Source organism: Dermochelys coriacea, chromosome 8 (assembly GCF_009764565.3).
Source record: "Dermochelys coriacea isolate rDerCor1 chromosome 8, rDerCor1.pri.v4, whole genome shotgun sequence".
NCBI lineage: Eukaryota > Metazoa > Chordata > Testudines > Dermochelyidae > Dermochelys > Dermochelys coriacea.
In genome coordinates, this window is record NC_050075.1 from 65,985,391 (window position 1) to 66,214,184 (window position 228,794).

General features: G+C 40.7%; 3 protein-coding genes and 1 long non-coding RNA gene across 24 annotated transcripts; 1 reads left to right on the forward strand and 3 right to left on the reverse strand.

Moving 5' to 3' along the window:
- Positions 1-12,797: 12,797 nt before the first annotated feature.
- On the reverse strand, positions 12,798-17,848 carry ZNF281 (zinc finger protein 281). The gene has a single exon (XM_038414199.2). It carries the CDS (start codon positions 17,577-17,579, stop codon positions 14,949-14,951), a length of 2,631 nt encoding a protein of 876 aa, XP_038270127.1. The 5' UTR covers positions 17,580-17,848; the 3' UTR covers positions 12,798-14,948.
- Positions 17,849-17,980: 132 nt separating this feature from the next.
- Positions 17,981-19,980, forward strand: LOC122455530. The gene is made up of 2 exons (XR_006273762.1): positions 17,981-19,020; positions 19,205-19,980. It is a non-coding gene; the product is annotated as an uncharacterized LOC122455530 (long non-coding RNA).
- A 3,028-nt stretch (positions 19,981-23,008) lies between these two features.
- Positions 23,009-153,712, reverse strand: KIF14 (kinesin family member 14). 8 transcript variants are annotated; one of them, XR_005294537.2, is made up of 31 exons: positions 152,556-153,712; positions 151,330-151,584; positions 148,348-148,435; positions 142,968-143,066; positions 139,801-139,853; positions 139,317-139,347; positions 138,631-138,738; positions 137,326-137,442; positions 136,077-136,195; positions 134,177-134,349; positions 132,008-132,155; positions 131,837-131,900; positions 129,874-130,058; positions 120,588-120,690; positions 120,230-120,381; positions 117,946-118,093; positions 117,244-117,396; positions 116,268-116,394; positions 115,451-115,544; positions 114,283-114,421; positions 103,019-103,116; positions 95,597-95,691; positions 94,480-94,704; positions 94,156-94,340; positions 93,354-93,512; positions 92,221-92,343; positions 88,495-88,569; positions 86,911-87,049; positions 64,911-65,027; positions 61,702-61,757; positions 55,027-60,736 (listed from the first exon to the last, which is right to left on the reverse strand). XR_005294537.2 is itself a non-coding variant. In XM_043490878.1 (29 exons), the coding sequence occupies exons 1-29, from the start codon at positions 153,710-153,712 to the stop codon at positions 65,014-65,016; spliced, it is 4,626 nt and encodes a 1,541-aa protein (XP_043346813.1). In that variant the 3' UTR covers positions 61,508-65,013. The 8 variants fall into 8 exon arrangements, 4 of the variants coding, with proteins under 4 accessions (XP_043346813.1, XP_043346812.1, XP_038270078.1 ...); XR_006273758.1 differs by lacking the exons at positions 55,027-60,736; positions 61,702-61,757; positions 64,911-65,027 and adding exons at positions 23,009-23,131; positions 48,115-48,228; XR_006273759.1 differs by lacking the exons at positions 55,027-60,736; positions 61,702-61,757; positions 64,911-65,027 and adding exons at positions 39,185-41,055; positions 48,115-48,228.
- DDX59 (DEAD-box helicase 59) lies at positions 153,706-192,992 on the reverse strand. 14 transcript variants are annotated; one of them, XM_043490883.1, is made up of 11 exons: positions 192,819-192,937; positions 187,071-187,615; positions 182,286-182,384; positions 180,216-181,057; positions 175,886-176,053; positions 172,253-172,342; positions 171,329-171,580; positions 170,509-170,661; positions 169,674-169,802; positions 167,897-168,104; positions 165,588-166,332 (listed from the first exon to the last, which is right to left on the reverse strand). In XM_043490883.1, the coding sequence occupies exons 4-11, from the start codon at positions 181,044-181,046 to the stop codon at positions 166,094-166,096; spliced, it is 2,070 nt and encodes a 689-aa protein (XP_043346818.1). In that variant the 5' UTR covers positions 181,047-181,057; positions 182,286-182,384; positions 187,071-187,615; positions 192,819-192,937; the 3' UTR covers positions 165,588-166,093. The 14 variants fall into 14 exon arrangements, with proteins under 14 accessions (XP_043346821.1, XP_043346818.1, XP_038268361.2 ...); XM_038412433.2 differs by lacking the exon at positions 187,071-187,615 and having other exon boundaries at positions 192,819-192,945; XM_043490882.1 differs by lacking the exon at positions 182,286-182,384.
- Positions 192,993-228,794: the final 35,802 nt, after the last annotated feature.

Genomic DNA, 228,794 nt, shown 5'->3' on the forward strand with positions numbered 1-228,794 from the left:
TAGGCATCAAAGATCAGGTTGTACAGGTAACTGATTGACAGACAGCTTGAAGGAAGTAAGAGATAAGGATTCACGAACAATACTTTATGGTTATTCCACAGTTTGTCTGTCCTTCAGTTCTCACAGCTGGAAAATGTTGCTGAGCTTGCTAATCCTTGTCATTGCTGCACATATTACTATTAACATTACTAAAATGTCTGTAACAGTAAGTAGGCTCAATTATACTTAGAGGTACATCAGCTTCTTCCAACATGAAGAAGTAATTTTCTAGCCCTCCAGTTCAATTGTAACTCTTTTACCTGGGAATATTTGAGTCCAAGTGGCATACACATTCATCCCCATGCTATTTCCTATCCATCTTTAATAACAGGTTTTCCTGTAGGTGTGCTCTTTGTACGTTATGTTTGTTCATTGCCTCATTTTAAATGTCTTCATGTCTGACACTTTGACAAGCATTCCTTAAAGCTAATGTTTGAGGTAAGAAGGTGGAATTCACTTAGGGCTGAATTCTGCCTAACTCTTAAAAATGGGTGCACAACACAGAGGGGGAGGGAATAAGATGCTTCTCTCAATACTCCTTGCATGACTCCAAGGGCTAAGCAGAACTGCAGGTCTGCATTCCAGGATTTGAAGGGACTGCTCCCCCCAGTACTCTCGCAGAGGTGAGATGGAGCACAGAGAGCTCCTTTCACCCTCCCTGCATTCTGGTCAGCAGAGCCAGGCAGCCTCATGGGGGGGACGGGGGAGGAAGAGAGAAGCTGCTGCACACACAGTAAAGGGATGCAGCAGTGTGTGCACTCTGGCTGCACACAGAGAGGTATTCTGCATCACCGAGGCAGGATGCCTCCAATGCTTCCCCTACGGTATTGTAGCTCCACACTCCCCACGTCCCAGGATTGTGCCTAAATGGCAACCTTAGTCTTTAGAATTAACTTACAGTTATTAAAATGAGTGATACATACATTCCAAAAGCAAGTCAATAATCAGACAAGAATCTCTTTATCCTGCATATCCTTTTTAGTCTTCTCCCAAGAGTTCAGAATCCCAGAGAACCCGCTTCCTGCTGCACACAGATATTTGTCTTGCATCAGTAAAGCTTACTCAACTGGCATATGCTGCAATACATCTACAATAAGGTTAGTGGGAGTGTAGCTACTTCAGAGGGGGGAAAAAAGCAAACAATGTCAATAAGCCCTAAAAACAGTGATAACATACACCTCTGAACAACAAAAGGCAAGTTAACATTAACTAGCTAATATCCAACATAGAATGAACAAAACTTGATACTTTATCTCATTGTGTTTGTCATCCCAACTGTAGAGCCAAGTAACAGCAGGACTTCACTGGGTTAATCCTTTCCGAGTAACATATAATTGTATTATAAAACATACAGGAATTGACTCAAACCAGGTTATAAATAAAGTTGGCTGAAAAATTTCAAGTTTCTATGAGAAAAAGAGAAACAAATCAATATTTTGGTGGAATTTTTCTCTCCATTTTTCAACCAGCTAAACTAGACAGTTTCAAACCCCATCAGTATGTTGTCTGAGCTGTTCCCAATGGAATTTTTCTCATAGATCCACCATTGAAGTTAATGGCAAATCTCTCACAGATGTCAATGGTGCAAGATGAGGCCCGCAGAGAACAAGGATCATGTAATAAACAATTCAGGGGGACCAGCTGAAGAGAGTATGAAAATTATCTAGCTATCTATGACAAGAACAATTAGCTTGCATCAATTTTGAGGGGCAAGGAGTAACTTAAAAGTGTGCATTCATAGTACTGCATAAAATTCATATACTAGTGCGTAACAACTGGCACCTAGACGCTCCAGCACTGAGTGCATTTGAAATACCTAAAACAGATTAGAAACTTTATTATTAAAGTAACTATGTATAAATGTTTCTCTTTTAAAATATATATTCTGTGTTTTTAAGCTAAAAAAGGGATTTTCAGGTGTTCAAGGCCTTCTTATGCTTTTTCATAAAAAAAACAGTAATAAGGGGAAATGCTGTCACTTCTCTGTGGAGCCACCAGAAGACTCTAAATACAGTGGAACTGTCATGGCCTGCTGCATGAGCAAGAAGACCAAGGAGAGGCCTCTCAGGGGGATCCAGCAATCCTCATATGCTCTGGAGTAGAATAGTGACAATGTGGAGAAGTATTTGGAGCATTATGGGGGCAAGCTAGGGAGAGGCAAGGGATGTACTGCACATATCCAGAGGGCTCAAGTCCTAGCACAGAACGCCCATGATGCTGTGTCTTCAACTAGGGGAAAAGACAGCTTTAATCCATGCTAAACTAACTCATTTTAGCTAATCCCATGTTATGATCCTAGAGGAGACTGTTAAAGTTTTAACCCGCATTTACTGATTCAGGTAAACATTTTGCTGGTCATAATAGGTGAATCCCTAGAGCTTACCTCATCCAGATAACACATCTTAAAACCAAAAAGGCCTTGTCTCCACTAGGATTGCAACGCAGGGTTAACAATACACTTTTCCCCTAGTGAATAGGCCCTAGTGGCCACAATGGTAGTAAAGCAGTTGTGCACAATACAGGGGTGAGAAATAGGTTTCCTTTTGCCAGATCATCTGTGTGAAGCCTGAATATTGAGCCAGTGTTTCTATAAATAAGAAAGGACAAGAACATAAGTTTGTTAATACCATGCATAAAACACTACATCTAGTCAAAGCTTTTGTCACTCAACAACCCTGCAAGGTAGAGAAATTTCTACAGGACAATTTTGTTTTGTTTACAAAACAATTTCCTAGACTAATCACCATACCTACCTTGCTCAAAAATTGTTAAGACCTTGGGTCAAGGAGACAGTGGCATTAGCTCTCAACAGAAAATGTGCTTCTCTACACAACTCTACACTAAAATAGCCTCTTAAGCAAGAATGTGGAAATGATTTATCTTGCAATGTTTAAAGTTGGATCTTCACCTCAGCTATAACTGCACAATCAGAGAGAGGATGAGATACTTTCATACAAAGAAAAGAATACTAATGGCCAAGAGAGTTTAGTATTTAACAAGAAACAATCTTTTGGGGAAAAATATTGCACATTACAAAAAATCAGATTGGAAAACAATTCATTACTGCTATTTATGATTTTAGGATTAAAGACATTCTTTCAAGTGCTTTAGGCCCCAAAATTACTTTTTGTTTAAACAAAAACAAAATGTTTTACAAAATCTAACATTAAAAATGTTTCTTTTCCTAATTTAAGTGTAAACAGTTTATTTGAATTTAAATATTCCCATGTTTGCAATCCCAAATATCATAGTGTGCTAGTGCATAACAACCAGAAAATGAAACTGAACATTAAAAGAAAGTGAAACTTAAATCAACTGTGATAACCCCCAAATTGCAATGTATTGTGAAAAGTTAGCAAATAGAATTAATAGTGTAAAGCACATTAAATAATCTTTCAGTTTAATAATTTAAGGTGTTACTTGTAAAACAGGTAAGGATATTTGGTTTTTATATCCATTTTACATATATAATTTTAAATTGGATCATACTTAAAACAATTAGAAACCTTTGTGTTCTAATAAAGGCAATTAAACTTTTAGACAACAAAATATTCACTGAAAACAATAGGGATAGACAGTTTGATTTTGAAAACAATAGTATTTACTTATTCACTACTCTTCCATCACTATACTAACTACAGACATTTCAGAATTTTAGGAGTACAAACCCTTTCAGTACAAGGCCCTTTCCTGCAAACACTTATGCATGTGTAAAGTAGGATTTGCAGGACAAGGCCCTAACAGGTCTGTCCATGAAAAGAAATGGACGGCTCGCGTAGAGACAGAGTCTGTGCCACGTGATCCACAAATGTGCAAGAAACCTCTGGTGAGGTCTCCATTTACAGAGGCATGTGAACATTTAGAACAACCTCCTTTGTTCTTTATGAAATTCACTAAGCTGCTGGAGTACAAAGTAAACACTTACCGTATTGGACATGATGCGATTCCATTTAAATCAAAGTAGTTATTCACATTTCCACTAACACAGGATCTGGCTCCTAATAAGAGATCTAGTTTTTTTTTCCTCTAGCACCAGCCCTATTTGAGGCCTGTTGAATAAGGACATCAATGAAGATTGAAAAAAAAAAAAAAAAAAAAAAAGAGAGAGTAAAACTACAATTAGCACTAAATTCTGGTTCCCCTTGTCCATTTAATGCTAAGGGGAAAGACGACCTTTCCCACCCATCACAAGTGGTCAAAAAATAGATGTTAGCCTTTTATTTTATAGAAATTAAATGAACCTAGAAGAGTCAAATGGCTCCTAGAACGAAACTTTCTGCTAAAAGCTCTCCCATCTTTATATATGGCAACTCATCTATCGCACTGAGATATAGTCTCACCAGAAATTTCCAAGGCTAGTCTTCCTCATGACATATATATATATACTGAAACTATACAATTATTTTATGCTAAATCTCTATTTAGTAACAACCTTCACTAAGAGCAAATGTCTGAGGGATTATTATATTGTAAATAGATAATTTGTAGTAATAGCTCATCTCAAGGAATATAGCACTTGCCACATCAGACAAAATGAATGGTCCTTTTAGGCACATAACTTGCCTCTGGCAGTGGAATTCCAGATGCTTCAAAGAGAACTGAAAAAACCCAACACACCTATCTAGTACTACGTTAGCTAATGTACTGTATATTATAGGCCAGGCTGGCAGCACACCTATTGTAGGATTGCCTGTCATTTCCCCATTATAAGACCCTGTTTTCAGTTGCTTATCACTGTGGCAAACTTTAACCATGTGTGCTAAATGTTTCCATGTCAGATGGCTGCCTCAGGCTGAATGTTCTTGAAAAATTTCAGCCAAAACTGTTCTGTTATTTACAAGAACAAGACAAGAGAAAAATATATTGTTTTGTCCATGTTAAAAATGCTTGAGACATTTTCTTTCAACAACTCTACCACTCCCAAGCTTTGGTGCAGGACTTTAAAATTGGCAGATGGCCAGGGATGTGCCTTTTGTGGTCACTGTAAAAATCTACCCAAATTTGGCCACGTTTAAGTCTTTGAAAGATCTTAGTTCGTACACATTCTGTTCTTAGATTTTAGCAGTTAAATCTCCAAAGATTCCATCCCATCTGAGGTTACTCTAGCTCCTCACAGCTGGCTGCACATGCAGTGCCTCTACAGAGTGAGGCAACATGCTCCCTGCAGCCCAGGGATGCAGGGACAAAGCCAGACTTCCCCAGTAATGGCTGCTACCAGCCTGTCTCTCCTGTCCTCTCATTCCTCTCAATGACCCCACTATTGGCACTTAGGCAGTCTGAAGCAGGAAGCCAACTGATTTGAATGCTGAGGAGACAAAACCCAGACATGAGGGGAGGAAAGGAGTTGACTGAGACAAGGAATCTAGTGAGACTGGGACTGGAGAGAAACCATAACTGGGAATGGGGGATGAAGACTGGGGAATTGGAGGAAGCAGGGGGCTGGTACGGGTTTGGCAAAGAGACTGGGAGCCGCTAATGGAAACAGAGGGGGAATAGGAAGCCAATTGGCAGGGGAGGATGACTAACACAGAGTTTGGATGATGACTGAGTGGGGGAGGGTAAGGAGGACACTGGGACTGGCTGATTAAAGAGGTAGTGACTAAGAACCAGGATGGAGGATAATGGGGGTGGTAGGGAGACACACTTCTGGCAAGGAGCTGGGTGTAGGGAAAGAACTGGGACTGGTTAGGCAAAAAGAGTGGGAAAGATTGAGATTTGGTAAGGTGTCTGGAGACGGAGGCATGAACTGGGAGCCAGTGGGAGAGGAGAGGAGAAAGAGATTAGATGAGAAAACAGAAGAGGAAAACTGGAACTGGCTGGCCAAAGAGATTGGGGCCAGGAGTTGGGTTGGGTGGACTGGTACTGGCTGGGCTAGGAGACAGGAACTAGGTATGGGGAGGGAAGAAAGACAGGGAGAGTGGGAATGGCTGGACAAGAAGACTGGTACTGAGATGAGAACATGAGAAGCGGAGACTGGGACTGAGTAGCCAAGGACAATAGCGCTGGGACAAGGAACCAAGGGTGGTAAGAGACAGGACTGGGACAGTGATAGATTGGAGGTGATGGGGCAGAAAATGTCAAACTTGGGAAAAACAGGCAGAAGAGTGTGTCCACTGGAGCACACTCCCCACCAGATTCCTGAGTCTTACCATTTTTCTGCTGTCAGCAAATAGCTGTGAAATCCACTGACAAAGTTTGCCTCATCCCCCTGTAGTGCTGGTCAACATAGAGTATGATAGCTTACTACTGTTATCAGTTATTCTTTTAGTTCAAGTGGCAGTGGATCTAAAGATTCCAACCCTGTTGATAACCCAAGACAGTGTCAGTATGAAATTTATTTTTTTTCTAATTTTGTCAAAAACCTAGAAAATTACATTAAAAAACACACGTTAAAAGAATGTTAAGACTGCAAAGTCAAGCACTCAAAAGTCAGGAAATCCCAGAAGTAAGGGCACCTGAGCAACACTTAGGTCCCTTTGTGGATCTATGCCCTGGTAACCAACATGTCTTCCCTAGAATTTTACCTCATGTTACTTAAAACACACTTTTATTTCTAGAGAATAGAGTCCTTGCCCCAAAGTGCTTATAATCTATTATCCTTTTAATTTTGTACAAGCAAATCTATTTATTGGGGAGGGGACTGTTTGTTTTTATTTCTCCAGGGGTGGGGCCATGGGATAGGCATTGCTCTCTCGACAGGTCCAGCGCCAGGTTTGGGCTGGGGGAGGGGGTGCCCCAACCACAGCAGGTCCAGGACAGGGCCAAGGCTGGGTTCAGGCTGGGGGGGGGCGGGGCCCCCCTCCCCTGGCCGCAGCAGCTCCAGGGCTGAGTTGGAGCCAAGGCACCCATCTCCTGGCCAGGCAAGTTCCCTGAGTGTCTGCGCAGCACTCAATAGGCTGCTGTGTGGCCACACAGCTTACAGGGTACTTAGCTCCAGACCCAGACCCACTGAATCGAAATGTAACATAGGTGGGCAGAAAAGTGCATGTGACAGGGAGAAATTTTGAGAATGCTAACCTACAGACTATTCTTTGGCCTTGGAGGAGACATCAAAATGAGGATCCTTTTGCCAATTGCTGTTGATGGTCTACATAGAAATTAAAGATCTCAGGGAACTTTTCATAAGCACCAGAGATAACCCTAATACAGCTCTCTGTAAAATATGCTTTAAGGCTGTGTGTGAACCTAACAGCTGCTGAAATTGCCTTAACAGTAAACTGTATTACCCCTACTTAGCTCATTAGTTCACAAAGTGTTTTGAGATACCTAGAACTAAGCGAGGGGCTACAAAAAACTTAATTGGAAAGACAAAAGTTATATGGATCACATAAAGAAAAATATTCCAATGTCTTATTTCCCCAATTCTATCCTGATTCTTGTCCATTTGATTACATACTGGATATCTGATCAAATTTAAAACTTAATTACTATACAAGTAGGCAGCCCTCTAACGTATCATTAGAAAAACATTTACTATGGAAGACAGCCTAAAGACTAAGTATAAATTAAACAAACTTGTAGTAAATGTAATAAAAAAATAAACTCCCAATTATAGACACCAAAAATTAGATATCTAAGCATTATATTACACAGAGTTACACTGAAAGAACATAAGGTTGCAAAGTACTCAGAAGTTAGAAAATGCCAGAATTAAGATTGCTTGTAGAACCTTCATTCAGCTGCCTGGTGCATATGCATTATGACAGTCTCAAGTTATGCAATTACATGCTATTTTTTCCATGCGACCCCTGTCTGTCAATGCACAGGATGTACAATGCTTATGGAATTAATCCAGATTGTATGTAGGACCCCATCTCATTTGCTGCAGAAGACGGAAGGGATGTCGGAAGAGAAAAGATGATGATAAAGTTTAGACAGCTGAATGTCACATTGGGGGATTGGATTCTATTCCTGGCTTTGCCACCTTGAAGAAGAGCTCTGTGTAGCTTGAAAACTTGTCTCTTTCACCAACAGAAGTTGGTCCAATAAAAGATATTACCTCACCCACCTTGTCTCTCTAATATCCTGGGACCAAAATGGCTACAACAACACTGCAAACAAAGTTCCTGTGTGATTAGGGAGAAGTCACACGAACTAAACTTTTCACAGGCAGCCATATTCCTCATGTTTCCTCATTTTCTGGGTACCCAACTTCTGGGTCTGGTAAGCGTTGAGATCATGGACCTGCGACTCAGTAAGAGCTGTGCTATGAACATACGAAGTACTATATAATACTGTATTGTCTAAAAAAAAAAATCACACCATAATATCCAAATGGACCTCAAAATTAGTCTATACTTTTGAGTCTCGCTGTGCTCAGTTCCCCACCTGTAAAATGGGGATACTATTACTCTACCTCATAAGGGTGCTGTAAAGATACATTAATGGTTGTGAAGCACAAAGATGCTACAGTGATGAACACCACAGAAAAGCCTGCGATGAAATTAAGAACTCTGTATTCAGATAAGGATTTGAATGGTGTGCAATAAATAAGGCATGAGACCACAAACTGAACAATGAGGATAAAACAAAATACTGACTAATTGCTCATTCAGCACTATCTATTCTGTGAACTGAAAGACAGGGACCCTGGTAGAACAACAACAAAAAAAAATAGTATGTGATCATGTAATTAAATACTACATCATAATGCATCTGCACAAATGGATCAAATTAAGGCTGCAGAGGCAATCTTAACTCTGGCATTTCCTAACTTTAAAGTATGACTTTACATACAAAACCAACTATATTAGCAATGTTAAAAGTGCTATGTTCTTGCAAAAAGCAAACTGAAAAACACGAATTCCATCACATCATACCATGCTGACTATCCCATGATTCTTTAGCAGGACTAGAACCTTTAGATCAACAGCACAGACTTCTGCCACCTGAGCTAAGAAGAAAGGATAGCAGTAGTAGGTTACTATACGCTATGCAGGCCAGCCATTAGAGGAAGATGAAGCATACACATTGCCAGAGGGTTTCACAGCTTATTTCCTGACAGCTGAAGAATGTTGAGACTCAGGAATGCTAGGTTCTATTCCAGGTTCCGAGGAGAACATACTCTAGTGGATACAGATTTCTCCTTCTGCCCCTGGACCTCGGGCCTCTCCTTGTCCCAGACTGCCTGCAGTTGGCTCCTCAGCCCAGCCTCCCCTCCTCCATCATCCACCCCCCCAGACCTCAAGGCCCAGCTCCCCATTCCTCTGCATTTGAGTCAGGCTGCCTCCTCTTCCTCCTCCTCACTGCCTGTGTTAGCAGCAGGAACACCGATTAGAGGAGAACATCTCCCTGCTCTCACAGTTCTTGTGATCTGTCACAGCATCTCCTTGCAGCCAAAGAACAAATTGCAGTGGAAAATCCTGTTCAGCCCCTGCAGTCTCATGCTAGATCATATCCAGCACAGCTGGAATCATCTTGAGAATTTAGCTGCCAAACTCTCAAGTCTCAACTGAGCATGTGCAAACAGATTTTTCAGAGTCTCATAACTAGGCCAAATTCAGGCAGATTTTTCAAGGATGACAACAGGAACATCCCTGACATCAGAGCAATCCCCCTAACAAATGTCAAGCCCCAGCTATAAAGCATGGAAGTACTACAGTTTTTCAATGAAATGGTTGTAAGATTTTTTTTTTTTAAATGTGGGTAAAGAGACCATTTTCCCCTATTTTTTGGTCTAGGCAATAGTTGAACTGTTTCTGCTTAAATTTTCCAGAAAAATTCAGCCTGAGTCAGGCACCCAGCAGGAATATTTCAGCCCAAATGGTTAAAGTTTGGTGAATTTATAAGAAATTGAAAAGTGTGTCTTATAATGAAAAGCATCTGGCTAACTGCATGCCTATAATAAAAAGTAAAGTAGAGAATGCAGGAAGTAAAGGCTACAATACCTTTTACACTATTAAAAGTATGCCCTCTATTCACAACACAGATTTCCACAATCATCAATTGTAACATTACAATTAGAAGACTCATTTCTAGTGGGAAGGATATTAAAAGTAGAGTGCAACCAAACAAAGATTGTTTTCATGCAAATGTTGTTAGTAATAGAGAGAGTGATAAGACTAGAGAAAATATGACAAGCTGAATTGTTTCAAAATCTTTTCAAGGTTTTCATGAGGCATCATCAGCTTTTTATCATCTCATGGGAGCAAAAGCTAATTGGTGAGTTGCCATATTTCCCTTTTACAAAACCAAGGGATCGTCTATAACAAAAATAAAGACTTTTTGACATGCCAGAGTGCCCCATTATAGCATTATCAGACAGATTTTTTAAAAACCAAGGCATTATTACAAAAGTAAGTATGTAAAAATAAATTAAGTTGATCAAGCAGTAACTGAATTTCTATTTTACATTATCAAATATCCTGCAACTAGAATTATTATAAGGGAACCCTCCCTCCAGCCTGATTAAGTAGAACTATGTTTGTAGCATCCGATGAAGTGAGCTGTAGCTCACGAAAGCTTATGCTCTAATAAATTTGTTAGTCTCTAAGGTGCCACAAGTACTCTTTTTCTTTTTATGTTTGTAGCAGGGGTTCTCTAAGTGCCAGAAAAGACAAAATTGTGCCTTTTGTGTCAACTTGTCTGCTCTTGATTTAAATATGCATGATGGGATACTTAACATTGAGCACTTCATCACTTCACCTAGAATTAGATGATGATTCCACTTACCAGGGGCTGAGAACTATAGGCAGCTAATACAATAAATTTGCTCTTGCACAGTGGGGAAAATCTTTTGGAAAGTACAAACTTGCTTCAGGATTCCATAAAAGCCTGAAACGATTATATTTTCATTTTCTTAAGTCTCCCACTCAATTTGCTGCTCCAAAAGTGCCTCCTGCTTTAATTTACATTCAAATATCATTTTCACCTGTGTTAATTTCCAGTTTTCAAACAGCTCTGGAGTACACACTGAGTTTTTGCTGGTTTACAGTCACCCACTCATAACCTGGAGGAAGGAGAACCACATTGTTTTGTCTGCTTCAACATCAGTTCTGAGATGTGAGCTACATATAGTGGTAATATAAATGCTTCAATTTATGTATGTCCAACTTCTTATCATGTGTATTACTTCTTAATGGCCACTTCCTTGTAAATAATTCCCTTTCAGTATCTTCAATCTAGACTCTACATTTGGGGTTGGGAAACAAGATTTAATTCCCTTCCATCCCCCTTTTTAAAATATACTTCCAGACACTAAAAGTTATGACACATGAGAAAGTTAATTTAGAGAGAATTATGAGAATTATGTTCCTTCCCCTCCTTAGTGTCCCAAATCACCCAGAGGATTGTTAGTTTGCTATATTTATACTACTGCTTCATACACATTAAGGAAAATCTATATTTTCAGTATGTAGTTCCTTCCAGCACATAGCAGAAAGACCAGCTTCCTATATTTACCAGGTGCTCAACATTAAGCACCCAAAACAAATAGATGTGGCACACTGAGTACTGTCCTGGATACAAATAATTTGAACTCAGTGGTTAGCTGGGAAAAATATGTTTGTGTTCTACTTAGAAACACATTTTCAAGTGATTGCACAATTACCAGAGCGTGAAGTGTAACAGTTTGCATCTCCCAATCTTCCACAAGGGCTCCTGTCAATCCCCTGGATACTATCTATATTAATTCCTTAAGTACTTTGTGTTTATGTAACTGTTTGTTTTTTGCCATTCTTACCATTCTGTTTCTTTTTGGCATACAGGTATCTTCTTCCTTGAGTTTCAGATAACTTCATGTAGGCAAATGGAACTATAGTCTGTACCTAAAAACTACTCAACTTCCCTACTTCCCTTTTCAAATTGTTTTGGGGACTTCTAGCACTATTGCTCTTATTTTCTACAAGTTTACGAAACAGTAGATTAAACCTATTAAGGAAGCACAGAACATACACTTAGGACTGGTCCACACTAGGAACTTACATCAGCATACCTATGTCTCTACAGAGTGTGAAAAGTCCACACCCCAGAAAGAGGTGGCTATACCTACTAAACCCCAAGTGTAGACAGCCTTAGGTCGATGGAAAAAAAAGATACCACCTCCCTAAGAGATGGATTACCTTTGCTGACAGGAGAACCCCTCCCATCAGCATAGGGAGCGTCTACACTGAGGCGCTACAGCGGCGCAGCTGTGCCGCTGTGGGAGTTTAAGTGTAGACATACCCGTTCGCTACCTACTGCTTGTTTGAATCATTGTTTTGGTACTTTTGGTAGGTCCTTCTTTAAATGCAAATACAAGCAATGGGTTCAAAGCAAAAACCAGTTAATAGAAAATGTTTTGTTTAAAATCTTAGAACAAAATTATCTCTGCATAATATCTACAGAAACTCTAGCTCTCAATTTTCAACAATTACAAAATATTCAAATTACAGCACGTGCACTACTATTGTACAGAGCCATACGCAACACAGATGATCATGTTGGTCAACTAGTTTAAGCAAAATCTAACTAATCTCAATGGAAAGTTAAACATTAATGGTCTTATGTGGCTCAATTTTTTAATAGTGTATTCAAACAAGAATTTCCAAACCAAAAAATAATCTAAAAGTAAAAAATAATCTATTTAAGTCTGCATACTTAAAATACCAAGAGTATATTTATTGATCTAAAAGAACAAGCTTACAATAAAAATACCTTAAAATATACCATCAAGCTATAATGTTGCTTCTGTAATGCTATTTAAAACATTTTATGGAATTTTCTTAATAAAAATGTCTCAGAAGTGTGACTGGATAATATAAGTGATATCTTCTTTATCATTTTGTGAATAATAGTTTTTTATTATTAAGCTAAAGCAAACAATCAGAATACATATGCAATATCCAGTACACACAATATAAAGAAAGTAAATCATAACCTCTGCAAAACAAGAGATGATAAAAAGCACGAGGCCTACAAAAGTTATGGTCTACTCCAACCCTTGATGACACACTGGGCTCCATGCCTGGTGATCAGAGGAAGCTTATCTCACTAAATTGAAATAAGGATGAAATACATAATCAAGTTTAGAGAAAAAGTTAATGAGATTAGATTAATTCTGTGGAAGCAAGCCTACTAATAGTAAGAAGGTGATAGTTCACTTAGAGAAACAGGGTTTAGATTGGGTTTTTTGGGAGGGTGGATAATGGGAGATAAATTACCCAATTTTTTGTAACAATTTGTTTAATAATTCCATAGTTTTCAAAACACGACTTTCATATCAGAAGTGTTTTACACTTGCACAATGTTAATTACTTTATTATACATGGAAGCCTGTAATAGGCTGATTACACAAGAAGACTGCAAACAACCACTGGTATTTTTCTGACACCAGAAAAGTACGTAAGACTGAAACATCACCAAGAGTACATAAAAAACCATCAGCATAAACATCACCAAAAATTACATAAAAAAAAAAACTAAGCAGAAAAAAACATTTTCAAAAAAGTGGTTTAGAGCAGTGCCACTGCCTTTCAGCAGCTTCAAATGGCCACGAACAATTCTGGGTTTCCGTAGCTCCACAGGCATTAATCAGGATTCACATATAATAAATAATGTACCACAAAATATACATAAAGTATGGCAATAATTCCATTAAAGGGTTATGGTGACATTAACAGACCACTCAAGCTCCACCCTTGTGGTGTCTGTCATCACCAGAAACCTTTGATGGAATTGCAGCCGTAGGCCCCAAGCCTGCAGTGAGATGTTGTTGTGGACCAGGGCACCTATATGGAGACCCACTGAAGTTACTGGGATCTGTTGGACACAGATGTCCATGTTAGCAAATCCCAAGGCAGCATCAGGGCCTTACTATGTACAATTGGGAGTATATTATTTCTTATTGTACATGGAAACCTTAATAGAATTATAAAATACATGGGTGTTGACATTTTTATTTTTCTGTACTTGATATCGTAAGACGACATCAGTAAGTACATAATAAATTATGCACTTTCCGGAATGTAAATCTTTTCAAATTCCAACTGTTTAGATGGGAAATAACCAGGGAAGGACCACAAACCATGTAGGATTGAACCAGGGAGGACAACAAAATATGCAGAAAGGGGACCCAGCATACTAACAGAGGAAGGGATGGAGGGGAAGGGCAAAACACTGATCTGTTTTAAACCATGTATAATAAATAATGTATCCCAAAAGTGTATATAAGTTATGACTGTAGCTTCAAGTTGGGGTTCTAACAACATGAACAAGCCACTTAAGTTTTGTTCTCAGGGCTTATGTCACTAGAAGGTCTCTATGGAATTACAGCCTTGTACAGGAGTTCGGAGGACATTATTGTTATATTAAAGCTACCATTCCAGGCATTTATCATGGATCCAAGAACATTTGCCCCACAAATCTGGAATGAGTCACCTGGAAAAAGAGTACATTAAAAGCTACAGCAAGATGCAGGTAGCAAAATTCTCAGAATTTTGGATCATCCTAGATACAAGACAGCAGTCTGAAAATGTTTTAGATCCCTTCCTTAAATGAAGTATATTTGCCACGATCTGTAAATTGAAAATTCCAGTACACTAATGGTGCATAGAATTTCCATGCTTCGTTACAATTTCCTGAGAGTAAAGCAATTAGAATAAACCTTAATCCTAGGAACAAAGTTAATTTTTTGCATTTTAAACTTTTGGGCTATTCCCTGACACTCTATATATGTAAATTGGATTGCTAAACATTGTAATTTGAGCAAAAAGAACTATTTTAATCTATTGATTTTTTTTATTAAAACCCATAATAAACAGACCTAAAAAAAAAAATCAACTAACAAAATAAACTAAATATGAAAAGTTGCATTGAAAGGGCATGTTACATTATTCTTAACAGGACCATGTAGAAACATTCCAATGGCAGTGTTATCAAAATAAAACAAAATTACATTAAAAAGACCCCACAGCCTGGTCACACTTGGGACCTTACCTGTAACTTTGGCTGGTAGGGGTCTTTACTCTTGTACTACATGGCTCATTTACATCAGACATCATATTTGTATACCCTGAGAAATCTGACACTGAAGTCCTTATTCTATGGTCCACTTCTCCATTAGAGTTAGTGATAAAAGTCATTGGCACCCTGCTGCCCAACTTAAATTGAGAACCAAACGCTTGTGCAAAGTTCTCAATCTGGTATGTTGCTCTAGGCTCTACATCCTTCTGGGGATCTATCTGGCTAGCTAACTCCTGAGGTGGAATCTGAAAGCTTGTTGAAGATTCTAAATTTTTCTGTTCCTTCTGGCTACTCAATTTCTGAGATGTAGACTGGTAGTTTGATGAAGTCTCTAAATTTTTCTGTGAATCTATCAGATCATCCAGCTCTTGAGAAGGAGTCAACTGTTGATGAGTAGCCTCCAAAGCAGATAAATAAAAACCTGGTTGCGATCCAAGCAACATCCCAAAAGGAGGCTTTGGCAATGCAGTTGGCAACACTGAGGTAACAGACTGGCTGAAGCCACACTCAAGAGGAGATGTAGTGTATATCTGTTTGTCTTGAAACAAACTGTGATTATGGAGGGTTGAAGACAAACTAACAAACTGGAAACTGGGTCCAAAAGCAAAACCAGTGCTATTGGTCGTTCTTTCAAAAGCCTGTTGGAGGTATTTAGAGTATTCTTGCAACATGCTTGCCTTATCATTTGAAGCTGTTTGAGAGTTTGGGCTCAAATTTTCTTCTTGAACCATCTCTGAATGTTCTCCCGAGGTGTGCAAGTCTACTCGTTGTTCAGTTATATTGAAAGGATCTTCTTTCTGGCCTTCTGACTTGTGAGAGTACTGGTCCAAAAGACTCTGCAAGACTTCATCAGGAATTCCAGACTTGTCATGGCAAGACTTCATTTCAGTATTTAGAGATGTTGAATCAATAAGAGATAATGGGGCCTCATTATCCATAACACTGACACCTGCAGACTGGATGACAGACTGTTGGGAGGCCATATGTCCAACATTTATAGAAAAGGCACTGTTACTGCTGGCAGTTTGCAAATATCTTCTTTTCTTTGAAAATTGCATGGCATCATCATAATTGCTACTTATTTGACCTGGTTTTCCACCTGCATTTTGGAGAAGACCAATAGCTTCTACACCAGTATTGGTTACTATACCAAGAGAGCCACTTTGTTTCCCAGGCAATGGTTTTTGCCCAATAATATCTGGTAATGGCGACACAAAATTAAGGTAACTTTTGTCTGCATTTTTTCTGTTTCCTTTTTTAAAGACCAACTTTGGCACCTTTTTTTGTAATTCTTCCATGCCAGCGCTAACTAAGCTACCACTGGAAGACACAACAGGAATCTCTACTGCATAATTCTGCATGGTCATATTACTTGCAACTTGTGATTCAGTTACTTTATTACTAGACTTATGTCCTTTGTTTTCAATGGATATACTTTTTGTTTTACTTTTTCTCCTAGAAGAACTTGTACTTCCCTGAGACAACACAGCCAGGCTCTCCATGTTATGATTTGATGATCCAGGTTCCATTCCAGCACCTGCTTTACCTATGGCTTCACCGCATGTTCGTCTGTGCTTCAACAGTCTATCAGTCCTTGAAAAATACTGCTGACAAGTGTCACATTTGTATGGCTTTTCTCCGCTATGTGTTCTCTTATGTCTCTCCATATGGTACTTCTGGATGAATTTCATGCTGCACTGGTCACATCCAAATGGCTTCTCCCTACTGTGGATCTTCTCATGTCTCTGGAGCAAGTACTTCTGGATGAAACCCATGCTGCACTGGCTGCACTGGAAAGGCCTTTCCCCAGTGTGAATGAGCACATGTCTGCGCAAGTGATAGGAGCTCCTGAAGGCGGCGCTGCAGTGTTCACAGACATGAGGTTTCTGACTTGAGGACAAGATGGCAGCTTCTGTATCTCCCACCAGTGGGGGTTTGGATGAGGCGCTCTGCTTGCGCTTGGCTTTCATTCCCTGAGATTCTGGCTTTGGCCTCTTTGCCTTCTTGCCGTGGGCATCGTGCTTTGGCTCTTCGGAGCCCCCAGGGGTGCCCTCGCTCCTGCCGCTCAGTAACAGGTCCCGGTGGGGATGGTGGTGCAGGTGGTGGAGGAGGCTGAGATCCTGAATCACACTCTGGCTGGCTCCTTCCCCACTGCCACTGCCCAGGGCTGGGTGCCTCTCCTCCCCAGCCCCTCCGAAGAGCCCCCCATAGTGCTGCTGCTGTTCCTCTTCGCTGGGTTTCTCCTGCTTGATGCTCACCAGCGATTGGAGGAAGCCCCAGGGGCTCCTCTGCGAGGAAGAGGAAGGGAAAGCCCCAGCCGGCTCCTTCTTGAAAGTCACGTCCTGAGGGGGGGGCGGCGCGGGAGGCTCGGCCGCCGCAGAGGAGGCGGAGGCGCTGGCGGCGGAGGGGGGGGGCGGCGGCAAGACGCACTGCGAGGGGTGCTGGGCCGCCGGCGGGGGCGCGGCCGCCCGCGTGAAGCTGGTGACCGGCGGGAGCCGGTGGTTGAACATGACCATGCTGGGGGGGAAGGTGGGCTCCATGGCCGCCGCCCTCTTGCTGCCGCCACCGGCGCCACCGAGGAAGCCGCTGCCGAGTTTCATCCCCTAGGAAGCCGGGCCGGGGAGGAGGCGCGGCCCAGAGGGGCTGCGGGACCCGCCGCTCGCCCGCAGCCGGACGCCGCTCGCTCAGGGTGCCGCTCAGCGCCCGTTCACCGAGCCGACCCCGCCCGGGCGCATCGTCACCGCCCCACCCGCGCCGACGGGCAGCACCCGGCCCTGGCTGCACTTACGGCTCCCGCCGCCGCCTCCAGTCAAAAATAACGCCGCGTCCGCTCCACAATGGAATTAGCAGCCCCCGAGCGAGACACTGCGCATGTACGGCGCGCGGCATGCTGGGAACGACCCAGTCGGGAGGGCCGCGCTGGGCGGGCAGCGCTCGGCCAGCAGGGCGCAGGCGTAACAGAGCCCCCCCACCCTGCCCCCCTTCGCACCCATCAGCCATCTCTGCCCTGCAGCCCCTCAGGCCGCCTGGGCTGCGCCCGGGGGCGGAGGCCGCGGGGGAGGGGATTGCACCTCACTGCTGGAGGCGGCCCAGGTGCCGCTGCCCTCCCCGTGCTCGCGGAGCGACACGGAGCGGGGCAGGGGTTGCCATTGACACGTCCCTGCTCTGCGCCCAGTGGGGGTAAGGGACTGGGCGCTCACCGTAGCCACACGCAGCCGGGTGCCACCGCCCCAGGGCACGTTGTCATACACCGTCGCAGCGGCTCAGGGACCGGTCCCAGTACGAGCAGGCAGGCCGTGGGCCGCAGGTTAGTCAGCCGAGCCTGAGGGAAAAGGCCCGGGAAGACACAAGCGAGCATGTGGGACGTTACCTCGGTGTGTTGTGGCCTAAGGGCCCTGTTACGTCGCCCAGGGTACAACACAGGCAGCGAAGGCTGGTTCAGACTTGTTAGCGTAACCCACGTGTGGCGGGGTGGGACGGGTCTCCCTCGGGAGCCTGCATCCGAACAGGGCTTTTCAGGCACGGAAAGCCAACTCAACCGAACTAATATGGGGGGGAGGCAGACACAGACACAAAACTTTTTTCTCCCACCAACACTAGGCCTAATACAAGTAAAACCTCGTGTGCATCTTCACTCCTGCAAAGTAGCTGTAGGATTAGGACAGAGAGATAAATGCATAGTGTTTGTGTTGTCAGACTCAAAAATAATTACTGGGACATGCATACATTTATTAATCCCCTTCTACCCAAAGAAATTAATAGTTTATGTATTTATAAGGAGCCAGATTCTGATAGCCGTAGCAAGTTAGCATCATAGTGCACGGACTTCATTGACATTAATGGAACCACTCCTGAAATATTACTTAAGAGTAAGGATATCCAAATTTGGCGTATTGATTGTATATGTGTATACATTCATAACATATGAATAGTTGCTTGTAGGCATTTTATCTGAAATCTAAGTGCAAATTGGAAAGCACAGCCAGATATTTTTTTTTTTTCCCCCGAAAGGATGAACTAACACAGAGTAAGACAGCTCAGGTTTCAGAATAGCAGCCGTGTTAGTCTGTATTCACAAAAAGAAAAGGAGTACTTGTGGCACCTTAGAGACTAAAATTTATTTGAGCATAAGCTTTCGTGAGCTACAACTCACTTCATAGGATGCATCCGATGAAGTGAGCTGTAGCTCACGAAAGCTTATGCTCAAATAAATTTGTTAGCTCAGTTAAAGAAAACTGTGCAAGCAAATCGTACATTTAGAGAACTGATCGTTAATATACCTGAAGACCACTACATAATTCCTCTCAGATCAGTACAGCCCAATGGCAACACACTTTAAGCACACAGTTGTAACAAATATGCACATGCCTGATTAATGGTGCTATTTGCCATTTTAGTTGCATAGATGAAAATCCCTTCACTATTACTAGGTTTGGCAGAATTTGATTTTGGTTTTTTTTGGTAATTGTGACATATTTAATGTATATTTTAAGCATTTTTTCAACTTTTATCTATTTAAATTTTCACAGTTGCAGAAAATTACCATTACTTAATGACAGTAGACACAGGTATAAAAAGTTACGGCCTTATTAAAACACAAATTGTCAACATCACATCAGCATCAACAAAGTAAATATCATTAAACTAAACTCTAAGAAGTTCTAAAGCAGCATTTCTTTTTGCCTATCTGTACATTCCTGTTATTATTGATGGAGATTTTTTGTCAGTGTGTGTGTGTGTGTGTGTGTGTGTGTGTGTGTTCGGTGAAATCAATGTTAACTGACATTTACTGGTAAAAATCTAATCCTTCCAAATGTAATTATAATGGACTGATGCAACTCCAGAAACACATTCACAATCATACCACTTTAATTTTTTTAAAAAAACCTCTCCATGAAAGATTACAGCTGACATTTTTCTTCATTTTCACTAGTGTTGTTAAACTAGATATGCAGCCTTGACTACTACTAACTTTTGAATAAAATTATGTTTAATTTCCAACCATTGATTCCCAAAGCTTATTTATTTATCTCTATGGGTTTTTAATATGGCATCCCAAATATAATATGCACCCAGGTGTATTAGTAACTTCCTACTGAACTGATTAAAACTTTTTTTTTCCCTATGAATGGAACTGTAAGGGCACAAGCTATAACAACAACATTTGGATTTTTTTACATTCCATTTGCTATATATATCACCTTTAAAGATCATGAAATAATTTTCAGAGGCCTATTTGCAGCTATTAGAAAGCCTTGCAGTAGATTTGAAAAGTCTTCCAAAATATATAAAAGATGTAAATATTAAACCTGGGATATAAGAAGTTTCTGTACCCTACAGAATTTTAAAGTCAGTTATTAAGATAGATTAGTTCTTGCTACATTTCATGCAACTCTAAATGCAATTCCATTTAAACGGCATGCAAACTAAAACTTAGTTATATATAAAAAACAACTGGAATTGTGAAAGTTTAAGACTGTCAAGTGTAACTAAGTGTTAAAAAAAAGACTAGGAATTCAAAAACTTAAAGCAGCAGTAAAATATTAGTCAATGCCTATGAGAAATGAGTCTGTCCCTTTATTCAGGGTGTCTATGTTTAATGGTAAGATGGGATGCATATAAGCTAGTCCAAGCATGAAGGGCAGTAGGACACTCATATGGAAAGCCAACTTTGTCCCTCAGTTATCAAGATAAGAAACCTGTCATTTCTCTCATTCACTCTGTCAGCCTTGAGATACTCCAAGCAGACTTACCTCTGTGTTGTACACCCCATATATCAGGAAGATGAAGAGACCCTGTAAAATAAAATGGAGGGAAAAAGCTGTTAACTCTAATCATTTCAGCAGTAGAAATACCTGAAATAAACTTTCCTGGGAACAGACAAAAGAAGACACACTTCATCAAGGTCAATTTATTTTTCTATTTTTCAACATTATAAGCTGTACCTTGAGCATTTATTTGATAATGTGGGAGTACATTGCCTACAATATTTGTGCTATTCAACTCTTTGGCAATAAAATATTCAGGACTAAAGAATCTAAAATGTTAATTAGAAAAATTTATGTCACGCCTGATTGGTCTCTTGAACATGAAATAAAAAAACATCAAAAATGCTATTAAAACAAACTAAGAAAAGAGCAAATGCTTATATTTCTAAATATCTTTTAAAATGCAATCAGTAAAAACTTTATCATTTATTACCATGTTCTGTAATAAAAATATATGTATGCATCATACATATTTGTGTTTGATATATAAATACATACACACCTAAAAACACAAATATTCAACTTTTAAAATGAAACTAAAATAGAAATAAAATGAGAGATGTAGGATTATAAGGAAAAGTATAGAAAAAAGTAACAAAAATTAAATGAAATAGCTAAATTGTTCAATATTTCATTAATCAGAGATCTCTGTCTTGACAGTAGGGAGTAGTGAACTCTCAAGGCGGACTTAGACAATACGAAATATTACCAAACAGTAGATACTAACCATGATTTATCAAAGCCAATATATTTTACAAGCTTCTTCAAATCTGACTAGCATCAGACAACAAACAAGCAAAAAGACATTCTGGACTTCTGTGGGGACTCTGTGCAGTCTTTTCACAGGGATCTATTTGCAATATCAAGGGCTGAGTTAATATACTGTTAATTCTTCCAAAGACCAACTTCAGGCAAGATCCTTCAAAATATGAGCAAAATATATCAGTTAGGAACATAGCAAATCAGAAAAACGTTATAAAGTTGTAGAAGTACTTTCTTAGGGAAACTTTTCAGTAACTTGAGTTCAACACCTCTGGTATAATTACCCTGAAGAAATAAAAAGGAAGTCTCATATTTGCATGCAGAATTTTGAATTTATATGTGGACCTACCCTACGTTGTAAGAACTTTTTGTTTTTTCCATTGGCAAATCCAAGCTGCCTGTAACACTATAACACCTGTGGTTTTCTGAAGTTACAGATTTTAAGTTCTATATAAAAATTATTTAAACACAGCTAGGATATTCTTGCAATTGTTACATCATCAGAATTACTGTATAAGAAATATTGAACTATAAGGGAGATTATGCACATTTAGTATTTCCCCAGGTTACACAGCATGGAAGTTAAACTCTTGAGGGGGAGAATAAGATTAATTAATTTATAATAAAATAATTAAGAAATATTAAATTCCAGTACACCTTTCTGGGGTGTTTCTTTTAATAATGAAAGCAGTTTATTTAATGATACATATAGACTGATACAAAGGACAGACACCTGGTTCTGGCTATATTGTACACTTAGTATTGAACATTCTGCACTTTTATATTGTGCTTCTTGTTTGCAAAGCAAGTGCCAGATTCTGCGAACATGGCAATTCATGTAAGTGAAGTTACTTAACGTGCATAAGTGTTTGCAAAATTGGATCCTAATTTTGCTTTCAAATAAGGGTAAGCGTAAACTTCCTTATGTGGAACATATAGTGTAAAAAACAAGGATTAATTAATTTTAGTACATCACTGGCTTCTCAGAGAAGAATTTGAAATCAATGTTGCTTAGACTAAAGGAGTAGATTAGCCTAAATTTACATATTTCATTAACTGAAATAAAATTCAGAGATGCATGAAATATAGTTACAGAAAGTAAAATAATTATGGTTATATGATAGGTAGTAATAAGAAATAAATAATAATGTATGAAATTTAAATTGAATGTTCAAACTTGACTAACCAATAATCAAATGAAGTTGGTATGATACACAGTAATCCAAGCAGTAGCACAATGGTTATTACAAAGCTGAAATACTATTTAACTTTTTTCTAATATTCTGCACAGAGAATTATTGTATAAACATGGATCCTTTATACAGACCTGAAGGTCAATCAAGCTCATGCCAATTAGTATTGAAGACTGTCATTGACAATTAACATTAAGGTAAAAGTTGTAAATTTAAATAATTTGAACATTATTATTTATGGCCACATATGGACTGAACATATGCAGCTGCACAGGACTAAGAGGAGGAGTAAGATACACACCTCCTTACATCTTTGTTGCAGGTGTAAAAGCAGGAGCTGAACTCTTGGTACTTCTCTTTCCAGATAGGTGGACAGGGAGTGGATGGGGAGGGGCAGGAAAGATGAGTTGACACAGGGAAAGCAGTAAGCTGTTATTGCTAAGAACAAATAGCAGATTACTACTCCATGGGAGCAGGGAAGGAATCGTGCCTCTCTTAGTACAGATACTCTGATCTAAAAAGTCCCTTCATTAATAGGCATAGAAGACACACTTATATTATTTGTATTACAATAGCACCTAATGACCCCAAGTGAGGTTGGGATCCCATTTTGCTAAGTACAGAACAAATACAGAATAAGAATCTCTCCCTTGAAAAGTTCACTATCTAAATGGACAAGACAGGGAAAGGGTAGGGGAAAGGGTAGAACATACAAGCGGAGTTGAGTCTCATTTTCCAAGAGTTCAACAGAAACGTTTGACACCTCTCCTCTGTTGTTTTACCTAGAAGTTCCCACTGGTCCTTCAGATCAGCTAGGGGCTACTACTCTGCTTTTTGGACTTTGAAAAACACAACCGTTGTTGCTCTGTCTAGTGTTTACTCAAAAAACCTCTTCAACTAGGGCTCTCTCTTGGGTGTAAATCAATTGTTCATCTTTAAACCTCAACTGTTCTCATCAAAATTGTCCTTCCTACCATTTATAAGACAGCCCATGGACAGTTTTAATCTTTAACTATTCTTCAAAATCTGTTCTACCTTGGTTAGTAACAGTTGACTGAAGTATTAAAAGTCCATTTGGATTTAGAGTAAGAAAGCAGAGGCCCAGTTCCTTTATCAGAACATTCATCCCATGATTTATCATTTGTTCCTTCAATCTGCTGCTATTTGAAATTTGCTAAAAGCTTTTTTTATTGACAATATATTTGTAAGGTATGAAAGACGTAAAATATGCAGTGTGTCAACATCTGTTAAACATTGCATAAGATCAAAAAATGAATAAAGTATGTTTATGTCAACATTGTTTTAAATATTTCCTGTATCAGGACTTTTCTTTTTGGATCATATCATCCTTCAGAGTGTATGGCATTATTTAATCCTGTTTACCTTCAATAGTTACATTTTTGAGGCTCTTGCACTTTGATTTGCTCAACATAAAAATGAACAGCTAAAAATTCCCAAGTACTAAAAATACAGCCTGAGATACGTCAATGGATCAATTAAATATATTGGAAAATAAATTGTAAATCTAAGTTTATCACTTTGATGCAATGTAAAGGAATTAAAATGCCTGAATTGTCATTTTACTATGTACATTCCTGACACGATCACAAATATTTTAACACATGCATCTAGTATTAACTTATTAAAACCTTTCTTTACAGAAATAAGTTTGTGTTGTAAAATACATTCTGTAATATATATACAGTGAGGAAACAGAACACTTCACCTACAGACACACTGAATTAATTATGCTTATTTATTCCATGTGTAAGAAATGGGTGCATGTTTTGTGGCAGTAGGCATGTATGGATTGCAAAAAAATGGTGAGACTGAGCAATCTCCGTAAAATCATAGATGAATTGCATCAACTCTTGTCCTTGACAAGGGTATAGAAAATTTTTACCATTCAAAGGCCAGGCTTCATAGTCACCAGTTTGCGTATGGCTTTGCAGCATCAGGGATAGAACTAAGTACCCTCAACTCCAAAAGTACAGGCTTTTATCACTCAAATTCAAGAACTATTTCCATTAGCTTGTCCAAAGTATTTGTTTTGACAAAACCATGTTGCCGTTTAAAATTACATAAAAAAGCTTCAAAGTTAGCGCCTCAGACATGCATAGGAACGGTTCACATCTCTTAGCTATTGTTCAAATCTGTCTGCATTCTGTGAAAATGCAGGGAGATAGCACGGCTTTGGTTCATATTCAGAAGGTTTTCTTCATAACCATAAATACTAGAAACTTAAAAATTATTAAAGATTTAATATTCGACATAAAATAGCATTCTGGCTCATTTTCCCACTGCAAGATCAAGGCCACTTCCCCCCCCCTCCAAACTGTGTCCTGTGCATATTGCTGTGGGGACAAATCTACCTCGTACACGAGAAGATCTAAGCAGAACAAATAACTTTAGAGAGCCTTGCCTACAACAGAGGACAACTTCAGTCCATGATTCTTCACTAAAGGTTGATTGAAGCCATCCAAAGGAAAAGAGGTAACAACTGTTGAAGAGACGCGAGTTATAACCAAAGCAGGGAGTGATCTTCTACCATACCGCTCAAAGTTAAAAACAATTATCTAGGCTGCTGTAGCAAACATCTTCCTCAGGAACAAGTGCTGCTAAGGGGCCTCATAGAAATTCCAGTAGAAATAAGTGAGATTTATAAATGAGGGGTAAGCACATTTGCCAGGTTATTAACATAAATACCACATACAGCCAAATTCTGCTATTCTTGCTCATGTTTAGTAGTACCTTACAGCACAATTAACGCCATTAATTTCAACGAGACAATTCCTGAAGTAAGTATTGCTTAATATGTGTAAGGGAGACAAATTTTGGCTCATGGGAAATGGAAGGTTTAAAATTATTACCTAGAGATACAGTTGTAACATTGTAAGCAGACAGGGATGCAATCAAAATGTGATCCAAGTGTTTCTGTCGGGTACAATTCTACATTTTCAGGTATTCGTTTACCTTGGACCTATAGATAAATTTACTTTCTGCAATAGGTTCTGACAATATATCAAGTTGCAGCAGCCATTTCAAAATGTCTGTGTGTACATTTTCCATGATCTTTAGTGTAGTTTTATATATCATATTGCCCTTCCTTTTGTTGCCTGATAATTTAGGGCTTGATCCAGGGCCAATTCAAGTCAATGGGAGTTTTTCCATTGATTTGAATGTTTTTTGGATTAGGTCCTTAATCTCTAGAGGTTGGATTAAACTAATTTAATATAATAACTTTCATTCTACTATAACAAAAATGTTGCAAAGACTAACTAAAGGGTTAGAGTACTGATGAGACAGTAAATTGCATGTAGTGCAAATTATATAACTACATTGTCTGAAATATAATGTAGTGATTTTGGTCAGAATTCAGATGGTTTAAAACATCCCTTGAAGATCTAGAAATATGAATTTACTTTCTAACAAATCATACAGGGAGTTATCTATCCTATGATTTATTATAGTTACAGAATAACTTATGAAAGCTTTCCATCTAATTTCTACCCAGTCACTGAATTCATGCTAGATGTTGTTGCCTGTAGAGCTAATGTCATGTGAGTCAACAGTTATGCCACATTCTTTTCCTCATTTTTCACAAATAAAATAGACTCTCTTTGGATTAGAAGCAGTCAGCACCGGATTTAGGGGCAGGCGACCCAGAAGACTGTCTGGGCTACCATGCTTGTGGGGGCAGGAACCAGGCTCAGGGTGCTGTTTTTGTTATTAGCAACAAAAGGGAAAATAGAATTTGTGCAGTAAAATGTTTCAGGTATTCCACATGTGAATATGACTAACCTCCTAGAATGTTCTGGACCTTTGTAGAATCTCACGGAACCTTCCAGACCTTATGGGGACTACATTTCCCCTGAACAACTTAGAATGTTGTCAGCCGTACCCTTGCAGGTATATAAGGGGCAGGGTATTGCCAGTAGGTCCTTGAGATACAAGAACAAAGTGAAGTGAAGCAAGTCCAGCTATGATATTGTGAAACTTTGTTTTATTGTGTAATTGTGAAAGTGTACTTATGTTTTAAGACTTGAAGGGTGTAAGTAGCAACTCATAAAGGACATATTTAATGAGACACCAAAGATATCTATCGAACGCCTATCTATGCAACAGCATTAGAAATACTGTTACTTCTTTTCTCAGGCTTAACACGTAATATTTGATGACTTCCTAAGACTGCAAAACATAGACTTTTGCTCTCCCTAATACTGTCTGTTTCCCCCATAGAAAATAAAAACCTGAAGAACCCTTCAGGACCTCAGTATAGGAAGTCAAAAGCTCCATTGCAATCAAGGTTGCAGGAAGAGGCAAATTTGATGGGAAAATATCTGAAACAGAGCATAGACTGGGCTTTAGGTAGTTGCAATTGTCCCAGTGCAGAAGAAATGCAGGAGCGAAGTGTAAATGATGTACATCCTACTGAGTAATTAGCAGATTTACCTGAACATAAGGAATGGAAACTTGAGAAAAGTGATGGAGAATTGTCCAGTTTTTCTGGTGACGTAGAGGAGAGTGATGATAAAGACGACCCTGGCTCACATGAAAAGGAGAGTAACAAGAAAGAAAAATCTGGTTTACACAAAAAGGAGAGAAATGATAAAGAAGAATCAGCCTTGCATGATGACAGAAACAGCAGTGAAAAAAATTGCATATCACAAATAGATATGTCGGATCCTGCTTTATGGTGGGCAGTCCTAAACTCTGCTGATATTGATCGTATAATTTTGAACAGACTGGGGAAAACTGAGGATATGACTTTCCAGTAAATAAGAAGAGACACTTTTCAAAGTCACACTGCAAAAGACTGCTCAAGAATGGTGAGAAACTGACTCGGTGTTGGCTAGTTTCCTTGAAATCAAGTGAAAAAGTGTTCTGTTTTTGTTGCAAAATATTTAACAAGAATACCAAGTCATTGCTTGCGCTTTCTGGGTACAGTTACTGGAATAACTTAGCTGATGCTCTGAAGCAACATGAAAAGTCACCCAGCCATTTTATGGCCTACTCCAAATGGATGGAGGTCGAGTCCAGGCTCAAGCTGAATAAATGCATAGTTGCGAAAGGCCAGCGAGGTACCAAGTGACTGAGGTTTACAACACTCTGATGTAACTGGCGCAGTCAAGTAAAGCTGAGGCCAGAATCCGACAAAAGGGCGAAAGCCTGGCAAACCAGATCAATGACTTCAAATTTCTGAAAAAAGAAAAGGAGTACTTGTGGCACCTTAGAGACTAACAGATTTATTAGAGCATAAGCTTTCGTGAGCTACAGCTCACTTCATCGGATGCATTTGGTGGAAAAAACAGAGGAGAGATTTATATACACACAGAGAACATGAAACAATGGGTTTATCATACACACTGTAAGGAGAGTGATCACTTAAGATAAGCCATCACCAACAGCAGGGAGGGGAAAGGAGGAAAACCTTTCATGGTGACAAGGTAGGCTAATTCCAGCAGTTAACAAAAATATCAGAGGAACAGTGGGGGGTGGGGTGGGAGGGAGAAATACCATGGGGAAATAGTTTTACTTTGTGTAATGACTCATCCATTCCCAGTCTCTATTCAAGCCTAAGTTAATTGTATCCAGTTTGCAAATTAATTCCAATTCAGCAGTCTCTCGTTGGAGTCTGTTTTTGAAGCTTTTTTGTTGAAGTATAGGCACTCTTAGGTCTGTGATCGAGTGACCAGAGAGATTGAAGTGTTCTCCAACTGGTTTTTGAATGTTATAATGCTTGATGTCTGATTTGTGTCCATTTATTCTTTTACGTAGAGACTGTCCAGTTTGGCCAATGTACATGGCAGAGGGGCATTGCTGGCACATGATGGCATATATCACATTGGTAGATGCGCAGGTGAACGAGCCTCTGATAGTGTGGCTGATGTGATTAGGCCCTATGATGGTATCCCCTGAATAGATATGTGGACAGAGTTGGCAACGGGCTTTGTTGCAAGGATAGGTTCCTGGGTTAGTGGTTCTGTTGTGTGGTTGCTGGTGAGTATTTGCTTCAGATTGGGGGGCTGTCTGTAAGCAAGGACTGGTCTGTCTCCCAAGATCTGAGAGAGCGATGGCTCGTCCTTCAGGATAGGTTGCAGATCCTTGATGATGCGTTGGAGAGGTTTTAGTTGGGGGCTGAAGGTGATGGCTAGTGGCATTCTGTTGTTTTCTTTGTTGGGCCTGTCCTGTAGTAGGTGACTTCTGGGTACTCTTCTGGCTCTGTCAGTCTGTTTCTTCACTTCAGCAGGTCGGGTATTGTAGTTGTAGGAATGCATGATAGAGATCTTGTAGGTGTTTGTCTCTGTCTGAGGGGTTGGAGCAAATGCGGTTATATCGTAGCGCTTGGCTGTAGACAATGGATCGAGTGGTATGATCTGGATGAAAGCTAGAGGCATGTAGGTAGGAATAGCGGTCAGTAGGTTTCCGATATAGGGTGGTGTTTATGTGACCATCGCTTATTAGCACCGTAGTGTCCAGGAAGTGGATCTCTTGTGTGGACTGGTCCAGGCTGAGGTTGATGGTGGGATGGAAATTGTTGAAATCATGGTGGAATTCCTCAAGGACTTCTTTTCCATGGGTCCAGATGATGAAGATGTCATCAATGTAGCGCAAGTAGAGTAGGGGCATTAGGGGACGAGAGCTGAGGAAGCGTTGTTCTAAGTCAGCCATAAAAATGTTGGCATACTGTGGGGCCATGCGGGTACCCATCGCAGTGCCGCTGATTTGAAGGTATACATTGTCACCAAATGTGAAATAGTTATGGGTCAGGACAAAGTCACAAAGTTCTGCCACCAGGTTAGCCGTGACAGTATCGGGGATACTGTTCCTGACGGCTTGTAGTCCATCTTTGTGTGGAATGTTGGTGTAGAGGGCTTCTACATCCATAGTGGCTAGGATGGTGTTTTTAGGAAGATCACCAATGGACTGTAGTTTCCTCAGGAAATCGGTGGTGTCTCGAAGATAGCTGGGAGTGCTGGTAACGAAGGGCCTGAGGAGGGAGTCTACATAGCCAGACAATCCTGCTGTCAGGGTGCCAATGCCTGAGATGATGGGGCATCCAGGATTTCCAGGTTTATGGATCTTGGGTAGCAGATAGAATACCCCAGGTCGGGGCTCCAGGGGTGTGTCTGTGCGGATTTGTTCTTGTGCTTTTTCAGGGAGTTTCTTGAGCAAATGCTGTAGTTTCTTTTGGTAACTCTCAGTGGGATCAGAGGGTAATGGCTTGTAGAAAGTGGTGTTGGAGAGCTGCCTAGTAGCTCTACAAAAGAAAAAGGAAAAGAAAAAGCTCTACAAAAGAAAAAGGACACTAAGCTATCTAAACTACTATATGCCACAAGGGGCCACAACAATGGTTCCCGTAACCCACCCAGCAATATTGTTAATCTATCCAACTATACTCTTAGCCCAGCGGAAGAATCTGTCCTATCTCGGGGCCTCTCCTTTTGCCCCTCCACCCCCACGAACATGATACAGTTCTGTGGTGACCTAGAATCCTATTTTTGACGTCTCAGACTCAAGGAATATTTCCAACACACCTCTGACCAACATATTAACCCACAGAGACCTTCCTGCTAACACTACAAAAAGAAGGATTCTGGGTGGACTCCTCCTGAAGGTCGAAACAGCAGCCTGGATTTCTACATAGACTGCTTCCGCCGACGTGCACGAGCTGAAATTGTGGAAAAGCAACATAGCTTACCCCATAACCTCAGCCATGCAGAACACAGTGCCATCCACAGCCTCAGAAACAACTCTGACATCATAATAAAAAAGGCTGACAAAGGAGGTGCTGTCGTCATCATGAATAGGTCGGAGTATGAACAAGAGGCTACTAGGCAGCTCTCCAACACCACTTTCTACAAGCCATTACCCTCTGATCCCACCGAGAGTTACCAAAAGAAACTACAGCATTTGCTCAAGAAACTCCCTGAAAAAGCACAAGAACAAATCCGCACAGACACACCCCTGGAGCCCCGACCTGGGGTATTCTATCTGCTACCCAAGATCCATAAACCTGGAAATCCTGGATGCCCCATCATCTCAGGCATTGGCACCCTGACAGCAGGATTGTCTGGCTATGTAGACTCCCTCCTCAGGCCCTTGGTTACCAGCACTCCCAGCTATCTTCGAGACACCACCGATTTCCTGAGGAAACTACAGTCCATTGGTGATCTTCCTAAAAACACCATCCTAGCCACTATGGATGTAGAAGCCCTCTACACCAACATTCCACACAAAGATGGACTACGAGCCGTCAGGAACAGTATCCCTGATACTGTCACGGCTAACCTGGTGGCAGAACTTTGTGACTTTGTCCTGACCCATAACTATTTCACATTTGGTGACAATGTATACCTTCAAATCAGCGGCACTGCGATGGGTACCCGCATGGCCCCACAGTATGCCAACATTTTTATGGCTGACTTAGAACAACGCTTCCTCAGCTCTCGTCCCCTAATGCCCCTACTCTACTTGCGCTACATTGATGACATCATCATCATCTGGACCCATGGAAAAGAAGCCCTTGAGGAATTCCACCATGATTTCAACAATTTCCATCCCACCATCAACCTCAGCCTGGACCAGTCCACACAAGAGATCCACTTCCTGGACACTACGGTGCTAATAAGCGATGGTCACATAAACACCACCCTATATCGGAAACCTACTGACCGCTATTCCTACCTACATGCCTCTAGCTTTCATCCAGATCATACCACTCGATCCATTGTCTACAGCCAAGCGCTACGATATAACCGCATTTGCTCCAACCCCTCAGACAGAGACAAACACCTACAAGATCTCTATCATGCATTCCTACAACTACAATACCCACCTGCTGAAGTGAAGAAACAGACTGACAGAGCCAGAAGAGTACCCAGAAGTCACCTACTACAGGACAGGCCCAACAAAGAAAACAACAGAATGCCACTAGCCATCACCTTCAGCCCCCAACTAAAACCTCTCCAACGCATCATCAAGGATCTGCAACCTATCCTGAAGGACGAGCCATCGCTCTCTCAGATCTTGGGAGACAGACCAGTCCTTGCTTACAGACAGCCCCCCAATCTGAAGCAAATACTCACCAGCAACCACACACCACACAACAGAACCACTAACCCAGGAACCTATCCTTGCAACAAAGCCCGTTGCCAACTCTGTCCACATATCTATTCAGGGGATACCATCATAGGGCCTAATCACATCAGCCACACTATCAGAGGCTCGTTCACCTGCGCATCTACCAATGTGATATATGCCATCATGTGCCAGCAATGCCCCTCTGCCATGTACATTGGCCAAACTGGACAGTCTCTACGTAAAAGAATAAATGGACACAAATCAGACGTCAAGCATTATAACATTCAAAAACCAGTTGGAGAACACTTCAATCTCTCTGGTCACTCGATCACAGACCTAAGAGTGGCTATACTTCAACAAAAAAGCTTCAAAAACAGACTCCAACGAGAGACTGCTGAATTGGAATTAATTTGCAAACTGGATACAATTAACTTAGGCTTGAATAGAGACTGGGAATGGATGAGTCATTACACAAAGTAAAACTATTTCCCCACGGTATTTCTCCCTCCCACCCCACCCCCCACTGTTCCTCTGATATTTTTGTTAACTGCTGGAATTAGCCTACCTGCTTGTCACCATGAAAGGTTTTCCTCCTTTCCCCCCCCTGCTGTTGGTGATGGCTTATCTTAAGTGATCACTCTCCTTACAGTGTGTATGATAAACCCATTGTTTCATGTTTTCTGTGTGTGTGTGTATATAAATCTCTCCTCTGTTTTTTCCACCAAATGCATCCGATGAAGTGAGCTGTAGCTCACGAAAGCTTATGCTCTAATAAATTTGTTAGTCTCTAAGGTGCCACAAGTACTCCTTTTCTTTTTGCGAATACAGACTAACACGGCTGCTACTCTGAAACCTTCAAATTTCTGGTCTCAGTTATGGTTTGGCACAATAACCTGTTCCAAGTAAACATTGTAATCATGCATTACACACTCAGTCAATGGACACTGCGACCACTACTACTCGACGAGGAGCTGCCTTGATTTCATTGTGGCCTACAGAGACAAAGGATTTAAAGATGCCATCACTGCTGCCAAAGAAATGGTGGAAAACTTAGGAGTTAGAATCATAGAATCATAGAATATCAGGGTTCGAAGGGACCCCAGAAGGTCATCTAGTCCAACCCCCTGCTCAAAGCAGGACCAAGTCCCAGTTAAATCATCCCAGCCAGGGCTTTGTCAAGCCTGACCTTAAAAACCTCTAAGGAAGGAGATTCTACCACCTCCCTAGGTAACGCATTCCAGTGTTTCACCACCCTCTTAGTGAAAAAGTTTTTCCTAATATCCAATCTAAACCTCCCCCATTGCAACTTGAGACCATTACTCCTCGTTCTGTCATCTGCTACCATTGAGAACAGTCTAGAGCCATCCTCTTTGAAACCCCCTTTCAGGTAGTTGAAAGCAGCTATCAAATCCCCCCTCATTCTTCTCTTCTGCAGACTAAACAATCCCAGCTCCCTCAGCCTCTCCTCATAAGTCATGTGCTCTAGACCCCTAATCATTTTCGTTGCCCTTCGTTGTACTCTTTCCAATTTATCCACATCCTTCCTGTAGTGTGGGGCCCAAAACTGTACACAGTACTCCAGATGAGGCCTCACCAGTGTCGAATAGAGGGGAACGATCACGTCCCTCGATCTGCTCGCTATGCCCCTACTTATACATCCCAAAATGCCATTGGCCTTCTTGGCAACAAGGGCACACTGCTGACTCATATCCAGCTTCTCGTCCACTGTCACCCCTAGGTCCTTTTCCGCAGAACTGCTGCCGAGCCATTCGGTCCCTAGTCTGTAGCGGTGCATTGGATTCTTCCATCCTAAGTGCAGGACCCTGCACTTATCCTTATTGAACCTCATTAGATTTCTTTTGGCCCAATCCTCCAATTTGTCTAGGTCCTTCTGTATCCTATCCCTCCCCTCCAGCGTATCTACCACTCCTCCCAGTTTAGTATCATCCGCAAATTTGCTGAGAGTGCAATCCACACCATCCTCCAGATCATTTATGAAGATATTGAACAAAACGGGCCCCAGGACCGACCCCTGGGGCACTCCACTTGACACCGGCTGCCAACTAGACATGGAGCCATTGATCACTACCCGTTGAGCCCGACAATCTAGCCAGCTTTCTACCCACCTTATAGTGCATTCATCCAGCCCATACTTCCTTAACTTGCTGACAAGAATGCTGTGGGAGACCGTGTCAAAAGCTTTGCTAAAGTCAAGAAACAATACATCCACTGCTTTCCCTTCATCCACAGAACCAGTAATCTCATCATAAAAGGCGATTAGATTAGTCAGGCATGACCTTCCCTTGGTGAATCCATGCTGACTGTTCCTGATCACTTTCCTCTCCCCTAAGTGCTTCAGGATTGATTCTTTGAGGACCTGCTCCATGATTTTTCCAGGGACTGAGGTGAGGCTGACCGGCCTGTAGTTCCCAGGATCCTCCTCCTTCCCTTTTTTAAAGATGGGCACTACATTAGCCTTTTTCCAGTCATCCGGGACTTCCCCCGTTCGCCACGAGTTTTCAAAGATAATGGCCAAGGGCTCTGCAATCACAGCGCCAATTCCTTCAGCACTCTCGGATGCAATTCGTCCGGCCCCATGGACTTGTGCACGTCCAGCTTATCTAAATAGTCCCTAACCACCTCTATCTCTACAGAGGGCTGGCCATCTCTTCTCCATTTTGTGTTGCCCAGCACAGCAGTCTGGGAGCTGACCTTGTTAGTGAAAACAGAGGCAAAAAAAGCATTGAGTACATTAGCTTTTTCCACATCCTCTGTCACTAGCTTGCCTCCCTCATTCAGTAAGGGGCCCACACTTTCCTTGGCTTTCTTCTTGTTGCCAACATACCTGAAGAAACCCTTCTTGTTACTCTTGACATCTCTTGCTAGCTGCAGCTCCAGGTGCGATTTGGCCCTCCTGATATCTTTCCTACATGCCCGAGCAATATTTTTATACTCTTCCCTGGTCATATGTCCAACCTTCCACTTCTTGTAAGCTTCTTTTTTATGTTTAAAAAAGTTGAGCCTGTCTTCAAGGAAACTCATATGCATCGGTAGGAGAGAGAGTTTGGTTGCAAGGGCAGAGATGAGGTGATGGGAAGCTCAGAAAAAAATTCGAGAGGAAGTTTTTTTGCTTGCTTGTTGACACTGCACTCGAGTGTCCATCGAAGAAAGGTTTAGACAAATGAAGCACCATGAAAAAACCTAGGTTTTTTTTTTTTGTACGAGTTTGGTAAGCTACCAGCAGACAGGAAAACACTCTTGAATAATTGTATAGACCTTCACCAGACACTGACTCATGGGGAATGTTTGGACATCAATGATAAAGACCTCTGTGTCGAATTGGACAACATCCATCACATTTTGCAACTTGGGAAGATTCTCCACTCCAAGTTCTCCAGTTCATTCATGATTCAGAGCTGAAGGACACTTTTCCTAATGTTTGGCAGGCCTATATTGGTATACTATTTTCATCAAATCCCTAAAAACCTTTCAGTAATTTTCTTCTATTACATTATTGGGCCAGTTCTCCAACACTTACTGACATGAGCCATCTCGCTGAAGAGAGATCCAAAGACTGGCCAATACCATTTTCAAGCAGTAAAATAGCAAATGATGTCAGTCTCTCATTGGCCATCGTCGACTGAAGGTGTGTTTTAATGAGCCTGAGCTTTGAAAAGCTGCACTCACCACGTGCGACTGTGACCGGCAGCGTGAGCAGAATCCTCCTTACAAGTTTGGGCCCTATTTTTCATAACTACTGTAAAGTCAGAATTACAAACCCCAATATTACACTTCTGTGGAGACTTAGCATTTATATTTTGTAAAGGACAATAATTCTCATAGCACATGAAAGAACTGTAATGATCCCAAAGCTTTCTCTAAGGGTAAAATGTACACTACAATGTTCTTAAACAGATATTTGATGTGTTCACTTTAGTCTTAAAATGAGATTCTAATCTGAAAATGGAAAAGGAGTACTTGTGGCACCTTAGAGACTAACAAATTTCTAAGGTGCCACAAGTACTCCTTTTCTTTTTGCGAATACAGACTAACACGGCTGCTACTCTGTAATCTGAAAATGGTTTTCTGGGGTTCCATGTTTATGTTCTCAAAGTCTCTTCCATATAAATGTATTCAGTTTACAGATAAAGGTCTTATAAGTGCCAGCACAGCAGAAAGTTGTGAGGTGGGGGACGGAAGAGACCTAAAACTCCTCAGATCCACCATGGTTTTAATGTAAAATCTGTCAGCTAAGTTTCAGGCATATCCTAAAGAATCATCTCACTAACTCTCCTGAAAATCCTTATTTTGGTCCCATGCATGAAAGTGGACAGGAATCTGCTGCATTTGGAGCAAGGAGAAAGGTACCAAAATTATCTGGAGATTAAAAAAATACTGCAAGTCGGAGACCTCATTACTCTTTTTATATTTAAATAAGAGACAAGTCAGGTAGTATTTCATGCTCAGTATGGAATGAGAGAGAGACAGACAAAGCTGGAGTTCAGTGGGTTTCATATTCTGCCTATTTCTCTGCTGGGATCCTCTCTCTATTTTTCTTTTCTCCGTTGAGCCCTTATCACCACAACTGAACAACCCCATTCTTGGACAACTGTCATGGAACGTTGTTTCCAACAGTCATTCCCATCCCCTGGTACAAGGACACCACCCAAAATAGTCTGCTCACGGTTAGCAAAAGAGAAAAATCATCACTCCATGGGTGCCTTGTAGCAGGGGCAACATTAAGAGACCTCACATACTAAGGAGTACAAGGGAGAGCTCAGAAGACAGAAGGAGAAAGGAGGAGACAAAGGGAAAGAAGATGGTCAGTCGACAAGAGGGGAAGAAAGGTGATGACGGTGAAGTAGAGAACTGCATCAGGGTGCTCAGATGGGTGCAGTATAAAAGGGATTGATCACAGCTGGATTAAGATGTGAGAAATGTTATCAGTCTTAGACCTAGACAACAAGATGAATGTTAAAAGGCTGATCATGAAAAGAAAATGATTCTACACTGTCCAAGAGGAAGTATTAGCTATCAATAGGAAATTTGAACAAGTAAGCTATCGGTTGACTTCATGTGGTAAATATTAAACCCTCGGCTGGAGCTAATGGTTTGTGATTGCAGCTCTGCCATTGTTAGCCTAACTAAAAGAGAAAAATACACTTAAAAAGGACAATGACAGCTTGAAAAAAGAAATCACACCTGTCTAAAAGTAAGTGGAGCTCCACACAGCCACAGAAGTCAACCCATGCAGTATGACTTGCCGCACTGGGGCTTAGATGACTATTCAGGGGAACACAAACTGACTATACACAAAGTGCTGTCAAATGTACAAAGTAAAACCAAAAAAAGAAAAACATTGTTTCTCACTGACTTCTTTCAGTTATCGTAAATCAATTTATTACTTGTTACTGTATTTTAAAAGAGTCTTTAGCCCTTTTCCCATCGGGATCCACATGGACACAGGAGTGAAGGAGGTATAGGATCCAAATATTAGTGATTCAGTTCTCTCATACTGACAGGCCCCTACAAACATCAAGGAAGCGGAAAAACTCTTATGCATTTTTTAAAGTAGGGGTTTTGGTGTTTTTTTTATTTTAAAAAAAAATAGTTTTCAGGAATAGTATTTAAAAGGTACTCTATCTAAAACTGGATTTTTTTAAAAAAAACTAGTCAATTAAAAAAATAAAGTTGACAGTATCCCTTTAAAGCCAAATTTGATTTAATCAAAAAAAGGGTCCAAGTAGGCCAGAGAACCTCTAAAGAAAATGGTTAGAAAAAATATATATATTCAAAACAGTAGGCAAATAGCATTCATATCCTTTCCACTACTATTTTCTCTAATCTTTCTTCTGTGAACCATTTTTTTTATAGTTGGAAGGGTACACTGCATGAAATTTTAATTTGAAGAGACATATTCTAATAGCAATCAGCCATACTAGGATGTGTAGCAGTAGACTTATTGATAAACCTTTCAGGCAGCTGAAGCCATTTGGTCTTCAGGTTTTTTCTTGACAATGAAGACAGGATATATGCCAACAGCCTGTGGGTCTTTGTGTGGTTTACTGCTACTGTTTGTTAATCCATAAGGTATTCTGGTGATGGTGATTAGTCATTCTGCTACAGCTAGAAAGTATTGAAAAGCTAATGAAAAAATTAAAATTAAATAATCCGATTGTCTGAGAGGAATAAAATTAAACCTTTTGGGGTGGTGATAGAATTCTCAATCCCTCCTTTCTCATGCAATATTTACACAAAAAGGACAACATTTTCAAAGGGTCTTCAAACCAGCTTCTAATTTTGGATCCCTGATCAACTGTAGATACAATATTGTTACCCATTATTTCTGCCTAAATTTGAATTTAGACATTTAACTGCCTGATCTATGGGTATATGCAGCATTTTGTTATTAGATATCCAAATTCTAGCATTTGCAGGCACAAAATTATATTCCCTTTGGAACATCAAAGATGGATGCTGTGTACTTATAGCTACATTTACCCTCCTTAAAATATAAACCCAGCATAGTGTTGAAAGGAAGTAGGCTGGAGTGAGGAAGCATAATTATTGACCTGTGTAGGTAAACAGGGTACAATGGGACTGTAGTGTACATAGCAATCTTTACCTGAGTGCTCTGAATATTCTTGGGAACTCATCTCCTTAGTGTTAGTGGATTGATGACTTATTTCTTGTATGTGTACACAATATGCAATACTAATTGTATTCATGACATGAAATGTCCACAGAATCATCTTTGGCTGATGGACTGAGAACAAGAACCTTGACTAGTATGATTACCTAGTTAAATAATAATTTGATGGTTAACTCATTATGGGACATGTATAAAAGAGCTACAATATGTCTGTTCTAGAATTTTAGAGGTCCTATGGAATTCTCTGTGATTTGTTTATGATGTAGTGATGATTGACTCTGTCAGTAACTAATAAACGTTAAATAAAAAAGTAACCTGTGATATTAAAGTACTACATTAGCTACATTGTGATTAAATTACAGTAACACCACCAGCTATAAACCTTTATAGAATCTTCTCAACCATGCAGTAATTCTCCTAACTATACTATTATGTAGAGCACAAATATTTCTTTGTAAATCCAAAGCAATACATCAGAGAAGCATTTACTGCTAAAGCTAGATTGAGAGTAAATGCATCTTGGGTTGCTATGAATAAAAGCTCTAGCTTCTCATTACTTTATGACAAGACACAGAAATTCACTTTACTTTTCATTTAAGCTTTTCTGCTCCAGTTTATAGATGTATGCCTTCACGCTTTTATTCCCTTCTCGCTTCAGCCGTACGTAATAAATGATTATAAATTTTCACATTTGACCACCTCTCTGCTAGTCTCATGCTTAATGCACAAAGTTAGGAAGCTGCAGGTAAAAATTTCACAAACACTTTTATTTATGATGTTGTCCTTGGTAACGGAAATTTCAATGTACTGAAATGAAAAGTATGATTAAAGGGATACGACGTCCTGACAAGGATAGTAGAGGGCAGCCTTCTATTTCCCACTGAAAATATATAATACTTTTTTGACATCAATTTCATAGAGAATAGACATGGGCTAGTCGTGAAGAGAAAAAAAAGACAAACCATTTCTAACTTCAGTGTTGTTGTGCATTCTTAAATAAAATTTCTCTCAAACATTTCTGAATTAATAAGCTTCTGAGTTGAAAATTATTCAGACAGAATCACAGCTAATTTCCAGTGAGTGAGAGTGCCAAAATAACACAGAATAAACAAAGGAGAAAAGTGACCTGGGACCTACATGATCCCTTTTCTGTGAAATTAAAAAAAAAAATAATAAAAAAGACACCCCTCCAAGAGAAGTATTCACTACCTATCATTTATTGCTGTCAGACTTCCTGCTATATTCTTACCATAATGGGAATTATTTGCTGGGTTATTTATCTAATTTTTCCTTTTTATACATCTGTAAAGTGCCAGGCACACCTATGGCACTCTCTATATAGTAATTAATAGGTGAATAGTGAATGTTTTATTTTGAATTACATCTGTTTATCTATAAAAATTGTTTTCCATACTGTGTTAAAGGTGCAGATATGGGGAGAAAACACTGGAACCACATTAAGTAATCAGAGTTTTAATTTCCTCTACATGGAAAATAAGTTAACTAGCATTACAAAAGTGAACTTAAATCTTTCCTGTTAAAGCTTTAAATCAATAGTCCTAATCTAGTATTGACTATCTAAATATGGGATATTAGGTCCAGGGTATATATTTTTGTTAGATGACTTTATCAATTAAAAAATGGCCAGCCAGTCATACTAATTGCAAAACTCCTCAGCAAAAATATTCTAATCCTGTTTACAACAATTTATATATGGAAATAAAAAATCTGTACTCAAAATTGTATAGGTACATGGAAATATAAATTGAATCAGTATTTCTCCAAAGAATTAAAAATTAAAAAAAATCTTATGCAAATGTGCAATTTTAAAGGAAAGATAGGTTCTAAGAAACAATGTATTTTTATAGACCCAACACAATAATGCTGCTATACAAACTAGTAAACTCTTATCCTTGTATTCAAGGTCTTAAAGCTTCTCTGTTTGGGATACTTACATCCAGTTCCTCTGTTAGACCACTCAAGAGTATCAAGGAATTGTTAAATGAAATATGGACCTTTTCACCCCTATACCACTATTTCAAATTCAGGCCAGACTGGCAGTGACTGAAAGTTGTTACTAATCTGATGGCTCTTCAGTAGTCTACATTAAATAATTTGTTGGTCTATGTCCAGTTCCCAACAGACGTGTACACATCACAGTAATCATCCTTCTTAACTGGCATTAACTGGACCCAGAAAGACCAATGGCTTAACTAATATTTTAGTTGGCCCCTCTAGTTTAGGGCTGAGTTACATTGACAGGGCACCATGGGGAGGCTGGCACCATTAAAGCCCATGTTGTACGAGTTCTATAGTTTAAAAAAAAAAGTCTTTAGCAGTTTTCAGTATATTCAAAAAAGATTTACTGAAGAAATCCTTGAGCACTGCATCCACTAGTTATGAGAACAAAAGGATATTTTTTAGAAGAGGGCAAAAGAAGTTGTTATACTGCAGATGTCCATAGTCATTACATTGTTAGGAAAATATTTCATCAATGTATATGCTGAAAATTTTTCAGTCTGTGCTTGTACTTTAACAACATTACAAGTTTCTTCACTAAGGGGAGTTGGAATCTGTCACAAAGTATTTGCATTTGTTGGTTAGCTATCACAGAACCCTGAAAAATATATTGTGTATCATGTCAGTTATAAAAGCACCACAAATTATAACAAAAATAAAATTACATGGCAATCATCATTTGAATGTCTGTTTTAATCCATTTCAGATTTGCTGTTACTCTGCACTGTTTTACACCTAAAATTTTTATATTTTACCATACAATTACAAACTACTACGGTCATTTAAATTATTTTTTCATAGTCACTATTATAATACCAGCAATCTACATTGCTGAGCACTCTGCACAGTGTCCTCACCATAAGTGTGTTGTATTCCAAATGTATTTAATATTTGCAGCCTGAAACTTGACAAGAAGTGCTTAGAGTGGACATGTGGTATCAATTATGGAAACTAAAAGCATACAGGTTAAAAGTACAACAACAGAGCTCACACTTTCTTTTAACTAGCTAATGTCTCTGACCCCTTTGTACATAAGCACTTTAATCAACATTATATATATTATATTTTAGCCTCACCATTTAACAGGTTGTAAAAAATGTTTGGCTATCAATTATACACATCAAGTTGATATGCTGCAGAACTGAGGGTCATTTAAAACTTAATTATAGCTGAAAGTTGGGGAAACCCAGATGGGGAGCAAACTGTTTTCTTTTTTTAACCTTGCAAGCAAAGAGGAGACTTGATTAAAATCAATAGAGAGAGTTCCCTCAGCCGACACTTATGAAAAAGTATTGACATTTGCTCAGTTGGTGCTCCAAGATACTCCACTGTTGTCTCCCATTCTCTCAGATATTCAAGCCTGGCCCATGCATACATACAAGTGCCAACAACAAAAATGTCACAACCAAGTGATCACATTAGATAAATTTGGTCCTGATCTCACTTTAGGGCCTAATCCAATGCTGGAACAATGGGATAAGTCTGGATCTGGCTACTGATGGCTGGTATGAGATACGGGTCAATACACATAAGTGCTCTATTTGTAATCATAAAAATGAGAATGTATAGGATGCTAAACCACTTCTTTACATCCCCTTCATCTTATAGGGAAATTGATAGTTCATGTTCTTCAGAATGAAGAGGAGAGATGGCGGCCAGTTAGAAACTATGTTTTTTCTGACTAAAGACCTTTTTAGAGGTCTCTTTTCTCACTTATTATGCCAAATGCCTTTGAGATTACTGATAAGTTTCAATTTCACTGCTATTCTGCTGAGGTATTTCAAAGAGGATGTCCTATTTCCTCTATTTCATGCAACCTCAATTTCAGCTCATGCTGCAGAGCAAATGATTGCAAATTGTAAAAATCAGCTTAAGTGTCAAATTTTGGGGGCCAGCACTGAAATCGGACCCCCACCTTACCTCACCAGAATTGTTTTGATTGCAAGCTAGGAACCTCTCTTACTATTGTACTTGAAATTGCAGGACTGACTTTTGTTTGTGTACTGTAACTTGGGCAGTAGAGTTAATATGATCCATTCTGAAACTGGGCATTTGATATTTTTGCACTGCTGGTGCTTTTGTAATCCAGGATGGATTGCTGCAGTATCTGTTTAGCTTATTTTGGCAGAATGTAAGCATGCTGTGCTGTTGTTGCCTTTTCCCTGTTGGATTTGAACCTGTCATCACAATAAATATATTGTAGGATAGGGCTGAGGTTATCTAATGGTTTTAGCAGCTCCTTTGCCAGAAGCAGGTATGATACTTTCAACTGGTTCAACAGCTCATTGATGTGACTTTCAACTCACTCTTTGGGATCGACCTATTGGACAAACAACAGCGAGCTTGGGGGTTTGTTCATCAGAATTTGAAGCTCTGGGGAAGAGCTGAAAACAGCTATTTGTGAGAAACAAAATACTCATGCGCATTTTAATTTGGTAAAAGAAAAATGACAAAGCAAAGATGATGCACGGTCTCTTGTACCTTTCTCAAAAATTCTTAACCCAGATTGAGCATGTCTCTGAATTATTACGAATGCATTGATCTGACTTCAACCTGAAGTTACCAACGTTTTATAAGACTGCAGTAAAGCTTTCTTTGCATTAACCAGCCAAGCACATAAACATTTTAATGAACTGTTTTTACATGGATCATTGGGTAGCTTCCAGTCTCCTATAATACAAATCACTCCTCTGTCACATTCAGTTTTCTCATGCAACCTTTACTTTTTAGTTTACAAAATACAAATTGAATAGCAGTTCTAAGAGACCTCAGCAAGTATTAGGTTACACAGGAGGTGTACTTCCTAATAGTGAAAATGACTGTAATCCATCCCATCTCAACAGCACAGTTTTAACAATTTAAACCGAAAACCTCCAACATCCACAACAATATGTTTAGAAAAGCATGCTTGCTTGTTGTCATCATGCAAACGATTACAGACCAGTATGAAATGAGCCTTGGAAATATTGTCTGAAGCCTTCTCAGTGTACTGCAGTGAGTGACAGTATTGCTATGGAGTGTTTGGGGAGCTAAATTACCATTAATCATAGACTAGGTTGTCTCCCCAAACAGGTATTTATTTTATATTGACCTAAAGGTGGAAATGAATTATTGAAATCAACATCAATGCAGATCAAATCTCTTTGGAATAATTAAATAGCATTAAACAAGTATTTTGGTGTATTCTAGTCAACCTTTAAAAAGCAACACGAACAACATTAAATATTTATAGTTATGTTTTCAAATAAGCTTTACGACATTATGTATTTAAGATTAAAGATTAGTTCTAACACATGATTTAATAATGAATGCAAATTATAAATGAATATTTAACAAACCATATCACGTTTTATGTCTTAACATATCCTCTGCCATTACTGTGACTGAATGAGAAATGGCTGTGTGATGTATTGTCCTGCTGCCTAGGGCCCTAGGTGTTTTCACCTTGATATGGCCTTTAAAATAAATTAATTTGTTAACATTTAAGAACTCTGTAACAGCTGACATAAAACATTTGTAAGTCTGTTTATGATCTAACCAACCATGCACTAATCAAATATTTTTTTTAATTTATTTGGCCAATTGTTCTATGAAAAAGATTTGGAAATATTTATTTCCAAATTGAGGTTGGGATTAAACGGTACTAATGGTACCATAAAGATGTTATATGGTGTTAATATAACCTGAGTATTAAAAACATAATGAATTTGCTATTTATGAACCATTAAGTTTTACCTCACCCCTAGAATAAACTTCATACCATTACAAACCTATTAATAACTTTTCTTGCTCTCTTTTTTCTTTTCATCCCTATTCCCCTTCCTTTCTTTCCTCTACATGATCAGAGACACAAAGGCATAAACATCTATAGAGTAGGTACAAATAAACCTAGTATTTTATTCTGAACATATTTTCAGTATTTTGTATGTTTAAATTAAAAAACAATTGCACAGAGGAAATAGCATCAGTAAGAGCATATTCCATTCACTTAGTTTTCCTTATTATTAGTTTTTAAATGTACTATTTAGCCCACTAAACTAGATTTATTTTAAGTCCATAGATCACCTAAGAGAATGCAAAAGAAATAGAAGCTTCCCAGCCTCAAACATCCAAATCCAAACCCAATATCAGAGGGTGAAATCCCAGTGATTTAAATGGAGATGCACCCATTGCACCAAGTCTGAGTTTGGCCCCAACTCTCCAGCAAGTTTCTAAAAGGAAAAAAAAAATTCCATTTCTGTGCAGTGCCCAATCCAAATAGATTGTTATCCTCATTCAAAAGGATTCAGATCAGGCTCAGAGAGAGTTAAAATAGAACTTGGTTTCTTTTCTGATATGGGTTGCAACTTTTTAATACTCTGCATATTTCTTCATTTTTAGTCTTCTAATTTAAAAGAAAAAATTAAATAGGATTTCCCTGCCCCTTAAATTCTACTTTGTTTCGGTCAGCACTGGAATCTGGCTCCTTAGAACAACAGCTCCCACTCTCCACTTGTGCCATGTTACATAGCAGCAGCTGGGCTGCACTAACACAGTTGCCGTGTCTCACACGTTGGGACTTTTTTTGCCCATTTTTTCACAGCACCCCCCCTTCTCATTTTTATTTTTACCTGTCTCGTTTCTTAAATGTTGCTCTCCGTATTCTATTGTTGCTTTCTCTCCAATAGCCTCTTCCTCTGAGCACTCTTCTCTCCATTATTCCTGCCCCTTCTCTCACTGTCCATGTCTTGTGCTGTCCTAGGTGTCTACTCTTGCCCCCTGCTGTATCTCCTCCCCACTTCAGAGACATTTATTTGCCGGGCCACTCCCCCACACTCAGAATTTGGCTGTTACCCCCATCAATATCACCCCACTCCAATGGGGATGCTCTTCTCTCCTGCAGCTCCCCTTTTAGAGGCATAGTTATTACATACCACAAGAACATAAGAATGGCCATATTGGGTCAGACCAAAGGTCCATTTAGCCCAGCATCTTGTCTTCCAACAGTGGCCAATGCCAGGTGCCCCAGAGTGAATGAACAGAACAGGTAATCATCAAGTGATCCATCCCGTTGCCCATTCCCAGGTTCTGGCAAGCTGCCGTAGAGCCTCTTGTCCCTCTCCTTCCCGGCAATAGCCATAGAGTGTTCAGGGAGCTGTGCTACATAGCACCATGTAGTGGAAGGGAGAGGACACAGGGCTTGGGACGGCACAGAGAAGCAAGTGTGCCCTACAGGTTGGGAGTGCCTGCCCAAGGGCCAGAGGTCAAACCCCAGAAGGGTCCCCTCAGCTGTTTTCCCCAAGACAGAGTTTTCTATGGGTGGCTCTCAGAGAAATCCTCAAAATACTATGGGCGTGTCTCCTTTGCATATACATTAAAGATCCAATGGTATTCTGTTCAGAGCTGGGTTTGCCCCAGAGTCCTTGGCCAAATTTTCCATTCTCCCCATAGCTGTGCACCAGGGAAACAATCCCGCAAGGTGCCAAGCAACTTTGCCTCTTATTGAAGCCAATGGGAGTTAAGGGAAGTCAGCAGGGTTGACTTCTTGGTCCAAGGCTGTGATTGTCACTTAGGAGATGGTAATGCTCCCAGCTTTAAATCTTACAGAAGCCCTCAGAGCACAAAATTCCTCAATGCTGAGGCACCACAGTGATTGGCCTATTGAAGAGAGAGAGATAGGAGGCACTCAGCAACAGGCAGGATTGAGCCCTAGCACTATCCACTTAGCTGCCCCATTTCAGTGGCATTGTTTATACTGAGTTTTGGTTACATTTAGGGCCTTATCCCAAAGTAACATGTTAGGAGAGTAAAACAAAGAAGAGGGGGAGAAAAGTGCTTCTGTAGACTCTCATGGGCACTACTGCATTTCTTAGGCCCTAGTCCTGTAAATACTTAATTCTGTTAGCAACATTACTCAAGGAAGTAGTTCCATTGTGCCAAAGGCTGTACAAACATGTGGAAGATGCGGTCTCATCTCCAATTGAAGTCAACGGGGCTACTCCCATGTGGGAAATTACACATATGCTTAAGCGGTTGCAGGATTGGGGTAGGACCATGTCTTCCTACAGCCTTTAGCGCAATGAAACCCCATATATGTTCAGAGACACTGATTGCAATTGTAACATTCTGGCTGGAGAAACTTCAGCTGAAACAAATTCCATCAGAATATGCAGTTCCATTAAAATCTAAACATGTTGTGAAATTGGGCAGATTTGTCCAGAATTTCATTTTTGAAGAAAACTAGGTAAAAGTTCTGAAAATGTCAAAATGTCCATTTCAATATTTTTGGAACAAAATATTTTAAATTTTTTTTTGAAACAACTTTTCATTTTGAATTTTGTATTATAATACAAGATACATTCAAAATCTAAACGAAATGTTCAACCAACCTGAAACAATGGAGAATTTCAAAATGTTCAGTTTTCATTGCAATTCAGAACTAAGCCACATTTTGAAATCTTTTGTAAAACAGAACTTCTGTCCTCCACACAGCTCAATTCATAGCCCAGCATGCTTCTGTTGCAGATCTCAAACCTGCAACTGTAGCATCAAACTAATGTCTTCCACATTTCTTCCCTCATACACCCAATCTTCTCCAGACCAATTTCACATTAGGATATTTTCCACTTGACTCTGAAGGTTGACTAGAAAGCCTGTTTCATTTGCCCTGCTCAGACACAGAATCTCCTCCTCCTTGAAGATGGTAATAGTGAGACAGCACACTCAATTTATCACTACAGTCAAGCACAGATTATAATCTGCTGCAGGCCGATGCACAGTACACTTCAACCCCTTTGGTAGGACTACTTCTCTACCAGACTCATAAGATGGAGGGATATAATTAACATTGTAAATTAACAGAAGGCAGAGAGTTATCAAAATGAGTAATATAGTCAACAAATGGCCTTGACAGACCACAACACTAATTAGCTCTTTTGTTTCTAATTGTTATGATCTTCAAGCAGAAACAAGTTTTGTGGGATCTGGGATTTTTTTTTTTAAAAACGTCTTTGTTTATTCTGTTTGAAAACTCGCTAATTGACAGTCTGCTCTTGTCTGGGTGAATGTCAGATTTATTATTTCTCTGTTGCTATAGGCATGCATAGCACTTTGCAAACACATTAAAAAAAAAAAAAAAGACAGGTCTTTGCCCCAACTTATATGACCAAACACACAGATAAGTCTTAACAAAAAAAATAAACACGACAGAGAGGAACTACATAAGATTTGTTTCTCATGTGTTTTGTTCTTTCCTGATGATGCGCATCTGCTCTAGAAGATGCATGGACTAACCAGCACCACTGGTTGGTCACTCCACAGTGCTGCAATAGTGGCAAGAGCGGCTTCTGAAAAGTCACTTAGGGAATGACAAAAGTAACCCGTTCACTTTGGACCTGTTCCAATGGAGTTGTTCCATTGACTTCAAAGGGCTTTGGATCAGGCCTATAGCTTGGAGGGACCAGGGCACCTGATTCATAGTCTTCCTTCATACATTGGTGAAAAGTCTCCATTTCTTCATGCATCAGTTTTCCTTCCTCAGATTTGAGCTCTGTTAACTAGTTGAACAGGTAGCATTGACAAAGTCAAGCCCGCCAAATTATGCAAGACTTAATAAAACAATGTGTGCCATTGTCTACTTAAACCAAGACCATCAAAGTCAGTTCACCTGTAACCTTACCATGAAATTGGAGTCAGGATTTCTATGAAATGAGAGTTACGAAGGACTGCTCATGATGCCACCCTGCAATGTGCTTCTAGTTAAAGTCTCTCCTCTCAGAATAAGCAGCTATACCTGTGCCGAGGAGAAAAAGAAATAAGCAATGTAGTTGTAAAATACAGTGTTATTTTAGATCCTCGTGATAGGGAAAACAATGGAATACGATCAAACAGCTGCTTCATAAAAGCAACAATGCTCTCAATATTTTCATATATGACCCTAGGAATGAGGGAAAACAAAAACAATTCCACCCAGAAGTATAGACAAAGAAGATAACCCTCCCAAAGGAGCCCAGCATGATAAGTATCCACAGTGAGAATCACTGTGATCAGTCAGAAAGGCAGGAGAGTTATTAGCTTAGCCCTGAACCTCCTACTTAATGTAGGGCCACTGGTGATACTTAACAGACCCTGGCTAAGGTGACAAGCTTTGGACCTGCTTGAGGAAATCCAATTGAAAAGCAGCCAAGAGGAACAAGAAGCTATAGAAACAGATGTTCCAGCTACCAGGATGTGCACACATTTAACCTGAATATGTAGCAAAAATATTATTTTCTAAATATAGTGATTTCATCTCCTCCTGCAGCACAGATATTGTCAAGTATCATTATCTCCAGCTAAAATACTTCCTTAACGTTTTGGAATATATCTTAAACCAAGTAGCTGTCTAAGTGATTGCTACTGAATAAAGAACTCAGAGCACTCAATTGATTTTCTGAAGATAATTTCAGTGTATAAGCAAAATGAGGCCAAAATTCAGATCCTGGAAAAACAAAAAAAGAAAGAAATTCCACCCCAAAGTTAAAATACTTGCTAATATTAAATTTAACATAGAAGGTAAAACATCACATCAGGAAACTTATTTTTTTTTAAACTTTCAATTCATGTTTAGCAACTACTGTTGATTACATGTACTCCTATCAACAAGGATCTAACTCACTGCAACAAGGGCATAAAGACTGGCTTGTCAAAAGGCTCTAATTACAGTCAAAGCAGAGTTCTGTCAGATTTAACAAAAGAAGTGTCATCGTCCTGGATAGTCTTTTGTGTATATCTGGACTCTAATGTGTAGAGTAATGTGCATAGTCCTCTGGGATGTTAATATCCTGTATGCAGTATATACATTGGGCTATAGCCTTCTTTAGCTACATTTCCATAATTCTCATTAAATGTTAATGGCAATTATATATGCACCTCAGAAGAAGAAAATGCCCCACTGTGTTGATTTTTACACCATAAACACTTGTCTGGTCCACATTTCAAGCACACCCCTTTTAGGGGCACACAACAGTCCTATATGGTTGTAGTTAAATTTGTCTGTGCTGCTACTTTAAAAATAGAACAAACAAAAGGTGTATGAGAAAAAGTGATTCCACACAACATTCTATTTTTGAATACAATAAAGAACAGAGAACAGCAACATCTTTTACTAGCAGCTTTTTCTTACACTGGAGTAGAACCCAAGAAATGTACATATTGGGGAGGGGAGCAGAGTAAATCATTTTCTTTCAATCTGTCAGTTACCGGTGTGTTTTATTGAAAAGTTAAATGGCACCACTTTCTTATACAGCAAAACTCAAGTGTTGCTAACCTTGGGGACTCCCAAATATTTTTGAAAAGCAAAATAAAAACAAAAAAAACAAGAGTCCAGAACTAATTCTTTTTAAAAATCATTTACAGTGGAGGTAAAGAAGTTCAATAAATTACCCTAATTGTATTTATATATATTAAAAAAAGCTTCTGTATGAGGTCTTTGAAAACAATATTTTCACTTGCTTTCCAGAAGTAATACCATGAATGCAAAATGAGGAGAAGCACATGAAACCAAAACCTTCACTAAGGAATCTGTTAGGACTCTTTCCCAGGAAAATTGGAAATAATCAGTGTGGAATGATCATATTATTCCTCTGGTCTATGCAAACTCAAGGGTGGAGTATGTGTCTCTTTTTCCCTTCTGAACTCACTCCCATGAGTTCTAACTTGTCAAGCCCAAGTTAATGATACACGTCCTTTCCATATCTCAAGGCAATTTACAAAGTTTAACAATTATAAATCATTGTCAAATTACGCTTTGTGTTGCATCACTTCTTATGAACTAAAAGCCAACCTTGTTTTCAGTGTCTCAAACTGGCCCTCTGCTTGATTTAAGCAACCATAAACAATATAGGTTTGTATATCTCAATTTTTGTAACACCTGTAAAAGGAAAAGGCTTTTCCATGCCACTGCTTCTACTTCAAAAGGGACTCAGTGACCAAATGTGCAACAATTTACCTGACTTCTTCTACATGAAAATAAATTTAGTATTTTATTTCAGTCATTTTAGGAAATAACACGTTCTTTAATGTTGTCAAAGTCTCCAACATTAAAAATTTTTAATATCATATATTAAAACTTGTAGTGAATAAGTCACCTGCTGTATTAGCATGTAACTCAATTTCTTTTCTTCTGTCAATCCTTCAGTCATCAATTTGAAAATAGGGTTACTTCAGAGGAAAAACCTCTGTTCAATATTTTTTCATTTTTAATAACAGTTTTAAAAAGCAAGACATCCAAATATAAAGTGGAGTCTAAAACAAAGTAAACCAACTTCCGAGAACACATACACCATCAAAACAAAAAATAACCAATTTACTTGTATGGGTACCACTGCTCAAAGCTAAGCATCATTTTCATTTACATTCAGCAACTTTATAAAGTTCTCAAATAACGCAGACAGAGGAGTCAGTGTCTCTTGCTAGAAAGCACTGACTAGAAATGACTAACATGAAGTTACCATCTCCCTTACAAGAAGCCAGATGTTGAATTGTTTTAAGGCCCCAGTACTAAAATTGATTACATGTGGGTGGACAGCTGGGCCTGCCTGGAGCCATATTGGCATCAGGAATAGCTCCGTGTTGGCCCAGCTCCTTGCCCACGTGCTGTTCATTGCAGAATCAGAGCTTTGTTTATAGGGTATTTATTGTAGCAGCTCTAAAAAAAACAAAAAACAAACTAATCCAACAAAAGAGTTTACAAAAACTCATTTAAGAAATATTCAAACCCCCCAAAATTTTTAAAAAAAGTTATCTTCCTGCTAAAATAAATAAAAAAACCTTACTGATCTGGAATAGTACATGTCTAGAAACTTTTGAAAGTTAAATGAGATTTCCTTACCGGAGAGTAATAAATAAATTAATAAATAGGCACTTGAAATTTAAATAGCACTTTTCATCTGTAGATCACAAAGAATATAACATAAGAATGGCCATACCAAAGGTCCATCCAGCCAGTATCCTGTCTGCCGACAGTGGCCAATGCCAGGTGCCCCAGAGGGAGCGAACCTAACAGAGAATGATCTAGTAATCTCTCTCCTGCCATCCATTTCCACCCTCTGACAAACAGGTTAGGGACACCATTCCTTACCCATTCTGGCTAATAGCCCTTAATGGACTTAACCTCCATGAATTTATCCAGTTCTGTTTTAAATCCTGTTATAGTCCTAGCCTTCACAACCTCCTCAGGGAACTTAACAGAAAGATGGATAACTTACTATTCACATCTTACATATGGGAAAACTGAGGCACAGCACGATTGAAATTATTTGCTTAATAGAATAGAACAAGTCAATGCAAGTGCCAGGAATAGAATCCAGGTCTTGCAACTACAGGACTGGTGCCCAACCCTATTCAATCACACCCCTCCCTACTTTGACCACAGAGGCGATGTAATCTCTTACAGACTGGAAACCCATTTCTATGTCACTTAAAACTGGACTAGTTAAAAACGCATCTGAAACTAGCCTCCTTGGAATGAGTAAGATAGACAAAGGGCTACCTTCTCAAAGCAGGCCGCTACAAAAATGCAAATGTCCAAACAGACATTTCTGCATGCCAAACTGGTACTTAGCTTATAAACGCTTTGGAGCAGGGATAATTTTTTTTGATCTGTGCACCTAGCACAATGGAATCTTGGCCCTTGACCGGGCTTCCTAAGCATGACTACAATACTAAAACAAACAACAATGATCCCAAGTACCTGAGCTGCATGGGCAAGAACCTTTCCACACATTAATGATTTTTGTTTTTTAATGTTTTGTAGGCCCAACAGGTGTACCTTGCTTAGAAAATCTAGCTCAATAGGTGTTTTCAGACTCCAGTTTCTATGGCACTATATAAAGCAACTTAGGAATGATATTTTTCCTTGCTGTACTTCATTCAGATTAGATTCTGATGTTGGAAAATTGTAAAGTATCAAATGAAGTGACACACTGATTCTACAAATTGGACATCTCCACATCTCAATATTTGTGTGTGTGTGTAGGAGGGGCAGGGGTCCTTTCCCCACTTACACCAGCTATTGTACTGTTTCCTCTATGGTTAAAGAGTCACCAGCATTTCCATTAAAGAAACTTGCTTACAAGGACTTAAAATGCAACCAGAAGATGGTCTGAGCTCAAGAATGAAGGATAATTTTCACTAAGTTTGATTTAAATTAATTTGAAACAGGACCAAATTCAGCCCTGGCATAGCTCTAAAAGTGAACCCAGGCAGGATTTGGCCCTTTGAGTACAAACTGTACTAGTGTTGAGGGTATGAGACTCACTTCTGCTCTCCCATTACCCAAAGCAGCTTCAGTTTAAAAATGTGAATGTGCATGTCCCTAATGTGCACCATTGCCTTAAGGATGTGCCATTCGCTCATTAGATATAACTTAATATCTAGGAGCTAAATTCTTCAGATATCCATTTGGCACAAAGGCAGTATTTGGTGCTCATGTTAGGACTTTTGGGTGGGCCTGTGGGGAAAAAAAGTCACTTAACAACCATTTATTCTGCACCATGATTCTGCACCGTGTGATGGGCTGGCCATAGAATTTGTGGATGGTTTAGGAAGATAATTCATTGGGGTACAGCCAAATTTAATTCTTACTACCACCTCCCCTCACTGTCCTTTGCTGCAGAAGAAAGGGAGCCTAGCTGTTCATGTTCGGGTCTGTGCACCAGTTGAAAAATAGCTTGTGCAACAGACACTTATTCAAATAAGCCAGAGACATTAGGGCTGCTAGGTCCCCCATCATCAAAACTGTAATGTGCATTTTGGTGAATTTCAGCACTTCTAAGGCACTTTTCAAACACTGTCATAACCCCCGAGTGAAGCAGATAAGTATTAACCGCATTCACAGATTGGGAAATTAAGGCAGCAAGGTTAAATTGATTCAAGTCACGGAGGAGGTTAGAGCCAGAATTAAGACACAGGAGCCTTGTACTCAGTCCATGCTCACCTCTGTTACAATGCCCATCCTAGGAATCAGAGATCACAGTGTCTGCTAAGCAGACCTGGCTCATCGGCCAGTAGCTGGCTGAAAGCACGCCACAGCCCTACTAACATTGCTCCCCCACAGCCACAACTGATCCAGAATGAAGATAAAGTGACATTTGGACATGGCTTTCATGCATCCCAGTAAAAATAATTCAGACTCTATTGTTCAATTTATTTTCAAGGCTTTCTCCACCAGAAGGGCTAGCTGTGGCTAGCACATACATTTCTATGACCACCAAATCAGGAAGCCTGCAGCCACATGCATCAGTACTTTCACATAGGTTAGTACTTTCTCCATAGGTCAGCTCTGGGGTTTTCAGACTTCGCTTCTTAGAGAGTTTGTGCCAGTAGATTGAGTGAAGGGCATGTTTTCTTTCTCAGAGTATTTTCCTTGAGAAACCATATTGTCATTTTCTAGCTCTTAAGCATTTGTTCTTCCAGTGTGCCTCATTCTAGCTTTCAAATTCTGAATGGACTTCCTAGTCAATTATTTCAGCTGCAACAGCCCTGGATCTTCACTCCCTAAGATTTAGAATATCAATATCCAATGAACAATCAATGTTCAGATGAAGCTCCAGACTCCTAATGGCTAAACATATGTAACATTATTCACTGAAGGACCCAAGACAGTAGTTACACAATGTTCGACAGTGGTAATAAGACAGATACAGATAAAGCAGAGAAGGGCTGATAATAGAGGGCTCTTTAACCTATCAGATAAAGGCATAACAAGATCTAAGGGGCAAAAGTTGAAGCTAGACCAATTCAAACGGGAAATAAAATTAAAAGTTTTAACTGTAAGGGGAGTTAATCACTAGAACCACCATCCCTTAGTAAGATTCTCTCTCACTTGAAGTCTTTAAATCAAAATCAAAATTAGATGTCTTTATAAAAAGATATGTTCTAATTCAAGCAGAAGCTATGGCCTGTGTTAAGCAGAAAGTCAGACTGGCTGATCATAACGGTCTCTTATGACCTTAAATATCTATTCATACAGAATATTTTGTGCACAATTCTCCAATGACTAAACTTCTTTGGTTTAGCTATTGTATCCCTTGAATTTCAGGTTAATATGGACCATTCACTGTAGGATACCTTTTATCTATGGATTTATCCTCCTTTGCAGAGCCACAGTATAGTCTAACCAATTTATTAGTTATTAGTCTCTAAGGTGCCACAAGTACTCCTTTTCTTTTTGCGAATACAGACTAACACGGCTGCTACTCTGAAACCTGACAGTATATTCTGTCTCTATTGAAAGGTTATTAATATCTCTCTCTGAGATGAAAGAAAAGCTGTTTGCCTTAGTACAGTATTGGTCTTCTTTGTTTCTGTAACAGGATAACCTTTCAACAAATAAATAATAAAAGTAAGGTTCTTTAATGGGTTACATACTCCTCTGTAAGATGTTACGTAATGTGTTATGTTATTTTATACCTTGCAGTATATGGAACACACATTAATGAAATCAGTATTTTGAGTGATATCATTAAAATACAAATGCAGAATAACTACTCTATTAGAAACCTACAGGCTAAAGTGTCCCTTACAAATTTAGCACCATCCCACCTCATGTTAAGCTAAGTATGGTTGCTCATGCACAACTTGATCGTGCTTGGTCCTGAGCTGAAGTTGCTCAGCACAGGATAAGGCTCATGGTGGATACCATTATGTACTGACCTCAGGCCCTTGCCATACATATAGTAGGTAGAATGTGGTAAGGGCAAAGGACAAGAGAAAAATCAAACTCACAAAAGCAAAGGAGTTTTAAGTCAAACCTTTAATGTCATTTGTTGTGTCATCATGATAAGAGATATGTTTGCTTTCAGCCACTCAAATTGTAGGTTCATGCCTTGATCCAGCTTACAAACAAGGCTTTCCTATTGAGTTCAGTGGGAAAAAGATCGCACTAAAAAGCTGAAAGAGGGAACTGAGCAATGGTAATGAATTAGACATTAGTGCCCAAAAGACAGTATCTTAATCTACTGATACTACTACTTCTCCCTCCCCCGCCCCAATCAGACTTTGAAAAAAAAAATCTAGAAGATATTGGGTGAGAGACACACGGAGGACCCTGAAAAAAAAAAGAGCAGTCAAATTCTATAGTTGGAGAAACATCGTAAATTTGAGGATATGTAGCAGAGAGTAAATATAAGCAGTTAAAATTAGATGCAAATACCCACTTCTACCGCAGCAAAGGGAGGACATGTCTATATAACAACAATAATAATAATGATCAAATGACCCCAAAATAAGGCCTTTTATTGAACCTGTTGATTTGTTACTGTAGCATTCTTTTGAGTATTTGTATGTTTAATACAATATCACATTAAAATTAAAACCAACAGAATATTTTATATTTATATTTGAAATACAGATGCAAGACTCTTGCAAATGATTGGTGTGTTTAAAGTACAAAGTTGATTGACACATGCTTTCACTTAATGATGGTAATTACAAAGAACAACAACTCCAAGCCACATCTGTTCAATGTAACAATCTTGTAGTGCTATGCAGATTACATTGAGAGCTGTCAGAAATGCCAATTTTACCACAAATCACGCATAAGCACATTTGTAAGACAAGAAACAGATTAATAAGCATCAACACTTTTCTGTAAACACTTGTTGAAGAGAATAAAAGCTGTTAGCACTGAAGGAAATGATACAACAGCGGAGGCTTTCTCTATCAAGCCTGAAATAAGAAATCACAGGAAGGACAAAAGTGCATGCTGAAGCCATAAAGAACCTGCCCCCGATGAAGGGATCAAAATGTAGAAAACCACACATTCACATTTCATGTGAATAATATTTGATCAAATTCACTCTATCACTTGTGTCACATTTTAACTAAAATCTTCATTTAACACATTCTTTAGCAACACTAGGTTGTCATGCAAACAAGGTGTTCCTGAATGGACCTGAAATTTAGTACCTAACAAATTAAGCAATTCTTTACAAATATTTAATTCCTTTCACAGTAAAATAAGTTTTTGCTGCTGTTGATATTTAAGCTAGGAAAAATAATCCTGTCTGCTATTTTAATCATGTGTAAACTCCGAAAAAAAAAAAAGTGTGTGTGACTTTAACCATGAATTAAAAATATCAAGTAAAAATCAAAGGACAAACCAGTAAATGAAAATAACTGAAATAGCAAATTTATAAATACTGTGAACTTTGTTACCATATCATAATTTTAGGTGCTTTTATTCAAAAGCTGTTTAAGATTCAGGGTCATGTTTTTTTATAGCAAAGGGGCATGGAATTATAGCCAGTCAGTCATATGATCTCAGACAAGTCATTAATGTAACATGACTGTTTGCTTTTGTATGACACAAGGCATTACAAGATATAGCTAACACACGGTAAAATTGCAGAATAAATAAATAGTATGAATTTAAAACAAAAGACCCTTAAATATTTTCCCCTCAGTAATTTTTTTTAAATGAAAAAGTTAAAATGTATCTGTTTGTTGGAGAAATAGTTTTCCACTAAATGTGTGTTGGTCATTTAAAGACAACCAATCCAAGTACAACCAGAACATGCACATGCAATGGAAAATTACCAAATATCTCTTAAATAAATAGATTTGCAAGAAGTCCCTTATATATACTCATGTACATGACTATCCCAAACTGAGTAGATAAATTATTTACAGACTGGATATCAAAATCCATTCATTCAAAAATTAGTGCCTTTTTATTTTGCATCATTTGCTTTTAAATCAAATTTTAACCTACCCAGATTTATGCAAAAGCATTTCTTTTTAAAAAGTGTGCGTTTCTTGGTAAATTTGAATCCACAAGGAAAGGATCACAAGAGCTCAGCAATTTAAAATATTAAATCAAATTATTGCATCACTCCCAAGTATTTCATCTGCAAACTATTTATTATTTACTATCTAAATACTAATAAGGCTGAAGTGTAACGAATACAGAACAATGCTACGATTACTCTCATATTTGATGCTTATTCAGTTACATATTTTATTCATGCTCCTCAACCCTTTTTGGGGATAAGGCCAATAAGAAAGGCTCACTGAGACGCTTAGGCTCCATTCCTGCAAACACTTATGCATGCTTTAGTCACCTAAGTAGTTCCAGTGAAGTCAATGGGACTACTCACATGAGTAAAGATAAGCATCTGCATATTGGCATATTCAGGTCCTTACCCTGATTTGTAGCTCTCACTCACCTAATTCTGCCTTTTTCTTACACCACAATAAACTTAGCCATCTACCGGAATTTATATGATGGTTTTACTGGCCAAAGTTCACAACAAATAAATCAAGCAAATATTGTCCCACTACATTCAAAATGTCAAGTTATGAAGTTACAATACTTACTGAACATTGCTTCAGAAATGGTAGCTAGAAGGATTTAATAAGATGGTAATGTTATTTCTATCAAGCCATTAACAATAAAATTAACTTTCAGTGATTTTTTTTACAGTGCCTTTCAAGCAGGAACAGTGACATTATTTAGTCAACTTGCTAGTAAACTCACAGTGTGGCAAGGTTGAAAATTTTTGGACTAGAGGTGCATCAGCCCACTAGAAATATAGTTTGACCTGCTCTGAAGGGTATGACACTTCATGTTTTCTATTTCTATAGGAAGAGATTCTCCTAAGTAATATTCTTATCCACAACAAATATGTAAGCCTGAACAAATTTTTCTCAGAACCAGCTGCTTCTGTGGTATCTTGGCATCTGAGTAAATGATTTGCAGAAATTCCACAGGGAAGGAGGTACTTTAAAGGCTGCCAGGGAGTGTTACAGGCCTAGAAGAAGAGTGAAGAGGCACAGCTGTGACAGCTGAAAGCAGGATAAGCTGCCACTGATCTGTTTCCATGCTTATCACAACACCCATTAATCAATTCCAATCACAGCAGGCCCACCAACTAAACCATTCTCCACCTCTCAAAAACGGACTATTCAGCCCTGTAATCCTCTTGAAAAATTGTTCATCTGAGGAAAATGTCAGAGGGACAGCATGTTGTTTACTTTATTAAAATTAGTTGGGAATGTAAAAATAATAAAAAACAGTTAAAAGAGCCACAGGCTTTTCTTTCTGGATATCTTATTTTCTGTTAAAATTTCACTTACTAAAATGTTTTGTATCATTCTAAATGAAAGGATCACATTCTACCTCTTCCGTCTGTTGTAACCCATTCTACAGATACTCATTTTAGACAACCAAAATTCCCATCTGTTTATTGCTATTGAAATGCAATCTAAACTTTAGTGTAGCAAATGCGATAGTTAAGCTTTGACAGTGCCATTGAAAAAACCCACCGTCCTAGAACTATGTAAAACATTAACACACTAGAATCTTGCTATGAAAATTATGCCACGAAATACACAGAATTACCTACCAAACAATATCAACCAAGTCATAACTGAATGTGTTAGATAATGGTGGGTCTGTTTTCTCCTTAACATGTGCGTGTACTTCCCATTAACGTTAACGCTGATATGAATGGGAATTACGTTCAAGGATTTAAAAGGACACCCATCCTCAGTGACCATACACATACTAGGCTCAACACTGATACGTAAGCAGGTTTTGAACTAACCGCCTGATGTTTACTCAGGACCCAATTACAGCACACTTGTTCACTTTAAGTACCATTCATGCACCCATCTTTTGTTGGCTTGCTCCTTAATTTCCCCATCATTAATGTAATTTAGGCCCTTCCTATGCTGACCCTGGGTCCGCCCACGCCAGGCCAATTGCAGCATCAGGACCTTAATGATGTTCTCATGTTATAAATCAGAGACCCAAAAGAAAATTATTGTAAACGTATTTCTATCTTGCAACCATTGGGCCATACACTGATGCAATGCGCACATAAGTTGTCTACATGTAGTTCAAGGAAAATAAGGTAAAGACTTCCATGAACTGTAATAAGAGTCAGACATGGGCTCAGAACTCAGAGTAAGGAATAGAGACTGTTATAAACTCAGAGCCCCTATGCCCTCTGCTGCTGTGCTGCATGGAGCAGATTTCAGCCCTGTGTTGACAAGCTTGATGCAGAGTATCAAGAAAAGCACTTATGCAGAAGCCTGGATGCTTGAGACCACACGTGGAAGGATTAAATGCACTTTATGAATAACTCTGAAGTGTCATGTTTAAAACAGAGGGAGATTTTCCAAAAACACAAAAGGGATTTTGAAGTACAAGTCCCGTTAACTTTTGATGTGACTTGTGGTCCTAAATATCTTTGCTACTTTTAAAAATCTCCCCCATCTATAATGTCTGTAACTTACCATGCCCTCCTTTTTTCAGCTATCATTCCTTATTTGAGTAAACGAGTACATATGTTGTAATGGTGCTAGAGTTCTGTGGCAGTATTTGGAGGATTGCCATGGTTTCCACAGAATTGCATGGGTACTTTCCAATATTCCTGCAATTTATAGAACTTCAACACATGCTTTAGCTGATAATTCCTATTATTTACATAGCATCAACACTAGCACTGTATACAGCATGTACTGATACATCAGCAAATTGAAGATGGTGAAATAATTACTGTAAAATAGCACAGATCATGGTCAGCAACATTTGTACCATTTACACAGGAACAATACTCCACATAAGAGCCAGGCACTGGAGAGTTGTTTATGCATCCTGGTGAATTTTATTAATACAAATGTCTCAAATTATCAGGACCTCAGAACTGGCCCAGTTTTCAGGCTAATCTTAAATCATCTCTCCTACCAGGCCAAAATTCCATTAGATCCAACATGCAATACGCGATGTCATCTCAATATGTAATGTCGATTTATCACAACAATAATAGTGGCAAAAAATGTATCAGAAGCACACAGTACATACCTCTGCATTGTGAAGATACACATTACATGGTAGCAAGGAGAACCCCCAAATTTCAGAGTTTGGAATCTACTCAAGTACACAGTGTAATATTTGCAGGCACTTGTGTGTCCTGTTGAAGACTTGTCAGGTAGCACAACCATCACCACAAAAAGCATTGGCACTGCCTTACTTTTTGTCATGCTCTCAGCTCTATGGCCTGTTGGCTCATCCATGTGTCGTGGGGGGACCTAGACAATATGCTGTCTTCCTCCCTTTAGTGTCTGTCTCCGGGGTATGGATGGCAGCTCTGCTTCTCCCATCTGGCATCTTTGCAGGCCATCTCCATCTGTCTCAAGTTTACCCTGTTAAAATCCACTTCTGCCATGACTTACTGTACCTCTATGGTCTGGTTAGAAGGCCAGTTTTGGGAACAGCAACCGAGGTTACATCTTCCTCTTCCTTCTGTGAAGCACTTAAAGCATGGAGAGAGGAACAATTAGAGAGATCATGTATGATGACAAGAAGGACCCAGAACAACAAGTGATCACCTCTAACTCACTAGTTTCCTCTCCTAGCCAAGGTGAGAGCTGCAGCATCTATTCAGTCCCAGCTGCTTAAGACAGAGCCCAGAATTGGAGTTGCACCCCTATATTAAAACTGAAAATAGAATTCGGTCTCTGCTGTAATAAGCCATAGGTTCAACTTTAAGTATTGTTCTGTCTAGCATTTATCCCTTTGTGTCTTCTTCCATGTCATGCACAGCACACTTCTGGCACTCTTTAAATATTATTGCTGCTCTCAAGATGCACTCAAGTATCTGATCTCAATTTTGGCATTTAACCAGTATCTTTGAAGAGAATTACGCCTGTGAATATCTCAGAGTAATTGTTAACAAGGGTTTAGAAAATAAGTGTTATGGGGGAGGTGAAGAATTGGGCTAACCAGGAGTACAATAAATTAGGCAACCTCTTTAGCTATAAAGTTTGAATGAGAACTAGTTTCTGCACCTCCATCTAACTACCTAGGAAATATCATCATAGCAAAGAGGAAAGATTATCTTGAAATTAAAGCACAGCAGTTGGATCAGGAAACCTGGAATCAATTCTTAGTTAATCTGTACCTCAGTTCCTCACCCATAAAATGGGGATAACAATACTACTATTTCCTCCTCCTTAGTCTATTTAGATTATAAATTATTTGGACAAGGGACTGTCTTTTACTATGGGCACATACATCAACTAGTACACTAGGGTCCTGATCTCAGTTGAGGCCTCTGGGTGCTACCATAATAAAAACAACAAATAATAATAATATGGTGTCTGATGAATCTGAAAAAGATGTTAAAAATGAAATGAATGGCTATGGTGAACAGATAGGCAAGTAACATTCCAGAAGCAAACTGCAAACTGTTTGGAAGATTTTGCCTCCTTGACCCACCTCCAAACTGGTAGCTGGTGCGATTCAGGTTATCATCATTCCTGAGGCTGGTATTTCTAGGAATAAAATCATATCAGAAGCAGATCTGGGAAGAAAAGCCAAGGAGTTTCAACTCTGCTCTAACACCACTTTCCCATTTTTTTAAATTTGGGCACTCTGTGACAGAGATGATACCTTCCTCTGTATTTGGAAAATACATAGCACATGGTGGGCACTAATGCAATTTAAATAATTAATAAAAATATCCTCAGATTGAAGGAATTGTGTTAACAGAGCTGTCGCTATGGCATGTGACATTCCTTAGCACACTTAAGGACACCTCCTCCTGACCCAAATGTAAGAGCTGATCTTGCTTTTTGGCTAAAATAGGAATTCTTGTACATTTATGATATAAAAAATATGAAAAACTCAAAGAATATTGCTTCCAGCAGATGAACCACAGACTAAAAACAACAGATAATGCGAACCTAGATATTTGCTTCTTGGGAATATAGGGTACAACAATATGCTGTGAACACTGACATTTGGAAATATAGAAATAATAGAAAGGAGATCCGATGTAGAAATGTGTGCACACACACACACACACACACAGGAATATATGCTTTTTACTTTTTATTTACAAAGAAACATAATGCCACTGGGGATCCATTGCATTCCAGGATTGGATGAATCTAACAAGGGTCTAATAACTCAGTCATAAACTACTATGTGGTATGAATATGGCTTTTATTGACCTCATTTTTGGCTATAAAAAGAACAGCACTATGCTCCCAAGGGAAATGTTGATACATTTTGATTTACAGAAACGCAGACCTGTTCAAGTGCTGTTATGAACAGAAAAGTGACTATAAAAATGGCACTTTTACTCAACACGTCAGCTCCCTGTGCGTATTCAGTCTATCTTGCATTTTTAGTGGCAAAAATAAGTTTTACTACTTCTTATTCCTGCTGTGACTGCAGAGCCAATGCAGCTATGGGAAAGCAATGGATTCTTATCTGACTCATGCATCATCAAAAGAATTGTTAAGTTCCCATTGAATATTCCTTGCAACTGAGTCCTTCCCCACAACAGATATAAGAAAATGCAGACCCTCCCACAACAGGGAATTTCTGTTATCCATATGTAGGGTCATTATTGTGCGACAGTACCAACTACCAGCATACTGGTATTACATAAGTTTCATATCCAGAAGCCTAAACACGAGAGGAAAAAAAAATCACATTATTCCCTGATGTCCTAACCAACTTCCTTTGTTATTTAGTGCATCTACAAGATCCTGTCCCCCCCAAGCAACTATTTTATTATTTAATATTTATCCAATGCTGTGAACTTTCATTGTCTGCTAATACATTTTACTTTAATGAGAACAATATAAAATGTTTAAGGATTTCTTTCTGAATATTAAAAGGCCAGAGGATTTTTCTCTCTGAAAGCCTGAGTTATCTGACTGCAGAGAAATTAGAAGGAAGAAGAAAAGTATTCTAAAGAGATGTTTTGCATATGTGTGCGCGCATTTGAGAAAAGTGGATCATTGATGTCTAGACTTCTGGATGTAGATGGCTCCTGTGGACACGAAGATGCTCCTTGAGGACCCAGCATTGGTTGCCTATATCACGTAGCACAGAACTATCTTTATTCTCTGGACATCAAAATCTACCACCACAGCATTGCCACTGCAATGTGTCATAAATGTGTTTTATGTATTTTATATCTCACTGAAGTCTCATCTTTCCTGGACCATTGCTGAAAGCTAATAGTATGGAATAAAGTCTAGTCTCAGATACAGTGAAAAAAGGGCCATCAAAAAGAGGAAGTTCACAATAGTGTATGTTGGGGTTCCTGGTACTGTAATAGCAGAATTCCAGGACCAATTCTATTCTTACTGCTAGACCACTCTCCAACTAAACTGCAGGGCTAATCTATGTGAAGGATTCATAGGCAGTATGGTAATACATATAATAATTTCTACTTCACCTATCACCATAGTATCTAAGGGCTGTTCTATACACAGATTCTGGAAATAAGCTATACTGATTTAAGCACCTTTGTACCAATGTAATCGTGTCTAAACTAGGGGGATTGCAATAGTTTAACTTGTATCAGTTTCTAAATGGATATTGTTAAATTGGTACAAAACCCACATATAGACCAGCCTTATGAGCATACAACATAAGCATTGTCCTAGTGAAGATCAGAAGATGTTGTAGAGTGAAAGTGAACTAAAGAACCTGTGCCTGTAGCAGGGGCTGTTCATAAAGATGTCATTAGACCTGGATTCTAATCCCAATTCTTCCATTGATTCAGTATGTAACTGTGCGCAAGTCAGTTAATCTCTCTGTCTCAGTGTCTCCATTTACAAAATGGAGATATTTACACATCTTTGTATAGCACTTAGAGATCTACAGATGAAAAATGCTACACTTTTTTTTAATTTGTCTGATTCCCACTCCCACCCTGTTCTGGAGAAAGGGAGACAGTCTGATGCTGACTGAGGGACACAAAGTTCTGGAAGGAAGGACCAGAGACACTAGATGTGGTTTAATTAGGCCGCAACCTTATTCCTAAATGTCGGAGTACCCAGCAGAAAAAAAAAACAGCACAAGTAATTTCATAATCATGTACATAAAGCAAGAATGGGGAGACTGCTGCCCTTTACCGATTCTCATGCCCAGCACACCCACTGCTGGGACCTCACCCCCACCCTTGAATGATGGTTAAGGGGGCTTTTACTGCCAAACCAGTTATAGTAGCTCCAACACCCCCCCCCATTTCCATTACCTTAAAGAATAGTCTTTAAATCCTTTACCAATCCATTTTATCTGATCACGTATCCCTTTCCTACAGTGTACCTGCATTGAACAACTGCCTCACATTTACATAGAGTTTGAGACTCACAGCCTAAACCCCGTTTCATGTCCGCCCCAACTAAGCCTCCAACCCATTGTGGGGAAGGCAGAAAACCCCACTTCATCTTGGCCAGTCTGTCAGTGATGGGAAAAGTCCTTCCCAGCCCCTTGAGAAAGGAGCAAGTAGGGTAACAACCAGCAGATCATGACAAAATCTGGTATTTAACTACACCCATGAGCAGGAGGTGGGTGCTGCTCTGCCTGGTCCAGGTAAAAGAGGGCTTTTCTAGCGCCAGTGTGAACCTAAATAGTCTCCGCTCTCTTCCGGGAGGAAGATGCGTCAGCATCCCCACACTCACCTGGTCTGAAGTCACTTCAGCAAGACAGTCTCTGGCCATCTAGCCTTTAAGGGGGGTTCTTTTCCTACAAGCCGGACAACAGCCCTCACCACTTAATGTATGGTTAGGTCATTCCATCTGTGGAGAAGAATGACCAGAGTATATTCATAATCTGTAAAAATTGTGGGAAATTCTCTCCCTACACCAATCAGCACCAAAAAGTGTGCCTGCTCTTGATTTACTAACAAATACAGGACAAAGTTTTTGTGGGCCAGACGTGCACACATGTATCTACTTGTGCATGTTACTGATCTGTCTGCAAAACATGCTCTGCAAATTAAGTGGCAGATGGACTCTTCAAGAAAAGAAATTCCACACCACCATTCACCTTTTTACGCCAATCTCATTTCATTTCTGTCTTTGGTTAACACTTTCATCTCATAGGACTGATGTTAAATGCAGACAACAAATACTTGAACAATCCCATACTACCACAATACAATTAACAACTCAGGTTCTGAACCCCTGGTCTAAATTTTTGCAAGCACAGTAATTGACAGGTTGGATTACTTCTGGCCCACTTTTATTCAAGGGGCAGGATGTGGATAAATGCAGATTGCTCACTAATGGAGGAATCTCGCTCTCTTCAACTACGCAGACTGCTTCCGGTTTATAGTCTCAATCTCCTGAGGAGAATAGCTGAGGCTGGGAAGAGATCCATACAGTTTATTTCAAACCTTTGTAGCTCCAAAGGATAGATTAATTATGATGCAAAGTTAAATTAATGGATGTCTTAATTTATGTTTAAGTAGAGAATAAAGAAAAGGTTCCTAAAGATACAGATCTATGTAATAATCTTTCTTGTGAGACTTATACACTGTTGTCTCTGCTCATAATATTCCTGTGCTAATCATTTATAAACCTTTATTTCACCAGGAAAAACACATTTAGAACAAGTTCTTGTTTACAATAGTGACCTGTCCAAGACTGCTCACAAACTCCTCTGTTATTTCTTAGCAGGGGGGATGTTATCTAGTGGCTAGAACACGGATTTGTCACCAGAATTCATGGGTTCTGTTCCCAGCTGTCACTGATGTACTGCGTGAGCGGGTAAAACTTAGACCCCCCCAGTACAGCAAACTATTGAAGGACATACTTAAGAACTTTATTGAACAGGGATGACTTAAGCAAGAGCTTAAAGCTAAGCATGTGCTTAAATACTTTACTGAATTGAGTGCTTCATCTCTCGCTGCATCACTTTCCCCAACGTAAAACAGAACTAGTAATATTTCCCTACCACACTGGCTATGCATCACAAGGAAAGTCATTACTTAAGGCTGTATATTTAGTGAGGCTTAATATTTTGAAATCTGAAAAGATGTGATACCGGTGAACAGTCTTTTCTTATAATTATTATAGACATACACAGTCAAGCAATTATGTTAGATCACAAACAAAACAAAGCAAGAGCACTAGGATTTTTTTTGTATTGTTGTAGTCAGAGTATAAATTCTATACAGTATATTTTTCCATCTAATAGTTGACTGTTCCATGTATACCCTGCTAGTCCATATAATTACTATTATGAGTTGCATGTAATTACTTGGAGAACTATACACAGAAAAGGACTGTCCTAAAAAAAATAAAAATACAGGTTTTTACAGAAGCTGCTTTCAGGTATGTTACAAATGTTAACTTTTAGTTGCGGTTAGATTCCCTTCCAGGAGTGCAGTTAATACAGACACTTCTTAAAGGCCTTGTAATTAGCATAGAATTGTGAAACACCTCCATCTAGTGGCTAATATGAGAACTACACACTACTGAAATTGAGAGTACAGATGGCCAAGATTTCAGTCCATCATACTGACTTACTAGAGCATTTGCCATTTGATCAAGCTTTTCCACATCCATAACCATAATATGAATAGCCACATCATCAGCCACCCTTTTTCTACCCTCCCAAAAAACCCCAGTGTACCCAGCAGAGCTTTCTTTAACCTTGTATGGGAAAAGAGCCAGAGGCTCCCTAAAGTCCATTCTGGATTTCACTCTGGCCAGTCTCATTACAGTAAAGGGGCTCAAGCACTATGAAGAAAAGGTTACTTACTGTAACTGTGTTTTTTTGAGAAGTGATGCAGAGGTGTATTCCACTTGGGTGTGTGCACACCCAGAGCCCGTGAGCCAGACACTTTTGCCTAGCAGTATCTGTAGAAGGGCAGTGCTCTCGCCTTGTGGCCGTGGCCCCTTCCCTAGCTATACAAGGCAGCACTATCCCAACCCCCTCTGTCCTCACCACCTGTGGCTGGAGTCAAAGCTCTATGTGGTTGTAGTCTCACAGCCTCACATTTCATCTTCAGATCATTTATTGTCCATATAGGGCACTACCAAATTCACGGTCCATTTTTATCAATTTCACAGCCAGATTATTTTAAAATTGGTCATTTTAACCTTTTCAGATGTTTACATCTGAAAGTTCATGGTGTTGTAACTGTGGTGGTCCCAACTCCAAAAGGTGTCATAAAGCTGTTGTAGGGGATGGCAGGATTGCTACTCTCACATATTCGCTGTCTTCAGGGCTGTTATAGTAGCAGTTAGGAACCCTAAACAAGGGTCAAACTCCCATTGTGCTAGGCAGCATATGGACAAATAAAAGAAACTGTTCCTGCCCAAGGAGTTTTATAGCCTACGTATTAGGACATGATAGGTAGACAAGAAGATAGAGGGTGGGGATAAGTTAAAAACTGAACAGACCTTAGTGGGGAAAAATGTATTTTTAATGGACGCTTCATTCTGTAGAACCCATCCCAGAGAGTGGGTAAATATTTTACAGCAAGCCAAATCTGTCCCATGGGCCTGGTATGTAACAACAATGGACTAGCTGATTTGAAGATACAAGAACATGAACGTCAGAGACGTTAGATATATTTGTTATTGAATTTCTTTTGGGGAGGTCCTTAGGAGCAGGCAAAAGAATATTTCTCGAGCTTTAAGGAAGCAAAAGAAATTCTACTTTATAACTATTGCCTCGTCTACACACGAAGTTGCACCAATTTAACTAAAGGTGTGATGCTAAATTGAATTCATGAAACTCCAGCAACTTAGTGCGTGAACACTCCAATTCAGTTTAAACCTGGCTTAAATTGATTTAGTTTGTCAAATTTAGGCCTGGTCTACACAGCCCTGGTGTATGCTGATATAACTGGGTCCAATAGGAGTAATTTATTTAACAGTATAGTTATTCCACTCTAAACCCTTGTGTGGACACAATAATAATGGCATAAGGGTGCTTTATACTGATACAACTTATTCCCCCTTCTCATACAGGGATAATCATATCAATATAAAGCAACTTGATACTACTATAACAATGTCCACACTGTGGGTTTGTACCACTTTAACAGTACTGGTATAGTTGGAAGCAGCACAATTTTCTTGTGGAGACAAGCCCTTAGGATCCTAAATACCTATGTCATTTTTAAAATGAGTCTTATGAGTCTAATTCACTTAGGTTCTTCTTAAAATGGTATCTATACATTATATATTACAGGGGTAGCCAAACTGACTTGCGAGGCACATGGGGCTCTTTTACCATTAAAGTGCAGCTCGTGGAGCCCCCCATGATTCTCCACCTACCAGACTGGGTGGGGAGAGCTCGGATCCCTGACTTGCAGCAGGGTGGTGGGATAGGGGCTTCTGCTCAGCGGGAGGAAGGTCCCGGGGCTTCTGCGGGGTGCACCTGCTGGGGCCTGGAGCTTCAGCAGGAGCGGGGCTGAAGCCCTGACAGGCACATGCCGGCTCTCAAACTTCTGAAAATTGTTGAATGCAGCTCAGAGGATCAGTAAGTTTGGCCACCCCGATATATTAGAATTAATCTCAATTTACTCACAGTTATTGCCTATCATTTACCATACATACCTCATAGAAGCCATATAAAGATTCATTAGGTAATATTTGTGACATGCTTGAGATATCTGGAAGGGACACTATACTGCAATACAATATAAACACTTTTCTTATTACAGGTAAATGCCACAAAATTTATAATGTCCTCTAAAAGCAACATTTCTTTTTTCAGATGTTCCCCATTTCACATCTTCCCATTTACCTGAACAGCAGTCTGATTGGAGTTTACCTGGGCTTATCTAATCATTACAGGTAATTCAGAATAAATGCATCACATTCAAAAAAGATAATTGTGATATTTCAATCTTTATCTTGTCACAGGAATGGATTCACTTCTTATGGTGCTCTCTGCTCATTAAACACCAGCCTCTCAGGAGAATGAATGCCTTTTTGGCTCTCCTCTTTTCATTGCAAGTCAAATTGATGTGAACATGGACTGGATTTTGTGCCATTTCCCATTCTAGCTTCCAATGCTCTCATGAGTATATATATAACAGAGCGCAGAATAACATTTTCTAAAATGGCTAACAGTAACAACAAAACTGAATTGATTCTGAGGGCAAGGCTGAAAACAACAGAAACAAGAGAGACTGCACACAATATGAACCTTTTGTGCCAAACACATTGTGGCAGGAACAATCTATTGTTTAAAAACCCCACACAACCATTCCTAGTATCATGATCTTACAGACCTTACTGGAAGCTGCTGGTACAATGAATTACTGATTTAGAAAGAAAAAGACAGCCTTTAAAAGTAATAGAACATTCCTATTTACAGTATATTATGAAATGAAAAAGAGGCAGAGCCCCGTCCACAAAAGCTTAGTGTTGTATTTGGCGAGATGAAGTAGCTGTAATCTCCTGTTTTACCTGTGAGTGCCATTACTGAACCAAAGGAAAGTAAAGCTGCAACTTCCTGATTCACCTCATCTTCAATATTCTTAGGGATCCGTAAGTGCATTCATGGTTTGCCCTACTTTGAAAACCTTGCCGAGTGTTCTATAAAAGGTGTGATTATAACCTGTCTTTTTATAAATGTGTGTGTGTGCTGTACTTTTACAGAGAAAAAGCAAAATATTAGAAGATACATATGGAGGCACCTGATACCAATCTGGTGTTCATACTCAGAGTTCTCTTCCAGCTTAAATGAATTGACACCTGAGGGATCACAACACTCGACTTCAGAAATACAGTCCACATGTCAAAAAATTTTAAGTGGCCTTTTCAGGCACAGTAGGCCAGAATCATGATTGGTTTAACTCCCGATTTCTTTGAAGTTACACCAGAGATTAATTTGTCCCTTGATGTCTTTTTGCTGTAGTTCAGCTCGGGTCATGTTATTGCCAGCTAAGATGTCAGGGTCTGTAATTTTAATAAGGTTTTCTTGAAGTTAAATGAAAAGTATTAGTACTAACATTAGCAGAATTATAAAAAGAGCAGAAAGAATGAGGAGTACTTGTGGCACCTTAGAGACTAACAAAGTTATTTGGGCATAAGCTTTCATGGCAAAAACCCACTTCATCAGATACATGCAGTGGAAAATACAGTAGGAAGATGGATATAGATACAGAGAGAGAGAGAGAGAGAGAGAGAATGAAAAATGGGGATTGCCATACCAACTCTAACAAGACTAATCAATTAAGGTGGGCTATTATCAGCAGGAGAAAAAAAAACTTTTGTAGTGATAATCAGGATGGCCCATTTCAAACAGTTGACAAGAAAGTATGAGTAACTGCAGGGAAAAAATTAGCATGGGGAAATAGTTTTTAGTTTGTGTAATGACCCATCCCCTCCCACTCTTTATTCAAGCCTAATTTAATGGTGTCCAGTTTGCAAATTAATTCCAGATCTGCAGTTTCTTGTTTGAGTCTGTTTTTGAAGTTTTTTGTTGAAGAATTGCGACTTTTAAGTCTGTAATTGTGTCCAGGGAAATTCAAGTGTTCTCCGACTGGTTTTTGAATAGGAGTACTTGTGGCACCTTAGAGACTAACAAATTTATTAGAGCATAAGTTTTCGTGAGCTACAGCTCACTTCATCGGATGCATTTGGTGGAAAAAACAGAGGAGAGATTTATATACACACACACAGAGAACATGAAACAATGGGTTTATCATACACACTGTAAGGAGAGTGATCACTTAAGATAAGCCAACACTACAAAAAGAAGGATTCTGGGTGGACTCCTCCTGAAGGTCGAAACAGCAGCCTGGATTTCTACATAGACTGCTTCCGCCGACGTGCACGAGCTGAAATTGTGGAAAAGCAACATAGCTTACCCCATAACCTCAGCCATGCAGAACACAGTGCCATCCACAGCCTCAGAAACAACTCTGACATCATAATCAAAAAGGCTGACAAAGGAGGTGCTGTCGTCATCATGAATAGGTCGGAGTATGAACAAGAGGCTACTAGGCAGCTCTCCAACACCACTTTCTACAAGCCATTACCCTCTTATCCCACTGAGAGTTACCAAAAGAAACTACAGCATTTGCTCAAGAAACTCCCTGAAAAAGCACAAGAACAAATCCGCACAGACACACCCCTGGAGCCCCGACCTGGGGTATTCTATCTGCTACCCAAGATCCATAAACCTGGAAATCCTGGACGCCCCATCATCTCAGGCATTGGCACCCTGACAGCAGGATTGTCTGGCTATGTAGACTCCCTCCTCAGGCCCTTCGTTACCAGCACTCCCAGCTATCTTCGAGACACCACTGACTTCCTGAGGAAACTACAGTCCATTGGTGATCTTCCTAAAAACACCATCCTAGCCACTATGGATGTAGAAGCCCTCTACACCAACATTCCACACAAAGATGGACTACAAGCCGTCAGGAACAGTATCCCCGATACTGTCACGGCTAACCTGGTGGCTGAACTTTGTGACTTTGTCCTGACCCATAACTATTTCACATTTGGGGACAATGTATACCTTCAAATCAGCGGCACTGCGATGGGTACCCGCATGGCCCCACAGTATGCCAACATTTTTATGGCTGACTTAGAACAACGCTTCCTCAGCTCTCGTCCCCTAATGCCCCTACTCTACTTGCGCTACATTGATGACATCTTCATCATCTGGACCCATGGAAAAGAAGCTCTTGAGGAATTCCACCATGATTTCAACAATTTCCATCCCACCATCAACCTCAGCCTGGACCAGTCCACACAAGAGATCCACTTCCTGGACACTACGGTGCTAATAAGCGATGGTCACATAAACACCACCCTATATCGGAAACCTACTGACCGCTATTCCTACCTACATGCCTTTAGCTTTCAGCCAGATCATACCACTCGATCCATTGTCTACAGCCAAGCGCTACGATATAACCGCGTTTGCTCCAACCCCTCAGACAGAGACAAACACCTACAAGATCTCTATCATGCATTCCTACAACTACAATACCCACCTGCTGAAGTGAAGAAACATTGACAGAGCCAGAAGAGTACCCAGAAGTCACCTACTACAGGACAGGCCCAACAAAGAAAACAACAGAACGCCACTAGCCATCACCTTCAGCCCCCAACTAAAACCTCTCCAACGCATCATCAAGGATCCACAACCTATCCTGAAGGACGAGCCATCACTCTCACAGATCTTGGGAGACAGACCAGTCCTTGCTTACAGACAGCCCCCCAATCTGAAGCAAATACTCACCAGCAACCACACACCACACAACAGAACCACTAACCCAGGAACCTATCCTTGCAACAAAGCCCGTTGCCAACTCTGTCCACATATCTATTCAGGGGATACCATCATAGGGCCTAATCACATCAGCCACACTATCAGAGGCTCGTTCACCTGCGCATCTACCAATGTGATATATGCCATCATGTGCCAGCAATGCCCCTCTGCCATGTACATTGGCCAAACTGGACAGTCTCTACGTAAAAGAATAAATGGACACAAATCAGACATCAAGCATTATAACATTCAAAAACCAGTTGGAGAACACTTCAATCTCTCTGGTCACTCGATCACAGACCTAAGAGTGCCTATACTTCAACAAAAAAGCTTCAAAAACAGACTCCAACGAGAGACTGCTGAATTGGAATTAATTTGCAAACTGGATACAATTAACTTAGGCTTGAATAGAGACTGGGAATGGATGAGTCATTACACAAAGTAAAACTATTTCCCCATGGTATTTCTCCCTCCCACCCCACCCCCCACTGTTCCTCTGATATTCTTGTTAACTGCTGGAATTAGCCTACCTTGCTTGTCACCATGAAAGGTTTTCCTCCTTTCCCCCCCCTTCTGCTGGTGATGATCTTACAGTGTGTATGATAAACCCATTGTTTCATGTTCTCTGTGTGTGTGTATATAAATCTCCTCTGTTTTTTCCACCAAATGCATCCGATGAAGTGAGCTGTAGCTCACGAAAGCTTATGCTCTAATAAATTTGTTAGTCTCTAAGGTGCCACAAGTACTCCTTTTCTTTTTGCAAATACAGACTAACATGGCTGCTACTCTGAAACCTGTGGTTTTTGAATGTTATTTATGCAGTTTTTGAAATTGTGTAAAAGCAGCATCACTTGCCCCATAACCTCAGCCGTGCAGAACACAATGCCATCCACAGCCTAAGGAATAACTCTGACATCATAATCAAAAAGGCTGACAAAGGAGGTGCTGTCACCGTCATGAATAGTTCGGAATCTGAACGAGAGGCTGCTAGGCAGCTCTCTAACACCACATTCTACAGGCCATTACACTCTGATCTCACTGAAGGTTACCAAAAGAAACTACACCATTTGCTCAAGGAACTCCCTGAAAAAGCACAGGAACAAATCTGCAGACAGACACACTCCTAGAACTCTGACCAGGGGTATTCTATCTGCTACCCAAGATCCATTAACCTGGTAATCCTGGATGCTGCATTATCTCAGACACTGGCACCCTGACAGAAGGATTGTCTGGCTATGCAGACTCTCCTCTCAAGCCCTACGCTACCAGCACTCCTAGCTATCTTTGAGATACCACCGACTTCCTGAGGAAACTACAATCCCTCGGTGATCTTCCAGAAAACACCCTCCTGGCCACTATGGACGTAGAAGCCCTCTACACCAACATTCAACACAAAGATGGACTACAAGCCATAAGGAATAGTATCCCCGATAATGTCATGGCAAACAGGGTGGCTGAACTTTGTGACTTTGTCCTCACCCATAGCTATTTCACATTTGGGGACAATGTATACCTTCAAGTCAGCAACACTGCTATGGGTACCCTCATGGCCCCACAGTATGCCAACGTATTTATGGCTGACTTAGAACAACGCTTCCTCAGCTCTCGTCCCCTACTGCCCCTACTCTACTTGCGCTACATTGATGACATCTTCATTATCTGGACCCATGAAAAAGAAGCCTTTGAGTAATTCCACCAGGATTTCAACAATTTCCATCCCACCATCAACCTCAGCCTGGATCAGTCCACACAAGAGATCCACTTCCTGGACACTACAGTGCTAGTAAGCGATGGTCACATAAACGCCACCCTATTCCAGAAACCTACTAACCGCCATGCTTTACCTACAAACAAGATCTCTATCAAGCGTTCTTAAAACTACAATACCCACCTGCTGAGGTGAAGAAACAGATTGACAGAGTCGGAAGAGTACCCAGAAGTCACCTACTACAGGACAGGCCCAACAAAGAAAGTAACAGAACGCCACTAGCCATCACCTTCATCCTCCAACTGAAACCTCTCCAGCGCATCATCAAGGATCTACAGCCTGTCCTGAAGGACGATCCCTCACTCTCACAGATCTTGGGAGACGGGCAGGTCCTCGCTTACAGCCCCCCAACTCGAAGCAAATACTCACCAGCAACCACACAACTAACACACTAACCCAGGAACCTATCCTTGCAATAAAGCCCATTGCCAACTCTATCCACATATCTGTTCAAGGGACACCATCATAGGACCTAATCACATCAGCCACACCATCAGAGGCTCGTTCACTTGCACATATACCAATGTGATATATGGCATCATGTGCCAGCAATGCCCCTCTGCCATGTACATTGGCCAAACTGGACAGTCTCTACTCAAAAGAATAGATGAACACAAATCAGACATCAAGAATTATAACATTCAAAAACCAGTTGGAGAACACTTCAACCTCCCTGGACACACAATTACGGTCCTAAAAGTGGCAATTCTTCAACAAAAAAACTTCAAAAACAGACTCCAATGAGAAACTGCAGAACTGGAATTAATTTGCAAACTGGACACCATTAAATTAGGGTTGAATAAAGAATAGGAGTGGATGGGTAATTACACAAACTAAAAACTATTTCCCCATGCTAATTTTTCCCCTACTGTTAGTCATACCTTCTTATCCAGTGAGCTGTAGCTCACGAAAGCTTATGCTCTAATAAATTTGTTAGTCTCTAAGGTGCCACAAGTACTCCTTTTCTTTTTGCGAATACAGACTAACACGGCTGCTACTCTGAAACCTGTTTGAAATGGGTCATCCTGATTATCACTACAAAAGTTTTTTTTCCCTCCTGCTGATAATAGCCCACCTCAATTGATTAGTCTTGTTAGAGTTGGTATGGCAACCCCCATTTTTTCATGTTCTCTGTGTATATAGATCTATCTTCCTACTGTATTTTCCACTGCATGCATCTGATGAAGTGGGTTTTAGCCCATGAAAGCTTATGCCCAAATAAATTTTTTAGTCTCTAAGATGCCACAAGTACTCCTCGTTCTTTTTGCTGATACAGATTAACAGCTACCACTCTAAAAAGAGTAGAGTTTTCAAGTGAGAGAAATTCCAATCTAAACAATCCTGCAAAAATAATACTCCACTTCTCATGTCTGTGCAAAATTCAAAAAACAAACAAAACTCCCCTTTATTTACATTAATGGTTCTTTCGCCAGCATCCAAGGAACATAGCAGTGCCTTCCCTGACTGTGGGCCATGATTTAGGAAGGCCCTGTATGTGCCAATATGTTGCAGCACAGACTTCAGGTTTGGAAATACAAAAGCAAGGGAGAACTACAGGACCAGGAATGAATAATCTTTGTATTCAGTACAGCTTAATCCTGTCCTTTTTCTGCCACAAGGGACTCAAACTATTAATGCTTTTATTAATGCATGGACATATGAGGTACTAAGTTCCCTGATTATACCATGTGCAGTGTGACGTGGGTGAGTCTACTAAGCCCTTCATAGTCATATAGTGTTGGGTGGAGAAGGAAGAGTGAGTCTTGATTAACAATGGTTTTATAATCTGCAGCTAGGCCAGGTACTATAGACATGTATAATTTAAAAAAAAAAATTTAGGGTGAAATTCACCCTTGAGCAAACAGCGTACACAAGGCCCTATGCACCACTTATGCCTCACACCCTTAAAAGTGATGCACTGGGCCTTGTAGGGGCCTACTGCAGAGCGATCAACCTCACCCCATGCCTATGTGGATTTGGTGGTATTTAAAATGAGAACCTACCAGTATACATTAGAACCAGGGTATTAGCATGGTGCAGGATTGCTCACACAGCTCTGCTAGTCCCTTTTTGTCTTCATCTGCATCACCCATAGTATTGAGCCTGCCTAGAGAACAGCAACTGCACTAAACTGTATGGTGGTTTTGTGATCTACATGCATCCAGCAGGGAACGTTAAGACAATAAGGATGCTGATGTAAACAGCTGCATCACTAGTCTGCAAACAATATTCCCAGCTGAGGATAGAGCTGTTCATTACTCTCTCTCATATACTACCCTGTCCCTCTGCCCCCTCCCCCAGAGCTGAGAGAGAAACAGAAGATTGGTCAGGTAGATTCAAGGCCCAGCCCAGCCAGGGATCTCACAGGACAACACATCACAAAAAAAGACTAACTATGCCTATTTTGCTTTACATGTAGCTGATCTTACAAGGGCCTGGTGCATTACGTTACCTTCTGCATCACAGAAACCAAGAAGAAAATAGCAGTCTCTACTTCATTCCTGTGATACATCAGGCAGGCTATACCCATATAGACATCTCTCTTGACCTAAACCTTACCCACCCTCCAGGTTTACCACTGTTTAATGACACCATTTATAGCTACATCAGTCCATCCCATAATCTTCCTGCCAGGATCCAAACTCCTCAACATCCATAGACTGACCCTAAACCCCTCTCCCTGATCATATATTACACCAATACATTACTAGAGTCACAGCTAGCTTGATGATGTATAAACGCAATATGTCCTGAGAACACTAGTTCACCCTGATGACACACGGTATAATTGCAATACATACCCTAAAAGTAAAGCAGTTCAGTGATGTATAACTGTAACAAGAGATTAGTTAAGATAATGTGCTAAAACTGAACACAGCACTAACGTACTGTGTTTTGTTTTGTTTTTGCCTGGCATCAGCATATTGGCCAAAGTTTCACTTTCCCCACCATAGCAAAATTTGCTGTGTCAGTTGTCTACATGGTTGCTGTCCTCTCATACCATTGGTGACTGCATTTTAGATACGCTACATATTAGGTTTGCAAAAGGCTAACTCCAGTACAGACATACTGGGCCTGATTTTCAGAGTTGCTAACCACTTGTAGCTCCCCTTGACTTTAGTGGGAATTGTGGGTGCTCAAAATGCCCTATCCTAGCTATAGAATTTCTGACAAGATAGACTCGTTTCTCTGGGAAATGTTTCTTATTATCGAGCCATCAAACAAACAAGGATTTAATTAGCTTGCCAGATGTGCCAAGGAAAACCTTCCAGGAAGGTTTTGCCATGTTAACTTGAGACTACAATAAAGCCACCAATCTTGGCTCAAAAAGTAAAAAGCTTGTGTATTATTATATTGAATTGAGATCTGATTTCATCATACACTAACTTACAGTATTACTTCGAACTCTATCTCCCCAACCCATATCTGTGTAACAATACTGTGTATGGACAGACACAAAACTAAAGAACCTTGTTTCAGTGTGAAATAGCCCCCATAAAAAAACACCCCACACATTTGATTTATTTTGCTTTCTGTGGAATATTTTATCATTTTGCAAACACACTATTATGTTCTCAGCAGGTGTACCATAGATAGGTCTCAAAGAAACTATAAAAATGGAAACTAATAGGATGTTTACAAGTGTCTTAAATTATAGCAATTTTGATCTCAGTTCAACAACCTGATTCTACTCTTTACAATAGTTTACAGTTATATATACAGTACATGATTCTGAACAGCAAATTACATTTTTAAAAGTTCAGTCAAATTACAAAATAGCACTTCTTCACAAGGTGTAAACATGTTTGATTCCGCTTTTTGATTATTTTTTAAAGCCACACAAAGGTTCCTAATAGCAGATTATATCAAGCTATGAATAAACTTTTACATTTCTTCTCAATGAAAATGAAAAGTGATTAACTGAGTCAATATCACATTTTATGTAATATGACAAATGCTAATAGCAATAAAAATATTCTGACAATGTTTCTGAAAAACACATTGACAAAACATAACTGCACTTCAAAACATTTCTGGAAAAGATATTAAATTATATGAATTTTAAGGAGAGTACTGTATGTGCACTACAAACTGAAGCAAAGCTTTTATTTCCCCAATAGCAAAGACCAGAGAAATATAGTTTATACAGTGGTTGCCAAAATCACTCTTCACAAAATATTTGGACAATATTTAAAGTGGAAAACAAAAATTTCTAGTTGACAAAACAGGTGATTGATTTTCTATTCACTTAACTTACAGCCAATTTTTCAGGTCACTTAGTGTTCTAGTTGCTGTAGTATAAAATCACATTTTGCAGATCTTTTACTTCATTCAAGAGGACTTCAAGAAATGACTGCAAAAGGAGTGCATTTTTTCTTTTCCTTTTACTGGCATATTGTATATTAACTTGCTTATTATATAACTACAGCTTCCCAAATACAAAAACCTCATCCTATAATAATTCTTAACATTCAATTACTAAAGTCACATGGGATAAGTTTTTTTATATTGTTATTGTCTTTTTTGTTCACTTATATCACTTCAATGAGGATCATTTCTGGTGTACTCAGACTTTACTACTTGCTGTGTGAAATCCTAGCCTCACTTAAGTCAATTGGAATTTTGCCATTGACTTTAATGGGGCCAGGATTTCACCTGCTCTGTCCAAAGTTGGGTAACACCATTTCTGCTCCATCACACTATAACCAAATAAAGCATCGACTAACAAGACCAAGTGAAATGCTGAGACAGGAACAAAGAACAAAAATGGCATGGATCTGGTGACTGAATTTAATCAAGAGAGGTAACTATCTTTGAGAGGAAGTTTTACATTCCAAGAACGGGTGTGGGGGGAATGTATCAAGAAACATGCTATCCCTGAATACTTGGTTGAAAAGTTTGACAATAGGCACTAAATGTCACTCATTACTTGGATGGACAACACCACTGAGCAAATCAGTTGCTCTGATTAGAACATGTGTTATGATCTCTCAGTTCCAAGTGTTCCAGAACACACACTTCTCAAATGCACCATTATCCTTGATTTTCACAGCAATCATTAGCTCTACCTAGAAGTACTGTAGCTTTTTTAAACTACAGCCAACTCAAAAGGGGAGTGGAAAGGAGAAAAGCTTCTTATCAATATGACACGTAGCCTAGATTTAGTCCATGTTTGCTTCTATTACTCTAGCTATTATAAAAAATGAAATAGTCTCAAAGGTATCTGCTTTTATCCTTGCAGAGAATCACAACTGAGTATATTTCACAAAGGAACAAGGAAGTAAACACTATAATAAGTGTTCTGTAAACAAGTCACCAAGATATTCTTATAAATCTTTCAACATTAGTACAACTAGGGCCAGACTGTGGCTAGCCAAAGCTCCCAGAAGCAGCCAATATCACTTGGGATGCAGTGGGCTAGTCTAGTGACTGGTGTAGAAGAGAAGATAAAGTGGGTGAAGACATGGCTAAGCCCATTGCCAGCCTTGGACTGAGAGGGAAAGATCCTTGCCCCACTGAAGTCAGTGGAATCAGGATTTCTCCCAGGGTCCTTGCTTTTCCTCAAGTCTGAAATTCTGCCCTGTACCTATGCAGGAGCATGAGGTTCTGGGAAAGATGCCTTGTAACCTTCCCTCTCCTTTGTGCACCTGCAAAGAGCTAGGCTCAACCTGGCCTTAAGATTTCAGTATGAACATATTAAGTGTAAGCTGCATGTCAACATAATTCTCAACTGCCTCACATGGTGACTTATTTGTATATTTTAAAAGTGTTATGCCTCAACTTCTATGCATAGCACTAAAAATGATTTAAAACCAAGGAAAATTGTTTTTGTTATATAATTTGAAACATGAATCATTATAGTCAATCTGCTTTAATGTTATTTCAGCTCTAACTCCCACCCTTACCCCGAGGGATTATAAACCTATTATCTCCTTAAATGTGTGTTTACCCAATACTTTTTGTAGCCTTTCACATCTTTCCTAAGAAAAGAGATACCAAAAACCTCTCTCAAAAATATTAAACCTGGCAAACCAAAAATAAAAAAAAAGCCAGAAAATATAGTGGTAAGAATGACACTGCACCCTTAATAAATCATCATGCATTAAAGTGAGGCTACATTATGAGGGGAGGATAAAGTGCCCATTTTTAACACTGAATTTCCTAGCTTTTCTCAATAATTTTTTTTATTTACGTATTATTCTTGGACTAGATTTTAAGCAACTGTCTGGTTACTTCTTGTATGTTGCTCTAGATTAGTTAGATATAGGTTAGAATAAAAATACTCACATGTTTGTACTTTTCTTAAGTGTAAGTCTAATGTAAAGTCTTCTGGATTTACATTTGTTCCTGTGCAATACAGTGTACCATATCTTCTTGTACCTCAAGTCTTCTACTTTCACACAACACTGTCCATGCTCTGGATAAAATTACCAACACATTTCAACCTTCGGAGATATATTATTTTTCCTTCTCAAAAACTCCCCCCAAAAAACAGAGATGCCCTCCTTGTCTCTCTTTCATTAAAAAAAAGATAGCCCATAAAGTTTATTTTTTCCTACATGCAGGAGTCTACTATATTTAATGCCTTAATTTTATACCCACTGTATCCCACTGGATGAAAGTTTCCCTAAACTCGTTGCTGAAGGCTGAAGTTTATATTCATGTTTTGGAACTCCTTTCTGTTTCCAAGTAGATTCACCAGTTTCAAGCTGTTTTTCTTCCGTCTTGCTATTTTGCATACAAATGGTCTGAGATGCCAATGAATTATGTCCTTGTTCAAGTTCAAAACTTATAATGAGTGACTTGGCTAGAGAATCCAGTTCAGAAGTGACCATAAAAGAGTTGGTTGTTCTGTGAGTAGGACTGTTTGCTGAAGCAGAAGGCAAGCTAAATAAAGTGCAGTAATTATTAAAATGCCCAACTAAGATGCAAATCTTTTCTGTATAGCTTCTGAGTTGAGTTGTATTTCTGTATGATCCTGTGGAGTACAAAAGCAAAAAGAACCAATGCTACTACTTTGCTTAGCAGCATGTTACTTCCATGCACATCTTTTCTTTCATTTCTGTTAGAAACAATACTGTATTTTGAAAGTATGTTAGTAAATCTATTGTGAGACTATGACGTTAACATGAGGAGTCAGTTGGGGAAAAAAGACTCAAGACTTTGCCTATAGTCTCAGGCTGACGCAATCACCAGGTATACCTACAATCCAAAAGAAGCTAGTTGGAGTTTTCTGTAACATGATCAGCAGTGAAATGGTTAAAATTTGACAGTTTTTTTTAATTAGGCTTCAGAATCAACAATGAATTGATATGAATGGAATAAAGATATTGTTTTAGTCTGTCTCTAGACTCAGTAGGATAGCATCCTATTGGTTCAGTATTTGGAAAGTTCTTTCCTCAACCATGTGTAGTAACACCACTTTTTTTTTTGTATGAATCTTTAAATTCTTCTAGAGCCACCAAAGAAATGCTGATATAGTCCACCAGATCAACCTAGAGTATCAAGGGAACAATAGTTTTAATTTGCTTATTTGTGCCCAGTCCCTTATCCTGTAACTTATATAACAGAAAATTAAACATAAGGAAGGCTGGATGCAAAGGAAAGTTACCTTAGGATTATCAGGTCATGTGAAACCAGGAATGTGAAAACACAGTAATTAACTAACTATGTCAGCGGCTTTAAATGTCTTAAAACTTGTAAATTCTCTTTCTTATTCATGTTGAAGTGATGGAACAAATGCTTTAAATTCTGTTAAAGATGACTTGCTTCTTTATGCCTGGAACTGTTTTTTCAACAAAAAGTTTTTCTCCTACTTGTCATCACCTTACAAATTCTACTCTAGTTTACCCTTTTCCTAAAAAATAAATAAATAAATAAATAAATAAATAAATAAATAAATATATATATCAGTGACTGAAGAACTAGTACATTTATGACATCCTTGTTATTAAAAGAAAAATTTTGTTCTGGGTGGGGTCAGGGGGGACATTAATCAGATGGTTTAAAATATTGTTATTGTTAAAACCTATTTAACTTGAATGCCTAACAAAGAGTGGGAAGAGAAGATTTCATTAAAGATTTAACACTGTGTTCCTTCAGGTAAGGGCTGAGGAAGACCCCAAACCACTTCCAAAAGACACGAGAAACAAGGAAGACACTGATAGGCACAGGAAACGGTTACTTACTGTAACTATGGTTCTTTGAGATGTGATTCAGACATTTATTCCACTTAAGTGTGTGCACACCCAGCTCACCAGAGCTGGAGTTTGCCTAGCAGCACCCGTAAAGGGGAAGCGCTTATACCTCATGGCCGTAGCCCCTCCCCTAGCTACATGGAGCAGCACTGCCTCAACCCTCCTCAGTTCCTTTGCACCGAATGCACAGAAACAAGATTCTGATGCAGAGGGGATGTAGGGTGGGTTGAGGAATACAAGTCTGCATCACATCTCAAAAAACCACAGTTATGGTAAGTAACTGTTTCTTCTAGACGACGCAGACATGCATTCTACTTATGTGACTCACAAGCAGTACACCTCCCACTGCCCTGGAAGCAGGGCTCAGAGTCTACCTAAACAAGGACTGCAGGAAAAAAAGGACTTACCAATGCCTGCATCCGCCCTGGAAGGCATAATGGTTGTGGCATAATGGTTCATGAAGGTATCGACAACCACATAGCAGCCCTTCGCCCAATATGGAAATGTCACTGACTAATGCTACGGGTGTTGCTTGCACCTGCTGTTGGGGCATAAACTAAGCTATTTCATATGCAGTCCTGATACAGGATATTACCCATTTGGACGTCCTCTGTGAAGATTCTGTTTGACCCTTCATGTAATCTGCATATGATGGCAAACAAATGAGGCAAAGCACAAAAGAGTTTAGTCCTGTCCAGACTGAAGGCTAGACATTGCCCGACACCTAAGGTGTGTAGATGCTGCTTATCTATAGATGAATGCCGCTTAGGAAAGAATACTGATAAATAGACCACCTTGCTCAAATGAAACTGAGAAACCACTTTAGACAAAGATTTTGGGTGTGGCTGTAAAGTCACTTTGTCTTTGGAGAACTGTGTATAAGGAGGCTCTGCCCTCAGAGACTGCAACTCTCATAATTGCTACCAGATGCGCTTTCAATGAACTAATCACAAGCCCCAACAACTGAAGGTGCAGCAGGTTCTCCAAAATGTCCTGGATAGAATCCAAGTAATGCTGGCCTCCTCAGGCTAGTGACTACAGTGAAATGGAAGTCATTTTCAGGAACAGGCCATCCTGGTGGAGGGTTTTCTACTATTGAGGATAACTTTTTGAACACTGAACACTGCTCTTCCTCCTCATTCATCCATGCCATGTGATGCAGGGAGTTGAGTGCAGGATGCAAGGTGCAGCCTTGGTTTTGAGTGAGTAAGTTGGGATGGAGAAGAAGCAGTACAGGAGGCTGACTAGACAGTGCAGGAAGGCCAGAGAAAAAATGGTTACCTACCTTTCGTAACGGTTGTTTTTCGAGATGTATTGCTTACTTCTATTCCAAAACGTGTGTGTGTGTTCCACATATACAATAGCCAGAAGGTTTTTCCCCTAGTAGTACCTGTGGGGTTGCACCTCCATGGCGCCATATATAGGGTCCTGCCTACCTGCTGCCTCTTCAGTTCCTTCTTGCTCTGACAGAAGGGTAGGTGGGTGGGTCTTGGAACGTCGATTATGAAAGATAGTAACTGTCTTTCTTCTTCAAGTGCTTGGTCACGTTGACTCCCAATCAGGAACTTGGAGGCGGCAACGGAGCTCATGGATTCACTGGTTGAAGCACTGCTTTGCTGAAGTTTGCATCGTCCCTAGTCTGCTGGATAATGGCGTAGTGAGAGGCAAGAGTGTGGATTGAGGACCATGTTGCAGCCCTGCAGATTTCCTGGGTCAGAACCTGGGCCAGGAATGCCGCTGAAGATGCATGCTTGGAAGCTCTGGCATGCCAGGCAGACTGCCCTCAGTTCTCTGATGTTGCTGTGAAGTGAGAGCTCTGCTTAGGACCAGAGGCCGTGAGGTCCCCCAGATGCGCTCCCCACCCCATCACTGACACGTCCGCAACCAGGGAAAGTGATGGTTGAGGTCTGGAGAAGGGAATCCCCACACACAGAACTTGCAGGTTGACCCACCATAGGAAAGTCTTGAGAACCGTCCAGGAAAGGGTGACTACCTTGCTAGACTGTCCTGGTTTGGTCGAAACACAGATGGCTAGCCACACCTGAAGGGTTGGAGCCTCCATCTGGCATGCTACACTATGCAAGTACAGGTGGCCATGTGACTTAGGAGTTTCAGGCAATTCCTTATTGTAGTGGTAGGAAATTATCTGAGATCTTGTAAGACTGAAACCATGACTCCATTAGGAACGCTGTAGTCTGTCTGGAGTCCAACATTGTCCCTCTGAACTCTGTCATCTGTGTGGAGGATAGTGTTGAGTTCTGCACATTCAGTAGTAGGCCAAGCTCATTGAAAGCTGAATCTTATCAGGCTTACATGCGCCTCCACTTGTGTTCTGGAGTGGCCCTTGATCAGCCAGTCGTTGAGGTACCTGCACCTGGTGCTTCTGCAAGGAAGCGGCCACAACTGCCATGCACTGGGTCAACACCCAAGATGCTGCTGACAGGGAGGACCGTGAACTGATAGTGATTGTGGTTCACCACAAACCTGAGAAACCTTTTGGGAGACAGGGTTATGGATATATGAAAGTATGCGTCCTTAAAGTCAAGGGCTGCATACCACTCCCCCAGATCCAGAGAAGGGATAATGGAGGCCAAAGAAACCATGCGGAACTTCAGCTTCTTCATGAACTTGTTGAGGTTTGGCAGGTCTAGAAGAGGTCTGAGACCACCTTTGGCTTTCGGGATTAGGAAATAACAGGAGTAGAAACCTTTACCCCCTAGCTTCCGAGGAACCTCCTCCACCACTCCTGCTCTTAGGAGCAACTGCACCTCCTGAATTTGAAGATGATTGTGAGAAGGGTCCCTTAAGAGGGTCCAGAGGAGGAAGATGGGAGGGAGCTGAACTGGAAAGAATATAACAGTTCTACCATGTGGAGCACCCAGCGATTTGACATGATCTGGGCCCATACCTGGTAGAAGTGGGACAGTCAGCACAAAAAGGATTGGATCGTTGGATATGGTGCTTGAACTGGTGCATTGCCCTCGGGTGCACCAGTTCAAAAGGTTTGTTTTTGTCCAGAGGGCTGTTTCACCTGCCCAGAGCCCTGAGATGAAGGAGGAGGCCTCCTCCTGTGGTTTCTAGTATGCATTTTAGAATAGTCCTGCCTATTCTTAGGTTAGTAGAATCGAGGCGGGGGCTTAAAATGGTCCTTGCCAGGATATGAAGGTCAAGGGAACTGAGAGTGGCTCTTGAGTCCTTAAGGCTACGAAGCCACGAGTCCATTTTCTCAGAGATGGTTTGTTGCACCTCATATGGGAGCCCTGATGCTTGCAGCCAGGAGCTCCTTCTCATGGCCACTGCTGAAGCCATGGTCCAAGTGGCTGAACTGGCAACATCCAAGACTGCCTGTAGCGAAGCCCACAAGCCTACCCTCACAAGTCTCATACTAAACACCTGGAAGTCAACCTTTGTTCCCACTCGGAAAACAAAGTTCATTGGGGCCCTGTTAGATTCTGTGATGTTGAAAGCATTTCTGCTGACCGACCGTTTTCAGACAGTTCGCTACTCTTGCCTCAGTCTGCAGTCTCAGCCTTCCATGAAAGTTCAGATGTATCTGAGGCTTTTGGGTCATATTTCCACTTGCACAAGGTGGTCCAGTTTGCAAGGCTGTGCCTTCACTCCCCTTCAAATGTGACAGAGTGATTTATTGTCCTAGTCTTTACCCTCTAGACAGACTGGTCAGTCTTCCTTTACGGTGCTAGACTCCTTGCAGTGGTGGATGTGTCCAGAGAACATTTGCCAAGGTGTTTGTCTTTGTCCGGTCTTTGCCAACCAGATTGTTTGCGGGGGCATAGCCTTCCCTACCTGGCCCTCCATACTGTTTTGCAACCCCGATGTGGCCTTTGGGCCAAAAAGTTTGCCCACCCCTGCCTTAAACAATCTGCAGGTCATGCAGCACCAAGGCAGAGGAAGAACCACATGTGGGGATCACCCCCCACATGAAGGACAACGTTTAAACCCCAGCAAGGACAACACCAAGGGAAACAAATTACTACAACGAACGCTACTCTGACACTAATGATACTACTAACTATATACAAGGGGGAAAACAAAACCAGTTGATATGTTGTGAAGTTAAGATCATGCAGAGTTGTGACTCCAAACACAGGTGGGAAGAAGGAACTGTGGGACGGTTGGGGCAGCACTGCCTCACGTAGCCAGGGGAGGGACTATGGCCACAAAACGCAAATGCCAACCTTCTATGGGTGCTGCTAGGCAAATTTCTCTAGCTTTGTTGCGTTGGGCAGGCACACACCTAAGTGGAATACATGTCTACATCTACTCGAAGAACCACCTAAAAAACCAGGCAGATTAAAAATAACCATCACTCTTTCTAATCTCCAACATATACCAAATAAAGAAGAAGAAAAAAAAAAAAAAGCACAAACCTCTAACTTCACTGGTCTCCTTTAATGTACAATTTTTTTCTGGTACAACACACAAAGCAGCTCAGCTACATACCTTGTAATGAAGTAGTAATGATCCAACAGACTTTATCTATGCACTGCTCTAATTCGAAGTATTCAGAAGCAAGATTAGTTGCCTTCTTTAGTTCCTGGTGGGCAGATTCTCCTTTTGTTAATTGAGTTCCCATTTCTCTCTGTATTAATAAAGAGCAATTTATTTGAAAGCTATAAGACATCTGTAATGCTTAGTGGTTAGCGTTCTGATAGCAAATGCGGTCATGGGTTCAAATGTCACACCAGTGTTCATAGTTTTGCACTTCACTATTGCAATGTATTATGGGGATGTTGGATTGTTGAAGACGTTATGTTTCAAAATACAATTTTAGCAAGATTTGCAATTTCTGCCAGTCTTAAAATCACCAGCTGGAGCTGTAAGATCCTAGAACATTTTTGACATACAAGGGATAGATAATGCTGATAAATTGGTCAGTACTCCATTCCTGATTCAAAGTAAATCATGGTGCTAATAGTCAAGGCTGTAAGCTATTGCGTACACAGTGAATGTTCTACTAGTATCTAACACAACATTTTGAAATAAATAAAAATGTGTTTGATAAGTTAAACTGTATGTAAATCAATGATTTCAGATAGATCAAATAGAAAATAAAATAAATATAATCTTTAATTTATAATTGACAGTGTTTTGTTGGTCTCTGAACCACTTGTATTTCTGCTGTATAATTTCAGAGATGAGATGACCAGAACAACAAGCAGATGTATTCATTGGGCATTCCAGAGTGACATGGGGTCAGGAGGTGATTTTCAAAGGCACATATAGTAGTTAGGCACCTATCTGCCCTTTGAAAGTCTCTGCAGGTGTTTTCCTTGAGTTATTACAATCAATTTAGAACTCAAAAAAAAAATTTATGAGCAATTCAAATTATTCCATCTAATGTATATTATCTTTCATTTGTCAATACTGAATTTCAATTCTCAACACAATACTCAAACATCTAAAACTAAATCTCTCTGGAGATGCTCACTCATTTCTAGTCAGAAATGACCTGAAAAATTCTGCCAACAACAAATTCTGCCACCTCTACATCATCCATTTTATCAGATTATTAACAGGCACCCCCAGAACCTTAGGTCACCTCACTTAATTTGGCCATTTTGAAAAGTGACAATTTATTCCTAGTTTTCCTTCGTCATTGAGCCAGCTTCTAAGCCATGATAATACTATATTTCTGATCACACAACCTAGTTTCCTTAGTAGCTTCTTGTTAGGGACTTTGTCAAGGCTTTTAAAAAGTCAGAATACATTGTATCTTGTTCCTCACCATTTTGACAACACACACAAATAATTCAAGTAGCATGGAGGGTTATTTTAAAAATTGTAAAGCAGAAGACTGAACCAAATTCTGTTCTAATAAACACAAAAATTATATTTATACAACCATAAGATAGTTAAGATAATTAAGTAAAAAAATGCAAAATGTAAAGTTCTTATAGCAAGATTAACTTGGCCACAATGCATACAGGTAGTAATTTTTATTCCTCTTCCTTGCTAAACTTTTAAACAAGAAACCCTTTCAAGTTAACATTTAAACAAAGTAATTTTGTGAATGGGTTCCCTTACCTTTTTGAAGTCAGATATTGTATTTTCAAGGGATCTGGCAAAAGCCACTGCATTATTTTTTATTTGATTTTGAATCTATAAAAAGGGAATTTTAATTATTATTTTGTATGCATTATTCAAAGCATTGAGAAAGAAAAATGTGTAAACCTATATCCCAGAGACAGGACAATGAGCACATGTGATCAAGGAGGAAAGTGTTCAGAAGAGAATTACAGCACAAGCAATAGTTGGAGGGTGAATTTTCTATCATAATTCTCAACCATTTAATAAAAAAGTTACCACTTTATAGTGTTCATATTGCATATGCAAAAATTTGAATAAATCTACTGTAGACTTTATTCTAGGTGCAAGTAAGAAGACACTATTCTTTAAACTTTTTCTAAAGGAAGTGACCACTTAAATTGTACCACCACCACCACAACTCTCAATGGTAGGATTACGCAATGCCATTTGGCTTCTCTCTGATGCTTCCTGTTATATGCACTGCCCTCCAGTGAAGCTAAGACCCTTATGGTTCCATAGGTCTCTGCTACAAGCAAACACAATAGCATTTACCAGGTTGGCTGTTCAATCCCCACCCTTAGCAAAAAAACTAAAAATACAAATTTAATTTGCTGGGAATAGGGAGAATTTGAGTTCCCTGGGAACAGTGCCAGTTGTGGGAGGCTCAGTGTAACATTGGGTTTTGGAGAGGAAGAGGCAGGCAGAGTGAATCCTTCTCTCTGGGAGCAGGGCTGGTGAGGGAAAACACAGGCATGATTGCACCAATTAGTGTAAAAATAGATTCAATTATTTTAAGTATTTGCATATTTTGAGCAAAAGATTTGTTTTCAAGCCCCAGTTAGGTCATGGGCTAAACAATTTCACTCTCCAATTCCTTATCAATATAGCAGTACTCCTTCCACAAAGGCTACCACAGAGATTTTCAAAACGCATCCATAGCTCCAGAGGTGGTCTGCTGCATAGCAGTCATTGCAGCCCTGGAGCCTGTTCCCATGGCCACTGACTTCCTATGGCATAACAGAGGCTTGGCCCCCACTTCGTTCCCTCTTTTGGCTTGAGTGTGCCATCTGCACTCAGAAAGAGGATGCAAAGCTGGGAAGAGGATTATGGATGAGTGAAATTTTGAGGAGAAGGGCAGGATAAAGAATGTAGGGCACATGAAGACAAAGGGATTGGTTACAGGAACATAGTGAAAAAGAAGGAAGAATAAGGGGGAAAGAAAGGAAGAAAGAAGGGAGAGAATGTTGTGGATGAGATGTTGGGAGTTGGTCCTAGGTGAGTGAGGGTGGGTTTCTTCACTTCTCAACCTTAGTCTTCACTTTTTATTTCTCCTCCACTGGGAATAGCTCCAATGGCTATTTTTACCATTCTTCTCACGTTTCTCAAGCAACAACGATGAAACTAAAAAGACACTGGTCCAGTTTCACTGCTGTCCAGAGAGAGTTAAGAATAGCAGCAGTGGAACTAACAAGAGCTAAGAGCTTTCTCTGGTGGCTCAAGGAGCCTCTGGGTCACATCTGGAAGGTTTACTGCACGAGCATAAGGAATTATACATTTTGTTTAAAACGGAAACTTAAGTTTTGCTGAATTGTATGCTCTAGATGTTCCCCATTTGCCAAGGAAGTTCTCTTACTTTCCACTAGCAAATAGATTATTCAATCTCTGTCGTACTCTGGAAAGATCCATACAAAGTAAATAGAAGACAAGAGAGCTTCAAACACAAATGAAGAGTAGGATTTGCTTTGCACACTATCTGTCCAAGATACACGTTTTTATTCTCAAAAGGAAAGAGGTAGAAGAAGAATGCAAGTCTACCCTGAGGCTGAAAAGAGATATGTACACTATGTGCAGCCTAATACTTTTTAAAATAACTTTTCATCTTTTTAAAAAAGATTACCTGTAATGCTACCAGACTCACTGTCAACATGAATTACCCACTGTGTAAGTGGCATCTTTCCCAGGGCTACTGTAACTTGCATTCCTGAATTTTCAGACTCTTTTCTGAGTACATGTTTTAGCTGCAGAGTCTAGTCTTTGTTTCTATCTTCCTTTTTATGTAACTCTCCCTACCATACATCTCCTTAGACTTACCTAACGAATATATATAATAGGGGAATACCAAGACCGTACACCTTATTTTAAGAGAACTTTGTTAGGTGGGCTCTTCAATTTGCTTTAAAAAAAAAAAAATCTCTGCATGCAAGAAGGGCTTGAACTATTTTAACCAAAGGGATAAAACACTGTTTCTACCATTTCCCAGACAACTGTGTCTATCTTAAATTAAAATTGTCAGCCTATGATTTTCTGCTACAAGTCTTAATCAAAAAGTCTGCATTAAAAAAAAAAAAAAAAAGATACAAACCCCAACTTTTTAACATTGCTCTGAAAAAAGTGTAAATAAGTGTTACATATGCTTTCATGCAAAACTTTTGTTGCCTAATGTATAATTAAAATATCACAGCTGCCACCAGAAAAAAAAACTACCCAATTGCTTTAAGTGAAGATAAAAATTCCCTTTTATATTATAAAGATTAAACAAACTCAGAGGTCTTATGTAAAGTTAAACAGAACACTGGTGTCACTTCTTTTTACATTACAGTGTGTCTGGGGAGGTGACAGGGTTAATTCATTGAAATGTCAAATATATTTGCTGTATTTATTCTATAACTTAATAAAGCAGCTGCTAAAATGGAAGTACCAATGCTGCTTAGCAACCCAGAAAACTTTTGAAGGTTATTCCTGATTCCAGTTGCTACCATGAAAATGAACAACATTTCTGGCATTCATGCTGTTAGATGCTTACTTGGAAAAAGCCACTATCCTTTTAGAGGCCCCAATTTAGCATAGTGCTTAAGTGCATGCCAAACTTTAAACATGTGAGTAGTCTGGGACTGTACTAAACTTACTCAGTTTTAGGTACAAGCTTAAACAACATGCTGAAAGGAGCTAAAATTATAACAGCAGAAAGTAGGAAATACGGTTATCTTAACCCTCTAAAGATGCATAGACATAGGATTTTTGTAACACTAACAGCAAGCCCAGTAATAGCAGATATGTGCTTGCTATTAGTACAATGAAATGTAGTCAATTTCAAAAAATAAAAGTTAAAAATAATTTCATGCATCATACCAGCCCTTGAGTGTCCCTGCCAATTTTTGAAGTCTTATGATATTTTCCCTTTTTCCACTAAGTTTCTCTCTCCCTTCTTGGTGTGTGAAAGACACCCACAAACAACAAGGGAAGCTGAGTGGATACTCAGGGGATACAGTGAGACTCCATACAATTAGCACTGTCAAATGCACAAAGTAAACAACTGAAAATACAACGAATACTTCAGTGGAATCCATCTGAGCAAAAGGGACCAACTTTGGAGAACTAATTGAAGGATTACATCAATATTTTCTCCCCTCCATTATGTCAAGTTAACAGTAATTGAAAGTTTTTTTCATAATAGTAGGCAAAACATTTTCAGACAAGATTTTGTTAAGTTGATATTTTATCTTTAAAGGGTCTAATTATAGTAACATAGATAAAACCTCTGCAAGGTGTATCTTTAACAAATACAGATGCATATACAGTCTATACTACCATATCATATATTAATATTGTGTGAACTCCAGGATTTCACAAATCAACGTACAAGTTTCCAACCCATGTGTGTTACAGCATAAAAGAGCAGATATCACTAAAAACTGACCTCAAGCCACAAACTCTCTCTCTCACCTCATTTTGTTGATACTGTTTCAAAAGTTCTTTCTGCATCTCTCTTGTTTTTTTCTGTACAGAATCCAAGAGACTCTTCAGTCCTGAGCCTACTCCATCATAAATGGCAAGTATAAAATCTTCCTAAAAAATATTCAATATTTTTAATGTTCAAATAATGGTTTAAAAAACTGACATTAGCATCAATGAATTTGTAACATTTTGTTATATTTGGCAAATTAACCAACACAGACAGATCAACCCTTTCGCCCAAATTAGCCCTAATGTAGTCAGTAGGGTTCTGATAATACTTTCCCTGTGAGAAATCTGTATCTTCAGCTCTAATTCAGATTTCTGAGAATTTTTTGATATAGTGAGAATATTAGTGGCAAAAAACACACACCAAACAAATTATTTTAATTTCAAACTCTGCATACAGGCTGTCAGCACAGGATTCAACTTTTTTTTTTTAAACTTAGCTCTATTGACATGTTTTATCTTTCTCATGGTAAAACAATTTTTAATATCCAGGATTCAGTGTAAACACATAAAAGCTGCTATATCACTGCATTGAGGCCTGGTCTATGCACACATTTTGTATTGGTACATGTATTTGATTAACTATTGTGGAAAAAAATCTTGCCTCTATAGTGATACAACCCTAGTGTGGATAATTATATCAGTATAAAGGTACCTTATTCTGGGACAGTTTATTCCTCATCCCATATGGCAATAAGTTATACAAACATAAAGATGCCTTGTATCAGTATAATTTCAGCCATGCTAGGGAAGTTCCACTTTAACTATATCAGTATTCTTAAATGACTTAGGGTTATAAACAGGGTTTAAGTCATTGACTTGAGAAACACTCTGTTACATTCCAAAGGTGCTATGTAGGACCAAATTTTATGTTATAGATATTACATTGATGTGACAAAGATACACTGTGTTAGTGTATTAAATGTGCAACTATGGAAATATGAGTGTACACATTTAAATTATTTTAAATCTTGCCTTCACACTACTACTGTGAAGAATATACTTTTATAGTATTGAGAAGATAGCTTTATTTTGATCCAGTGGAGTAGTCACAGTCCATAAAAAGTTCTGATATTAATCTTGAAAAGTGTTGAATTCAACCAAATTGTTTTTACCTGTGAAATAGTTGCATCTTCTTTGGTGTCTTCAGAAAGGTGTAGGTCAGATCCTATAAGTGCTGTCAAGTGTCCTACATGTTTACCTGCTTGTTTCACTATTTGGATTATTTTGTTGTGTGCTTCTGTTACCATTGAGGATATATCTGAACAACAACCCTGAGAAATGAAAGTAATAATTTAGTTAGAAAACTTCTGCAATGAAAGTGTAAATATTTTCAACTGCACATATAACACAGTGTTTAAACTATCCTGAAGCATTACCAATATCATATCCTTATATTACTAATAAGTGGCTCAGTCATTGTCTCAAATAAAAATGGAACGAACCTCATGACTACATAAAGAAAAAATTACAATTACACTGAAGGATTAAAAACCATGACTGCAAATACATGTTAGACTAGAATAGAAGAAATAATAAATGGGTTTAAAAATCCATAATCAATAAGTTTATATAAAATGGCACTGAACAGAAAACAACAAGTCTATCAAATTAAAAAAATATCTAAAGACACAGAATCATTTAAAAGAAAAGAACAACAACCGACCATAGTTGTGGAAAGTGCTATATACTTGTTCATCCAGCAAAGTATTCACGGACGAGAAGATTAATTAAAATTGCTGTAGGCATCTTTATCGTATATCTTACCAAGTCAGCTTATGATCATATGCATTGTGTGCCAGAGTGTTGTTACAAAGTCTACAGCCAATAATATAAATAAGAGTATATACATTACACAGCTCTACATTATTTTTTTCTTTCAATTATTTATATGAAAATATAGGGGATATAATTTACCTGCAATAGTAATTGTAAATAACCTCCCAAGTTTGTTACACCCTGTCTCAATTCTTCATCAATTTTTAGGGAATCAGTGCACTTCTGGAAACTATTAAGCCAATGCTTGGTTAGAACCACAAGTTGTTCAAAGGCAGAGGTAATTCTTATGCTGCAGGACTGAGTAGCATGATCAAGAGAGAAAACTACAAAAAAAATAAGAAATATTAATCAGAATCTCAGGTCTGCAAATGAAAGCAGGAACATTTATACTCATTATGTGTAAGACATGACAGAACAAACAGTGTAGAATATTTTGTTTATGTTAGTAAGAATTAAGCTTACAATTCTCTTGACTTTCTTCATCTTGTTGTTCATAAGCATTTGAAATGGCAGTTACTCCAGTATAAATAGTAAGCAAATTAGTTAGGAGACTATCTGCTATACTCTTTTCTTCTTCATGATTCTGTCCTAGTAAATCCAAAGCTGAACCAATTAATTCTTTGCAAATTCCAGGTAGAAATGATTCAGAAGAACTTGAACATATGCTGCTGGATTTATTGACTGAACCTGTATTAATAGAAGAGCAACATGAATTAAAAGTTCTTTACAAAAGTAATGGGTCTGTCAGACAAATATATCCTCTTATGATAGTTTAATGTTGGTTCCTTCTGTTTCTACTATCTAACCTGAAGGATGAAAATAATTAGGAGAAATAAATTAGACATACTTCTGTTGAGAAAAGTTAATACACATAAAAGTTTATTAGTTAAGTGAAAAAAAGCACAAAAATAAAATAAGCACATTTTAAAGGAACATAGATAGTAATATACGCTATAACAAAACTATTCTTTCCAATTGCACTTATCAGTAGCTATGATAAAATAAAAACACAGCTGATCTAAAATGAGCAAATAAATATAAGTATAAATATTTGGGAGACTCAAGTAACTTCTTATATCTGAAAAAGATGTTTTAAAATTTTAATTTATGAAATTTGTAATCAACAAACCAGAGACAATGTCAGAAAAGTTGAGTAACTAGCAATATCTCAAGCAAAGAATCACTCAGTGACTGTATTGGAATTAATAGTCTCTGGTACAGCCAACACTAGGCGCTGGGTGACAGCATCATCCTAGTTAACCTTCAATGGCTAAGTGTAGCGAGTTTCAAGTCAAAACCCTCAGCATGATAGGCAGGAGCCTTATTCAAAAGGGTTTTACCCTCAAGAAGGATGACACCCATTTAGCCAAATAAATGTTGTAAAGTCTACAGGCAGGCACAGGAACACCCACAACAAATTTGAATATTTTACTTGTAAAATGTCATGCTTCTCATTTTCTTTACAATAAATTCTCAAATTATTACACAGGCGTAAATTACTATTAATAATAAGCAGCTATAAGTTTCCAGCTTCTCAGTATGAAATAAAAGGTAATCTGCCATACAAAAGAAAAACCACCTGATAAGTGTGACATGTGTAGATCCTGGATTGGCTGCAATTTTATGTCAGACAAACATCCAGAAATTCTCCTGTTCTTCATGAGACTTCTGCTCCTAGAATATGAGGGCATGGAGGGGAAACACAAGAGAGACAGGTCTTTATTTATATTTATTCCAGAAGGTCAGTGGAAAATTGAAGACATTTGCCCTCAGAAAGATTAGTGAGAATACCACTTATTTTTCAGTGACTGAATCAAAACAGCACAGACCATAGGTGTACCAGTCATTACTGTCCCCTTACATATGAGCCCTGAAAGAAAGATCAGGGGAGATTCTCAGTTAATGTAAAAAGTGTCATACTTCCATTTGAGTCAATAGAATTATGACAATTTACATTAGCTGACGATCTGCACCTACTCTTCAACTAGAACTTCTGTATGACTCACTCTAACACTGGACCCTCTTCAATTTGATTATATAAGCAGGAACGATGACCAATTAATATAACAGAATTTACCCTCCTCAAGAATCTGCTTCCTCAAGTTCAGTTCCTTCCAACATGAATGAACAATGCATTCTCCCAGTGGTTCTCAACCAGGTTTCAGGGGGGCTGTCAAGCAGGACCAGTGTTAGACTCGCAGGGGTTCAGGGCACAAAGCCTAAGCCCTGCCACGCAGGGATGAAGCCCGGGGTCTGAGCCCCACCACCCGGGGCTGAAGCAGAAGCCTGAGCAACTTAGCTTCACAGGGCTATCTGTGGTGTGGACCTCCGGACAATTGCCCTGCTTGCTACTCTTTAATGCTGGCCCTGGCTTTTATATGCAGAAAACAAGTTGTTGGGGCACAGATGGGCCATTGAGTTTTAATCACATTGGGGGGGGCCTCAGAAAGAAAAAGGTTGAGACCACCTGTATTAGCCTATACACCACCCTATTTACAAGTCTCACCCTCAATCCTAGAATCTTCTGAGAGGGTGGCTGTCTTGACTCAGCCACAGAAAATGGAAATATAAATTCTCTTTCTGTGCCTGCACAGCACAGACCTTAGGTTCAGAACAGTAGTACCTCAGCAGGCATCCAGGGAAGAGGCTAGACTAACCACTGAGATTTTGTCTTCACTAAACCCCACCCCTTAAAAACTATATATTAACTAACACATGGTATCTACCATGAGGTAAAACCCTAGTGCCAACAAGATAGTTATCCGTTTCACATCCGTTTGCTGGGCAATATAAACCTTAGGCTACCTCCTAGCTAACACGCCGCAAAAAGTCTTCCACCTTCTTTCCTACAGTGGGCATACCCTGAAATGATATAGGCCCATGGACACAAACGGGATGCCATGTTCTTCTACTTATCCCTCTACTAGATAGCTCTCTAAGGGAGGGCAACTCTAAGCACTATGCTCATTTGGTAAGAGTCCCTCCTGACTAGGTTAAAAACTTGATAGAAGATTTCCTTACATTCACTTAAACAGTAGTATGCCCTCCCTTAGCTATATGAGGTTCCCGGTGCTATCCAGACAGATCAAATATACCACCACCATAGTGTTATCAGAGTTTATGAGGAAACACCTGCATACCTTGGAGGCAGTCAGTTTAGCTGACCTTAGATTGGGGCAAATTCAATTAAGTAAATTTGAGATATAGACAGTACCTGAAAATCTCAAGCTAAGGGGATTTGCAACAGAACAAAGCCCAGTAGCTATACCTGATGAATAGTCGTCAGACTCAGCTCTTCCTCTGGAGGAGCCGCTGACTGAGATGGAAATTCTTGAACAGAAACTAGACTAAGTGATGCTTAATTTATCTATTTCAATAACTTGTAAGGCCCCCATTACTTTACTATCTGAGCATCTAACAGTTTTTAATGTATTTCTCTTCTCAACACTTCTGTGAGGTATGGTAGTACTATTTTCCATATTTTATAGATGGGGAATTGAGGCAGAGACTGTGACTTGCCCAAGGTCACACATGAAGTCTGTGGCAAAGCAGGGACTTCAACCCAAGTCTCCCCAGTATTAGGCTAGTGCCCTAATCCCTGGGCTATCCTTCCTTTCTAAAACCTGGAGAAAACAAAGGACTACTTCCTTCCTGGTTCATAGGGTTTAGCAACATGAAACCTGGGCCTGCCCCTTTAAAAAAAAAGGCTGATTTTTGGACCCTGTCAGAAGAAAATAACTTCATATAGTCAGTCACTCACCCTTTTTAAAGGGAATAAGTGACAATAGCTTTGCTTTTCTTGACGTCTATTTGCTGGTTGAACAATCTAACACCACGTGTCAGGGGTGGCATCCAAGGACACACAATGCTTTTTCAGAAATAGAAACTGCTAATTACCCAAATTCACACATTTTAAAATGAACTCTTACTCACTCTCCACGCTAGGGTGACCAGATGTCCCGATTCTATAAGGACAGTCCGATTTTTGGGCCTTTTTCTTATATAGCAGGGGAGGGCAAACTTTTTGGCCTGAGGGCCACACTGGGTTTCCAAAATTGTATGGAGGGCTGGTTAGGGAGGCTGTCTCTCCCCAAACAGGCATGGCCTGGCCGCTGCCTCCTATCCAACCCCCCAGCTTCTCGCCCCCGACAGCTCCCCAGGGACTCCTGCCCCATCCAACCCACCCGTCCCCGACGGCCCCCCCGTGACTCCTACCCCATCCACCCACCCCACTCCCTGCCCCCTGCAGCCCCATCCAACCCCCCGTCTCATTCCTGAGTTGCCCCCTGGAACCCTTGCCCTATCCAACCCTTCTGTTCCCCACTCTGATCAACCTGCCCTCTAGCCACACCCTTGCCCCCTGCCCACCCCCCCCATCTCCCCTGCCCTCTATCCAACCCCCCACCCCCTCCCCATACCACGCCGCCAGAGCATGGGGTCAGGCTGCAGCTCTGCAACTGCGCTGCCCAGTCACCCAGAGCGTTGTGCCAGTGGCATGCTGAGACTGTGGGGGGAGGGGGAACAGCAAGGGAGGGGCCAGGGACTAGCCTCCTGGGCCAGGAGCTCAGGGGCTGGGCAAGAGAGTCCCACAGGCCGGATAAGGCCCACTGGCTGTAGTTTGCCCACCTCTGTTATACAGGCTCCTATTGCCCCTCACCCCATCCCGATTTTTCATATTTGCGGTCTGTTCTCCCTACTCCACGCCATGAGTTTCAGTATTTTCTTTTTCCCCTGCTATAATCAACATCACAAACTACTACAAAGCATATTAAATTCAATTTCCTTCACCATTAATGATGTCACCAAGTGTTACAGAAGAAACAAAGAACCTTGAACTCAGGTGTTAACAGTTCAAAAGCTTTTTCTTTCAATTCACTTTTATACAGGACATTGTTTAAATTAGGCAGATTAAATACACAACTGAGATGACAGTGCACAGGAATAGCATTCCAATTACTGCCCAGCAAGCAACAGGCCAGGAAAGCTGTTGCCATTCCAACATTATTCTATTGTTAAACTAATATTTAGACTAGAAATAAAGAAACTGCCTGTCAGATTCCTTTTAAAGAACTTTTATTTAACCCCAGGGTAGAATTTACTTTGGGCTGTCAACAACGCATAAAAAGATTTACAATCAGCTAAACCAAACTGCTTTACTGCAGAATAGCAGCATCATATCTGTGCCCCATAGCAAAGCCATAATTAAGGATCTGTCAGCATTTCCATTATAAGCTACTATTTGCAGGAGTTTGCAATTCAGCCGTAAACACTGTTACAAGGCTAAAACTTCATGTACAAGGTCTTGGCTCAGCTGCAATTTACTTTTTTAAATATGATGCTTTTAAATTATAAAAGTGTAAATAAAACCTTCCGAACCAGATACTATTTTGTATTGCTGATACCTACAAACATTTGAAAAAAAAATCTGTTTTAGAACACAATACATTTTTAGTATTTTTCACCTCTTTCCCTAGTCCCCCTCCCCACAGCTTCAAGATTTAGAATAGGGCTGACAAGCAATTAAAAAAAATTAATTGTGATTAATCGCACTGTTAAACAATAATAGAATATGATTTATCAAAAATATGTAGTTTTCTACATTTTCAAATATTGATTTCAATTACAACAGAATACAAAGTGTACAGTGTTCATTTATTTTTTATTACAAATATTTGCACTTTAAATATTTTTCAATTCACCTACTTCAAGTATTGTATTGCAATCTCTTTATCACGAAAAGAGAACTTACAAATGTAGAGTTAAGTACAATAAAAACCTGCATTCAAAAATAAAACCATGTAAAACTTTAGTGCCTACAAGTCCACTCAGTCCTACTTCTTGTTCAGCCAATCGCTAAGAGAAAACAAGTTTGTTTACATTTACAGGAGATAATGCTGCCCACTTCTTAATTACAATGTTACCTTAAAGTGAGAACAGGCATTCGCATGGCACTTTTGTAGCTGGCATTGCAAGATATTTACATGCCAGATGCGCTAAAGATTCATATGTCCCTTCATGCTTCAACCACCATTCCCAAGGACACGCATCCATGCTGATGACAGGTTCTGCTCGATAACAATCCAAAGCAGCGCAGACCGACACAGGTTCATTTTCATCATCTTAGTCAGATGCCACCAGCAGAAGGTTGATTTTCTTTTATGATGGTTTGGGTTATGTAGTTTCCACGTAAGAGTGTTGCTCTTTTAAGACTTCTGAAAGCATGCTCCATGCCTCAATCCTCAGATTTTGGAAGACATTTCAGATTCTTAAATCTTGGGTCAAATGCTGTAACTATCTTTAGAAATTTCACATTGGTATCTTCTTTGCATTTTGTCAAATTTGCAGTGAAAGTGGTCTTAAAACGACCAACATGTGCTGGGTCATCATTCGAGACTGCTAGAACATGAAATATATGGCAGAATACGGGTAAAACAGAGCAGGAGACCTACAATTCTCCCCCAAGGAGTTCAGTCACTAATTTAATTAACGCATTTTTTTTTTTTATAATGAGCATCATCAGCATGGAAGCATGTCCTCTGGAACGATGGCCGAAGGATGAAGAGGCATGCGAATCTTTAGTGAATGTGGAATGTAAATATCTTGCGATGCCAGCTATAACAGTGCCATGTGAACGCCTGTTCTCACTTTCAGGTGACATTGTAATTAAGAAGTGGGCAGCATTATCTCCCTTAAATGTAAACAAATTTGTTTCTCTTAGTGACTGGCTCAACAGACTTGTAGGATCTAAAGTTTTACATTGTTGTGTTTGAGAGCAGTTATTTAACAAAAACCCCCTACTTTTGTAAATTGCACTTTCATGATAAAGAGATTGCACTACAGTATTTGTATGAGGTAAACTGAAAAATACTGTCATTTTTACAGTGCAAATATTAGTAATAAAAATAATAAAAGTGAGCACTGTACACTTTGTATTTTGTGTTGTAAATGAAATGGATATATTTGAAAAAGAAACATCCAAAAATATTTAATAAATTTCAATTTAACAGTGCGATTAATTTTTTTTTTTAATAGTGATTTTTTTTTTAGTTAATCACGTGAGTTAACTGCGATTAATCGACAGCCCTAATTTAGGATTATAAAATAACTGCTGTGAATGAAAGATAATTATTCTCTTTAGACAACTACTCTCTTTAGTTAAATTTACGGCTTACTTGATGATAGTCCACAATGTTGGACATTATAGCTTTACAATGCACACTGAAAAAGCCATAAAAACTATACTGTACCTATATACACTAGATCTGCCTTTAAAGGCACCCCCCCCCTTTTTTTTTTAGTTCTCCCCATGATGTATGAATGTAGCCTGAGGTGGGGGGGGGATGTTGTTCTTTAAAGTTCAGGTACAACTTCATGTCCACACAACCTTAACTCTGCCCCTCAGAGCTGGCAATAGCCACTGGGCATTATCTGCATGTAACTCCAGCTTTATTCACTGTATTAGGTATAACTGTACTGAATGGTGGAGGAAGCTGTAATAGCTTGGAAGAGCTGTGATTGCGATACAAGGTAACTTGTGGCCCTCTCCCTGACCCGTGTGTATAATCACATGAAAGAGGTGCAAGGAGGACCAAAAAAAAAAAAAAAAAGTTGCCTTTGTCCCTTGACAGACCCAGTATGCCTCATTCCATCGCTGTGCTCTGTAGACTGTGTCACTAGCAGGGCCTGGGGTCTTGCCATGGGGATTGTCAGCAGTTAGGTGGGCAATGAACGTGGTCTGTAATTTTAAGGAAGGGTAAGTGAAAGGATAACGTTTGATGATCTAGTGTGCCTACAGTGAAGGAGTTGTGAAAGGGTTTGAAAGAGTTGTAAAATTTAGTATTGTGGAGTTCTCTCTGTGGAATAAGAAAAGCATGAAAGTATCGGGGGCTCCTGTGCAATACATAGCAAAGGCAAGTGAGAAGATCTGTTATGGGCTTATTGAGGCAGACTTAAGACTGTACAGGCATTTACTGTAACTATTTCCTGAAAAAAGAAAAGGAGTACTTGTGGCACCTTAGAGACTAACATTTATTTGAGCATAAGTTTTCGTGAGCTACAGCTCACTTCATCAGAAGCTTATGCTCAAATAAATTTGTTAGTCTCTAAGGTGCCACAAGTACTCCTTTTCTTTTTGCAAATACAGACTAACATGGCTGCTACTCTGAAATCTGTATTTCCTGGTTTTCACAAGTTTGAGCTCGATGTTCTGGAAGGGTGTCAGCTATCACCAGGCAACCTTAACTCTGCATTAAAGTAAGGGTTTTTTTTGGACATTTAATAGATATACTGGCAAACCACTGTTCGTATAGACACGGTCAAGTCCATGTGACTGGTTACTCTGACCGTTTGTCTAGAAGATATTTTTTTTTTTTTAATCTCAGGAATTAAATTGATTGCTAGTTTATAAAGGTAAGTCTGGACACTCTCCAAACTATCTTAAGTTAATTGACAACCAATTAGGTAAAAACTTTAGTGCAGACAAGCCTTAAAATAGACCTCCAGCAAAAGTACTGCAAAAAATTCAACATTCTTGATCTCTCCAAGGGAAAACATAAGGAAAAAAACTATTAGAAAAACCCACACCTTTCAGGCCTCCCAGGTACATTATAAAGTAACAAGATGGGGAATAATTTTTTTTTTAAAGTCACTTTTAAGAAAAGACAAAAATGTCACAGCTAAGTGTTTCACATTCACAACAGGAAAGTCATTAATATGCATGAAGAGCATACTTCAGCCATTCCAAAAATACATGAAATTATATTTTATCATTATTGGCATAATGTGTGCAAAAGAGCCTCAGAGCTTTTTAAGATATATCAGTGCAATTCCACCCTCCTCGCCAATACGGAAGTTGAATGGCAAATAATTTTTAATGTGTCAGCACTGTAATAAAGCAAATAAAATAAAATGTAAATTTATTCAGACATTTAATGATACCAATCAACAAGTTTCTGAAAATATAATTTTTAAATATAAAAAATTAGAATAATAAATTATTTACCTCCTTCTGGAAAAGGAAGAAACGGATGTAGTTGTAAGGTCAGGTTCCCACTCATCAGCAGGATCATAAAATACATCAGCTTTGTTACTACCATTACTCTGAAAGGAGAAGAAAATCCAGTTTTTTTAGCTATGTTAAAAAGAGGAACAGTGTAATAAAAGTTTACAATTTATTTGTAAAGAAAGTAGACTGATCTTTAATATTAGCATTTGCCTTTTGAAATAAATGTTTGTTGGCTTGCTTGTTAAAGTTATGTTACATTAGACCTCTGTGTCTCAAGTTAACGGATTGCAATTAACTTGAAGTATTTAATATATTTGTAATTGCTAATGCAGAAATGTCTCCACAGATTTTTTGTAGGCTACAAACTTTTATGGAGTGTCCACACTAGCCTTTACAAACGAGATAAAAGTTTAGGGAAGACAAAGTCCAGCATCCTGGATTTGGGAAAGCCAAGGACAAAACTACTTTACAGCTCACTCCCTGAAGCAGAACAATAAAGACTCAATGCATTTAGATTTCACTAAAGTTTCTTGCATTCTAACAACATTTAGAATTATATAACCATTCTAGCCATATTTTTCCATATGTAATGGCAATACTAGCGATTAGGTGCTAAGACCAAAGCAGTTTCTCATAGTAAATATACCTAAACACACTTTTTTGACATACATAGAAACAGAATTTCCCCCAACTCCCTCCCCACACCTCCATTTACAAAATTTGAACCAGATAATACTGACGGAAGAATTCTGGAGCTCTCTCTTTAAATTTCTGATTTCATATACCCACATTTGTCTGAAAAAATTACTCTTTCAGATGAAAGGGTTTCATGCTTCACCATTTGAGAGGCAATTTTCTTTTAAAGGTTTGATAAATATTACAGAATAACATTTTCCAAACATGAAAAGCCAGTATTTTTTCCACTGAGAAAATTTTCAAATGGTATTTTTGGGACTCCAGGGGCTCAAATTGTCTTTTCAAATTCCAAGCTTGGGTTAGGCTGTTCTACACTACAAAAAGTTAGGTCGATGTGTCAACCTGGTTGTACACTTAAATGTCTCTGCCACTGATGTGTGTGCCCCATTACACTGACATAGAAACACCAGCTCCCTGAGCAGAATTGAGCTATGGTCAACGTGTAGAAAGTGACACAGCTCAAGTGAAGACATGAGTTACCCATGTTGACCCAAAAAGTCCACCAGCAGCTGCCCCACTATGCCTGACACTGACTGCTCTGGTCACAATTGTTAACTCCAGGGGTCATGCATACCATAAGTCCCTCCACCTTTAAAACCCCTCATGTATTTTGAAATGGCTTTTCCTAGTTGTCCAGCTGGGCGAGCACACCTCTATCTGCTCTCCCTTGTTGTATGCAACTTCCCAGCTGACTATGTCAGCTACACACTCCAGATACACTCCTGTCTGGAGTAGACAGGAGCTATTGGATCTCCTGGGGCTGCGGGGAGAAGGGCTGTGCAGGCACAGCTCTGAACCAGCTGCAGAAGTGTCAATATCTATGAACAAAAAGAACAGGAGTACTTGTGGCACCTTAGAGACTAACCAATTTATTAGAGCATAAGCTTTCATGGGCTACAGCCCAATTCATCGGATGCATAGAATGGAACATATAGTAAGATTACACACACACACACACACACACAAGTTGGAAGTTACCATGCAAACTGTGAGAGGCTAATTAGTTAAGATGAGCTATCAGCAGGAGAAAAAAATTTTTGTAATGATAATCAAGATGGCCCATTTAGACAGTTGACAAGAAGGTATGAGGATACTTAAGGAAATAGATTCAATACGTGTAATGACCCAGCCACTCCCAGTCTTTATTCAAACCCAAGTTAATGGTATCTAGTTTGCATACGAACAGATTGTTCAGAGAATGCAGGAAAAGAGAGTAAGACAGGGACCAACAGCAGTGTCATATGAAAGCCAAGGAACTGTGGCAGGCCAATCAGAAGGCCAGGGAGGATAACAATCCATCTGGTATGAGTCAGACCTGATGCTTAGACACCCCACCCACCACCCCACCTTAGAAACCTCTGAGGAGCCTGAGTCACAGGCCCCTGCCATGAACAATGAGGATGACAGCAAGGAAGAGGTGGCGGTGTATGGGAACAGATGACCAGGAGGGTCCAGTGTGTTGAGCCAGGACCTGTTTTTGACTCCACTGCAGTTCAGCCAGTCTCTGCAGTTGAGCATAGGCAAACCTGATGTAGGGGAAGGAACCTCCAATAAGTATGTAAATAAATTTCTCATTACTGTGAAGGCACCCCTAACTTAGCAGGACACAGCTATCGATCTTGCATTAGTTTACTTGTACTACAAGAGGTAGCAGGATGACAGAGGTAAAGATGCTATCTGCTATTCATTCCCCTGCAGAGTTGGGGGGCCATGTGGAGCAGTTTGTTTATGTACACAGGACTGTTTTTGTAAGTGAATAAAACGCCTTTGTTCTGAAAGTTGTTCGTCTTTATTAGTTAACACCACATGTTGTGTAATGCCTGCTGTCAGTGAAAGCAGTAGTCTCATACACTCGCGGCCTATAGTATCAGTGTCAAACAAACAGAGTAGTCGTCATAAATGTACATCAAGCACACCAACATTAATAGGTGTACTGTCATGATACATGCACAGAAGTACAGCAAGCACCACACGTTTCCTAACAGGCCTCCAAACTGCAGTGCCAGGTTGAGTACAGTACACCAAAGCACATTGCTGTGGCTTGCTGTTAAAGTGCTCTTTCAAAGCTCCCTAAGCCGTAGAGCTCCTTGTTGAGCTCGTCTGGTAGCCCTTGTGTCTGGCTGTTCAAACTCAGCAGACAGCCACTTCACCACCGCCCTCCATCCCTGCAGCAAGTTTTCCCACTTTGCTTCACAAATACTATGCAGGACAACAGGCAGCTATAACCATTGAGATATTTTTCGCACGGACATCCAATCTGGTGAGTAGACAATCCCAGCCCCTTTTCAATCTACCAAAAGCACATTCAACTCTCATTCTGCACTGCTGAGTGTAGCTGAATGTAGTTGAATCTTTCCTTGGTGCTGTCAAGATTACTAGTGTACAGCTTCATTACATTTCAACATTGTCAATGGTAATCTGTCAGCTGGGAAAGAAGGTCGCTACTTGTAGCTTTCTGAACAGCCCTGTGTTCTTAAAGACCCAAGTGCCATGATGTCAGTGAACCGTCCCCAGTGATCCACCAGCGCTTGCATAAGTGTGGAAAAAAGGAAGACAGTTACCTTTTCCATAACTGGTGTTCTTTGAGATGCGTTGCTCATGTCCATTCCATAATAGGAATTATGTGTGCTTGCCACATGCACTGGTGCCGGAAGTTTTTCCCTTAGCAGTATCCACAGGGGACTAGCTCTGGCGCCCTCTAGAGTTGCACCCGCATGGCGCAGTATAAGGGGTACCGCCAGCTCGCCCCACCCTCAGTTCCTTCTTGCCAGAAATTCCGACAGTTGGGAAGGATGACAGGTTGTGGAATGGACATGAGCAAACACATCTCTAAGAACACCAGTTATGGAAAAGGTAACTGTCTTTTCTTCTTCGAGTGCTTGCTCATGTCCATTCCATATTAGGTGACTCCAAAGCAATATCCCTGGAGGTGGGTAGGAGTTCAGGGGCGTGTAGATTGCAACACAGCTCTGCCGAACCCAGGGTCAGCCCTGGCATATTGAGCGGTAAACGTGTGCACCAAGGACCATGCTGCAGCTCTACAGATGACCTGAAGAGGGGTGGGCGTCAGGAAGGCCGCCGAAGATGCCTGCACTCTCATCAAAGTGGGCTCTGACGATCAGTGGCAGTGGAACCCCCGCCAGGTTGTAGCAGGTCCTTATGCATGTGGTAATCCAATTGGAAATCCTCTGTGAGGACACTGGATTACCCTTCAACCTATCTGCTGCAGCAATGAAGACTTGAGTAAACTTACAGAAAGGCTTGGTACATTCTAAGTAAAAATCAAAGGCCCTCCGGACATCCAGGGTGTGAAGATGCCTCTCTTCACTGGTCTTGTGCAATTTGGGACAGAACACTGAGAGAAAGAGGTCCTGGTTCATATGGACGGTGGAGACCACCTTTGGCAGGAAGGCTGGGTGGGGCCGCAACTGAACCTTATCTTTGTAGAAGACCATGTAGGGCCATTCAGGAGATCAAAGGTGTTAATTGCTGAGATCCGTCTCGCTGACGTCACCGCCACCAGGAACACAACTTCCCATGACAGATGGGAAAGGGAGCAGGAACCTAGCAGTTCAAAGGGCGGACCAGTGAGCCTAGAAAGGATCACGTTAAGATCCCACTGCAGGACATGAACCCGCACCTGCGGGAAGAGTCTCTCCAGCCCCCTCAAGAATCTGACCGTCATGTCTTGGGAGACCACCATCTGATCTTGGATCAGCGTGTGAAAAGCAGAGATGCCAGCAAGATGCACTCTAATGGAAGAGTGCGCCAGGCCCTGGTTCCTCAAATGGAGCAGGTAGTCCAGGACAGCCTGTCTGGAGGAATGAAAGGGCAAGACGCCCAGTGGGAAAACCTTGTCCACTTGGCTAGATAAGTCAGTTTAGTTGAGGGCTTCCTACTTTCCAGGAGGACCTGTTGGACTCCTTCAGAACAGGTCTGCTCCTCCAGGTTCAGCCACACAGCATCCATGTTGAGAGGTGGAGGGACCCAAGGTTATGGTGTAAGAGCCTACCATGGTCCTGTGACAGCAGCTCAGGTCGGTTGGGCAGGGGCCAGGGAGGGACCGCCAACAGGCTCATGAGCGTGCTGAACCAATGCTGGCAAGGCCACGCTGGGGTGATCATGATAACCTGCACCTGATCTCTCTTGATCTTTGCCAGCGCACTGCTGATGAGTGGAATCGGTGGGAACGCATAAATCAGGCTCCCTGATCACAACAGGAGCAAGGCATCGGAGAGAGAGAGTCCTTGCTCAGACCCTGTGAAGAACAAAACTGGTGGCATTTCCTGTTCTATCTGGTAGCGAACAAGTCCACTTGGGGAGATCCCCACATTTTGAAGATCATGCAGGCTACCTTTGTATGCAGCAACCACTCATGGTGAGAGAAGAAGTCCCTGCTGAGCTGGTCTGCCAGCATATTCCTGATGCCAGGAAGGTGACAAGTCTCCAGGTGGATTTCGTGGCTGATGCAGAAGTCCCACAGATACAGCACCTCCTGACAGAGAGCCAACGAGCGTGCTCCCCCTTGCCGAGTCTTCGTTGTCCGTCAAGATTCTTACCACCCGACAGATGGGGCAAGACGACTCCGCACGCCAGCCAGACTGCGTGGAGCTCTTTCACATTTATGTGCAACCATGCCTCCTCCAGGGACCACATCCCCTGCATCTGGAGGTTGCAGAGATATGCCCTCCAGCCGAGGCATCCGCCACCAACTTGATGGAATGAGGAGGGTTGTCGAATGGAACCCCTTCCAGGACTGTCCTGTGGTCGGTCCACCAGGTCAGTAAGTATCGCCTGGGGAACGGCAACAATCTTCTCCAAGGGGTCTCGGGACTGGGAATAGACCACCGCACCCAGCTGTCATAACCCCTTTACCTCCTGCACGAGTAGACTCTCATGAAAGGGGTCCCTGAAGACGGATGGGCAAGGTGGGTGGGAAAGGTGGGTAGAAAGGAATTGGATGGTATAACCCCGTTCCACTGTGCTGGGGTCCAAAGTTATAGCGGTCAAAGCCAGAAGGAAAGGGGAAAGGTGGTTGGAGAACACTGGGAAAGATGGATCCGGAGAATAGTCTGGTAGATCACCATCAGGCACACCCTCAAAACGACTGTTTGGCCCCCTCTTATTACGGGTCGAGCCTGACTGGGAAGAGGGTGGAGGTGGGTGGCTCGGGCAACACTTGCAACCCTTGGCTCATTTATGGGGCTGGTCCTGCCAAGGTTGGGTCCCCCAGCCTTAAGGCTACTGCAGTTTGAACTGCTTATGTGCTAGGGCTGAGATGTAGAGACACAGGATTTTCAGGGTGGTGTGGGAGTCCTTGAGGCCATGCAACTTGCTGTCTGTTTGTTCTGCAAATAGGGCCCCGCCGTCAAAGGGCAGGTCTTGCAATTGACTGCTGGGCCTCAGTGGACAACCCAGAGAGGAGCAGCCAAGAGACTTGCCGCATGGAGATAGCGGAAGCCCTGGTGCATGCAGCAGCATCTGATGTTGCCTGGAGGGCCGCCTCAGCCACAGTTGTGCCCTCATTGAGGATCACTCGGAACTCCTTCTTAGAAGCCATGGGGAGCGACCCTTCGAACTTGGCCATTGCTTGCCACATACTGAAGTCATATCGGCCAAGGAGGGCTTGGTGGTTGGCTACTCTCACCTGAAGGCTGGAAGACTAAAACTTTATGTCCGAAAAGATCCAGCCTCCTCAAGTCTTTATTTTTGGGGGTGGCCCCGAGCTGTCCCTGCCTCTCCTTGTGGTTAACCACCTCGACCACAAGGGAATTGGGGGCTGGGTGGGAGTATAGGTACTTGTGCCCTTGTCTTGGCACCAAGTACTTAGGTTTGGCCCTTTTAGAGATAGGGGCCAGGGAAGAGGGAGTCTGCCACAGGGCATTACTGATTTTGGAGACCCCTTCGTGAAGGGATAGGGCCACCCTGGTGGGAGCTGAGGAACAGAGATCATCAAACAGAGTCCGAGGGCTCTTCCAATTCCTCCGCCTGAAGCCCCAGGTTAGAAGCGACCCTCTTCAAAAGTTCCTGGTGCACTTTGGTGTCATCCTGAGGAACAGGGTAAAGGGGTCCCATGATAGCCTCGTCTGGCAAGGACGATGCCAGTGCTGCGGGAACCTCCATGCCCATTGGTGGTCCAGCAGCTTGCTCTCCTGGACACGCGGGGTCTTACACCCTGAAGCCTCAAGCATCGGAGGGGGATGGGATACCAAGGCTGCTAGCCTCTCCGAGGCTCTCAACACCGATTGGGCATCCTGGGAAGGTTGGGTGAACCCCCAGGGGTAGCACAGGTACCATGGTGCTGGCCATTGCGGTTGGTTTTGGTGCTGATAATATACTGCCGACCACTGGGGCAGGTTTTGGTGCTGATAATATAGTTGGCACCGCCACTACTGGGGCTTGTCCTACCGTCAGGGAACCTCGCTCCGAGCCAGAGCTACCAGCGGAGCAGTTGGTACCAGGCGACCAGGATCGGGCTGAGTGGTGGCTCTTGTCCGACTGGTGCCTGTCGCTGCATCCCAAAGCCAGCCTGTCCAAGTGACATTGTCTTGGTCTGGGTCTTGGGGACTGACGTGTTCAGAGGATCTGTGTCGGATACCCAGAAATCCATGCCTCATGCTACTTGACTGGTACCGGGACGCTGAACAGGACCGGGAGCTACTATGGGCCGGTTGCCAGGAGGACCGTCCTCAGTAGGGCGATATCCTTCTTTGAGACAGGTCATGACAACCCTGCAATTCACAGTCTCTGGTGTCTGATCGGTCCCAGGATCAGTACCGGGCACTTGGAAACAATTAGGGCTGGTCCTGGAGTTCTTGCTGGGTGGCATATGTCCCAGAGAGTCTGCATCAATCCACGGGCAAGGTATGCCTTGAGTCCCTTGATTAGTGCCCCCATGCAGGGACCGAAGCGGCCTCAGCTGAGCCTGCCTCTCTAGTCCTGAGGTGTGACTGCTTCAGGTGGGTGAGCAATGGTATGATGTCCCTTTCTATGGGGAATGGTGCCGCTGAGGCGGGGATACATGTATGGATCCCAACGCGGGTTTTCCCCGAAACTGGGATACCACTGGAGCTGGTGAGCGTGACACTCAGGATCAGGACCTCTTGAGCTGCTTGAAGGCCTTAGGGCGTCAACGGCACCTGAAGCTGGCTGCAGCCTGCACGGCTATCTGGGGTCACAGGAAAAGTATGGGATGGGCTGCACCGCTCAACCTGAGCTGGGACCCGAGTTCCCAATGGGGGCATTGAGCTACCCAGCACGGGTTGGGCTTGTCCCCAGCCCTCTCCTTTACCTTACGGGACGTAGGAGATCTTCCCCCACAATCTTTTTTGGTTTCTTCACTGGAGCCGTGGAGGGGGACCGGTGCTGGCTCCTGGATGGCACCAGCAGAGCACTGCGCACAGAGGCCGCGGTCCTCACCACTGCTCCGGTGCCAGAGTGAGTCCCGACTCCATCAGGAGCACTTTCAGACAGATATCACGCTCCTTCTTTGTCCTAGGTTTGAAGGACTTGCAGATACGGCACAGATACTAAGCACCTTAGGCAGCTGGTATGTGGATCATTGACAGGCATAGGCCATTTGCAGCGCTTAAAGCCTGGGGCAATCCCCATCCCCTGGCCGAGTCCTGTTCAGGACTAACAAAGAGTTGGGAACTATTACTAAGGATAACTAAGAACTATTAACTAAATACACAACATTACAGGTTTTCAAAGTTTGCAAGAACTAAGAACGAAACAATGCTAGTCGAAGCAGCAGAAGTTCCAGCACCACGATTGGCTGCAAGTAGGAACTGAGGGTGGAGGGAGCTGGTGGCACCCCTTATACTGCACCGTGTGGGCGCCACTCCAGAAGGCACCAGAGCCAGTCCCCTGCAGATACTGCTAAGAGGAAAACTTCTGGCACTGGTGCATGTGGCGAGCACACACACACCTAATATGGAATAGACATGAGCAACCACTCAAAGAAGTAGCCTCTCTTTCCATTGATGTACTCTGTAATAAGGTGAACTAGGGCCAAAACAGGAATGTGCAGGCTGTCTATTGCTCCACCGTAGTTTGGGAACCCCATAACTGAAAAGACATTCACTATACACTGCACATAGCAGAGAGTCACAGTCCTGCACAGCAGGAGATTATTAATGGCCCTGCACTTTTACATGACAATGGCCCCCACAGTAGATTTTCCCACTGACTGGTAGCAATCCAGCATTGCAAATTTCCACAGTGTGATCACCACTTGCTTCTCCACTGTCAGTGCAGCTCTCAGTTTGGTGCCCCTGTATCAGACGGCTTCAGCGAGCTCAGCACACAGATCCAGAAATGTGCCCTTGGACATCCAAAAGTTCTGCAACCACTGCTCATCATCCCAAATCTGCATTACGATGCAATCCCACCACTCAGTGTTCGTTTCTTGGTCCCAGTAGTGGCACTCCACCATTTGCAGCAGTTCTGTGAATGCCACCAACAACCTTCAGTTGGCTCTTGCTATGTCTCACAGCAAAGTGACTGCCAGGAAATCATCCCCACGGTTCTTCTTTGCAGCTCTGCAAATACTGGAGAATCGTGCGTCCTGTGCTTGCAACACCCAGGACAATGGTGCAGAGCTGTGCAGACACCATGTTCTGTCAGAGGTGATAGACAGACAGTGACAAGTCTCACACGCATTCATGGAAATTGAAAATAGGCAATAAAAATGATAGGATACAGATATTATGGAATGGAGTACACTGCATTATGGGAAGTTGACCCCTTGCTCTCAGTCACTTCTGAGCTATCCATTTCTGCCCCACCTTGCATTGCCAAAACTACCCAAAAGAGAGCACACTGAATGTGTTGCACTTTGGGATACCTCCCTATGGTGCACTGCACATTGACACAAGCCCTCCTGGTGAATACATGCAGCACCAACACAAGGAGCCAAATATGCACATGCACAAGAGATATTCTAACCGTAGTGGCTGTATGCTGATGTAAGTTGTGTCAGCAAAACTTTGTAGTGTAGACACAGCCTGAATGCTCCATTAGAATTAGTGTTTTTGAAATGTTTGAAGGAATTTCATTTAGAAACAGCAAAAATCAAAATGTTTGATTATAACCTTGACATAGCGCAGTGTTTTCTACTAATTTTTCAACAATGCATGAGGCTGTGCACAAAATAAATGCTGAAAGGAAAAAAGAACAAGTGTGCCTATATCCAGAGCATCTGAATATACAGACTGAAGTACGTATAAACTAATTAAGACAAACTGTTTTATGGTCCCACTTGATAGCTTTGGACCCTTCCTGCACTGCAGCCAGCGCTCACCTCTGAATACCATCTACTGTGTTTGTTTTAGTATGCAATCTGTTACACCCTCACATATTGTACACACTGAAGAAAAGATACTGCACTCTGCAAAGCTCCTGAAATGAGAACTGGAATGCAGAAGAAAGACCACTCTTTGTTGCCCTCCTAAAAATGGAAGGAATCTGAAGAGGCCCAGCAGGTTGGGTGAACTTTTTTACGAGGCTTAGTAAGCTACCAGTTCTAAAACTTCACACAATGTATAAATCCATGGTGCTCTTTAGGACATTGTCCTAGAACATGGGCAATTTACACTGTGCTTATATGTTTATAAAGAATTGTGTCAGAGGTAATAAACCGAACTTTGTATATTTTCCTCCTGCACAGACCAAGGCCTACCATTTTAACTTTGATACGCAATGGGAAAAGTTGCATACAGACAAGACTAAATAAAAAGGGCAATATAATTATGAAGGTGGTGTCTGCTTTCGTGAAATTTCAAATTTTAAAAGTTTTTTTTTTAATAATGTACCACTGTGAAGTCAAATACAGATACCTTTCTTTTTTTTCCCTGTCCCCCACCCCTTCCTTTGCACATGCTCCTGTTATGTACAAAGCATTAATGTTAACACCATCTACCCTAATACAAAACACTGCATGTACAAAGGGAACAAGGTATAAACTCTATAGTTTGTCTAAAGGAGATGTAATTAGAGTGACGGAAATTTTTGCTGCATTTCACTAATATAGTTTAAAGAATAGTTTATTAGGCGATAGATGCTTTACATTGAAAAAAAGGTCTTTAAACCCTTCCCTCACCCTTCAAAATCTAAGATTGCACTTGAAAACAAGGATCTAGCTGAATGTCAAATTATGTGTTTGACTAGCAAGACCCAAAAACTAATGAAAATTTGAAAAAATCCATAAAACTTTTAAAATCAATATTTTCTCCGAATGTATGAGCATGCATGAACACATGTGCGTGCGCATGCGCGCACGCACACACACACACACACACACCCCAGTTACAAACATGATCCAAGTCCAGAAGTCATTACTCAGTTTTTACTAAGTAAATGAGAGCTTTACCTGAGGAAGGATGAAGTAAAATATAAAATGCATAAAACTGAGTAAAAACTAGGATTTCCCTTGCCCTACATTAATGAACTAAACATCTGTGCTTTTAAAATCTGTCAAATTCTGTACTCTAACTCCTGTTTGATTTCATCGATATAAATTAAATGTTTACAATTAGTGAAGTTTTTCTTCAATTCTTACAGACCTCATAGAGTTCTTTCATTGCTGCTAGCTTATATTCAAACTTCTCCAGGCTCCAGAAAGTTGCAATTTCCAGCTTGAGGTTACGAACCAGCACTTTAACAGAAGGTCCAATGCCATTTCCTTGTTCTGATACATCATGTCTAATTTTAAAAAAATAAAATACAAAAGCTATGATCACCAAAATTAACAAAAGAGTGGACTAGTGGAACACTATGAGGCCAATAGTTTGCCAATAGTAGACAAAGATTAGTTTTGAGAAATTTGGTTTGCTTAAGTAACAAATAATATCAATGGGATAATTAAAATAATATAATCATAGAACTGGAAGGGACCTCTAGCGGTCATCTAGTCCAGTCCTCTGCACTAGATGGCAGGACTAAATATTATCTAGACCATTGCTGACAGGTGTTTGTCTAACCTGCTCTTAAAAATCTCCGATGATGGAAATTCCACAACCTCCCTAGGCAATTTATTCCAGTGCTTAACCACCCTAACAGTTAGGAAGTTTTTCCTAATGTCCAACCTAAACCTCCCTTGCTGCAATTTAAGCCCATTGCTTCTTGTCCTATCCTCAGGAGGTTAAGAAACACAATTTTTCTTCCTCCTCCTTGTAACAACCTTTTACATACTTGAAAACTGTTATGTCCCCTCTCAGTCCTCTTTCCAGACTAAACAAACCCAATTTTTCCATCTTCCCTCAAAGGTCATGCTTTCTAGACCTTTAATCATTTTTATCACTCTTCTCTGGACTCTCTCCAATTTGTCCACATCCTTCCTGAAATCTGGCGCCCAGAACTGGACACAATACTCCAGTTGAGACCTAATCAGCGCGGAATAGAGCAGAAGAGTTACTTCTCGTGTCTTGCTTACAACACTCCTACTAATACAGGAGTAATCAGGTTGGTTCGGTAAAATTTTCTTGTAATACAGTCATATTCAAGGGAGAAATTCCAAAATGGTATACAGGAACCTGGCTCTTCAGAAGCCTTAAATAGAAGTTTCTCTGTTGTGCATTTATTATAAATCAGTTTACTCAAAATAGCTTGCAAACCAACAGTTTTGAGTTTAGAGTATTAAGCAAAAGTTTTCTAAGAAAAAGCTCATTCTACATCCAACATCAAGTTCAGTTATTTTTTACACGTGCCTTGTGTGTGAATTAGGTAACTCACCTGCAGAAGACTGTGTGCTTTCCTAATTTGCTACTAATAGTATTGGCCTCCTGGATCATCAGAGAGAGTTTCATAGAATTCCAGTTAGGCTTAACTAAATAAAAAACACACAAGATCATGGTTGACTGGATCAAACATAACGAAATGATCCCAGACCAAAAAAGGAGACCTTTACAGGAGTTTGGTGGACAAGGCAGTCACACGGACTTCCAATTTACTGAAAACATTAAAAGACAGCTAACACTTTCAAAGGATATTTCAAAACTGGAATGCCATTTAAATCATGGCAGGTATCACATTTGAATGGTTTCAGAAACAAATACATTTTACCTTCCTGCTCTGGTCCTCCAGTCTCCACAACTGTGTTTCCTGCTCTTTCCCACAAAGCCTAGACCGTCTGATAATGGGAGAACCTTTGGGTCTGCTGAGGAAGTATGCTAATCTACATGTTTGTTTGTTCACCCAGCTCAACTAAATGTGAACAAAGTATCACTCTAGCACTGCCTGATGTGCATGTCTCAAGAAGGGAAAGGATTGCATCCAAACAGTAAAGATGAAGATCTTATAACTTCAATTCCACCAAGATAACATGTTGGGGTAAGAGATTAAGCTACTAGGATCCCATCTCAGCCAGAAATGCAGCAATTTTCTCACAAGAAGAATGATGAAAACAGAGACTAAAGAGGTCTCGGTCAGAAAGTAAACATCCCAGCAAGCGGGAAGAGAAGGGGAGAAAGGCTCTCCATTGCCTGACAGCAGAGGACATAATAATGAATTGAAAGTTATACTGTACACGACCTCCCTCCTCCCCACATACTAGTTGTCGTTTTATTCCCATTTCCATGATTCTGCTGGAGAGTTTCTATCTCTTTAGCAATTTTCTGCTTCTCAGCCTCCAGAGCTTCAAGAATCTTTGCATGACGAATAGTATGATCTTCTAAAGCCTAAAGAAAAGACATATAGATCCATCCATGACAATGTTTTTACAAGAAGCAAAAGGATAAAACAGGGTGAGAGGTTATTTTATCTTTTGAGGGTACAAGCTTTACAATATACTTCTTTTTGATCTGATCCCTCTACTACATCAGTTAAGATGACTCAAATTCTACCAATTTTCATTGTTTGCTTAAATTCTCACATGTATATGTTGGAGCATTATTTAAATGGGACTGCTGAATTCAAGAAAAAGGGAACAGAATTTTCTATCAATTATTTTAAAAAGAAAAAATCTCTATCATAGAAGTTTAAAGATGAAAAAAAATGCGCACTAGCAGTCATAGAAAATAATGAAGTTTTGGTGTCTACTGCAGTCAGCAAATGTAGAAACCTAACCTGGGTCAAAATGTAAGGTATTACCATCTATTAATACTATTTAGGAATAATTCCTCTTTTTCAGGGGTGCTGTCAAGTCTCCTTTCATGTTTTTATCTGATGAAACAAAATTTGAAAGTATTCTGGCTCCCTCAGATATTTCCCCAAATACTTAACTATTAAATACTTAATATTTCCCCAATTGCTTGCACTTATGCCTGAGTCCTTCATTTTTGGTGAGCTCAACACTCCCCTAAGTTTGGGATATCAGCAACCCAGCCCCCATTACATAAAATTATAGCTAACCTTGTTATTTCTGATTCCCCAAATAGCAGCTGATTTAATAAGAGGACAATAAATGAGATGTCTATCTTAAAATCATTTTGGAGAGGACTATTTTTAAGAGAGCCAATGAAGTTAAATAATACCATAATGGTGTGTATAAATAGATTGATCAGACAAAACACATGTTTTAAAATTACCTGTCTGGTGGCGAATGTCTCCATTTCCAGACGCTTCTTGCTGAAATGTACTTCCAACTCAAGATGTTGCTTTGCTTTTTCCAGTTCCTGTATTTGGTTAGCAGTCTGCTGGTTATTCATTTCCTGAATTTTTTTCTTATGAGATTCTTCTCTCTAAAAAAACCAAAAGGACAGAATATATGGGGTATAGAAAAAAAATCACATGCTTTAGCATCCAACCCATTCACTAAAGATAGATATTAGAGTCAGTTCTTCTTTCAGTCCATGAGAGATTTATGACCACTATAGATTACAGAGAAATTCACTTTCGCAGCAATGGGAGGTTATATCCCAGTCAATGAACATCAACTATTATACCCTGTAGTACATTTGCAGAGAAGTAAAGTATAATAAATTTATCACTTTGCCACCATATATTATTCTCTGTTAATTATATCAAGCCAGCACACAGTGAAAATTTTATCCTGCTTGTAATAGTCCTTGCCCCAAAGCAAACTAGCAGAACAGCAAATGCAAGAAAGAATGAAAACGCCGTGCAAAAAGAATGCATTATAGCTGGAATACTTCATACAATAGGTGGACTTTTATAAGTGTTTCAAAGGAGAGGAGAGCGCATGCCAGGGATTCAGCTGTTCAGGCATGCGAGACAGCATGAAAGATTACACAATCCACGTTTTGGTTTAATTATACAAAGCAATTTACCAGTTCTGCTTCTAGTGATTTTATCTTGCTTTCATATACTTTTTTTTGAGATATAAGTTCTTGCTGAGCCATCTCTTTTGCAACCTGTATACCTTGCATCATTTCTTCCTTGGCTTTCAGTCGTGCCTCTTGAATTTCTGATTCAAGTCTGGAAGTAGTGAGTAACTTAAATTAAAATGTTAGCTTTTAACCTTTTTTAGTATGTTGTATACGAGTTAAAAAGACTAACAAATGCTATATTCATTACTTTATTGCTTCTGTCAAAAGTGAAATTTAGGTCTAAAATCCTCTCATTTTCATTGTGGTGGGTGTGCTAAGTTTTTATAGTTTATTGATTATTGGTTCTCACCTCCCCCAGTGGAAAAAAATCGAGAGATAGAGAGAGAGAGAGACTTTTTAGCCATAGCTGCTACATTTTATGTCTATTTTACTAAATTTGATTTCAAGAACTGTTTTATTGAGAATCTTTCACAAATAGCATCTGCTATAGAAACTCACAAATCTACAGTCACGTGGATTAGAAGTGAAACTTTAAAAGTAAAGCCAAACTTTAAATGACTGAGGACTGCAGATTTCCAAGTGCCATGGGTGACCATAGTGGGCTGATAGCTTGCTTTCTATGGGCCAACAGGGTGCCACATCACACACACACACACATCCCTTAGCACCTCATAATACCACTTACAGCTGGATACAAATGTTGTTCACCATCCTCTGTGTTGTTGCTGCTCTATAAAAGGTAAGGTACTCTGTGCTCCTACACTGATCTAATCAGAGTGGGAAGAGAAAGCCTGCAGCCAAAACTGTATTTGGGGTTAGGCAGCAGGAGCCTTTGGAATAGCTGCATCCTTCCTGTCTAGCTGCAGCTCCTGGAAGAGCCACCACTGTTCCTCATGTGTGCTTCCCATGACATAGAGCCCAGGCACAGAAAAGTATTACTCCCGGGGGAATTCCGCAACACTGTGCATGCATATTTCATGTGCCGCATATATTTTTAATTAAAAAAATTATTTATTTAATGTTTGCAGAAAATAGCTTCTGCTGAAAAGTTGATGCAGTGCCGCTTTTTGCACACCAGAGGGTGCTGTGGTGCTAGAACACAGCAGCTGCTCCTGGCCAGCCCCAGCTAGAATAGGGAAGAGAAAGAGTCTGCCTTCTTCACAGCGTCTGTCGGGTCATGTCAGGAGACAGGAGATATGGGGAGACAGACAATATGGGGCTGCTGAGGGGGGTCAGACAGGGGCTCATAAGGGCTAGTGGGTGATGACAGACTAGGGCAGGGGCTGAATGGGAGTGGAGGTGCAGAGCCACATGGGCAGAGGGGGAGGGGATGCAGAGCTACAGGGGGAGGAGGATGACTGAGTGGGGGCACAGATACATGGGGACAAGTGGAGGGGGTGCAGGACCACATGGGGACAAATGTGCCTGATTGAATGAGAGAGGCTAGGCATCAGGCAGGGTCTGCATGGGGGATGCTCCCCAACAATACCTTCCCCTTCCCCCCCCCCCCAAAAAAAACTGGTTCTGTACTTTTCCCACCCATACCCAACAACCGTTCAAGTTCATACTCAAGCTTCTTCCCAGCAATTACTTTCCTCTCCTTCAGCTTCTCCATTACCCCTGACTCCCACAAGCCTTTGCACTGCTTTCGAGGGGTGTGGGAAATATGGTTTAAATGAATTACTCAGAGTTCTGTATTAATATGCCTAGTAAGGAATCTATTTGTCAAAAAATATTTCCCCGAATCTTTTTTGTTGTCTGTATTGTTACAGAAATACTCGCTGACAGGTATTTTGAAATAAGTTACCAAAATAATTTAAACTGGTGTGATGATAGTGTGTTATTTTGGAAAGTAAAATATGAAGAATTTTGCAATATTGTGTTGGATTTTTTTAGTAGAATAAACTTTCAATTTAATCTTTTGGCAAGCAAGAAGATTACATGTGAGAAGACAATTTTAGCAGAATTCAGGCTTCTGATGGAAATATGTCATAATAAGAATTATGTATTAGAATTCCAAACAGTTAATCAAAAGAGTGCACAGAGATTACAAAAATAAATGTTTCATGGTTATAAAAACATTGCAGTATCATTGTGTGTGTATTCAACTTTATTAACATTTTGGATTTTAGGAGAAGTAAAGAGTTACTTTTTTTTTTTTTTTATTTTTTACACTTTCACTTATTCTTATGCAGTTTATATGCCTATACATTTCTAGAAGATAGCACGCTGCATTAGCAGATAAGCAGTTTATTTTTAACTTGGAAGGCACCACAATACTTACTGTGACCTCTGTGCAACCAACAGTTCATTTTTTGCAAATTCGAAATCTTTTGGCCCATCACATGAAAGGGTAGTCCCACTTTTTACTTTCTGAACCTCTACTGGATGATTAAACCTGAAATAATGGTCTCCTCCGAGAATCAAACGATCACCCTGCAAAATACAGACACACTATCAGTCTCTAATCTTACAATCAAATTATATATATATATAAATAAATACATCAAAATATCCAGTATTCTGTCAGGATGAACAATTCAATCTCAAAATCTGCAGTCAGATAATCTACCATTCATGCTAGGTGTTTTCAAAGCCATGCATAAATATATTTATTTTTGTATCAGTGATGAATAACTTACGTGACGCATAACTGTTAGCTCTGAAATGTGTTTCCCATTAACATACGTCTTCGCTTCTCCCAGTGGCGTAATACTCACTCTACCATCAACATTTTTGATAACACTGAAAGTGAGAAACATCAGATGTGACAGCAATAGCTAATCATGAACAAAAAACCAAGTTATGCAACTTAATTCCAGCTATCCATGAAATTTATGATTTAGATAATGTGACTTAATCTCTTTCCTCCCCCGCCCACACCTATCCTGATTACAGAATGAGCCCCACCTGAGGGGAATCAGGCAATTTCCTATTCAAGAAGGACGTTGATAAATTGAAGAGGGTTCAGGAAAGAGCCACAAGAACGATTAAAGGATTAGAAAACCTGCCTTATAGTGATAGACTCCATCTATTTAGCTGAACAAAGAGAAGGTTAGGGGGTGACTTGATGACAGTATCAGTATCCACAGGGGGAACACATTTAATAAATAGGTTCTTCAGTCTAGCAGAGAAAGATATAGCATGATCCAATGGTTGAAAGTTGAGTTAGACAAATTCAGGCTGGAAATAAGGTATAAATTAACAGTGAGTAATTAACCATTGGAATAATTTACCAAGGGTCATGGTGGATTCTTCATCACTGGCAATGATTAAATCAAGATTGGATGTTTTTTAAAAGATAAGTTCTGTGGCCTGTGTCACACAGGAGGTCAGACTAGATTATCACAATGGTCTCTTTTGGCCTTGGAATCTATTAATCTACAAAGAGCAGGTGGCTGCAGTAAAATGGCAGATTGAGAGAGACTCCTGCAGGGAAGACCCTCAGGCAAGGGGGAATTGCTGCAGCTAAGAAGGGCAGGGAGTAGCCTGCTAAGGCAGTAAGGACTCTGACCAGATCAGGAGCATTTTGGCTGCACCTGGCTGAAGGGAAGGCTTTATTTTAGTTTTGAGCTTTAAGTTAGTACATCAGACCATAAGAAGGGCTGTTGTGATTGGATTGATGAGTAGAGATAAGATAAGAACCATCACAAGAGGCCAGTTTGGTTGCACAGGGACCTTTTTAGCTATCTAAAAAGCTAAAGGGATACATTCAAGTAATGTCACAAAGAAAATATACATGGGAATAGCATGAGTGTGTAGGGACAAAATCAGGAATGCCAAGGCAAAGAAAGGAGTTACAGCAGGCAAGGAATACTAGAGAGAACAAGAAGGGGTTCTTCTTGTCAGACAAAAAAGAAAGATCAGGGATGGTGTGGGTCTGCTGCTCAATGGAGAAGGCGAGCTGGTAACAGAAGATGATAGGAAGGCAGAGCAACTCAATGCTTACTTTGCTTCAGTCTTCTCACAATATATAATGTGACTGGACAACTAGCGAAGCCACCATAGACAATAAAGGGGAAGGGAGACAGATCGGGATAAGTAAAGAACACTTCTGACAAATGTGAATTAAATCAAGTCAACAGGGCGCGATGCTATTTACCCCAGGATGCTGAAGGAATTAGCCAAAAAATCTCAGAGCCACTGGCAATAGTATTTGCAAACTCATAATTGACAGGAGAGGTCCCAGAAAACTGGAGAAGAGCTAATGTAGTGCCCATCTTTAAAAAGAGGAAAAAGGAGGAGCTGGGGAACTATAGACCAGTCAGCTGACTTCGATACCTGGAAAGCTACTAGAGCAATGTATAAAACATCCAATTTGCGAATACCTGGAAGATGAAAGGGTAATCACTAGCAGCCAGCATGAATTTACTAAGAACAAGTCATGATAAACCAGCTTGATTTCCTTCAACAGGTAACTGATTTGGTGGATAGGGGGAATTTGGTGAACTTAATACACCTGGACTTCAGCAAGCCTTTTGACACAGTCCCACATGACATTCTGATAATTAAACTGGAAAAATGCAGGCTCGGTGGAACTACCATTAACTAGATATAGAATTCGTTAAACAACTACTAACAGAAGAGTAACTATTAATGGAATGATGTCAGAGTGCAGGAAGGTCTCAAAAGTGGTGTTCCACAGGGATCTGTTCTGGGTTCAGTGTTTAACATTTTTGTTAATTACTTGGATTTAGGAATTGATAAATTGGAGAACTGGGCTATAGACAACAAAATGAAATTCAACAAAGACAAATGTAAGATGTGACACTTAGAGAAGAAAAAACAAATTCACAGATACAGAATGGGAGATAACTGGGTTGGCAGCAGCCCTTCTGAGAAGGATCTGGAAGTAGTGGTAGATCCACTACCTCAAGATGAGTCAGCAAAGCGATGCTGTTGCAGGGAAAAAAAAAAAAGCAAACGCAATTTTAGATTGCATTAACAGAGGCATCACATGCAAGTCAGAGGAAGTGATGCTACCACTCTACTCAGCACTGGTTAGGCCTCAACTGGCATACTGTGTTCAGTTAGAAAGGATCCAGAGGTGCACAAAGATGACCAAAGTGATGGAATGCAAGCCATATGAGCAAAGGCTGAAGGAAAAAACAATGACCTACCTTTCATAATGGTTGTTCGAGATGTGTTGCTCATATCCATTCCATTCTAGGTGTGTGCGCGCCCACTTGCACAGTTGTCAGAGACTTTTGCCTTAGCAGTATCCATAGGGTCGCCTGGTGATATATCAGGCACCACCAGCCCGACGCCCTCGCAGTTCCTTTTTCCCTGGCAACTGCAACAGAGGGGCAGGCGGTCGGCTAATGGAATGGACATGAGCAACACCTCTCCAAGAACAACAGTTATAAAAAGGTAGGTAACTGTTTTTACTTCTTTGAGTGCTTGCTCATGTCAATTCCATTCTAAATGACTCACAAGCAGTATCCCTGGAGGTGGGCTCAGAGTTCACAGACGTGAGGCTTATAATGCTGCTATAATGAAGTCAGTGTTGTCTCGGGCTTACTGGGTAAGCACATAGTAAAACGTGAACATGTGAATGGATGACCAGGTAGTGGCCCTGCAGATATCAGGAATTGGCACATGGGCCAATAAGGCTGTCACTGAGGCTTGTGCTCTAGTTGAGTGGGTAGTTACAATCACCGGTGGAAGCCCCTTCGCCTGATCATAGCAAAATCGGATGCAGGAGGTGATCCAAGATGAGATTCTCTGGGTGGACCCTGGATGAACTTTCATCCTATCTGCCAACGTGACAAACAACTGCGTCAACTTGTGAAATGGCTTGGTCCTCTTGATGTAGAAGACTGGTCCTCTCCTGACATCTAGGGAGCACAACCCACGTTGCTCCTCAGACTTATAAGGATTTGGAAGAAGACTGGCAAGAATATGTCCTGGGTCATGTGAAATCGCGAAGAGCTTGAGCAGGAAAGCCAGATGCGGCCGCATTTGGACCTTGTCCTTGAAGGACACCATATAGGGCTGCTCCAATGTAAGTGCCTTAATCTTGGAGACCCTTCGGACAGAAGTTACCATCACCAGGAATGACACCTTCCAGGAGAGCAGAAAAAGGGAAGAGGATGCTGAGGGCTTGAATGGGGCATTTATGAGCTGTGTGAGTACCAGATTCAGGTCCCATGGAGGGACTGGGTCCTGGACTTGGAAGTAGAGCCACTCCAAATCTTTTAAGAACTGGACCATCATGTTTTGAGCAATGAATGACCTGCTCTGGAATGGAGGGTGAAAGGCTGATATGGCAGCCAAGTGGACCTTAATTGACGAAAGGGGCAAGACCTAGAGCTTGAGATGCATAAGGTAGTCCAGGACTAACTGCAGAGAGGCCTGCTCAGGCCTAACCCCTTGGGCCAAGACCCAGCACGTGAATCGTTTCCATTTGGCCAGGTAGGTTGCTCTAGTGGAGTGCTTTCTACTACCCAGTAGGACCTGCTGCATGCAGGCTGAGCACTCCTGCTCTTCAGCAGCTAACCACGTAGCAACCAAGCTGTTAGGTGCAGCACTGCTAGATTTGGGTGCAGGAGCCTGCCATGATTCTGGGAGAGGAGATCTTGCCAGAGAAGCAGCTGCACAGGGGTTGTTACCAACAGGTCCATCAGCATGCCGAACCAGTGTTGGTGAGGCTAAGCTGGGGCTATCAGGATAACTTTGTCCTGCTTGATCTTTGTGAAGAAATGGCACCAGTGGGAAAGCATACATCAGAGCCCCGGACCACAGGAGTAGGAAGGTGTCTGACAAGTAGACCCAGTTGATCCCCTGAAATGAGCAGAAAAAATGACATTTTCTATTCTAGCAAGTCGCGAACAAGTCCACCTGGGGAGATCCCCATTTTCAGAGGATCGTGTTGACCACCTTGGGGTGGAGTGACCATTCCTGGTGAGACAAGAAGGCTCAGCTGAGGTGATCTGCTAACATGTTCCTAGTTCTGGGGAGGTGCACTGCCATGAGATGAATTCTGAAGTCCCAGAGCCGACTTGCTTGTTGATATAAAACATTATGGCGGTGTTGTCCATCAGGACTTGAACCACCTTACTTTGTGAGTGGGGCTGAAAAATCTGACAGGCCAAGTGAACTGCCTCGAGCTCCTTGATATTTATGTGGAGAGAGCAGTTGACCCCTGACCAGTGGCCTTGTGTACTGAGCTCACCTAAGTGGGCTCCCCAGCCCGGGTCTGAGACATCGGAAACCAGAGTTAGTGATGGGGCCAGAGCCGCGAAGGGAACTCCCTGCAACACTGATACAGGGTCCAACCACCAAGTCAGTGATGACCAGATGTGGTACAGCACCTTGACTACCAGGTCCAGGCCGTGTCTGTTGGGGATATAGACTGACGCCAATCACGCCTGCAATGGCTGAAGGTGGAGCCAGGCACGACAGACCATGTAAGTACAGGCAGCCATGTGGCCTGGCAAGCATGGGCAGTGGTGAGCGGTTGGTCCCTTACATGGGAGCCCCCTTACATGGCTCGGAAATGGGCCTCCAGAAGGAAGGCTCTCGCCCGCGTGGAGTGGAGGACTGCTCCAATAAACTATTTGTTGCACTGGTAAGAAGGCTGATTTCTTTTCGTTCACTAACAGGCCCAGATCGCGACAGGTAGACCGCACCAGATAGAGACTGTTCTGCACTTAATCCCGTGACCTGCCCTAGATGAGCCAATTGTTGAGGTAAGGATAGACCTGGACCCCCCTCAATGCCTCAAGTAAGTGGCTACTGGGGCCATACATTTTGTAAATACCCATGGGGCTGACGAAAGGACAAAGGGAAGTTCCACGAACCGGAAATGGTGATGGCCCACCATAAAATGGAGGAACTGTCTGTGTCCTTGGAAGACAGATATAGAAATAAGCATCTTTCAAGTCAAGAGCAGCATACCAGTCTCCCAGATCCAAGGAGGGGGTGATGGAGGCCCATGAAACCAAGCAAAACTTCAACTTCTTGAGGTACTTGAGTCGCTGCAGGTCCAGAATGGGTCTTAGGCCCCCTTTTGCTTTTGGGATCAGGAAATAGAGGGAGTAGAAACCTTCTCCCCTCATTTCCTGAGGGACCTCCTTCATTGCCCCCAGGAGGTGGTCTACCTCCTGAATGAGGAGTTGCTAATGAGAAGTGTCCCTGAAGGAGGACAGGGAAGAAGGTAGGTGGGGTGAAAGGGTGGCCAAAAGCTGGAGAATGTAACCCAGCTACACAATCTCTAGCATCCAGTGGTCTGAGGTAACCTGCGACCAGACCAAATGATAGGGACGGAAACAGTTAAGGAAAAGATGGGATGGATCCAGGGAGTTGACTGGGGTGTTGCTCTCTAGCGCACCCTCGAAATGCACACTTCTGGCCCCCGTGGTGTTTTGCTGGTCCAGGTTGCATAGGTGAACAGGAGGAGGAAGGGTGACAGCAACTAAAACTAGTGTCCCTTCTCCTTGTAGATTCCTGCTGAGGCTGCCAAGTTCTTGACGGCAGGGGTGGCCGGAATTGCTTCCTCACCGACTGAGGTGCATGAAACCCCAGGAGCAAAGGGTGGCTTGAGTGTCCTTCTAACATGGGTGAAGAGGGTCTCGGGGTGGGCATCTGGCCCTCCACCTCAGCATCTGCTTGCACTTAGCGCAACGAGCCTGGTGCTGTTTGACGCTTGTCCAATGTGACGACCGATGATGGGTGAGATGGGGGCATCAGTATAAATGGCACTCCCCAGGCATTCCAGTAAGGCCATTGCGCTGGCCACTGGCCCTGCTGCCAGGATGGCATCGCTGAGGTGGACACAACCTCAGGAGGCTAGTCACGATGGTGCTGTCTTGGTGAGGGGCTGAACTTCCTCTCCATGCCGGAGGAATCCTCCTCTGGTGACCAGGTTGGGCCATCGATGTGGGTGCCTCGAGTAGTCAGACCAGTGGTAGGAGTAGGGAGAGCAACACCATGCTGGAGAGCCTCCCTGTGGTCTAGGCAACTGTGATAGTCGGTGTGGAGAGGGCAGGCGTGAAGATGACCAGTGCCGACCATACGGCAACTAGCACTTCCCTCTGGGAAAGTCCCAATGCGAGGACAGAGACCAGGAGCATGGTGCCAGCAATCTGTGGCGGCGAATTAGTGACCTGGGCTAGTGCAGAGGCCAGGGGTGCGGTGACAAAAGGCTCTGCCTGAGCTCTGGAGACCAGCAGCGTTCACTCACCTTTTGGGAGGCTTTCATGACTGGCTTGCAGGGAGCTTTTGACAGGTCCAATAATGCATGTGGTGCTGGCTGCAGTGGGAGAGTCCTTTGCTCTTTGGGCGCCAGGAAGGAGTTGACGCCACCATCAGCTTGAGTCCCCTACACTCCCCAGAGTCGGTGGTGGATTCCTTAGTGGGGTAGGAGGTCCCCTTGGGGACATGTCACCTTGCAGCTCCAGCATGGGCAGTGGCCCGAAAAGGGACCCAATGCGCCTTGGTCTGTCTTGCTCACTACAGGGTCCTGCTCCTTAGACTTCTTCTTGGGCACTGGCGAAGGAGATCAATCCTATGTAGAGCCCGGTGCCTGGGGAGTGCTATGCACCAAGGCCAAAGTGCTGGGTGTTGCAACTGGCCGGGCTGGCTCTGAGGCTGGGGGGAGAGCAGCCTCCATGAGGAAGGCCTTCAAACGAATGTTGCGTCCTTTTTGTGTCCTGGGATGAAAGTTCTTACAGATATTACCCTTACTTTGACTTGGTATTCCCCCAAGCACTTCAGACAGCTGCCGTGTGGGTCACTAACAGGCATAGGCCTATTACAGTCAGCACAGGGCTTAAAACCCGGGGACCAGGGCATGCCCTACCTGGGGCACAGTCCCCACCGGGACCCTAACTGACCGACTATAGTACATAATAGCTATTTACTAAGCTAATCTACATTAAACAAAACTATTTACAGCTGGAATACGAAGTCAAAAGGGAAAGAAAACACTGACCAAATGCCAAGCAAGGAAGAAAGGTGCTCCGACCAACCACCACAGGCGGTAAGAAGGAGCAGAGGGCGTAGGGCCGGTGTCGCCTGATATTCCAATGCATGGGTGCGGCACTGCAGAAGGCACCACAGCCGACCCTACAGATATTGCTAAGGCAAAAGTCTCCAACTGTGTAAGTGGGTGCACGCACACCTAGAATGGAATTGACATGAGCAAGCACTCTAAGAAGAACTGGGTATGTTTAGTTTAGAAAAGAGGACATTAACAGGGAACATGATAGCTGTTTTCAAATACTTGAAAGGCTGCCATTAAAAAGGTGGAGAAAAGCTGTTCTCTGTTGCCACAGAGGGCAGGACAATAGACAATGGGTTCAAGATACAGCATAGCAGATTTAGATTAAATCTCAGGAAAAACTTCTTAACTGCAAGAACAATAAGACAATGGAACAGACTGCCTAGGAAGGTTATGGAAGATTCTTCACTGGAGGTTTTCAAAAGGAGGCTGGATAGCCATTTGTCTTGGATAGTTGATATGCAAAAAATCCTGCATCTTGGCAGGGGATTCGATTAGATGACCCTTTCAGTCTCTTCTAACCTTATGATTCTATCATTTTATGACTGGAAAAACCCTGTGTGGTGTTTATTAGGGGATCCAAAAAGGGAAACTGAGGTGAGGGGCTACATGCAGGGCTGCCCAAGGCCACCAGGGGGCATCCATGAGGCAGCCACTCATCTACTATCTTTCATTGTTCAGATTCTCTGAAGTACAGCTTATCTAAGGTACACAGACAAAAAAACAGAAGTGTTTTGAAAAAGAAATTAGATTGATATTACATGCAAACATAGCACACCAGTGAATGGAATTCTGAAACTGACATGACAGCGTATATTTCATTCTGATTTTAAGAATTTAGCAGATTTTATTCTGTGTAGAACTAATTTAGTATCTTTCATTTATTACTGTATTTTAATTTTGAAATTCTTATTTCCTAACAGGAAATTTCTGTTTGTTTTGCATACGAGTATATAAATATTTGATGTGAGGCAATATAACAGTTGATGTTGGCTGCCTGACAAAGAACATGAACACAACTAAGAGAGATGTGGCACTGAAAATTTCCCTGCTCACCTCAAAAACATGGGAAGCGTTTTATAAAACTAAAACAGAACACTGATCTCTATAAGTGACTCAAGCCCCTCTCACTTTTAGCACGTGAGTGGTCCTAAACTCATAGGGGCTATACACATGCTTAAAGTTAAGCACGTTTCAATGCTTTGCTGAATATGGGATCTTAAAACATCTCTTCTTGATCACTTGAACTCTCAATTAGATAAACAAAAAGGATAGTCAGGGTATATCAGGATTGGATAATTAATCTTTCTATTCAGCAGAAGTTGTTATACACAGCATCATACAACCATGTTTCTCTCAACCTTTTCTACCTTAAGCAGACATCTTAGCTAGGTCAACATTAAGAACATAGTTTTTCTGCACTAGATAACAGATCAGACATATGCTTGCACGGATTAACTTAATTTCTAGGGGGAAATGGAAAGAGTTCTTCAGTGAAAGCCACTCTGTGATGTCTGTTGAATCCCCAAAGAGAGGCCACACCATTCAGTTATCTTGGACAAACAGCAGCTCCATGCTAGATGAGCGACTGAGCGCCCTGTGAATTATTTCTTACAGCAGCCCAGTTTAATGCAGCAGTAAGATGCATAAGATATCCCACCAGAAATCCACCTCTGCACACTGGCTAATACAGCACCAATGTGAATGCAGTTACGTGGGTCTGGCACAGATAGCATAGCTGGAGCATCCCCACAGCAAGAGCTAAGACACTCCAGCTATGCTAAGCTAACCAAGGCTAACTCTACAGTGAAGACATACCTAGAACAAACACTTGCTCCGGGGGAGGGGGGGGGAGGAGAGAGAGAGGTGGTAGCCCATTCTCACATAGCCACATGAAGGATCTTTCATTTTAGAGTATCACATACCAGTGATCATCAGCAATTAGCACCCCAGAGAGCTGGATATCATGATGAGAATTTGGTTTGTACTTTCCAACTGTAGTTTGTCCTTCTTTTATCATATACAGAAGCATCTCAGAGAGCTGGGGATCTTCATTGAGATTGACAAGGTTTGGCAAACGATTGTCCATCTTGAATGTAATTCCTGCTTTCTAGGTGATGGATTCAGAAAGAAAACGTTAGAGATTTATTTGTACGTATTTATCAAAAATACATCATTAAAGTCTGCCTACTGTACAATAGGTCAGCGTTTCTCAACCTGGGATTCGTGGACTGCTGGGGTTTCGCAAGGATACTCCTGGAGTTCCATAGGCCCTGCTGATCAACTCCTCCCCGTCCTTCCCAGTGCCTCCTGCACACCGCCGGGTGGGTGGTACAGGGGGCAGCCCAGAGTGGCTCACAAAGGGAGCACCATGCATAAGGTTTGCCTGACTCCTACCTGGTCTCCCAAGAGCCAGTTGGGCTGGCAGAGGTAGCAGGCAGGCCGAGCAGCAGCATTTGGTGGGGTGGGGGGGGGGAGAAGGACCTGAGCTGCAGGGGGGCAGTTGGATGAAAAGCCAAGCCAGGTCTCTTCTCTGAAGCAGGGGTGCCCACCCTGCCCCCTGATCCACTGCCATATGCAACCGTTGCTGCTTCTAGCCCCCCTGGAGCCCGAGGGGCAGGGGGGAGAAGAAGGAAGACGAGAAGGAGGCTGATGTCGGGTGTCTCCCACCCATGTACCTGGTCTCCATTGAGCTGGGGTAACAGGACGGGGAAATCTGTGTGTGTTGCTGTTTCTCTGGGTCAGAAGCTGCTGGCAGCTGCTTGTGTCTGAACAAGCCTTCAGGCCCCTGAACCTGAGTGCTTTATTAAAAAGAGTGCGTTCAACACTCACTCAGGTATGCAAACACACTCTCTCTCTCTCCCCCTCACACAGTCCCCCAAAACACACACACCAGGGCTCCCTGGATCTAGGTCAGTTTCACCACTTGGCTGTGCTGAGAGGTGAGCACCAGGAGCTGCTGCTCTCCTGCCCTCTCCTTACACAGCCCAGGTGGGGAGTGAAACTGGATGCAGGGAGCCCTGATGTCACTCCTTGCTCGCTCCTCAAAGCCGCCTGGGAGTGCGCGGCTCAGAGGAGCATCAGTCCAGTGGGGGAGCGAGCAGCAATGCCAGCTGCTCAGTCATTGCATCCACGTCAGTTTTCCCATGTGGGTGCAGGAGGGGAATGCAGAGGTTAGCGGCACAGTGCAGAGGTTGGGGAGCAGGAGGGAGGTGCAGGGGTAGGAGTGAAGGGGGTGCAGGGATTAGTGGCACAGGAGGGGAATGCAGGGGTTGCGGTGAAGAGGGCACAGTGCAAGGGTAAGGAGCACAGGAGGGAGGTGCAGGGATTGGGGCAAAGGGGGCACAGTGCAGGGGTTGGGGTGAAGGGAGGGTAGGGAGGCTATGGGGCCCAGGGTCAATGGTGCAGGGGGTGCATCATGCCCATGGGGCCAGGAGCACCAAAATGCAAGTTCGCCCAGGGTGCCATTTTCCCTAAGGCCAGCCCTGTGGTCGCCGCAGAACAGCTGTTCCCTGGCATGCAGGAGGCGCTGGGAAAGAGGGAGAGGAGAGGGGATGGGGCGCACTTGGAGGAGGGGGCAGACAGAGGCAGGGAATGGGGGGGGTGGGATCTTTGGGGAAGGTGTGAAGTGGGGGATTTGGAGGTCCACAAAAATTTTAAACCAAAATGGGGGTCCACGGGTTGCTAAAAAGTTTGAGAACCACTGCCGTAAGTAATTTATTTGAAAGCACTGACCTGAAGAGAATGAACAATATTAACTGCTTCTTGCAAAAGAGGAATGTAAACTAGGAAAGAGGATTCTTAGGCCAACCCCAATTCTGTGCATTAAGGGTTTTATTGGCGTTAAGCATTTTCTGTACTACTTTAATTCTTGTGAATAAAGGGCACCTGTAACTCCTTTGTTTCTTCAAATTTCCTTTGTTCTGCTTGTTCAAATTTTTCTTTCCACGACCTTAGCATATTAGGGAAAAAAATCAAAATTACTACTTTAGGCATATTTTATTCCAATATTTATAAAACTACTACTTACTATTCAGAAGACGTTAATGACTATCCCACCTTTGCATCTCTGCCATATCCCTCTCCTGTTGGTGGAGTTTTACCCTTAGAGATGTTATTTCTTGCAGATACTGTCTATATTTCTCAGGATCTGTATTTAGAGTACTTTTGCGAGCTGCTTTCAGTTTCTCAATTTCTGCTTTCAGTTCTACATTTGAAAAATAAAACATCTCTCAGCTTTTACACTAAACATAGGATCCTACATTAAGCAGGTATTTAATAAATAAAAAAAACATTCTTTTTGAACAGCAAGTCTGAAGATTTTATCCTAACTTTGGCAATATCCAGTGGAATTTATGTTAAATAGAAAGTATCCCATCTAAGTTTAACATCCCCATCTAGCTACAAAAATCTGCATTTGTTACTTTTAAGAATAGAGAAAATAATTTTATTTCATTACTCCTGAAATGTGAGACATTAAATAATCTACTGAACTGCACACTGAATTGTGCCTTTATATATGGCAAACCGATTGTTTTTGGTTAAAGTCTACAGGTCACTTTTATATCATGCTATTCTCTAAAACACACTGGTCACACCAATTGAAAAGATGTCCTCCAAGGAAGCATTAGCTAAATTAACTGATCAACTGGAGTGCTGACAATAGCTTATTACACTATACATCTGATTTCATTTGATTATACAGCACAGACAGATTCCAGTTAAATACTGCCAGATTTTCAATCTTTCAATCTGCATACAAATGTTTTTCAGGAAGCTGCTAATTTAAAACACAACTGATTTGCTCTCATATTACACGATGGTTCTTTTGTTTGCCATTCCATCTAAGCACTTTTTCATTTATATTATTTCCTCTGTGCAACACCTGCTGAATTATCACCTACTTTTGTTTTTATTTTTAAATGTAAAGAAAACAAACAGGTACTCTAATTTAAAAAGTAAAAAAAAATTCTACTGTGTGAATAAATCCCATTATAGATCTCCATAAAACCACATCAGCATGAATACCACACACCACTGGAGGTGGTAGTAACCCAATCCCCTCAGTAAACCTAACAAGGGGACAGAGTAACAATATGAGGGTAATGCCAGTTTTTATACCCCAGTTGCTACAACACTACTCATCTCTAGTATGACTGCAAGTTAGTCTGCACTTGCCTGTTGGCTGCAATACTTACGTTCCCCACAGGTAACACAATGATTATATATGCAGCTTTAAATTATTTCATAATTCAGACTGACTGAAGATCATAATAGTAAGTCTGTCTGACTCCACTTTTCTGCAAGAAAAGACTTTCCTCCTCCATTTTCAGTTAGCACTATATGACTAAATGCCAGAGAAGCTATTTTCTCTTCAAAAGGGAAACTTCAGGTTGAATGAACACTTATAGTCTACAAAATACAATGTCCTAAATAAGAGTACAATATCATGTGTCTAAGCAGATTGCTACTGACCCCACTCAGATGGAACAATAAAACTATTGAGAGTTAAGAATGGAGAATTAAGGTCCAGAATTTGATCTCCTTGTTCACACAGCATAGCAATTTAGTAGTACCATTGATTTCAATGACTATTAGTGCAGTACGGTACTCTATCATGTGAGAGTATATCACAATCTGACTGTATGTAAAAGCAACAGTATAGCTGAGATTTATAAGTGTACAGATCTTAGGAAATCCATCTTTAATTTGACCACCTTTCACTCATGTACTATAGTGTATCGCTGTGGGAATTGTACTGAATTTCCTGTCTCTTATTTAAAATCACAATCATAATATTGAATTACATGTAAAAAAAATAAGGTTAATTTCCTTGTTTCATAAACAAAAATAAACAGAAGGAAAACTTAGGTTTGCTTGAATGCACAACTGAAACGAACACATTTAACTGGATGCTGTGATATCTATACGATTGTACATTCAAACATATATACGGTACCTAATTACTGTAAACAGGGTATAGGTTCAAGCTCAAAAACAAAACCACCTATAAAAAACACCGAGATGTAAGTTTTTGAAACTGTATCAAAGAAAAGAGTATCTCCAGTTTAAAAGTATTAGTAGGCCTGTAAATTGTTTAAAGCCAGTTATTTAGAAAAAACTCTTAATGTTAAAATGAATAAACCTCAAATATGATGTCAATCATTACAAGAGGGTATTAATATCAACAAGTTAAAAATGCTTGCAAATAAAAAAATCCCACCTTACCTCTAATTAATTTAGCATTCACATTTTCATTTACTTTGGCAGTGTTGATTATCAAACGAGCTTGTTTAGCATATCTCAGAGTGCTAAGGGTTTCCTCTACATTGCTGGCAGCAGGACTTATTGTGGCAATCATGGTCGTTTTTGAATTTCCACCAAGGCTTTCCTTTAATAACCTTCATTGACAAGAAAATGAAACAATTATTTCCACCATAGAAACCAAATTAACTTCTCAAAATTCATAAGGGATTAAATACAAAAAAAATCCTGTGCGATTTACTATTTATTTCAAGATGATTTTCAACCAGGTATCCAAATCCAGAACATGAGCCTGTTCCTGCTTACAGATAAACAAAAAGTTTTTCTTACACTTAGAGAAAATTCAATCAACTACTTATACACCTATATAACTTCACTCTATTTACTTACCCTATTTTAAGACTCTTACAAACCATAGACACTCTTACATACAAGCATTTCTTTGCTTTCCATTTATGCCCTCCTCTTTTTGGAAAGCATTGATCCCAAATACCTAAATATAGCAGAAAAAACATGCCTGCCTTTGTTTATATTTTCACTGGTGCATCAACACTACGGAAGATTTCAAATGAGTATGTTTTAAGAGTTATGGGAATAGGTCATAAATCAATTTTTGGTGCAATCAACATGACATTGCTTTCATTTTTTAGTGACAAAACTGCATTAAAATGGATTTAAATGGTCTATAATTCAGATTACATTCCCCAGCAAGTTTAATAGCATTAACTTTATCTCATAATGATCTCATACCAAATTACACAATCCTTGTTGCCTTCTCATTTAAATTTGCCAACGACTTCTAGTTCTTCGAGCAATTTACAAGACAGTACACCTAGCTACAGAGTGGACAATGAGAGAGGAATGCGGAAGGAGAAATAGTTTTTACTTTGCCCAAGTTCTTTTCCATTCCTGAATTAAAAAAAGCTTCTCTCCCTGTGCATTTTTACATCTGTCCCACTTCAGATTTAGTATTTATGACAGTTGCCAGAATGAAGAAATGGAAACTAAAGTCCTTTATTTACAGAAAGCCCTATTCTGACTAAAATAAACTTGGGTGTCAGGCATGCATAAGCCCCAGGCCACTTGCCTCTACCAGCTGAACTATAGGAGACAGATGAATGGTATTATAAGAACTACTCAGCTCACCAACAATTCATACTTTTAGGGTTTGTCTTTGATCTTAAAAAAATTAGCCGATTCCCAGGTGCATGACACTGTGGAATAGTTCAGTGCCAGTAATGAGGGCTGAGAGAAAGGATTCTGGCTGCTGGGAGGCAGAGATGGGATCAAGACCATATAGAGTCCCATCCATGCCTCCTCTCATTCACTCTGTGCCTAATGTGACATGCCCACCTGTCACTAGTTTGATCAGGCCAGCAACCTGCTGAAAAATCTGTCTTTAGGAGAGAAAGAACCATCATGGAGCCAAAAAGGCAAGGCCAGCAAATAACAGAATATACGCAGGGAATAGGAGATTGTTTCCTCTCTTGTGGGAGGGAGTTTTAGTACTCAACAGATGCTAAAAATGTGAAAGCTGTCTCTTCAGAGTCAGAAGAAAAAGGGAACAGCAAAGAGATGAGGGCACTGTTAAGAGAAGAAAAGGCATCAGAAACACATTTCTTCATCTACAGTACAGAACACTGAGGAAGAATATACCAGTCCTCAAAACGCACCCACAATTAGCAGAACATGAAAATAAAAATATTTTTCAAGTTTACTTTACTTCATCCAATAGTTATTTCATACAATTTATAGAAGTGAGAGTCTACGGATACATGAATCTACAGTCTGATAAAAGTCTCATCTTTTTGTTTTCCACAGAACCAAGATTACTTTATAGTAGCTCTTCATGAAATATACATACCACGTAAGGACAGATTCCCGATAAGGAATGAAAGCTCTCTTTCTGTTCTGAGATTGCTCAGAAAGCGCAGAAATAACTTTCCCCAGAGTCAGCAGTGATTTATTAATACTCACACCCTCCTATATAAAGCAGAAATAAAAATAAATGCACAACCTCATTCTGAATATAAATTACTACTACTTAGATTTTTTTTTTAAATGAGCAAAATTGCTAGCAGGCTAGCAGCATTCTCCTGTGAACCTATCCTGTTAGCAAGTGGTGTTGGTCGTATCGGGAGATGCTAAGTGAATCATGCTGACTCTCTGATGCAGATGTAGTGTATTGAATCCACCACTGATATAATGGAGATGAGAGTAGCCCAGAAGGATCTTCAATCTGATGTAACAAAGACCTATGTTTTGGACTAAGCAGTTCCAAGGAGCAACGTTGGAGAAGGCTGGGGAGAAGACTTGGGATAAATTTTATCTTACTGTAAACTTTTTTGCTTAATACAGCCAAACCCCAGGAAGTGGCGAGTTCTGACTCTGAATAGTGTATAGACTGTTTTAGAGCAGGTTAGGAAAGGTACTGCACATACAGAGCACTCCCCTCCCCCATTCTTTTTAAGCTTTATTGCATTATGAAAACAGAGTTAAGCAAGTGCTTTCTCCCGTTTTAGACATAAAAGAATATTCAGCTTTGTAAAGTTACAACAAATGTGTGACATATGGGATAAAAGCTAAAGCAAGCATTTAATATCTAGCCTTTTGGAAGAGAATTAGAATACAAAACCACAGCTGTCCAAGCCTCCTATACAAAAATCACCAAAAAGAACCACTATTTCCTGTCCTTTATTTTTTTTAAATGCTTATTTATATTTACGTATAATCAAGTCAAGTTAAAGGAGATGTAATGTTTTCCCCATAGATTCAGTATTTGTACTGAACCTGTGATGTGAGACTCAGATCAATACTTTACATACATATATATTTTAAACAGTAAAACTGTTAAGCAACTAAAGCAAGAAGTTAAATTTAACTATGAATAGTACAGAATATTCAGCAGACATTACATACATTATTTTTTTCTGATCTTGTGAAAAGACCAGAGCAGCAATGCGAAAGACACCGTTACATCAAGATTCATTCAACACTGAGACCAACAGGTCTTCTCTTACAAGTGCAGACCTAAAGCATTTTCATTTCATGGCCTCACAACACTGTATTCTTTGGGACAAACCATATGTCACAAAACTGTAAATGCAGTTTACCTTCAGCCTCTCTTCACTGGTCTGAGTTGGAGAGCAGCGTTCACTGCCTGCTAGATCTATTAGATTTATGCGACTGGTAATCCTATGATCATGCTCTTCTCCTTCCACAAATTCTGTCTAGGGGGGGGGGGGGGAAAAAAAAAAAAAAAAAAAGATTACTGCACTTAGTCTGCAAAATTAAATGTTTTTCTATGACTCATCACCAAAATAAAAACCCTGTGAAGAGTTAGATCTATCATGCTATTCACTTTTAAACAATATGTTAAACATTTTCTCATTTTATTTTTTTTTAAATGAGAGTGTCATTTAAAATATAGCACAACTTGCAACAAGAAAAGGAGTAAGGCGAGGATAGTAAATAATATCAGAGACAAACACCTGAGGATTTCCGGTAGCACACCTGCATAAGGAGAATTTGTAAAAAGTGAAAGGCAGCCTAGAAGTACATTTTGGTACCTCAGCTTGGGAGCGTATCACGACTACTACTCACTTGGGCTTCAATCCAGCACCCGTTGAAATCACTAGAAGTGGTCTCTGACTTCCATTGGTGCAAGACTAAACCACTGGTGAGTGAAAAGGACACTGACCTGTCTTCCCCGTCAGGGCATATAGAGCAAAGCATGGTGATGGCAGCAACTGAGGAAAATCAGGGGGAAGAAAAAAAAAAAAAAAAAATCTGTGGGAGGAAAAAATTGGAGGCCCATAGACTTGGGAAGAGCTCTGCTTCACCTTCTGCTCCACCCTCGTCTCTCTGTGGAGGGTGTCTGTATCCTACATACAAACTGATGGGGGGAAGAGCAGAGTCATGTCTGCTAGGGATAGGTGCCACTGACCTGAGTGCACAGGTATGTTTAGGTAGCTTCTCGTTTAACAGTCCCTGGAACACTTTGCATTATCCTATCTCTGACCCAGGTCAGGTATGTTGGAGACATCACTGGGACAAACATTCAAAACTGTGTATTAAAGAATTATCTCCCCTTGCTATAACTGAACCATGAACCTATTTGTATAGTGAAATAAGTATATATAGTGCAGAAACATTAGAAAAGCAGAGTCCTGAAAAGTTTACAGTACGACTCAGACATGTTTACAATGTGCATTTAAAAAAAAAAAACTAGTACCGTGAGTATATAAAATAAACCAGACCTGGCTATTTAGAAAGCAGGACTACTACTACCTTATTTATCCCAGTATATTTAACACAACTCTCCCTTACTTCATTCTTTTCTAGGCAGCACACGATAATTGAATTTTCCACCACTACATTATTGCAATAACTAAAAAGAAAAAAAAGGCACTCTATACCTTTGTCTGTGTCATCACAAGGGAGAAGACAGAATGAGATCTAGAGCTCTTGTCATTCATGCCTGTGGCAGCAGTTGCTCTCTGTTTATTTCCTAGCTCGAGCCAACTCTGATAATAGAGATAAGAGACAGGATATTAAGTGGAAGGATTCTGTGAACAGTTAACAAAAGTTTAAAGAGCTCTGCAAAAATGAACAAATATACTGGTATTAGCAGTAGCAGGGGCCACTAAAAGGAAAATTTTGGTAGCTCACAAAATACTTTTGGGATGTAAACTATGTAGGATGCCAACATTAATCAATGTTTTGAGCATTATTGATGCATTTTTTTCTCCTCTGAACACAGGGGTCAAAATGGAGCAAACTTTTTGAGACCCTGGTGTTAGCACAAGGAAAAATGGAATCACTACTACTTTTGTCTAAACTTAAATGAGAAATTAAAATGAGAAGTTTAGGCCCCGATCCTGCAAGTAACTTCACTTGGGCACAAGGGTCTGCCCACACGTAATCAGCTGCAAGATCAGATAAGATGTCATAGGCTAACGGACTAGGCTTTGTAAGCTCATGTTTATCATCACTGAAAACAAGCATTCAGGAGTAAAGAAAGGAGCAATCATGAGGCAAGAGAAAGATTTCTACTTACAGCTATTAGAAGACTGATTTTTATTACTTAAAAACTTCATCTTACCTTGATATCAGAATAAGAACTGACCATGTTCCTATAAAACAAATAAATAGTTCTAGTTCAAAACAGTTCATTTTGTTTACAAAAGTCATTAATGGTTTAATTTTTGAAAAAATTTACTGAGTTATAGACAAATACATATACTAAAGCTGAACTTCATCAAGGTACTATACAAGCCTAAGTATCTACCCCAGCAAGATTGGACAGGATCTTAGGCCTTGATTTGGCAAAGATTTACATGTGCTTAATTTTACTCACTGTGAGCAGTTTCTATGGCCTCCATGAGATTATTTACAGTTCATAAAGTTAAGCATGTGCGCAAGTCTTTGTAGAATAAAGGGTCCTGCCCATTCCTGCTAGGGTTGACCTTTACATCTGCAGAGCCTTTATTAAGTCAACGGTACTGCACAAGGGCATAAAAACAATAGCTAGCATATTGCCATATAAGGCCAATGTATTTACTAGAATTACAATAGTTAAGGCTTACGCTGTCAAGTCTTCCACATATGGCCCCAATACTGGATGTTCTCTAACACGGAGCTGTTGAGAATAATTGTTTAAAAAAAAAAAAAGTGATTCAAATATATGAATTTGTCATAACAATTATGCAACAATGTAATGAAAATATAAGTGAAAAATTATTTTTCTACATGGCATGGTATGAAGGGGTTTTTTTTGGGGGGTGGGGGTGGGAGGAGGTCTTACAAAAATAATTCAATAAATGCTCCAGAATAACATCATTACAAGAACAATAAAACCTTTATTTTACCAGAATAACTGAAAATGAGTTCTCAATTACAAAAGTAACCAGGCCAAAATAGGTCACAAACTGGAATACACTGTTGCTTTCCAGATAGGACTGAAGATGTAACAATGTGTGGACAAAATAAAATTGAGGAAAATTCATAACTGGGATTTGCTATAAACTCTCTTTACTACTTTGACACTGAAGTTTTAAAAATACCTGCAACACACTTCATTACCTGCCCAAGTCTTAACAGAAATTTAGCCCAAGTTCATCAGCAAACGTATTCTGCCAAAATCACCATCCAACCTAATCCTCCCAATTTAATAGAGCTGTAGGGTGCTCTGCAGAGAACTAGAATAAAAAAGTGCTGAATATAAATGAATGCATTTCACTAACAAGTGCTGTGTATGGGGGGGGTCTCTTCTTCTCTTCAGCATTCCTTGGTTTAGTAATCTCTCTCTCCTCTTCATTTTGTTTTTTTCCCCCACTCCTGTCATTTAATTTACTCTCTCTTATTTATGATCTTCTACTTTTACAGGCAGCACAAGATCCTGAATTGTCCTCTTTCATGTTTGTTTTTCCCCTTTGATCTCAATATATCAGAGGGATAAATACCAGAGAGGGAGAGGAATTATTTAAGATCAGTACCAATATGGACACAAGAACAAATGGATATAAACTGGCCACCAGTAAGTTCAGACTTGAAATTAGATGAAGGTTTCTAACCATCAGAGGAGTGAAGTTTTGGAATAGCCTTCCAAGGAAAGCATTGGGAGCAAAACACCATCTGGCTTTAAGATTCTACTCGATAAGTTTATGGAGGAGATGGTATGATGGGATAACGTGATTTTGGTAATTAATCGATCTTTAAATATTCATGGTAAATAGGCCTAATGGCCTGTGATGGGATATTAGATGGGTGGGATCTGAGTTACCCAGGAAAGAATTTTCTGTAATATCTGGCTGGTGAATCTTGCCCATATGCTCAGGGTTTAGCTGATCACCATATTTGGGGTCAGGAAGGAATTTTCCTCCAGGGCAGATTGGAAGAGGCCCTGGAGGTTTTTCGCCTTCCTCTGTAGCATGGGGCACAGGTCACCTGCTGGAGGATTCTCTGCTCCTTGAAGTCTTTAAACTCCGATTTGAGGACTTCAATAGCTCAGACATAGGTGAGAAGTTTTTCGTAGGAGTGGGTGGGTGAGATTCTGTGGCCTGCATTGTGCAGGAGGTTAGACTAGATGATCAGAATGGTCCCTTCTGACCTTAGAATCCATGAATTTGTTCAATGCTTCCTTCTAAACTTTCTTTCCCCATTCTGCTTTCCCCAGCCCCACTCCATAGTGCTACGTCTTCACTGCAAAGAGGTGTTTTTACATCCAGGTAACTATCTTGATGTAAAATCCTAGTGGAAGCAAGGCATTGTCGTTTTTATGTCAGTGTAGCTAGTTTAAGTCAATTCTAGGTAGGGGAAAAATAAGATTGATCTTGACCGGCTACATCAATGTGAAAATTATCTGTACCTTGTCTCCACTAGGATTTTACACCAAGATCTCTCTCAACGTAAAACACATTTTTTTTTAGTTAAAACAAAGCCTTAAGGTTTATGTACACTAGGATTTAAAGATGTGTTATTAGATCATATTAGTTAAACCAGTCTAACAAATGCCTTCTAGGACAAGTTGTTCTTTAACACAATTTAGTAATTTAGCAACTTGCCTTGCTTCCATAGAGTTTCAAAAGGAATTAATTAGCTACTTGATCTAACATCACACCTTTAAATCCTACTTAAAACAAGGCTTTAAGGCTGAAGTCTGTGTCAAGCAGAGACCTCTGCTCTGCTCCTTCAAAGCAGGGGGAGGTATACATGAGAAACCCCAAAATGTAAATGTAGAAGAGGACAAAAAAACCCAAACCCAAAATCCTAGAATTGGAGTTAGGGAAATGAGAGATAGAAAAATCAATGTATCAAATCACAATTTTGGGGAAGGGATTAAATGTCCGTTTCTTTCAGATGCTATCAGCTTCTACTAATTTGGAATGAAGTAGGGTTGCCAATTTTGGTTGGACATACTCATGGAGATTTCATCACATGACAATCTTTAATTAATGATTAATCTTTGTCCTAGAGTTTCCAGGTATTAATCCTAGAGCGATGGCAATCCTCCCTACAAAGACGACATTCAGAGAGCAATCCTCAAAAAAGCAAATTCCTCCATTTGGAGGAAGACTGATGGGCAAAATTAAATTAAAGCCCTAGCTGCAGATTCCAGCTTTCTCACAATGTTACTTTAATTAGAAATAACCTTGGCTCTGTTTTTAACTTCTTCTATGAAGTGGCATCATCAATATCAGTAGCAGAAAGGTGGACAGATTAGTAACAGCATTTGGGTGAACCGAGACCCCCAAAATCAGTGTATATTTCTTCATTTTATCGCTCAAAACTTTTTGGTCATGCAGTAGTGAAGAAAAAAATCTAGTCTGCAAAATATTCCTCAGTTAATATTTAACAACCTTAATCTAAAAACTACCTTATAATTTGACAATATTTTATTGAAACTGGCATAATAATGTATTTTTAAAATTCGTACCAGTATAAATCCTAGGCACTGAGTACATAGCTAAAGATGCTTCATAGCAGTCCAACGTGTGTACCATCTTCTCTGTAACTCTTCTTTAGTAGGAGCATTTATAACAAGGTAAAATATTAGGAGATGTGCTCATTGCTTTCTTCTTGCTTGCTTGCTCGCTCATCACACAACAACATTGGTACATAATCTACCTATACCACAACTTCCAAGCTTGCCTGACAGGAAGCTTACAATATCCTTCCAGTTAGAAGACAGGTGCCACTACATCTTATATATTGACAGATATATTAAGTATGTATATTATGAGTAGTAACTTACAGGTTGTTTCTTCTGTCCATTTTCAGCTTTAAAGATGAGCAAATCATGAATTTTCTCATTGTAGACTTCAAAATAGCTCATTTCAAGATGGTACAAAATCTAATTAAAAAAAAAAAGTCAGATATTCTGCCAGACTTCTTTTATCATTTCCAGCCAACAAATGTAATGGAAGCTGCAGGTATTCTACACCACCAGTGCAAGCTTTTATTTTGAAGTCATCTTCCAACAGCAGCAAGATCCTAGACAAGAAATCTTAAGTATACAAACTTATTACAATTCTATCCACTGCTTTCCCCAGCTGTGAAATTTGAGATTTAAAAAAAAAAAAAGTGACATGTCAACATTGTGCTTTTAATACATTAAAAAGTTTTATTCACTCCTGCAGGAGTCCCATATTCTTTTATGGACTAAGCTTCCACAGTATGATAAATACAATACATGAAATAAAGATTCTGACTGGTAGAGCTGGCACACTTAGGTGATTTTTTACCTTGCCTCAGAAAAGGGACATGCATCGTTATAACTGGTATCCACAATTATCTTAATTTATTGAATGAGAATTTTTCCATGACAGTACTCACCCCTTCCCAAACTCCCATAGTATTTACAAAATTGAAATGTGTTGTTTAAGGAGCAAAGACGACTGAAGTTAAACACTGACAATACAGAGGAAAAATAGAACTTAGATGATTTATGGCAACAGAATCACTTATTCACAGCACATAAGCATAGACAGTCATTTATATCCACTCTATTGGCATTCATTAGAAATTATAATTTGATACTCTTTATTGCTAAATTCAGCAGCATACTAATTAGATTCCTCAATGCCTAACAAAACTTTTATAACTTCTGTGCCTCACAGTAAAGCAAAATGATTTATATGCTTTGTAGCTGTGAATACCAATATATTTATGTATGCTGATGTGCTGAATAATACTTTGGCAATAGATAAAGAAATCTAAGCAAGTTAAACAAAGAAACCTTCCTGTATAAACTTCACTCAAAATTACCTTCACTATTTTATAATCAGCAAAACTTAAAATTTAGTCACCAAACACTTGTATGCAGCCTTTTCTGTCCTATAAGAAAGCAATTATATGTTCTTGATCTCTAAATTTATCTTTACATATGTGGACAATAGCATCAAAGAAGATGTGAAAATAAGCCAGATGTTCCTCTATTTTACATTTAATATCTCCTTCAATAAACTTTTTCAAAAATCAGATTTATAAATTGAAGAAAAATATTCAAAACATTCTTTCTAGGGAGCATCCATACCATTCTTACCAAGGACAGTATCTTGTATTTGTAAGAAGGTAAGATTTAGATGTCTCAGGCTCTCTAGTCTAGGTAAAAAAAGAGGTATAATACCAAAAAACAGTGCTCTCTATCAAATTATTAGGAATTCAATCTTAGCAAAGCCTGAACCCCAGTAACCATAAAAACAAGAAAAGCACATCTCTGGAGGAACTTCTTGTGATAAGAATCACTCAACAAAACCCCAATCCATCCTTCTCTCTAGAAAGCATAGGTATACACGGTGTATACATACCAAGTTATTATCATCGCCACATACAGATTAGCCATTGTCTGAAAGCATCTTAACCTGCTCAGCAGCCCTGGTGACCCTTCTGCTAGACTTCCTTACAAAGATTCCAAAGCAAAATTATAGAAGCTGTAGTACATGTTTCCAACTAATTGCAGATTCTTCAGTTTGGATCATTTCTTGTTTGTTGATCTCTCCATCATTATTATTATTATAGAAATTATTATACATTTGTAAGGTAACTCCATTCTCTTCATGTGTAATAATGCCTGCATCTATAATTTTCACTCTGTGTATCTGAAGAAGTGGGTTTTTTACCCACAAAAGCTTATGCCCAAATAAATCTGTTAGTCTTTAAGGTGCCACCGGACTTCTTGTTGTTTTTGTGGATGCAGACTAATATGGCCACCCCGATACGTTACTCTAGATAGCACCAGTGCAACAGATGTAACAATGTTGCCTTCTAGAGTTTATAACATAGACTCCAATATGGAGTATTGAAAAAACTCCCCACTAAATTATAATTGATCCTTTCCTGAAAGAAGCAAACAAGGTATCACAGAGGAACAAAAAACAACAAACAGCCATTTGTTGTCCTGAGAAATCAAGAAGGTTATTATACTGAAGGATATCACCCATATAAACTGTATGATAAGACAGATTTGAGGTGCTGATGCTCAAACAACAGAAAGGCGGCCTCCATTTGACCATGGAAGTTACTGTACCAAAACATATATGATGTACGTGAGTATTAAGAGAAACTTTGGGACAAAGCTTGCATTTTATCTTTGTCCTCCAAGTTTCTATCTGCGCTCTGGGACTCTACTTTTTGCCACTTTTCCTTTGGATAATGAATCCAGGCTAAAGGGCCTAGAGACTTTATGGAATGCTCTTCCAACTGTGGATTCAGTAGATCAGCTAAAAGTAAGCGCTTGTCTAAACACAAAAGTTATACAATACAAGCATGCTTTAGTCTTTCCCATCTTAAAAAAAAACAAAACAAAAAACCCACCACCTTTAATCCCACTTGTCTTTCCAACTACCATTCCTTTCATCTGTAAATTCATTGAACACACCGTCTACAATCATTGCCTGGAGTTCCTCTTCTCCAATTCCATCTTACACCACCTTCAATCCAGCTTCTGCCCTCTATACTCCGCTGACCTTGCTCTCGCCAATGTCTCCAGTTACCTCTTCTTAGCCAAATCTCAGAACCAGTACACCATCCTCATTCTCCTTGACCTGTGAGCCGACTTTGAAATAATCAACCAGGCTCTTCTTGCAGTCTTGTCCCGCCTTGGCTTCTATGAAACTTTACTGTCCCTGTTATTCTCCTACCTTTCTATTTGCTCCTTCTGTGTGTTCTTTGAAGTATGCCCCTCATCCCCCCTTCCAACTGTGTGTTCCCACAGGGCTCTGTCCTTGGTCCCCTTTGCTCCCTCTACATCTTGTCTTTGTATAATCTCAACTGTAAATACAAAAGTTCTACCAGCATCTTTGTGCTGATGACCCTCAGGTCTCTCAAGCACAGGCCTGTCTCCTTCTGTCCAAACTAAAATCTTAGCCTGTCTCTGATACCTCCTCATGGATATCCAGCTGTCAGATCAAGTTCAACATGGCTAAAAAAGCTCTTCATCTCCCACCACACACGATTTGCTTTTGCAATCACTGTAGACATCACCACCAGTCTGTCTGTCCTATCGATCAGGCCCATGCTCTGGGTGTCATCTTCGACTTGGACCTCTCTCAGGTCTTCACAGCCAGGCTGTGTCTCAATCTTGTCAATTATTTCTGCATAACATCTAAGATATAGTTTCTCCTCCATCCACAAAGCTAAAACATTCATCCAGGCTGTCATCTCCCATCTCAATTAGTACAACATCCTTTTCTCTGGATATGAAAAATGCAATCTTGCGGCACTGATATCCATTTAGAATTCTGCTGCAAAGATCACTTTCCTAGTTCAGCACTTGGATGCTGTCACCTCTCTTTTTACACCCCTCCTCTATCACATCAAACATAAGCTACTTGTTTTCACTTTGAAGGCCCTTCACAGCCAACCAACCCCCATCCACAAAGCTACCTAATTATCCTCCTTGAAATATCTCCTTTAAATGTTCTTTTGTCTTGATACCTACAAAAATCTTGACAATAGTTAAGGTGCTGGTGTACCAAGACCACTGCCTATCATTCTGCCAGTATTGTCTCACTGTTTCCTTGTACTCCTCTGCTAGTACATCTTTATCCATTGGACGTCTTATATTTAGGTTGCAAGCTCTCCGTCTTTGTTTTGCATTTGCACAGGCCCTAGCACAATGGTCGATAACTAGGGCCCTTAGGCACTATGATAATACAAATAGCTAAAATGGTACAACCCCATTAATGAGCATGCAATTATATCAGTATAAAGGTGCTTATAATGGCACAGCTATTCCCATCTGGGAAGGGGAATAAGCTATACTCAAGTATGAGACACCTTTACACTGATTAAAAAAAAAAACCTAGGAGTACTTCTGGCACCTTAGAGGGCAATCCAAATAAATTTGTTAGTCTCTAAGGTGCCAGAAGTACTCCTAGGTTTTTTTGCTGTTACAGACTAACATGGCTATCACTCTGAAACCTTTACACTGGTAACTACAGGCACTCAAGGGGTTGCGTCAGTATAACTATTTTTGTAAGAGAGTCACATACACAGATACAAAAAGTGTGTGTAGATCAGGCCTAAAAGATTGTTCTTAAGTAATCATGGAGCTTTATGTGAACTAAAAGACGACTTCACAATAATTTTAATATAACCAGAGACAGTTCATCTAATTGTTCAAACTTTGGTTCTTTTTCATGGTTTCCTTTTTTCATATTATGCTCACCTGAGTTTATCCCAAAAGTAATTGTTGTAATAATTTTAATGAAGAAGGGCTTACATTCATTAAGTTAGGAAAGGATTGCATATTTGTCTTTTCAATAGCACATACCATAGCAAGAAAACTGAGGTCTTGACATTAAATAAGCTGTGCTAAGTAAACAAAAAGGCCGCTACACAGTGCGGACTTGTCCAATAGTAAGACATTGCCAAGACTAGGGAGAGGGAAACCCAGAATAACCTCTGCCATTTACACTGCGGATCTCTTAAATCTCTCAAAATTTCAGAATCAGAAAAGTTGAGAGAAGGGATGTTTATTTTTAAATAGAGTAAAAATAGCTACCATAAGGCTATATCATTAACAGTTATTATTGAGTTTCATTTTTATACATCAACATCAGATGTGCTAAGATTTTTATTTACCCCTCTTTCTGTAAAAAGAAAAGGAGTACTTGTGGCACCTTAGAGACTAACAAATTTATTTGAGCATAAGCTTTCGTGAGCTACAGCTCACTTCATATGCATCCGATGAAGTGAGCTCATGAAAGCTTATGCTCAAATAAATTAGTTAGTCTCTAAGGTGCCACAAGTCCTCCTTTTCTTTTTGCGAATACAGACTAACACAGCTGCTACTCTGAAACCCCTCTTTCTGTAAATTTTTATCTTTTACATACAAAAAGTATATATAAAAAAATTACCTAGCCTTCTGGTACGGAACCAATAGTATGTACAAATTTCTTTTTGCATTATTCCTGATATGGGACTAGCACAATATATTATTTGGATTGTCTAGAGAACGTTACTTGTCAGTTTTAGCAAAAATAAAATTTAAAGCAGCAGCAGAGTACAGAAACGAGGAGGAAGTAAGATACCACTAAAGAGCAGAATGACAGGAATAAATATCAAAATCCTTGATAACAATATACTATAATTCAATACATCCACAATAGAAATAAGCTTTCTGACAATACCTGTTGTGTGTCCATTTGTGCTATTTGAGTAAAAAGATCTTCACAAAATCTTGGAATTATTCCTAGTTCTTCACCAAATCCCATCATCCTGTAATTACAAAAGAATGTGTACAACACACAATTAGTTTTTTAGAAGACGTTTACATTTATCTGCCTAATGTAAATATTAATTATGTTGTAGTTAAGACCATATTACAGTTCAAATCCCAGATGCATTTCTAAATTATACAAATACTTAATTACAGAAACAAATGAGACTTTTTTCCCCCCTGAAAAAACGTTATCAATACCTGACCTGGTGCATACAAACCAATTTATCCCCAGATTCCAAATTGAAGTTTATGGGCCTCCCTTTCAAGTCCTGTCTACCAGTCCAACTTCTTGAACTCATTACTACTAATTTTATGAAAAAGTCATACTTAACACATTTCAAAGTATACCAACATTTATAAAAAGCAATGCATAGAGGCCAATTCACTTGAAAATCACAAATTTGTTCAAAAATAAGTCTGGCATAGTTGTTCCAACACTAATCGCCTCATCATCTCCAGTTCATACCCTTCTTGATTTGAGTTTTGCATCTTTAGTTCAATTTAATTTCAGTTTCAATTTGAAAAAAATACACATTAACTTGGCTAGTAAATGTTTACATTCATATCTGCAGTAGTATAAAGAAATCTGTTCTGAAACTACAATCCCAGCACAGTACTAGTTTATGTCAAAACATTAAAACGCTGTAAAATATGACCTTGTTTAACATGAAAATGAGTACTGTTCTCTTCATTCTCCTCCCCTACATAGCTACTGAAAAGCTTGTTTAAACAAACAAAAAATCACATAGAATAGCTATTGTTCAAGTAGGAAGTACAGCATCTTGAGTACTTCTACTAAAGAGCTATGCAATAGAGGAATCATAAATTAATCAAAGTCCTGCACAAGTGTTGTGCCAACATCTGAGAACTGTGAAGCCTAGTACAAATCAATGTTTGCCAGAGAGAAAAATGACAAAGTTGGGAGAGAACGAGTCATTTTCAAGCTTTTAAGGATGCTAGAAATATGATAATTTTATACTATAGAAAGTATTGAATATGTCTGTTTTAGTCCACCTTTACTAAATACTGCAAGTCAAAATTAGGTTTTCAAAAGAATGACAAAAATTAAAAAAAAAAAAACACTTCTGTCTAAATATTTTCAGTTACAACTTTTGCAAATAACAACTCAAGATAATCGTAGCAGGAAAAGTTTAGAGGAAAAACCATCTCCCCCCCATTTGTTTACTTTGTGCATTTGGCAGTATTTCGCATATAGTCACTTTTACTCTTCCCTTGTAGTCCATTTGTCTTGATTGATGCATGGGTGTTTGGAGACGATTTGGTTGTTAAAGACAGTAAAAATACTTTACAAAAAAAGAAAAAAAAGTTAGGCAAACTTGAGGCTTGTCTACACTACAAATGCTTTGCTGATCTAGCTATACTGGCACAGCTATCTCAGCAGAACCTCTACTGTAGATGCAGCATGTGCCAACAGCTGTAGTTTTTTTGCATCTACATCGTGGGTTTTGCCGGTCTAAGAGTATCGAAAAACAAAAAACAGCCCCTAGCCAAATATAACTATGTTACCAAAACTTTGCATAGACTAAGACTACACTAAAAGTTAAGCTGACCTAACCCCCATTATAGACAGCGCTAGGTCAACAGAATAATTCTTCTGTTCACCAAGATATCATCTCTCTGGGAGGTCGATTAATGAAGTGACAGGAGAAACCCTCCTATCGCTGTAGCAAGTGTCTACACTAAAGTACTATTGTGGCGCAGTTGCAGCATTTCTAGTGAAGACAGCCTAACATTTGACTGTAAAACCACAAAAATGGGCTGAGGAAGTCAGTGGGAGATACGCATGTGAAACTTTTTTAAAAATTTACTAGATTTCAAGCTGAAAAGGTCTCTTTAAAATAAAATTCCCATTGACTTCCTTTAAATTAAACATTGGGGGGTGAGGGAGTGTTTGTTTTTTAAAAAGAAGATCAGGATCACCTTAAAACATTCCTTCCTTTCACTCCTGAGAAACTATAGACATAACTATTTCTGCTTATAGGGCTTCTTTGGTAAGCAGCACGCTCACTATGATGTCCATTTCACAAAAAATGGTTAAACTACAACAAACAAAAAGGGTGGATTTTCAGAAGCACTCAGCCTTAACCTTCACCTAAAAGTTCCCATTAACTTCACTGGGAGCCAAGTTAAGCCAGTGCTGACCTCTTCTGATAATCCCACATTACTTTACTACGTAAAGAAGAATCTTTTGGGGTTCGAGGCATTTCTGGACAAAAGCCTCTGTGGATTTGATAAAGCTGCCTGCCAAGTGCTATTAATATCCTCTAGGCACATTGACACGTTTGATTTTATTACACATACAACACTGGAATTCAAATTGAAGATCCTTAGAAGACATACACTTAAGAACATAAGAATGGCCCTACTGGGTCAGACCAAAGGTCCATCTAGCCTAGTATCCTGTCTTCTGACAGTGGCCAGTGCCAGGTGCCCCAGAGGGTATGAACACAACAGGTAATCATCAAGTGATCCATCCCCTGTCGCTCATTCACAGCTTCTGGTAAACTTTTGTTACTGCTTTTAAAATAACATTTTTTTCCATTATGGTTTTCTCAATATTGCCCAGCTAAACAATATTAATTCTATTTTAGCTGAAGCCAGTGCCTCAGACTTGAATTCGTTAGATCAAACAATGGAAGTAACATAGCCCTTGATATAATAGCATAATAATGTATTCAATTAATAGTATTTGTCCAGCTCTGATTATCTTAATTTCTATTTAAAGTGTTAAATAGCAGATTTTCAAAAGCTTAACAACTTAATCATTTACAAGCCTATTTAAATTAGGCCTCTTTTAGCAAACCCAGATGATTTATAAATTCAGTTCCAACAAACATTTCCAAATTATAACACTTGCAATGAAACTTACGTATATGATTTTCCAGAACCAGTCTGTCCATAAGCAAAAAGACAGGTATTGTATCCCTCAAAGGCTCTTTCTAGGAGCGGTACTGCCAAAGCCTTATATATCGTCTTCTGGCTGGCAAAGTTAGGATGACAGTGGTCAAAAGACCAGAATGAAAAGTCATAAATGAAGTCATACATTTGTTTTGTTTCTGGATGTCGCACAACTGTCTCCTGGCCACTCATGGAGACCACTTGGGATGCTTTTTCTTTTCTCTCTCTGAATAAGACACAAAAACAAACTTTACAGATAAATGTAACATTAAAAACAAAGTATGTTATGGCGGTCAACTCAATCAATTTTGTGATCAATTATTTTCGTAAGAGCCAAGGTGTTTTACCTTTATGTAGAACATCATCATCTAAGAATGAACTGTTTAATTTTGCAGAAAAAAAATAAACAAGTCTTTTACATGGAGCAGTGACCTATAACATTTTCTACCAGTGGTTGCCCATCCTAGCCTGAACTACATTAACGTGCTTCTTAATTTTTTTTCTTTATTTAGAAAGAAATCAGATCTTTACACATACATTATGTGTCAAGCGAATGAACATCTTTAATTGAAGGACCATTCTGCCTACTTGATATGTATAAAAAGGTTGTTTATGATACCACACATTTAATTTAGCTCAGTGTATAAAATAGACCTACTCTAAAATGAAAGGTTGACTTTAAAATAAAGCAAAAAGAAAAGGAGTACTTGTGGCACCTTAGAGACTAACAAATTTATTAGAGCATAAGCTTTCGTGAGCTACAGCTCACTTCATCGGATGCATTTGGTGGAAAAAAAAAAAAGTTTTTTTTCCACCAAATGCATCCGATGAAGTGAGCTGTAGCTGACGAAAGCTTATGCTCTAATAAATTTGTTAGTCTCTAAGGTGCCACAAGTACTCCTTTTCTTTTTGCGAATACAGACTAACACGGCTGCTACTCTGAAACCTTTAAAATAAAGCTGAAGGTTTTTAATATGGTCAAATAAAATACTTGCTACATTCTTTCTAACTATGCACTGTAACTGTTTGCCTAGTAGACCAACTGAAATGATTCAGGAAACATTAGCAGTTAAACATTACTAACAAATTAAAAATTATATTACATTGCTTCTACCAGAAAACAATGATTCTTTTGAACATATACTGTAGAAATTTTAAACTGTCCAAATCAATCTCTGAAAACAGTTGATTACTAACCTGTCACTGAAGGGCCTTACTCGCACAGCCACAGTCACTTTACTGTTTTCTACTTTGAGAGGATTTTCGTCCGTGAAAGCGTTCTGAGCTACAGTTTCTACTTTAAGTGCAGCAGGTTGCATAAATATTTGACTTCCTTCTGCCCTGGCACTTCTACTTATGGACAAAGAGTTGGATGCATTGGTGTTCTTTTTCTGTGCAACTTGAAGACAAGGAGTCCTGTTCTTAAGAGTAGATGTAGCTGGACTTTTGGCATACTGAAGAGTGCCACGCATTGGTGTAGCCTTTATTCCTTCTGTTGTACCACCTTTCCTAGGTGTTCTTTGTCTTTCCAAACTGCCATATTTAGCAACTGAATTTCGTATCCTTTCCTTTCCAGTCAGTTCATTAAAATTATCTTTTTCATTCAGCTTTACCCCTGGGGTCCTGTTAACAAGTTTTGTTGCTATTAAATGTGCTGATCTAGGAACATCATTGTGAATTTTGGCATCAGCAATAGTTGTCCTGTATTTCAAACATTTACTATTCTCATTTCCACTTGAACCATTAAAATTAGCAAGGGAATCTTTATTTTTCAGATCAAAGCATCTCTTTCCATTCATCTGACCTTCAACTAACTGAGTACTAGATTTAACGTAATGGGTGTTGTTAGTACTAATGCCTGGTGGAAATACATTTTTGGTGTTTGTCTGTGCAACAACAGAATCACTATTTTCTATCTCAGGTTCACTGTTCTTACTGGTTTTATGTTTCTCTATTGATCCAGTCCCCATACATCGCTGCAGGGTAAGTCTTCCATCTGTTTGGGTATTTTCAACATCTTGTGCTGTGTTCTCCTCCAACTGTTTATCAATAGAAGTGGATATTTTGCTTGCTCCAGTTCTTCTCTGGAGAGTTAACCTACCTTCAGGTTTAAATGTAACTGAAGAATCACCTGCATTTTTACAGGCAGAAATCACATAGGTCCTATTTATTTCTTTGGTCTTAGTCAGAGAGAGAGAGAGTGAATTATCTTTTTCATTTTCTGGTCCCTGTGATTTAAGCTGCTGTCCAAACCTGTTGCTTTTAGGAAAGGTATTTTGTGGAGTATTTTTTTGGAAAGAAGAAACACCAAGCACATCCGTGTGATTTCTAGTAGGAACTGTGTATATGGGCATTTTGGCTTCAAGTACGTTTTAATTTTAGGATTTAAAAATATACACCCAAGCGTTTCCTGAGAGATTAACTTGATTTTTAATTTTATCTTCTCTACAATCGAGTGAGCCACCATCCAGCTTTTACATGGAATCTGTAAAAGTAAAGCAAACATTTATTTTTATCCTGAAGATTGCAAGTTATTTTTACTACAACATATTCAAGTCCTTTGTTGGATAATATATATTCAGTCTGATGTTTAAAGTAAATGATATCCCCCCCTTCTACCTCACACACACAAAACACACATTTGATTAAACTGCTACTGGCCACAACATTGAGAATCATTGCAATAGAGTGAGATGCAAACTTTTATACTGGTGACCCCTTTCACATAGGAAGCCTCTGAGTGCAATCCCCCCTTATGAATTAAAAACACTTTTTTATATATTTAACACAATTATAGATGCTCAAGACAAAGCAGGATTTGGGGTGGAGGCTGACAGCTCGCGACCTCCCACATAACAACATTAGGTCCCAACCCCCAGTTTGAGAACCCCTGCCCTATTGGATGCAGGTTTGGCCAGAGTGAGTCACACATTTGTGACAAATTGTGATTTTTGCAATTCATGTCTAAGAGAATGTCTACACTGCAATCGGAGGTATAATTTGAAGCTCACGTAGGCATACCTGTATCAGCTTTAATCTAGCTCAGAGGTTCTCAACCAGGGGTACGTGTACACTTGGGGGTACGCAGAGGTCTTCCAGGGTATATATCAACGCATCTAGATATTTGCCTAGTTTTACAACAGACAACATAAAAACCACTAGTGAAGTCAGTACAAACTAAACTTTCATACAACTTGTTTCTACTGCTCTACATGCTATACACTGAAATGTAAGTACAATATTTATAGTCCAATTGATTTTTTATAATTATATGGTAAAAAGGAGAAAGTAAGCATTTTTTCAGTAATCATGTGCTGTGACACTTTGTATTTTTATGTCTGATTTTGTAAGCAAGTAGGTTTTAAAAGAGGTGTAACAAATCAGACGCCTGAAAGTGGTACAGTTGTCTGGAAAGGTTGAGAGCTACTCATCTAGCTAGTTCACTAAAAATAGCAGGGAAGATGCAATGGTGCAGGCTTCAGCACAGGCTAGGAACACAAGTAGGTACCCAGGGTTCTGGGCAGGTTTAAACAGCCCATTCTGAAGCCAATGGCACCATTTCTTCACAGCAGCTCTTAGCCGTATTAGCTAGATTAAAGCTATTGTGGGTACGACTACATGAGCTCCAATCACGCCTCTTAGAATAATGTAGATGTATCCTAAAAATTAAGCACAGATCCTAAAGAAGCTCCAGATGGTACAAAATGCAGTAGTCCAACTTAGTAACACTGGTCACCATGAGCATGTCACCCTATTGCTCTACTCTTTACACCAGTTCCCAGTTGAAGAAAATCCAATTCAAGGGCTCTTCTTCCTGATATTCAAAGTCCTCCATGGAATGACCTCTAGCTACCTAAGAAACTGCCTCTCCTGCTATCATGATGATTTCCCATATCTAAATTCCACTGGCACCATGAAAGTATCAATCAAAAGGAGGAAGCCTGTGAATGTAGGAAGCAGATCTATTACAGGAACTGTACCTAGACTGAAATGCACAACCAGAAAAAATAAGAATGACTAGTAACTACACTATGTTCATAATCAAATGCAGATCTATATGGCTTATTTCCCACTCCCTATGTCCCACACACATACACAACAGAGAAGGGGGGGGAAACACCTTCAATTAATCAAGCTATGTCTCCTAGGATGGCAAAGGGAGACATTTTTTGTTTTTTCTATTTTTTAAAAGACTCGAGAGGCACTCAAGCACTATAGCGTTGGGGTCCATGATGTAAGTTACTACATAGATTTGACAGATCAGACACACTCAGATGTGTGTCACTCCTGATTATGCAACATTTTAAGTGTGATCTGATTATATAGTGCCTTCAATCATCCAGATGCATCACCTGGAATTTCAATGAGGCACAACAATCTTAGGTATCCAACTGCCCTTAAAAGTCAATATGAGCTGGATACCTAACTCCTTAGGTCCCTTTGAAAATTGCAGACATTTTACATAGCAACACAGGTCAAAGAGTATTTTATCTAAATATATTGCTAATATATCTTTGAGGTGGATGGGCTGCATACAGAGAGTGAGGAAGGTTGACATGACAGCAGGGTTAGTTAAGACTAAAAGAAGTTTAAAATCCATCCCTTTTTAACTATGGTTTTTGTTTTTGAATTTGATAGTGAGAAAAACCTTAATTTTCTTCCTATAGTTAATTGCTCTCTCCAGTTTTGCCCTTTTCATAATTACAGGACAAAGTTTACATAGCTCAAATGCTGGAAAGAGAGTAAAATGCCAAAACAAAACCTATTAGCCAGCCATCAGCTTGGTGTAAGAAACTATTTCTATAGTATTTGGAGTTTGCACAACAGAGATTTGAGAGTGTTCCCTTTGAGCAATGATTTATGTTATATGCTTTTGGATCATTTACTACTATGGTCTCTAAATTATCCTTATTTCATTTTGATTTGGCTTTAAAAATGCTTAAGATTGAAGATACATGATCTTTCTTGTTCCAGTATAATTTGTAACTACTTAAGGAATATTACTTCTGCAGCAAGATTAATCTCTCAGTTTATTGCTGCTTTCATTTTATGAATTTTTGACAAATAAGAAATAAAGAAAATATACATTTGTGACTGAGCTATTTGTTTAGATATAAAATCCAAGTGTTCAAAATTAGGTTAAAGCTTAAAGAGATCAATGAGCTATTACTATATCCACCAAATCCATTCTCTTCAGAAAAAGGCTGTCAGATAACATGTTACAATTTTTGTATAGTCACAAACTTTCACTTTTATGCCCCAAATTCAGCTGCGTCACCAACCCTTCACAAATGCAGTGGTGCAAGCCTATGAACTATCCCCAGTACCAGTACTCATTTTGTAAAGATACGTTTGGCCATAACATGTCAAAACTACCATATTTCCCCAAATGTAATTTTAACAAAATAAATATCCCAATACTGGCAACAGATGTAATACTCTGTTGGCTGAGAGTGCCTGGCTTGGGAAGGCCAGGCGACAATTCCTTTCTCCCTTCACAGCTGTCTCAATGAAATCAACAGCCTCTCGCCCACGGAACAGCAACTTTCATGCATTCCTGTTCTTCCGGATAAGTTTCAGAGTAGCAGCCATGTTAATCTGTATTCATCGAAAGCTTATGCTCAAATAAATTTGTTAGTCTCTAAGGTGCCACAAGTTTCAGATTTCAGAGCAGCAGCCGTGTTAGTCTGTATTCGCAAAAAGAAAAGGAGTACTTGTGGCACCTTAGAGACTAACCAATTTATTAGAGCATAAGCTTTCGTGAGCTACAGCTCACTTCATACAAATGCATCCGATGAAGTGAGCTGTAGCTCACGAAAGCTTATGCTCAAATAAATTGGTTAGTCTCTAAGCTGCCACAAGTCCTCCTTTTCTTCTTCCGGATAAGGTAACCCATTATCCAACTGCATTGCGAGGCACTACGAGATCGGAGGTGGGTCCGTTTGGGGCCCTCTTTTAGAAGGCAGAGCTCCCTGGAAGGGCAGACCCTAAGGCAGCAGCTCAGGGCTGACTCCAGCCACTTGTAGACGCTGCGGCTGCAGGTGGCTAACGGGGTACTCTGTGCACTAAGAGCGGGCTCCCTGTGCTCGGCAAAACAGGGCCCCACTCGGACCTCAAGGCCGTTGCCCTGCACCTAGCCGGGTGCGTCAGGGGCAGTTAGCAAGGCTCCGCCTCAGGGCAACAGGCCCCGAGGCATTCAAAGCAGGCGCGAATGACCGTACTTCCCCTAATCAACAGGGGGAAGAGTCTATTCCACTAGTACCCTCGTAGCCCCCTCACCACTAGGGAAGGGCCCCGGCTTGGGGAGGGAGAGCGGACAGCTCCCGGGGTACCAAATCCCATCTCCGGGGGCTAATGCGCGGGGGGAATGAGAGGCGGGTTCCTCCGCTGGGAGACCAGCCCGCCCCCGGCCTCCGCCCAGCTGCCTCACTTACCTGCCTCCAGGCAAGCGCACCAGCGGCCGCCGCCCTCCAGCGCCCTGTTCGAATGCGCCGCGCCGCCCGCGATTGGCTGCCGCCCTGGTCGCGTCAGACGCAGCACGGCCGGGGCGGGCCCTAGGCGTTGCCTGGGGAACGGTCTTCCCTGCTGCGGCCTGGGCGCTCGTGCTCTGCTCTGGGGAGCGGGGAGATCGCTGCCGGTCCCAGTGAGGGAGGCTCCCCAGCGCGCCCCCTGCCCAAATGTCCTGCTCTTCCCAAGGGCTGACTCTGGCTTTGTGACAAAATGACCTTGCGCGCTGAAGCAATTGGCCTTCCGTGGGAAAGCAGGTGAAGCCCTCCTTCGCATCATGCAAGGTTTACTAGCAAAAGAGGCAGGGCACCCTCAAGCAATCGCTAAGGATTTCCTTTGAATATTTGCAGGTTTCAGAGTAGCAGCCGTGTTAGTCTGTATTCGCAAAAAGAAAAGGAGGACTTGTGGCACCTTAGAGACTAACAAATTTATTAGAGCATAAGCTTTCGTGAGCTACAGCGATGAAGTGAGCTGTAGCTGACGAAAGCTTATGCTCTAATAAATTTGTTAGTCTCTAAGGTGCCACAAGTACTCCTTTTCTTTTTTTGAATATTTGTTCTCACTTTTCTTTCTAACGAGCCGTTTGGAAGCTGGGAGAAAGCGCCCCACCTGAAAGTGTCCCTGCCATTCTTATGCTCAAATAAATTTGTTAGTCTCTAAGGTGCCACAAGTACTTTTCTTCCTGCCATTCTTGGCTCTTATCCCATCTCCCCTGCTCTGCACCATTTTCAGCTATTTCCACACTGCTCCCTACACAAAAGCCCTCTCTGAGCTGGCCCCCTAAGGCCAGAGCCTTCTCTTTCAGATCTGTGCTCAGGACCTCGCTGTGCTACAAATCCTATAATGCATCCAATGAAGTGAGCTGTAGCTCACGAAAGCTTATGCTCTAATAAATTTGTTAGTCTCTAAGGTGCCACAAGTCCTCCTTTTCTTTTTTGCGAATACAGACTAACACGGCTGCTACTCTGAAATCCTAAAATAAATCAATCTATTACTAGTTGCTGATTAAGATAGTTGATACTTCATTTATAACTAGCTGCTGAAAGCCTGTGCTGTTACCCCACTGTGATTCATAAAGCCATGTGTGTAAAAAAAACCAAACCTGAAAATGGCAGAGACCTTAAAACTAATGGCGAAAAGCATTTTGAGCATGTACAAATGGTTAGGCAATAAATCTTTTTTGAATGGTCAAAGATTACTTCTGCTACCTTGCATCTGATTTTAAGAAAAATATAAACATTACTAAGATTTTGCAGTACCTATAAGCAGTGGTGAGCCGGAGCTGGTTCTCACTGGTTCGCTTGAACTGGTTGTTAAATTTTGAACCAGTTTTAGAACCGGTTGTTAACCTGCTTCCCTGCAGGGGGCGCTGAGGCTTTGATGGGCTCCGGCCACCGGGGGCGCTGCGTTGCGGGAGTCATGTGGGCTGGCCCTCGGCACAAGCCCTGCTGCTGCTGCTGCTGCTCCCCTGGCCCTGGGGCTCCAGATGCTGCCTGGTGGGTCCGCGGCTGCTCTGCTGGGCTTGGGCTGCGTCCTGCTGCTCTCCCCATGAGTACCCACCACACTGCCCGCAGCCAGCCCCTGCCTCCAGCCACCCCCTGCCTGCAGCCAGCCACCCCCGCATCTCCTGCCCGCAGCCAGCCCCATCTCCAGCCACCCCTGCACCCACTGCCCACAGCCAGCCCCTGCCTCCAAAAAGAAAAGGAGTACTCGTGGCACCTTAGAGACTAACAAATTTATTTGAGCATAAGCTTTCGTGAGCTACAGCTCACTTCATCGGATGCATTCGGTGGAAAATACAGTGGGGAGATTGATATACACACACAGAGAACATGAAACAATGGGTTTTATCATACACATTGTAAGGAGAGTGATTACATAAGATGAGACATCACGAGCAGCGGGGGGGCGGGGGGAGAAGGAAAACCTTTCATGGTGCCAAGCAAGGTAGGCTATTTCCAGCAGTTAACAAGAACATCTGAGGAACAGTGGGGGGTGGGGTGGGGGGAAGAAATAACATGGGGAAATAGTTTTACTTTGTGTAATGACCCATCCACTCCCAGTCTCTATTCAAGCCTAAGTTAATTGTATCCAGTTTGCAAATTAATTCCAATTCAGCAGTCTCTCCTTGGAGTCTGGTTTTGAAGTTTTTTTGTTGAAGGATAGCCACTCTCGGGTCTGTAATCGAGTGACCAGAGAGATTGAAGTGTTCTCCGACTGGTTTTTGAATGTTATAATTCTTGACATCTGATTTGTGTCCATTTATTCTTTTACGTAGAGACTGTCCAGTTTGATCAATGTACATGGCAGAGGGGCATTGCTGGCACATGATGGCATATATCACATTGGTAGATGTGCAGGTGGACGAGCCTCTGATAGTGTGGCTGATGTGATTAGGCCCTATGATGATGTCCCCTGAATAGATATGTGGACAGAGTTGGCAATGGGCTTTGTTGTAAGGATAGGTTCCTGGGTTAGTGGTTCTGTTGTGTGGTGTGTGGTTGCTGGTGAGTATTTGCTTCAGGTTAGGGGATATCTAGACGTAAGCAAGGACTGGCATGTCTCCCAAGATCTGTGAGAGTGATGGATGGTGCGTCAGGATAGGTTTTAGATCCTTGATGATGCGTTGGAGAGGTTTTAGTTGGGGGCTGAAGGTGATGGCTAGTGGCATTCTGTTATTTTCTTTGTTGGGCCTGTCCTGTAGTAGGTGACTTCTGGGTACTCCTCTGGCTCTGTCAATCTGTTTCTTCACTTCAGCAGGTGGGTATTGTCGTTGTAGGAATGCATGATAGAGATCCTGTAGGTGTTTGTCTCTGTCTGAGGGGTTGGAGCAAATGCGGTTATATCGTAGAGCTTGGCTGTAGACAATGGATTGTGTGGTCTGATCTGGATGAAAGCTAGAGGCACATAGGTAGGAATAGCAGTCAGTAGGTTTCCGATATAGGATGGTGTTTATGTGACCATCGCTTATTAGCACTGTAGGGTCCAGAAAGTGGATCTCTTGTGTGGACTGGTCCAGGCTGAGGTTGATGGTGGGATGGAAATTGTTGAAATCCTGGTGGAATTCCTCAAGGGCTTCTTTTCCATGGGTCCAGATGATGAAGATGTCATCAATGTAGTGCAAGTAGAGTAGGGGCATTAGGGGACGAGAGCTGAGACCCCTGCCTCCAGCCAGCCCCTGCCGCACCCCCTGCCCTGTCCGCAGCCAGCCTGTCTCCAGCCACCCCCGCACCCCCTGCCTGCAGCAGCCCCTGCTGCACCCGTCTGCAGCCACTCCCGCACCCCCTGCCTGCAGCCAGCCCCTGCTGCACACACCCCCTGCACTGCCCGCAGCCAGCCCGTCTCCAGCCACCCCCGCACCCCCTGCCCTGCCCGCAGCCAGCCCCTGCCCTGTCTCCAGCCAGCCCTGCACCCCCTGCCTGCAAACAGCCCCTGCCGCACCCCATGCCCTGTATCCAGCCAACCCCTGCTGCACGCACCCCCTGCACTGCCTGCAGCCAGCCCTGCACCCCCCATGCCCTGCCTCCAGTCAGCCCCTGCCGTACCCCCTGCCGTATCCAGCCACCCCCGCATCCCTGCCCTGCCCGCAGCCAGCCCCTGCCACATGCACCCCCTGCCCTGCCCGCAGCCAGCCCCTGCCGCATGCACCCCCTGCCCTGTCTCCAGCCCGCCCTGCACCCCATGCCTGCAGCCAGCCCCTGCCGCACCCCCTTCCCTCTATCCAGCCAACCCCTGCCACACGCACCCCCTGCCCTGCCCCACCCGCAGCCTGCCCGTCTCCAGCCAGCCCCACACCCCCTTGCCTCCAGCCAACACCACACCCTCGTCTCCAGCCAGCTCCGCACCCGCTACCCTGCCCGCAGTGAGTCCTGCACCCCCTGCCTCCAGCTAGCCCTGCCCCATGTCCACTGGTGCCCTGCAGTTCCCAGGGCAGTAACCCTGCACACCTGCTTCAATGAGGGGGGCAGGGAGCAGCTGGGACCCACACCTCTAGGGTGACCAGACAGCAAGTGTGAAAAATCAGGATGGGGTTGGGGGGTAATATGAGCCTATATAAGAAAAAGACCCCAAAATTGGGACTGTCCCTATAAAATCAGGACATCTGGTCACCCTAGCACACCCCCAGGGAGTGGCAGGGACCCACACATGTGAAACGGAGCTCATCTCTAGTTCAGGCCCATCTTTTTAAAAAAAAAACTTTAGGTAGGGTTATCATACATCCGTATTTTCCCCGACAGGTCAGGCTTTTTGGTTCTTAAATCGCCCTCCGGGAGGAATTTTTAAATTTTAAAAATTCCTCCCAGGAAAATACAGACATATGGTAACCCTGTTGTTACAAAAAATACATACTGGGGCACATCCCTTAAATTGGAACTTTTCATAGGGAACCGGTTGTTAAGATTTTGGCAGCTCATCACGGCTTCCATCCGAAGCAAACCTAGTTCAGCTCAAACAATCAATCGTCCAAAGATTTCTTTTGGCTCAGATAAAAAGAGCTGCTTCCTTTAGACCACAAGGATCTTCATTTAAGACCTGGCTTTAGGATAAGCCACCAGATGCCGTACGGTGCTTGTCTAATTGTTTATGTCTGATCTGGTGTCTGGACAACAATTGGGAGATAGATTATATGATTTGTTTTATCTCAATTAAGATTAATAACCCTTCCACTACTCTACTCTTTCTCTACATTAATAAAACATTATAATCCAGGTTTTTTTTATTTAGCTATTGCTTCATATTGAGCAAAATTACCAATTTTTCTCCCACAAAATTTCCACAGAAAATAATCCAAAAAACAGGACAGTAAAGCTGTGTTCTATACATGCTATATGAAAATACAATAACCCACCCATGTTCTTTACTAGAAAAATACTGCTAGCTGTTTAGGTTATCAGAATATTCATCAGTTGCATAATCTTATATGTTCTGAGTAGTTTTCCAGTTGGCCTTAAAGCATTCAGCTCTGTTATAGGGCAGGTAAAACAAAACAGCTGGTATTTAGAAATATTGTACATCAGCCAAACTAAAATATGAGACAAGGTAAAAATATTCCAGCAGAGGGAGACAAAAGGAAGGATAAAGTTCAAAAGCAGCAGCAAAGTAAAACAACACATGACTGTTTTCCTAATCTTAATCAAACTATGTTAACAAAGCAGTATCTGGAACACAGTACAAATCAGGATGAAATACTAAATACAATATTTTAGCATAAATATTAGCATTTGGCACTGATCAAATGGAAAATAATTTAAAAAGTAAATAAAGCATTCAAACTTGGAAGGGTTAAATTCTGGTAAGTGCAGACAGTGCTGTGTCATTTCCAGTACGTGCATATGCACATTCACACAGATCTTGTCTACATGAGAACATCCAGGAAAGTTAATTTGAATTAACTAAAGATGTTAATTTGAAATGGGTTAATTAAACATTCAATCTCTGTTATTCAGAATTAGTGCCCTTAATTTGGTGTAGTTAGACACTGGAATTGAATTAAGGTCACTTTAATTCTGAATGAGGATGTTCACACTGGGTTAATGTGGTTTCACTAATCCACTTCAAATTCACACCTTTAGTTAATTTGGATTAATTTTCCTGCATGTCCTCATATAAACAACCTCATACAAGACAAAAGCAGTATTGATAATGTGTTGGTATTCTGGCTGTTAACCTGAAGTGGGCACCCCTTCTGAAGTTCCTAAACTGTGGCCCACTGGTGATCATATAACAGCTGTTTTTGTTTTGAAATGAGACAAATGGAACAGATTAGTGGGGGGAGATGAAATAGAGCAGAAACAGAGAATGACAACTTTCTTCAAAAAGGACAAACTATTTATTGCACTAAAGACAGCTAAAACCACATACATTATTTCCTGATGCTCTTGTTGCCATAGGAATGTTATGAATGGGAGGGTAGGTGTCTGCAAGAAAACCGCTATGAAGCGGTTCATACTATAAATTAGAGAACTACTAATATACGAGTAGGAATAAATAACACAGTAGCAGTGCCTAGGAGCAACATCTATAGCAGGTCAAGGTGGCCAGCTGGTGAAACATGTGGACAATAACCCCTTACCTCCATTATGCCTCTCCATAACTCCAGTTTTAGAGGTCCACTAAGAAAAGGTTCTTTACAGTATTTCAGGGGATACAGGATTGGGGAAGACATGTTCCTCTGGTTTTTTGCATATCACATAAAAAGGAACCCATGCCTTTGTGAATTCCATATTGGATTATTGTCTGGGATTTCCTTGAAGACCATCCAGAAGTTTTAGATAGTGCATTAGGATGGACATGGAACATGTGTCACCTTATCACCAGAGATTGCAATAGTTTCCAATTAGTCTCCAGCTGCAATTTAAGGTGCTGTGTTCTCAATAAAGCACTATATAATGTACCTGCTGATAATTTCTGAGATCACTCTCTCCCTCTTTATCATCTCAATTGAGATAAGTGGGAGCACTTTCTGCTAACAGATCTTAGATTTGAATTGCAGTGGCCTGGAGGGAAGGCTGTACCTAAATTTGTTTCCAGGATAGGTCTGAAAAAGCCAATCTTTTGAGATTCAGGGTATAGTACAAAGCTCTATTTATTCCACTCTTGGGCTGCTGGGATGACATGGAGTGAGCTGTGGTCCGTGTGGAATAGGTTTTATGTTTGTTTTTTTTTGCTTTTATCAACATTAGTTTTAATTGTGTTTTTACATGTGTCCAGATGCTTGCAAAGGATGCATTTTTATAAATCAAGATATATATATTATATATATATCTAACACAAAACAACTTACTTTTGAGCTATCTTGAACCAGCGGGTTACTTTAGTACGAATGCAGATCTAAATAAATATCTGCCTACATAGCAAATATATGTTGTCTTTCCAGAGGAAAAAGGCACGTTTCCATAAACCTCTGTTTTCATGTACTGTATAATTCCACACTCATCCACATGCCTATACAAGTTTACATAAGACTTCAATTTTCCTGTACTTATTCAACATTCATTCTGTAGTCTGTCTCACTCAGAAAAAATGCCTGAGTAGGATAAGAGTTTTGTTTTTTTTTTTTAAATGGGATGGATAAAAATGGACTGTCCTCTCCTGAAGTTTCATTAATGATGGGAAGATGGTACTTTATTCTGTAATGAACTCGGTTTTTAAAAGATACTGCAGGGTTTGGGCAATATATACAAAATAAATTTAAAATATTAATTGATGGGTTTTTACTGAAGGGAATTAAACGGCTTTGTTGACAGAATGTCTTGCAATAGTTTTAGCATATAGGATCACAAGCCGGCAAACAGTTATGCACATGCTAAATTTTAAGTACATATGTAGTGCTCTTGAAGTCAATGGGCCACATCCCCAGCTGATGTAAACTGTCCAACTCCATTGCTTTAATGCATCTACAAAAATTTACACAAATTAAGGATCAGGCCCAATGAGACTACTGTGCTTAAATGTAAGCATTTCTTTAAGAGTTTGCCGGATCAGAGCCTAGAGAACCAGATTAAGTCCTGTTGAGGTCAAGAGCAATTGAAAACTGCTTCCCTTCATGATCTATCTGATTCTGTTGGGGTTTTTTTAGGGCTGTCAAGCATTTAAAAAAAACTGATTGGGATTAATCACACTGTTAAATAGTAATAGAATACCATTTATTTAAATATTTTTGGATGTCTTCTATATTTCCAAATATATTGATTTCAATTACAAAACAGAATATAAAGTGAGCAGTGTACACTTTGTATTTATTTTTGATTACAAGTATTTGCACTGTAAAAAAACAAAACAGTATTTTTCAATTAAACTAATACAAGTACTGTAATGAACTTACAAATGTAGAATTATGTACAAAAAACTGCATTCAAAAATAAAACAACGTACAACTTTAGAGCCTACAAGTCCACTCAGTCCTACCTTTTGTTCAGCTAATCGCTCAGACAAACAAGTTGGTTTATATTTGCAGAAGAAAATACTTCCCGCTTCTTGTTTACAATGTCACCTGAAAGTGAGAACAGGAATTCTCCGGGCACTATTGTAGCTGGCGTCACAAGATATTTACATGCCAGATGTGCTAAAGATTCATATGCCCCTTCATGCTTCAACCACCATTCCAGGGGACATATGCCCATGCTGATGATTGGTTCTGCTCGATAACAATCCAAAGCAGCGCGGGCCAACGCGTGTTCATTTTCATCCTCTGAGTTAGATGCCGCCAGCAGAAGGTTGATTTTCTTTTATGGTGGCTGAGGTTCGGTAGTTTCTGCATCTGAGCGTTGCTCTTTTAAGACTTCTGAAAGCATGCTCCACACCCCGTCCCTCTCAGATTTTGGAAGGCACTTCAGATTCTTAAACCTTGGGTCGAGTGCTGTAGCTATCTTTAGAAATCTCACATTGGTACCTTCTTTGCGTTTTGTCAGATCTGCAGTGGAAGTGTTCTTAAAATGAACAACATGTGCTGGGTCTTCATCCAAGACTGCTATAACATGAAACATATGGCAGAATGTGGGTAAAACAGAGCAGGGGACATACAATTCTCCCCCAAGGAGTTCAGTCACAAACTTAATTAACATATATTTTTTTAACTAGCATCATCAACATGGAAGCATGTCCTCTGGAATGCTCGAAGCATGAAGAGGCATATGAATGTTTACCATATCTGGCACTTAAATACACTGCAATGCTTGCTACAAAAGTGCCATACAAATGCCTTTTCTCATTTTCTGGTGACATTGTTAATAAGAAGAGGGCAGCATTATCTCCTGTAAATAGAAACAAACTTGTTTGTCTTAGCAATTGGCTGAACAAGTAGGACTGAGTGGACTTGTAGGCTCTGAAGTTTTACATTGTTTTGTTTTTGAGTACAGATATGTAACAAAAAAAATCTACATTTGTTTAAATTGCACTTTAACAAAGAGTGCACTATAGTACTTGTATGATGTGAACTGAAAACTATTATTTCTTGTTTATCATTTTTACAGTGCAAATATTTGTAATAAAAAATATACACTTTGATTTCAATTACAACACAGAATACAATATATGTGAAAATGTAGAAAAACATCCAAAATATTAAATAAATATCAATTGGTATTCTATTGTTTAACAGTGCAATTAAAACTGCGCTTAATTTTTTTGAATTAATCACGTCAGTAAATTGACAACCCTATTTTTTTTAATAGTATAACATTCCACCTTAGCAGCCCAATCATGTCCCCATTAACAGAATCAGATTGCTATTTCATGTTTTAATTACTAGATCTAATTTTTCTCATTTCTCTAATATGAAGTTGAAGAAACCACAGTCCTTGCTAGCCCAAATGACAGAGGGGAAAAAAAATCTTCTTTATGTTGTATAGTACTGGAGCAGGATTTTTTTTTTTTTTATTACTGGTTTCAGACATGGGATGGCAAGAAGAAACCAATCATTTTTAATAATTCATTGTGACCCATAAATGAAAACTGTGGGGGTGCTCAGTATTGAGGATAATTAGATATTGATTTGAGGGTTAAAGGGACATTCTTAAAACATTGTTAATTTAACAAGAGTTAAAAATATTTGCAGATAGTAAACATGTCCATGCCAATTAGTTTTACAATCAAATTTTTCTGTTTTAAAAATATTCCTCTCCCCTCCACTTCAGTGCAAAAACCCCACAGAAACAACAAGGAAAGAACAGTGAAAATAACTATATAAGAAGATGTTGTCACCTACACAAAGTAAACAAACTGAAAAAATGCCTTTAGATGTTACTGTACTTTTAGACCGAAGTGCAATTTTTAAATTTGGAATGTCCTTTTAGATCAGACACTATTTGGGGATGGAGATGAAAATCAGACTCAGGATTTCTCCAGAAAAAAGGTTACACATTTTAAAAAATAACTTTGAACGATCTTATACCAATGATATAAATTCATGTTTAATTATTACTGAAATACAGTGCTTTCATTATATTTACACATTTATAAATATACCACCATTAATCACTTCTGAGAATTACTTTTGTCATGTTTTCTAATAATGTCCATGAGATTATCACCTGTTACAAGACTATTCTGTGATTGTTTAACTTTCTGTTGTTCTTTTCTCTTTTGGTCATGAAGATAAGGGGAGTTTAGCAACTGTGGAGGAAGAATCATGCCTGTTGGTTTTACTCTCTTTACAACATCCCAAAAAAGCTTCTTGCTGTTGTTATTGATAAAAGTAATTGCAGTTCCACTGTGACCCAGCCTTCCTGCTCTTCCAACCTGCAAATGAAAACAAAGTTTATTTTAAAATTAGCATTAGTAATCTATCTCCCTTCCAAATAAAAGAAGACTGCTTAAACTCCATTGTGTGATAGTTTAAAAATCTATTTTTGTTGCAGCAATACTGTATATTGGGTGTTCTTACATGAAATTGGATATATAGTAGGCCTGTCAAGCGATTAAAAAAATAATCGTGATGAATGAGTGATTAAAAAAATCAATCATGATTAATTGCATCATTAATTGCTCTGTTAAACAACATTTATTTAACTATTTTTGGACATTTTCTATGTTTTCAAATATGTTGATTTCAATAACAGAATACAAAGTTTAGAGTGCTCACTATTTTTGATTATAAATATTTGCACTGTAAAAAACAAAACAAATAGTATTTTTCAATTCACCTAAGTACTGTAGTCCAATCTCTGCCATGAAAGTTGAACTTACAAATGTAGAATTATGTACAAAAAACCTGCATTCAAAAATAAAACTATGTAAAACTTAGAGCCCACAAGTCCAATCAGTCCTGCTTCTTGTTCAGACAATTGCTCAAACAAGTTTGTTTACATTTGCAGAAGATAATGCTGCCTGCTTCTTGTTTACAATGTCACCTGAAAGTGAGACGGGCATTTGCATGGCACTGTAGCAGGGCAATGTAGCAAAGTTTTACATTGTTTTGTTTTTGAGTGCAGTTATGTAACAAAAAAAATCTACATTTGTAAATTGCACTTTCATGACAGAGATTGCACTACAGTCCTTGTATGAGATGAATTGAAAAATACTATTTATTTTCTTTATCATTTTTGCAGTGCGAATATTTGTAATAAAAATAATATAAATTGAGCACTGTACACTTTGTATTCTGTGTTGTAATTGAAAGATATATTTGAAAATGTAGAAAAATCAAAAATATTGAATAAGTTGGTATTCTATTGTTTAACAGTGTGATTAATCACAATTAATTTTTTAATCGCGATTAATTTTTTTGAGTTAATCACGAATTAATTGCAATTAATCGACAGCCCTAATATATAGTATTGTCATGGGCAAGTCAGTACTCTGAATGCTCTACTAGCTCTTAGTTGTTTCACAAAAGTAGTAGGGTCTAATAGGTTGGAACTAAGCAAAACATTAAATATTGCTATATGGGTAAGCAGAGTTCCCATTCATTATTTCATTGACATTTCAGTTTTTTCCAACAAAAAATGAAAGGAGAAGTAATAATGTTTAGTATACACATATGCGTTATAAAGGTATAGGAACTGAGATACTCCTTCACATTGAGACGGTGGAGAGGGAGAGTTATATAAACACCATTGGCAAATAGAGGCATTGTTTTTTTAGTGTTCCTTCATTAATTCAGACTGAAGGTTTGGTGTTCCTTGCATAGGATGGAGGAGAGATTCTTCAGGATTCCCTTCTTCCTGCCCTCCTAAAGGGAACTTTTCTGGAGGTACGTCCATCCCTATGCATGCATCTTTCAATTCAGATCATGCATGGTCTTGTTTTATTTTTTCCAATGCTTTAGCAAATATCTCATTTATGTTTAAGATACACACATCTCTTTACCTGATGTACGTATTCGTCCATGCTTGAGGGCATATCAAAATTTACTACCAGTTTGACATTGACAAGGTCAAGCCCTCGCCCAAGGACTCCAGTGCTTACTACGACTTCATATTTTTCCTGAAATAATCCCTGAAGGGTGGGAAACAAAATAAATTATAATTACTTTCTATGTATGTTTTTTTTCCCTTGCAATTCCCCTTTTGAGACCTGTTGTAAAAGGACAAGATACTGTTGGTTCAAATAAAGGGCAGTGTCATAATTTGCACAACAGACTATTCTGCTGCTGAAAAAAGAAGAAAAACAGTGCCCTACTGTACTCCTGATTTACGTAGCACACACAAATAAAATTTTGTGATTCAATGAGTCCTGCTTAAAATGATACAAAACACCAATTCAGCAAGTCACAAAACCAGTCACAAATTAACTAATGTTCAAGTCAATTCCCATTTAAAATAAATAGAGTAATCTAGAGTATTTAAAATTGTATTTCTACTAATACTTCAAGAAAGTGGCTATCTGTGCTCTCATTTCAGTTTTCCATAAACTCTAGCATTCATTGTGAAAACTCAATAATACAAGACAGATTTAAGTACTTTCACTATGTATTTCCTTCACCCCAAAGAACAATATTCTGAAGAATAAAAATTATGCCTGGAGTTTAAAAACAAACATTAAATCCACTGGTCTCTGGAATTGCATTAGTCAGCTTTTACATAAGTGACAGACCACGAAAAAATGCCTACTTTACTAATTCATTAAAACTAAATTATCTTTTTAAAAATAAGATGGAATGTTTCATAGTGACGTAGAGATCTCTATTTTAGGAAGTACAAACCTGCAATATATTTGTTCTTTCAATTTGTGATTTATCAGAATGCATCGATATGCATTGTAATCCTGTGATTTTATGAACAGCATCACTCAAAAGATCTGCTCCTAGCTTGCAATCCACAAATACCAATACTGGAGGTTTGAAGAGTTTCTTATCCTGTAAAATTAAAATAGTTGTGTAAAACCTACTGTATCAGCATAGTTTATTTCTGGTCAACCACAGCTATTTATTTACAATTGCTCATTTTCTCTTCAGTAGATTTTATACATTAGATTGAAACAAGCATTTTTTTTTAAATCCTCCCAAACTCCTAATAAAAAAGGACAAGATTTAAGCCCTAATCCTGCAAATACTTGCACACATGTGTAATGTTACTCATGAGTCAAATTAAACACATGCATAAGGGTTTGTAAAATCAGGTCCCTAGTTTGCCTTGAAACAACTTCAAAAATAATCTTTTTGAAGATGTGTTTTAAATACAAAAATGGTGACTTTTTAAAATGTGAAATAGATCTGAGTTTCACTTAAATGCACATATTAATCTCTTATATAACTGCAGCTAAAATTACTTCAGAATGCTCATAAAATAAACCTTAGAATTATTGAGAGGATTAAGGCCCTCATGTCTTTTTGTTTTATCAGGGAACCCCCAAGGAGACATTCTTGAACGTGGTGGGATAGATAATGTACTGTCCATTACTGCTCTTGTTTGCCTCACACATATTTGCACTAGATAGGCAAGAGCTAAATTAAACTAAAATTAAATTAAATTTTATTCACTACAAGTATAGACATAATTTGCTAAACAAAACACTATACTAACATTTAATATTTCAAATAGTTTTTTCTTTTTAGATGGTTCTTCTACCCACAAGATAATCTGGCGAACATTGGAACATGGGAGATTCTTTTCTCCAATGGTTATTCTCACAGGATTCTGCAGAAGTTGATTTGCCAGCTGCTCAATGCCAACTGGTATTGTGGCTGAAACCAATATGGTCTGACGATCACTGGAGATGTTTTCCAAAATATCCAGCACTTGTTGCTGGAAGCCCATCTTTAACATGGTATCAGCCTAAATGAAAATATTAATTTAAGACAGTATGATGTTTTTCCTAATAATTTTAAGTATAGTATACAAAAAGACACAGGGAAGCTCTGACGATCATGCACTATTCTTTAACTGACATAATGAACGCTAGCGTAGCGACACTGTCACGAGATTAAAATCAGTTCTGATTTGAGTAGTCAGAAGAAAAGCTACGAAGAGGAATAGGCACACTTATTCTGTTGACACTCGTGGGGCGCTGTGGTGGAGCTTGCGCTCCTATCAGTTATGTAAACTGACATGACTACAGCCACTCAAGCATCTTTTACATTACACTAAATTCACTTTTTAACCCTGAGAAGTATAAACTATATTTTAATAAACATTGTGTTTAGTTGACAATCAACCACCTCGCCTGGGACTCCTGTTAAACCATTAGAGACTATGACCCTAATCCAGCAAAGCATTCAACCACGTGCTTAACTTTAAAGCATATGCTAAATTCCAAGCAAGTCAGTGGGACTACACACAAACTTAAAGTTAAAGACTTGCGTAAGTGCTTTGCTAGATCAGGACCTATATTAGGCAGCCACTTTTTATTTAACAGTCAGAATATGAGAGCTCTTAACAGTGGACATTATCACTGTATTTTGACAGCACTTGTTTCTAATTGCGGTATTTAACTTTATATGAACTTACTTCATCCACAACTACGATTTTAATACCATGGAGCTGAACAGAGCTTTGTTTTAAAATATCTAATAGTCTTCCGGGTGTTGCTATTATAACCTATAGGAAGAAAGCAAAACATTAGAAAAACAAGCTAATATGAGTTAAAGCTATATGAAAATTGTATGCAGTCCTTGAAAAATAGTATGTTTGACATTAGCACTTGCAAGCATTGGAGGACAAAAATGCAAGCTTTCTGTTTTTAGTAGGGACAGAAAAAGGTGGGTGACTGTCAAGGGTACGTTACAGTTACAGCACATTTGTACTAATTATCTGTATTTATGTAATTATTCACGCTCAAATGCAAAGAGACTCGAAATTCCTGTACATGATTCTCTGAAGCTGTGTGTAACTGAAAACAAATGGAACAATTAGCCCTCTGAAGATGATACCTGGAATTTATGAATGCCTGCAGTATGTTCCGTGCCACAAAAATCTAAATCCTAAAATCAAGGAACTAAAGTGTTTCCTGTAGTAAATTATAATTCCTCACCTAAGTAAGTGGCAAATTATACCCTTTGAAAGCAGCAAACATATAAAGATGAGAAATCATTTCGAAATCTTATTCTTTATATGTAAAATTCAGAAGGATACATATAAACGTTTCATATCTGTCAAGAAATTTATATTACTATTAGGGCTATCAAGCAATTAAAAAATTAATTGTAATTACTCACACTGTTAAACAATAATAAAATACCTTTTATTTAAATATATTTGAATGTTTTCTACTTTTTCAAATATATTCATTTCAATTACAACACAGAATACAAAGCGTACAGTGCTCACTTTATATTTATTTTTGATTACAAATATTTGCACTGTAAAAAACAAAAGAAATAGTATATTTCAATTCACTTAATACAAGTACTGTAGTACAATCTCTTTATAATGAAAGTTGAACTTACAAATGTAGAATTATGTACAAAAAAAACTGCATTAAAAATAAAACAATGTAAAACTATAGAACCTACAAGTCCACTCAGTCCTACTTCTGCCAATCATTCAGGCAAACAATTTTGGTTACTATTTGCAGGAGATAATGCTGCCCACATCTTGTTTACAATGTCACGTGAAAGTCAGAACAGGTGTTCGCATAGCACTGTTGTAGCTGGAATCACAAGATATTTACGTGCCAGATATACTAAAGATTCATATGTCCCTTCATGCTTCAACCACCATTCCAGAAGACATGCATTCATGCTGATGATGGGTTCTGCTTGATAACGATTGAAGGACATAAATGCACATCATATAGAGATCAAGCACAGGGGTTTATTACATATAGCGCTGACGGAGTGTCACCTCACTTATTAGGCTCAGAGACACTGTCAATCGATTACAATGGAATACATGGATTTTCATGGGCAAGGGAAAGTGACGGTGTAGGCGATCCCACATCCCCGGATAGGTTTAGCTGCAAGACATGATAGCACAGTAGCCAATGTTAAAGGCTACATAATGTCTCCGCCCATGGTCTCAAGTTAACAAATTAACATGTAATTAGTACTTTAATAAATATATTAGTATAAAATATATATGTTGAATTCTGCTTTGGGGTCCATAGGAATGAAGTAGCTCCTTTGATTGTCAAACAGATACATATCTAGGGGTAAAAGCAAAGAAACAGTGAAAGTATATGGCAATAAAGATTGTCTTTCAAGTTGTTCATTTGTGTTTTAAGGGAGGCATTGATCCTTGGGAAAGGGAGGAGGCCATATCTTATACTGACATGCTTTAACCTTTCATAAAACTCAAGGTTGGATATGTGGGAGCAACATCTCCCTACAGAAGAAACTAACACAACAGAAACAGGGCTTCTTTGTTCTATTTGCAACTTTAAATAAGACACAATTATTGCTCCCAACATCTGGCATTTTGCTGACCAGGCATATCTAGCAAAAGCAAGGTTATCTTTGGTTATTCTGCTTTCTCTTAGCTAATCACTATTTGCTAGGCCTCTGACCTCTTGACCAAACTTTGGACTTGTACACAAATCCATATACCAGGTTATTACATCAGCAATGAATTTTAACCCTTCAACAATCCAAAGCAGAGCAGACCGATGCATGTTCATTTTCATCATCTGAGTCAGATGCCACCAGCAGAAGGTTGATTTTCTTTTTTTGGTAGTTTGGGTTCTGTAGTTTCTGCATCAGAGTGTTGCTCTTTTAAGACATCTGAAAGCATTCTCCACACCTCATCCCTCTCAGATTTTGGAAGACACTTCAGATTCTTAAACCTTGGGTCGAGTGCTGTATCTATCCTTAGAAATCTCACATTGATACCTTCTTTGCATTTTGTCAACTCTGCCGTGAGTGCGTTCTTAAAATGAACATGCGCTGGGTCATCATCCAAGACTGCTATAACATGAAATATATGGCAGAATGTGGGTAAAACAGAACAGGAGACATACAATTCTCCCCCAAGGAGTTCAGTCACAAATTTGATTAATGCATTTTTTTTTTAAAATGAGCATCATCAGCATGGACGCATGTCCTCTGAAATGGTGGTGGAAGCATGAAGTGACATATGAATATTTAGCACATCTGGCATGTAAATGCCTTGGAACGCCGGCTACAAAAGTGCCCTGTTCTCACTTTCAGGTGACATTGTAAATAAGTCAGCAGTATCTCCTGTAAATGTAAACAAACCTGTTTGCCTTAGCAACTGGCTGAACAAGAAGTAGGACTGAGTGGACTTATAGGTGCTAACATTTTACATTGTTTTGTTTTTGAGTGCAGTTATGTAACAAAAAAAATCTAAATGTGTAAATTACACTTTCACAATAAAAAATGGACTACAGTATTTGTATGAGGTGAATTGAAAAATACTATTTTATCACTTTTACAGTACAAATATTTGTAATCAAAATATAAAATGAGTACTGTACACTTTGTATTCTGTGTTGTAAAAGAAATCAATATATTTGAAAATGTAGAAAAACATACAAAAATATTTAATAAATTTTAATTGGTGTTCTATTGTTTAACATTGTAATTAATTGTGATTAATTTTTTTAATTGCAGTTAATTCTTTTGAGTTCATTGCGTGAGTTAACTGTGATTAATTGACAGGTCTAGTTACTATAAAAATTCAGGAGCTAATCTTTACTGCTAAGGGTCTAGACTCATTGTGTAGAGCAAGGGTTCCCAACCTACAGCCCACCAGAGAATTTCATAAGGCCCGCAGCCTGCTTCAACACAATACACTAACAGCAGATTCATTAGAGTTTTGTGTTCTTCACTGTTTTTTTCCCCATTTTCTGTAATTCTGATATACATTTTATGCACTGATTTCTTTGTTTTTAAATAGACAATGCTATACATAGAAACAACCCATCTAAATGCATATAAAACAAGCTGAACTTAAAATATATATCAGTACAGGTGACTATAAAGCTGATTAAAATATGTAAAATCTGTTTGACCCACACAAGGTTGTGGCTTAGATTTATATGGCCCTCCCGTGTAATGAGGTTGGGCACCACTGATGTAAAACACGCAAATTCAAGTCAAAGGTTAAGTCATCAGTTTTTATTTCCTACACATGCCATAAAAAAAAAATCTTCTTCAAGGGACTCTTTCACACAATAGTTCTTACCTTAACAGTTTGTTTCAGACGATGAAGTTGGGGTGGCAGTGGTAAACCTCCTACAAGAAGAACTGTTCTCATGTTTGGCAGACCAATCATCAACTCTTTAGCTTGTCTCTCTATCTGAATGGCTAACTCTCTCGTTGGTGTCAGAATAAGTGCAGACGGAGTTTTAGTCTAAAAAGGAAAAAAAAAATACTTCTATTCACCATCGAATTTTCATTCTTTGGTAAAACCTAACATAAATCTTTCTATAGAGACATAGTTATGTAATGCAGTCATTTTGATTAATTAGCTAGTAAACAACCTACTAAAACCATTCATGGAGCCAACTCTAATATTCAACTGAAAGATAAATGATTCTAATTGACATTTAGGTCTCTTTACACTGCTCTGGCAGTGACTGCAATGTAATGTATACCAACTTCAAAGCTCCTTTACACGCCAGAGCAGTGTAAAAAGCCTTTAGAGTATGCCTTCACAGCAAAGAATAACCTGCGGCTGGACTGTGTCAGCCAAGTCAGGCTTGAGGGGTTTGGGCTGCAGGGTTGTTTCACTGCTGTGTAGACTTCTTGGTTTGGGCTGGAGCCCAGGCTCTAGGACCCTGCAAAGTGTGGCGGTTCCAGAGCTCAGGGGGGTGAGAATCTGTCAAGACTCCAATCTCCGCAACCCTATGAACTGACATGATGGCTAGTAAAAAAGACAGTCTTCATAGATAAATGGAGCAGAGAGTTGGTTGCCATAGGTTCAGACAGAAGTCTCATAAAGGTAACCGAGTACCAAACTGAGGTTCCAGGTTGGGTTGGGGTCTCTAATCTGAGGGTAGAGATTCCCCAAACCCTTAATAAACCTAGTCAATATCAAGGGAGCAAAAATGGAAAATACTTTTAACGAAGGATGAACGGCTGATATTTGGACCTTAAATCAAACTAACTGATAACCCCAATTTCTTCAGATCCAACAGGTAATGCAGGATGGCAGAGATTCTGGCAGAAAGGAGTGACACCACCACCCATGGAAGAAACTCTTCCATTTCTGCAGGCAAGTAGTACAAGTTGACCTCTTTCTACTATTCAGTAACATCTGTTATACCTCTTGTACCTGTTGTATTTCTATAGAGCAGGAGGATTCTAACTCTGTAAACCATTGAGGAACCACACCCTGAGGCAAGAATACTAGGTTAGGATGAAGCACATGGCCCACACTCAATGAGAGGAGATGAGCTGCGTTTGGACACAGATGAAGCAGATAAGGGTACCAAGCTTGTCTCAGCCATGTCAGCACTATATGGATAACTTTGGCCCTCTCCTGTCTGATTTTGCTCATCACCCTTAGCATCAGCAGTGTTGTGGGAAAGGCATAGAACAGACCCTTCTTACAAGACAGAAAAGAGGTGTCCCCTAAGGACTGATGGCCCAGACCTCTTCTTGAGCAGAGAAGAGGGCACCCTTCCTGTTTTTGGAGGTGGCAAAGAGATCCTCTGAAGTCCCCATTTTTTGAATATGCTGTGGAGAACTTGTGCATTTAGCTACCATTCGTAGTCTTGAGAGCAGTACCAACATCATCAGATGTGTTGTTCTGAATACCTGGGAAACAGACTGCTGAAATTTGGGTCTGAAGATCTATCCACCAGTTCCATAGTTTCATGGCCTTGGCACCCAGGAGGATCCTGTTCCTTCTTGCTCATTGAAACAGAACATGCAAGATACATTGTCCATCATGACCCTCATTGATATACCCCGATGTGGGGCAGGAAATAAAGGTAAGCGTTCCTGACAGCCCTAAGCACCAACAGATTAATGTGGAGGCTGGTTTCTTGAGTTGTTCATCTTCCCTGAGTTGCGAGGATATTGATATCCCAAGAGCGATCAATCTGTTATTAAAGTCATTAATGGAGCTAAGCGACAGAAAGGAATCCCTGAAAAGACATGGAGTTGATCCTTCCACCAGTGTAGGGAGTTCCTCTCCTGTCTGTCCAATGTGTCTGACTGGAGAATGGATCATTCTGAGCTAACCCCGGAAGCAATGGAGGTGTAGCCCTGCATGATTGGTCAAAGGTACAAGTTGCCATGTGCCCCAGGAGCTGTTCCTTATTGTAGTTTGAGGGCTACACTGAATTGCCCATACCAGAACTGCCGAAGTTACAAATCTGTCTAAGGAAAGGTAGTCCCTGGCTGCCAACAAGTCCAAATACACCCCTATAAACTTTATCTTCTGTACAGGAGTTAAAGTGGATTTTTTTATACTCCGTTTCAGGCTAAACTGCAGGGGTTAACATGGGACAGAACAAGGGCTGTCTGAGCGGAAGACAGCACTGCTTCATAGGAGCTGCCCTTGAGTAATCAGTCATCGAGATATGGAATAACTATAATTGCTTCTTGTCAGGGGGTAAGTCACCACTGCTCTTCTGTCCAGAGATCCAGTGTCTTTGTCTTACAGGGTAGACTTTGAGAAGTACCGTTTATCATGCTCATTTGCTCCCCCCACATCACCACCAGGGAGTTAGGTGGAGCAGGGAAGCACAAAAGGTCAGAATCCTTAAGGAGAACATGATACTTGTTATCTGCCTGTTTAGATGTGGTCTGAACAGTGGAAGGTATCTGCCATACAGTCTTAGATGGATGTAGAAGTATCTCGTTAATGGGTAACGCCCCCCTGGAGGTTGTTGCGGACGATAGGATATCCAACACTTTGTGCTGTGAATCCTTGACTTCAAGAGAAATTTGCTACCCACTTTATGACTTCTGAAATTGCTGAAAATCTCTGGCAATGGATGGTGGTGGAGGTATAACCACCTCATCCAGAGAAGATGATGAAATAAGTGTTTGAAGAGTGGCCTCTTTATCTGCCCTGGCTTCCTGGTCTCCAAACATCTCTTTGTGTGTGCGGAGGGGGTTCATTGGGGAGGAGAACTGTGCAACTCTAGCCTCCCTATGAGACAGTATAGGTGGTCTGGCAAATTGCTGCCAATAAGCATCCCAGGGGTCCCAGTGTGGCCACTACGGGAGCCCATATGGAAGTTGGAATCAACCCTACATGCCACTCCATCACCCTTGATAATGAGAAGAATCTTCCCTGTGACTGTCAGGGGAGGGAGAGGAGAAAAACAATCCTCTTACTTCTTAACTAACTAACTATAACTATACTAATTAATCAATCAACTATAGAAAAATAGAAAAGACGAAGCATGCTTGAGACAGACACACTAAGGATCCCTCTCAGGCTGAGACGGTTGAGAAGGAACTGAAGGGCAGTTTGTTCGTACTCACCTATATGGACTTAGTGTCCAACATAAGGAGGCATGATGCACATGAAAGCACATTACTAACTGAAAATCTTTGATTGAGAGGCACATGCACCGCTCAAGTGGAGCACCGATAATGATACTACTCAAAGAACTATAGTGATTCTACTGCATTTTGGATCATCCAACCCTAAACTGCCACCAATTACTTGGAAAAGTAAAGCCATTTCCCTCCCACCCATAATAGCCAATAATTATCCTAAAAATTAATAAGTTATAGAGACAAACTAAAGTTTTTCAGATGTCACCAGGATATAAATAAGTCATAGTGTATTTAAGGGGGGGGGGAGAAGAGACCCTCCTAAATTAGAGACACTTTGATTTAAACCCACCAAAAAAAATTTCAATGTTCAAATGAGAATCTGGACTGAAAAGTCACCAAACTGTATCCTGAAACTGAAGTACAGGATAGTATGCAAGATCACCAATTGCTTGAAAACTTGCAATATGAAATGTAAGCATTCATGTTAGTCTCTTTTTCCTTACTTCAAATGGTATTGGAGTTAAGTTTTAAAATATGTACTGATGGGCCCCTTTTGTGAGGTTGTGGGGAGCAATCAGCACAGAAATAACTTTACCTACCCTTTGAAAATTATTTTACCCTCTGAATTCCTCTGGATATTTGCTGGTTGGCTGAAGACATCACAGCCTGAATTCATCTGTGAAATCACACGAATACCAGGAATGTCTTTACAGCCCTCATAGTATTTGTGATGTCACAGAATGATGCATGCTGGGACATTAGCAACTAACTCCTAAGTTACTGGGAAAACTACATAATTATTGGGAGAAAAAACACCAAATGTCCTTTCAATAGGTTACTTTTTGTGAACAAAATGAAACTGCAAGTACACTAATGTCAATTAACAGACTATATTTCCTGCCCACCCAACTAGAAAATATTCGTAGTATTAAGGGGAAAAGCTCTTTAAAAAAAAATAAAATAAACTACTGAGCTTCAATACAAATCACTGCCATTTTTAATTACATTAAGCTTCTCAGCTCTTTCTGAATATATACATAAACTTTAATTACCTCTTCTAAGGCTTTAATAATAACTGGAAGCAGGAAGGCTGCAGTTTTTCCTGAGCCTGTGTCTGCACTGGCCACGATATCCCTTCCCAAAAGTCCAACAGGAATCATCTGCATCTGGACAGGGGTTGGAACTTCATAGCCTGAATTCTTCAAATTATAGTTTAAAGTTTCAGGGAAACCACAGTGTTCAAACTCTATAATAGGTCTTGTAACTCCTTCGCCCTGGACAACAATGCCTAACTGTAATTTAAGATTCTTGATCTGGTCATCTTGCAGGCTTAAAATAAAGGAATGTTCTTTATAGGTATAAAGCATAACAGGCAAAAGAGTTTCTGGTTTTGATTCTACTTTCACAAGACTGTCAGAGTTTAACCCTTCTTCCTTTTCTTTAACTTGTAAAAGATGTTTGGCTTTGCATTCTAAACTACAAACATCTTCATCTGTTTTATCACAAATATATTCACCATAACGACCACAAACAACACACACAGGTTCTCCAGGTTCTGCCCAGCGCTGGGATTTGCTGAAAGATTTAATGGGTTCGTCTACAGAGGAGCTGTCTTCATCAACATTTTGGTTGTCACTTCCCAAAGATTCATCAGCAAAGGGGAAGTCTGAATCTGGAAAAGTGTGTCGCTCTGTGCATTCTTGTACTGCTTTATATAAATTACAGCCTGAAGCAGAAGTGTCTTTTATAGCTGGCTTAACATCTCTGAAGCCTGTGTCCTCCACTAATGAGGGTTCTCCAGAAGACAACTTTTTTATTTTTGCTGTACAGCTTAGGTTATCATCAGCATTCCTCTTGACTTTAAGAGACCTTGGAACAAACATGCTTCAATATTCTGTGAAGAAAATAATTACAATTATTAAAAGGTATTTTAATGTGGCCTTGGGGAAAAGCTGCAGAGAGGAGCCAGCCAGAGACTCCAGCTGGTAGCCAAAGCAGGGACTATTGCACTGCAGCAAGGGGTAAAATAGGGTCCAGCCAGTCACCCCTCCCCCAGCACACAGAAGTGTGGAGGGGAGACCCCTGACCCCAACTCCAGGGGTGTTAGGTCCCCCATGTGCCTACCCCACCATGTGGCCTTGGAGAAAAAGTACAGAGAGCAGCCAACCCAAGATTCCAGCCAATAGAAGTAGCAGCCAAAGCATGGACTTTTAGACAATCAGTGATTTTTCTGCAGTTTTGACTGGACTTTCTCTGCCCTGGGCTGATTGGCTGTTTGCTCCAACCCTCTCTCTCACCTTCCTTCCTATTCTGTTCACCTCAGTTTCACTCAACACCTGGGCCTCTTACACTCTTGAGCCCTGTCCTGTCTTCCACTTCCCTTTTCTTTCCATTTAGCTTATCCCATCCTAAGTAAATCCACGCAAAAGATGTGTGTGTGTGTGTATGTGTATATATGTTTTCACATTGTTCACGCCGTTTATTATACCTCTTCCCCACCTTTGTCTATTTCGGGTCAGTCTTGTCTATGTAGATTGTATGCTCTTCAGAGAGGAGACTTTGTATTGCACAATGGGGCCCCACTCTTGGTTGGTCCTTAGGCTCCACTATAATAAACATGATTAATAATAATCATGCAGGAACCCAGCATGCTTGGGGAAGAGGGAAGCTTGCCTGCCCTGCAAGAAAAGAGCGGTGAGCAGAGGGCGGAGAAGAGCAGGCCGGGCAGGGCAGGATTTTTAATGGCATGCTGCTGTCTGCAGGGGTAGGCAGACAGCAGCGTGCCATTCAAAATTGGCTCGCGTGCCATCTTGTGCCATAGGTCGCTGACCCCTGGTTTATACCCGTCAGCCTCATGGTATCATCTAGGCTTTCACTCAGGGTGTCTTTGATTTAAATCACTAGTCAGAAAGACTCGATTTAATCATGGATTTCTACATAAAAGTGCATTTCTGTTGGTTATTATAACCTTAATACACATTCTTCACAATTCAGAAACAAATGTAGGTTTCATTTTTAGAAGCTACACACTATATATTTTTAAATGATTATTTTTTTAAACTTTTCAGATGAGTTTTACAGCTTTATCAGAAAAGGAATGATTGTCTGGTTATTTCATTTACCAAAGGTAATTGAAGCAGATATTTATGAAGTCACTGAGAGGTGAACTATCTCCAATTCAACAGGTCAATCATTAATATTTGAAGGATTTTCTTGTCATGCTGTATTAGGAGGAAAACATCACCAAACATTTAATTTGTTTTATTTAACTAAAACAACAACATTATGTATTCTGGAGTTTTTTTTTCAAAAGCCAACATAATATTTAAACAAAACAAGCATATGAATTTTTGAATTTAGTTAAACATTCACGTTTTTGAAAATCAGGTTTGTTTTTGTTAAAATTGTTTTGAACTAAAATAGTTAAATGAACTATTAAAAAAAATTTAAATCGACTATATCAGCCAGGTCAACATGAGAAACTTAAAATATTGGTTTCTGCAGCTAACTCAGTCGCCTTCACCTTCATTTTCCTGTTTATTCATAATCTGGAAAAGAAAAAAGAGCTTTCCTGCTTTTTCAGGTCCCAAACTATTTCTCCACTTGGAATGAATTAGTCCAAAGGAAGAATATATTCTTTCTACACCAGCAAAAGAAGCTACTGCTGTTAAAAGTGAGATTATCACTTCAACAGTCTCTGAATACAAGGGCTTAAGTGACTTCCACCAGTTCACTGGTGTGATTTTCTTTAAATCATCATCAGCAAACATTTATTTCTTGAATAGTTCTTATTCCCAAGCTGGGTCTCTTTTACAGCCTGCTGCCATTATAGGTTTTCCCTTCTAGTGAGAGAATGGTATGGTAGATCTCAAATCAATGAAGGCTACACTCAGAAAGACTTAAAGACTTCTGCAAAATGCTGCTCAGTTTCACTTTTGTTTCTACTGCCTGTCCCTCCCTTCTCACATTTATCTCCAGACTTCTTCTCCTTGTCCAGATCTATTCCGCCCCCAACAACCTTCCATTCATTGAACTTTTTGAAACTTTGCACTTTTAGAGAGAGGTAAGAGATTGACTCTGCGTACACAAATTTGCAGAGGGACAATAGGGTTGAAGTCTGTTATTTCTCACCTCTATATATTATTTATTTAAACACAATTTTGCTGTTAACAAGCATGTTATCTCTGGAGACACAAATCCACAGTTTGAGAACTGTAAAATTAAGCATCTTCTAGACTGAGCACTGAGTCCCATTGGGTAGGCAGAAAAATTAACCTAAACAATCTATACAGAAGCCCCTGGAACTCCATAATATTGGGTCCCTAATCCATGAACTACTGGAACTCATTTACAAAACTTTCTTAAATATTACATGAATATATTGTCTCATACTATAGAATTAGACTTTACAATCCCTATTCCTTGATGAGATATCTTTGAACTATAATGTATCTTAATTAAAACTATCTTTAGACATGTTTTTCCCCTCAAAAAGCATTTTATCAAAAAAAAATCCGATTTTTTTTGTTTATTTTTAAAAATCATTTATTTTTATTCACCCTGCTTTCACTGTTGAACTTTTCATCTTAAATGTAGTATCACTTCTTGTTTCAGCTATCCTGCCATCTTCTTACTTATTCCTTCCAAAGCCTGACCACATACATGTCGAGGTCTAAGTTCCTTCTAAGCTGTGTGGCCATGCAGCAGGCTATCAAGGGCCACGCAGGCAGGGAGAGGCGCCTCTCCCCCAGCCCCAGCCCCGGGGCTGCCATGGCAGGGAGAGGCACTCTCCACCAGTACCACGCTGCTGCGGCGAGAGAGGGCTGGGGGGAGTCCTCTCTCCCCACCGCAGCCCCAGGGAAGCCTACAACCCAACCTTCTCATCCCTAGCCCCACCCCCAGCCAGAGCCCTCATCCCCCTGCACCCCAACCCCTTGCCCCAGCCCTGAGCCCCCTCCTGCACCCCAAACCGCTCATCCTCAGCCCCATCCCGAGCCAGACCCCTCTCTCCCCCACACCATAACTTTCTGCCCTAGCCCTGAGCCTCCACCCGCACCCCAAACCCTTCATCCCCAGCCCCAACCCAAAGCCTGCACCCCCCAGCCAGAGCCCTCATTCTCCCCACATCCCAACCCTCTGCCCTAGCCCTGAGCCCCCCCACGAATCTCTCAGCCCCATCCCCATGACACCTCACCTCCTTATTGGTGAACATAACAAAATTCATTCCACATATGGATATAAAAAATTAGAGGGAACATTGGTCGAGGTGCCCACCATGAATCTCACACATTTCATCTCATATGTCACCTTCATACTCATATTCTCCCCTTCAATCTCTATCTCATGTTTCCACCTTCTATTACCTCATTTTCTTCCCATCTCCTCTTTATATCCTCTCTCCAGCCTCCTTCAGCCTTCCTACATAGCCCACATAACCCTTCAAAATCATTTACTAATTTTAGCTCTTAATGTGTGGAAAAAAAATTAAATAAAAAGTATCCCACACTCGTTGAGATTCATGTACAAGACCAACAAAATAATACAGTAAGTTGTGGTTAACCTCATCCTACCTTCCCTGACCTTCCCCACCCCACTAGTTCTTGCCTTCCAATTTGTGCTGTGCTTAGCCCCAATCCTGCATATACATCTGACTGACTAGGTCGTTACCCACCACCTCACTGCCCTTAAGTCCCAGTCACTTCAACTAGACTTCACATGGATCCCTTTGCAGGACACAGGGCTCAAATTGCAAGTTTCCTGGAGAAAGAATTGTGTTTCTTACGCATCTGTAAAGCGCCTAGTATACTTTGAGTGCTGCATAAGTAAAAATATATTTCTGGGATACAAAATAGTTTTGTTGTACAGTAGCACAGGTATACTGTTGGTTAAATTGAGACAACTTTGTGAATATTATATTAATAACTAAAAAAATAAAAACTTAACAGGAAATGAGACATCACCCAGGTGTAACTTTAACACATGGTTAACACAGTTGTCCAGTACAATGTCTACGGAAAATAATCATCATCAGGAAGGCAAATTCCAAAAGGAACACAGACACCTTGCAAATCGAGTGCCACCCAGACTGATCTCTGGCAAGGTGCTTAAAGTAGTCTGATTATATATTCAGTTTATCTCTGTGATCCTCCTGAGGGGTACCAAGGGTTGTGAGACATCACACCACAACCTGCGTGCAGCAGTCTTGTCTGTGCCTGCTGTGGATCAGCTCCATGAAGCCACCAGCTTCTAACAACACAAGCACTACTTTCTAGGCCCTACTCCCCACTGTACAGGTTAGTGATAAATTCAAACCAACCCGAGCCCTACAGGTATTCCCTGTAGCATCCAGTTCCTTATCCACTGAACACTCACAGAAATACCAGACCTGCTGTTCCAAAAGGAACCGTATATAACAGCTCGTTAGATTCAGCTCAGGACCACCACTTTGCTTGCCACCACAGCACTTAGGTATATTTATAGTGAAAACAAGGATAAGTTTCTTATCAAAGAATAGAGCTTCAACTGATAGTGAATAAAAATATTAGAAACAAATGGTTAAATATAAAACAAAATCATAATACACTTTCTAGAAACCAAATTTAACCAACAGGTTAACCTCCTCTCTAAAGAAGTTTATCTCACTGAAAGTTCTCTCACCCATCCAGCATTTTCAATCAAGACTGGTTGAGAATGCTTTGTCATGAAGCAACCTCACTGTCCATTTTCTTTCTTACTGAAGTGTGATAGACTGTCTTCTTTGTCCCTCAAACAGAGAAAACCTTCATGTGCACCTCAAGATAGGGAACTCCGTCCTCCTCCCACACTCACTCCCCCCCCCATCCTCTTGGTTTCTTCCTTTGAAGTTCCCATAATATTTCATTTGCATTTGATTCTGACTGGTGAGTGGCAACTCCTTGTGAGCTATGCAATACTTAATGTACATTTTGTGACGGGGCAATGCCAGATGGCTATAGAAAAGTAGCGGGAGATAGATATATTAGCTCCAGGCTAAACAAATCCCTGGTACCAGGTTAAGTGAAACAGAAGCTGCTCCAGGTCAATTAAGACACCTGGGGCCAATTAAGAACTTTCCAGAAGGCAGGGAGAAGGTTAAACATTGATTGGGACACCTGAAGCCAATCAGGGGCTGGCTGAAACTAGTTAAAAGCCTCCCAGTCACTCAGGTGAGTGTGCATGTCAGGAGCTGTGGAAAAAAGTTGTGCTGTTGGAGAGGCTGAGTAGTGTACACCATATCAGGCACAAGGAAGCAGGCCCTGAGGTAAGGGTGAAGTGGAGCTTGAGGAAGTGAGGGCTGCTGTGAGGGAAGTAGCTCAGGGAATTAGCTCAGGGAATTGTACATGTCATGTTTCTAAAAGGTCAGCTACCATAGCTGATACTATTAGGGTCCCTGGGCTGGAGCCCGGAGAAAAGGGTGGGCCTGAACTTCCCCCCCCACCTTTGCCCCCTGTTTAATCACTGAGACAACAGAGATTGTGCAAGGAAGGATAACTTCTCCTCGCCTCCCTCACGGGCTTATGATGAAAATGGCTCAGTAGACTGTGACCCTTGTCCCTAGAGAAAGAAGGGTTACATGGAGGGTCACAGTAAGCCTCTGAGGCTAGCGAAATCTGCCAGAAAACACAGGACCCACGGAGGCAAGGACAGAGCTTGTCACAATTTAAACCACCAGATAGATAAACATTTCTTGTCTGACAGAAAACCTGTTTTTCACCTTTGCTGGTGACCAGTACCTAGATAGAGACATTAAGAACTTCAGTGTATATATACACAAACTCCTTACATAGTTTCTATAAATACATTTCACAATAATATTGATGACCAGAGTGATACAGGATTTTATTAGAGATATGACATGACACTCTTCTGGTGAGCTAGAATGTAAATACCTGACTCAGGAGATTCCTGTAACCCAATACAGTTGTGCCCGTTGCCAGTTGGCTCTAAGAGAGAGACTCCTGGGTCACAAGCCCATCACTGACAATCTTGTCACTCCACCAAAGTTTTTGGTGCCCATGTGCTCGCTGCCCATGTAGCGGCATTCCTTGGTACACAAGCTTTGGAATTTATTGGTCTTCCTCTCTGAACTTCTCTTGCTCCTCAATATGGAGCAGCTGACTAAAGAAGAGAACCAAAAACATCAATCTGGTGTTCTTCAACTTTCCTCAGTTCCATAGAGCTTTGCAGCAAGAGATGGGTCCCATCTCTATAGAAGTTCAGTAAGGCTGTATTCTGTCACCATTATTGTCCAAGATTGTCACTGACGGGTTGATGGATAAGCTTGAGAAGACAACTATCGGTAGCACTGAGCTGAACATTCTGCTTCAAGATGCTGAATATGCCAATGACATTGTCTTGTTAGCTTGACTCAGTTTGGTGAATCACACTGCAGCTGATCACTGATCTGGTTAAACAAGCAGCAGCATACATTGGCCTGGTTAGAAGCAGAGATAAAACTAAGTTCCTGGCCATTACCATCAGTCTCCAGCTCCATATTACATCCAGCTCAATACTAACATATCTGGATGGGACATGAAAGTGGTGGGCAGTGCTGGAGACGGTACTGGAGGATGCTCAAAAGATGTGGATGTCCATATATCAGCAGCTGTAATGTTTTGAGGCTTTCAGTAGCCTCTGTCACGATATCATGACATCAAGCTTGTCTATGGAAAAGATCAGCTACAAAAATAGGAACAAACTTGCAAGTTTTTAAATTGATACCATGCAAAAATATAACTGAAAATAAGAATCATGTTATAGAATTATAGGCAGTGCCCCCAAAGTTAACATTACTTAACACTTTCCATATAAGATCATTTTCAGTTGCTTATCACTGTGCCAAATGTTAAGTGTTTGCGCTGAAATATTCTACTCCAGGTGTCTATCTCAAACAATTTTTTTTGGAAAGTTTCAGCAAAAACAGTTCAATTGTTTCTAAGACCAAGGTTTGTAAGTTGTTTTATCATCAGTTGCTAAAAATTTGTTCAGCCATTTCCCTGAAAAGCTGTAGAGCAGGGGTGGCTAACCTAAGCCTGAGAAGGAGCCAGAATTTACCTATGTAGTTTGACAAAGAGCCAAAGTAATACATCAGCAGCCCCCCGATTAGCTCCCCCCACTCCTGCTCCCAGCACCTCCCACCTACTGGCAGCCCTGCTGATCAACACCTCCCGATCAGCTGTTTTGTGGCAGGCAGGAGGTGGGGGGGAGGAGCGAGGGCACTGCAGGCTCAGGGAGGGGGCGGGAAGGAATGGATGGGGGCCAGGGCCTGTGGCAGAACCAGGGGTTTAGCAGTGAGCACCCCCGGCACATTGGAAAGTTAGCACCTGTAGCTCCAGCCCTGGAGTCAGTGCCTATACAAGGAGCCACATATTAACTTCTGAAGAGCCACCCCTGCTGTAGGGCCTCCATGCTTTAGAGCAGAGACTTGAAACTTGGCAGGGAGGTCCACCTGCAGCCATCAAGGAAACTCTTTGCTGTCCTGTGAAAATCTACACAAGTTTGGCCAAACTATAAGCCTCTGAAAATTGTCATTTTGTATTACTCAGTAGAGGCTTGTTAATGGCCCTATGGCAAAAAAAAAAAAACCAGCATGTGGTCTTGTAAGTTAAAGACTACATCAAAATGCATACACACAAGGAAGCTCAATTAAGGTTGCATGGGTATTCTGTCATTCCAAACTTTTCAGTGTTTGACTTTGTAACCTCAGCATTATTTTAGGGGAGATTTTTGGTATGTAATTTTATTTTAAAATTCAGACTCTCTGTATACGTGAAATGCAAAGCAAACTGATATCTGAATTCAGTACCAAGCTGGGAGGGGTTGCAAATGCTTTTGGAGGATACGATTAAAATTCAGAATGATCTGGACAAATGGTGGAGAAAGGTTCTGAAGTAAATAGGATGAAATGCAATAAGAATAAATGCAAAGTACTCCACTTAGAAAGGAACAATCAGTTGCACACATATAAAATGGGAAATGAATGCCTAGGAAGGAGTACTGCGGAAAGGGATCTAGGAGTCATAATGCATCACAAGCTAAATATGAGTCAACAGTGTAATACTGTTGCCCCCCCCCCCCAAAAGCAAACATCATTCTGGGATGTATTAGGCAGGAGTGTTACAAGCAAGTCAAGAAGTAATTCAGGGGTTCTCAAACTGGCGGTCTGGACCCCTTGGGACTCATGAGGTTATTACATGGGGGGGGGTGTTGCAAGCTGTCAGCCTCCATCCCAAACCCTACTTTGCCTCCAGAATTTATAATGGTGTTAAATACGTAAAGAAGTGTTTTTAATTTAAAAGGGGGAGTCACACACTGAGGCTTACTATGTGAAAGAGGTCACCAGTGCAACAGTTTGAGAACCACTGAAGTAATTCTTCCACTCTACTCTGCGCTGATTAGGCCTCAGCTGGAACATTGTGTCCAGTCTGGGCACCACATTTCAGGAAAGATGTGGACAAATTGGAGCAAGTCCAGAGAAGAGCAACAAAAATGATTAAAGGTCTAGAAAATGTCCTATGAGGAAAAACTGAAAAATATGGGTACGTTTAGTCTGGAGAAGAAAAAACAGAGGACATAAAAGGTCATTACAAGGAGGAGGGAGAAAAACTGTTCTCCTTAACCTCAGAGGATAGGACAAGAAGCAATGGGCTTAAATTGCAGCAAGAATGATTTAGGTTGGACTTTAGGAAAAATTTCCTATCTGTCTGGGTAGTTGAGCACTGGCATAAATTGCCTAGGGAGGTTGTAGAATCTCTGTCATTGGAGATTTCTAAGAGCAGGTTAGACAAACACCTGCCAGGGATGGTCTAGGTAATACTTAGTCTTGCCTTGAGTGTAGGGGACTGGTCTAGAAGACCTCTCAACCCTTCCAGTCCTACAATTCTATTCTCTCCACACTCCTTTTATAACATTTTCTTATTGTAAAAATATTTTGCATATATGTAGACTCTCTTGTCCACATATTTCAAAGCATTTTCAAAACATTAAGTAAACCTTACAATACCCACATAAAGCAAAACACTATTATCTGAATTTTACATATAGGGAAATGTATGCACCAATAGTTTAAGTAGAAAGGTCAGTCATTCAGTGAATCAGAACTCATGATTACTAGATATTTACTCACATTTAAACAACCCTTCTTTCCCACTGTAAAATTCCTTTAGAACAGCATTAGGATAATATCCAAGGAGTGCACTGATATTTTCAGTAGTTTATAATGGTATATAGCACTGGTCAAAATTTTTCAGTCAAAATTGTTTTTCAGTTGAAAGTTGGATTTTTCAACCCAAAGACATTTTTCATGAAGTGTCTGCTTTCTGTAGAAACTTTAAATTTTTTGTCAAAAAAATAAACATCCAAATCAAAATATTTGGATATTTTTGTATCTCCTGCTGTTGTGCCTCTGGGAGCTGTAGTTCAGTTTCCTCATATCTACATTCTCCTCTAAGGGCTGGGCTCCCCACTCAAACTGCATCTCCCAGCTGTGCACAACAGTGAGGAGCTTAAAAATATAAACCCTAAACATGCCCACCCAGAAGACTAGGAAAAAATAACATTTGCATTTTTTTATTAATCTCATAGATTTTTGGGGCCTTACTCATTATCTTTGAGTACTTGCAGCAAGTATGTTAAACATCACTAACAACAAATGTTTGTGATGTGGAACACCAGGCTGTCCTGTCTACACTAGAATTTACAATTGTGTTAAAATACAACTAAAAATGCAAATGAAAGACTTCGGCCATGTCTACCTGAGGGGTGCTTTGCCCATAGAGATTTTGTATAATTAGGGCCCTACCAAATTCATGGCAGTGAAAAAACACATCATAAACTGTGAAATCTGATCTCCCCCGTGAAATCTGGCATGCAGCTGTGGGCTCCTAACCTGCCCAGGACTCCAAGGCTTGTCTACACTACTGCACAGGGTCTATCTAAGATATGCAACTTCAGCTATGTGAATAGTGTAGCTGAAGTCAATGTACTTTGATCTACTTACTGCGGTGTCTTCACTGGGGTAAGTCGACAGCTGACACTCTCTCATTGACTCCGCTTGTGCTTCTTGTTCTGGTGGAGTACTGGAGTCGACTGGAGAGCGCTCAGGGGTTGATTTATTGCATCAACGCGATAAATCGATCCCTACTGGATCAATCACTGCCCACTGATCCAGTGGGTGGTGTAGACAAACCCCTGTTCCCAGCTGGGGATGTGGAAGCATGAGACTTCCTCTTCCCGCTGCAGGTGCTGCTCCCAGAGTGGGTCAGACCCACCTCTGTTATCTCCCCCAACTGCACGAAGGTTGGGCAGCTCCAGCTGTTACTTCCCTGCACAGAGATGCTGCCGCTCCAGCTATCTCACACATACACACACCCCGTGGAGAGGCTGCGGTGCCAGCTGTCACACACACCTTCCAGTGCACAGAGGCTACACCTCCAGCTATCAGCCCCCTTCTTGGGCAGCAGACTTCCAGGAAAACGCATACACATATCCCATACCCTGCGACCCTCACTTCTGCACTGCTGCTGGTGGAGACACTGGCTTTACAGCTGGGCACCTGGCCAGCAGCCTTCCTCTCTGGCTGCCCAGAGCTGAAGGCAGCACACTATCAGCAGCAGGGAGGAAGTAAGGGTGGCAATTCCATGACACCCCCGCCCACCCCCTGCATGAGCGCGCGTGCACACACACACACACAAAATAGCCTTGCAACCATCCCACCCTGACGGCCTTTTAGGTCAGGACCCCAAAAGTTACAATACTGAAATTTCAAGTGTAAATATCTGAAAACATGAAATTGACTAATTTAAAAAATCCCTGGGCAGTGAACCTGACCAAAACGGACAGTGAATTTGGAATGATCCTAAACTAGAGTGACAAAGTGGTCCTCGCACAGGCAACTTCACCTGGTAAAACCGAGCTTCTGCCAACCATCCCGTATCCCACACACTCCAAAATAAACCTACCGTGAGGCTTATGACAGCATACCAATGTCAGCCAGGGATCACGCCCCCGGCCTAGCTACGCCAACAGAAGTTGTTTGCTGTGGAGACACGGTTCTGGACACAGATGGTGGGGTGGGGCAGCGCAGCTAGAAGCTGGGGCTTGATGTACACTAGTAACTCGCCGGTCTAGATAAATCACTTATGGGGCTTGGGGGGTTTTTTTGCGACACTTCTATACCGGCCAAAGCCCTAGCGCGGGTGCCGTGACAATGGCAAAGAAGCCCCCTGCCGAACCGCTACTCTGGCCAGGGAGCGAACCCAGAAGCGCTCGCTTGCTGTGTAGCCATGGGGCAAACCCCGGCTGGGGGGGGCAAGGCCTTAGCCCAGCCCTACGTTCTCCCCGGGGACACAGGAGGGGTCTGAGCCCGCTCAGCCATCCCGCCTCTCCAGGGCCAACCGGCGCAGGGTCTCGTTCACACCGCTCCCCACGGCAAGGTGGACGCAGCCCCCGCCCAGGGGACCCCGTACTGCAGGGCTTGGGCTGCCCGGTGCAGACACTCACTCACCCGCCCGTCCCCCGGCGCGGCGCAGCTCCCCGCCGCCTGCCTCGCTGCGGACGGGACTGACAGCCCCGCCGGCGCCGCTGCTTTGGAGCCAGCGCGCTCCTGAGGCGAGGACTTGCTGGGTAACGTAATTTACTGGTACCTCCCCGCCACGCGCCTCGACACCGGCCCAAACTTCCCTTAGAAAATGGCGACACCACAAGCAGCGAGAAAATCGAGCGGCGAGCGACCAAGCTAGGCTGGCTCTCGACCCCCGGTGCGTGCGGGGACGGCAACCAGAGTGCGTGCGCTGGAGCAGCGAATCACAGGGCGTGAGGAGTAGGGTGACGTGGGCGGGAAAGGAGAGAATGGGGGTGGAGAGGGACCATACCGAATGGGGCGGGGGGAGAGGAGGGAGAACCTGACAGGGCCTGAGGACAGAGGGTGACGGCGAAGCGGGGCGGAGCAGGCAGCAAAGCCAAGAGGGGCCAATGTACGGGGGGTTCTGTTGAAAAGCCCCTGGAGGGAAATGCAAGAATCAAATGTCAAAAAGCAGAGCGCTTAGGAAACGGGAGACGGCGACGCCCAACGCCGAGGTCCCCGTCCCAAAAATACCCCAGCAAGGCGATTAAACAGAGACAGCGGGCTCAATGGCAGCACACGGCACAGGAGGGTGGACGGACAGGGGGTGGTTGTAGAGCAGAGCTGCAGTTACAGTGGAGGAGGCAGCTCCCGCAGCCTCAGCCCTTCTTCACAGGCCTTTATAACTTTCTGTAGAATAACTTTCGTTGTGCCTGAAATTTCTCCTGGGCCTCCCATCTTTTCTACAACATTTCACTGATGCTGAATTACTGTTTTGCAAGGTTTCAAAAAAAAAAAAGGGTGGCTGGGTACTTTTTTTTTTTTTTTTTGCTCTGGAATAATTTAAGTGTGACTGAGATTTCACACATGGCATGTGCATGCACTCCTCAGTGAGAAATGCATGCCTTTGCTGAGGGGGAAAGAATGGAATAAAAAAAATGGTATGTGAATAACCAGGTAGCTGTAAAAAGAAAAGGAGTACTTGTGGCACCTTAGAGACTAACCAATTTATTAGAGCATAAGCTTTCGTGAGCTACAGCTCACTTCATCGGATGCATTTGGTGGGGAAAAAAACCAATTTATTAGAGCATAAGCTTTCGTGAGCTACAGCTCACTTCATCGGATGCATTTGGTGGGGAAAAAAAAAAGGGTTTTTTTTTTCCACCAAATGCATCCGATGAAGTGAGCTGTAGCTCACGAAAGCTTATGCTCTAATAAATTGGTTAGTCTCTAAGGTGCCACGAGTACTCCTTTTCTTTTTGCGAATACAGACTAACACGGCTGCTACTCTGAAACCTGTCATTATGTCAGGTAGCTGTAGGCTCCCAAGTGAGTTTGTCACTGAATAAATACAAGGGGGGTGTACCTAGATGACACGTGGTATATATGCAATATGGTATTTTCTATCAATTTTCAGCTTGGAAAAGAGATGATGAAGAGGAGTTATGCTAGAGATCTATGAAATTGTGAATCGTGTGGAAAAAGTGAATAAGGAAGTGTTATTTACCCCTTCACATAACACAAGAACAAGGAGCACCCAATGAAATTAATAGGCATCAGGTTTAAAACAAACAGAAGTACTTCTTCACACAATAGAGTCAACCTATGAAGGCCAAAACTATAACCGGGTTCAAAAAGCAATTAGATAAGTTCATAGGCTCCTAGATAAGAGCATAGGTCCATCAATGGCTATTTGCTCAAATGATCAGAGGTACAACTCCATGCCATGGTGTGTCCCTCTTCTCTGACTGCCAGAAGCTGGGGGTGGACGACAGGATGGATCACTCAATGATTGCCCATTCTGTTCATTCCCTCTGAAGCATCTGGCACTAGCCACTACTGGAAGACAGCATACTGGACTAGATGGACTCCAGGTCTGACCCAGTATGGCTGTTCTTATGAATTATTATCAAAAGCTCTGCTACCATTTCTTGCAATCTAGTTTCGGCAATTCTGCATCTTTTTCTGCAGTGCCCTCCCTGAATGCAGTAATCCAATCCATGCATGGTTAATTATATTAGACTTTTAGAATATAAATTTTCCCAGGAACAGCTTTTCCTCTTTCATTAATTGGATTTGGAAGATCCCTGTGGTCCTGAGGTCAGTAGAGTCATTTGAAGATGCAGTAGTCAAGTTTTGATGCCATGCTAGAACAGCCTGGTGCGGTGACATTCTGTTAAAGGGGTCAGGAACTGCCTAAGCCTATTATACAGTATTCCAGCTTTCTATGTTAACAGACCACTGCAAAATTGGAGATTAACACATTTTCTTAGTATCCATTCATAAAAATTCTCCCTCAAATTTGGGAGTTTCTTTTTAATCCAAGAGGCTATAATATTAAAAAAAGCAAATCAGAAACGTACATGGGTTAAGAAAAAACAGGTTGAGATCTGCTACACCTGCATCCCCATTTTCTACATAAATTTGCATATACAGATTTATATCTTTACTGCAACAGGCAAGGCTACTACTCTACCATTGTTGCTACATTCAATATATTGTAAACATTTTGTATTTGGCCAGAGGTTAGCTGAAACTTCCTCCAGTTAAAATTATTTTATCTCTTGGTCCCAATCTGCACCAAAACTAAACTACAGAGTCTAACAAGCTATAGCTGTGATTTGCATATCACTTGGTGGCTCTATAATCAGCTTCATTGAACAGCTGTTCCTGGTACCTATTCCTGCTGACCTCAGAAATTCACCAAAGTAATTGGAGATGCTGGCCACTTCCTATTGCTACTAATTTTCTGGTGATCCAGCAACTCTCATCAGCTGGGAGGTCATGCTGAAATGGCCAGTGACCTGCATATTTAGAAGGCTATTCTGTTGATTGTTATACTTGGAGGGAAGAACGGGGGAATATGCTGCCCACAGTGTATTCAGGATGAACTCATTAATACAAGAATTGTTGAATTTATCTGTTATATAGCCATAACAACTGTGCGTTTACGATGACTAAGTCTTGGAATAGAAAATGTAACAATGTGGGATAACCATTATGTGTTATGTTTTTTAACTGATGCACAAGCCCCTGGCTCAGATTTCCTATACTTGGACATAACATACCAGTGTGTTTTTTGTTTAAATGTATTTTCAAAGATACCAAATATTTTATAATGAACATAATAAAATGACTATAAAATTAGACTAGAAATCATTTGTACTACAATAGATAACGTTCATAGCTAAGAACCTTATCACTGTAGAAGTAGGACAATCCGCTCAAACTGTGCATATGATGATGGTATAGAAGACCACAAAAATATTCTGTAATTGAATATCTTGGCAGAACTTCAGACTTGAAAATGTAATGGCCCAGTATATTTTTTTATTCAAATTACTGAGTCCAAAATTATGCTTCATGAACAAATTCAAGTTTCTTGTTTCTTCCAGGATTTACTTAGAATGTTTATTAGTTCACAGAAATTTCAAATATTTCACTTTTCAGAATTTTAGGATCTCTGCAGGTGTCTTATAATGCTGAGGAATGCACCTTTCCAGAACACAGACAGAGTGGGGGGCACTGAAATACAAAGGCTGTGCCTCTGTGAAATTCATAAGGACTGAGAATCGTGCTTGTAGATCCTAATGGGAGACGTAAACACAATGGTGATCTTTGATCACTGTACCTGTGTCAAAACAGTAATCGACTTTGAAAAGGGAAGGGAAGGGCATGATAACAATTATAATGGCTCCTAGTCGAGAGTAAAATATGTAGCACTGCATCTAACATGAAAATTGCCAAATATCTCATAGGATTGAGTTTATAACTCTGTTTTACAGAAAACTGAGCTTTGAACAAATCCAATATAACAGCAGCAGCATTCTCTAATTTGTTGTTGAATCTTTGGATGTCAATGATAGTTTTCGGTTCAAACTCCAAAGCTTGAATAATACTGTCTATAGCAGTGGTCTCCAACCTTTTTATGCACAAGATCAATTTTTGAATTTAAGTGCAACCTAGGATCTACCCCGCCGTACTCCTGAGGCCCCACCCCACTCACATCATGCCCCTTCCTCTGTCGCTTGTTCGCTCTCCCTCACTCACTTTCACCGGGCTGGAGCAGGGGGTTAAGGTGCGGGAGGGGGTGCAAGCTCTGGGCTGGGGTTGAGGGGTTTGGAGTGTGGGAGGGAGTGCCGGGCTGGGCAGGGGGTGGGGTTGCAGGAGGGGGCTCTGGCTGGGGCTGAATGTTGGCGTGCAGGAGAGGGTACATGCTGCTAGCTCCAGAAGGGAGCACAGGGCTGGGGCAGGAGGTTTGGGGGGCAGGAGGGGGTTCAAGGTGCTGGCTCTAGGAGGAAGCTCAGGGCTGTGGTAGGGGGTACTGAGTGCTGGCTCCAGGAGGGGGCTCAGGGCTGGGGTGCAGGCTCCTGCTGGGTGGTACTTACCTCAGGTGGCTCCTGGTCAGCAGCGCAGTGGGGCTAAGGGAGGCTCTCTGCCCGTCCCTGCCCCACACCACTCCCAGAAGCGGCCATCATGTCCCTGTGGCCCCTGAGGGGGTGTGCGCATGGCTCTGCGTGCTGCCCCTGTCTGCAGGCAGCACCCCCGGAGCTCCCATTGGTTACAGTTTCCCATTCCCAGCCAATGGGAGCTGGAGAGGCGGTGCTTGCAGGCAGGAGCAGCATACGGAGATTCCTGCCCCTCCATCCCCAGGGGCCTCGGGGCATGCTGGCTGCTTCCGGGAGCAGTACAGGGCAAGGATAGGCAGGGAGCCTGCTTAGCCCCGCTGCGCCACCAGACTTTTAGTGGCCGAAGATCGCGATTGACTGTCAGAGGCTACAGCATCAACTTGTTGACCACTGGTCTACAGGATAAGAAATTACATGTTTTTGTTGTCACACAACATGATCTTGCTGTTCTGATCTGCAAAGTACAGGAAATTTCTTTGTCTAATATGTGCCTTTCTATGAAAAGAATAATTTAATCAGTGGGTATTTCTATTCTTCTTATCTTATGAAATGATTCATTTTTGGTTGCATGCCTTTCCATTTTTAACTCTGTATTGTACGCTGTTCCGTGAGAACACTAATGCATTTGTAATGAGTGTCCTTTGATTAGATTTGATATTTTTGATCATCATTTGTTAGTTATAAATGCAACTTAATAGCACACATTGAGATTCCCCCATCAGAAATCATGCCAACAACTATATCTTTATCCACTTAGCAGCTTTCTTTTCTTCAGTGTTTAATGAATTAGTAGATGAGTTCATACTTTTCTTTCACAGTGATATACTGCATCAAGAGATAAAAGCAGGTCACAGAAATATTTTAAACCTAAACATTTTAATAAGCTTTGTTAGAGATATCATTATTCAATCTAGTTAGAGACTAAAAGAAACTGAGTACTCAGAAAGCAATCTGAGGGATTATATTACTAATCTGAAAAGGAACTGTAAAATACCCCTAGCTCTCATAGCATGCTTAATTATCTAAAAAACTGTTTTAAATTGTTCAATATTAGAATGTTAAATTTGATTATGAAGTCATAATTGTTAATCTTTCCTGAGCTGAAAACTTTTTTACTGCCTGAAGAGGTTAATACAGCCAAGAATAGAAGGAAGATGAGAAACCATAAACCCATATACCTAATTGTTTCCTCTGTGTCTATACCAGAATTTATGAACTATATAATTTCTAACTAGAATTTGTAGGGTAACATGATGCATAGCAGAATTCACACAGAACTGGGGATATATCACATTTAAACTTAGGATGAACATGAAAGCATTAGGAGGAAGAGAAAAACACTTTTTTGCCCTATTACTATTTTATTATTTGTTTTCACTAGTGACCACAATATGCTAAAAAAACAACAAGGAGTCCGGAGGCACCTTAAAGACTAACAGATTTATTAGAGCATAAGCTTTCATGGGTAAAAACCCCACTTCTTCAGATGCATGGAGTGAAAATTACAGATGTAGACATAAATATACTGGCGCATGAAGAGAAGGGAGTGTCCTTACAAATGGAGAACCAGTGTTGACAGGGCCAATTCGATTAGGGTGGATGTAGTCCACTCCCAATAATAGACGAGGAGGTGTCAATTCCAGGAGAGGCAAAGCTGCTTTTGTAATGAGCCAGCCATTCCCAGTCCTATTCAAGCCCAAATTAATGGTGTTAAATTTGCAAATGAATTTTAGTTCTGCTGTTTCTCTTTGAAGTCTGTTTCTGAAGGTTTTTTGTTCAAGTATAGCCACTTTCAAATCTGTTATAGAATGTCCAGGAAAAAAGAAGTGTTCTCCTACTGGCTTTTGTAGGTTACCATTCCTGATGTCCGATTTGTGTCCATTTATTCTTTTATGTAGGGACTGTCCGGTTTGGCCAATATACATGGCAGAGGGGCACTGCTGGCACATGATGGCATATATAACATTAGTAGAATTGAAGGTGAATGAGCCTCTGATGGTGTAGCTGATGTGGTTGGGTCCTCTGATGGTGTTGCTAGAGTAGATATGGGGACAGAGTAGGCAACAAGGTTTCCTACAGGGATTGGTTCCTGGGTTAGTGTTTCTGTGGTGTGGGGTGTAGTTGCTGGTGAGTATTTGCTTCAATTTGGGGGGGCTGTCTTTAAGCGAGGACTGGCCTGCCTCCCAAGGTCTGCGAGAGTGAGGGATTGTTTTCCAGGATAGGTTGTAGGTCGTTGATAATGTGCTGGAGAGATTTTAGCCATCATGTACAGTCCCCAGCTAAAACCAAATAGCCATTTTGATAACCCCCACAGTCTGACACCCTGTGACGGCCTGTACCTACTCCATGACAGAAGCATTCATAGATATAAAAAAAGTGGCCATATCTTTTTTGCAAACAACAAAAAATAATGAATTCCAAACATTTAATACATTTTTCTGTATTATATAGAATTTGTGAGCTCCAAAAAGGGCAAACATCAGCTTTACCCTGTGGTTCTGGCTTTAAAGGCTACTACTCCATTGACATTAGATAACTGCAGATATTATTTTATACACAAATTATAAAGACAATATACCTAGGAATATAGAATCTAAGACTGTGGCGGATCTACTTTTTGAGAAAGAGTGGATACTGAATTATAACTGAATTATAACTGCTTTTTTCTGTCTAATAGCAACATGTTAAGATCTTACTATAACTACCAATAACTTAACATGTTTCAGAATAGCAGCCGTGTTAGTCTGTATTCGCAAAAAGAAAAGGAGTACTTGTGGCACCTTAGAGACTAACAAATTTATTTGAGCATAAGCTTTCGTGAGCTACAGTTCACTTCATCAGATGCATTCAGTGGAAAATACAGTGGGGAGATTTATATACGGAGAGAACATGAAACAATAGGTGTTATCATACACACTGTAAGGAGAACGATCACTTAAGATGAGCTATTACCAGCAGGAAGGGGGAGGGAGGAAGAAAACCTTTTGTAGTGATAATCAAGGTGGGCCATTTCCAGCAGTTGACAAGAACCTCTGAGGAACAGTGAGGGGTAGGGGGTGGGGGAAATAACATGGGGAAATAGGTTTACTTTGTGTAATGACCCATCCACTCCCAGTCTCTATTCAAGCCCAAGTTAATTGAATCCAGTTTGCAAATTAATTCCAATTCAGCAGTCTCTCGTTGGAGTCTGGGTTTGAAGTTTTTTTTGTTGAAGAATAGCCACTCTTAGGTCTGTAATCGAGTGACCAGAAAGATTGGAAGTGTTCTCCGACTGGTTTTTGAATGTTATAATTCTTGACGTCTGATTTGTGTCCATTTATTCTTTTACGTACAGACTGTGCAGTTTGACCAATGTACATGGCAGAGGGGCATTGCTGGCACATGATGGCATATATCACATTGGTAGATGCGCAGGTGAACGAGCCTCTGATAGTGTGGCTGATGTGATTAGGCCCTATGATGGTGTCCCCTGAATAGATATGTGGACAGAGTTGGCAACGGGCTTTGTTGCAAGGATAGATTCCTGGGTTAGTGGTTCTGTTGTGTGGTGTGTGGTTGCTGATTAGTATTTACTTCAGCCCCCCAACCTGAAGCAAATACTCACTATCACATCAGCCACACTATCAGAGGCTCGTATATAAATCTCCCCACTGTATTTTCCACTGAATGCATCCGATGAAGTGAGCTGCAGCTCACAAAAGCTTATGCTCAAATAAATATAATAAATTTGTTAGTCTCTAAGGTGCCACAAGTACTCCTTTTCTTTTTGCGAATACAGACTAACCCGGCTGCTATTCTGAAACCTGTCATTATGCAAGGCACTGAATTTAGCTGGATGGAGTGGAAATCCATCAACTTCATGAAAAAACTTGTACAGATACAGACAGACATCATCTTCCTTTCCAAATGCAAACAGATGGACATCATACCAAAAGGACTGAAGGTAAAAAATCCATTACAATCTACATACCACACAGACTATGCTGACAGCTTGTGCCACACACTCTCAAAGAAACTGTGGAACCACCTGATCAACATCCTCTACAGCAAACAGGGAAAGATTAAGAATGAGCTCTCAAAACTGGATACTCTCATAAAAAAACAACCTTCCACACAATCTTCCTCGTGGCTGAACTTTACAAAAACTAGACAAGCCATTTACAACACGTACTTTGCTTCTCTACAAAAGAAAAAGGACACTAAACTATCTAAACTACTACATGCCACAAGGGGTCACAACAGTGGTTCCCTTAACCTACCCAGCAATATTGTTAATCTATTCAACTATACTCTTAGCCCAGCAGAAGAATCTGTCCTATCTCGGGGTCTCTCCTTCTGCTCCTCCATCCCCACGAACATGATACAGTTCTGGGGTGACCTAGAATCCTATTTTCGACGTCTCCGACTCAAGGAATATTTCCAACACACCTCTGAACAACATACTAACCCACAGAGACCTTCCTACCAAGACTACAAAAAGAAGGATTCTGGGTGGACTCCTCCTGAAGGTCGAAACAACAGACTGGACTTCTACATAGAGTGCTTCCGCCGACGTGCACGAGCTGAAATTGTGGAAAAGCAGCATTGCTTGCCCCATAACCTCAGCCGTGCAGAACGCAATGCCATCCACAGCCTCAGAAACAACTCTGACATCATAATCAAAAAGGCTGACAAAGGAGGTGCTGTCGTCATCATGAATAGTTCGGAATATGAACAAGAGGTTACTAGGCAGCTCTCCAACACCACTTTCTACAAGCCATTACCCTCTGATCCCACTGAGGGATACCAAAAGAAACTACACCATTTGCTCAAGAAACTCCGTGAAAAAGCACAAGAACAAATCTGCACAGACACACCCCTGGAACCCCGACCTGGGGTATTCTATCTGCTACCCAAGATCCATAAACCTGGAAATTCTGGACGCCCCATCACCCCAGGCATTGGCACCCTCACAGCAGGATTGTCTGGCTATGTAGACTCCCTCCTCAGGCCCTACGCTACCAGCACTCCCAGCTATCTTCGAGACACCATTGACTTCCTGAGGAAACTACAATCCATCGGTGATCTTCCTAAAAACACCATTCTGGTCACTATGGATGTAGAAGCCCTCTACACCAACATTCCACACAAAGATGGACTACAAGCCGTCAGGAACAGTATCCCCAATAATGTCACTGCTAACCTGGTGGCTGAACTTTGTGACTTTTTTCTCACCCATAACTATTTCACATTTGGGGACAATGTATACCTTCAAATCAGTGGCACTGCGATGGGTACCCACATGACCCCACAGTTTGCCAACATTTTTATGGCTGATTTAGAACAACGCTTCCTCAGCTCTTGTCCCCTACTGCCCCTACTCTACTTGAGCTACATTGATGACATCTTCATCATCTGGACCCATGAAAAAGAAGCCCTTGAGGAATTCCACCAGGATTTCAACAATTTCCATCCCACCATCAACCTCAGCCTGGACCAGTCCACACAAGAGATCCACTTTCTGGACACTACGGTGCTAATAAGCGATGGTCACAAACACTACCCTATACTGGAAACCTACTGACCGTTATTCCTACCTACATGCCTTCAGCTTTCACCAGATCACACCACATAATCCATTGTCTACAGCCAAGCTCTACAATACAACCGCATTTGCTCCAACCTCTCAGACAGAGACAAACACATACAAGATCTCTATCAAGCATTCTTACAACTACAATACCCACCTGCTGAAGTGAAGAAACAGATTGACAGAGCCAGAGGAGTACCCAGAAGTCACCTACTACAGGACAAGCCCAACAAAGAAAATAACAGAACGCCACTAGCCATCACTTTCAGCCCCCAACTAAAACCTCTCCAATGCATCATCAAGGATCTACAACCTATCCTGAAGGACGATCCATCACTCTCACAGATCTTGAGAGACAGGCCAGTCCTTGCTTACAGACAGCCCCCCAATCTGAAGCAAATACTCACCAGCAACCACACACCACACAACAGAACCACTAACCCAGGAACCTATCCTTGCAACAAAGCCCGTTGCCAATTCTGTCCACATATCTATTCAGGGGACACCATCATAGGGCCTAATCACATCAGCCACACTATCAGAGGCTCGTTCACCTGCGCATCTACCAATGTGATATATGCCATCATGTGCCAGCAATGCCCCTCTGCCATGTACATTGGTTAAACTGGACAGTCTCTACGTAAAAGAATAAATGGACACAAATCAGATGTCAAGAATTATAACATTCAAAAACCAGTCGGAGAACACTTCCAATCTTTCTGGTCACTCAATTACAGACCTAAGAGTGGCTATTCTTCAACAAAAAAACCACAGAAACAGATTCCAACGAGAGACTGCTGAATTGGAATTAATTTGCAAACTGGATACAGTTAACTTAGGCTTGAATAGAGACTGGGAGTGGATGGGTCATTATACAAAGTAAAACTATTTCCCCATGTTATACCCCCAAGCCCCCACTCTCCACTGTTCCTCATAGGTTCTTGTCCACTGCTGGAAATGGCCCACCTTGCTTATCACTACAAAAGGTTTTCTTCCTCCCCTGCCCCCTTCTGCTGGTAATAGCTCATTTTAAGTGATCACTCTCCTTATAGTGTGTATGGTAACACCCATTGTTTCATGTTCTCTGTGTATATAAATCTCCCCACTGTATTTTCCACTGAATGCATCCGATGAAGTGAGCTGTAGCTCACGAAAGCTTATGCGCAAATAAATTTGTTAGTCTCTAAGGTGCCACAAGTACTCCTTTTCTTTTTAAGTTAACAAGGTACATCATGCAAAGCATGACGTTGTCTTTCTTGTTGAGTTGTGGAAGCCATCTTAACCAACCCACAAAGATCTACTAGTCTCTTCAGCTACTTAAACCTTCCCTAAGTAAGGACCTGATCAAAAGCTTATGAAAGTCAATAGGGGTCTTTCCCTTGTCTTCAATGAGCTTTGGTTCAGGCTCCAGATTCTCACAAAGAATCATCCAGGTAAAATGCTAATTTCCATTTTGAAGGATTAAATCTATAACAAGTCCCACTGAAGGCTTTCCACATTATGATAAGACCGCAAGTAGCTGCTGCTCCCTCTGCTTTTCCGTCTACAGAAACAGGTATTGGGAGAGAGAGTATGAGAGGCTACAACTGCGTTCACCAGGCTAAGAACTACACAGTGCAGAACTGCTCATCTTTTGGGAACAACGAATGGCCCCCCTCCACCAAATATCCTGAACAACAGATGGAGAACAGGAACCCCTCAACTGCATTTCCATCACATTAAAAATTCTATTGAAGGGAGAAGGGAGTGGGTTCCACGCAGGCATTTTGAATTAGCTGGGTTTTCCCTTCTTGCTGGACTAACAGCGCTGCAGTACAGAATTGCTTCTCTTCTGAGTAAAGCCTCACCCTTCATATCTCAATTAAAACATTTGGACAAGGGGAGAGTATGAAGAAGGCAGAGGGAGTATCTCACAAAAAATGGACAGCTGGATCTTTTCCTAAATATTTTTGCGTTCTATTTTTTTTTAGATATGGTCTGTTTGCTTTTATCTGTTTTAATCACATATGTAACTACATTATCTGATATCTTGTTATTTTTGTTATCCAATATTGAAATTGCATGTGTGTACAAAGAGAGGAAGCAGTCAAATTTGAGTGAATTCATGTAGAAATTATATTAATTTGGGGAATTGTCCCCTACCTAATTATATTACCACTTTTTATAATTGATCCAGTTTGGAATAAACTCAGACACTTTCCAGTGCACAAGTTCTAACAACATGAAAACAGTGGAATCCTGTGGTAAAATTTCACTCTATTAAAAATTCTACTATAGGAGGGCGGGAGATTATATTGGATTGTTTTGTGCTTGGGTAGCTCCAAATCTAGCAAAACTCTATAGGAAGTAAGGAAGTAAATTCAAATAAATTCTTCAAATGTGTTGGGGACCATTTGTTCTTTCACAAGGTGGAGAAAGTAACCAGGCACAGCCATTTTAAACTTTATTTTGACCAATAAGGAGGAATTGGTGGTGAATCCATAGGTAGAAAGCAATTTGCATAAGAGTGATCATGAAATGATACATTTCATGATTCTGAAGAAAGGAAGCAGCAGAGTAAAGACAACAATTAAAAAAAAAAAACTTTAACAAATCAGAGAACTGGAGGTAGGATCCCCTGGTAAGAAAATCTAAGGGAAAAATTTGCTCAGGAAAGCTGGCAGTTTCTCAAAGTGACAACATTAAAGGCACAATAGCAAACTAGCCCAACATAAAGGAAAGGTAAGAGGAAAGGTAAGAGGCCAATGTGGCCTCTCTTTAGTGAAAATCAAAAAGGAATCCTAGAAAAAGTGGAAACATGGACAAACTGATAAACAAGTATGGGAAAAAATCAGAAAGGGTAAGGCACAAAATGAATTACACCTAGCATGGGACATAAAAGGCTGTAAGAAGTTGTTCTGTAAATACATTTCAAGCAAGAGAAAGTTACAGGAATATGTGGAACCATTACTGAATCAGGAAGGATCGCTAATAACAGACAACATCAAGAAGACTAAACTGCTTAAGGCCTATTTTGCTTCAGTCTTCACTAAAGAGATTAATTGTAACCAGCTGCTTAACACAATATTAACAAGGGGGAAGGAAGATAAATTGAGCAAAGAAATAACAGGTTAAAGAGTAAGGTAAGTTAGATTATTCAAGTCATCAAGGTCTGATGAAATTCACCCTAGGATACTAAGGAACTAGCTGCAGCACTATCAAAAGCATTAGCAATTATCTTTGGGAATTCATGGAGGATGGGTGAGATCCCAGAGGACAGAAGAGCAAACATTGGTCTCCTTTACACACAGATACTAAGAGAACCCAGGGAATTACAGATCAGCCAGCCTAACTGCAACACCTGGAAAGATACCGGAACACATTATTAAGCAATCAATTTGTAAGCACCTAGAAGATAATAGGATTATAAATAAAATCCAACATGAATCTGTCAAGAACAAATCATGCTAGACCACCTAATTTCCCTTTATGACAGGATTACTGGCCTAGTGGAGTAGAGAGAAAGCAGCAGATATATCTTGATTTTAGTAAATCTTTTGACACAGTTCCCTGTGACAGCCTCACAAGCAAACTACAGAAATGTGGTCTAGTTGAAATTACTGTAAGATGGGTGCACAAATCCCGGGTTGAAAAACCATATTAAAAAAGTAATTAACATTGGTTTGCTGTCAAACTGGGAGGATGAATCTGGTAGGGACCCACAGGGTCTGTCCTGAGTCTGGTACTATTTAATATTTTAATTAATGCGTTGGATAATGGACTGCACAGTATGCTTATAAAATTTGCAGATGACACCAAGATGGAAAGGGTTGCAAACACTTTGAAGGGCAGGATTAGAATTCAAAATGGTAAACTGATAAATCGGAAAGGTCTGAAATCAGCAAGATGAAATTCAATAAAGACAAGCACAAAGTGCTATAGTTAGTAAGGAAAAAAATAAAGGCAAAAAAATGGGAAATAATTGGCTAGGTGGTAGTACTACAGAAGAGGATCTGGGAGTTAGAGTGGATCACAAATTGAACATGAGGCAACAATGTGATGGCAGTTGCAAACAAGGCTAATATCATTTTGAGATGGAGTGTCATATATATCACACAGGAGGTAACTCAGCACTGGTAAAGCCTTAACTAGGCTACTATGTCCAGTTTTGGGTGTCACACTTTAAGAAAGATGCAGACAAACTGGAGAGAGTTCAGAGGAGAGCAACAAAAATGATAAAAGGTTTAGAAAACCTGACCTATGAGGAAAGGTTAAAAATTCTGTGTATGTTTAATTTTGAGAAAAGAAGACTGAGGGGAGCACCTGATAACAGTCTTCAATTACATTAAGGGATGTTATAAAAGTGGAAGGTGATCAACAGATCTCCATGTCTACTGAAGGTAGGACAAGAAGTATCTGGCTCAGGCAGCAGCAATACAGATTTAGGTTAGATGTTAGGAAAACCTTTCTACTACAAGGCTAGTTAAGCTCTGGAACAGGTTTCCAAGTGAGGTTGTGGAATCTACATCACTGAAGGTTTTTAAGAACAGGTTTGACAAACACCTGTCAGCGATGGTCTAAGTGCAGGGGCTGAACTAGATGGCCTCTCATGTTGCCTTCAGTCCTACACGTCTACAATTCTTTAATTATGAAGCTCTGTCCAGCTTCCTGAGACCAGGCCACTCCATTTCTGCACACTCACAACACACAATTTCCTTCCTGTTCCAACCATCTTCAAATGGTGACAAACCCTTGTCTGTTTGCAATGCCCCATGTCCTCTTGTGACACCTACTCCCCTTACATAGCTCAGGATGCCACGATGTAGTGCTAAAGTGCAATTCTCCAAGTGAGGGAGGGAAGGTAAGAGATTGATTCTGTCATGGCTTGCTGGCACCAGGGTCAGATGGTACTGCAGCTGGAAAGTTAGGGATTGTGCTGTCTCTTGAGAGCAGATCGAGCAGTGTCCCTGGAAGCATAAAGCTCTGTGCAGCTGCATAAATAACTTATGCCTAAGGCAGCTAATATTTATATCTCAGGTAACTTCAAAAATATCACAGACACAAACTGCATACTACTGGCTTACATAAGTCATCTGGTTCACTGGAAAACTGAAAGTCTGAGGTACCAAATTACACAGACTATGAGATAATCCTGCAAACTTATTTACAAGCACTTATTACATTTTGGAGGATAGCACTTTGCATACATTTCATTATGTGTAAATTTTGTGGCATCATCTGTATTTATAATGAAATACATACTCTATATACAGAACAGACTAACATGGCTGCTACTCTGAAACCTATATACAGAACATGGCCCAAATTTAACTTCTGGACAAAACCTGGGGCCCTTCTTCAGACCAAACCCAATGGGTGCAGTTAAAGAAAGGAAAAATGGGGAAAGTCAATCAAGATTTTACCCTTAAGAGAGTTTCAATGCCTACATTATTTTTGTTTAAGTACAACAAATCCAAAATCTAGTGTTGAGAAAACTGCCACTTTATCAGATACTAATTTAAAATGTAAAGACCAAATTTACTATTGGCATAAGAGAGCACAAGTCCATTGTTAACTATTATGGATTTTCATCCACTTAATGAAGCAGTGAACTTGGTAACAAATCTCTTAACAGTGTTTCCCTGTAATCTACATTTAGCAAAGTTTTTCTATCTCCATCAAACATGCAGTCTCAGAACATTTCACAACACCTGCTAGTTACTGTTTCTGCTTATGAAACAGCATAAACCATTGAATTAAAGAAGTGTTCAAAATGACCTTTAGTTCTTAGAGCTAAGAAATTCTCAAAGCCTCAAAAGAGGATCAATCAACTCAGCCCAGCTCTATATTATGGTATTCTTGAAAATTTTGTAGGTTTTACTTTGCCAGTATAATAATAAACAAAATGTGTATACAGCAGTTCCATCATTTTGTTCCCTTCAATACTTTTGAGTCATTAATACATCTCTTTCAGAAGTTACAGTAAGAACATTTAGGGTTTGAATTCCTCTCATACCGATGTAAATCAGGAGTTACTCTATTAAAATCAGTAGAGTTATCCTAGGGCAAAATCATCAGAAGTGAAAAGAGTATCAGACTCATTAAGTTTAAGTACACACAAACTGCACTTTTAATCATCAATACTGCTTCTTAATTTTCTCTACTTGCAGTTTATTATTACTCCTGGGGGAATTCTGCACCAAAAAAAAAATGTTGTGCTAAAGAATTAAAAGTTCTGCGCACAATATTTTAAAATTCTGCAAAACTCTGCATATTTTATTTGTCAAAATAACAATATAATCCCATCATTTTCAATTATTTTGGTAATTTATTTCAAAATACCTGTCAGCAAGTGTGTCTGTAACAATAGATTTCAGAGTAGCAGCCGTGTTAGTCTGTATTCGCAAAAAGAAAAGGAGTACTTGTGGCACCTTAGAGACTAACAAATTTATTAGAGCATAAGCTTTCGTGAGCTACAGCTCACTTCATCGGATGCATGTAACAATAGAGACAACAAAAAAGATTCAAGAAATGTTTTTTTGACAAATAAATTCCTTATTAGTCATATTTAAACTACAATACAGAAACGTATTTCCCACATCCCTCAGAAGTAGTGCAAAGACTCGGGGAGCCAGGGGTAACAGGGGACAGGGAAGTAATTGCTGGGAAGGAGCCTGGGAGGGGACCTGGAGGGTTGTTGGGTGTGGGTAGGAGAAGTATGGAACAGGTTTGTTTGTTTTGTTTTGTTTTATTGCAGGGAGGGACTGTTAGAGAATTGGGAAGCCTCCCCCATGCAGAACCTGGCTGACTCCTAGCCTCTCCCATTCAGGCAGGCACATCTGCCCCCTCACCGTGTGTCCCTGCACTCCCCCACCCGTGTCCCTGCACCTCCACTCAGATACATTCTCCTCCACATCCCCATGTGGCCCTGCACCTCGTCCCATTCAGCCCCTGGATCAATGCTGTTACCCCATTAGTTCCTGTGCCCCCACCCCAGTCTGTCCCTTCCACTAGCCCTTCTGAACCCCAGTCTGTTAACCCCCCAGCAGTCCCATGTGCCCCGCTCTGTCCATCCCCCCCATATCCTGTGCCTCCTCACCTGGCCTCTGCCCCCTCCCTCTCTGGCCAGTGAGCTGGCTGTGGCACCTCTTCTGGTGTCACAGTAACCCCTGATGGGCAAAAGGTATAATTTCAGTGCCTCTCCAGCAGAATGTATTTTCTGCAGGGGAAAAAATATCTGCGAGGGTGTGATGGGGTGTCTGCCCCAAACTGGCCAGTAAGGGGTTATCAGAGCCCTAGGGAGGCCGTGTGAAAAGCAGTCAATAGGAGAGGGGCTGTGAGAAGTGGCCAATCATGCACCAGCAGGCCCATATAAGAAGAGCTGCATGACAGAGCAGGGTCAGTAGCTGTTTGGAGCTTGAGGAGAAAGTACTGTGTCTGAAGTAGGTTCTAATCATGGAGCACCTTAGACAGAGTAGTGCAGGCAGGAACCCACGAAGGGGAGAAGGAGCTCTGGACAGGTTCCTGAGACTAAGAAAGGTGCTTTGGCTATGCAGAAGTGGCCCAGGGAAATGCAGTGGCAGTAGAGAAAAAGGAAAGCATGTGACTGTGGTTCAGAAAATCCTTGGGCTGGGACCTGGAGTAGTGGGTGGGCATGGGTTTTCTCCCACGTGTGACTGGGGAAGGACAACTGACTGCAGGTGCCACTGGGGAAATGGAAGGACTACTGAAGAGCTAAACCTCAAATGGAACAGGGGAAGATAGAGAGTGATGTGGGTGGAGCCATGAAGAGGATGCTGTGGATCCTGAGGCGGCAAGCAGGGCTGCAGGCAGATGGTGGAGATCAAGTGATGGTATGCAGATTTGGATGGGGCTGTTGACCTTGAGCTAATCTCAAGAGTGACTTGGAGGTGCCAGCTGGGTGATGAGTGATGCACACTTTGACAATTTGGTGGAGAATGCTGGCATATGGTCACCCCACTATAAGGGGAGGATAGAGGACTGTGGGGATGATTACCTGTCACAGGGATTTGAAAGACTATTTGAGAGACTGTGAAGGTGGAGAGACAATGGAACTTCAATAGGCAGAAGCATGTTTTGCTGAGGGATCATACACCATCCCAGGATGGAGTCCAGCATTGCTGACCCTGCAGAAAGGGGCTGACAGTCAGCAAGGATGACTCCAGGCCCTGCTGCAGCAGGTACTCGAAACCCAACAGATAGTGGGAGGCACAGGAATACTTGCAGCTCTCTATGGCCCAGCTAGCTGAGCAGCAGCTATATATATTCAGGCTCCTGTGGTAACGGGTCACTAGAGGGCACAGTGTGAGTGGGAAGCAAGGCATCAGGGCAGGAGGCTGGTGCTGGGACAGGGCCATGTTATGCCTGTGGGCGACAAGGACACTGGAAGGGAGACAGCCCCTACCAGGATGGGGGACAGAAGCCTCACCCAGAGAACGGGAGGAAGAAAAGCCCAGGAGAATCCCACATGTGAGGAAACAGGGAGGGGATGGGCACGTTGGGCCTGTGAGCAACAGGGGCACCTGCAGCGGAGTGCCCGCACATGAGTTGTAGAGGCAAGGCTAGCCCAGGTAAAGAGCTGAGCAAAGGGAGGACAATGGGAGGCCTATGGCCAAAGGGAGGCAAAGAGGTTGCTTTCAATGCCATGAGATGAGCCATATAAAAAGACATTGCCCCCTTAGGAAAAAGCAGGATAGAAAAGGCATGTCTGAGAACCAGGCTAAGGTAGAGACTCTCAAGAAGGATGTGGCAATGAGGACCATGGACCTGGCAGGGAGCCATCTCTGACACCCAGCAGTGGGTGGCAAGGAAATGGTGGATAAGATGAGTGGGATGGAGAGGACTTTTTCACCTTATTATGAATGAAGGACTTTCAATTTTGCAATGTACTAAATAACCTTTCCTCCACTCTGTTTCAGAGGTTGTCATAGGAAACTGTTAACAAATAATTAACTTAACATAGGATCTCATAGCTGGATTGCTTGGAAATGCAATTTGTCCTGAACTATGGTGAACTTTCCAATTAGAATGTACCTCACATGCTTGGGGTACTCTTAGTCAATGAACTTTGAAAAGGGTTTAATTTAATCAGTTCTTCTCATTGCAGAAACAGGAAAAACTAGGCAATGTTTGCATAACCCCAAAGAATTTATTTTTATATTTCACTATTTTGTAACTTTTCTTATAATATTTTGGAGAATACAAGTGAAGTGTAGTTGTTTCATCACATGCTGGCTGCCCCCTTTCAAAAGTGTGAAATTTTCTTCAAAATTTATCGATGAAGAACATTCCCTATATAACTGAGATTATATTTAATCATGACACCAGTACTGTAATCTTATATTTTAATTATACTTACCTACCTTTATAGGTATACCTTTAGATTAACTAATCTGATTCGGATCCCTAAATAGGATAGAAAAATCCCTTCCACAGAAAGAATAACAAGCTTTTAAAATTTTTGTGGAAATTTGATCAACACATAAAAAATAATTTTCCATGCAATATGATATTGAACCAGTAACATCTTTCCCCCCAGAACACCTCTTTGATTTGTCATTATTCCTTATTTTTGAATTTTAATTCTTCTTTATAATAGTACGTACCTAGCATTTCAACCTCTGAGGTGCTAAATCTTTACAAACATTAAATTAGCCTCATAATTCCCCTGCAAGATACTGTAGATATTACAATACTCTCTGTAAATCCTAATTTCTTGCTCTAAGCAGTAGCAATCTTTGCCCAATTGAGGTCAATGTCACATTCATTGTAAAGAGGTCGCAATGTGCAGTAGCTTAGTCAAACTAATTCTCTTGGTTATAATTTCAGCAGGCAGCTAATAAACTGCCCTCGCTTCAGCTCAAAATACTTATTCAGCAGAAATGGATAACCAGTGGAGATAACAGTAATACTGTGTACTTCTATCATGCCTCCATATCACAGAATATCAAGGTACTTTAGAAACAGTAATTAAGTTTCAAAACACCCAAGTGATGTACACAAGTATCTTCCCCCACAAGGAAAAGTCCATAAAATATAATTATGCTTGAAAGGGTGTTGACATGCAGTATAGCTAACACCCAAACAAATATTTTTGTCCTTCCCTGTCAGATACATATAACAACCTTACCACATAGAACACCAGAAAAATCTGCAAATGCATCATTAAAGATTCAGCCACCCAGTTCCCCCACAAACAGCTTACATATTCAGATGCATCCAACACATGATTTAGTTCAACACCCAAACAAAAGAGCCTAATCCTGATTTGAGAGAGTGAAGGCTGACTCCGTGCCCACATGCAGCCTAGTCAAGCATCTGCTCGTGTAACGCTGAGAGACCCCAATCATCAGGATAGAACGGGGGATCTCCGGAGCTTAGTGCATGAGCCTCTACAGCATGAGCTAAAAGTCAACTGGCTGTTAGCTAAGGCTGTAGAGCAGACTCATTAATTGCTCTCTAAGTGGTCTCAGTGCCACTAAATGGGACAGAACAGAGCTGTAGCTCATGAAAGCTTATGCTCAAATTTGTTAGTCTCTAAGGTGCCACAAGTACTCCTTTTCTTTTTTGCGGATACAAACTAACAAGGCTGCTAATCTGAAACCACTCATACTTCATAGATTGCAAGATCGGGGCCAAAGGATTGTGGGATTGGGGCAAATGTAAGATTGACTAGGTGGTAGAAATTGGTTCAGGTGATAATGAATGGGTAATTGTTACATGGCAGCAGATAATTAACTGGATTCCTCCAGACTTTCTAATGTTTAAGGGCTTGTTGGGCCCCTTATCATTGGTGCCTTCAGCAGTTACACTATGGAACTAATGAAAATTTGAAAAATGTCTTGTTGTTTGTTTTTAAATACAGATACATACACAGGATATAAATTAATTTGCTTACATATAATTTAAAATAAATTACATCATTGGCTATTTTATTTGCATTTTTGTACACAAATGGACATGATGAAGTGGTCATTTAAAAAAATGCATGTAATTCATCTGTCAAATATGGAAAATTCCAGATTTTTCTGATTCTCAGGCCTGAGCTATATAGAATGTAACTATGATATTGTAGACCCTTAGGACTCTTCCCCAATCATTTTAATAATACATCCTTTCAAGAATATGGATGTAAAATTCTTAAAGCCTCATTTAAAAACAAAAAAAACCCAAAGGGCGAAGACTGCCAAAATGAGATGTTAAATACCACTGATTATTTAATAAGAAGAGTAGTCAAGTGGTTGGAGAGACAATTTGATTACTTTTTTTTTAGATTTGTGGTTTTGTACATATAAATCATAAAACTCAGCAGTATACAGCGATATAAACTGATGGATTACTCCTGCACTTGCTTCTTAATGAAGCTGTTTCAATTTTGTGATTGCAGTACACCAGAACTTGTCCTGTAAATCAAGTTTTTCTAAGGACACTGGACACTCATTCATGGACTTAGAATAAGATCTCAGAGCTGGATATGCTTTCAACAGTCATTCAGTCACTGACACAGCACAATACAGACATTGCCAACAGCAGATTTTATTAGCAAATAGCTGGTAGGTAAATATACATATTATATCACTGATCTCAATTAGCCAATTTCATTTCTGGCATGCTTAAATATGCCAGGAGCAGGTAACAAAAACCTTGACCATGTGGTCAGTGCATAGGATTTTTGTGTCAGAACTAATGTTTTTATTATCAGCTGATATTTTCCTGTATCATAACTGTTCTCTAGGCGCATGAGTAGGCAAGCTGTGAATTTGTGGCACAATATGGTCCGTACTCAGTTTCAGATAAACTGAATGCAATTTTGTCCCATTTCTATTTTGGAACACAGGACAATCGTCCCCACCCCATACAAGTCAGTCCACAAATAGGATAAAGAATATACAAACAATGTTGCTTGCTAAGAGAGACTACACAACTTCACTAGAAGAAGAGGCTCTTACATCCTTTTCACTTCCCTCTAGCATACCTCTACAGCAAGAGAAACAGTTGGCCTTAGTTGTGTAAATTTCAGTTTAACCTGGCCTTACCTGATATCTTTCCTCTTCCTGGATTTGATACATCTAATTCTTATAGATAGGCTTTTCACTCCTGGAAAGTGAATTTAATATTTGTTTACCATGAGTATTCAATCTTGCAAGTTTAGAATGTATCTTTCATGATAATTCATAATAGGCAAACTCAATTGCTGTGATGTTGGCAGAAAGCAAACACAAAAAGGGCCAAATAAATTGTTCAAGATTTTTTTTATTTGTCCAGCTTTACTAATTCATCTTCACAACACCCCTGTCAGTTAGGTAAGTTATTACCCCTATTTTACATAGGGAATACTGAGACAACCTAACTTGTCCAGAGTCACTCTGTCAGTGGCAGAGTTAGACCTCAGGGGGGACGGGGACAGGGTTAATTCTCACCCCTGTATTCATTCCTCTAGACTCATGTTACCTTTAATAATGTCAATAATTAGCTAGCAACAAACAATAAAAAATATTGGTAGTGCTTAATAATCATTAAACTAATAAACAAAGCAAACTACTCCCTTCCCCCGGTACTAAACTATAAAATAAAACTACTCACTGGTCCTTACTATCATTCCAAAGTCTGGAGCAGCTGATCATTGCAACAAGCTCCACGTGCACAGGACTCATCTCTCTCCTGACTGCTAGTTCCTCCTGCAATGTTTACAAACCACTCCCACAGACACCCATGGATTTGCATATTGCCCAATTTTAAATACAGAAGGGCACATTGGTCAGAACTTACACTGTGAGTAGGATTTTTCTTACACACATTAGGAAATCCTAAGGTGCTATTTTTCAAAATATAAGTTGAGGCCTTAGAAGGTAAATTACATCACACATTTCTGTTCTCCTCTCTGTAAATGTCTATAGTTCCCTCTACCAAAAAAACCCAACGCTCCATGGTGGCCCCATGCCTTATCACTTTTAGGCAACTATGGAGGATGCCATTGAGGGGAAGCCATGGTAAAGAGTCCTAGTAGAGCCACATCTGTGTGGAATCAATGGCCCCAAATCCTTTGTCTCAACTATTTTTTTTTAAGGGTTTTTACATCAAAATGGCTAACTTGAGTAAGCTATTCTTAGACATTTCATTTATAGGTTTAGGTCTTAGATTGTATTTTTGTGTGCTTATGTTAAAAACAAGCACTTAAATGATGCAGTTACTGTAATGTTAGACTAAGTATCTTGTAATCATGGGCACCCTGATAGTAGAAGACAGTAGCCATGGGAAGTCATCCATTTGGAGGCATCCTCCAAAGATATAAATCCAGTTTTAAAAAAATCATAGGATGCAAATGTCTATATACCAGAATTATATGTAGCTAAAAGCACACAAGCATCTTATGCATTCCTCATATTTGGTACAAAAAAGTGTCCCCTTGATCTAGGGTTGCCAGGCATCTGGTTTTCAACCGGAACACCTGGTCAAAAAGGGACCCTGCTGGCTCCGGACAGTACCATTAAAGGTATGGTTGGCAGCACAGTGGGGCTAAGGCAGGCTCTCTGCCTGCCTTTGCTCCGCCTGGCTCCTGGAAGCAGCCGGCATGTCCACTTCTAGGTGCAGGGAGGCTCTGCACACTGGCCCCACCCCAAGCACTGGCTCTGCAGCTCCCATTGGCTGGGAACCATGGGCAATGGGAGCTGCAGAGGCAGCGCCTGTGGGCAGCGCACAGAGTCAATGACCTGCACAGTAAATGAACTGGCCAACATCTACTCATGCTATTTTTGACTGTTACCAAGTTGTAGGCTTTTTCTTTTACTGCATCTAGTGTTAAATGCTCATGTAATGGCAAACACTATGCTTCAAGATCTATCAGCCCCATAATCATGGCTAAGTCAAGCTCAATAGCCTGTTTAATTGATTTGGAGGCATAAACAAGAATGACACATTCCAAAATGACACTTACTCTTTTCTTACTATTTTCTCTTACAAAAATTAGATTTCTTATATATTTCTTACTTGTTAAATCTTTCCACTTAAGACCAGGACAGCAGAAGGAAAAAATGAGAGAGTAGCAATCACTAGTGCTAATGTGGCAGATTACTTCTTTGCTTGATTTGTGATCCCCGACAGCCTCCCAGTAACCTTCTCTCTCTTTCCAATCATATTGGCATATTTAATTTAGCAGATCATCATGATCTACTCCATCTCAGCTGCATTAGATGGAGACTGGTAGAAGCAGCGCAGAGTTATGACAGACAAATGAAAGGTTTACATTGCACACCTTTTGAAGTGGATGGGTACATTTTTTTCTTTAACAGCAATGGCAGAAAACCACAGTACTTAGGTCAGACTAGATGATCTAGTAGTCCCTTCTGGCTTTAAATTCAATGAGTGGTTTGATCTGGTAGAATGTGTGGGAGGTGTCCTACACTTGACTCCCTAAGAATCATGGTGCCAAATTCTTCCCTGATATCAATCTTCAGGCTAGATTCTGCCCTGAGCTAAGGCTGATTTGCACTACTCAGGGCAGATTTAGAACTATTATGTGTGGCTAATCTATCCCCTGCATAAAATAGTCCTGGGATGGCATACAGAAGTCATAGCAAATGCTACGTAATTCTCCTTTGTGTTGGGGGCAACACCAAGGTGTTCCTACAGCTATCTCCAGCTGCCAAAATTTCCCCCTGGAGGGTATCGGCAGTTGTCATAAAATAGAGCAACCTTCAGGCTCCCCTTTCTACCAGGGACTGCCCTGATGGCCAGACAGCCCTAGGACTGAGGTCACAAAGGTGTCCTTTGTGCTATCCCTCCCCAGCTGTGATGAGTGCTACTTGAACACAGGTGATTATCTAGCCCATTGACTTCAAATAATACACCAATTTCACGCTTGGTATGTGGTAAAGTGTAAAAGGGTAAAACCTTATAGAGTAATAGAGCTTTCCAAAATAATCTCCTTCAGCACAAAATTATTTCCATTGAGTTACAATATGGATCTCTGATCTTCACTTTGGATATCCATTGCATATTCTGCATTAATTTAAAGTGAAGAACTCCCACTCACATTAATGAGTTCTGCATGTGGTTTACATGAATATGGAATAAAGCTGTAAGAGAAAATGTTTACCCTTAAGAGCATATCCATATAACTACTTTTGCCCTTAACAACATAACCATATAACTTAATTTCAACCAAAGTTCTTTCCAAAGGATTATGTAAGAAGCTGGCTCAATATATTTATATTGTCATATAATTACAAAATCATCCCATGGGGCCATATGCTCACATAGCTTGCATGCTGAAGATTGTAGCTACCAACGCTGACACCAGAATCTACTCACAAGATAAAATCTCTTATTTGGTATCGTGCCATATCAGGCTCCAACACAAAAATGATCTCATGCTGAAAGGGCCAAATTATCTCTAGTGCAATTTCACTGAGGTGAATTGAGTTTCAGCAGGAATTGCTTTGGTCCAAGATCTGCAAAAGACATGCAGACTACAAAAAAGGGGTACTGATATAAAAAATTTGGGATGAATCAGGGCAAATATATATCCAGTGCTATATATCCTACACAGTAAAAATAAAGAAACATTTAATTCCTTCCACTTCTATGTATGGAGGGGACATAAACCTGAACAGAGATCATTCCCTACTAAATTTTACACAGTATTAAGAAATCTTTTCTATAGAACCCTGCTGTTTTCATTTCTATTAAAAATCTATTAAGTGTTTTCAAAAGAGAACCTTTAAAGACCTAAGAGTAGGTGTGCCTGGTGTATAGAACAGATTCACACAATGCATCTGAGAAATCAAAATAGGCTACATAATATCAGTTTGTCTGATACGGATACTTCAATCCATTGTTGTTCCAGTTCTGTTCAGGCTCCATTAATATGGAATACCTACATAAAGTTAGGACAAGGTTTTATCAGATACCAGGAGTACTATAAAATTCAGTTCAAATGCTTATTGCCCTCTGTTTTCAAAATAGATTTATCTGTTTTACTGTTACTTCCATTACCTCTGTGACAAATTATTGCTTTCCCCACCACCACCATCAGTGCTACAGATATCAGTAATCATCATCATATGGTTCCTCAAGTGATTACTCAAGTTGATGTTACATAAACAGATCTTACTTGTTTTTCATGTTTCATTGGAACAATCATGCAAGCCTGTGGGCTTTTAGCTTAACAAGAAGTTACTGTGTTTAAGGTAAAAAGGTTGTCTATCTTCCCCACACCAAAAAATTAATTATGGGATAATTAAGACTGAAAAAGATGTTAACACTTACTGCACTTCACACCCAACCAATTATTTTTAACTTCCCTTTTATACACTCAGAGAAACTCTAAATACTCGAAACCCTGGAATTGCACAGCTAAGGTTTCCCCGACAATTCCTCATCACCATATAAGGTTTGACCATTCATTATCACCCACTCAGCCTTAATTTTGCTCCTTTAAATCTTCAAAAATAACTCCCATACAGAGATGATAAACCTAGTTTCTAAACATAAAAAACATATATTCAATGTAATGAATAAATGTTAAATACAGCAAATCAATAATACAGTACCCAGCATTATTCACTACAAAATAACATTGATTCATAGATTGTAAGTAGGCCCTGAGAAAAGAGCAGATTTTTTTTTTTTAATTCACAGCAGTGTCACAGATAGTGGCGATTTTCATGGGATAGTGACAGAATGCAGTCACTGAAAGGTCACTGCTGCATTCCTTTGTAGAAAACCAGTCATGACTCCCTCTGGTCCACCCTGCACCACAACTGCTACAATGTTTCCAAAGATAGGTGATTGGAGCAAGATGCCTACTTCCACCTCCCTGCTCTTGGAAAAATCACAGCAGTACAGGGAGACCTGATGGCCTGTTTTATGTGAGAGACAGTAGCCAGCTCCACATGGGTCAGAGTGGAATGGATCAGCCAGGCATAAGCAGCTGCTTTAAATTCTCCCTGCAATGCACCCACTCTGGGCTCATTAATATTGTAGCAAGGGACAAAGCCTAGGGAGGCAGGTGTGCAGCCAACAGGGGGCTGCCCCTAAGGGACACCACATGCTTATTGGCTATTCTGCATGCAGATGCCCACTTCCACTGTCTTGCTGTTGGAAAAATCAGGGCAATGGGCTAATTTCACAAAAATCCATTAAGTCCCAATGTTCTTAGGGCCCTAGTTATGAGGTCAGAGGAATCACTGTGATCATCTAGTACGACCTCCTGCATAACACATACCATACAGAACTTCCCTGAATTAATACCTATTTGAAATAGAGCATATATTTCATTAAAACATCCTATCTTGATTTAAAAACTGCCAGTGATGGAGAATCCACCATAACCTTGTGTAAGCTGTCCCAGTGACTAATTACTCTCACTGTTAAAAATTAGTGCCTTCCCATCTGAATTTGTCTAGCTTCAATTTCCAGCCATTGGAGCATGTTATACCTTTGTCTGCTAGACCGAAGTGCTCATTATCAAACTTTTGTTCCCTGTGTAGGTACTTACAGACTGTAATCAAGTCTCCCCGTAATTTTCTGTGCTAAACTGAATAGATTGAGCTCTTTGTCTCTATCACTGTAAGGAATAGTTTTCCTCTGAAACCACTGCAATAGATCAACATTCTTCTTGAACTGTGGACAACGGAACTGGACTCGGTATTCCAGTAGCAGTGGCATAAGTACCAAATAAAGAGGGTACTTGTATTACCTACTCCTATTCAAGATTTCCATTTATAATTCAACAACTGTGTTAGCCCTTTTGGCCATACCGCCATAAAGGGTGCTCATGTTCACTTAATTATCCACCGTGACTCCTCAAATCTTGTTCATAATCACTGCTTTCCCCCGTAGAGTCACCTATCCTGTAAGTATGGCCTACATTCTTTGTTCCTAGATGTAACTTTACAGTTAGTCATATTAAAATGGATATTGTTTGCTTATTCCGATCTTACCAAATGATCCAGATCTCTCTCTCTCTCTCTCTCTGACCTGCCCTCTCCATTATTTACTATTCCCCCAATCTCTTCGCCATCTGCAAAGTTTATCAGTAATTTTGTTTTCTTCCTTGAAAAAAAAAAAAGTTAAATACTGTAGGGCCAAGAACTGATCCCTGCAGGGCTCTGGTTAAGGGGCTGTTTAACTGTGGTGTAGATGCTTGGGCTTGGGCTGAAGCCTGGACCCTGCAAGGTGAGCTTGGGCTGTAGCCTTAGCACAAACATCTACACTGCAATGAAACAGCCCTGCAGCCTGAGCCCCGCAAGCCCAAGTCACTGGTAAGGGCAAGCCGTTGGGTTTTAATTGCAGTGTAGACATGCCCTTATGCTCTCTTTTGAGGTTTAAGTGGTACACAGGCTTGTCTGGGTCATCTGTACAGGGATGAATCTCACCCAGAGCCGTCCCTAGGGTACGGCTAATCATGGCAACCACCCCAGGCCCCGCGCTTCGTGAGGAGGCAGGCAGGGAGGTGAAACGGGTGGGTGGTAGCCCCCCTACCAATCTCCCCCTCCCTCCCAGCGCCTACTGACGATCAGCTGTTTCGCGGCATCTGGGGGTGCTGGGGGGGAGGGAAAGGAGTGAGGGCACAGCACACTCTGGGAAGGGGATAGAACTGGGCAGGGAAGAGGTAAGGCAGGGGGGAAGAAGCGGGGCGGAGCAGGGGTGGGAAGAGGTGGGGCATTGGGGGAAGGGGTGGAGTGGGGGCAGGGCCTGGGCAGAGCTGGCGGGAGCACCCCCTAGCAGATAGAAACTCAGTGCCTATGTCCTAGGTCCCGCACCTCCCTAGGGATGGCCCTGATCTCACCTAAAGAGAATAAGAGTATTTTGGAGTTTGCAGAGAATGGCATAAACACAGCAAACCAAACTAAGTTGAAACATGTATGTAAATTTCTGATTTATTCAAAAGCTCATGAAAAAATTCTCTGTCATACGCTGAAATATTTTATGTGATTTGTTTTTGCTTCTATCAAGTTGGAGAGTGGAAAGATTAAAATCTGCTTTACAATTGGGGGTTTGCCTCAACCAAAACTATGAAGAGATATCTCCACTCTCTCCATCTTAAGCATTTTAATAATGCTCATCACTAGTATTTTTACAACACTCATCATTGGTGCTTTTTCATTATATTCTCAAAGTATAAGGGTAACCATACCCATGCAGAGTTCTGGCCAGCAGTGCAAAATTGGCCTTATTTACCAATGTTGCAGCATGTGTAGTAGAACTATGCTCTTCCTTTTCCTAACACAGTATCCACAGCTTCTTGATAGCCAGTTAGTATAGCTCATCATACCAAATAATGATTGCTATAAATGTTTTTTCTCATGATTGGATGGCACGGGTATTTGTGCAGCTCAGTATGAGACTATATTTAGGAGGACCATGGCCTTTAACTCCTTTTTTTACTATACAAATATGTACTATGTAAAGTAAAGCAATTCTCTGCTAATTTTCTGCTTTGTATGCTCTTTATTATTTAACACCAATAATCTAAATATGAAATAATAACTGCAATCTTCCAATGTGGGATAAAACTGCAGCCCTTAAAATACCCGAAGGCTGCACTATTCAATATAACTAAGCAACAGATATAAACAGATCACTGAAAACATTCCAAAAATGTAGGTACTTTACTTTCTGTTGAGGCTTTTCCTTCTCAGATTCCTATATGGAATTTTTTCAATGAGTTGTTACAAATGCTGAGAAGACGAACCCCAGTTTCTCATGACATGGTGGCACTAAATTGTCAGTCTGTGTTTTAGTTACATGCTTCCAGACCCCCAAGCTTTGAAGTTGGAACAACACATTTGTCCTTATGAACTTCAGCCTGTTCCCTAAACTCTCTTGGTTTGTTGTGGGTGTATGTAGGCATGTCATTCATTCCGTTTGGTGAAGCACAGTAGTTATCAAATCATTTAATGACAAGAGACCTGAGTCTACAAAAAATGTGACAGGAGTGTGTCACAGAACCCCCCACTTCCTGTGATTGACCTTGACTCCCAGCCAGCCAGTAAAACAGAAGGTTTATTAAACGACAGGAACACAATGTGAAACAGAGCCTGTAGGTACAGAAAATAGGACCCCTCAGTCAGGTCCAAACCCGGTTCTGGGCCTCCTCCATTTCCCCAGCCAGCTCCAAACTTACACCCCCTCCAGCCCCTCCTCTCGCCTTTGTCTCTTTCCCGGGCCAGGAGGCCACCTGATCTCTCTGCTCTCCAACACCTTCAGTTGGCACCTTGCAGGGGAGGGGCCCAGGCCATCAGTTGCCAGGAGACAGGGTGTCGGCCTTCTCTGTGCAGACAGCATCACACTGGCCCTCTAGGGCTCTGCAACAATCAGAAACCCTTATCCCACCACATAGATACTTAAGAAAGGCATAGGGGAAACTGAGGCACCAACACAGTATTCAGAGAAAACATTAAGAACATTCCCACTTTGTCACAGAATGTGCCATGTGTATTTTTCCCCTGATTACCACTAATGCCTTTGAATATTTTTAATAAGATGCAACACCAGCAGCCTTATAGTTAGGTGATGACTCTGTAATAACAGAGAGTGCAGCCAAAATCATGAATGCCGCCTTGTTTACTCCAGGGGCAATTTAGCACCACTGCGCATGCACAGAATTTAAGTTCCCCGCAGACTTCTTTGCTTCCCCACAGAAAAATGACTTTTTGACAGGGAAGCAAATGGAAGTCACAAGAACGGTCATGCAACCCTACTGTGCCCAGGGAAGATGGCAGAGAGGTAAATCACTGTGTGGCAGCGGGCTGGACTGGGGAAGACCCCACTGGTGGCTCCTACTCTGCGCTGGGCTCAGCTGCTAGTCCCGGCTAGACTGGGGAAGGTGGGATTTCCTCTTCCCCTGCATGGCATCCGGGACCATGTCAGACTCATCCCCAGATTTCTCCCCCAGCTGTAGGAAGCTCTGCAAACTCCCCCCGCCCCCTGGCTTCCTCCAACCATTGCTCCTCAGCTGCAAGGGGAGGAATCATTATACAGGAAGCTGCTCTCCCATCCGTCCAACCCCTGTGCATCTAGACCCCCTTATGACCAGACCCTCCCGTCGAGCCTCACCCCTCCTGCACTCAGAACTCCACACATGAACCCCACTTTCCCTACACCTGGACCACCACAAAAAGCAACCCCCACCCGGACCCCCACCCTACCAAGCCCCAACCAGCTGCACCTGGATCCCCACCACACTGAGCCCCACTCCCCCAGAATCTGGATCCCCCCACTGAGTCCCATTACCATTGCACCAAGAACCCAACAAGCCCCTGTGCATCCAGATCCCCCCGCACTTAGATCCCCCACTGAGCTACTCTCACACAGATTGCCCCACATAGAATCCTTTCAACCGACACCTGGATTCCCCCACACTAAGCCCCTCCACTCTTGGATCCAGCCTGCCCACACTTGGTCCATCTGGAATGGAGGGGCAGGGTCCTTGGGGTGTTTCTGGGGCAGGCCTGGTCCTTGCACTGTGTCGGGGTGGGGTGGGATCTGCACAGTGATCTCCCAACTCTGTGCAGCCAATGGCCTGTGCTCCCCAGTGCCATGCTTTATCTGGCAAATAAAATGTGGATAATTTTGCATAATCTTAAAATGTGTGCAGAATTTTTAATTTTTTGGTGCAGACTGCCCTCAGGAGTACTTGTTACAGCAGATTTGTGTTGCTAAAGAACAGGATCCTAACAAGCACTGGGAGGTTTACAGGGATTTATAACTCAGCTGCAACAATTTGCTTCATGATCAAACTTGACTCTAAGAATGCCAAACCAAAAGTATTTTTCTTTGCAAAATTTAAAACAGATTATGTATGTTTGGGTTAAATAAGTGTAAAATGTTTGCCAGTTTTAGATGGTCTTTTGTTGTTTTGTCACTTTAAAACAACTTTGATAAAAAATAATTTTGTATTCCATTATCCCATTATGTGGCATCTAATCCCTTTGGGATTAAAAAGGCCTAAAGTATTAAAGATTGAAAGGAGAGTGTTGTGTATCCACAGCACAGGATTTCCCCCTCCCCCGCACATTTTCATGAGAATTTTTTTTATAAAGTATGAAAACACCACACATTAAAACAATTCAGTGAACTAAATCTATTTCTGTTATAACTCAGCTGATTTGAGTAAAGCTACAACAAAGATAAATATAGCCAATTTTTTTTACAAACTTAGGCACGGTTTCATGAAAACACATGCTTAAATTTACATGCGAGTAGTCCTAGTGAGGTCAGTGTGAGTACTCACATGCATAAAGTTAAGCATATACATAAGGGTACATCTACAATGCTGCTGGTAGAGCCTCCCAGCTCAAGTAAACAGATTCACACTAGCTCTGCTCAAGCTTGCATGCTAAAATTAGAAGTGTGAATGTTACAGCAAGGTTAGCCACCTGAGTACAAGACTACCCAGCTTCCTGGGTCCATACTCAGGTGGCTAGCCTGTGCTGACCCCCATGCCAAAATGTCTATGCTACTATTTTTAGCATGCTAACTCAAGCACACCTAGAGCAAGTCTGTCTACACCGGCTGTGAGCATGCTTCCAGCTGCAGTGTAGAAATACCCTAAATGTCTAGAGCAGTGGTTCCCAAACTTGTTCTGCTGCTTGTGCAGGAAGAGCTCCTGGTGGTCCGGGCTGGTCCAGCTTGTTTACCTGCCGCATCCGCAGGTTCGGCCGATCGCGGCTCCCAGCGGCCGCGATTCATTGCTCCAGGCCAATGGGAGCTGCTGGAAGCGGCGTGGGCCGAGGGACATACTGGCCGCCGCTTCCAGCAGCTCCCATTGGCCTGGAGCAGTGAACCGCAGCCACTGGGAGCCGTGATCGACCGAACCTGCGGACGCGGCAGGTAAACGAACCAGCCCAGCCCGCCGGAGCTTTCCCTGCACAAGCGGCGGAACAAGTTTGGGAACCACTGGTCTAGAACATCAGGGCCTAACTCTAATTCAAAACTGTTTCAGCTTATCATATAGTTAATTTTCTATGCACATTTATTGTCTAAACAAAGTTGATTGAGGCTGTGAACGGCACTAACAGTTGATTGGATCTCACCGAAAACATAGATGGGAAACACCTGTTAGGTCAGGAGTCACCTTGTAAAGCTCTTTCCCGTGGTAATGTTGTTCCCTGCAGTGTATTCTAGAGTGCTTTCTCCAGCATAGCTTTAAATTGACTGTGGGCTACAGTACACATATTGCATCTGTCATAGGCTAATCACCAGTTGAAACCATGCAATTCCATTAGCTCATAAAAAAGGGAAAGGTGAAATAATATTTATTTTAAATTGAATGTAATAGGTAGAGCCCTGCAAATTTGTGAATATCTGTGGATATTTGTATCCATGCAGGGCTCTAGTAATAGCCCTAGATCACCACAAATTGTGATCACAATTTGTACAATAAATGCCTTATTATATAATTTGTCCTACCACTATCCCTCCCATTCCCCTCCCTTTTTTTAAAATGACACTCTCTTGTTGACAGGTTTTAGAGTAGCAGCCGTGTTAGTCTGTATTCGCAAAAAGAAAAGGAGTACTTGTGGCACCTTAGAGACTAACAAATTTATTTGAGCATAAGCTTTCGTGAGCTACAGCTCACTTCATCGGATGCATTTGGTGGAAAATACAGTGGGGAGATTTATATACACACACAGAGAACATGAAACAATGGGTTTTATCATACACACTGTAAGAGTGATCACTTAAGATGAGCCATCATGAGCAGCGGGGGGGGGAGGGGAGAAGGAAAACCTTTCATGGTGACAAGCAAGGTCGGCTATTTCCAGCAGTTAACAAGAACATCTGAGGAACAGTGGGGGGTGGGGTGGGGGGGGAGAAATAACATGGGGAAATAGTTTTACTTTGTGTAATGACTCATCCATTCCCAGTCTCTATTCAAGCCTAAGTTAATTGTATCCAGTTTGCAAATTAATTCCAATTCAGCAGTCTCTCGTTGGAGTCTGTTTTTGAAATTTTTTTAGTTGAAGGATAGCCACCCTCAGGTCTGTAATTGAGTGACCGGAGAGATTGAAGTGTTCTCCAACTGGTTTTTGAATGTTATAATTCTTGACGTCTGATTTGTGTCCATTTATTCTTTTACGTAGAGACTGTCCAGTTTGACCAATGTACATGGCAGAGGGGCATTGCTGGCACATGATGGCATATATCACATTGGTAGATGCGCAGGTGAACGAGCCTCTGATAGTGTGGCTGATGTGATTAGGCCCTATGATGGTGTCCCCTGAATAGATATTTGGACAGAGTTGGCAATGGGCTTTGTTGCAAGGATAGGTTTCTGGGTTAGTGGTTCTGTTGTGTGGTTGCTGGTGAGTATTTGCTTCAGATTGGGGGGCTGTCTGTAAGCAAGGACTGGCCTGTCTCCCAAGATCTGTGAGAGTGATGGGTCGTCCTTCAGGATAGGTTGTAGATCCTTGATGATGCGTTGGAGAGGTTTTAGTTGGGGGCTGAAGGTGATGGCTAGTGGCGTTCTGTTATTTTCTTAGGAGTACCCAGAAGTCACCTACTACAGGACAGGCCCAACAAAAACTGCTGGAAATAGCATACCTTGCTTGTTACCATGAAAGGTTTTCCTCCTTCCCCCCCACCCCCCGCTGCTGGTGATGGCTCATCTTAAGTGATCGCTCTCCTTACAGTGTGTATGACAAACCCATTGTTTCATGTTCTCTGTGTATGTATATAAATCTCCCCACTGTATTTTCTACCAAATGCATCCGATGAAGTGAGCTGTAGCTCACGAAAGCTTATGCTCAAATAAATTTGTTAATCTCTAAGGTGCCACAAGTACTCCTTTTCTTTTTACTCTCTTGTTGAGTCATTTCTAAATTTAGGACCCTGATCCTTAAAACATTTAACTATATGCATAGTTTTACTTATATGAATAGTCCCATAGAAGTCATTTGTGGATTCAAAATGAATCTGGAGAAACATGCTTGAGCAATTCAACACAGACAAGCAGGAAAAACACTGGAAATGCCCTTACCGGCAGTATTCAGAACAGACTATTATCACATTAAAGGGAATGCTGTAGGGAGCAGTTCTTCAAAATGCAGTGGATCAGAGTGGATGCGAGGTCTGTACACCCGTTATGGCTTAACCTGATTTTTTTTTTTCTGCTGGCTTTCACATGTGCCCATTTCCCATCAAACAACTTTAAATAACTTACAATTCAACACAAATGAAACAGGCACTACAGACATTTCAGAGCTTACAACAATTACTCTTAAATTATTATAGAATCATAGAATATGAGGGTTGGGAGAGACCTCAGGAGGTCATCTAGTCCAACCCCCTGCTCAAAGCAGGACCAATCCCCAACTAAATTATCCCAGCCAGGGCTTTGTAAAGCCTGACCTTGAAAACCTCTAAGAATGGAGATTCTACCACCTTCCTAGATAACCCATTCCAGTGCTTCACCACCCTCCTAGTGAAATAGTGTTTCCTAATATCCAACCTAGACCTCCCCCACTGCAACTTGAGATGATTGCTTCTTGTTCTATCATCTGCCACCACTGAGAACAGCCGAGCTCCATTCTCTTTGGAACCCCACTTCAGGCAGTTGAAGGCTGCTATCAAATCCCGCCTCACTCTTCTGTTCTGCAGACTACATAACCCCAGTTCCCTCAGCCTCTCCTTGTAAGTCATGTGCCCTAGCCCCCTAATCATTTTCATTGCCCTCCGCTGGCCTCTCTCCAATTTGTCCACATCCCTTCTGTCGTGGGGGGACCAAAAGTGGACACAATATTCCAGGTGTGGACTCACCAGTGCCAAATAGAGGAGAATAATCACTTCTCTTGATTTGTGGGCAATGCTCCTAGTAATGCAGCCCAATATGCCATTGGCCTTTTTGGCAACAAGGGCACGCTGCTGACTTATATCCAGCTTCTCATCCACTGTAATTCCCAGGTCCTTTTCTGCAGAACTGCTGCTTAACCAGTTGGTCCCCAGCCTGTAGCAGTGTATGCGATTCTTCCTTCCTAAGTGAAGGACTCTGCACTTGTCCTTGTTGAACCTCATCAGATTTCTTCCGGCCCAATCCTCCAATTTGTCTAGGTCAGTGGTTCCCAAACTT

Excerpts from the sequence above, each read along its gene's own strand:
- ZNF281 (XM_038414199.2), bottom strand. The coding sequence starts at position 17,579 with ATGAAACTCGGCAGCGGCTTCCTCGGTGGCGCCGGTGGCGGCAGCAAG.
- KIF14 (XM_038414150.2), bottom strand. The coding sequence starts at position 153,712 with ATGCCCATATACACAGTTCCTACTAGAAATCACACGGATGTGCTTGGT. Across the intron at positions 148,436-151,329 it reads GGTTCTGGAAAATCATATAC|GATGATGGGATTTGGTGAAG; the intron begins GTAAGTTTCATT and ends TTGTAATTACAG. Across the intron at positions 120,691-129,873 it reads CTAATTGCTGATGATCACTG|TGTTATCAAAAATGTTGATG; the intron begins GTATGTGATACT and ends TCTCACTTTCAG.
- DDX59 (XM_038412435.2), bottom strand. The coding sequence starts at position 181,046 with ATGTTTGTTCCAAGGTCTCTTAAAGTCAAGAGGAATGCTGATGATAAC. Across the intron at positions 172,343-175,885 it reads GTCTGAAACAAACTGTTAAG|GTTATAATAGCAACACCCGG; the intron begins GTAAGAACTATT and ends TTCTTCCTATAG. Across the intron at positions 171,581-172,252 it reads AAATCGTAGTTGTGGATGAA|GCTGATACCATGTTAAAGAT; the intron begins GTAAGTTCATAT and ends ATTTTCATTTAG.